General features: G+C 38.2%; 1 protein-coding gene and 3 pseudogenes across 4 annotated transcripts; 2 read left to right on the top strand and 2 right to left on the bottom strand.

Moving 5' to 3' along the window:
• Positions 1 to 18,222: 18,222 nt before the first annotated feature.
• MAGI3 (membrane associated guanylate kinase, WW and PDZ domain containing 3) lies at positions 18,223 to 243,117 on the bottom strand. Of its 4 annotated transcripts, XM_044002597.1 has the most exons (22): positions 242,417 to 243,117; positions 121,707 to 121,823; positions 118,903 to 119,022; positions 111,183 to 111,392; positions 102,247 to 102,412; positions 94,192 to 94,271; positions 83,386 to 83,443; positions 74,925 to 75,019; positions 71,290 to 71,478; positions 66,694 to 67,302; positions 65,055 to 65,086; positions 62,242 to 62,398; positions 58,820 to 58,911; positions 56,612 to 56,804; positions 52,725 to 52,910; positions 41,806 to 41,991; positions 29,360 to 29,462; positions 28,453 to 28,579; positions 27,207 to 27,350; positions 23,122 to 23,260; positions 21,950 to 22,040; positions 21,216 to 21,352 (listed from the first exon to the last, which is right to left on the bottom strand). In XM_044002597.1, exons 1-21 carry the CDS (start codon positions 242,730 to 242,732, stop codon positions 21,991 to 21,993), a joined length of 3,369 nt encoding a protein of 1,122 aa, XP_043858532.1. In that variant the 5' UTR covers positions 242,733 to 243,117; the 3' UTR covers positions 21,216 to 21,352; positions 21,950 to 21,990. The 4 variants fall into 4 exon arrangements, with proteins under 4 accessions (XP_043858530.1, XP_043858529.1, XP_043858531.1 ...); XM_044002594.1 differs by lacking the exon at positions 21,950 to 22,040 and having other exon boundaries at positions 18,226 to 21,352; positions 242,417 to 243,116; XM_044002596.1 differs by lacking the exons at positions 21,950 to 22,040; positions 242,417 to 243,117 and adding an exon at positions 148,490 to 148,595 and having other exon boundaries at positions 18,228 to 21,352.
• Positions 163,458 to 164,400, top strand: LOC122754303 (annotated as a pseudogene).
• LOC122753523 lies at positions 188,519 to 189,820 on the bottom strand (annotated as a pseudogene).
• LOC122727043 lies at positions 217,477 to 217,576 on the top strand (annotated as a pseudogene).
• Positions 243,118 to 253,062: the final 9,945 nt, after the last annotated feature.

Below are 253,062 nucleotides of genomic sequence, written 5' to 3'. Positions count from 1 at the left end.
CACACACAAAGAATTAAGGAAAAAAGAACCACTCTCAGGCTCTAATTATAGCTCATTAAGTTGTGTGTTTTGAGACACTAGTGGAGTAAACTGGAAGTCCAAACCATTTAAATCAGTGTTAAGATTTTGTGATGATGTGAGATGGAGCCAAATCTCATTTGTATTCTAAATAAAGCACGTGCCATCAGTCAAGGAAATTGTTTGTTTATGAAGAGCCCATTTGGGCTTGGTACCTCACAGAGATACCAAAGAGGTAGGATACGCTATTTGCTCTTTGTCCTTTGCAATTTGGTTGGGAAAATAAACCAAACGTACATACATATATACATACAGAAATGAAACAATAGAGTGATGCTGATGAGAATGTAGTGGAGATTAAGATGCAACAGAAATTCAGAGGGGGTTAGAGTCATAACAGAGGAGGTAAAGTACTTCATGCACAAAGTAAGCTTAATAAACAAGATGAATTCTGTGTTGTAATACAAAAGGCAAATTTGACCTCATAGACACCATTGCAACTTGGAAAGATGAAACCGATAACTAGAGCAGTTATAAATTTTATTCAGAAAGCAGGATAGTTAGGGGGCGTAGGGGGAGGGAAAAGAGGGAGTTGCTATCCCAGATAAGTAGAGAGACCCTCTAAGCTGTCTTTGAGGTATTTGAGCCACAAGATCCAGAGGAACATCATCGCTGGTGGATGTGATAGCTGAGCCAGTGGTTGGGAAACATGAGATCTGTGGACATAACATTTAATAGAGAGAAAGCAAATGCCCACATTGGCCATATCCAACAATCAGTGTGAGAATTGGCTTTGATTGACTAGACTTGTTTGTTAACCAGGGTTTTGTCTTATCTTTCTCCATTTTAAATTGAGGGTGGAAAGGAGAGAAAATAAATGGCTATTAATAGAAAAAGAAAGAAAAAGAATGGGAAAGTCCAGTCCCAGCCATCACCACAATAGGCACGTTCACCCTTCCCAGTACGGTACCAAAAAACCCCCCAACCCAAACCACAGAAGATTGATTATGGAGGACAAATGTTACACTGATTTTCAGAAAAGGGAAGAGAATGAAGTCTGAAGAAAATCAAGGCAGTTAGTTGACTATTTCCAGGTAAAAATCTACAGTGTCTTGTTAAAGAGATGGTTAGGAGATGGTAACCCTGAAGAGTCAGGACATCTTTATCAAAAACAGGTCGGGGGGGGGGGGCAGCTAGGTGGTGCAGTGGATAGAGCACTGGCCCCTGGATTCAGGAGGACCTGAGTTCAAATGCAGCCTCAGACACTTAACACTTACTAGCTGTGTGACCCTGGGCAAGTCACTTAATCCCAATTGCCTCACCAAAAAACCAAAACAAAACAAAAAAACGGGTCATGCCAGATCAGCCGAATTTCCCTTCATTGACAGACTTATTAGACTAGTATACTCATCAGACAGATGCTGTCGGGAAAGTGTACTTACATTTTATTAAAGCATTTGACAATTCAACAGCAGTGTTTAAAGTGTCTTCTGTATGCTCTGTACTGCACCGGGTCCTGGGGACACCAGGACCAGATAAAGGCTCAGACCTTAAAGTTACAGATGACAGAAACCTTGTGGGGATAGCTAATACACTGAGTGACAAAATTCAGATTCAAAGAGAGATCATGCAAACAATAGGACGAAATTTAATTAGGACTACATGCTTGAGTTAAAAAAATCAACAAAGTCCAAATTTGGAGAGGCCTGGTGAGCACTTTGAAAAGGGTCTTTGAGAGAAGCAGCCATAATATGATGTGAGGGTCCCGTGGGCATCTCAAAGTAAATGTGGCCCAGACAGGCCTCGTTATCTTTCCTCCCACCCTTCAATTTTGCTGTTACTGTTGAGGGCACCACCAATTGTCCCAATCACTTGCCATCTTTGACTCCTTGTACCCATGCCACCTATCCAGTCATAGCCGAGTCTTGTTATTTCTGCATTCGTGACCTCTCCCATGTTCATCCCTTCTCAACTCAGCTGCCAGCCGGGTGAAAGTCCTCATCACACTAGGTCTCTCACAGCAACCTTCCGTTGCTCTCCCTTCTGCAAGCCTTTCTCCACTCCAGTCATCCTCCACTCAGCTGCCAGTGGTTTTCCTAAAACTCAAGGTTACCACTAGTACCTCCCTCCCCCTACTCTATAAGGTCTTTAAAGAGAATTGGATAAGACAGTCTCTGACTTTATAGATGAGGGGACTGAGGCCCAGAGAGGGGCAGGGTATGAACACTTATTAATTGGAACTGTGCAAAGTACTGTACAGATATATTATCTCAGTTAATCCTTACGTGCTATTATGACCACCTTTTTACAGCTGGGGAAACTGAGGTTGTGATCACATAGCTAATAAGTGTCTTGGGCTGGATTGGAGCTTAGGTCTAAAGGGGGCAACTAGGTGGCATAGTGGATAAAGCACCAACCCTGGATTCAGGAAGACCTGACTTCAAATCCAGCCTCAGACACTTGACATTAGCTGTGTGACCCTGGGCAAGTCACTTAACCCTCATTGCCCTGTACAAAAAAAAAAAATATATGAACTTAGGTCTTCCTGCCTCCAGGCCCATGCTCTTTGCACTACGGCGTCCCCAGCTCCCTCTAACGAGTACTTATTAACAGAGCAAGGATGGAAGTTCAGATCCTCTAACTATTAAAAATCCAACTATCGGGGCAGCTAGGTGGCACAGTGGATAGAGCACTGGCCCTGGAGTCAGGAGTACCTGAGTTCAAATCTGGCCTCAGACACTTAACACTTACTAGCTGTGTGACCCTGGGCAAGTCACTTAACCCCGATTGCCCCACTAAAAAAAAAAAATCCAACTATCCCAGCATTATATATATCATGCTACCCATTGGGCAAGAAATGATAAGCCGCCTATTATCAACTGATGAACTATGCCAGCTTTTCACCTATGTATAAAAGACAATGTGTTTGTCTAAGAATCTCAGCAGCAGGTAGGTAATTTTTTTTTAAACCAGGATTCAAATATTTGAAATAACTTGTGGTTTTGATTATAGGCACCTGTTGAAAAGAACTGCCTGGAAGCACCTTCGGGTGGTGATCATCCCATTTTTATTTTTAACACTGAGTCTTGCTCCAGCATTTTAAATAACTCTAATCTTTCAGAATTTCATCATTTCACAATTTTCCCCTTTAACTTATGCAGATGGTGATAAATTCTCACTAAGAAATCCATGGAGCATTTTTTTTTAAATCTGGCAAGCCAATAAAGTCTCTAGAAATCTCTTCATGTCTATAGGGAATATTATATAAAAATTAAATTAGAATCTAGTTAGACTGTGACCTTAGAATACTTCTGTTATATTTGTGAATTTTTCAACACAGTGATAGTCCATTTGTATCCTAATCCTTAGATAAATACTCATTAAGACTGACATTTTCTGGGGCAGCTAGATGGCGCAGTGGATAGAGCACAGGCCCTGGAGTCAGAAGTACCTGAGTTCAAATCTGGCCTCAGACACTTAACACTTACTAGCTGTGTGACCCTGGGCAAGTCACTTAACCCCAATTGCTTCACTAAAAAAAAAAAAGACTGACATTTTCTGATAGACCATTAGCTGTATATGGCATAAAAGTTGGTTTTGTAGGTTCCCCTTCCTGCCATGGGTTGATTTATACTTTAGTGTAAAGTGAGGCATTGACCAACCCCAAGACCCTGAGCAAAATCCTGACCTTAGATTAATTTCCCACCCATCATGGTAGAGAAGTTACTAAGCACACAGGCAGAGGTATTAACTTCCCTCCTCAGCAGAGTAGCTCCCCATTATGGGATCCAGTCTAGACTTCTTGGCTTGCCTTTGATGGTCTTCCCGGGTTTGTTTCAATCTCCTTTTCCATTCTTAGTTCCCCTCCCTTCCCTATAAATAGATAAGCAGTAGAAGAGTGCTAGGCTCTATGCTCTGTGAGGGCAGGGGCCACACCTTTATGATCTTACCTAGCAGTCATAAGAAATCATTTATTAAGGGGTTGGGGATGCCCAACAAACATGAAAACATCCCTACTCTCTGAAAGCTTACATTCTGCAGGAGAAGATAGCACACAAACATACAAGAATATACAAAATATAGGGACAGGGGCTGGCCCTTTGATGTCATTGGGAAAGGGATCTCCAGTAAAGAAACTGCCTCTACCAAAAAAGGCTGGCATATTCTCCACATCTGAGTTACCAAGAGCACTGAAAGGTGTCCAGGGGCACTCAAAGAGGATGTGCCCCCGGTGTGCTTGGAACCCAGGTCTTTCTGACATCATCTCTCTATCCCTTATGCCACACCTCCTTTTTGTACAAAACAGATGCAGAATAAATATAATGGCGCTCTAGGGGATGATGCTCTGGGCTCAGGAAACATGCCTGTTACTACCCTTGTTCCTGTAGGAAGCCTGCCTGAGAGATCAGATTCTCATCCCTGCGACTCTTTAGAGACTTCCTTGCCAGGCTGTGACACCCGCCCACAAATGTGCTGTCCTCTGCCCGCAGCCCCTGCCCGTTAGATTGTAAACTTGAAAAAGTAGATTGGAGTCAAGTTACTGAGGGCTTTAAGTGACTGCATTTTATCTGAGAGGTCACTGAGTGCCACTGGAGTTTTATACAAAGTCAGCTGAACTTCCCATTTTCTTTCTCTTCTTTTCATGAGTATTCCACAAACATGGATATTCAACAGAACCATACACCACATTCCCTATGGTCACACTATTTCCTATTGGCTGGAACTTCCTTCTCCCATCCTCCCTTCTCCCCTAGTTCTCTAATTGAAAGACCCAGCTCAGATGTCACCTCCTTTATGACACTTTTCCCGATTCACTCTCAACATATATATATGTGAGGTCAGACCCTGGTATCCCTTGGTAAATGAATGCTTTCTAAAATTCTTAGTGAGGGGGCAGCTAGGTGGCACAGTGGATATAGCACTGGCCCTGGAGTCAGGAGTACCTGAGTTCAAATCCAGCCTCAGACACTTAACATTTGCTAGCTGTGTGACCCTGGGCAAGTCACTTAACCCCAATTGCCTCACTAAAAAAAAAATTAAAATTAAAATTCTTAGTGAATTGTAGACAACATGGTATAGACAGTGGCGTGGTGGCAAACAGAATAACTGGTTGTCTGCGGATGTATTATAAATATATGTACAAACACATTATAATATCAAGTTATAACTATTATAATAATAATAGAACATTTAAATAATGAATTTATAGATAAATGGTAGATGAATAAATATATAAATAGTTTATTATAAATCAATATCAAGCAATAAATAATCCTGCTTTCATTGATTTTTGTTGAGCTCTTGTATCTGTAGCCTACCCATAGTTGTAGCCAATCCATTTTACAGATGAGAAACTGAGCCAAACAGGGTTAAGTGACTTGCCCAGGGTCACATGGCTAGTAAGTGTCTGAGACCAGATTTGAAGTCACTCTATGCCCAGATCCATGTTACCACCTAGATGCCCCTTAGCCCTGTATAATTTATATTCATTAATCTCAAACCTCCTAATTTCAGCACTACTTAGCAAAATGGTGATGTCTTTTAGCTTTTTTTTTTTAGAGCTGCAGGGATTGGAACATTATTTGATTTTACATTATTATCTACAAAATCAAAAATAGCATTCAAATCAATTTCATGTTTCAAAATTTCACCAGCGCAGCTAGGTGGCGCAGTGGATAGAGCACTGGCCCTGGATTCAGGAGGACCTGAGTTCAAATCCCATCTCAGACACTTGACATGTACTAGCTGTGTGACCCTGGGCAAGTCACTTAACCCCAACTGCCTCACCAAAACAAAACAAAACAAAACAAAAAACCAACAAAATTTCACCAGCTCTCCATAGTGAAGTTAGTTTCTTCATAAAAGCAAGCAGATGATTCAACTTAATCAAAATAATTTCAAATATTTTACTGTTGTTTCTAATAAAAGACACAAGTTCATGGATTGAATTACATTTTCTAGTAACATTTCTAGGAAGAGTATCAAATATATTATTTTTATTCAGTGTAATGTTTTTAAACTTATCTGCCTTAATCAAATCTTCAGCTTGAGATTCATGCTTTCCAATACCTGTCTAAATTTTCCAAAGTTCTTGTGATGGTTTTAATTAATTTTTCTGTTTTCCGAATGTTAGATGATCTTGAAGAATGAGAAAATGCATATATAATACAGGCCATATGAGCTATAAAACAGTAGCAACTTGGAAACTAGGAGCTACCCATCTCGCTCCCAGAAACTGACCCTTTTTTTTTTTTTTTTTGCAGGGCAATGGGGGGCAAGTGACTTGCCCAGGGCTACACAGCCAGCAAGTGTCAAGTGTCTGAGGCTGGATCTGAACTCAGGCACTCCTGAATCCAGGGCCAGTGTACCATCCACTGCACCACCTGGCTACCCCTTAATTTTTTATCTTTTTTTTTTTTTTTTAAAGTGAGGCAATTGGGGTTATGTGACTTGCCCAGGGTCACACAGCTAGTAAGTGTTACATGTCTGAGGTCGGATTTGAACTCAGGTAACTCATGACTCCAGGGCTGGTGCTCTATCCACTGCGCCACCTAGCTGCCCCAAAACTGACCATTTTTAATAATTTCATTTTTGAGTTCTCTAGGCACATTTTCTAATTCAGTTGGAGTTTTATTAGATTGATTATAAATTCAATAAATTTAATCCAGAAATTTAAAAATTATTAACTTGTTTTATTGCTTATATTGAATCATCAAGTGATAATTGCAGTTGATGATTTAAACAGTGCCAAATGGTGCTTTTAGGAAAATTTTCTACCAGCATGATAGGTACTCCAAACTTTTTTTTCCCAGCACCATATTAGCAACATCAGAACATAATGCAATTAAGTTCTCCTTCAGATATTCATTATTAAAGACACAATCATTTTACATTTTTGTTTTGTTTTGTTTTTGACACAATCATTTTAAATAGACTAACATAGGGGCAGCTAGATGGCACAGTGGATAGAGCACTGGCCCTGGATTCAGGAGGACCTGAGTTCAAATCTGACCTCAGACACTTGACACTTACTAGCTATGTAACCCTGGGCAAGTCACAACCCCAATTGCCTTACCAAAATAATAATAAAAATAAAATAAAATAGACTAACATATTAACAATACACTCTGCTATGGTTGACACCAATATTTTTTTTAAGCAATGAATAACTTTACAAGTGCAGCAGCTTACTGAATTATAGATTGGCTGTGTTTTACAACCAGCATCTAAAATTCTTGAAAATATAACAATTGGCTCTCATGAGCTTGTACAAGCTGGCTCCAGTACCCCATTGGGTAGAATGGAAAAAGCACTTAACTTTAAACTATAGAATATATGGAATTTCAGAATTGAATGGGGTTTCAGTGGCCATCTGGTACAGCCCTTAACTAATTGCTAACACAGGTAGGTGACAGATCAGATAGGGTTTATGAGTCGGAGTCAGGAAGGCCTGAGTTCAAATCAAGATTGGATTTGAACACTAGCTGTGTGACGCTGATCAAGTCATTTAACCTCTGTCTGCCTTAATCCACTAGAGAAGGAAACGGCAAACCCCTTCAGCATCTTTGCCAAGAAAGCCCCATGGATAGTATGGTCCACAGGGTCATGAAGAGTTGGACGTGACTGAACAGCAACAACATCAGCTTCACTAGACTGGCAAAGGGCTTGTGCCACAAAGTTTAAGAACCCTTGACTTAGTCTTCTCGTTTTACAGATGAGCCAACTGAGGCACAGAGAGGTTAACATACCTAAGAAGGCACAGCCATTCAGTAGAAGAGCTGGGGAGGCGGCTAGGTGGCGCAGTGGATAAAGCACAGGCCCTGGATTCAGGAATACCTGAGTTCAAATCCGGCCTCAGATACTTGACACTTACTAGCTGTGTGACCCTGGGCAAGTCACTTAACCCCCATTCCCCCGCAAAAAAAAAAAAAAAGAAGAGCTGGAATTTGAACTCAGGTCGTTTGACTCTGAAAGGCCTATTTCTCCTATAACACGTTGCCTCTCAGGTACCTATTGGGGGAGAAACAATCTTATAAACAAAAGAAGTACAAAACAAATATGAAGGAGTTTGGGGAGGGAGAGCACTAGTGGGAGGGAGGGAGGTGATGAAAGGCTTCATAGAGAAGGACCTTGGGTCGTTGAAGCAGAAAGGGATTCTCTGAGAAAGAGGGGAGAGTGAGGGGCCAGTGCTAAGACATCAAGCCAGGATGGAGTGTCGTGTGAAGGGAAGGCAAGAAGCTAGTTGAGCTTGACTGAAGTGTGGGCAAGTAACAGCATATAATAAAGCTAGAAAAAAAGTACATTGCGGCCTGGTTGTGAGAGCTACAGAGGAACCTGTTTTATCCTGAAGGCAACAGGAAGTCACCAGAGTTCGAACAGGGGGATGACACGGTCAGGCTTGTGCCAACGAAAAGTCCCGTGGCTAGCTGTGTGAAGATGACTTGGAATGGGGGGAGAGAGAGGAGGCAGGGAGAGCAGTCGGGAAATTATTGCAGCAGTTCAGGCAAGAAGCAATGAGGTCATAGATGAAGGGGTCGGGGGACTATGAGTGGTGAGAAGGGGACAGATGTGAGAGATGTTTTGGTCTTAGAAAATGGCAAGATTTGGCAACTCACTGAATATGCAGGGGGAGGGAAAGTTGAGGATTTCAGGGTTGTGGAACTGGATGGAGGAGGTCAATAGAGACTGCAGGGCTTTATGAAAGTACACTTCTAAGTTCTCTCAAGGCACTTTGGGATAGGTCTAATTGTTAGGAAGTTTTTCTTTACTCTTGCAACTTCTAATTGGCCCTCAGGGGTCAAAGAACTGAAATTCCTTCAGATATCTCAAGACTGGTGTCATGTGACTCCCAAATCACCCCTTCTTCAGGCTAAACATCTCTAATCCTTAAAGTAGCATGAAGGTGAGGCCCCTTTTACCATCCTGGCTGACCTCTATGCCAACTGATAAATGTCATACCTTAAATGTTGTGAACACAATCATCCAAATGTGTGATGCCTGGCGCAGATTACGGCAGGACTATCCTTCGGAATTTTGTGAAGATATGCCACTCTTTGTTTTGTTTTTTTAGTGAGGCAATTGGGGTTAAGTGACTTGCCCAGGGTCTCACAGCTAGTAAGTGTTATGTGTCTGAGGCCGGATTTGAACTCAGATACTCCTGACTCCAGGGCCGGTGCTCTATCCACTGTGCCACCTAGCTGCCCCGATATGCCACTCTTAATGTAATCATCCTGGTAACTTTTTTGGACGCCACATCATACTGTTTATACACAGCCCACTGAAATCCCTAGATCTTTTTCAGGTAAATTGCTGTATAAATATACTACTTCTATCTCATACTCATGAAGTTGATTTTTTGAACCCAAGTGTAAGATTTTACATTTATTCGTGTTAAATTTCATTTTGATTCAATTAGGTCAAATATTATAATCTATCAAGATCTGCTGAAATCCTCTCATCCATTGTGTGCAGGCCCTCGTTATCTGATGCCTTGAATATTGCAATAGCCTGCTGGTGGGTCTGCCTGCCACAACTCTTTTTCCACCAGAATCCATCCCCTATTCAGCCACTAAAGTGATTTTCCTATAATGCAAGTCTGATCACATCACTCCTTTCCTCAATAAACTCCAGAGGCATATTGCTTCCAGTAGCAAAGACAAAATGCTGTTTGGCAAAGCCTTGCATAACCTAGGCACTTCCTACCTTTCCAGTCTTCTTATGTCTTATTCCTTGACACATGCTCTTCAATCCAGTGACACTGGCCTCCTGGCTGTCCCTCGAACAAGACAGTCCACCCTTTGGCTCTGGGCATTTTCTCTGGCTCCTCCCTATGTCTGGAAGGCTCTTCCTCCTCTGATCCAACTACTGTCCTCCCTGGATTCCTTTAAGTCCCACCTAAAATCCCACCTTTTAAAGGAAGTCTTCCCTCTGATAATTATTTCCTATCTATCCTGTATATAGTTTGCTTTGTATATATTTTGTTCACGTTTTCTATCCAATTAGATTGTGAGCTCCTTGAGGGTAGGACTGTCTTTTGCCTCTTTTTGTATCCCCAGCTCTAAGCCTGGTAAATAATTGTTTGTTTGTTTGTTTTGTGGGGCAATGGGGGTTAAGTGACTTGCCCAGGGTCACACAGCTAGTAAGTGTCAAGAGTCTGAGGCTGGATTGGAACTCAGGTACTCCTGATTCCAGGGCCGGTGCTCTATCCACTGCACCACCTAGCTGCCCCCCCACTATGTTTTTCAATCACACATTTCTTTCATGATGTCATTTGTTTCTCCACAATTTTTAGGAATATGTTACAGTCTATAGACACCTGCAATGTACTTCAACATTGCCTTTTGAATGACCTACTCATTCAATCCTTCAGACTGTGGTGTTCTGTAACTCAGCCATATGGAATCATGATTAAAAAATGCTGATGGTATATTAGAATTACTATTACTGTCATACTATGGGAGTGTTGTTGGCTGTGCTCTTCCCATTGGGTGTGCTGACACTGAGGGTCACCCTGTCTGAACACTGGTCACACAATGAGCCCAAGAAGAGGAAGGTGGAAGGTTCTGAGATCTCTGCCCACCACTATCAAACATGAGTAAGAAGCAGCAGAGTTCCTGGTCTCAATTGGTTCCTGTGTCATTTTCATTGCACACCAAGCTGGGGTCTCTAGTTTTTCCAGATCTTATTGGTGCAAAAGGACTGAGGGGTTTCTGGAGACACATTCATTGCTTGTCTTCTGCTCTGCAGAGAAGGTAAAATTGTACCCACCTTTCCATCCCTGGTAAGGTTGGGAGGAGATGGAAGTCTCTTGACTATCCTATAGGTGATGGAAGTACATCTGCTAATTTCCTTGATATCATGCTTGTTATTTTAAGAAAAGTGTTCTCCCCCCCCCCCATATGACAGATAAAAAATCTAAATGACTTTTTTTGTGGGGCAATGGGGGTTAAGTGACTTGCCCAAGGTCACACAGTGACCACAAGTGTCTGGGGTCAGATTTGAACTCAGGTCCTCCTGAATCCAAGACCACGGCGCCACCTAGCTGCCCCCTAAATGACTTTTTAACATAGTTGTATCTAAGAGGAAGTGTGGAATTTCTATTGAGATGGGGGCAATGACACAGTATCTAGAGCCTGGGAGTAATGGGAGATTCAGGTCATTTTTTCAGGCATTTTCCTAGTGATTGGGGAGAATGAACTGTTCCTTGAAGGAATGGAAGGAAACTGAAGAAAAAAAAATGATGTAAAAATGAGTGGAAGAATTCTCATCTGTGTCATCTGCAATGTAGAAAAATGTGACAGAGAAGGAAGAACTATTTGATGTTTGGAGCTATAAACAGGAAGCTCTTCTTGCACAAAGGGGAATTGGAGTATCTCTGGAAGAACCAACTTCTCATGCTTTGAAGGACAAGGTGAATCCACAGACACCTTCAGGAGAGAAGAATAGCAATGGGCAGAAGAGTAGAAGTAGGGGGTAGGGACCAGGGAATATCCTGCTGAGGAGTATCAACACAACTTGACTGTCAAATTCCATCATCTGCCATCTTCCTGGGTCATGTATTCATGACACGATGGAAAGCCTCCAAAGAATTGTCCAACCTGGTGACCTCTTTCCACTTAGAGTGATCCCTGCATGGAGAACTGATGTTAACAGAAGGAATTTGGAAAGCATCGTTAAAGATTAGGCTTTCTGGCCCAAAAGCTAAAGACTTTCTAGGATTAGGCAATGCTTTCATTAGTATTACTGAGTGAAGGTAAGGGAGAAAAGGCCTTGTGTGCAAGAGATGTTATATAGAAATGACAAAATTTGGCAACTGACTGAATACGTGGAATAGGAAAAGTCAAGGATAATACCAAGGCTGAGAAACTGAGTAATTCGATGGTAAGCAGTACTTTCTACAGAAGCAAGAGAAGTTTGAAAAGGAGTGGGTTTGATTAGAAAGATAATGACAACACACAACACACACACACACACACACACACAAGATAATGAGTTGTTTTGGATATGTTGAGTTTGACATGCCTATATAAATCACATTTAAAATGTCCAATAATCATCTGATAATGCAGCACTGGCGCTCAAGGGAGACTAGGGATGAATTTATAGATCTGGGAATCTCCTAGATGAGAAACCGAGTTGTGGAAAAAGGGGTCTAGGACAAAGCTTTAGGGTATCATGCCCTTAGTTACAGGGCAGGATATGGATGATGAGCCAGCAAAGGAAACTGAGAAAGAGCATTTACACAGGAGAACCAAGGAAGAGGACTGTCATGAAAAGCCAGAGAGGACTATCCAGGAAGAAGTGGTAGTTGACAAAATGCCAAACACTGCAGTCAAACCTGATGACCTCTTTCCACTTAGAGTGATCCACGCACGGACAACTGATATTAATAAAATGAATATGGAAAGAGTTGCTAAAGATGAGCCTTTCTGGGCCAAAAGCTAAAGACTTTCTAGCATCAGACAATGCTTTAATCAGTATTACTAAGTGAAAGCAAAGGAGAAAATGTTTTATGTCCAAGAGATATTATATAGAAATGACAAAATTTGGGAGGATGAGGAGAAAGGGTTATCTCACCTGGCAATTAAGATCATTAGCAGTAACTCTGCAAACAACAATTTCAATTGAGTGAGGAGATTGCAAAGGATTGAGGAGAGTGAAAGAAGAAGGTGTAGACGGCTTCTTCTAGTTTGGCTGAGAAAGGGAGGAAAAATACAGGATGTTGGTTTGTGGGACTTTCTAGAGTCTACAATCATTTTCCCCCTCCTAAGGATGAGGGAGACTTGGCTATGTTAGTAGGTTATAGGGAAGAAATTAGTAGATAGTGAGATTGAAAATATAGATGAGAAGAGGAATGATGATGGGAGGAATTTGTTGGAAGAGGTAGTAGATAGGATTAAAGTTATATGCAGAGGAGTTAGCCTTGGGAAGAAGGGCCACTTTTTCAAAAGAGGCTGGAGTAAAGGAGATAATGGGAGTTTATGTCAAGGATTTGTGAGACAGTGAAGAGAAAGAGGGCAATCAAGGTGAGGTACTCAACTTGTGATGTTTAGAGGGGTAGAGTGCCAGGCTTCAGAAGACTGTGGGAAGTGGGAAAGAGAATCAGGGAGAAATAGAAGGATGACCTCTTGCAGTGTGGGCCACATTAAAATCAAGACAAGTGTAGTGGACTTGTCAGCAGAGTTGCATGATTCTTTCCAGCTCTGTTCAGCAGCACATAAAAAACCCAAAAACCAAAACAGAGGAGGCAGATGGTGGGAGTCATAATCCACAATTTGGTTTGGATGACTGTCAATAGGTCAGAGTAGCAAGGGGTTGGCCAGTAAAATGTAGGGTTGCTTACCTAAACTGGGAAGGGAAGAAAGTGAAGTCAGAGTAGGGGACGGAGGTTGTTAAATTACTGAGGGGTGGATTACAGATGGGTTACCCATCTTCATTAGTGGAGGGAGTTTTTACACTGGAAATTCCCTTTACTAATGAAATTAGGTTTGGATTGTAAGGAAAGAGTGGGTCTATTTTATTCAAAAGGAATAGCATAAATAAAAGGGTGTTAGCACGGTATAGTATATATGAATTCATGGAAGATGATCCAGGAACTTGTAGAGAAGAATACAGTGGAGAGTATTTTGGTGAAGAACAGGGATAGAAACAGTGGTATTGTTATAGGGGTAAATTTGAGATCACCAAGACAAGAGAGAATCAGTAGATGAGGGTTTTGGGAAATTTTAAGAAACCTGGTATGAAGGGCATGACAGAGAATTAGGGAATTTCAATTACCTGGACGTAGATAATCTTAGAACTGAAAGAAATCTTACAGGATTATCTTGTCTAATCCTCTCATTTTACAGATGAGAAAACTGTGGCATAGTTTAGAAAGTAAGGGACTTAACAAAGATGACATGTCTTTTGACTCTAAGTCCAATGCTCTTTCTTTCTTTCTCTCTTTCTTTCTCTCTTTCTTTCTTTCTTTCTTTCTTTCTTTCTTTCTTTCTTTCTTTCTTTCTTTCTTTCTTTCTTTCTTTCTTTCTTTCTTTCTTTCTTTCTTTCTTTCTTTCTTTCTTTCTGGGGCAATGAGGGTTAAGTGACTTGCCCAGGGTCACACAGCTAGTGTCAAGTGTCTGAGGCCAGATTTGAACTCAGTTCCTCCTGAATTCAGGGCCGGTGTTTTATCCACTGCGCCACCTAGCTGCGCCCCCCTCAATGCTCTTTCCACTGTATCATGCTTCTGTTGAGGATTCTCTTGGATAAAAGTAGAATTGCTGATAAATTTGTGGGCTTCTTTACCGGTAAAATGGAAATCGTCCTTCAAAAAAGTGGAGGGAACAGCAAAGACAACTATTAATCTGGCCCTAATTATGACCAAGAAAGAAGCAATTTGTTACTCAGGTAGAAATGATGGGAATCTTGGGAGGGTGTGAGCATTATTTCATTTTAGAATTTGTAATCGATAAGAGGAAAGCCAGGTATAATTTGACACACGGCCTGGATTATAAATTTCAAAAGGCTCCGATAAAGGATAAATGGGATGCAATGGCCTAATATTCTGAAGAGGAAACTGTAGCCCAAGTGGATTGGAAGCACTCAAGAATGAAATTCTGAAGATACAGACAGACATGATTCCATTAGGAGGGAGGGTGCCTAAAGAGACAAGAAGCATATTACAAAGAGCTTTATTCACAAACCAGAGATTTTAAAAAGACACATCGGGAAGATAGAAGGATGGTTCACCAAGAGCTGAAGGCAAGAGTAGCATCATCCTGTAAGAATTGCCCTAAATGCCCTAAAATGAGGTAAGGTTGGCAATAAATAGTAAGGATAACAAAAGGGATTGTATTTTGTTAAAAAAAAAAGCAAAAAACAGGGAGCAGCTAGGTGGCACAGTGGATAAAGCCCCAGCCCTGGATTCAGAAGGATCTGAGTTCAAATCTAGCCTCAGACACTTGACACTTACTACCTGTGTGACTCTGGGCAAGTTACTTAACCCTCATTAGCCCTCAAAACAAAACAAAACAAAACATCCCCCCCCCCCAAAGACCTATAATAGGTACAAGAGGAGAATCAAAGATGTAATAAAGAACCTTGGTGTAGATAATGGATGGTAGGAAGAAGACTGAACTACTCAACTCTTTTCTTTCCCAAAGAGAATCATCTTTGGATTAGGAAGAATAACCATAAGTAGGGAGCAAAACTGCAAGATAAGTCAGATGGTCAGACAGTATATAGTGCCTCTCAATGAAGTCAAGTGACCAACCTTGAATAAATGATATCCTAGGATACTGGAAGAGCCAGCAGATGTGATCTGAGTGGCTGTCAGTGATCTTTGAAATATCCTGAAGAATGAAATTGGAGCACAAATATTCTAATTTTCGAAAAAGGGAAAAGGATGAGGTCAGTGAACTATAGACCAATGAGCCTGACAGATTCTTGGAAAAAAATTTAGGCCACGTTAAGTGTACATGGGTAGTTCATCCACTCACCTTTGGAACTCTTATCCTGGGGGCAAGAACCTTCCCCATCCTCTAGGAATGGAGTATAAAATCTCTTGTGATACCAAGTCCCCAACCACCAGATGTCAAGTGAAAGCTTCATGATATTGGAGAGGAGATTACTGAAAGTGTATTAATGGTAAGACAACTTGTCATGGATATTGTAGACTGAAGTGAACCAAGTATGGTGCTGCACAAAATGATTCTAAATGTTACATATATATACATATATATGTGTATGTATATATGTATTTCTATTAAGAAACATAAGGAGAATACTGCCACTCCAGATTGAAGTGTCTATTTGGATCTTACTGTTCTAGCATTTAGCTGTGGTCCCAAAGCTCTCAGAATTCAAATCCATTCCTATGTATTGAATTTCAATATCAAATGAACATAAATAACTCTTCTTCATATTTTTATGTCAGTTAAGCCTCAAAGGTTGCATAGCAACAGGAAAGCTGATCCAAGCTGGTGGGCAACTTAAACTAATTCTGCTATCTAAAATAGAAATTATAGTTTTCATAGAATTATGACTTATTTGAAGCACACTGTAATTCTATGAACTAAAATAAACACCTTAAATACATAACCAGAAAAGAGCTGCTTCAAAGTTAATGGTGTTTCACAGACTATGGTGCATGTTAAAGATAATGTCAAATTACTTCAGAATATTCCTTTGATCTTGCAGAAATGTATTTTTTTTGGTAAGGCTTGTTCTCATTCTTCTTAATTTTTGTACCATTTAGACACAATGGAGAATGCCTGCTGTTTAGATCAGAGGACCTGGGCTCTAATCCTAGCTTGGTCACTCATTATTAGAATGGCTTCATCTATAAAGAAGGGGGCTCCAGTTCTTAAATTTATGAGCCTATGAAGCATAGGCTCCTACACCATTCCATGCTTCGAACAGTCCCCATTCTTTGTACGCGTCATTGAGGGAAGATATCCCCATCTGGGACACTACCCAGCTCCCTCCTACCTTTCCAGTCTTTTTAAATCCTCCTCGACTGACTCTCTGATCCAGTGACACTGGCCTCCTTCTTTTTCTTTCCATGTGACATTCTATCTCCCAATTCCGATGAGGGGGAAGGTGAGGGGGTGGAGGGAAGGTGCTCTGTTCTGGAATTTCCTGCCACCAGGCTGGCAAATGATACATTTTTTTTTTTTTGGCAGGGCAATGAGGGTTAAGTGACTTGCCCAGAGTCACACAGCTAGTAAGTGTCAAGTATCTGAGGCCAGATTTGAACTCAGGTCCTCATGAATCCAGGGCAGGTGCTTTATCCACTGTGCCATCTTAGCTGCCCCAAATGATACTTTTTCAGTCCATTTTCATCTATCTAGTATGTAATGCCATTGATCTGCCTTCCAAAAAATCCCCCAGAGTGTGAAAGGTGAGAATATATGCTCATTTAAAGCTTTATCCATTTCTTTAAAACTCGTTCTAGGTGTGTACTGTTTCACTTGGCTAGGCCATTCATCCCTACAGGACTGTTGTGTCTTTAGGGTGAACCTGGCACTTTGGGGTTAGTTTCAGGACCAAGCACAGGTCAAAGTGGGGAGGGCGCTTTCCCCCCTTGCTCTCTCAGGTATGTACCTGGATATGATCTTTTGACAAGGAGCCAAATTGTGTTTAAATGGAATAATGTAGACCCTTTTCATTTTAAAATGAAATCTGCCCTGTGGAAATTGCATCTGTCTATAAACACAGCCAACTTAGGGGGACAGTTCTATGGAAATTTGAAGGAAAAAAAAACAAAAAACAACCACCAAAAATCCCTCACTCCCCTTATAAGCTCTAAAGAGTTCATAGAAAGAAGATTTGGGGGCTTCCCCCCAAAGGTAGGGAGCTGGAGAGAGTAAATAGAAAACTGTTTCTTTGAAGCTGAAAAGCATAAAAATGTGACAACGTGACACCCACACAAACTTTTGCGCATTTTCTTAGCTGATCCTATGAGGCCTGTACTATGGGTATTACAATTCCCATGTTATGTATGAAGAAACCGAAAGTTGTTGAGGGATCATGATTCCAGGGCGCAGCACACAGAGCACAGAGCACAGACTGGGAGTCAGGAAGACCTGAGTTCTAATCACAAGTCAGACACGAGCTATGGAAAGCTGGGCAAATCACCCTTTTTCTGCCTCAGTTTTCTCCCCTAGAGATGGACTCTAATGCCCCTTCCAGCTCTGAATCTATGACCTGCCCATGGTCACACGATCAGGAAGGTCACAGGTGAGGTTTAAGTGACTTTCTCAGGGTCACACAACTATTAAGTGTCAAGTGTCTGAGGCTGGATTTGAACTCAGGTCCTCCTAAATCGACGGCCAGTGCTTTATCCACTGTGCCACCTAGCTGCCCCCTCAATCATTTAATCTTTTTTTTTTTTTTTTTGCGGGGCAATGGGGGTTAAGTGACTTGCCCAGGGTCACACAGCTGGTAAGTGTCAAGTGTCTGAGGCCGGATTTGAACTCAGGTCCTCCTGAATCCAGGGCCGGTGCTTTATCCACTGTGCCACCTAGCCACCCCCTCAATCATTTAATCTTAAGCTTTATATAAAGATTCCTGCAGAAGCAAAGTTTTCATTACAAGTAACTTTTTTTTCCCCCGATAGGACTCATGAACATTTGTTATTTTGGACAGACAAAATCTGTATGTGTGAGTAATTTAGATTAAGTGAATAAAGGGCTCTAACAGAGAACATTACAGCCATACAAAAGGGACAACAAATGCATTTTATAGAATAAGAACCAAAGACCATGAACTTTTTTTTTTAATATTATCTATATAAAAAATAACGAGCGATTTACAGTTCTCTCTCTCTAATCAGAACCTCAAGTATATATAAAGGTACTGTACAATATATAAACATTTACAACCGGCACGTCCATGTTTGCTTAGCATCCCAAGGCCATGTTGCTAAGTTGTGATACATTAAGTACAGAGACAGGTTCTTAGAAAGGAAGAGCCACATCGGACTGACAACATATGACATCAGAGTTATGTCACATTTAAAAACAAAAGAGAAATTCATTGTAGAGTTGTGGACTATAGGGAAAATAAACCAGTTTGGTGGCACTAAATGCTTAACTTACAGCATATCTCCTAACTGTGTTCTATAATCAAGGGGTTATGAGAAGTGTGTGCAGATAACTCAATGAAAAAGAGATCCAAAAAATTTACTCAAGGAGACATTTCATATCTACAGTGGTTAAATTCAGGAATATGAAAGAGCTTCACAGTCAGACACTAAGAGAGAAGGCTTTGTGAATGGTGTATCTTGTAGCAACAAGATGGACTGAGTGTGATGTTGTTATAGGACAAGTAAAATGCCCTATAAAAACTACATATTCTGAAATGATTTTTTCATTTAAATTGACTACTGAATGTTTTAGGGAATGGAAAAAACCTATAGCTATTTTATATATTCAAAACTGCATCTAGCCCTACCTTCCAACCAAGCTAGTTTTGTTTGACTGGACTCTAAAATTTTTATAAAACGCACACAAACTGAGCACACGTCTCCTAATGAGAAGTTCGTATCTACAAAAACTTAACGTGAAAGTCCAAGTAGATAAGTGTTCTCTGCTTTTGATATAGACTACCCTGCTATCTGCAAATTGGATGGGGCCTCTTTGAGAGGAGACCTTGTGGAAGGAACTAAGCAGAGTTCACACTGGTGTTCTCTCACTCCTAGAGTTTCTATAAATGATGAAGCTCATACAAGTAAATTGTTACTCAATCTGTGTATGAATGCTGATATTGTTATAATGACTGGAGCCCCATCTAAACCTGCAAAATATCTTGATTTTTCAACTACAGTCCCTACTAAAGTATAATGACTTTTAATAACAACTATTCAGAAACAAAGAAGTGGTAGTATGTTGCCTTAATCAGCAACAGGAGATATTTCACATGCTTTCTAATATCATTATGAAATGAGGTACTTCAACTATATCAAGGCTGAAGAAAACAAGAAGTAAGCTTTTTACTGCTTAATGACTTTTAACCAAAAATTGTAGGTTACAATGTATTTTTAGTTAAGAGTTGTTGGAATCATTTTTAACAAATTAGATTGAAAAAAAAAGTATTTTGCAGGAGTTAAGACACTAGCTTGAATCAATATATTTTTCCTTTAAAAGTGATGGTGGTTTGGGGCTTTATTTTTTTAAAAAATCATTTGGAAATGCCAATTCGGGGGACTGTCAGTGGCTTTTTGAAGAGGCCATTATCACCTTTCAATGATGAATTAACAGAACCTCCTCCTTGATGATCAGCAAGAATGCAAATATTTCTTTCTGTAAACATGCAACATGCTATTGAAAACATCGACTTCCAAACCAAGTCTTGCTTTTCCATTGCTGGAGAAATGTCAGAGGAGGCTAAAACAGACAAGATACAGTAGATAACTTGGCACAAGTACAAGGAATGAGTCATGGTCACATTGGCAATATAGACATCATTTTGTTCAGACACTCACAATACAATCTGAAAGCCTTAGAAGTGCAATGGCAAATGAGCAGCAGTTTACCACCTTCCTGAAGGTCAGGGACATTAGGTAGGGGAGAGAGAAAGAAGAGGGACAGGGAGGCGGATTCTGAGCAATCCTAGAAGTCCTTCATGCAGCTTAGTTAACTTAGTGATCAAATTAAAATGTGTTGTTTATGCCCATTTTCAGACTTTTTTGGGAAAATGCTGCTTTTTTTTTTTCAAACAAAAAAAGGAGAAATTTTCTTCTTTTCAATATTAGACAGTTAGAGACGTTTTTCAGCCACACCAGGGACTCTGCTTGCACTTGGCACTTTCCAAGGTCCAGGTGTTATTGGGGCTTTCTTAACTGGAGAAGTACTTCCAGGTTTTAACCCATCACTATCTTTTTTTCTCTCCACTTTCTCTGGGTCTTTTTCTTTGTGTTCTCCTGCCTTGTTACAAATGACTGTCTCTTCAGGTTCTAACTTCAGTGGTTTTTTTGAGATTTTGCTTGGTCCTGTTTTGGATTTGCTACAACTCGTTTCTCCAGAGTTTGCTTTTTTTCCTTTTTCAGGTTCAGTTACCACTTTGCTGCCAGGCTCACTGGCTCTTTTGGATGGAAGTGATTTTTCATCCATTTTCTGGCTTTTTTTCTCCAGGGACCATGTTTCATTTTTCCCAGGCTGGTTTTGCTTTGGGTCTTTCCTAGAGACACCTGGTTTTTCCTTCTCGTTTTTGACCGTCTCAGTGTTCTCACCAGCTCGTCTACCCTGACCCTCTTGCAACCTGGCATCAGTATTTAGTTTGTCTCTAATTCCTTCCATCTTTGGCTGCTTTTTGGGGCTAGCAGATCTTCCTCTAGGTTTTTTTGAATTATCTCTTCCAGAACCTTCATTGGTGCCAACTTGTAAATTTTTATTTTCCCTTTTTCTGGGGCTCAGGGACCGATCTTTGGGTCTTCTTTTTGGGTCGCCCTTTACAGGACTGGCTATTTTTTCTCCACGTTCTCCTGAAGGTTTATGAACTGACTTTTTGGGACTAACAGATCTACCTCTTCTTGCAACATCATTTTCAACTTCCTGAAGATTTTTCTTCTCACTGTGCCCTTGACTACTGGGGACAGCCTTTTTATTCACATTTTTCTGGGCAGAAGAATGATGCTTTATTTCGGAATTGTTTTCCTTTATAGGGCTTTTCTTTACTGGCAGAGTATCCTTTAATTCTTCTACCTTTTCACATATCTGAACTCTCATTAAAGCTTCTTCAGATACTGGTACATGAGAAATTTCAAATACGGAAGCAGAATGTGAAGATGGGAAACATGGTGGCTGTTCATCATAAATTATGCTTGAAGATGAAGGATTAAAAATATCCCAATCACCTAAAATGAATAAATAAAACTAATTTATTATAGAGTACTTATTATTTTCCTTTCTGAAAAAGTTCTACAAATTTTGACAGCAATTTTTAAATGTATCTTAAAATTTTAAACTTTTGTTTATGAATATGTATCTGAAGATATACAGACAAATGTGCAACTGCATGGAACACCAAAGATTTGAATGTATATTTATATATGTATAAATGAATCATTAAAAAAGTAATTTCAAGGTAGCAGTTTTGGGAAATAAAGTATTTCAATATGGCAAATATGTTTACTTTAATGATTAGGTCTAGTGTGTAAAGAATTTAACTTTCAGTTGCTGTCAGTGAATATTCAGCTTTCAGACATTGTCAGATTGTTTTGCTGAAGAGTGTGGGAGGACTGTGGAATTCATCTGCAAGCTGGTAACCAGGTAGATAGAGCCTTTAGGATTAGGTGGGTAGGAACTTGTAAATAATAACCCTCGCAACAAGCTGTCAAATATAATGCCAAAAGGAAACTGAAACATGGAGGAGACGGGAGGAATAGATTTATTGTATGTAATTAAAAAGAAAAAATAAAGAGAGAAATGAATCAAAAGACATGCAAATTTACCAAGTCTTTTTAAGGAAAGACCAAGAAAAGCCCTGAAAGCCTTAATGTTGCTCAGGTTTCACGTAGGAGCACAGACCGGAAGGAGCCAAACCTGAAGGAGGAAGAGAAAAAGCCTAGGACTATGTACAAAATCACAGAGCAGTCAGCAAAGATGTCACCAGGATTGTGATTTTCGAGTACCACATGAAAGAGAATCACAGGAAGAGAAGGGGACTGCAAAAGCCACGTCTACACTTCCCTCCCTGCCCCCAAAGCATCGGGCAGTGTAGGCAATGTCCTCAGTTTGGCTTCAAGCACCATCAAACTGGAACTATTTTCAAATGATTTGGCAAATACCATGAAAACAATTGGGAGTCGAGGAGCAGGGTATGAGGGTAGACATGGCCCCCAAGTCCACCCTCTCTTTGTCTACAGCTACTTGATTATAGTAGGTTGTACCGGAGCCCTTGTTACTGTACTCAGGAGAGACTCCGATGACAAACATCTCATTGTAAGGAAATCAATCACGTTTGCTTGTGGCCTATAATTTATCCAAAGAAGAGGCAGTTACGGTGCTGAGGATGGAGACTGAAGCAATAAGGAAGCTACAGACACATTCACAGGCAGTAGCAGAAAAGGTCCTGGTATGGGTCAGGAAACCTGGGTCCCAGTGTCAGCTCTACTCCTGAGGGCCGTGTGACTGTAGGCAATTCACTGGACTGCTCGGAGGCCAAGTTTTTCCATCCACAAAACTGAGGTGCTACTGCTTGTGCTGCCCACTGAGTGCTGTGAGGAAAGCACTTTGTAGATGGCCAAGTGCCACCTAAGTGGGAACTTCTCGTGTGTTACAGCATGCAAGCAGTTTCCTTCGTTGTCAGGATGTACATGAAGTTGGTTTATTTTTCTCTGGTGACTGTTTCTCCACACAAGCAACTATTTTTTTTTTTTTTTGCTAAAGCCAAAATTCCTATTACAATACCATGCCCCAGTAAAAGTACTCTCTGAAGCCATTTATGCTGCAAAGATATCACCAACTTCCCTCTAGGAATTAGCTTTAGGATTCTGTTGTGTTAAGCCCTGACCTAACCTCATGGTGATCACTCACCTGCCTCCTTCAGGTGACAAGTGGCCCCCTCTCCATAGCTCTCTGCCTATTCCCTTCAACCACCACTTGAGATACTTTCCGTACTTACCATGGTCAGGTATCAAGCCAGTTCCCGGCCTCAGAAGAAGTAGTACTTTATTTCCTCCGGCTTGGATCAGCTCAATTGCCCGAGTATGGGTAATGCCTTGTGTAGGTTCCCCATTGATCTCAACAATCTGGTCACCAACCTAGAAAGGAAACAGTCATCTAAGTGGAGTTAAATTGTGGGCCTTTCTTTTAAAGCCCTCAGGGCCATTCAACCGTAGCGAACCTCCTTGGTACCATTCATCCTTGGCAGCTGATGAACACTGAAAAGAGTCTCAAAGTTAAAGAACATGCAGCTTTACTTACTGTTCCACAATTAACATCAGAGTAATTTAAAGTTCCAGTTTAATCAGATTGTTTGGTTTGTGTATTTTTTTTAAATTAGAGAAGTTATATAATCATGTAGGAGGCTGTCTAGATATTAAGACTCCTAAGTTTTATTTCTGTCTTTCCCAACAACTGCAGAAATGCCCTCTGCCCTAGAAAATGTCACACAAGGGAGTGTGATGTAGCGGAAAGTGTTCTGCATTTGGACTCAAGAGGATCTAGGTCTGAGTTCTGGTTACATCACAGCTTACTACTTGTCTCACTTGGGCCAATCCCTCCTCCACTTCTCTGAGTCTCAGTTTATATTCACCAGGAGAACAGTGCTCAGTGTATCATCAATTAAGTACCTATTGGACACCTCGAAATAGATATCCACAGGCATGTCAAAGCCAACACTCAGAATGGAACCCATTGCCTCTTCTCCTACACACACCACCCTTCCTAACTTCTTTTTTTAAATTTTTAAAATTTAAAAAAAATTTTTGCAGGCAATGGGGGTTAAGTGACTTGCCCAGGGTCACACAGCTAGTAAGTGTCAAGTGTCTGAGGCCGGATTTGAACTCAGGTACTCCTGACTCCAGGGCCGGTGCTCTATCCACTGCGCCACCTAGCTGCCCCCTCCCTCCATTCCCTTTTAAAGAAAAAGCAAACATTTTGGTCATGTTCATCGTGGGAATTTGTTTCATTTGATCATACATATTTGTAAGCCATAGGATAAATTGAAAACAACTTACAAAACAATTTTAATGCTAAATTATTTTGACACAGCACAAAAACCCCAACAAAATAAAAACCGGGCCCTTCTCAAAGCCCATTTTTAAAGTAATTACACCAAAGAGCTTAAAAAAGTTATTTTAATTGATAGTATGATAACTTCATACCTTCAGGAATTTATTGCTAGTTAAAAGAAAGGAAGAGTGTACTTCGACTTTACTAAGGTGTCCAGTGTATTTGGGCTGAGATTTGTGGCAACTCAAAGTTGTCTTAATTTATAAAGTTCTAGTGACTAAGCATGGATTATTCTTTTGCTCCATTTCCCTCACTCCTGTCACTTCATACAAGTCTTGCCATATTTCTATGAATTCTTCACTTCACAGGCTTCTCACCAGTCTCAGACCTGGACCAGACAGATACTAGCCCCTGGACAATTTAAACCCTTTCATACCAAGAGTTCCTCCCCGGGGGCCCACTGTCCTCACTGGTGGTTGCTTCTGTTGCTTCCTATGTCTAGGCACTGGCTCCAACCACTCTTGCCCTTATTCCCTGGACTACTTGCCAACTCCTGTGCATATTCCCTGTGTTCCCTATCTTCTTTCCCCTGTACCCCTTTTCCAATTATGAATTGGGGGGGGGTGTCATCTCCGCTTTTGTAAATGCTTTCTGCTTTTTTCACTCATTCTTCATTACAGTCTTCATCCAATGTTCCTAGGGCTCTTTGTCTGATATCTCTCATTCCTGTTGTGCCCTACCTGGTAGTTACCTATCTGTGTACTTGTTATAGCCTTCAGTAGAATGTAAACTCCTTGCAGGCAGGGTCTGGGAGTTTTTATCTTGGTATCCCCTAGAATTAGGCTTACCTATAGAAGATCGTTCATCAATTTTTGTTGACATAAAGTTACTTAATCCGAGACTCATTTTCTAGATCTATAACATAGGGTTGTGATGAGGAAAGTGCTTTATAAACCTTAAGATGCTAACAGAACTCTTACAAAGTCTTTCCAAGGCCTATTTTTGTATTATAAAAGTAAAAAGCACCAAGGCTTGTAATTAAACAGACTTACCACCAGGTGTCCTTATTTTTTAACATTAGAAGCTTAATGAACTGTTGTCCCAAAACACATTTTTTATTTAGGAAGGTGAGGGGGAAATGTTAAAAAAAAAAAGACGTGTGTGTGTGTGTGTGTGTGTGTGTGTGTGTGTGTGTGTGTGTGAGAGAGAGAGAGAGAGAGAGAGAGAGAGAGAGAGAGAGAGAGAGAGAGGGGTGGAAATAGAGGCAAATGTAAATTAGTGTTTCTGAGAAAGACATAAAACTTAAGAACATGGAAGGAAGGTGGTAGTTGTTTTTAACTAGTAAACACAACAAATAAAATTTAGTTCCTTTTTCTGACAAGGGAAGGGAGAGAAATGATGGGGAAGGAAGGGAGAAAAGAACAGATTTAGGAAGGAATGAGAGAAGTAAGTAAGGGAGATACTAAGGAATTAGGAAAAGAGAGTGATTCTTCTTCAACTGTCCCTCTGGTGCATGCACAGACAGAATGTCTCTCCCAGTGCTACCCTAGGCAGAGGTGCTGCTTCTATGGGTAACGGTCACAGGAGTGCCTGCCTTCACAAGATCGCTAACGTATGGTTAGGAGAAGGCTCTTTTCTATCATCAGTCTAGTCAAAGCTGGGGAGCCAAGTTCAGTTTGGCCGAGGCTTCTTAGGTCATCTTTTCTTTGGCTGTTTCTCTTGGTGGATATTTGGATTCCTTCACTCACGGTATGTAAGGGGAAAGGCCTTGGGGCCTTGTCCCCTCTGAGATGATGTGAAGGGTTAGGTGACTTGGCCAGGGTCAAACAGCTAGTAAGTGTTTGAGGTCAGATTTGAACTCAGAAGGATGAGTCTTCCTGATTCCAAGGCTGGTACTCTATTCACTGCCCTGAGAGATGGCACTGCCCCATCGTAGACTGTGGAATGCACTGAGAGTGAATACACTACTCAGACACAGTCTGGCATGTGCTCTACATGCTGAGGCAGTGCATCTCAAGGGCTTTAGAAAGGGGATTAGTAGGACCCCATGCATTAAAATTCTACAAGGCACTGAGTTCAAATCTGGTCTCAGAAACTTCACACTAACTAGCTGTATGACCCTGGGCAAGTCACCTAACCCTGTTTGACTCAGTTTCCTCCTCTGTAAAATGAGCTGGAGAAGGAAATGACAAACCACTCCAGTATTTTGGCCAAGAAAACCCCACAGGAGTTTTTAACCCTTATTGCCATGCAAAAACAAAAACAAAAACAAACAAAAAATTCAACAAGGCAAGCAAACCCGGGAGTTCTCGTGACTGAAATTCCAAAGACACCAAAGAAAAACTTCTGATAGGGAAGAAAAAGGAGACATTGTCTAGGAGGCCAGCTGTTGGCCTCTCAGTCTCAGTTTCCTCATCTTTATAATGGAGACTATGCTATCCCACATCTGGTCTCATTTCCTCACCTGTAAAAATGGCTGGTTAGAGTAGGTGATGATGTCCTCTTTAACTTTAAACCTAGGATCCTATCATTCTCTCACTAACACTTCTTCACGTTTTCGTCCTTGACAAAAAAATAAAATAAAATAAACCTCGGTTCCTTAAAACTAGGTCCTGCTGCTTCTTGGAGAAACGAAAAATTCTCCCTTTGGCTGTTCCTGAGAACCACTTGTCCTGGCTCTTCTGATTCATGGTAATATGATTAGTCCCTCAGGAAGTCCTTTTTGTTAATTCTTTTGCTCTTGAAACTCTAAATTGTAAGTGAAAAAATGTCCTTTCTCATTGGCCAAAGTCAATAATAACATAACTCTAAAACAGGACAATAGGCACATTTCACTAAGCAGAACAAAAGCAATTTGATCACCATAATCCGAGGGGGATTAGAAAAGTCAAATGACAGGTTATTTTGCTACTCCCCAGGATCAGTGGCTTTTCATGGAAAATTTATTCTCTAGTCTCAGATGTTAGAAGTGTATGAAGAAAAATTATCTAAAAGTAGCAACAAATAGAAGGTAGCAAACAGAAGCTAACTCACATGAATTCTCCCATCTTTGATGGCAGGACCATCCTCAGCAAGTCGAAGAATGAACAAGCCCATGTTATATTCCTTCCCTCCACGGAGACTGAACCCAAAGCCTCTTGGGCCTCTTTCTAGTTCCACTGGATAACAACCAAGGTTCTAAGGTGATGCAGAAGGAGAAAAAAAAAAAAAAGAAAAACTTGTTTTTATGTCCTTTTAATGTTAGATAAACAACTAAAAGTTGAAAAGGCAATATTTACAAATGGGGAACCACACTCAAAATGTATTTTAAAGGAATTCTCCCGCAGAAAAGAAAGATGAATTGCAGATGAACACATACTTAACAGTTAATCAACTCAAATTAATTTGAACATGATCAGATTGCATTGTCTATAGCAGTCATTTATAGTGTGCAGTGGGACACTCTTAAAAAAAATTTTTTTTGGGTGGGGCAATGAGGGTTAGGTGACTTGCCCAAGGTCACACAGCTAGCAAGTGTCGAGTGTCTGAGGCTGGATTTGAACTCAGGTCCTCCTGGATCCAAGCCTGGTGCTTTATCCATTGTGCCCCCTACATATAAATTTTTTTTAAATTTTAATTTTCAGTTCCAAATTTTTTTCTCCCCTCCCACTGAGAAGGCAAGAAACATGATACCCATTATGTATATGAAATCATGAAAAACACATTTCCACATTAACCATGATGTGGGGGGGAAAAACGGCAGGAAAAATAGAGACATTCTTTTAAAAGGCTTCATCTTGAAAAGTCTGAAGCAGTCTATGACTAACTCCAAGAGAAAAGGTTCCTTTGCTGAAGCAGTAGTTATGCTCCTGTCTCATAAGCACTTTTTTTTTTTTCAGGGCAATGAGGGTTAAGTGACTTGCCCAGGGTCACACAGCTAGTGAGTGTCAAGTGTCTGAGGCTGGATTTGAACTCAGGTATTCCTGAATCCAGGACCAGTGTTTTATCCACTGCGCCACCTAGCTGCCCCCTCTCATAAGCACTTTAAACCAATAGCTTACTTTTCCTCAATGACAGGATAAACTCTAGGAGAAGAAGGATTAGTTCCTTAACTTTTGTATCGTTTTAGAGTGCCAATTATAAAACTGTAGGGGTAAAAACTCGTGAAGGAATGTATTTATTCTAATGCTCTGCATTTATAACCACCTACTCTGAATTGCTTAGAGTACAATCACTTTAAAAATAATGTCACTGACTTAGCATCCCTAACAATCAGTTAAGTGTACAGGACACTAGTTACCTGATTGTGCCGATTACCCACAACCGAAATCAAAGCCGTGTCAGGTTGGGTGAGATGCTTGTGGTCAGACCATGACAGCCTGTAAGTCGTGGAAACATCTTTGCCAATTTCACTTTCTAAACCACTTCTGCAAGAAAGAGAAAGCAAGAATGTAGCCCACTTCACACCCTCAAGTAAGGGAAGAGATCTCTGTGTGTACAGTGCATGGAGAGCTAGAAAGAGAAACTCCGGGTGGTAGCAGAGCTACCTCTATTTTATTCACAGGGCAGCATGTCTTATCTTTATTCTCTTGCCATTCCCAAATGCTGAGGCATAATATCTAGCTATGATGTAAATGCAAAATAAAAATTTGGACATGAAGCCTAACATGTTCTTAAACTTTTGTTGGCAGAATAATATTTAATAAAGTATGTCAGCATCACTGATATCAATAAAAGCAGGACTCCCCTAATAAAGACTAATGGGCCCAAAGTTAATGTAGTCACAGCAAAAACTTGTTGTCAAGTATCCTTAACATGTATGGACCATTCCTCAGGATGTTGCTGAATTTCCATCAGCTGAGTTTGGGTTTCAGAGCTGGCTCCTCCAACAAATAAGGTCTGTGAACCCTATTTCTGTTAGGCATGATGGTCGCATTCGGTGCTGGCTCTGAGATTTCAGACAGAGCTACTTTGCCAAAGATGCCAGGTCCAACAGTGGCGAAGCCAGATGCTGCTTTATTAACTCCTGCCAGCATCTGTTTGTCAGGCACAGATCTCTGACATTTTAGATAGCACAGAATTTGCCAATTCAGTTATCCGTCCGAATGAGGGTCAGGGTACAAATGATTTTGGGTCCCAAACTACTTTCTGCACATTCCTAGAAAAATACAGCAAAGAAAAAACAATGTGAGAAAAACCAGCCTCACCGATCTCCCAATGTGTGACCAGCTTGTGTCTGTCCCATGGGTCTATGCTGTAGGGCTGGACTTTGCCTGGCCGAGTTTGTTCCTGATGGTGGACCATGATGTTCTGTTCAAAAAGGAAAACAACAGAAATGAGAATCTGTGTGTGAAGGTGTGAAACTGAAGAGTGTGCCACTGAGACAAACCAGGACTGGCGAATTTGGGATGTCTGACTTCCATATAAGCAGTGCCTATAATCCGAATGTGAGAATCTTTTTCCTGTGGTTTCTAATGCATATGTTTCATGAGAACAACAGGAACAGGTTTCCTGAGGTACAATCTTTCTCTTCTTTCTTCTTTGTTTTGATTACCATACAGATTATAAATCAGAAACAAAGAGAGTGAGTAAATTTTCATTTTTCTAAGACATTATTTATCTACAAGGTGCATGTTTCAACATGTATGTGTGTATACATATGTACGTATATGTAAATGCATACACATATATGCACACTTATATGAATAGGTAGTATTAATAAGCCCTTTGAAATGGTTAATGATTTACAGAACTTGTGCTATGAAAATAGAAATTATTTCTGTAATTTAGGGAACATTTTTGTTTGTGTTTCCATAATTAAGATTTTGAAGATATGCTTATATTAATCTGTTACTAGGTTATTTTTACAAACTTGATAGTACACAACAAGAAGAGATCAATTTTTTTTTTAATGAGGCAATTGGGGTTAAGTGACTTGCCCAGGCTCACACAGCTAGTAAGTGGCAAGTGTCTGAGGCCAGATTTGAACTCAGGTACTCCTGACTCCAGGGCTGGTGCTCTATCCACTGCGCCACCTAGCTGCCCCAGAGATCAATTTTTAAAACTATTCTGTAATACATGCATCAAAATGACTGTATTTCTACTACTGTCCAATAATTAGTCAATCATTACCAATGGCAAAGTCCAGTCTCAAGAACATCATCTGAACAAAGATCTTTGATTCTTCAATGTAAATGTAGGGGTAGCAACTGATACTGCTACAAAGTACCAAATACAAACCTGTTCTGGAGTTATAGTGAATAATCAATCAAATATTTATAAATGTCTTCTGTATGCAGAGTAAAGGGCCAAGAGCTGGGGAAGATACCAACTTTAGGTAAGACGGTCCCTTCCCTTATTAATTGCTCACTTATTCCTTAAATCTCCAGCACTGAACCCCCTCTGGGCATGCATCTTTATCTTTATCCCAGTCATTTTTCACCCAGCTGGCTGATGCTCTACTCTTTAAACCTGACCTCCAGACTTCATGCCCAGGAGCCTATTAAAGTTCTGAACTCCCTGAATCAAGCTCTTCTCATTTTTCAGCCTGGCCATTTTGTACCCTGCTGCTTGGTGTACCCACTGCCCCTTCCCTAACCCATTTGTACACCTCTTACTCTTAGAGCTATCATTTCAATCAATATTCTCAGTAAAGCTTGGAGTGTCAATGGACAGCCTTGTTGTTCTACTCACCATCTTTACATCTTCCTGGCCCAAAATATCCTTCTCTCACCTTTCTTTTTCTTTCTTTCTTTTTTTTTTTTTTTTGCGGGGCAATGGGGGTTAAGTGACTTGCTCAAGGTCACACAGCTAGTAAGTGTCAAGTATCTGAGGCCGGATTTGAACTCAGGTACTCCTGAGTCCAGGGCCGGTGCTCTATCCACTGTGCCACCTAGCCGCCCCTCTCACCTTTCTTACCCATGTGTTATTCCCAATTAGAATGCAAGCTCCTTGAAGGCAGCGACTGTTTTCAAGTTTTCACTACATCACCAGGATAGGGAGGCCCTGGCTCAGAATATGTGCTTAATAAATGCTTATTGACTGAACAAATATTTTTCCATTCGGTTATTACATACACTTATAGTCTGTGTTCTGTTCTCCTTGTCTCATCAAAACTCATTTAATTTCAGCAATAAACTTCCTCTTAAATCCCAAAATCCATTGGCCTTTTCTCAGTTCTTTTTGACTTGCACGCAACATGTGACATTTCCTTTAACTCAATTAAACAAATACTAACATTTACATTCATTTTAATGAGCATTTTTTTAAGAGCACAGCCATGTACAAGGCACTATCCTCTGTGCTGACTATTTAAAGATGAAATGGAAAAGTCTCTGGCCTCAAGGACCTTACATGCTACTGAAAGGAGATAAAATATTGACAAAGTATATATCTGATTGAGTTTTCCTAACTTCAAGTCCAGCACCAGATCCATGATACCACAATGTCTCTGGAACAGAAGAGCTCAGGAAGACTGAATGTAAAGAGTGAAAAGAGAAAGGGGGTCTGGCACAAAGTCTTTGGTGATATCTATAGTAAGTAGGTAGGGCCCAGATGATGAGGTAGCAAAGAAAACTGAGAATCGATCAGATAGGTAAGAGAATGGAAGGGAGGGTGGCTAACTGTATGAAATGCTATGTTTCAAGGATGAGGGTTGAGAAAAGGTCTTTGGGTATAAAATATAAGAGATCATGGGAAACTTAAGTAAAAACATTTGAATAGTTTTTCTGGAAACCAGGCTACAAGGGGTTGAGTGAATGGCAATTAGGAGTGAGACCAATGAACCAGATATCTTTTTCAAGGAGTTTGGCTATTAAAAAGAAGATGTAGGGGCAGCTAGGTGGCACAGTGGATAGAGCACTGGCCCCTGGATTCAGGAGGACCTGAGTTCAAATCCAGCCTCAGACACTTGACACTAGCTGTGTGACCCTGGGCAAGTCACTTAACCCCAATTGCCTCGCCACCAAAAAAAAAAAAAAAAAAAAAGGAAGATGTAGAGGGAGGGAATTTACAGGGACAGTAGAGTCAAGTGAAGGATTTTTAGGGATGAGGAGAAATAGGCAGCAGAGAAACCTGTAGATTAGGAGACTAAAGATTAGAGGAGAAATTAGAAGTTTTTTATTTATTTTTATTTGAATTTCAACACCAAAAACCCCCCAAAGTATATTTTTATATATACAGCAGAACTCAGAAAGAGTATTGCATACAAAATCATAAATCCCTATTTCATATTGTTTTTTGATCTTTTCTAATTTAACAAGTTGATGTTCTGACTATACTCAGAAGGCTGATTTAAGGAACAACCCCCCATATTAATAATGAAGCATTTTCTGTTTATTAAATTTCATTTTTTCTGATGTGATTAGGTATTCACCATGTTCCAGATTAGTTTTTTGGAGAAAACAGCCAAGATGCATAAGCAGGGGGCTCCTGGATAGTTTACAAGACTTTGGCTTCTCTTATTCCTTACTCTTGAAACATATTTTTGTTTTTTAGAAAATAAACTAGCCAATTTACTGGAGAAGTCTGTTGTTACATTCAGGATTTTGTACCAATAGTCCTCTACCTCTTTATTTTTGGACCAAGCTTGGTCATCATAATGTCCCTGCATTTAGTTCCAATTGTTTGTTTTGTTGCTGTTGTTTGTGTTTACATTGTTGTAGTCACTATCTATACTATTTTCCTATTTTGGCTTCATCACTTCACACAAATCTTTCTATGCAGCTCTGTATCCATCATGTTAATTATTTCTTACAGCACAAGTAATATTCCATTACATTGATGTACCATAATTTATTTAGTCATTACTGCATTGAAAGGCATCAACTTTTTTTGGCCAATTATTTGCTAGCACAAAAATGCTGCTATAAATTTATTGGCATATTTGGAGACCTTTTTGCCAATGATGTCTTTGGGGCATATAGCTAGCAGTATAATTTCTGGATCAAAAGGGACAGACATTTTCTTCACTTTCCCAAACCATATTTTCTAACATTCTTCATTTCCTCCATTTCCATCTGTCCAATGAAGTCACTGAATAACTTCATGAGTAAATGTTGATTTAATTTAGAGGATTTATTGAGTCTTTATCTCCTCCTCCTCTGCCACAAATATTGGTAAATAGCTGTAACTATTTTAATGGTGGTCCTTTTGCAAATAGTTATCAAGAGCACTGTTGTACAAGATGACCAAATATCTCAGGATACACACACACACACACACATTTTTTGTTTTTGTTTTTGGATGCATGAGAAAACCAATCCTGCCAGTTCTTTTATTTTTCTCTGCAAGGAGAGCCTGTGTGCCACCTTTCTATTTAACTGCAACTTCTTTTTGTCATCTGGATTTATTTATAGTGAGGATGTGATGTTGGTTTATGATTTAGTTCTTCCAGTAGTATATCCACTTCTGGACAAGTAGCTCTCATATTTAGAATCCCAACAATTGATGTTCATAATGTTTGTAGATATTCTAAAAAATGTGATTCTTAGCACATTCTGTTTCCTTTTCCAGGACTTTGCCAACATAAATGCATACGTGGAAGGGGCCATACAAAGGCCATTTTGAATTTTTCTTTGTTTTAAATGATGTTATGGTTAAAGAATTCACCATCAAGTTACCACCCCTATGAATATCTATACTCAAGTGGGCTAATTTTAGGAAAGCAGATGTGGTATGTTGCCAGGATCATTCTTGAAGCTTTTTTAAGTAAGAAAGGATCTATCACAACTTGTGCTCCATTGTTGTTCTGCAGTGAGGAAGGAAAGCTGGGCTTAGATACAGCCAGCCACTCACCCATCTTGCAGGAAATGTAGGTTAACCTTCCTAAGGCACCTCTCTGACATGTGACTTCAATGTGCAAAAACCTTCTAGGAACAAATAACATGTGCAAAGCACACTAACACTCAGGCATGTTTACAAAATGCATTATTTAAAACTTTGCCAAACAGTAGAAGATATAGGACTAGTTGATCTTTATACAGTGCATGTTCATGTTTTTAAAGCTCTAACTTCTGAATACTTGACTTAATCCAAAAAGAGAGATGCAGACAGCATCTAAAATTAGTGTTAAGTGTTAGGAACTAATATACCAATTTCATTTAAACCCTATATTTTGAAACATGGAGCTTAAATGCTAAAATGGTCACTTAGAGATCGGGCTTTAGCCTAAAACAACCTGTTACTATGGAAAAGTAACTTCTGACATATGGAATAAAATGGAACTGACAGAAACACTGTCAAGGACTGAAAGATTACAGTAGTTATATCTAAGTAGCAATTTCTATAGAGGAGGCGAAAGCTTTAAGTTTTAGTGCATGCATTATTATTTATTTTGCCTTGTTTTAAGCTAAGTCAAGCTACAGTCATCTTTTTGACCCAACAAAAGAACACTGAAAGTCTTCTGGCTTTCAGGGACCTCTTTTTCGATGTATGCAATGTGATGAATGTGGGGAAGAGGGGAGGTGAAGGGAAGAAGAGAGAAGATTGGGGATAGGAGCATGTCAAATAACAACTAACATTTATATAACATACTAAGTGAAGAAGGGAGAGGGAGGGAAGAAAGGAGGAGGAAGAGGAGAGAAAGAGAGAGCAGGGGGAAAAGGAAGAGACCAGGAGAGAGACCAGGACGGGGGAGAAATGAAGAAGGGGAGAGATACACAAAAAGAGGGACAGAGAAAGGGAAGGAGTGGGGAGGGAGGAAGAACATTAACATACAAGAATGATAAGATATGGAAGAAGGAAGCCAAAGTGTGGCTCCAAGCACTATATGTATTCCCGCTATACATGCTCACAGGCTTTAAGAATTTTGTGTGAGTTATGGGGTGAATAATAAACCTGTTGATAAAAACAGAAGTTTACATTTATATAAGTGCTTTATAGTTTACAAAGCATTTTCCTCACAAAATCTTATGAAGCAGGTAATGCAGGTATTATTATCCTCATTTAACAGATGAGGAAATTGAGGTTCAGATAGGTTAAATAATTTGCCCATGGCCACAAAGCTTAGAAGGAACTAGGCTGCAACTAGAAGCCAGGTATTTTAATTCCAAGTCCAGTATTCTTTCCACTAAAAAATCCTGCTTCTCTTTTCCTAAGTATTATGTTTCTCCTGTAGGCAAACTGTTCAACAGGTAATTTGAACTTTTTAATGTAACCTGGAAAACTCATACTCTACTTGTGCTAGAGTCATCACAGAAGCTGAATGGTATCTTTTGGTAAGGCAATTGGGGTTAACTGACTTGCCCAGGGTCATACGGCTAGTAAGTGTCAAGGGTCTGAAGCCTGATTTGAATTCAGGTACTCCTGAATCCAAGGCTGGTGCTCTATCCACTGTGCCACCTAGCTGCCCCTGAATGGTATCTTTTAAAGTAGCTCAGTCCATTAGTTAGGATGTCTAGTAGCCAACAAGAATATGTTTTGGGGACTCCTGGGGACACCTTGTGGTCAGTCTCTTCCTGATGGCCCATGACTAGCCCTACTGGCCTCATTCCACTGGAGAGGTAGGTTTGTCAGTTTTAAGCATTCTTTCTTTTCATTTGTGTGTCTCAACACAAATTTCAACTTATTTGTACAAGGATAGAGAAATGCCTGCCAAGGCAAAAAGAAGTGAACAGAGCCAAGTCAACAAGCCCATCAGTGTAAGTCAGAGTGGAGGCTATTTATAGGTATGGCCTAGTTATCGTTTTGAGACAATCAGGACTGCTTTTGCTTTCATCTGGCTTGGCTAGAGAGGTAGACACAAAATCAATAATTGCATGGAGGCTAGGAGAATAGGTGGGACAACTTCAAGCCTTCCTTTAACACCTTTCCCAACCCTGCCCCCATACAATCTTTAGTATTGTTGATAAGCAAAATGTACCCCAAGCTGGTGATTTAAAAAAAAAGACAACTCATTCTTTCTGAGTTACATGGAAGTTCCCCTCTATCTTTTATTTCAAGTTTAAGTTCTCTGACTTAAATATTCCTTCTACTTTTAGTTGTTCAACCATCTCAAATAATTTCTGAAATTTACTGTTTCATAGATTATAATATTTTTTTAAATGAAGTACTCATTGCATCATGTGAAAATCAGACCCATTTTCTTTCAGGTTTATCTGAAAATCCTTCAAACAGTAAAGAATTTGGAAGAATAGCTACTTCAAAAATAACTTAATTTTTCATACTTAAGCTTGTTTTTCTGTACTAAAGAAATTTACTGTTGTATAGTAAAATGAGATTGGAAAGTGATTAATGAAACCCCAAACTGTAGCTCTACTGAGAGAATATGGCTTATTTTGAGATGACAAAAAGTGAGAAGTCATCATGAAAAAGAATGGATTTTATAAATATAAAATATTGCTCTATATTCATCAGTCACATGTAAAACCATCCAATGCTGGACAGACACTTCAGAGATGAAAACCAGATCCCAGGTCTTTTGGCTCCTATGCAAGTGCTCTTACCATTATATCTTGTGCTAATACAAATGAAAAGAACCTGAGAATGGGATTTGGGTTTCTGGACCACGGTATAAAATGTGGGCCAGAGAAAGACCAACAAACAAGAACAACTAGATATTTTAATTGGAAGAGGAAAATTTGATCTAATAAGTATCATTGATACTTGGTGAGATGAGCCTCATCATCTAGAATATGGCTCTGGAACAGGATGGGTAAGAAGGAGTAGAGGTAGAATAACATCATATACTGAGAAAAGGGTACACATAAAAAGTGATCTCATAGACCAAATAGAGAAGAAATGAAGACATTACCTCTTGAATTTATGGATATGGGAAGAATTCATAACCAAAGAAGACCCAGAGAGTATCACAGAAGAGAAAAGAATTCTGATTACATAAAATTTAAAATGTTTTAGAACAAGCAAAACTAATGCTAAAATGAAAAGGATAGAAAGTAACTGGGAAAAATCTTCACAACAAGTTTCATTTTAAAAGGGTCTCATTTCTAAAATATATAGGAATCAATTCATAAGAATAAGAGCTCTTCAATTTGGAATTATGCCCAAAGGGCGATAAAGCTGTGCATACCCTTTGACCCAGCAATACCACTTTTGGGTCTTTTTCCCAAAGAGATCATGGAAGGGGGAAAGGGACCCACATGTACAAAAATATTTATAGGGGCTCTTTACGTGGTGGCAAAGAATTGGAAGTTGAGGGGGTGCCCATCAATTGGGGAATGGCTGGACAACGATGAGCAGGAGGAGTTCAGAGAAACCTGGAGGGTCTTGCGTGGGCTGATGATGAGTGAGATGAGCAGAACTAGAAGAACATTGTACACAGTAACATCAACATTGAGTGTTGATCTACTGTGATGGACTATATTCTTCTCACCAATGCAATGGTACAGAAGAGTTCCAAGGAACTCATGATGGAGGAGGATCTCCAAATCCAGAAAAAAAAAAAAAAAAGAACTGTGGAGTATAGATGCTGAATGAACCATACTATTTCTTTTGTTTTGGGTGCTGTTGTTTCTTTTCTATTTTGAGGTTTTCCATCATTGCTCTGTTTTTTTTCTCTTATAACATGACTAATGCGGAAATAGGATTAATGTTATTATGTGTGTATATATATAACCTATATCAGATTACCTGCTGTCTAGGGGAGGGGTGAGGGAGGGAGAAAAATCTGAAATTGGAAAGCTTGTATAAACAAAGGTTGAGAACTATCTTTACATGTAGTGGAAAAAAAATAAAATACTTTATTAATTAAAAAAAAAAAGAATAAGAGCTCTTCCTCAATTGATAAAAAGTCAAAGGATATGAACAGGAAGTTTTTTCAGGAAAAAAAATCGAAACTCAACAATCATATAAAAAGATAATCCAAATCACTAAAAATTAGAGTAACTCTGAGGTTCTACTTTATAGCCATCATAATGGAAAAGTTGAAAGGGGAAAAAAAGGAAAATAAATTTTGGAGGAGCTATGGGAAGATAGACACTTGCACACTGTTGGTGGAGCTGGAAATTGGTCTAGCCATCCTGGGAAGCAATTTGAAACTGTCTTCAAATTTCCTAAATTATGCGTACCCTTTGACTCAGTGATACAACTACTATATCTATACCCAAGAGAGATCAAATAAAGAGAACAAGGATCCATATATATGAAGATATTTATAGTAGCCCTTTTTGGGTAGAAAGAATGCGAAACTAAGGGGGTATTCATGAACTAGGGAATGGCAGAACAAATTATGATATATCAATGTAATGTAATACTATTATACTATAAGAAAAGATGAAAGTATTAGTTTCAGGAAAAGATTGACTAGATATGTATAAACCAATACAGAATGAAGTGTATACAACCAAGAGAATAATTGATACAACAAAAACATTGAAAGATTTAAAAATTCTTTGATCAATGCAATGACCAATCATAATTCCCAAAGAAATGATGACACAGCATGCTACCCACCTCCTGAGAGAGCGCGAGAGAGGAGATGGATTCAGGATATAGATTGGGACATGGCCAATGTGGGAACGTGTTTTACTTGACCATGCATACTTGTTACAAATGTTTTGTTTTTCCTTTTTATCAGAGGGAGAGAAGGTAGATTCTTGTTAATAGAAAATAAATTAAATTTAGTTTTTAAAAAAACTTAAAAAAAAAACTTTTAAAAAAGATATATTCATGAAAGGAAGTCTAGGAACCAGAGGTAGGCAAGTACGGTGGTAAATATTTGGCTGATGATAAAAAGATGCAGAAATAGAAGCAACATAGTTATGACAGAAGTATACTATGGACCAGTTCTGTCTAGAAATGGGGGCTGCATATGTTGACTTAGTTTTAAAGTGCAATTTTAGCTATGTTTTATTGTCTTTTTACTTATTTCGTTAAATATTTCCCAACTACAATTTTTTTTTTTTTTTTGCTGAGGCAAGTGGGGTTAAATGACTTGCCCAGGGTCACACAGTTAGTAAGTGTTAAGTGTCTGAGGCTGGATTTGTACTCAGGTCATCCTGAATTGAGGGCTGATTTTAATCTGTTTGGACCACGTTCAGGAATGTTTTGGACTCCATGCAGCCTGTGGGCTGTATGTTTGACACCTCTCCTATAGACTTTATTTTTTGTTTTGTTTTTTTTGGCCAGGCAATGAGGGTTAAGTGACTTGTCCAGGGTCACACAGCAAGTAAGTGTCAAGTGTCTGAGGCAGGTTTTGAACTCAGGTCATTCTGAATTCAGGACCAGTGCTTTATCCGCTGCGCCACCTAGCTGCCCCTCTCCTATAGACTTTAAAGAAGAAAGAAGAAAACCTGAGAAGATTAAGGTCAGAGAAGAGATAACTCAATTCCCTGATTTCTAATCAAAACTACACCCATTTCTCTTCCTTGCTGTCACTCAGGAACTACCTTTTCCATTCCAGAGCTAACTCCTTTCCCTCCTGTCCTTGACTTCACTATCTCCTGCGTGTTACAGGAGCCTGATGGTAACTAATCTCACCTTTGTCTTTCACCTTTAATTCTCTCCTCCCTATTGGTTCTTTCTTCTGTGTCTACAAATATGTTTATGATTCCTGAGCCCTATAAATAATTTCCCCTCAACTTTATAACCAGTTCTAGCTATCATTTCCTATCTCCTTTGTCCCTTCACTAAAAACAACTTTGAGGTATTCTACACAGTCTGACCCCACTGCTTTTCTACACACTCCTGACACTTATGAAATCTGGCTTCCTCTTTTCTCTGAAACTATTCTCTTAAAGGTCACCAACAATTTCCTACAGCAATAGCAAAATCCATTGGTCTTTTATTGTACTCTTCTTTCCTGATCTCACAGAAACATTTGATATTATCACTCCTTCCTCTTTATCTCATTTAATAAGAAACTTATATATAAGGAGTTATACTGGCATTTTATGTCTAGTATGATTTAAGTGATATCTACCTACCTTTTCAACTTTACTGTCCACTATTCCCTTTTATACACTTAATGCCTGAGTCAAATGAGTCTAAATGCTGTTCCCCAAATATCCTTTTGTTTCTTGGCTGAGTACCTCTGCTCAACATATTGCTTCTACCTTGAATGACCCTTTCGAGTCAGAGGATGGCAGGATAAAGGTGTTTGTGAATACAAAAGGATATATAATATGATTACTGCTCTCAAGTAGCTAACAATCCAGTCCACGAGAAAGAACATACACATAAAAATATAACAATAGAATCCTAAATGAGTGATACAGACAATAAGTGTGATGGGAGATTAAGGGAAGGAGAAGTCGTTTAAACTGCAGTGGTCAGGGAAGGCTTTATGGAAGAGGAAGTTGTTCAAGGTGGGGAGAAATTGCATGAGCAAAGGCGTGGAGGTGTTGATATTTATAGTACGCTTAAAGAAGGGGAAGCAGACCAGCCAGGTAGGAATGGATGATTACTAATGAAGTAAGGAGAGAGAAAACGGAAAAGGTAGTTGAAGTTATACTGGAGAAGACATTGGATGGACAATCAGGGGTTTGGAATTCAGCTTATAGAAGTCAATGAAAGTTTTTAAGCACAAAAGTGACATGATAAAAAATGTGTCTGAATAAGACTAAACTGGCAACAGTGTGTAAGATGTCTTGGAGTAAGGAACCAATTGGAATCAGAGAGACTAGTGAGAAGATTATTGAGACTGTGGGTGTACAGAAACAGAAGTCTGGAACCAGGGGGTTGTACCAAGAGGAAGGGATATTAAAAAAAATATATTTTAACAGGACTTGATAAGATTAACTGGATTTAAAAGATTAAAAAAAAAAAGACTGTAGCTTCCAGAAAAGTGTTGAGAAATTTCTTTTCCTTGTAGATCAGATCTTTTAAAGTTGAAGTCTGATCCCTACATCCTTCTCTGGTTTTCTTTTAGGTTCTCCTATTGACTTTAGAAACTAAGGAGAAATGAAATGTGAACCATGAAACCTTACTACTTGCAAATGAAGAATGTCATCTAATAAGGCTTTCAGAATTGCTCCTAATTAGAAATTATGTTAATGAAAGGTAGCATGGAAGCAAGGAAGGATATGTTTCATGTCTTAAACATATCCTTCCTTTTAAAAAAAAAAGCATCTTAGGTTGTGTTTTATGCCTAATTACTATCTCCAAGTATCTTAGATCTTTTCTCTTTATTAAGTCATTCTTCTGTCTTATGAAGAAGCTATTTAATCCACCTAACATGAACAGTTTAATATCAGGTGACTTCCTTTGATCTATTTAGAGGTTTTTCTCTCTCTAGTATAGATTTAGATTTTTAAAAAGTATTGTCAATCAACCTCCTTCCTCCCAACTTGTCTCTATGCTCAACATAAATAGACATATATATGGATGTTAATTACTACTGGGGTTATTTTACTGCTGACAATGTAATAATAAACTGCCTTTTAAGTTCATTAAATAGGAAAGGTGCAAAATGAGACCTTGGGGTTTTATAAACTGCTCTGTTACCACAGCAATTCTGGATTTCCTGGCAGCAGGATTTTCCTGTACCTTCTTTAAGCATACTTTCACATGATCAGTCTTGCCTTCCACTGACTCTGTATAAAGTTTATAGCTATTTACATGTTGTTTCCCAATTAGAATGTAAGCTCCTCATGGGTAAGGCTATTTTTGTCTTTCTTTGTATCCCCAGAGCTTATTTCAGTGCATAGCACATAGTAAGCATTGAATAAATGCTTGCTGACTAACCCATCCATCTTACCATCCTCAGCAATGACGGTCAGTGTGACAGTGATACCGGCATCTTTGATGAGCTGTACAATGTTATCATGGGATAGTTCAATGATGGACTTCCCATTCACTGCAGAGATCCGATCTCCCACTTTCAGTTTCCCACAGCGATCTGCTGGACTTCCTTCAATGACACGTCCAATTTTATGAGGAATCACTAAGAAATCAAGAAAATGCATTTCAGCTTCCAGAAGCATCTAGGTAATAGTTGAAAGGGCATCTAGTACCACAAAGAATTTTGACTGGTGGCTACTAATCAGAGGTCCTGGTATAGTAAACAGAATGGCCATATAACCCAAATACTCAGCACTAAAAGGCAGGTAACAAGGAAATATACTAGTTTTATTTACCTGACAATCACAATTCAGCAATTTAAAATTACAGAAGTCTAATGAAAAGTAGGCAAATAAAGAAAGAAAACTAAGACTTGCAGATCCATTGTGATGCCTAAATAAGAGGTAGTTCTTTGGACAGTCAAAGATAGAACAAGGATAGAAAGCAAAATGATTGGGAAACACATTAATTCTGGTGTTCAATCAGTTCCCACTAAGCCATGCTCAGAGGAAAAAGGCATAAAGCTGAATTAAAGACACCTTCAAAAGAAAATTCCCTGCAATGTTACTACATTACTGGAGATAGTCACATAAATGGCCATTTGTTGGAGATTTTATATATGGAATCTTGGTCAGGTAAGTGTTGGACTGAATAGCCTCTAAAGCTCCTTCTAAATCTGAGATTCTGAATGTAGTTGCTTGGAGATGTTAATCCAGTGAAGAGAGCTTAAACTGAAGGTGGGCTGGGGGTAGAATAATAGTTCACATATATCCACCAAGGCAGAGACCACAGACACCAGCAGAGAGGACACAGGGAGACAAGCAGTGGATAAGGTCCAATATTCAACATTCTGATTTCCCAATAGAGGAGGCTCTTCCTGAAGAAGGAGGCGGTTGAACCCCCTAAGGAAGGAATAGATTCTTTTTCTCCCAAGAATAATGAGGAGAACCTACAAATTCCTTGAGAATGAGAGATGATCAAGTAAGGATCAGAGGAAGGAGAGACTAATAATGGTAGTGTTCTCTGTTGATCTGATAACAACAACAGCAATGTCTTGTGGCTTCCTGAGGCATATATTCAGGATATTAAGGAAAACCTCTCAAGACTCATCAAACCAGACAACAAACAGCCACTTTTGATGGTTCATGTGGATACAAATAACATGACAAGAAATAAGGTAGAAAGCACTGTTAGTGATAATGGAGACTTGGGCAGGAGACTGAAGATTTACACAGGTTGTGTTTTTTTTGTTTTTTTAGTGAGGCAATTGGGGTTAAGTGACTTGTCCAGGGTCACACAGCTAGTAAGTGTTAAGTGTCTGAGGCTGGATTTGAACTCAGGTACTCCTGACTCCAGGACCAGTGCTCTACCTACTGTGCCACCTACCTGCCCCACAGGTGGTGTTTTTATCATTGTTACCATTCAATTTCAAGCTGTTCAAAAGATAAAGGCAGATTTGGGAAGTAAATAACAGATGAAAGGGATGACAGACTCTTGCAAAGAGTCTACTTAACAAGAGTTGGTAAGAATGGATTTGCAGAGTTATACAAATCTAATCAATAACTGAAAAAGATGGAGGAAAATGCCTATACATACAAACATATACACATATATACATGTATATGTATATATCTGTGTGTGTACACACACACGTTATCAAGATAACATGGGGAATAAGTATGATTAAGGAAGAAGAATAGAGGTAGTCACCTTGAAATCTGTGGTGGGCAGGATCCAGGAGAATTATAAAAGTCTGGGTAGTGAGCAGGGTGAACTAGAGCAACCTTTGCAAGGAGACAAAATTGAATGCGTAGGTCCCAAAAAAGAAATGGTAGGTTGAGACCCATGGCAGTCATATAGCTCTGGAAGAATATAATTTATTCACAAGAAAAAGGATAAATAAAAACAGGATAGATAGATGGGGGTGGAATCAGAATGGCACTGTATATTAAGATATACTAGGGTAACGTGAATATAAAGGCCACTTTATTTTAAAAAAATTAGAAGAGAACCAGATCAGGTACCTTTCATAATTATGTCTAGGACAAGAATTCCTAACCAAACAAAAGATAGAAATGATCACAGAGATAAAATAGATAATTCCTATTACACACAATTGAAAATCTTAAACACTAACAAAACCAATGAAACTATGTTCCATCAAATATATCAAGTAAGGGTCAAATATGCAGTATATAAAGGAAACTAACATAGATCACCTTAAAATCCATTTCCTAATAGATAAGAAGTCAAAGAATATGAACAAATATGTTTCAAAAAAGAATTTCAAACTATTAACAATGGTTCCAAATCATTAATAATTAACAGCAACATAGCAGCTAACGTTGATATAGCACTTACGATACTTTTATACCTTCCTGTGAGTGCATTTGATGTTAAAATTTATGATACGGAGGAAGCAGAAAGCTAAATATAATCTGATACACATCTGAGGGTTCAGAAAGGCAGATTTCATAGGTTTCTGAGAAAGGATAGGCAGGTCCCACAGCCTAAAATTCTATAAGGGGAAGTCAGTTTATGAGGAACGACGATGACTAAAGCAAGATGGGAGGGAGAGTCTCTTGCAGAAGGTGGGATATGATCCAAGTCTTGAAGGAAGCCAGGGAAGAGGTAGTGGTGAGAAGGGAGTACATCCCAGTTAGAGAAAAGGAAGGGATTTGGGAGAAGGAGTGTTATACGTGAGTAACAGCAAGGCCAGTGTTACTGGATCCAAGAGTATGAAGAGGGGAATAAAGGGTAAGAAAACTGGAAAGGTAGAAAGGGGCCTGTTTGTGGAGAAGATCTTGTCTTCTGCTCTTGAGGTAAATAAACATGGAGCCGTGGGAGTTTACTGAAGAGGGGAGTGATAGGATCAGATCTGGAAACTTGACTAGAAGATGGACCAGAGTGGGGAGAAACCAACCTGAGGCAGGTACATTAATTAGGAGGCTACTTTAATAGTCCAGGTATAAAATGATGAGGGTCTGCACCAGGGCAGTAGTTGAATAAGGGCCAGGTGGGGGAGAAAGGTAATGGATACAAAAGATGTGAAGGGAGAAGGGACAAGATTTAACAACAGAAAAGATCTCTGGTATGTGAGTGAAGAGCTGAGGTTGACATTAAGGATTCAAACCCAGATAAGTGGAAGGATGGTGGTACCCTCAACAGTAGTCTGGAAGTTTGAATGAGATTTATAAGGGATTGGGGGGAAATATAATGAGGTCGGTTTTAGACATGTTGAATTTGAACATCCAGTTCAGTAGGCAGTTGATGAAGCAAGACTGGAGGTCAGTAGAGAGGTTAGGGATGGACAAATAAAGCTGAGATGCACCTGCATAAAGATGATAACTGAACCAAGTGGGAACTGCCAAGTAAAATGGTATAGCGGGAAAAGAGAGGGCCAAGGGAAGACCCCTGTGGGCACCCATAGTTAGTGAGTTTGAAGTGAAGGCAGAATCAACAAAGGAGATTCTGATAGAGCTGTCACAAAGGTGGGAAGAGCACAAGGAGAGAGCAGTGTCACAAAAATCAAGAAAGAAGAGAAGATGCAGGAGAAGAGGCTGCAGAGAGGTCAAGAAGGATGAGGACTGAGAAAAGGCCATTTTGTGCAATTAAGAGATCATTAGTAACTTAGAAGCCAGACAGCAGAGTTTAAAATTTGAAGACAGTACTGGAAGGGGACACACTTAGTGCAGATGACTTTCTCAAGGACTTTAGCCATGAAAAGGAGGAGGGAATGGGGATGGTTAGATCCAAATGAGGGTTTTTTTGAAGACAGAGGAAGCAGGGGCATGTTTGTAGGCAGAACGAAGCAGCCTACAGACAGAGGCAGACTGGAGATTAGTAAGAGTGTGGAGATGGTGGAGTGGATAACTGGCTAGAGAAGACAGAAGGGTATGGGACCAAGGGTGCATGTAGAAGGATTAGTCTTAGCAAGGAGCAGGGGTACCTCTTTATGTGAGATGGGGTGGAGGAAATAGTGGGGGAACACATCTGAGTGATTTGAGATGAGAAGTAAGGAAGAGGAAGCTCTTGTTAAACAGCCTCAATTATTTCATTAAAGTCTGAAGCCAGGTTCTTGGCTGGGGCACTGGAGGGAGGAGGTGCCAGAGGAGGTTTGAGGAGGGATGAAAAATGTTTGGAAAAGTTGCTGTGGTGAGTAGGAGAGTGAGTTGATTAGGAAGGTGTAAAGGGATGGCCTTCCTGCAGTGAGGGCCCACTGGAGACTATGCAACATAACATATGTAACTGACTCTGCATGGTGCTAAGATTTTTCCTGGTCCCATTTGGCAGCATGCAAATAAGGAGGAAAGGGAGCAGGTTGTGGAAGTAATCCAAGGCTGGGGTTTGACAAGGCATGAGTGGTGACAGAAGGGGGCAAAGGATTTGAATATAAGTTGTAACTGGTTCACCAAGGAGTTGAGAGAAGGAAAGGAGGAGAGTGTAGCCAGGGCAGGGGTGATGGCTTGGAAAATCACTGAGAAATACAGGGACTAGAGGGAATGATATAAAATATATCTGATAAAGGAACTCTGGCTTTCAGGAGTATGCAAGTGATACTCTGGGAGGTGATGGCAAAATCAATGGTATGACCAGTTTTAACCCTCACAACTCGGCAAAGGGTAACAAGATCAAAAAAGGTTTTATTTATCAAGTGGAACTGGCACTGTTTTGAAATGAACTTGAGATTCCAAAAGGGAGCACATCCCACACATGGCAGAGACTCACTCAGACATGGAGAAGCTCACTCTTAGTGGATGGAAAAATGATGACAAAGCACAGGGAACTGAGAACGAACAGTCAGAAAGGCAAGAGACAGCGGCGTCATAGAAGTCAAGAGGATGAGAGAATAATCAGGAGAAGGGAATACCTTTCAGTGGCAAAACCTGCAGAGAGGTTAAGTAGAACATAGATAGAGAAAAAGCCACTGTACCTAGCAGTTAAGAGATGATTGATAACACTCGAGAAAGCAATTCCAGAAATGTGGTGGGGTTGGAAGCCAGATAGTAAGAAATTGAGAAGAGAGTAGGGGGCAAAGAAATGGAGGCAATCAATGAGTGTTTGTTGTTGTTTCTCAAATGATCACACTTAATATCTTAGGGAGTAGACAATTTAAACCAGAATTCAGTAGAAAATAAGTCAGTTTGTTAAATAAAAATATTTCATTATCAATTAGTCATAAATTCAAAAAAATACACGCCAAAGTCACAAGAAATATTACTCTATTACTATTAAGTATAACCTATCTTTAGCAAAAACATGGTCCTACTTCCTAGGAAAATAAAGTGTTTCATCAAATTCAGAAACATCCACGCAAAATTGGCCTTTCCCAACAAGGTAAAATGTAGTTAAGATAATGCATTACAATTCTGCTGCTTTCTATTTGTAGGTATAACAAAAAGTGTCAATATTAAAAAAATAATTAAAAAATTAATATCCAAAGACCTGAGTTTGTCCCAGAGGATACATGGAAAATTTACAGGACAGTCTTACTGTGCTTGGCTGTTCCACTAAGTTCAAAGACAGATTTACCATCCAGTTGACATAAACAAAGCAGTACACATAGTACAATGGAGAGAACACTAGATTTGATGAAGATCAAGTTCAAATTCCACTTATGTTATTATCTTTATGGCCTTGGTCTAGTTACTTAACTAACTTAGTGTCCTCATCTATGAAATGAGGCATTTACAGTCTCTTTTTTTATTTTAAGTGAGGCAGAGTTAAGTGACTTGCTGAGGATAACATGACTAGTAAATGTCTGAGGCTGGATTTGAATTCAGGTTCTCCTTACTCCAGGGCCAGTAATCTATCCGCTTGGCCACCTAGACACCCTTAAAATGAGGCATGTAGAAAAGATGGCATCTAAAGTTCCAGTGAGCTCTTAAGAGTCTCACTCATTTCTGGCCTGAATCTGTTTTGGAGTTAACTTCTCAGCTTCCTTCTGGGCTCTTTATATTTTTCTTTAGACAAAGGATCTCTCTTTTGCAATAGTTTTAAATGTCTCTTTAAAAAAATTAGTTTTACAACTAACACATTATTGGTGGAGCTGTGAACTGATCCAACCATTCTGGAGAGCAATTTGGAACTATGCCCAAAGGGCTATAAAGCTGTGCATACCCTTTGACCTAGTAATACCACTATTAGGTCTTTTTCCCAAAGAGATCATAAAAAAGGGAAAAGGACCCACATGCACAAAAATATTTACAGCTGCTCTTTTTGTGGTGGCAAGGAATTGGAAATCGAGGGGATGTCTATCAATTGGGGGAATGGCTGAACAAGTGGTATGTGAATGTAATGGAATACTATTGTGCTGTAAGAAACGATTTCAGAGAAACCTGGAAGGACTTACATGAACTGATGCTGAGTGAGATCAACAGAACCAGCAGAACATTGTACACAGTATCAACAACATTGTGTGTTGATCAACTGTGATAGACTTGACTCTTCTCAGCAATACAATGGTCCAAGATAGTTCCAAGGGACTCATGATGGAAAATACTTTCCAAATCCAGAAAAAAAGAACTGTAGAATCTAGATGCAGATTGAACCATACTATTTCTACTTTTTTTTTTTTGAGGTTTTCCCCTTTTGCTCTGATTCTTCTTTCACAGCATGACTAATGCAGAAATATGTTTAATGTGATTATACATATATAACCTATATCAGATTGCTTGCTGTTTTGGGGAGGGAAGGAGAAAAATTTGAAACTAGAAAACTTAGGAAAACAAATGTTGAAAACTATCTCTACATGTAACTAGAAAATAATAAAATACTTTTATGATATAAAAATAATTTATTAAAGAAAAAAATTAGTTTTATAAAACTAGACTGAAAGCACACAGTGAAAGAGTAGCACCATACCTCTGAGGTGCTAGAAAAATGTGCATGGTAAACAAAAAGGACTGAGACATTTAATCTTTTTTTTTTTGGTGGGGCAATGAGGGTTAAGTGACTTGCCTAGAGTCACACAGCTAGTAAGTGTCAAGTGTCTGAGGCCAGATTTGAACTCAGGTACTCTTGAATCCAGGGCCGGTGCTTTATCCACTGCGTCACCTAGCTGCCCCCTGAGACATTTAATCTTTTTTTTTTTTTAATTTTTAGTGAGGCAATTGGGGTTAAGTGACTTTCCCAGGGTCACACAGCTAGTAAGTGTTAAGTGTCTGAGGCTGGATTTGAACTCAGGTACTCCTGACTCCAGGGCCGGTGCTCTATCCACTGCACCACCCAGCTGCCCCGACATTTAATCTTAAATGAAAGCCTAACCACTCTGTTCACCTAGCACTGTTTATACGATATGAATTCGGGAGCCAGGACACTGGCTCAACATTCTTGACCTCGAAAAACAAAAGAACTAGTCATATTCACCCTCCTGCCATCTGCAACAGCACTAAGGCTGCTGGATTCACATTTATTTCTTGAGTCAAGGAAGAAGGCTGTTGGCCAAGCTGCCTGAATGTGTAAAATACCACCAGAAACAAATTTTTTAATGTTAAAATGTTAGATCACAAGGTTTTGGAGGCTTTGGGAGAAGCCATGACTTTTTCCCACGAACATTTATAAAGGGTATAGGCTGAATGTTTTTTATGCTTTATAGTAATGATAATTATTTTCTGGACTAAATCTTTTCTGGCTTATTTAAATATACCTATACTCATATTTCCTTCTCCCAGGATAATCTCATCATTTCTTTTTTTTTTTGGTGAGGCAATTGGAGTTAAGTGACTTGTCCAGGGTCACACAGCCAGTAAGTGTTAAGTGTCTGAGACTGGATTTGAACTCAGGTCCTCCTGACTCCAGGGCTGGTGCTCTATCCACTGTGCCATCTAGCTGCCCCTAAGCTCATCACTTCTAATCTCCCATCATGCTGCTAACTCAAGCCTTGATTGATATCACCTCCCTCAGCCTCTTCTCCCCATGATTGGAGGGTGGGAGGACAGAGTACTAAGCTCTTTCCAATGTCTTTCTTTACAGAATGCACAAACTGGACACTGAGCTCAGTCCACTTTACATCTACTACTCTGCCTGGTTTCAAGTCCATGGAACAAGATGCCCTGAGCAGGGTTCCCCTCGGTCTCCCTGCACTCGCCCCTCCATTGCTGTGCCTCTTCCTGTATATTGTCTCCCCCTTTCAGAGAGGCAATAAGCTCCTAGAGGGCAGGGACGATCTTTCTTTTTAATCATTGCCTGATATATAGTAGAAAATTAATACATGTTTAGCGGATTGGACTGGAAACCTCTCTGTGAGGAGGTAATATCTAACATCAAAATGACCACCATCTACCCACAGTAGATATCATTTGGGGAAGGGTGCTTGCAGAGTTTGACTGTGGATGAGATTTATCAACTAGCATTTCATTGAAGTTATCAACTCATATTTTATACCATAACTAGAAATCTCGAGTACTTTATAAAATTCATCAACAACCTGAGACTAATTTACTATTCAGGCTGATAATTAATGAGCTGCAAACACTCATTTCCTACTGAACATTAACTGCTGCTTCAATTTTACATTTTAATTGAGTTTTCTTTCCCACCTCGTTACTCAAGAATTTGCATTTATGTACTTTCAGAGTTTCTTAAAAGCATAAGTACATCTCAAAGGGAAGGGGCAAAGAATTCATCTTTTTGCTAGCTAAAATGTAACATTTAAAGTATGTCTACAAACTAGCTTCTTAAAAAATTTTAATGTTTAAATCATTTATAATGCAATTTACTAGATCCTAATTGTCTTCCTCTTCCCCTTCAGTACTGGTTAAGTTCTATCTTCAATAACTGACTCTATCTTAATAGAAAGAGATTTAGGAAATTAAGAATCCTTATAATCTCTCACGAGCTCATAGACCAGGACATCATAGATTACTCTATAGTGTTAGAGTTAAAATATGACTATTCATTATTATTATTATTTTTTTTTAAATCTTAATCTACAATGATACATGAAATCCACTTAAAAGCTTCTCTTCCATTTTTCTGGTGCATGCCACATAATGATCTTCACTACATCATTGATGGTTACAGTTCCAAGTGTTGCCATAGCAACTGCTTTTGGAAAATGGAAGTCAGTAAGCACTGACTGTGTAGTATGCTAATAATTCATCTATGCTGTGGTATCTTCTTCCATCATACACTTACATTAATTTTAGAAATGTTTTCTTAAAATAGTTTGGCTTACAATTCTTTTCTGAAAGTGTTCTTTCCCTAGTAAGGTATTAATTTAAATATATCTTGGTATCCAGCAGAAAAATCAGACTCACTGGCATGGAGAACATTATGTTAACAAAGTTTTTTGTTTGTTTTTTAATCATAGTGTTAATTTGAATTTATACCTACATTCCTCTTAGTTTTATCATATTTAAGATAATCACTTTTTCTTTTTTTTGCAGGGCAATGGAGGTTAAGTGACTTGCCCAGGGTCGCACAGCTAGTAAGTGTCAAGTGTCTGGGGCCGGATTTGAACTCAGGTACTCCTGAATCCAGGGCTAGTGCTTTATCCACTGCGCCACCTAGCCGCCCCAGATAATCACTTTTGACATCAAAATAAATCATGGATTTCTTATATACTAATAGCTCTGAATTATGAAGATGTTAGGAATGTCAATGGGAGAGTATGGGGAAGTAATCTTTTCCTTTTCTGAGAGACTCTATAACTATTTTTAAAATTTCTCAGAAGAGATTATTCTGCCAAAATGGGCTAGTGATGTTTATTCATATATTCAGAATAGACAAATTTATAAAGATTTTCACTAAAATTTACTTTTGAACAGAACATGTATTTAAAGGAGAAATGTCTTTCATTCTTCAGCAAAGGCATTAAATATCATAAATATATCATTTTTTTAAAAGTGAGGCAATTGGGGCTAAGTGACTTGCCTAGGGTCACACAGCTAGTAAGTGTTAAATGTCTGAGGTTGGATTTGAACTCAGGTCCTCCTGACTCCAAGGCCTGTGCTCTATCCACTGCGCCACCTAGCTGCCCTATCATTTACTTTTATTTTTTTTAGTGAGGCAATTGGGGTTAAGTGACTTGCCCAGGGTCACACAGCTAGTAAGTGTTAAGTGTCTGAGGCTGGATTTGAACTCAGGTACTCCTGACTCCAGGGCCAGTGCTCTATCCACTGTGCCACCTAGCTGCCCCTACTATCATTTACTTTTGTTTTTGTTTTTGTTTTTGTGGGGCAATGGGGCTTAAGTGACTTGACCAAGGTCACACAGCTAGTAAGTGTCAAGTGTCTGAGGCCGGAGTTGAACTCAGGAACTTCTGAATCCAGGGCCAGTGCTTTATCCACTGCGCCACCTAGCTGCCCCTATCATTTACTTTTAAATGACATGGAAGAGACATTTCTTTCATGATATTCTGGGATTGGGATTTCTTTTATCTAGGTTTGTTCTCCAACTGCTATCAGCATTGGTACTTCATTCATGTCCTCAGAGAGAGTTCTTATTGTAAATTTGGAGTCTCTGTCCTTTCATTTTTTTTCCCACATATTATGCTTTTCATTGAATCCAGTAAGCCAGGATTCTGAGATATTCTGTGCTATGGTGGCATAATCTTGATGTAGATTGAGCCATTAATTGGTATTTCCTTGAGGTTGTGAAGAGGAAATAAAGGAACCAATCTGGGCTTTCCAGTACTCTGAAACCTCAAAGAAACTTCAGATTGATACAGGTTTTACAGTTTTCAAAATAAGGAAAATATTCAACATTTTCTGGAAGAGTAAGGAAAAAAATTATAAATAGAATAAATCATAATTAATCTCACAAGGTCCAGTGGTAAACTCATAAACCAAGACAAGGGTAAAAATAGAGAAAAAGTTGTATAGGAGAACTTACCTCCAGGAGGTGGTTTGTTTTTGGAGGTAAGGATGACAAAGCCAAATCCTTCATTTTCTTTACGCTGCAAGACAACATCATATGCCTCCTGAGGAGGCCTAGTTGTGCCTTCTGCCCGGTTCATTCGGGGAGATCCATTCTGCGTTGAAATGAAGGTCTGTGAATCATCTTCTTCAGGTTGCTTCTCTATAACAAACATTGTTAATTCTGACATGATGAGAAGGCAATACAGCTGAGTGTAAAACGTGGTTTCCTATAACAAATACTATATAATGGGAATTCCCTCTGAGAGCTTTGTTAAACTAAGTACATAAGTTTGGAGTTTAATATCAAAGGGCTCTTTCAGTATAGGATTAGAAATAAACTAATAATAAGTTTATGTTAATAGATCCTCTGAAGTATACAACTGTACTTCAATTACCAAGAGGGAAGGAATATGAGAAGGATGGCCAGGGCAACAAGTTGGGATCATTTATTTGGCTGAACAGAAGTCCATGCAAACATTGTAGACTACCAACCTATAATTCATGTTTTTGGGAGAGAAAGCTATCTTGCACGCTATTTCAAAGTCTAGGATTTAGTGTACATAGTCAAGTGTGTCTAAATTAATCTGTTTGCAGTATCCAGTGGAAGCTAGACCTGTGATTCCACTGGTGAAGGTAACTTCCAAGTGAAGAAGACAGTGAAGGTTGGGGACAAAGAAATAAATGTGGACAAAAAGTACAATAGAGGGGGCAGCTAGATGGCGCAGTGGTTAAAGCGCTGGCCCTGGATTCAGGAGTACCTGAGTTCAAATCCAGCCTCAGACACTTAACACTTACTAGCTGTGTGACCCTGGGCAAGTCACTTAACCCCCATTGCCCCACAAAAACAAAAAAAAAAAACCAAAAAAACAAACAAACAAACAAAAGTACAATAGAGAGGCAGAAGAAACCGCGCTTTACTTAGGAGGCTGGATAAGAAGAGAAGACCACCCAGAGGAAGAAGTACTCCAAGGAAACTTCTCTCGAAGGTATGATAAAGTCCACAGGAGAGAGCAAGTGAGAGACTGCCCAAAAGGGGTCAGAGCAAGAAAAGAAGGGTAGTAGTGAATGATGACTTCCTTGTTCAAGTAGATCTAGGAATCGTCATAAGTATGTCTGTTGTCTCCCCAAGGCATGTCTCTAAGATATAGAAGAGAACCCCCACCCCCCAAAAAAGCATAGGACACTTCTACTGATTCGCACAGACATAAATGTTACTACCAGAAGGAACCCAGAAAACAATGCCAAAGACTTGAGAGTCTTAGACAAGGAACTGAAGGCCAAAAGGGGCACAGGTGATGTTCTATTACAAATAAGAGATAAAAAAGAGAAAAACAGACTTAGGAAGGGGGCAGCTGTTTAAGAAGATGTTGAGGTGCTGAGAATGCCATCTGGATTTCTAGACCACTGCTTAAAACATAGAAAGGGTACTCAGGAAAAGCTCCTGTATTTGCCTAGTGTCTTGCAAATCCAAATCCAATCAAAATGGCTTTCAACTGCAAAGAAATGGATAGAAGGAAGAGTGTTTATCAATCAAGTTAAATGTAGAAGTTTACAGAAGACAAAATCCAAGACATGATGGAGGAGTAAAAGCAGCAAGATGAAACAAATGAAGGTCCTCATGGAAAGAGAGAAATTTGATCTTATAGGTATTACTGGAACCTGGGGGTGGGGATGGTTAAAGCTCATGAAGGGAACGTTCTTCTGGATGGACATAATTTGTTCAAAAGAAATAGGACAGAAAAAGGAGCAAGGCAGGGTAGCTTTACATGCTTTTGGTGCCTTTCTCTCCTTAAAAAAATGATCTTGTATTGATGTATATAATTAGTATTTATTTTGTATATCTTCTATGTGCATAGTGTATCTTCCTATAGAATGCATGCTTTTTTTTTTTGTGAAGCAATTGGGGTTAAGTGACTTGCCCAGGGTCACACAGCTAGTAAGTGTCAAGTGTCTGAGGCAAGATTTGAACTCAGGCCCTCCTGAATCCAGGGCTGGTGCTCTATTCACTGCACCACCTAGCTACCCCTGAATGTATGCTTTTTGAGAGAAAGCACTATTTTGTTTTATCTGTGTATCTGTAGCACCTAGCATAGTGTCCAACACAGAGTAGACATTTAGTACTGGATGACCACATCCAGTTGCCAAGAGCTGAGTTCAAATCTGTCTCAGACACTTCCTGACTGATCACTTAACTGATCTCACCTTTGTTTCCTCATCTATAAAATAGGGATAATGATCATACCTATCTTACCAGGTTGTTGAAAAGATACAATGAGATAATATATGTAAAATGCTTTGGAAACCACAAAATGCTATGTAAATAGTAGACTATGCTTACTTCTCATATTCTGATAATGAGGTTTTGAATTCACCTATTTTTATCTATTTCTTTCTCTTACAACAAGAGAGATATCACTGTTCTTTCATGTATGATTTTAAAATATTGAATGGTCTGGTTCATTTAAATTGAGAGTTGTTATATATTAATATGCATGCATAATAATTAAAAGTGGCCCAAAATGCACAATTTATATGTATGAATATTTGGTAGTCAAAATCATAATTAAAAAGACAGTGAGATCTCTTGCTAAGAGAGAAGAAGATATAGAAAATTAAAAAGTAGGGGAATTAAAAACTCCATTATCAAAATATGATAAGCCAAATTAAGGGATTAATAGGGACCTAAACTTCTTCTTAAATAAATTAGAAAAGATAAATAAATTAGAATGAAAAGACTATTCATATATACGTAGATGTATGTCCACATGTGTGTGTATGCAGGTGTATATGTGTGTACATAAAATTATTATACTTGTGCATGTGTACACATACACAAAGGCAGCATAGTGCAGTAAAGGACCGCACTTAGAACTAGGAAGATCTCAGTTAATGTCCCATCTCTGACATATACAATTATGTTATCTTAACCTCTTACTGATCCCCAGGACACTCCCCACAATTGTAAATTTTAGATGAATTGCCTATCTTTTGTGGTAGATTGTGTTTCCCACAGTGACAAACTCACACAGTTCTCAACACACACATAAACCAACCTCATCAACTGAACATTTTTGCTGTGCCAGGCACAGAGGATGCAAAACCAAAATGAAACCATTCCAGCCCTAAAGGTGGTTATATTCCACACACCAACATATATGTGTAATACAATACCACAAATACACATGTACATATACCCCCCCTCTCTCAAAGTGTGTGTGTGTGTGTGTGTGTGCATACGATAAATGCCAATTCATTACAAGATGATTTGGAAGGAGTTAGCCCATGAAAGGCCTTGTGTAGGTGTGGCAATGTAGCTGGCCTTTGAAGGAAAGCAGGTTTCTCAGAGGCAGAGCTGAGCAGGGGGTGCACTCCAGGTCTCTCCTGCACAAAAGCATGGAGAGAGAAGATGGAACATCATGTGTAAGAACCGCCAAAAGACCAGAGTGGCTGCAGTGAAGACCATATACAGGGGAACCAGGCACAATAAAGCTGGAAAGGTTGGCTGGAACTGTGTCAATGAGATCACAAATTCTCGAGGCAGTACAATACAGGCACACAAGTCAGAAGTATTTCTGCTGTCAGAATCAAGAATAAAATTCAAGCAGAAAGAGTATACGGGTATATTTTAAGGTTAGCACATGGAAGAACTCCCAACTAGAAGGCAGCAAATGAAATTAGGCGAGTGGAAAACACAGGTAAGCAATACTGTGCAGTTGTCTGCAACACAGAAGCCTGAAAGAGTTACACATGGAAAGCACTGTTATGTGACGTGATACAAATATGAGAGAACCTCAGGCACAACATGTAAAGCGCCTGGTTTAGCACACTTGGTTGATTACTACCACCATGAGAGTGACGTACCCCCATAGAAGATCTTTCTCCTAACAGTAAGCAACACGTGGCCATTTCGAGCAGCAGTTGTCATTAGGTCCAAAACTTGTTTGTGTGATTTTCCTTTAACTGGAATCCCATCAATGCACATGAGTTCATCAGCAGCACGCAGCCGACCATCTTTCTCAGCTGCTCCCAGGGGGATGATAGCTCCAATGTATATCTGATGAAACAAAAATCTGTGGTAGGTCTAAAAAAATCTTCTTAGAGCAGTGTCAAATTTTCAATAAAAGTGAATATTAGGCAAACTGTAAAATGCTTTTTTAAATCCAGGGAAGAAAAGCTGTCCCATTTCAGGAGTCATCAATCTTGAAAATAATGCCTCTTAGCATCTTGGTCATTGACAGACTGTTATCTAAATGAGAGGAGCTCCCCAACACCTTTCTCCTTGACTTTCAGCCAATACTTAGGGCTGAGGACAAAGAGGGTAGTCTGCTTAACCAGAGGAGCTGCTCCATACACCCAGCAAACATACTCCTAGGTAACAGCTGTTTGGAACAAAATCTCTGCTTGCTACCGACAGAACATTGTCTCTCTATGGTGAGGAGGGCACTGGGATGAATCTTTCTCTACCCATGTGCAGATGGTTGCCATAGCAAGCTCACTGTTTACTATTATAAAACGTTTGTTGAGGAAAAAGAACAAATGGTTATCTTTCATCTAATAAGAATCATTAAATTTTTTTTTCATTAAAATGTAGCAAAATAGCTTGTGGTTGGCTTCTTTAATTTTTTTTTTTTTACTATTAACTAGAAAATAACCAAAAAACCCAAATATTCCCAAATGGGTGCTTGGCTTATACAGCTGGCCAGGTCTATTAAGTCAGTTATAAACTAGGTTCTAATAAACAGATTTCTTTGGATGTTTGGCTAATGTTTGTGTTGTTGAGTCTTCACGTTAGAAAAAAGAACAAGGATGTCTCTACAGGTTGTCTGAATTGAATTTTTAAAAAATGCTCTGGCAGGGGCAGCTAGGTGGCGCAGTGGATAGAGCACCGGCCCTGGAATCAGGAGTACCTGAGTTCAAATCTGGCCTCAGACACTTAACACTTACTAGCTGTGTGACCCTGGGCAAGTCACTTAACCCCCATTGCCTGCAAAAATTTTAAAAAAATTTAAAAAAATGCTCTGGCAAACAATAGGAACCTTAGTACACTGAAATTATCTAAACAGCAAGAGTGAGGTATATCTTGATAAAAAATTCTCATGTCTGACCACTGTCCTTTAGGCATTCAAACTTTACTTGCCTGATAGGATGGCGAAAATTTTTGTCAATATGATGAATAAGCACACATGTATGCCATCAAAAGCCCTTTTCATAGCTATGGAAGATATTTTCTCATTTTATTTTTTTAAAGTGGCATTATGGCCTACCCATGGCAGATTCACCCAAACGTTAATGTATAACAGGCTTTCATTTGTGATACTGTACAAAAAGATTGTATGCATTTAGATTTTACAAAACACAACTCATTGTGTGATGCTTATACTATTAAAAGGTAATGTTTGGGTTTTGTTTTAAATTTATCAATTTTTTTCCCCTCTAAAAATAAGTGTCAACAGAATCACACATAAGCAAAATCTCTAAGTTGACTGATTTGTCTACTTGAAATACAACCTTTGTATCTACTGCAAAAAAAAAAAAAGTCTCAATGATCTTGTATTTCTCTAGCTGTGTAGGTTTCCATATAAAATCACACGCAGAATAGTACTGAGCATTTACCAGTGTTTTTAATGCCAACCCATTGTTAAATGGTACAATATTCAAAAGTATATGACAGCTCTTTATGGATCAGTCAGAGAATAAATATAGCAAATAGGATCTGGAATTGTAGGTTTCCCAGGAAAAGAGACTAATAATTTGTTTAGAAAAAAAAGGTAAAAAGAACCCAAACAAAGTAATGGAGGAGGGTAACTAATCACACAGGATTGGAATTTTATGAAGTTGAGGGATGATTACTCAATTTTTAGTTCGTGTTTACTAAGAGATCAAGAAAGGAGGCAATAACTCCTATCCAAATAATTCTTGAAGGAGCATGGGGGCATGAATAGAAACCAAGCCCATATATTTATTAATCAAAATATTAAAGAGAAAAAAAAGGGGATTTAAAATAATCATGGGAGGGCACAAACAATCCAGATATACCATACATTTCCAAATTCCAAGTAAATAACTTACAGACTGATCAGGTCCATCCCCTCCTAGAACCCTAAAGCCAAATCCCGATTCCTGTTTTCGAAGGAAAACATCTAAATCCTTGGTGTTTGGAGCTAAGTGAAAAAAGAAAAATTGGAATTTTACCTTTATTTCTTGATGAAAATACAACAAAATGACTAACAGTCAGCATTTAGTTAGCTAATATTTTATAATCCTGCAGTAAAATTATAAACTTGAAGCTTCTAAGTATGTATCAGAGTTCAAGCTTGAACACAAACACATTAAGAAAAATGTAAACTACTAAGCTCTGTTGCAGAAATTCTGAACATAGTGTTCTATTCCTAATAAGTGCTTATTCTACCCATATGTCTACCTGGTAGCAAGTTAACATTAAATTCTAATAATTCCAGTTAGTACAACAATACTTGATTCATCATATTTGCTATGTGGCAGAAAAATAAAATATGAATTTGATAGTCAGGCAAGGTATTTCAGAGTCTAGGAAATGACAGAAAATTCAGTAGACCCATTTAAACTGATGCCTGTCTCAAAGTACACAGGAATACATCTCTCAATAAACATTTGAAGGATTTCACAAGTTTATTTTTTAAATAATAAAAAATATATACTATTGCTATTAGTACAAACATCATTTATATTACACTTTAAGGCTTACATTAACCAGGTCAACATAAAAATACCAGACAGTTTACTTTACTCTATGTGTAAAATTTATCTTTGGTCTGGAATTTGGCTGGAAAAATACTGATGCCCTTTTTATTCTTTCATCTTTTCCGCAAACATTTACTATTAAGGCATCTAATTTGTGCCAGATTCTAAGGATTATGGATGAGAAACCAAAAACACTACCATCCCTGACCTCAAGGAGCTTACATACTATTAAGGGAAACAACATGGACACTGATGAACAAATGCACAATTTATATAATACAATGGAAGGGATCTGAGGGCAGGAGAGAGGGCATTAGGAACCATGGGTATCAAAAAGGCCTCCTGTAGGAAGTAATCCATGAAGGAAGCTGAGGACTCCAAGAGGCAAGCCTGAGGAGGTTGTGAATTCTAGGGATGGGGAGACAGCCTTTGCAGAGACAAGGAGAAGCAAACAGCATATAGACCCATGTGGTAGCAGTATAAAGTATCTACGTAAATGGAAGTAATATGCAATGAGCATATTACTGTGAAGTGTTTTAAATGTCAATCCAAGAAGTTTGTTTTATCCAGAGGCAATAGGGAGTGGTTGAAGCTTCTTAAGCAATGGAATGACATGGTCAGACCTGTATTTTAGGAATATCTGCTTTGTGGAAAATAGAATAAGAAGAATGAGAGTGAGGCAGAGAAAAAGGGGAGAGAAACTCTCAAACTCTCTCCCTATATATTTAAATATGAGATAACATTTCAGTAAAGTGTTTATGATAAGTTCCAGGAAATGTTCTTTAGAAGACTCTTCATTCTTTAGAACTTCTTTCAATCTTTAGAAGCAAAGTTTTAGTTGGATTTATGAAAATAACAATTACATTCCAAATCACATATATGCTTAAAGAAAACGTGAGTAATCTCACACACTCAGTAATGCCTTGAATGCTGTGGAATTAAGTCACATTTTTCTACCACAAAGAGAGGGGTTGCCTGGACAAGTTTAGTTCACGAGGCATAAGAAGCAATTACAAAGACTGTCTTGGGAAACAAGGTCTTTATTATGAACATATAATGAGCCTTTTGTTCACCTGCAGACACTGTGCTTTTTGGCATTCTGGTCTTAGGGGTAACTGTTAATCCTTCATTTGCTTCATGGTCAGCTCACATTAGGAGAAAAAAATTGCTTATTACTTCTGGTAAGACTTCATCAAAAAGTGACTAAATAGAATTCTAGAATGTTAGAGCTATAAGAACTGGTTTGATTCCACAAACATTTAGTGTGCAATGCCCTGAGGAGTTCACAATCTAGTAGGTGAGATAAATATCTACACAAATATGATACAATTTAGACTTTGAAAAATATGTAAGAGGGATGTCACATGCTCTGTCATCAGAAGATGGAGAAATGCCTTCTTGATGGAGAAGTAAACAAAAACTTCTTGGAAGAAGTAGTATTTGAACAGGGTTTTGAAAGGCAAGATGTCACCCACAGGAGATGGGAGGAAAGTGGAGAGATTGGCAGGTGCTGGGGAAGGAAAAGGAAACCAAGCTTTTGACCGGAATGGTAAGCTGGGGTCAGATCGGGCAAAGTTCTGAATGACAGGGGAATGTCAGAGAGAAGACAAATAAGACAGTAGGAACAAGGGAAGATTTTTCTTTAATGGAAAAAGAAGTTTTAAGTGCTTTGGTAGGCAGGGATATGATTGATGGAAAATAATCAGAGATAATTGGTGGAAAAGAGGGGATGGGATGAAGTACATGGTTAGAAGAATTAGCAATAGTCAGAACAGGAGTGAAGGAGAAGATTGGTATGAAAATGGAGACAAGTTCTAAAGGAAGAGGGGGAAGTAATAAGAAGAACTGAGGGAAACACTGGAGAGTTCTTGATACTCCCTTGAAGTGGAAGGTAAGGTCATTTGCTGAGAGTCTTGGAGGTGCAGATTGAGTTGGGATCTTCAGGAGAAGGTTCAAAATGAATGGGGCGGGGGGGGGGGGGGCCCGGCTAGGTGGCACAGTGGATAAAGCACCGGCCCTGGATTCAGGAGGACCTGAGTTCAAATCCGGCCTCAGACACTTGACACTTACTAGCTGTGTGACCCTGGGCAAGTCACTTAACCCCCATTGCCCCGCCAAAAAAAAAAAAAAAGAATATTTATTCAAAATGAATGGGAAGTGACAAAGGGAATAGATAGAAACAATGAGAGCATGGCTGAAGTTATTCATAGTAAGTAGGAGAAATCCACATCGAAGAGACGACTACAGAATATCCAGTCTAACCTAATTTTATGAACAAGGAAAGCAAACCCTAGGACACATGTAGCTTTAATCATTTTATTTAGACCATGCATCCACTTCTCATTGTCTTACAGGTGCCAAGCTAAAGGACTGTGGCTGTTTAAAGGAGAACAAAATTCCTCACATGCAGTACTTCCAAATATGGCAATAGATGCAGTATAGTAAAGAGGACAGTAGATCTGAAATCAGAAGACTTGGGCTGAAAGCCTGGCTCTGTAGTCTGATTTCTGCCTTGTGATCTTGGACAAAGGAGAGGGCTGGATGAGGTGACTTAGAGGGCGCCTTCCAGCTCTAACTCTCCATATTTCTGTGTTTAATGCTTCTAAGGGGCAAATAAGGAGGCCTCAAAATTATCTTCCTTCTTAAAAGTAACAAAAACATCCTTGAATTTGCAGTTGGAAAAGAAAACGATTCCTAAGAATGAACAAAACACCTTATGACATCCACGCTCACTTGGTTCTACGCTATCCTGAGAAATTTTGGGAACTTACGTTTATCTTCATATATCGTCTTGGACTTCAGGTAGACCTCGGAAGGATCTAATTTGGGGGATCCTGACCTGATAATGCTGGGTGGAAAAGGCATCGGTTGAGGAACTGACTCATTGATGGCCTCCAAGCTTCCTGAATTCTCCTGTTTATCCGTCTTCTAAAATGGAAAAGCAAGTGCTTCTTAGTAATTGGTTCAAAATAATAAGAAAATAGATGATTTCATCACTTCATAAAAAAATTTGGCAAATAAAATACACAAGGTAGCTGGGTACGGATACATATTTATGTATATCCCTCAACACTAAGAAACTAAGGTGTTAAGAATTAATATATTTGATAGATTCAATATAGCAATATGTCTCTTGATAGTATTGGGCTAAGATGTATTTAACTGAAAGTAGAGAAAAATTAGACTTCATAAATGACAAAAAATGAAGAGTCTTAATGAGTCCTAGGTTCAAACAATAGCTTCTCTTTTTCCCCACCTTTAAACTGCTAGCTGATTTGGGGAAGAAAATAAATTGGGTAGATAGTAATGCTTCTTACATATAGAAAGGAGTTCTATGAAAGGGAGAAAAGAATGTGCCACATAATTTTTACTTTTTTTACCTGATTTAATTTCCAATGAAGATGTTCCCAACATATTCTTTCTAAGAACACTGAGTAGTAGCAAAGTCCTAACCCAAAATTAGGTTAAATAGATACTACTATGAAAACATACTCTAAAATCCAAACACTCTAGAGGGAAAGGCACTAAGCCAAGGAAAAAGAGTAGTTTATTTTGATTTTTTATTTGCAAAAAGTTAAATTCCAAATATTTTACAATATTAAGAAAAAAACAACAATTAGCTATAAAGAAAATGAAATGTTGTATCAGCCTCAAACAAATCCCAATCTACCCCCAAACCAACCAAACAACCAACTCAAAAATGTCAATAGTACATTTGTCCAAATTTATCAGCCAGGAATTAGACTCTTTTTCTAGATAATAAAAAATAATCACTACCAACTAGCATGAAGGAATAGTTCTTAGTGTAGGGATCACCAGTGTCTATCCCTACCAGCACTAGAGAACAATTCCATTTCCCCCCTCCTCCCTCCTCTCTTGCTGACCGGGGTCCTAGCCAGCCAATGGCAAAGGGAATAGAAACCTCAATGTGTTGTTAGCAGTAGCCATTAGCAAAAATTCCAGTACATCTTGATGAATTACATAAAATTGAGTCCATGAGAGACACCTAGGTGGGCTAGAGAATAAAGCTATTCTTCTTCTAATAACTTTGCTAAATACACTGACTCCTGAAAAGATTTATTTTAAACTGTGCTGGAGAGTTCCCTTGAATAACCCAGAGTTTCCGGCTATTGATGAACATCTTTGATGGACTGCTGATAATAACAAGATTACAAAGCATCGAGCTAAAACTAAAATAGGATTTCACACGTCGTAATTGCTTTTGTATTCAATGCTCATAATTCCTGGTGGTATTGGTATAAGAGACTGATAAATGATTAACAGTTTCTTGCAAAAGATATTATGGGTAGCCTTCTTTTGGTTCTCATCCTATATATGGGTCCTTTTGACAGGCTATTTAACTATTCAGATGTCTGATAAATAACACCGTCTCTAGACTCAATAGTTAGCTGAACATAAAGATAAACAACTAAGCTGTATGTTCTGAAAAAAAAAAAAACCCAACAAAACCCAGCCAAACAAGTTACTGGCTAGTACATAAGGCCGTACATGTTTTGGGTAGTTCAACAAATATATATTGTGCCTATTGTGTACATGTTATTATGGATTTAATGACAAAAATGAGCTCTTAAGGAGCCTCCATTCTATTAAGCAATCCAGTATGTTAAACAAGTAAGCAAACCTAAGAGGATCTGAGGCAGAAAGAGAGCACCAACAACTAGGGAGATCAGGAAAGGCTTTAAGGAGGAGGCAGCACCTGAGCTGAACCTTGAGGGGAGTGAGGGAGGCTAAGAGGTGGGAGATATATACTCCAGGTATTAGGGGACAGCCTGGGCAAAGGCTGGAGATAGGAGCTGGAATACAAAGTTTGGGTAATAGCAAGTGGGCCGCCAATGTGACTTACCAAAGAGTACACGAATGGGAGTGATGTAAACTAAACCTGGAAAGGCAGGTAGGAATCAGATTATGAAAGGGCTTTGTACCCTATAGGGGAATCTGGATTTTATGCTGGAGACCACAAGAAGTCACTGAAGATTTCTGAGCAGCAACAACATGGTCAGAACTGGAGTTTAGGAAAATCTGTAGCTGTGAGTAGGATACATTGGAGAGGGAGGAAACTGGAAAGAGGGAGACCAATTATGAGGTTATAGCAATACTCAAGAAGCCCTTCAGGTGCTGAGGGCCTGAGTAGAGAAAAGGGAGCAGATGTGAGAAGTTTTGTGGAGATAAACTGAAAAAGCTTGTCAAGTGAATGCAGAAGAGACGTGAGGAAAGATTCAAGAGTAACTTCAAAGTTATAAACCCGGGTAACTCCAAAGATGATGGTGCTTTCAACAGTATAAATAAGGAAGTCTAGAAGGAGGGCTGGATTCAGAGGGATATGGGACATGAAGCTCTTGAGATGCTGATGGGACAAAAAGTACCGGGTGGCAGTTCATATAGTTTTCTTTTACCATCTGCTGTAACATTTATTTAAAATCACTGGGAGCAGATTTTTTTGCTCCTTGTGCTGTTTCTAAAGAAGAGAAATTAATAAGATTCTGGGGCTAGTCCTGCTTTTCCAGTCTAAGATATATATGATTGCTAACTCTTTCCTACTGTTGCAAACATTTTACATACTCACCACTTTGGTAGATTTAGCTGGTGAAGGAGGACCTGGAGAAAACAATGAGCCACATTTTAAAACCAGATGAAATCTTAGGTCTGATATTCTTTAATCATGAAAACTGTCTAATGGAACAAAAGTAAATTTAGTAAGCTAGCTTTAATTTAGTGGAATACAAAGCTGAAAAACTAAGCATGCAGAGAAAAATGTTTAACTCAACCATGGCATAATGTACAGTGTGCCTGACTAGGCGTGAGGAAACCTCTTTTTGAATATTGTCTTTCACACGTCCTACCTGCATGATCACGGGGCAGTCACTTAACTCCTCAGAACCTTAGCTTCCCCATCTGTAAAATGGGGATAATAATGCTCATACTAGCTATATTACAGGGTTCAAAGGATGGCAGCTGTGAAGCTAGAAAGGAACTCAGAGGCCATCTCTTCATCATCCAAATGCACTATTTTGCCAGAGGCAACTGAGGCCAAGGGAGATTAAGAGACTTGCCAAAGATCACACAGGTGGAATTTGAAGCTGTCTCTGACTCCTGGGTCAGTGCTCTCTCTATTGTGCCATACAGTGCTTTGATAACCTGAAAGCAGTATTATGTATTTCAAAAAATCACCCAGAGAAGAAACCAAGCTCTTAAAAATATATAAAAATCCATATGAAAGGAAATATTCCCATGCACAAGATGGAGAAACAAGGTGCTAACAGAGCTGGAGCATGTGAGAATGTACAAGAGTTAAATTCTAATTTTTAACTGTTAGCCATCCATAGGCATGGACTCAATAAATCCCATTAAAGAGCAAGTTAGTAATTAGGGCTTAACATTTTTGGGGGCGAGGGGGCAGTTATAATGTCTGGTGCACTTCATGTTCCTTCCTGACCTTGGAAAAACAAGACTAGTGCTTTTCTCGCATGGGCACCGAAAGACTAAACCTCTACTTATGGAAGGCCACTAGAGCTTCAGAAAAAGTCTGTATTAGTAAAAGTTACTGTCACTGTAGATTCCACAAGAGACTCCTCAATATCACCTAATGCCTATAGAAATGCAAAGACTTTTGTTCTTTAAAAGCACCTTGGGTACATTAGTCACAGATGAGTCTCAAGGCTTTTAAAGGTCTTTCTACTATTACTTGTGTCTGTCAGCAGAAGAAATAGGATTACATGGGAAATCTTTTAAATGAAGAAGCATCTGTGATAAAGCATCTGATCATAAAAATCATATGTAATAGTTTAAAAATGGGTACTGACAGAGTTATTAATAAGTAGGAAGGGACAAGGACATGGACTGGACTTGGAATTTCTTTAGAAGAGAGAACTCTTCAGTTAGGAAATTCCCTCCACCAATGGCAAATCGGCACCTTCTGTCACTTATAGTCTTAGAGCAGCCTAAAGAACTGAAAGACTCACGAGGGTCACATGGCCAGACTGGGTCAGGGGCTGGCTCTCTCTCATCCTGCCACACTGTCTCAAATAATGGACAGGAAACTCACAAGAATTGCTCTCTCAGTGACTGAACAGAAACTTATAGAAAATGTTCACTAGTGAACAGACGGTCTGCTGGGAGAAGAAACATTCTGACATATAAGGAAAGACACTTAACAGACATAAACACAAAAACGAAACATTTTTCCACACTGCATCTTGACTCACCTCCTCTCAAGATGAGCAACGGCACATCTGCACCTACTGGAAACTGCTTTAGCACTTCTACTACCTGGAGGTGTGTTAAATTCTGCACGTTTTGGTGGTAAATCTCCTTAATAATATCTCCTTTTTGAAGGCCATGACACCACTGGCTGTCCAATATCATTTTTACCTTCTGCCCTGTTGGGCTATCAGCTATTGCAAACCCAAAACCTTTAGGACCTTTAATCAAAGGAATAGTCACTAGCTCTGCTTGAGAGCTGCCTGATGATGCCATTGATGCCCTTTGCTCATTTGAGTCCAAAGAAGGGCCATTGAGACGATCACCAGCCAGAATGTGACCTGGCTTCCCATTCTGGTCCAAGACCACTGTCCCTGATTTAAAATCCTGACTGCTTATGCACGTCTCTCCCTTGGTTACAGGTTGTCCATTGATGATGGGTGTGGCTGTAACAATATCGACAACAGGATCTTCGTTATCATCGGGAAGAGGATAGCCACGACACAAAGTCAGGTTCACATACTGGTTGACAGGGACCAACTGAAACATCTGGACAACATCTGCATGGGTGTGACCAAGGACACAGTTGCCATTTATGTCTACGATTACATCACCTAGTAAAACAAATGTATTAGAGTACATTAAAAACTAAGTTATCCCCATTTTAATACTATTTTAATTTAGGCACTACTATTTCTAATTACCAATTTATTAAGGTTAAATTCTGGGTCCTCAAGGGAAAGAAAGAATTCAGACAGATCCCTTTTTCCCTTTATTAATTTCGAAATGGGGGGGCAGCTAGATGGCACAGTGAATAAAGCACCGGCCCTGGAGTTCAAATCTGGCCTCAGACACTTGACACTTAATAGCTATGTGACCCTGGGCAAGTCACTTAACCTTATTGCCCCCACCAAAAAAAAAAAAAAAGAGTTGTTGAATTTCGAAATAAGTAGATTTCCAATAAAGAGGGGTTTCTTTACTTTTGTAAGCTTCTCTGAAGGGGCTGCTTTAAAGTCATGATAATGATACCTGAGATCCACATTATTAATGAATAATGGTGACCTAGGGTATGAGAATAATTGTTTTATTTCTTTATATAAATATTGTTATCTGAGTCATAGCCAAGCACCTGAAAAAGAATTATATACCCAGTAGGTCCTCTCTCTATATATACATACATACGTACATACATATATATACATGTGTGTATATATATATATGTTTAATAAATAAATGAATATATTATCTGCACAAAAGACTCTATGTATATTTAAAATTTTACTTACATATGAAAATGTATCTAGAAATTCACTGACCAGTATGGCTAGAACTGAGTATATCTGATTTTCAGAATGATTTATTATGTAAAGACTATGTTTTCCTTTAGTATGTTTTACCTTGAGGGTATGATTAAGAATTTTATTGCAAATCAATAATTAAATATTTAATAGAGCTTCACTCACTACACATAACGTGGGCTTCAAATGAAAAACAACATATAAATATTGGCAAAAGCAAGCACCATATTTTTTTTTAAAATAGGAGGAAAAGCCATCTAAATAAAATCTGACAAATTCAGAATTATTCTTGCAGTCCCTATCTGATACAGGTAAAAGCAGTTTGATTGCTAGATTCACTGGCCCTTCACATGCATCAGCTGGGATTCTTCTATGTAGACCTGATCTCTCTTATTTATTTTATGTGATCTCATTCATTTGCTTTTCCTCCTTAAATTTGAAGGTGATTATTTAAAAGGTTAGTCTCCTAATCAAGGGGCTCAAATTTGTTCTAGTTACATTTATGCTTTTTAAGGTCAACATGAACAGTCTTAAAACAAATGTCACTTCATGGAAATTTGGTTGTAATGACCTAATGAGAGGCAGAGAAACGGGACTACTTAGAAACAATGGTTGAGACTTATTGTTTTCCCCAGAATTTTCATGGGAGTACTTTAATGCTATGCCAGAATAGCTTGTACAGTTCAGAAAAATCTGAATCAATACTGTAACATTGTAGAAAGATGGTCAGTAGCTAATGGATTTGTTTTACAATCAAAAAATGAAAAGGGAAGACAAAGCTGAGACTTGAAAAAGTAATTTTGATTAGTCTCAACTTATATTTATGATGCAAATAGTTAAGACTATATGTTTATTTATGTTTACAAATTTTTCTATGAATTGCAGCTAAAATATACATAAAACAATCTCAACTGATGCATGATGAGGGCCAGTGAATCTAGTAATCAAACTGCTAACCTATATCAGACAAGGGGCTACAAGGAATAATTTTCAATTTGTCAGGTTTTATTTAGATGGCTTTTCTCCTGTTTAAAAAAATGTAGTGTTTTCTTTTGCCAATATTTAGAAATTATTTTTTTCTTGTCAATCCCATCAGTTCTTTGTTTTTGTTTTTTTTTGGCAGGGCAATGAGGGTTAAGTGACTTGCCCAGGGTTACATAGTGTCTGAGGCTGGATTTGAACTTAGGTCCTCCTGAATCCAGGGCTGGGGCTTTATCCACTGCGCCACCTAGCTGCCCCCAATCCTATCAGCTTTTTGAAATGGCACACTATGATCTGTAGATAATATTCTAATGCAACATTAACATACCTAAGTATAGCAAAAGAAGCCTATTAATAAAAAATCTAGTGCAATTACATTCACACTATATGTGAAACAGGGGCACCCATAAGAAAATTAGACCATCACAAGAAACAACTTCAACATTACATTAAAACTTTCAAAGAAAAATAAATCACTTTAAAAGGTCAAAATGCACTAATCCACTGTTGGTGGAGTTGTGAAAAAATCCAACCATTCAGGAGAGCAATTTGGAACTATACCCAAAGGTCTATAGAACTTGGCATACCCCTTGATCCAGCAATACCACTGCTAGATTTATATCCCAAAGAGAGCCCCCAAAAGATAAAATGACCTAATTATACAATAACATTTATAGCAGCTCTTTTTATGGTGGCTAAGAATTGGAAATCAAAGGAATGCCCATCAATTGGGGAATGGCTAAACAAACTGTGGTATATGATGGTGATGGAATTTTATTGTGCTATAAGAAATGACAAGCAGGATGATTTCAGAAAGGCCTGTATGAAATGAACAGTTACATTTATTGTGAAGTGAGCAGAACCAAGAGAACATTATACACAGAGACAGAAAAATTGTTTGATGAAGAACTGTGAATGACTTGACTATTATCATTCCCAAAGGACTATTGATAAAATATACTATCCACCTCCAAAGAAAGAACTGATATTGATGGAAGAGACTCAAGCATGCTATTTTTCATTTTTTTTCTTTTAATCAAGTTTTCTTGTACAAAATGGAAAAAAAGAAAGGTCAAAATGATGCTCCCACCCCCAACCCCAAGTCAAATAGCCCAAGTGACAAAGTCTAGACAAGGAATATGCAGTTTATCTCAGGCCTAAACATTAAGAACTGCAGAATTTTTGTGTTTCTAAAATAAAAGTTTCCATTTTAAAAATCTGTAATAAACTAATCAATCTGAGGAGACAGAAAAGTATGAAAATTGGTACTATAACACCTCAAGAATTACCATAAAGCAATTTGTGGCACATCAGTAATATCATAGAATCATAGATATTAGAGAAGAAAGGGGTCATAGAGATTCTCTAGTGTAATCGCCTCAGCACTGAGGTGGTGCGACAGTGGGCAAGACCTGGAGTTACAATGATCATGGCTCAAACAGTTCCACTCATATACACTAGGTGAATGCCTATGGACAAACTCTTGGAATTCCAGGCAATTCTTTGAGACTTTTTTTTTTGGGGGGGGGGGCAGGGCAATGAGGGTTAAGTGAGTTGCCCAGGGTCACACAGCTAGTAATTGTCAAGTGTCTGAAGTGGATTTGAACTCAGGTTCTCCTGAATCCAGGGCTGGTGCTTTATCCACTGCGCTACCTAGCTGCCCCTTTAAGCCTTTTAAGTTATAAACCAGTTGCAGTTCCCAAGGCTGATGAAATTACTGGTTCAGACGATAAAACATGGTTCATCATACAGTTAAATTCATCATCCCATTAAGAATGAAGAGTGGCGAATTTTTGACAACTCTCAAGATACATGAAAAATTGTATGAACAAAATTAGTTTATGACTGATCTATACAGTGATCTTTTTAACCACTCTCTGCTGGACAAATTAGGACAGCTCGGTGGCACAGGGGATAGAGGGCCAGGTCTGGAGTCAGAATGATCTGAGTTCAAATCTGATCTCAGACACTTACTAGCTCATGACCCTGGGCAAATCACTTAACCCTGTTTGTCTCAGCTCCTCCTTTGTAAAATGATCTGGAGAAGTAAATGGCAAATCACCTCAGTATCTTTGTGAAGAAGATTCCCCAAAAGGTGACTAAAATGACTCAACCTAAACAAAAATTAAATACATCATTCACAAAGTTTCCAAATGACCTTCTTCTTTCTCTAAGTTGTTTCTGTTTAAAGCAATTTTTTAAAACTATTTTTAAACTATTTTTAAAACTATTTTTTAAAATTTAAAAACATACCAGACTCATCTCCAGTTGTAATGTTATTGAACAACTCTTCCGTTAAAACAGTATACAGAAATTTGTTACCTGGTGCAATTTTCCCATCTTGAGCAGCTGGGCCATCTTTGAGTACATTCTTCACTTGAAGAAACTCATCAGGTCGATCTCCACCAATGATGGTAAAACCAAATCCCATGGTACTTTTTTTCAAAGATGCTCGTATGAGTACACCTTTAAGCTGGGAAGGGTCTCGAGTGAAGTGTGACTTCTCTACATCTATACCAAGAAGAAGGACAGGTTCGCAAACCCGAGATATGACAATAAACATAGCAGGGAAAAAGGTAAACCATTCAGGCTGTCTATAGAAAAGAAATGAACTGTATTGCAATAGAAGGAAGTGAAAGAAAACATAAAATTTAATATTTAACAACATAGAAAATTTAATATTTATAAACAAAAAATTAGAGCTATTTAGAAATATTTTTAGAAACCCCAATTCAGCTAATGTACAATTTCCCTACAGTGTAAGAATAACTCAGTGGAGGATCACTGATTTCACTGACATGGTTATTCTTTTCAGTGATGTAGCTAGCTAGTGCTTTCTCATCCTCTGTAACCACTGTATTTTCCCATAAATTCACCAACCTGGTAGTGTGTAGAGGAAAGGAGGTACTTCTAGGATTCTCTTCAAATTGCACAGATATCAATGCTAATAAAGTTTACGGGCTCCCCACTAGCTGTCTCTGCACTAGCATAACACCTACCTATCTGGTCACATAATTTTCTGAAGACATGCTTTATAACCGTTATCCTGAGTAACTTTTCATCTGTAGTGTATTACATAGTGCTCATGCCCATCAAACCTCTCTCCTTTGCTACCTTGGTGATACTCAATTTTAATTCTCCAGAGACCATATCAGTCTACGATTTGTAACCATACAACATCACTGGAAGAATACTGGGATTAAAAAAATCATTCAATCAACAAGGATTTATTAATTGCTTAATGAGGCACTTAAAAGTGATGCTGAGGGTACAAAGACAAAAACAAGACAGTATCTATCTTTCAGTGGTTTATATTCTTTTAGGGAAAATGATATGTTTGCAAATACAAATTTTATACAAAGTAAATAAAAGGTAATTTTGGAGGTGAGGCAGTCATAGCTAGGAAGTAGTCTACTTATAGGATATGGCATTTGAGATTAGCTTTGAAAAAAGGCAGGAATTCTAAGAAGTGGAGAGGAGAAGTGAGTGGATTACAGGCATGGAGGATACATATGCAAAAGCACAGAAAGCAGGGATGGAATGATGTGCCTTGGATTCAAGAAGACGGCTTGGGTGCCTCAAATAGAACTACATTGGGGGGAGGGCCAAGATGGCAGAGTGGCAAGAACTACAAGGGCAACTCTGCCTTCCCCCACCCTCAAACTCCTCCAAACAGAACAGAGAAATATACAAGACCAAATTCTGACTGAGAAATCTAAGGGGAAAAAAAAATCAGAGTGAGTCATTTTTCTGACCCATGGACCAGCAGACAGAGAGGTCTGTGGACACTAAGGACAAGGTTCAGTTAGGAACTTGGCATTCAGATCATTCTAGAGGAATGAGAGGCTGTGCACTAGGGTGAGGAGAGGTCTCAGATCCAGCAGAGAGGGGCTCTCACTTGTGTAGGGTGCAGAAACAGGTGCCAACAGGCAGGTCTGCTTATGACTCACTTCTGGGTCATAGATCCAGGGTGGCAGACTGAGGGGTGCTCACCAACCCATGACTGCGTACCAAGAAGGGAGCAAGTTCAGAGGTAAGCAGCTGCTGTGTGGCTTATACTTCAGAAGCAGAAGAGGATTTCAGTTCTAGTTTCTAGCCTGGTCTGAAACCTGCAGAGGAATAAATAGGGCAGGAATCCCAGATGAAAGGGAAATCTGGAGTTCTGTCACTTTGAATCAGCAGAGCTTTCCAGCTGGCTAAGTGGTGAATCCAACAACCGTCTACAAACAGGGCAATCCCATAGGCCTGTGGCTCAGACCCAAATCAGGTCAGGAACTTGCAGAGCTCAGAAGAGGGTGGACAGTAATCAGACTTTGCCCTTGATCAAACCATTTTGGGAGGACAAAAGTTTACTGGTCTGAAGACTGGACTGTTGCTGAAATACTTAAATATCCAATGTTCCAAGAAGGAAGATGAAATGTGGCATTCACCTCATGACAGAGATGTGATGAACTTAAAATAAACAAAGAAACACACATTTCCTGACCTGGCTAATGTGGGAGTCTGTTTTACTAGACTATATATATATATAATAAGGGATTTTTACAAAATGCTTAATGGGAGGAGGGACACGAGAGGGACAGAATTTTTAAAAAATGCTTGTTACTTAAAAATTTCAAAAGCCTTTTAAAGAAAAAAAAACCCAAAATATTTTTGACAAAAGCCTGACATTCAAGATATATAGTAAGTCAACCTAAATATAAGTGTCCAGGAGGTAGTCAATCAATTGATAGGCACTTATTAAATGTGTACCCTATGCCAGGCACTATTAAACACTGGGCATTTACAAACCAAGGAAAAATGTTTTATACACTGAATATTTCACAAAAAATAGAGACAAAGAGAATTTCCACCCATCAATAATCATATAAAAGACTGGTCCAAATCACTAATAATAACAGAAGTGCAAATTAAAATAACTCTAAGTTTAGGTTTTACTCTAAATCCAGGAAATTGGAAGAGATGACAAAAGATGGCAATAGTCAATGCTGGAAAACACTACAGGAAGAAAAGAACACCTATACACTGACAGGAGAACTGAGAACTGGTCTGACCATTCCGTAAAACTATGTTGTAAAGCTACATGAAGGAACTATGGGAGAAAAAAAATCACTAAACTTCATGTCTTTTGACCCACGTGATCTCCCTTTTGGATCTCCAGGATGTCAGAAACATAAAGAAATTCCTTATATTTATACTCTAAATATCCACTCTAAAACACTTCTGGTGGCAAAGAACTAGATGTCAAATAAACATTCAGTGACTGGGGAATAATTGATGTATATGAATAACAAATATGAGAAATTCAGAGAGACAGTATAAATACCTACATAAACTGATCAAAAGTAAAGTGAGCAAACCCAGAGAAAGACACACAGAAAATCATTACAAAAATGTAAATAAAAGTACGCTAAAATTGAGCCCTCCTGTAGTGGGAGCAGGGAGCTTCCTGGGCAGCTAGAGCATCACTATCTAGATAAACGCAATGTGTTTGTGTGATTGTGCCATGATTCATACTTTTCACATCATGAGCACAGCTGGTTTTCAAGCAGCAGAAGCGAGCAATTAACTTCAGGGCCCATAAGTCAATTGTAGAGCCAGCATTGACCTGATCACATTATAAATAATAGATAAGTGAGATATAAATAAAGCTCCAACATCTCCCCTGCCCCCCTACAAAAAGGAATACTAATTGTGTACTTATTACCAACAGCATCAGAAAATCTTGGTAATTTCAGAATGTTCTTCCGTGTTTCCTCATGATTCAGCATCTCTCATCAGTAGATCAGGAAACAGATACATTGAACATTTGAATTTACTAAGTTGCAGCAAAAAACAAACAAACTAACTTTACAGAATCTCCCAGAAAAGGAAAACAATTAAACCAAGATCACCTAGGTGGTAATCCAACATTATCTATGAGCTCTTTTTATGAGGGAAAAGAAGGTGGGTCGTACCTTGTTTTGAAGAAACAACATCAGCCTGTCCTAACTGCTTTTTCCTCTTGGCTTCCACCACTGGATTTTCAAACTGGGTTTTCTGGTTAATGTGACTGTAACGTTCAGAGAAATATGCATTTCATTTCCAGATAAAATATTAACATGCTTTTGTTTAAAATAAAGTGAATAAAACCTAGTTAGGGTGGTTATTTTCTTCTTTTAAACAATGACTATAGCACAAAGCAAAGGAAACTGGCCCTTTAAAGTATGAAACGGACTGCTATTATGAGAAATAGACATACATACATGCACACACAAACTTCTATTTCAAAGCTATTAACACCTTTTGTCAGCATAAGACTACTGTAGAAATGATGGGACTGATAGTCGAGTACTTTAAAACTTTATTACCATACATTGTAACCCAAGTGGCAGGCTTTCTAGTGAACTACTTTTAAAAAATTTTTTTTGTTTTGTTTTTTAGTGAACTATACTTTAACAAGTAAAGAGATTAGCAAGGAGCAACAACTAGCATCAAATGAGGTAAAACATGAAATAGCTTGAGAATCTGAATCTGACAAACCTGCATAGAAAGGTACAAACAACTTCTCTTTTGTTCTTCAGTAAACCTAGGGAAATGCTGGGGGTGGAGTCACCCACCACCTGGTACTTCAAATCCCAAATCTGCCATTTGATACCTTTGGGACTTGGGGCCCTTCTTGGAACCTCTCTGTGTCTTAATTTCCTCATAGGTAAAATGAGGGGTTTGGACTAGATGAGCTCAATTCTTTATGACACTATGTGCCTAAGAACACAAAAAGGCCTAAATTAAAAAGAAATAAGTCACAGATGGGATGGGACATTAGCCGTTACTGTTACAAATACATCTCAGCTCCTGAGTGTGGAAGGATATTAAGCTTCAGACCCATGAGAATGTCAGGTATTCTTTGGGCTCTGATTTCACTTCAACTCAAAGATGCCCTGGGCATATTCTATCCACCAAGTTACATGAAATGCCCCTTCCTCATCCCCCTTCAGATTAAAAATACCAGAGCTAAAGGAGGGATTGCTATTTTATTTATAAGAGATGGGGATTTAATGGAGAGACCTTCTTTTGAATATTCTTTTATACTAGACACAGACATTCATCAAAGAAAAGAACCTGTTTGGGAAAAGCCTGAAGTCCCTTTGGAGTGAGAATGATTCACTTCAGAACACAGAAAGTAGTAATTTGTATTTACACCTTTGATGAGGAGTGAGAGAACAGAGCAGGAATATGCAAATGAGTAATCCCGCAAATATTTAGACAAAAGAATTAGAAACTCTAGTTAAGAAAACAATAAAAGTGATTGTATTTTCCTTACATTAAAATAATTCTAGGGGGCAGCTAGGTGGTGCAATGGATAAAGTACTGGCTCTGGATTCAGGAGGACCTGAGTTCAAAACCAGCCTCAGACACTTGACACATACTAGCTGTGTGACCCTGGGCAAGTCACTTAACCCTCATTGCCCCGCAAAAACAGACAAACAAAAACCAAAAAACGAATTCTACCTGGAATAAACACTTTTCCTCTTAGCAATGAAGGATTCATGGAATTTTCATGTAACGCTAGGAAACAAGTGTTACTGAAGAATATTATCGATTAGCGTTATAGATAAAATTAAACAGAAATAAAAACAGGATTTTAAATGTTTACTAGTTTCAAAAACACTCAATATACAACATATAATTTCCAAGTGACATTTTCATTACATGTGCTTTCTTGTTTAATGCATAAAATCTGATTTGTCAAAAAGGAAGTTTAAAATTTATCCAAAGGGGCAGCTAGGTGGCGCAGTGGATAAAGCATAAGCCCTGGATTCAGGAGGACCTGAGTTCAAAACCGTCCTCAGACACTTGACACTTACTAGCTGTGTGACCCTGGGCAAGTCACTTAACTCCCATTGCCCCGCCCCCCAAAAAACCCTCAATAAAACACTTGAATAAAATACATTAAAAAAATTTATCCAAGAGACAAAATTATGATCTTACATAGAATTAGAGCTACCAAAATATCATTAAGACAGAAACAGTCTAAATGTGGCATCTTATCATTTGTTCAAATTCACATGTAAAAATTTAGGCACATCAAATTATGTGCTACATTTCTACTACAGGAAAAAAATCTTATGTCAAAGTTACATTTCCAAAAATGGCAGCATTTTTATGAAGAACCTGTTAAGCCTTTACAGCAATCTGAAAAAAAAATTCCTCATTTTCAGGGTCCCATGCTCTATTTCACTAGTAAAAAGTGACAATGCAATTGGATTCCTACTCCAATAACCCTGCCAATAACAATCATGGTGCCATCTGGCTTGACAAGTAATAGCTCCATGGAGTAGCCATTTAAATACCATCTTCTTAATCTCCATCCATAAGCTAACTATAGATGATCATGTTTGTGGTTGAAAACCTAACTAATCTGGGAATCAAGCCAACAAGCTCAGTTGACTCCATACACTCTGAGTACAAGATACACTTTCTTAAATTTAAAAAATTATCTTCTTTAATATAAGCTTGTCCTAGAAATCTTGAACAAATCATGTTGCTATGTTCATTTTCAGTCACTTCAAACTCTGTCAAAATAAGTGGGGAAGACAGCTGGTCATCTCAGGAATAACCCTAAACTCACTTCAACTTTTTTTTTCTTAATGGAAATCACATCATTCAGTCTAGAATTTTAAATAGGCAATGGCTTGGATCTCTTGAATAAATCACACTGAAACTTATAGAATTATTACCTTACATTCAGATTTTAATGTATGGGGGGGGCAGGGCAATGAGGGTTAAGTGACTTGCCCAAGGTCACACAGCTAGTGTCAAGTGTCTGAGGTAGGCTTTGAACTCAGGTCCTCCTGAATCCAGGGCCAGTACTTTATCCACTGTACCACCTAGCTGCCCCAATATATTAAAAAAAAAATATCACCAGACTGCCAAAGGAGTCCATGATACACAAAAAGAACTTCTGAATTCTAAATGAACTAAAATTGCTTTAAACAAATAATTTCAAGCAGAAAATGTCACTGCATTATTTAACATTACTGTACCAGAAAATCATAAAAATGAGTACTCCCCTTAGAGAGAATAATGACTGTTAAGTTACATAATTCATTCTTTAACTTGTGGTATAATGAAGAGAGTAATAGATAAGGGGACAGGAGATATGGGGTTTAGTCTTCCAGCTCTTCACTGGTGAGTGTATCACCAAAATGAAGCACCCTGGCCAGCCATGCTTACTCCAAAACCTGCTTCAACTCATGACTCCCTAGGTCCCTAGATTCCTTGTGGGCTTTGTCCTGAGCCAGCTTTCCAGCTCCGTCTTATGTGTTTTTGCTTATATATGTATTCCCTGCATTAGCACAAGACCTGGCACAACAGTAAGTACTTAATTGAGCTTTCCTTCCTTCCTTCCCTCCTCCCCCTGGCCCACCCTTCCTCTCTTATTGTCTTAATCTGATTCTGAGTTTTAGCAAATTACCTGACTTTTTAAGGCTTAAGAATCCAACATCATTAAAATGATGGATGACATTTATATCATAGTTCAACATATTTTTATAGATTTATAAATTTTGAGCTGGAAGGGATCTTAGAGGCCATTTTGCATTTCCTAATTTTACAGATGAAGAAACTGAGACAGAAAGTGATTAAGTAACTTGCCCAGGGTAAGAGAGGTATTAGATAACAGAAGCATTATTTGAACCCAGGTCCTCCTGATTCCAAGTTGAGGGCTTATTCACTTTAACATGATTCCTTTTCTTTAGATATGCCTCATATTAATTATCTTGAATTTATTTGATATTTGTTCTGTCTATACTTACTTATGTACATGTCATCTTTCCAGAAGGAAGTAAGCTGCTTGAAAATAGGGGTTATGGGGCAGCTAGGTGGTGTGGTGGATATAGCACCGGCCCTGGAGTCAGGAGTACCTGAGTTCAAATCTGGCCTCAGACACTTAACACTTACTAGCTGTGTGACCCTGGGCAAGTCACTTAACTACAATTGCCTCACCAAAAAAAAAAAAGAGGGGTTACTTCATTTTTTTGGTATCTACATCCCCAGAATCTAGTAGACTGCCTTGCCCATGGTAGGTATTTAATAGCTGCTTATTAATGGACTCATAGGAAACATCCCCCAATTTCATGAAAAGTCAGATATATGATCAGCTTTCATAGAAAAAGAAGGCAGCATTTAGGCAGCAGTTTCCCATTTCTAATGAACAATGGTCAATAGAAAGGTCTCCAAGGTTCATCTGGAAAAGCTCAAAGGAGGGAGCTGAAAATTGCAGCCAAGGTTATTTCTTGGGCTATATGCAGAGCAGTGAGAAATCTACTTATCCAGCCCTAACTTCTCTCCTATTCTCCAGGATCATGTCTCCAACTGTCAAGTCTACCTTGGCAACATCACTTGTATAGAGACCCTTCTCCAAACACTGTTACCATCCAGGTGCAGGTCCTTATCATCTCATGCTTGTACCACTGTAATGGCCTTTGGTTTGGTTTCCATTGCCTTGAGTCTCTCCCCACTTCTGTCCGTTCTCTACTCTGCTGTCATGGTGCATTATCACCCCTCTAGTCAATACACTCCAGTGGCTCCCTATTCGATCCAAGAGCAAACATACGATCCTTTCTTTAGCTTTTAAAGCTCTTGACAACCCGGCCCTTTCCTATCTTTTCTGTCTTCTTATACTTTGGTCTCTTCCACAATTGTTCTGATCTATGGACACAAGCATCCTTGCTTTTCCTTGCATAGGACACGCTATCCCCTGACTCCCTACCTTTTTACTGCCTGTCTAACACTCCTGGAACATATTCCCTCTTTATCTCTGCCTGGTGGCTTCCTCTGAGTCTCAACTAAAGATCTGATTTTTTTGCAAGTCCCTCTTAATGCTAGTGCCTTCCCTCTGAGATCTGCTCCAATTTACCCTGTTTATATCATTTGTCCATAGTTGTTTGGATGTTGCTTCCCTCAAGGAAAAAGACTGTTTTTGCCTTTCTATCTCCAGCACTTAGCCCAGTTCCTGAAACACAGTAAGCACTACATAAATAGGTATTAACTGCTGACCCTTCGGCTATACTGTCCATTTCTCATTACCATAATTCCCACTCTGTAGATCCAGGAAGCAAAAACCTAAGGTGAAATGGTGGCTTAAGAGTCAGACAAATTCCCAGGCAAGTATCTATTGTTGCTTAGACTGAACAGTGATGTTTGATGCCTTGGGCTTCTAAGTTATAAAAAAAAATGAGTGTACATTAATGGGAAGAAGGAAATACATTAATATAATTTTGGCCACAATCCAAAGAATTCAACGAATGTTAAAGAATGAAGGACTAAGACTGCACACCATGAAAAAACAGTTAAGTTCTATGGCAACCTTGTGCCCACAGTTTGTTAAGTACTACTCAAAGTTGTTTGTTTTTTTTTTCAGCTCAGATTCTGTGATTAAAATTTTGATGATTTCTTTTCTTTCTTTTTGGTGTGGCAATGGGGGTTAAGTGACTTGCCCAGGGTCACACAGCTAGTAAGTGTCAAGTGTCTGAGGATGGATTTGAACTCAGGTCCTCCTGAATCTAGGGCCAGCACTTTAACCACTGCGCCATCTGGCTGCCTGCTTGATGATTTCTTAAGGATTCATCCAGAAACCTCTCAAATAAATTCGGGCAACATATTCTTACAGCACAAACAGTCTAAATGTATAAAATACGAAAGCATGAAATATGGGTCCTTTTAGTTGTATATATGCATAAACTTGCATTCAACAAAGCTAAGTATCAGCAAATTAATGAGAGGGGCAGTAATAAAAGAAGAAAAAGGAAAGATCCAATACTGTTTGATTCCCTCTTTTTCCAGCTCTTAATGACACTACTGAATTTGCTTTTGCAATCTAAATTCCAGGCTCTGTGTATGTGCCTGAGATGGAGATAAAGCTAACTACAGAAGAAACACTGTCATGTGCAAATATGCCACCTATAAGAGGCATGGCAATGCTGCGATGCTAAATGGAAAGTAAGTCAACGGTACTATCGTGGCACCTGGCTCATGTTAGTAGAGGTTTAGTTATAACTTACAAATGTACTTAAAAGTAAACAGGACAGCAGCATAAGAACTTTTTTTTTTTTAAAACGGGGCAATGGGGGTTAAGTGACTTGCCCAAGGTCACACAGATAGTAAGTGTCAAGTGTCTGAGGCCGTATTTGAACTCAGGCACTCCTGAATCCAGGGCCAGTGCTCTATCCACTACGCCACCTAGCCGCCCCCATAAGAACTTTTAAAAAAGAATTTCAAAGTATTAATACCAAGCTTTCCTTGTCTAACTCCTTAAAGGAAATAATAATGATAATAATAATTCAAAGTCTACAAAGGATGAGTTTATATCCTCATATTTTTATTTAATTAAAAAAAACCAAGTTGATTTATCTATCTTTGTAATATAAACGTAAAAGAATAATAGCATGATAGGGGGCCTATCACAAGACCATTTTTATCTGAAATTTGCTTAAAATAAGGATGGCAGTTGTTATGAATATTATTATTATTATTATTATATCACCATCAGACATTAGAGAAGGGTTATCCTTAAGGAAAAGATAGAAACTGAGCAGCATCCCTACAGGTTACAAATATTTACTGAATATCTAACAAAATATGTTGTGATAGCTAGAATTATACATCAGAAGCTTATTATCTTTTTGATGGATTGCCAGACAACAAACCCTTTATATTACATAGACCTCAAAACATCTTGAAGGAGTCAAGTAATACATTATAACATGACTGAATCATTACCACATACAAGACTATGCTCGCAAACACCCAGACAAAACACTTATCTACAAATACTTTGAAATAATGTTTTAAATCTACTGTCACCTACTTACATACAATAGGGGCAGCTAGATGGCGAAATGGACAGAGCCCTGGCCCTGAAGTTGGAAGGACCTGAGTTCAAATCAGACACTAGCTGTATGACCCTGGGCAAGCCACTTAATCCCAATTGTCTTAAATATCCAAGGCTATCTCTAGTCGTCCTGATATATATCTTGCCACTGGACCAAGATGGTTCTGGAGGACAGAGTGAGGTTGGTGACTCTGCACAGTCCTCCCTCACTTAAATCCAATGCACTCCAAGTCATGACATGACTGATAATCATGGCCCTCTTTGAGAACAAAGGACAAACAACAACAATTAGCCCCGTGGGACAAAAAGCTTTCAAAATACAGAAACCTAGCCGAACAAACGAGATTTCTGTGGAACAGGATCAAAACCGTTTCATCCCTGTTGTCCCATCTGCTACTGCCACTGGAACCATAGCAATGACGCTTTCAGGAAGCCCAGGGAAGATGAACTTACATTCTAAAATTTTTATTCAACTCTAAAAACGCACTAGTTATCCGCCTGTGCGATAGCCTTCAGAATGGTAAAAATGAAAGAACCACAGGATAGTCACTCGTCTCAGGCCTACCTCTTTCTGAATGCAATCAAACAAAAGGGGAAGAAGTATTTTATTTTATTTTATTTTATTTTTTTTTTGAGATATTTTATTTTTTCTGTTACATGTAAAGATAGTTCTCAACTTTTGTTTATACATGCTTTACAATTTCAGATTTTTCTCCCCTCCCTCCCCCCTCCCCTAGACAGCAGGTAATCTGATATAGGTTATATCTATATATATCTATACATATACATATAGATATATATATATACACACATAATAACATTAATCCTATTTCTGCATTAATCCTGTTACAAGAGAAAGAATCAGAGCAGTGATGCAAAACCTCAAAATAGAAAAAAAAAAACAACAGCACCCAAAACAAAAGAAATAATATGGTTCAATCAGCATCTATACTCCACAGTTCTTTCTTGGGAAGAAGTATTTTAGATGATGAGGATGAGATTTCATAATAGAGGACATGAAAGCTTGCAAAGTACTTTCTCTACAACTTTACTCCCCTGTGAGGTTGCAACTTGCCCAAGGTCACACAAAGGTAATGCTGGCACTGAGACTCGAACCCAGAATCCTCTGACTTCTGATTCTGACACACTTTTTATTTTAATTTTAATTTGTTTTAGTGAGGCAATTGGGGTTAAGTGACTTGCCCAGGGTCACACAGCTAGTAAGTGTTACGTGCCTTCTTACATACTTTTGTGCCATTTAAAGTTTATGGTAATAGTGACAACTCTTTCACCAATTATCAGGGGCGTTTCTCACCAACCCATCACAAATATTTCAAATATCACTTTAACAAACCTTGTGTGAGAAAAAACCATATATATATATACACACATACATATATTCTTAACAACTTCCTTACGTTATGACCTTATTTAAAAAACTTGACCACTGTGATGTACAAGCAGAAATTAAATAATCCAATGTTTTCTAAGGTTATATGCCCAACTGATTAATATCTGGAAAAATAACTACTGTAGCAACTTACTCAACATAGTATGTCCCATATTGGGGATCTTCTATTTTCTCCCAGCCATAGGGAAGTTCTGCAAACAGAAGAAATAGATAAATGAAATGTTAAATTCAACATAAACAGAAAAGATTTCAACAATGCCACATATGAAGAAAGATGCTCTGAAATTATTGAATAACAATTTTGTAAATGTTAAAATAATCTATGTGTGATTTCACTAAGTAGATTTGTGGAAGGAAAAAAGGTAGAGAGATTTCTCAGAGGGAAAAAATTATTAGTGCATATTAAAAGAAAATCCATTACCAACTATCAGAAAAGTATAAATTTTTTCTCTATAATGGCACAAGAAATTAGAAATCTGTTCCCTACTTCACATTTTAAAATAATTTTTTAGCTTTGGTGACTAGCATTATTCCTCATTTTGTAGATGGTAAAGAAAAATGAAAAAGTTACCTAGAAGCTAAAATGTTCATTTCTAAACTCTTCCTCTTTCATATACTCTAATCATGCAATATCCCTTTTGATGGGCACTGAAGTTGTACAAGAAAATGCCCTGTTAGCCCTGTGACATTTACTTCCATGCTTATCAGCTAATTAACTTTTATCAATTAATAGGTCCATCAAGTGCAGGGTATTTGCCAACTCTGATGTGGAGTCCTAGCTGGCTGGAAAGCCTACAGTTTCCATAAAATTTAGTCCCTGCCTACAAGGAGATAACAGTATACATAAAAAGAGATGACATAATGTCATAAGTAAATAAGAGACTTTCACAGCAAGGTGTCACAATGCTAAAAGTTATGGGGGACTGCAGGGGTCAAATCATAGGGGAAGGGGCAGTTAGTTGGAGCAGTAGATAGAACACTGGCCCTGGATTCAGGAGGACCTGAGTTCAAATCCGGCCTCAGACACTTGACACTTACTAGCTGTGTGACCCTTGGCATGTCACTTAACCCCAGGTGCCCCCCCACACACAAAAAAAAAATCATAGGGGAAATTCATTACCAGTCAAAGGACAGGAAAGGACAATATTTAACTTGAATTTAAAAGGACGAGTAGGAATTTACCAAACAAAGAGGAGGAACAAAATAACAAAGACCAGTAATTGTACGGCCAACTTGTTAGAAGTTATTTTGAATATTTGAAGATGATGGGATGGAAAGAAAGACCAGGATTTTGGTGCTAGGGTATGGAGAAAGGTGGCTGATTGATGAAAGGTTATCAAGGGATAATGGTAGAGAAAAAAAAGAATTCTTGGCAATCACTCTGCCTGGCTCTGCATGCCTTGTTTTTTGGACATCATATAGGAAGAGCCAGGTTTCAGTTAAAGGGAGAAAGATGTTCATTTGAATCAGAAGCAGAAGGAATGTTGACTTTTTAAGCTATCCTATACTGCATATGCTGTTCTTTGGATTTACTTAACTGCTTTCTTCCCCTTCCTTTTTAAGTCTTTACTGCAAAAGATACCTAGCTAAGGAAGGGAAAGGGCGGGATAAACAAGACCTTCCATCTCTCAGCTCCACGCATTTCCTTTAGCTGTCTCCCACTCCTAGAATACCTTACTTCCTCTGCTCTGACTACTGACCTTTCTGGCTTCCTTTAAGTCCCAACTAAAATCCCACCTTCTACAGGAAGTCTTTTTCAATCCCTCTTAATTCCAGTGCCTTCTTTCTGTTCATTATTGGATAATTATCATAAATATATATACGAACAAATAATTTTTTATCTACATAGATAGGAAAGTCTGTGTGGGTATGTTGTCTCCCTCACTGTCTATTATGAGCTTCTTGAGGGCAGGGGCTGAATTCGCCTCATTTTGCATCCCTAGCACAGTGCCTGGCCCATAGCATTTTAATCGACTGGTTGGAAATTTTTTTTGGGGGGGTGGGGCTAATGGGGTTAAGTGACTTGCCCAGGGTCATAGAGCTAGTATGTGTCAAGTGTCTGAGTCTAGATTTGAACTCAGGTCCTCCTGACTCCAGGGCTGGTGCTTTATCCACTGCGCCACCTAGCTGCCCCCTGGAAATATGAAGAAATAGAAGTGGTACAAAAACCTCAAGTCCCTTCCCACTCCAGACATCTGCTAAAGCACTCCCTCATGTAGCCCTGACCATGTTACTCTAAGACTCCATAAGCTCTATGAGGCTCTCTGCTGCCTTGAGCATCAAATACAAACTGCTCTGATTTTTAAAGGTTTCCACAACTTGGCCCTAACCTCCCTTTATCCATTATTACTCTCTGCCTTCCTACACTCTCCAGTCCAAATGGAAAGACCTTCTTTCTGTTGCTCACTCATCACACTCTACCCCCTCTCTCCATGTCTGGCTGTCTCCCACACCTGCAAGGATCTCCCACTCATCTCTTAGAACTCCTTGTTTTCTTCAAAACTCAGCTCAATCTCCACCTTCCACATAAAGCCTTTCATGATACCACCTGGTGTTATAGCTTTCCTTCAAAAATTGCCTTTATTTATTTTGTTTATACTTAAATACGTACATCTGGCTTCCCTTCAACACAATTAAACTCCTGGAAGGAAGGGAGGGTTTCACTTTTATCTCTGTATCTCCAGCACAGAATACAAAATAAAAGCCTTGTTGATTGGCTAATTAAAAACAAAATATATCAATAAAAAACAGATGCAAATGCTATACTATTTCCTATACGTCAGGCAGTTGTCTTTTTCAGTTTAACAGTTAGAATTTTTGTTTCCTAAAAAAGAAATGACAGGTTGCTTTTCCAGTCTTTGTCTGGTAACTTAACTTAAATATTTAGCTAACTTCAAATAAAAATCATAAGTGTTCCTGTTAAGTAATTAGTATAAAGCATTGTTTAGAAGGGTATTAGAAGCCTGGATAACAAGGGAACAGATTTAGAAACAGCATAATCTTTCTTAAATGTTTCACAATGATTAGTAGAATATTTTAAAGATATTTCAAAAAAGCTATGAGAACTTCTAGAAAAGACCAAACAATGGAATGGCTTCCATTTTAAAGACAGACTAAAGGTTGAAAGATATAATCCAAGTCTCTAAGCTCATGCAGAATCAATCTGCTGTTGTTCAGTCATTTTAGTTGTGTCTGACTCTTCATTATTCCGTTGGGGGATTTCTTGGCAAAGATACTGGAGGGGTTTGCCATTTCCTTCTGCAGCTCATTTTGCAGATGAGTAAACTGAAGCAAACAGGGCGGTGACTTGCCCAGGGTCACATAGCTAGTAAGTGTCTGAGGTCAGATTTGAACTCAGAAAGATGACTGTTCCTGACTTCGGGCCCAGAACTCTATTTACTCACCATATACCTAGCTCCCTGCTTAATAATTAGAGATAGCCAAAAGTAAACCTGCCAGCACATTACTTTCCTGTGTCAGAAAAAGATCTAAGTGTTAGTAGACTATGAATTCAATGAGTCAACAGTGACAGGGCAGCTAAAAATAACCAATATTGAATCGAGCTATGAAAAGAAAGACATAGCTCCATAACACTAATAATTAGCAAAAAGCAGATTAAAGAAATTCTGAATTTCAACCTCACCCCTATAGGACTGTCAAAGTTGATAAAAAATAGGAAAATTACAAACATTGGAAGGGTAGCCGGAAAGCAAGTATATTATATTGCTGATGGAGCTGTGAATGAGTTTGGCTACTCTGGAAAGCTATTTGGCACTATGCCCCAAAAGTTATTAAATTGTGAGTATCTTTTGATCCAATGATGCCAGCACTAGATCTATATTCCAAAGAGATGAGAGAAAGAGTAAAAAGTCCTATATGTAAAAAAAAAAAAAATACTTATTTATTTATTTATTTTTTGGTGAGGCAATTGGGGTTGACTTGCCCAGGGTCACACAGCTAGTAAGTGTTAAGTGTCTGAAACTGGATTTGAACTCAGGTCTTCCTAAATCCAGGGCCGGTGCTTTATCCACTGCGCCAACTAGCTGCCCCTACAAAAATATTTATAGGAATTCTTTCTGTGGTGTCAAAGAACTGGAAACCAAGGTGGTGCCCATCAACTGGGGAAAGGCTGAATAATTATTGTATATGAATGTAATGTAATACTATTGAGCTCTAAGAAATGACAAAAGAAAGAAAAGAAGAAAACAAGCACTTATTAAGCACCTACTAAGTGCCAAGTACTGCTCAAAACTCTTTAGAAATAGTATCTCCTGGGCAGCTAGGTGGCACAGTGGATAGAGCATTGGACCTGGAGTCAGGAGGACCTGAGTTCAAATCTGGCCTCAGACACTTAACACTTACTAGCTGTGTGACCCTGGGCAAGTCACTTAACCCCAATTGCCTCATCAAAAAAAAAAAAAAAGGGAAAAAAAAAGAAATAGTATTTCCTTTTGAGATTCACAATAACCCTGAGAGGTAGGTACTGTTATAATTCCTATACAATTGAAGAAACTGAGGCAGATAGATATTAAGTGACTTGCTCAGGGTCACAGCTAATAAGGGTCTGAGATCACATTTGAACTCAGGTCTTCCTGACTCCAGGCCCAATGTTCTATCCACTGAGCCACTTAGTTGCCTCTAGGCAGTTTCAGAGAAACCTGGGAAGACTTATATGAACTGATGCAGAATGAAATGAGACCTGGGAGAACAATAACAAAAACATTTTAAAAACTAACAATTCTGGAAGATTTAAGAACTCTGATTAATGCAATGGTGGGTGATGATGAAAAATGCTTTATACTTCCTGATAGGGGTATGGACACATATGCAGAATGAGACACAGATTTCTAGAAAGGGACGATACGGGAATTTATTTTGCTTGCCTGCCTATGAATATGTGTTATAATGGTTTTGAGGGAAGAAGTGAGAGGAACTAAAAATAAATGCTTCATAACTGAAAATATAATTTAATTTAAAAAACTACCACCAAAAAAAAAAGAAAGGAAAAAAAGGAAGAAAAGAAAGGTCAGGGTCAAGAACATTCAGAGGCTGCATCAACTAGTGGACAGGAAGCTGGCCTCACAAGCTTCTGACACACAATGGCTATATGATTTCAGGCCCATAACTGGCATCTGGGTGGCACAGTGGAGAAAGCATTGGACCTAGAGTCAAGAAGAACTGAGTTCAAATCTGGTATCAGACACTTACTAGCTGTGTAATGCTGGACAAGTCATTTAACCTTGTTTGCCTCAATTCCTTATCTGCAAAATGAACTGGAGAAGGAAATGGCAAACCAACCTAGTATTTTTGCCAAGAAAACCCCAAATGGGTCACAAAGAGTCAGACTAGAAGGAACGACCAAACACTCATAATCCCATTAGATTGTGAGCTCTCAGCAGATTATTTTTGCCTTTCTTTGTATCCCTAGGGCCTACCACAGTATGGTACCTAATAGGCACTTTAAAAATGCTTGCTGACTTGCCTTGACCTTAGGTAAATCACTTAAACTTTAAGTGTCCTGGGCAATTCCTAAGACAATAATTTAGTCAGCAGTAGCCCATGTGAATGACTAAAAAGACTTTCTTGACTGGGGAACTCTTTCCATAAATGAAATTATAGGTCTAGACCAAAAAAATAGAAGTGCCAGAACAGATGTCCTGTGGCAGGAATGTGGTGCTCAAATGTAGTTGTCACACTTTAGGGCAGGTACTGACAAACTGGACCATATCGAAAGAGGATAAGAGTGACGGTGAGAGGGTTAGAAAACAAATAGCATGAAGATAGGATAAAGGAATAGGGGACGGCTGGCCTGAAGAAGACATGTCTTCAAATATCTAAAGGGGCTGGACATGTGGAAAAGAGGTTAGAGGTGTTCTGCTTGGTCTTAAAGAGAGTAATGCGTACAACTGGCACGGAAGCAGATTTAGGCTTAATGTGAAGAAAAATGAATAGGCTGCCCTCACTGGAATTCTTCAATCCCCAAATAGGGGTTGGATGTAGATAACCTTAAAATACTGGTAAGCAGTTAAAGAACAACAGAAATCTTTTCTGTAGGGTAAACATACTCTTTTCCTTTAACTCAATGGTCTGATCTCAAGCCCTTTCACTATAAAGGTCATGCCTCCCCTACCTGCTTTTGAGCTTATCAATGTCACATTACTGAATAATTTAGAGTTGGAAGGGTACAACTGAAAGCTGAGAGGAAATTACTACCATAACAGAGTCAAGAAATGGTCTTTCAGTCCCTGTCTGAAGTCTTCCAATGAGGGGGTAAGAAGGCACTATTCCCAAGGCAGGGTATTCTACTTTTGGACATCTCTAATTATTAAGTGGGCAGCTATGTGGTGCCATAGTACATAGAGTGCTGGACCTAGAGCTGGGAAGAACTGAGTTCAAATTTTGCCTCAGACACTTACTAGCTGTGTGACCCTAGTCACTTAACTCTGTTTGGCTCGGTTTCTTCATCTATAAAATGAGCTTCAGAAAGGAATGGCAAACTACTCCAGCATCTTTGCCAAGAAAACCCCAAACATGATTATGAAGAGTCAGGCATGGCTCAATAACAACAATACCATCAATAAAATTATTAAACAAGTTTTTCTTGACATTAAACCTAAATTTGCTTTTGTAACTTCTGATCACTGGGGCAAAGTGGAATAATGCTAATTCCTTTTCAACACACACATAGAGTACTTCTAAAACTTGAAAGTAGCTATCATGTTGACTATGCTCCTTTCTCCAGGCTAAATATCCCTACTTCTTTAAAATGCTTCTTCAATGACACGAACTTAAGGCCTTTCTTTATTCTGACTGCCCTCCTTTGTACACAGTCCATGTTTTTAATGTCTTTCTCAAAAAGTCGTATCCAGAATTAAACACAATTCTCTACCTGTAGTCTGACCAAGGCAAAGTTCAAAGAGACTATCACCTCCATATTCTTGGAAGCTTTCCAAGATCATATTAACTTCTTTGTATGCCACATCACACTACTGACACATACTGAACTTGCAGGTCATTGAAACCTCCAGATATTTTTTGAAAAACTTTTGACCAATAATGTCTCCTCCAATTTCTATTTTTGACATTTCTGAACCCAAGTTTAAGACTTTACATTTATATTTGATGAATTTTATCTTATAAGTTTCAATATAATAATATTCTAGTCTGTCAATATCTTTTTAGATTCTGACAGTCACCCAAAATTTTAGCTATCAATCCCAGCTGAGAGTCATCTGAAAATCTGATAAGACTGCTATGTCTACTTCTGGAGATTATTGATGCAAATATTAAACAGCATATATGGCCTACTATGTACAAAGTGGTAGGAACGAAAAGAGGAAAACTGGAATGATGCCTGCCCTCAGGGAACTTACAATCTAATAGGGAAATAATGTAAATACAGAAATTATTGAACACAAATAAGAATGATATAAGGTGAAATAAAGAAGAAGAGACAAGAAAAATATGAGAAATTTGAGTACATAAGCGAGAAAACAGTATAGGTGGGCCAGAACAAGAAATATGTAAAGGAAAATTGTGTGAGATAAACTAGAAAATTGTATGAGATAAAACCATAATATGGAAGGTCTAGAATCTCAAGCTTAGTAGTTTAAACTTCACTGGGCACTTTATTATCAAGGGGAACCACTGAAGGATTTTAAGTAGAGTAAATTATATGATCTTAGTGGTAGGATAATTATGGGGGAAATGGTATAGAAAATGGATTGGAGAATGAATGAATAAAAAAAATCATTCAATCAGTATTTACTAGGCACCAAGCACTATGCTAGACTGGAGGCTGGAAGACCAGTTAGGAGGCAATTACAATAGCTTAGGCAAGATAAAAAAGAGGTCCTGAAATAGGATGCTTGTAGTTGAAGTAGAGAAAAAGGGTCAAATATGTTAGTAGAGATGACAAGACTTGGTAGATAACTAGTAGTTTGCGTAGGGCTAAGAATGAGGGAGGGCAGCTAGGTGGCACAGTGGATAAAGCACTGGCCCTGTATTCAGGAGGACCTGAGTTCAAATCTGGCTTCAGACATTTGACACTTACTAGTTGTATGATCCTGGGCAAGTCACTTAACCCTCGTTGCCCCGCCCATCCCCCTAAAAATGAGGGAAAAGTCAAATATGACACCAAGGTTTTGAGATTTGATAAGAAATGAGTTATGATCAGAAAGAGTAATATGGGGAAGTGGCAAGTTTAGATGGATAAAGCATTTATTAAGTGCTTACTCTGCACCATGGAGATAAGGATCAGCAACGGAGAAAGAAAAGAAACAGGAGGATAATTAAAGTAGTGTCAGTCATGGGAGGCAAGGGAGGTGAGAGTATCAAAAAGAAGGGGTGACCAATAGGGTCACATTCTTCTGGGAGATCAAAGGGAATAAGAACAGAACAAAGACAATTGAATTTGACATTAAGTTATTAGTCCTCAGGCTTCTAAGAGTCATCTTGGACTTCTCACTATATGCCAGCCCCCACTGGTCAATGCCACATTTATGACACCTCTTGAACACAGCCCTTCTCTCCTCTACACTGGCCCCACTTCAGTGCAGGCTCTCAACACCTCATGCCTAGACAACTGCAATCACTGCTGGTGAGTCTGTCTGCCTGCTTCAAGTCTCTCCCCACTCTGATCCATCTTCCATTCAGCCACTAAAGTGATGTCTCTGAAGTGTAGGTCTGACCATGTCACCCCCCCCCCACTCAATAAATTCCAGTGGCTCCCTATGGCCTCCAGAAGCAAATACAAAACAGTCTGTTTGTCATTCAAAGCCCTTCACAACCTACTTCCCTCCTCCTATCTTTCCTGTCTTCTTACACCTTATATACAACACATACTCTGATGTAGCAACACTGGCCTCCTGGCTGTTCTGAAATCCAGACACTCCATCTCTTGGCTCCTGGCATTTCCTCTGGCTGCCTCCCCTTAAAAGCAATGTTCTCTCTTTTCATTCATGCCTACTGGTTTTCCTGGCTTCCTTTAAGTACCCATTAAATGCCCATTTTCCCCAGGAAGTATTTCCCAACCTCTCCTATTTCTACTGCCTGCTCTCTGTTAATCACTTCTTTGTGTGTGTGTGTGTGTGTGTGTGTGTGTGTGTGTGTGTGTGTGTGGTCAATCCTCCCTCCAGCCCCCATCTGAGGGCAGGGACTGTCTTTTCCTTCTTTTTTATCCCTAGAGCTTAGCACAGTGCCTAGAACACAGTATGTATTTAATAAATGTTTATTGATTGATTAATTTATGACCTTTTAGAGAGCTGTAGAATGATGGGTCTAAAAGTCAGACTGGAAGATGGAGGAATAAATAGATGGATAGAAGAGGGAGGCTGTGTATTTTCGTAGGTCTGGCTGTCATGACTATTTTGAGATATAGGTAAACCTTAAAAATCTTAAATTGCTGGTTATTAGCACTACTGGCAGATGCCCAGTTTGTGAAGATATTAATTTATATATAATTAACAATAAGGTTTGTAAGGTTTCTATGTAAATAACTTTGAGGTGTGTGAAGCACTTTATTAGTATTAAATAAATTTTATCCTCATACCAACTCTAAGAAATAGGTGCTTTTATCATTCCCATTCTACAGACAGGAAACAGACAGACGCGCACACAGAGGTTAAGTGATTTGCTGTGGGTCTCTTAGTAAGTGTGTGTGTAATTATTTGAATTCAGGTCTTTCTAACTCCTGGTCCATTCACTGCATCATCTAGCTACCTAGAATGTCATATGAAAGATCTCCTGCTAATACTAATTAAATGGAAAAGCAACTTAACTGTGCCAATATGTCCAAAAATATTTGTAGTACGTGCTTCAGAGGGTTGTTATGAGGCTCAAATCTGATCATGTTTGTAAAATACTTTGTAGCCTGAAAGCTAAATAAACTTCACTTAGTATTACCTATCAAGAGAAGGCTGGTTGATTAATTTTCTTTCTTTCTTTTTTTGGCTACAATAGCCCACGAAAAGGATAAAAATATAAAATGGCCCTCAGCCTTGTCTAGTTGTTCTCCTTCTGTTGTGACAGAAGCAGAAAAAAAGAACATGAACATGTTCAGGGTCACAAAATTCTCAACTACACAAACATTAATTGTTGGTATTTCTTCATGCGTAGTCCTGTTTCTAATAATTAATAAGCCTCTTCTCTCTCAGAGCGACTTGAATCCACTAGAAGAAGACCCCCTCCCCCCAATACAACGATCAGATTCTTTCTGGAGGATTTAAAGACATAGAAAGAAGAAAAGTACCCAGAAAAAGGTAAGGCGGAGGACAGGTAATGAGACCTGCACCTCTAGAGGAGTATCTATACTGATGAGGTCACATTTGTATATCTTTACAGACAAATAAGTGTGTATGTGATCTATCTCCAATATCTTAGTGCTGTTTTTAAAACAAAACTAAGACTTTTGGGGATATCTAGTATATGTATGTGTGAATGTATATAAAAATATACACATATACACATTCATATATGTGCTAATATATATCTATCTCTCTACATATATCTGTATATAAACACATATTATATATATGTTAATATATATCTATAGATATAGATATACATCCCTACATCTGTGTGTGTTTAAAAAACTGACCTCAGTGGAAGTAGAGAAAAGTGATCTGATCTGCTAGTAGAGATATACACACAAATATATCTTTATGTGAGTGGGGGTGAGGGAGAGCAAGTACGAGCCATATAGGTACAGCCATTAAGTTTGTATCTAGAGATTCCTAAGAGTAGCCTGACACCCTTTTACTCATGTAGTGAAGTAAAACGTTTGTAGGAATTCTAAGAGGAAAGAATCCAAGTTCTTTAATGAAATCTTCCAAAGACATGCATCCCTCCCCTGTGGTTCCAAGGGTGTAGCTACGTTTGGATCAGGCATCTAACCCAACAGGGCAGGAGCACTAGCACGACAAGCTTGGCGCCCTCTCACCTCCGTCTTCGCAGTCTTCCGGAGCCTTTGCTTTCTTACAGAGACGGGGATCTAGCCAGGTCGTGGTCTTACTGTTGTGGCTGTGGAACAAAGATCCCAATCAGAAGCAGCAAGGAGAGAAAAACTGTTTCAAAACCAAAACTATAACGTGACTACTGGCTCCTAAGGCATGAATACCTGTCTTCTTCCTGAAGTCTACCTCTATCTGAAGCCTCTGATCCAATAATCCCATTGTCTCTATTTCCTCAGCTTCAAATATGAAGAAGTTAATCATTTTTGTTCTACTGAGAGCATGAAGCCTCTTCTGAAGAAATGTGGTGTCCTGTTGCCAGTCTACATTGTTTTGTAGGTTGATGGTCATCAGCACACATTGAACAAACCGCATTAGGGAACCTCCACCATGGCGGAGGCGGGGGGGGGGGAGATAGAAAGAGAGAGAGGGGGGGAGGGAGGGAGGATAGAGGGAGGGAGGGGAAGGAGTTGATTAAAAAAAGAATGGCTGAGAGAACTGCTGAACTCTGAGTGCAGACTGAAGGATACTTATTTTATTTTATTTTTCTTGTTTTTGTGTGTGTTTTCATTTGCAACATGGATAATATGAAAATGTTTCCATTACTTGACATGTATAATCAATACCATATTGCCTCTCTTCTCAGGGGGCATGAGGGAAGGAGAGAATTTGGAATTCAAAAATTTAAAAAATGAATGTTAAAACATTTTAAAATGTAATTGGGCAAAGTTTAACAAAATAAAATAAAAAAGACTTTTTTAAAGAATGGCTGTAAAATGCAGTAAAATTAGAAAATTCAAAGGATTCCACAAAACTGATCATGGGCTTAGCTATATGTTGTAACTTTAAGAAAAAACTGAGGAATAGAACAAAGCAAACAAGTAATGCTGTCTATGCACATCCTTTCCTGTTTTCATCAGAAGTAACCTGGGCAGCTAGGTGGCGCAGTGGATAAAACACTGGCCCTGGATTCAGGAGGACCTGAGTTCAAATCCAGGCTCAGACACCTGACACTTACTAGCTGTGTGACCCTGGGCAAGTCACTTAACCTTCAGTGACCCACAAAAAAAAAAAGTAACCCAAAGTTGCTTGTAGAGATCAGGCAGCTAACCTAACAGAGTTAGTTAATGTAATTATAGGGCAGAGTTAGTAAGCTTCAGACTAGGTCATTTAGATACTACCTCTAAAACAAAAATGTTCCTACTGCCAACCAGCGACACCCCAAATAATGTGAGTACCCCAAATAATGAGAGCTAAAAAACAAAATGGAAGAATATGTCTAACAAGGAAACAAAATATTAATTCAAGCTTACATCAAGCCATTGGGGACAAAACTATTTTATGAATACATCCTACTTCCATTTTTTACATGCATTAAGCTCACTAATGTTCACCTGATATTAACTAAACTCACAGGGGTTCAGAGAAGAGAACTGGTACCACCTCCAGCTACTGTGCAAACAGAGCTGTATAATTATTCCCAACTTCAATGTTACTTTCTACATGAGGCCTCACATGATTCTCAGAGTTGCTTGTGCTTCCTCCCCAAATGACCTTGCCTTTATTGTATGTCTATGTCTATGAGTATGATATGTATGTATAGAATTTACTTTACATTTTCTATATATTTGATATATATTTTATTCAATGTGTAGAGTTGTTTCTTCTTATTGAATGTAAACTCCTTGAAGGAACAGATTTTTTCAGTTTTTGTCTCTGTAACCACAGCATTTTAGATAGAGCCTAGAACAGCAGTGAGTCAGTCAACAATACTTAAGTGATATTCAGTGCTGGTTATTGTGCTAAGCTCAGGGACTACAAAGAGAAAGGATAATTCTACTGGGCACTTAATAAATAAATGCTTGTTGATGGACAGAACTGGATTTTTTTTTTTGTGTGTGTGTGTGTGTTAAAATATGGTAAAGGGAAATATAGGGGAAGCATGTTTTAAAATGTTTTCTGTACCACTCTGCAGGCTTACTATTGGAAAGAAAAATCTCAGAAACTGAAGAACAGTAATTAGTCAACTTTATCTAGAACGAACCCTCTGAGAAGCTTAGAAACTAGCAGACCAACAGAAGTAAAAATGACACAAAGTCATTTGTTAAACCAAATTGTAAACTTCAACAACCCCCAATAGTGTAGGCTTCATTTTGTATTTGAAATAACATGTCAACAATTGCCAGGGATAATCAAATATGCCACCAGAGAGGGAAAAGCTTTTAGAATATTGACCTAGTACACAGCAGCTTATAACTTGAGTCTCGCATAAGTAGATTATACTTTTCCATAAATTTTTTCCCCACATCTGAATAGAAGGCATATATACCAATGTATTACTCTGGAGATAATACTTTTTTTTTCTGGGACTTATTAACTTATCCCTGTAAATAAAAGAGATGCTTACTAACAGACCCACTGTGTGTATACAGCACAGTATTTCTAAAAATATAAACATTTTAGCCACCCATGAAGATTTGAATTGTAATAATTGCTTCAAGAAAAACAATTTGTTTGGTTGTATCTTATTGAAAAGCTGATTTTTAAATAACACAGAGCTCTGTGAATGGGCGATCATTTTCAAAAGCTTTAGATTGTTTAACATAGAATAAAAAGAGAAATAATATTTCCTATAAACACATGAAAGGTCCACATTCTTAAACATTCTTCAAACTGAGGTTCTATTATTTTTATATTTGGGGGTAGCAGAAAGAAAGCTGGCTTCCAAGTCCATAAGACTGCTTTCAAGTCCTGCTTTGGACACAGTCTGCCTGTGGAACTCTGGACAGGTCACCTAAAGACAAAAGTTTTAGGACAGTTGTCCATTTTCACTAGTAGAAGGAATCCCGTGATTTAACTAATTACCTACTTATCTATAACTAAAATTGGGCAAGGAAACAAAAATTCACTGTTAAGCCCAAAGTCATAAAAATCTAGCATTCACAAAAATCCTATGATAAGCACTCATTTCAAATTTGTTATTCAATAAAATCATATATATATATATATTATACATATACATATGCACATACATATGTATGTATATAGATACACACATCTATCTACATTGTGAATTACTGAAAATTCAAAACTTATAAAAGACTGTTTTACAATAATCTTAAAATGCTAAATTTATTAACTAAAAGAACCATCATGACATTAACGTGTATATTTGATTTTTAATCATTTAATATCATAAAATGATAGAGCAGAGCTGAGGTAAGTTACAAAATTTCTGTTCCAAAATGAAACTTCCAAAAGAACATTTATATAACATTCATTCTTGATGTGAATAACATAGCTGTTTTAGTTTGCTATAATACATGTGGTACCCAATTAACATCTCCATAAACAAACAGGTTCACTGACAGCACCATTTGTCATCAAACTACTGGGGTGTTTTTGTGAATTTATATCATTAATCTGAGACCACTCTTTTATTTTTAAATTATTTTCTAACTTTATGGTTACAATCTTATGGCACAAAAAGATATGACCACAAGACCTTAATTTAAGCCCTAGCTCTGCACCTAGTAACCTGAATAATAACTAGTTATTCAAGGTCATAGGTCAGAAGGGACATCAAAGGCTGGTCTAATTTCTCCTATTTTATAGATGAAGAAACAGAGAACTGGGGGAGTTAAGTGACTTGCTGAAAGACACACAGGGATTAAGTGTCAGGGATGGAGCTCCCCCTATTTGATTTTGGCCAGCTGACAATCTCTCTGAGTGTTATTTTCTCATCAGGAAAATGGGGGGGAGTCAAATTTGTTTTACTTACTTAAAGAGAACAATGTGAGAAAAGTTCTTCATGTATCTTAAATTGCTATGTAAATGTGAGACTGTGAAAGGCCATCAACAGAAGGTTAATACAAAAGCATGGAAGGGTCCTGTAAGAATACTGTTTAAAGCTAAACCTCAGAATGAACTGAAACTGGAAGGAAAAAACAAAAAGAACAAAAACTTATTTCTATCTTTATTGGTGGGAAAGAAGACTCCTGCTGGGATGAACTAGATGATGATAGAGGGCAACAGAGAGATAGTGAAATTATTCAATTCAGCTTAGATATCTGCTCCATGAAGCCCAAATCTCTCCCCTGCCCCTCATCCCTGTTGTGAGTGTTCCTTTCCCTCATCAAATTGCCTTTTATTATATTTCTATGTGTACTCCTAGTATATTTCCAACAGAATGTGAGGTCCCTAAGCAGAGGGACTGTTTTGATTTTTATTTATATTCTCTGTGTTTAGCACAATGCCACATAATAGGCACTCATTTTTATGGAATTTAATTGTTGAATCAAACTGAAAACAGTATTTTATGGTTGCTACGTATTACAGAGATATATGCATATTGCTAAAAGTTGGGGAAAGATCAGTTCAGAAATGAGAATACTGTTCTTTATCTTTGGCAGCAAAGGACTTACAGAGAACCTTAGTAAGCATTATTTTAGAAAAGGAATAATAATAGCTAACATTGGTACAATGCACTGAGATTTGCAAATATATATAAAAACCTCATTGAACCCTCAAAACAATGCTGTAAATATTACGTTCATTTTCTAGAAGGAGGAATTGATGTAGGTAATAAATTGGAAGGAGGTTGGAAATATCCTAGGTTTTTATATATAATTAGCATTAGAAAGAGTCTCAGAGATTATCTAATTTTTTTTTTTTTTTTGGTGGGGCAATGGAGGTTAAGTGACTTGCCCAGGGTTACACAGCTAGTAAGTGTCAAGTATCTGAGGCCGGATTTGAACTCAGGTCCTCCTGAATCCAGGGCTGGTGCTTTACACACTGTGCCACCTAGCTGCCCCTAGAGATTATCTATTAAAGTAAGGGGGAAAGCTTCTAGCAATTAGAGCTAGCCCAGAGTGGACCAGGCTGTCTTGGAAGAGAAGGCATCTACTTCTCTTGAGGTTTTCTAGCAAAGGTTGGATTTCCTTGTGGGTGTGTGTGCATGCGTGCATGCGTGTGTAGCAGAAAAGATTCTTGTTCAGTTGCTGATTGAATTAGATGGATTCTGGACCAGATCCCTTCCAGCAGTCAGAATTTGAGACTTTTGTTTCTTGTTTCTTGCAAGAAGAGTGATCTTTGGATTGGAAAGGCTAGAACAAAAATGGCTGACAGTTGAAACTCAAATAAGTAACTCAACTCAAGCAAGATAATAAAAGAGTGCTTAAGCTGCTCCTGGTGAGCTGAAGTCACCAAGCCCCAGTGAACTGCATTCTAATGTAGTTTAAAAAAAAAGGTAGCAGTACCCATTGAATGACTCTCAGAGATGTGATTCCAACCCAACCCAAGCATTTACAAAACAGGCGGTACTATAGATACATGAATACAAGGGCAAAGAGAAAAAGTCCTGTCCACGGAGGAGGGAGCATTCTATAGAGTAAAAGAAACCGTTAAATAGATCATTACCTACATGATTTCAAGAGGAGGAAGAGAGCATCAGAAAAGGCTGACCAGGGGCTGAATCTCAAAAGAAGCCTGGGATCCTCCTAACATGTGGAAGTGAGGATGGAGTGTATTCCTGGCACAGGGGTCTGGCCCTACAAAAGCACAAGGACAGGAGACGGGATCCTGGGCTTAGGATTCACAAATGGATTCGGCTGAGTGGAATGTAAATTGCATCAAGAGAATAACATGTAATAAATCTGTGAAAGGTAGGCCAGAGATAGATGAATAGGGGCTTTTAATGCCGAGCAAAGTCCCTATTTTATCATAGAAGCAAGAGGGACTCACTGAAGATATTTGATTTAGATTATAACGTGGTCTGATTTGTGCTTTAAGAAAGTTATTTTATAAATACTGTGGAAGATGGACTAGAAAGGAAAGATGGTAGGAGCCAGGAGTTCATTTACAAGGCTATTGCAATAGCCCAGGAGAGACATAAGACAAGGATATGAACCAAGACACTGGCAAAGAGGCTAAAGAGCAGAAAAATAAGAGAAAGACAGTGAATAGAAGAGGTGCTACAGAATAAAAGAGGGGGGGAAAGCCTCCCGATTTTCAAAAGGAGAAAGAGAAAGCACACTGCAAAATGATAGATCAGTGAGTTTGACTTTGATTAAAATTCTAGAATACATTATTAAAGGGATGGTTGGTGACCATCTAGAAAATGAAGCAATGTTCATAGAGACAGTAAAGTTTCATTAAAAACTGGTCATATCAGACTAATCTAATTTGCTTCTTTAACAGGGTTACTAGCCTGGTAAGCCGTAGGACAGGTAAGCAGATGGCCTTAAGATTCACTTCTGATCCTCACTAACTGTGTGACCTTTGGTAAGTCACTTAACCTTTGTGAGCCTCAGGCTTGGGTTGGTTGGAAGAAGGAGGGCCCATGCTAGAGGTATACCAGTAATTCACGTAGGCAAAGTTACTCATGACAAAAAAAAAAAAAAAAGAAAGAAAGAAAGAAAGGAAGAAAGTTACTTGTGGACAAGATGGAAGAAAAGGTAGAAGGACCTGGAAGTAGTGGAATGACGGGACCCAAAGAATGGTCAATAATGAGTTGAAGAAAAAAAATATTGACAAAGTGCCAATTTTATGTTAACTTTCTGTGATGAAAGCATAGATGGTATGTTTTCACTTGACATCAAGCTGGGGGATATCTAATACAGTAGATGGCACTAAGGATGCAAAGAAATTTTGCTAGTCCTCTGAAAAAAGAGGTACTTAATAAATTTCAACTGAACTGAACTGATAAGCTATACAAGGGTTTCTTAAGCTGGGGTCCATGAACTAGGATGGAAGGAAAAATACATCTTTACTTCAATATAATTAGTTTCTTTTGTAATTCCATGTGTTTAAGCATTTTTTTTTATTATGAGTAGGGGTTCACAGGCTTCAGCAGATTGCCAGAGAGGTCCATGGCACAAAAAAATGTCAAGGATCCCTTGACTAAAATAATATAACATATGATAGTAGGAATAAACTAAACCCTTATAATTATAACCTTAAAAAAGGGTGTGAAAATTTTGGCTGGACAATGGTTCATATAAGAAAAATGTGTTGTTTTTGGTACACTGAAAGCTCAAAAGGACTACATAGGGTATAATGTGGCAACCAAAGTAGCTAAATGGATATTCAGCTGCAGAGGGAGAAGCCCAGTGTCCACCACAAAGGAGATGGGAGTTTTCTTGCATTCTCTCCTGTGTCAGACCACGCCTGCACAAGTAGGTTTACTTTGGCACATCACACGTTAGGAAAAAGCATTGATGAAATAAATAGAGGGTGTCCTGAAAAGTGCAATTGGGATGATGATGGGCCTCAAGTTAATGATTATGAGGACTGGCTGAAGGAAACAGGTCTGTTAAGCCTGTAGAGAGAAAGCATCGAGGAGATGTAATGGCTATTGTCAAGGACTGTCTGCCATGCAGAAAGCGAGAGTTGATTGCTTCTCTCTGGCTCCAGCAGGTAAAGGAGGAGAACCCTAGAATGTAGGGAGAAGCCTCCCCAAAAGGAGAGCAATCCAAGAGTGGAATGGGCTGTTGTGCAAGGTGAGGGAAAGCCTTCTAAGGAGAGATCTCCAAAGGAAGGATGGATGGTCAAGAGATGACAACATTGTCAGGGGGATTTTAGGTCAGATTCAGGCAAGACTCTGGTTTTGTGACATTACTGATTCATCACATTTAACCTCTATGGGAAAGAAAAAGCCAACTTCTAAGATAATATAAGCAAGGGTCAGGATTATCATGGGAATTTCTGAAACATCCAGTCAAATTCACAGACCTCTTGGTGGATGAAAACTGTATCTATGACATTACCTGACATTTATTTCATCAGTTGTATTTGGATTTACTTCTTGTCATGGGGGAAAACAAATAATTATATCAGGACTCAAACTCTAACTTTTATTTTAAAAATTTATGAAAGAAAAAATAAACAGGGACTTTTTTGGGTAATACATACATACATACATACATATATATATACACACACATATACATACATACATACATATATATATATTTAAGGTATGTTTTTAAAGGTTTTTGGATAATTAACATTGTGAGAAGTTAAAAATGGCACAAATATTTGCTTACTCAATGAAGTAGATCATCCCTGTGTCAGTGTAGGCCATTTCCCAGTTCTTAGGCAAAGGTTCCAGGTTCTCATCTCTTGCCATGTAATTTCTAAAGTCCATGGAGCTGTTTGTTTGGCTGTAACTGGGAACTGTCTTCATCCAGTCTGAATGTCTCTCTTTGTTTTCTACAAGTGTTCAAAGGAGAACAATATGAAATTTGGATAAATGTATGTTTTGCCTTAAACAAACAGTCTATTTTTCCTTTATTACAATGAAATACCACAGACAAACTACAAATTTCCTTATATATTTCTAACATGCTCACACAGTTCAATACTCTTCAAAGCTGAAGTGAATTCACTGATTTTTCACATTTATTTTCCCAGTCTAATTACTTTGTCCCATCTGAGTATACATTTTTTAAAAAAATTAATATCTGAATCGATCTACTATGGATAATATGGGTTTAAACAATCTTAAAAGTGTAATTTTCATTTGCCAAACACAAAATGGAATGAAGGTATTCCAATACCTGAAGACCCCAATACATGCAGTCGATTCTCATTTATGAATAATCAATCAACGAGCATTTATTAAGCAATGTAATAGGTGCCAGGGACAATTCCAGGTGCTCAGGATAAAAAGGTAAAACTGCAATAACCCTTGTTGTCAAAGACATTCCATTCTATTGGGGGAGATAACAGGAACACATATGTACAAAAGAAATACAACATTAAAAGGTAATGAGATACAAGATAGCTAGGGGAGGAGGACGCCAATAGTTAGGGGTTCCAAAAAGCCTTTCTGTAGAAGGTGCCACATGAGTTGCACCTTGAAGCTAAATGAGAGATGAAGTGAGGAGTGAATGAATTCTAAGGAGTGGACGGTGCAAAGGCATGGAGAAGAAAGAAGGAATATTGAGTATGAAGGACAGAGGAGGTCCATTCACTAGATCAGAGTGCATGAAGGTAAATAATGTGCAATGAGGGTGGGAAGATGTGGCAACTGAGGAAGAATGTGAAGTCAATGACAGCTCTAAGATTGTGAAACTGAGTAAGAAAAAAAAATGGAAATGACCAACAGAAGCAGGGAAGTTCATAAGAGGAGTGTCTTCAGCAGGAAACAAAATTAGTTTTGATTTGGATTTGTGAGGCTGAGATGCTGATCTGTTGATGTGGGACCAGGGCTCAAAAGAGAGGAATGAGCAGAACAGGCATCCCAGACTCAAACCGAGCAGCAGAGCTAAGTCCAGCAGCAGCTGATGCTGCTCAAAACCCAAATCCAAGTGAAGAACTCATAGAGTTCAGATCAAGGGGACAGTGATCAGACTCTGCCCTAGATTAGACCATTTTGGTAGCACTGAAGGTTTGCAAATCTCCAGCACAACAATAATCTAGACAACAGATTGAAGGGGAAAAAATTTAAGAATCATTGGACTACCTGAAAAATATAACATCCCCCCCCTCCAAAAAAAAGAGAGAGCATCATCTTTCAAGAAATCTTACAGTAAAATTGCCTAGATCTCTGAGAACCAGTGGGTAAAGTGGAAATAGAAAGAACCTGCTCATTACATTCTGAAAGAAACCCCAACATGAATACTCCCAGAAACAGTATACCACAATCCAGAGCTTTCGGGTTTAGCGGCCACCCCCCTAAAGGAGCAGAAAGCTTGGAATACAATATTCCTAAAAGGATATAGACTTACGAAAAGAAAAACAAAAAAACCCACATACCTAGTAAAACTGAATATTATCATAGAGTGGAAAAAATGGATTTTTAATTAGAGGACTTTCCATGCATTCTTGATGGAAAGATCAGAGCTGTCTAGGAACTTTGAAGTGCAAAGGAGTCAAAAGAAACAAATAAAAAACAAACATAAGGGAGCAATCATAATGTGTGAAACAAGGATAAACTGCTTATGTTCTCATATGGGGAGATATATGTCCCCTCTGACCCCTATTATCTGCCTATTCACCTGGCTAGGTGAACTCTGTTATCTATAACTGCCTAGAGAAATGCTTTGCAAGGATGCATACCTGGTGCAGTCCAAAAAATGGGACCACTTGAATTTACTCAGTGATGAGCAAGTTGTTGAGATCCCAGGCTGGGGCCTTGTTATCGTTTGGAATAAAAAGAGGAGATGTAGATCAGGGATTCCCTTTAAACTCATCAGTGCCCCTGGGCATTACGAGATGGTGAAAAGATGCTGGCTACTAAGAGACGACTTGAAGAATGATAACTGGAGATTGCCCTGCAAAAATCACTAAAAGTGCTTAAAGCCCAACTTGGTACAAAAATCTTCTAACTTGTCAAAAAGTGACTCTAGGGGGCAGCTAGGTGGCGCAGTGGATAGAGCACCGGCCCTGGAATCAGGAGTATCTGAGTTCAAATCCGGCCTCAGACACTTAACACTTACTAGCTGTGTGACCTTGGGCAAGTCACTTAACCCCAATTGCCTCACACACACACACAAAAAAGTGACTCTATATTTTGGAACTACTTGGCAAATGTAAAGTCTATTGCAGGTCCCATCCCGTGGAACTGAGACTCTATAAGAGCTCTTTCTGTTTAGGGCATGGGCTGTAGGAGGATCTTTCTCAGGTCCAGCAATGGTAGTGACAGTTGTCTGAAACCAGCCAGTGAAATTAAATGCAAAACTTGTACTGCCAAGTAGTGGGAGAAAACTGGCCAGGAGATCTCTCTTATCTGTAACTGCTCAGAGGTTCATGGTTCTCTAAGCTGCATACTGAGGAGGGGTCTAAATGAAATCAGCTCAAAGCATCCACACAGATCGAGTTGGTAATGTCAGAAGCTTCCTATATGAGCAGCCATGGCAGAGATTTGCCAGGCCTTCTCTGTTCTGTTAGAAATGTTAGCTGTCCATCTCCCTCTGCAATCCCTTTGCCTACAATAAAATTCTTTTTGCTACTATCACATTGCAGGATTCATTGTATCATGTCCTCACAATTTAACCCAACCCCCAGTGGGTTACAGTCTCCAGGACAGGAATTTGGAACGCTGCCAGTCAGTGCTCCTGATGCAGCAAAGGAGACTGAGAAGGGAGTGGAAAGGAAGGAGGAAAACCAAGAGAGTAGTGTGCTAAAAAACTAGAGGAGACCACACCCAAGAGGAGAGGGTGGTTAGAAGTGCCAAATGCTGCAGAAAGTCAAGAAGGTAAGGACTGAGAAAAGGCCATCAGATCTGGCACTAAAATGTGTTTGGTAACTTGAGAGAGAGAAATTTCAGTTGAGTTTGGAAGCAAACCAGAAGATTTGGAAGAGTAAGTAGAGAAAGTGAAGGCAGCAAGTGGAAATTTTACCAAGGAATTTAGCTGAGAAGAAGAGAGAGAGAGGGTGATAACTGGCATAAATGACAGAATTTAGTGAGAGGTTTTTAAGGATGGGAGAGACATGGGCATATTTGTAGGCTATGGGGAAGGAACCAGTAGATAGAGAGAAATGGAAGATAGGGGTGAGAGAATGAGAGTAGAAAGAATCTTTTGGAAAATACAGGAGAGAATGGGGTCAAGGACACAAGTGGAGGGGTTGGCCTTCGTGGGAAGAAGCGCCATTTCTTGAACAAAGACTGGAGTAAAAGGAAACATAGTGAGGGGTGAGAAAAGGGGAAAGTGAAATGAAGAAATAGGGAGAAAAGGAAGCTTGAGGCAAAGAGGCTCAATTTTCTTGGTAAAGTATAAATTGAAAGGGGCAGCTAGGTGGCGCAGTGGATAAAGCACCGGCCCTGGATTCAGGAGTACCTGAGTTCAAATCCGGACTCAGACACATGACAATTACTAGCTGTGTGACTCTCGGCAAGTCACTTAACCCTCATTGCCTCGCAAAAATTAAAAAAAAAAAAGTATAAATTGAAGGTCCTCAGCTGAGAGGGGTGGAGGGGAAGGGTTTCCTATGGTAGTTAAGAAAAAAAAGAGGTTTGGAACCATGTCTGTGATGAAAAATATAGGGAATGAAATAGTGAAGAGATTTCCTTCTTCAAGAAGGACCCAGTCGGGATTAGATAAAATTTTGGGGACCCCTTTTTGCATGGCTGCCTGATTTCCAGCTCTGTTTAGTACCACAGGTGTAGCGGGAGGCAGATGACACAGTAATCCAGGTTTGGGCTGTGGCAATAGGACAAAGGAACAAAGGATCTGAGCAGGAGACAGGCTAGATCTGAGCTGATTCACTAAAGGATTGAGACTGGGAAAAGAGAAGAGTACAGCCAGAGCAGGGATAATGGCCCAGGAAGGTACTAAGGGCTAGGGGAATTAATAGATTGAGGAGTGATAAATCATAGAGAGAACTGGAACGATACAAAATTAGGATTATATTTATTATAAATTTTGGAGTTCTTTATTCAAATGTGAGAATATGTTAAGTACTTATAAAACTTAAGGTGTTACAAAAATGTTAGTTGTTATAATGATTATTATTATTATTCCTGTGGTGGTGGTGGGAGAAATGGAACACTTGTGATAAGATAAAAGGCATGCCCATCTTTGTGTGTTGTCTAGTTAGAGGAGAGGAGTAGTTCATTGGGGCACGGGGCGAGGGGCGAGGGGTGGGGGGTGTCAGTGGACTGAAGAGCTGAGATGGGTATCTGGGGCAAAGTCAACATGTAAGTTTCCGTCCCCTAATGTGAGGGCAGAAGTGGAGTTAGTGAAGGAGACAATGAGACAGGCACTGAGCTTCTCTGAGAAGGGAGATACTTAAAGAGAGAATTAAATCTATGGAAGTTGGTAAGGTAACAAAACAAGAAAGGCAAAGCCTGAATCCAGGTCTTCCTGGCTCCAAGGTGGTCTTCCACCCACTTGGACTTGCCATGAAGAAGGGACTCTGCCAGATGAAAAGACAATGTCATCACCTCTGAATGATGCCAAAGGAGGAGGGGTGCAATAGAAGTAATAAGACATTGTTTGTAGTTGGTTTGGGAGCACTTTTTATATTGATATTTGAATATGTACATATCTAATGTTTTGGGAATTCACAGTATCTCCCCCTGAAGAGGAGCAATGACATGAAACATGATAAGACTAGAAAACGATGCAGCTTCCCTTTCTGCCTGCCTCATTATGAGGAATCCATACAGCATGACTTCTCAGGAGTGATCTTGAACATAGCAGAACTCCCTCTAAAATGCTGTTACTTCATTGGGTAATTAAGAAAACTGGTGTTCCAGTATAAAATGCTCCTTCTTCCAAATGGTGCTATTATATTTATGCCCAAGTAGAATAGATGACAAAATCAGTAACTCAAATGTGACACAGTAGATAAGTTGTATCCAGTAATTTATTTTCAGATAAGCAAAAATTGCCTATATATTCATATTTGAAACAAAAAAGCATCCTTTTAAATGTGTGATGTTGGTAAAATTCATATGTATCAACTGAGCAAACCTGGAAATTCCTTTAAAAAACAGTCATGGCTATATAAATCAAACTGATTATTGGACTACTGTCTTTCAAGTCTAAAACTAGAGTCTAGGCCCACACCTATCTCGTGCAGAGAATAAGCAAAGTAACCTAATTATTCCTCCCTAAATGATTCTCTCACATTCCCCAAAAAGGCTGTTCCAAAGGTCTTCTTCTCTCTGCAAACCTCCAGCAGTACCTCCTCAATCAATTATCAAGGGAACTTCCTCTGGTTGATACTTGAAAGTTCTTTACTGGAACCAATCTACTTTTCCAACCTCATTATGCAATATCTACCCCTCCCCCCCACCTTTGAATTGGTCCTTCATATCTGGAATGCCCTCCCTGCTAACCTCCAGCCCTTAGAATCCCTAGTCTCTTTCAAGAATCAGCCAAAGCACCACCTTATACATGAAGTTCTTTTTGATCTTCCAGTTTTTGGTGTCCTCCCAAAATTATCTTCTATCTATTTTGTATATATGTAACTCTCTATCCAGGGCTACTTCCTCAACTCCTGCAGAGGGCACCTGACTACTCACTCAGATTGTAAGGCCAGGGGTTTCTAGTACTATTATTCACAAGCCCCCACCAGCAAGGTCCCCACTGATCATCAGCCAGAATTAATTAGCTTTTAGAAAGGATTTTTATTAAATAGGTATAGCAAGGCAGTTGTTACAGAAAAAGCCCCTTGAACTGAGGGCACACTGTCCCTTTTTTTATACACAAAAGGTTCCTGGGGAGACTGGGTTCAAATTTAAATAGAGGGGCAGCTAGGTGGCACAGTGGATAAAGCACTGGCCTTGGATTCAGGAGGACCTGAGTTCAAATCCAGCCTCAGACACTTGACACTTACTAGCTGTGTGACCCTGGGCAAGTCACTTAACCCTCATTGCCCTGCAAAAAACAAAACAAAACAAAACAAAATTTAAATACAGCAAGTGGACAAAAGAGCAAATTCACAGCTCTTGGTTACTAACAATAATTTATTTCCTTAATGGGCTCCTCATGAAGTTCTCCTTGGGTATGGCTCTCTCTGGCTGCCCAGAAACTGTTTTTCCACTCTGTCTAGTTTGTCTCTCTGCTTTCAAGGAGAGAGCTATCATTCTCTGTCACTGTCATTCTCTTCTCTTCTCTCTTTATCTTCTTTCTGGGTAACTTTCCGTTCAATAATAATTTCTTTTCATGCTCCTAGATCTATATATTGAGGCCTGGTCTCTCTTTCGTCTGAGCTCTAATCCCATATCAGCAATTGTCTACTAGACATGATGAATAAGATATCCTATGTCTATCTCAAAAGCATCATGTATAAAATAAAATTCATTATTTCTTCCCCCAAACTTACCCATCCTTCTTTTGAATGTCCCTATTTCTCTCAAGGGCACGGGATTCTTCCATTCATGCACCCTCAGAGTTATCTCCTCACTTCTGTAACGATTGGAATGACACCACCTGTTGGAGACTTACTGTAGGAAAGCTCCAACATGAGGAGAGGGCCTCTGAGGGCAGGACCATGTGGCTTTCTTTGGTGTCAGGAAGTGACGTTGGCTTGTGGGAGGAAGAAGGCGGAGGCTGGCACGTTGGCTTGCTCTCTTTCCTGAGGACTCTGGTGGAGAAGGGAGCTAGAAATGCGCTCTCCCTTTAATAGATAGATGAATCTAGGCCCTTCTCTCTCTCTTTACCAAATTCTTATTCTTCTCAATAAATGCTTAAAAGTCTAACTCTTGCTAAAGCTTATAATTTTTTGGTGACCACTCATTAGATATTTTAGACAGTATAGCTAGAATTTTAGCCCTCACACTTCCCATATTCTTTCATTTCCAACATCTTGTGAATTTTACCTGCAGAAAATCTCTCATAAACACCCTCTTTGATCAGATACACACCACTTTATTTCAGGCCCCAATCCTCATAGAAAGTGAGCTCTTCAAGAACTTGTCTTTGTATTCCTAGCACCAAATCACTGCTTGGAAAAGAGCAGTTGTTTAATCAATGTTTGTTCTCCAACTGATTAAGTACTTATGATCTAGATTACTATAATAGCCACCTAATATGTCTTCTTGCCTCCAGTCTCTTACCTCTCCAATACACCCCTCATATAGCTAACAAAAAGATATTCTTAAATTGTAGATCTGACCATGTCACTCCCCTGCTTGATCAACTCTAGTGGCTCCTTGTTCCCTTTAAGATAAAATATAAAACTGCTCACTTGGGCTCCAACCTACCTTTCTAGTCCTATTATACATTATTCAACTTCAAGCACTCCTCATTCCTGCCAAACCTGTCTTTTTACATAGTTTGTTTATTGCTAATTGGAGGGACTTTTCCTCTGACAGCTGAGGAATCAGTCTTGACCATAGTTGAGGCCCTGGTAAATATAGTTCAAGGTTTCAACGCAATGGTTACAATACCATGTCTAAACTGTGAGAGATTACACGAGCCTGCAAAAAGCGTATGTAAGGGAAATGTTCAAGGCACAAGCAATGGTGGCCCATGGAAGATATAGGGATTCTCTCATCGACAATAGGTGGGGAAGTCATGGGGATAGAGTGTGAAAGATAGAGTGTGAGCAGTAACTGTTGCCTGTTCATTGTTTTCAGTGAGAACTGAGAGATAATGGAAAATAATTTCTTTCTCTAATCTCCCTTCCTCATCTACTTGCTTGTTTAATAAGGCATCTCTTGCAGTTTGTTGTACTTTTATGTTGTTTTATTATTCTGATTCTGTGTTCCCTTTACAAAAAATACCTGTGATCAACCCAGACATCTTTATCTTCTTATATACATTCTGATTGTAGTCAGAGGATGCAATTGAGAGAAAAAACTGGTCATTTTAAGTACAAAGAAGAAAACCAACTAGGAGAAACCTTCCAAGTTAAGAGAGATATTCAAATATCTAGCCATTGTATGGAGGAGAAATATTTCTTAAAGAGCATTTTTATGAGACTCTCCCATGCCTCCATTGTTGTTCCTACCTATACTTCAAATCTGAGGTATCACTACCTCCCAGGGGACTCTTACAATATAACAAGGGTCCACCAGAGTAGAGCATGATCTCCACTAATATTTGAGGATTTTTCACTGAATGAAGAATAAAGGGGCCAACTTGAAATTTTTGCTGAGGAAGAGGTCAATTTTCAAGTTAAATTTCCTATTGTGGTTTTAGATCCCTGCTAATAAAAGTATTTTTGTAACTGTTTTCTAAAACACCTAAGCATTCCTCACAAGTTAAAGGAAAGAAATAAATATCAATATTCTTATTAGAATATCAGACATTAACCTTAGAAATCTCTTTTTTTTAAAAGAAATCTCTTAAAGATGCAAATAGTTGATTTCTATAACTTCACAGTTTAAATTTGTATATCTTGAAATCATCATCATAATTTTGTATGTTGTCTACAGAGATTTCCTATGCTTTATCGTGTCATTATTAGTAGATAGCCATAAATCCACAAAGTTCTAACACTTACCTTTTGCCCTATAAAAAAACCAAACTGCTTCTATTTTAGTGTCATGTTAAAGTCAATCCATAAGTATACAGTTACAAACCTGTACTTCCACTTCCATTAACTGCCTCCTTGTCTTCCTCCTCTTCCTCCTCAGGAAGAGAGCTGTCCATTCTTTGCATTTTGCTGACTGATGTAGTTCTTTTTCGTTGAGATTCTGTGTCAAAGTCATTATCGAATAACACTTGATCAACTGGATCTGGCTGGAAAGGACTAGGTTCTGCTGGAGGCTTGGGAGTTCCATAGAAGTTTCCTGATGTGTAAAATAAACAGCAATAGCACTGTCAGAATGAGAATATTAACAACCATGAGTAGTGACATTATTACAGAGGGACTGGCTTCTGGTTACTGACTAACTAAAAGTAGATGCTCTATTTAAAATAGAATTAGGCTACTTTTCTGCATACTAAAGTGTATGCAACAGGTAATTACTGAATTATAAATGCTGTCATTTATAATTGCACTTTTAAAAAATTAAAGTATAGAGGTTGATTTCATTTTTTATGTAAAATGCATTTATTCCCAAAGTGATTACATTACAAATAGTTCTAGATAAGGAATTTAATTTGTTTCTACTTTGTTAATTTTAAGGACATTAATACCTTCATGTAAGACATACAGCAGGATTACGTTGGAATAAAAGGTAAAGGTAACTAACCAATTTTGTTCCAGTGTGCAATATAATTAATAATTTTGTTAAAACTTAAGATCTGTAGGGAAACTAAAGCTAAAAGCCTACAGTTAGCATATCTTTTTACTGAAAAGTAATTAAAAATAAAAATTTTGTACATCCTAATTACACAATTTCATTTAATACTTTATCAAACAAGTAATGACATTAATTGTCATTATTATTGTTATTATTATTGAGCCAATATTGGCTCACACCTGAAGGCAGAAAACAATTTTACTATGTTACCATAAGGATTAGCAGTTTTTGTAGAAATAAATAATCTAGAAAAAAATTAAAAGAACCTAATTTCTCAATTTTATACATGTTTTTAATCAAAGAGCCAAGTATAGAAGGAAGGAGCTCATCAGAACTATCAGTATTAACAGTTGGTGGCTACCATGAGTTTTGACCTTGTATTAATCATAATCATGCTAATATTAAAGTGGGATAAAGCAAGCAAATTACACTTTGAGAAATAAAATACTCTTTCCCTATTTAAGATGAATCACTTCCTCCAAGCAAAGGCTTTTGCTCCCTAGAAGAATTAATTAAGGTACTCACCCATGTGAGGTAAATCAGCTCTCCCAGAGGGATGGCTAATGGTTTCTCTGGAAGAAAATTCTATCTCAAGTTTTACTTCCAAAAATGACCCATAAACTGATCATCACATTCCATAGACAAGTCTGGAACAATGTAATTAACTTTCAAGGACCCATTCTATAGCAGGGGTGGTGGAAATACAAACTACTTTTCAAAATCTGACTTTGGAAGGTATTTTTATATGTATTATACTTATTTATTGAGTAATTCTTAAAATTTCAAATATTTGTGTATTACATTATGTTATGTCATATTATATTATTTTATTTATATATTAAACAATGAAAGAGAGGGGAAAGAGAAGAAAAGAGGGAAAGGGGGCTGGAGAGAGGGAAGAGGAGAAGAGAGAAAGAATGTTATTTCTGCTAATGGCACCATTATTTTCTCTCCCTCAGGCTTGAAACCTCAAGTCCCATTGGAAACCCCAATCCACACAGCTCCCATCTCCACGACTTGCCACACCATACTGATTTTTCCTCCACACTCTCCTTTGGAAATGTTCTGATTCTTTCTTTTCACAATGCTGCTACCCTGACTCAGACCTTTGCTCTGTACTATGGCAAGAGCCTTCAAACTGGCTTTCAAGTCACCACTGTTTCCACTTGGCAATGCATCCTAATTTGGCTATACCACACTCCAGCTCAAAAAAGGTCTATGTATGGATCCCCACTGGCTATAAAACAAAATATAAATTCCTTACTTAGTCTTACACTTGAAGTCCTTCAAAATGTTCCTCTAAACTACCTTTCCAGTTTTCTCTTTCACTACTATCCTATATAAAAAACTTTGCTTCAGCAAAACTGTTTTATAATTCCTGACAAATATGCTTTACTTCATCACCTTTGAGCTTTTTCTTCTGCCCAGCCCATTTCTGCCCATTTCAAGCTATCAAAATCCATACATCCCTCAAGGTCTGGCTCCAATGCTATTATGTCCTTCATGAACACAAACCCAAAGTGATCTTCCCTCATCTAAAATCCTGTAGCATGGTTCTTAACATATGCATAATGTAGAGGAAAGAGCACTGGAATCAAAGTCAGAATTGCGGGCTCAAATCCTCATTCTGACACTTAATAAAGCTTGGGCACATCCCATGACCCCTCTGATCCTCATTTTCCCCTCCTCAGTAAAAGAGAGGATAATAATACGTGTAACTTCAGAGGGTTGTTATGAGAAAAGTGCTTTGTAATATTTATACCATTTAACATGGGTTTTTATCCTTTTTGTGACTTAGTCATTTGTAGAAAAATAATAATTCAGAGTGATTCCCATACTGACGGAAAATACTGGATGGACAGAGGGCTGGCCATGGAATCAGGAAGACCTAGTTTAAGTCCTGCCTCTTAGATTGGTGACTGTGTGACTCAAGGGTCACAAGGGAGGTAAATTCTCAGTGCCCTGGTCAAGTTTCTAAAACAGTCCATGTCAAAGCAGCTGCCAATCTATACTAGTAGAGGCAGTTTCTTCACTGTGACCTTCCTGTAACCATAAAATCACAGGTCTGATACAAAACCAAAACAAACAAAACCCAAAACTGTGAGGATTAAATGAGATTACATAATCAAAATCAGAGTTTTAGGATGGAAGGGACCTTAGCAGCCTTCTATGCCAACCTATATCTGGCAAAAGAATCTCCAGGAACATTCTTTCATCCTCTGCCTTCTAAGGCAGGCTATTCAACACTGGAATAATTGTAGTCATTAAGGAAGTTTTCCTGATATTAAGCCTAAATTTCTGTCTTTGCAACTTCACCCCTTTCTCTTGCTTCTTCTCGCTGGGAATTTAAAAGCCTTTACCCTGTTAAATCCATACAAATTTATGGGATTATCATTACAGAAGGAGCCTGGCATGGTGCACAGACAGCCTGCATCCAGGGCAGAAAGAACTAGGTTCAAGTTCCATTTGTGATACATATTGACTGTGTGACCCTGGGCAAGTCACTAAAGCTATTACAGCTTTAGACCAGAGTGGTCAAACACGTGGCCCATAACACTCCTGAGTACGGTCAGGAACAGATTAAAATGTAATTGGGAAAATATTTAACAAAATAAATAAAAATACAATAAAACACAGATAATTTTACTATTTAAAACTAAGTTAATTTGCAGCCCACAGGGATAAATGGCACCCTTTTATATTCTAGTTTGACACCCCTACCCTAGACAAGTCTCTATAATATCAGTTGCAGAGAAGGTGCTGCCTTGTATTGATAGAGAGAATTTACTGACTTGGGAGGTCCCAATGCCAATGAAATCACAGGTCCAGTCCCTATCCTTGGCCTGTGGCCAAGCTGGTAATGAGCCTTCTGCTTTCCAAAAGGATGATCCTTAGATACATGACATATAGTCATTGTTTTGTTTTGTTTTTTTAGTGAGGCAATTGGGGTTAAGTGACTTGCCCAGGGTCACACAGATAGTACGTGTTAAGTGTCTGAGGCCGGATCTGAATTCAGGTCCTCCTGACTCCAGGGCCGGTGCTCTATCCACTGCGCCCCCTAGCTGCTCCTACCTGCACTCACAGCCTCTCCAGACTGGCAGGAACTGTAAAAGCTCTAGTCTTGAAGATCCCAGAGTCACCTAAATGGCATGAGGCAGCATCCTACCAGGGCCTCATGATAACTATGGGGGATACGCACTATTTCCCTGCTTAGATAAAAAGCCGTGCTTCCTATTTTTGTATTGCACTCCATGCCTCAGACATACTGGGTGCTCACCACAGAACCCTTTTTGTACTTGTGTAGATACGAAAGCCTTGCTATGAGAACCTTTAGTGCCTCTGAAAGAATCAGGCTGAATAAACAAACATATCAGAAGAGAGTCAACTGGCATTTCTTAAGGGCCACCCATGTGCCAGGCACGAGGCTAAGAACTGGAAGACAAAAAAAGAAAGACAAAAAACAAGCCCTACTTTCAAGGAGCTCACAGACTACAGGAGGAGACGACATGTAAATCATCAAGGGCAAACTATATAGAGACAGGATAACCTGGAGATAATTGACTGAGGGAAAAGTATTAGCATTAAGGGGGATAGGGAAAGTTTCTTGGAGAAGGTGGGATTTTTGGTTGAAACTTGAAAAAAGGCACAGAGATGAGGAAGAGAGAATTATAGTCAGTCAGTGAACTAACGTTTATTAAGCACCTACCCTGCACCAGGCAGTGTGCTAAGGGATGGGGAGATAAAGAAAAGCAAAAAAAAAAAAAGTCCTCCTCTCGAAGAGTCTAATGTGGGGGGGGGGCGGAGGGGGGAAGCAAGAAAAACAAGTATAGCCTACAAAATAGAAATAGGATAAATTGGAGGCAGTGTCAGAAGGGAAGAGAGGAGGAGAAAGGGAATCCCAGACCTAAGGAACACCAATGAAAGGCTCCAAGTTAGACATGCAGTGTGAAGAGTAGCCAAAAGGTCAGTGGCACTGTATCCCAGGTTATGGGGGCTAAGTAAGATGTAAAAAACCTGGACAGGTTTTGGCATTGAATGCCAAGCAGAGGATCCTGGAGATGACAGAGAGCCATGAGGGTTTATTGAAAAGAGGAGGAGTGACACGGTCAGACCTTTGTTTTAAGATCCATATGACAGCTGAATAGAGAGTGGATTGGAGTGGGGAAAGACTGGATTCAGAGAAACCCATCAGAAGCTATTGTGTGAGGTGATGGAGCCTGTAAAAGGGAGGTGACAGTGTCAGAAGAGAGAAGTGGGATACATATGAAAGACATTAAGAAAACACTGGGGGCAGCTAGGTGGTGCAGTGGATAGAGCACCGGCCCTGGATTTAGGAGTACCTGAGTTCAAATCCAGCCTCAGACACTTGACACTTACTAGCTGTGTGACCCTGGGCAAGTCACTTAACCCCAATCGCCTCACCAAAAAAAAAAAAAAAAAAAAAGACATTGGGAGGAAAGAAAGTGGAAAAATTGACTGTAGATGGTCTCCTCAAAGAGTTCATCCACAAAAGGAAGGATAAATAGTTTGGATGTACAGATCAAGTGAGAATTTTTTGAGAATGAAGGAGAAACATGGTTATGTTTGTAGGTGGTAGGGAAGTAGCCAACAGATGAAGATTATTGAAAGTGAGGATGATGGAGGGGTGGGCAATCTGCTGGAGAAGATGGGAATGAATGGGATTACTTGTACAAGCAGAGGCATTTGCTTAGACGAGGAGAGGGACCACCTCTTCATAAAGGCAGAAGTCTTCCAGATGATGTGAAATGAGGAAGAAGGAAGAAGGAGGAACTTTCTGAGAATGGCCTCAGTTTTTCAGTGCCTCCAGGTTCTCAGCTTAGAAAGTGGGAGGAAGAACCATGGAAGTTTTGAGGAGGTGTGGAAGAGGTGCTATGGTGAGGAGGACAGTGAATCAATTAGGGAGGTGTAAAAAGATTGCCTTGCTGCAGTGAGGGCCTAGTTGAGAATATTTAACATAAATCTTGATTGGAATCAGTCGGTATTATTTCTTGATTTTTCTCTAGCTTCATTTGGTAGGAACAAAGGGAACAGATGGTGGGAATAATCCAAAGTTGGTATTTGGCAGGGTTGGATCTGTCACATTGATGGATATTAACTCCATCCTCATCCAGTTCCCAAATTACTTTTATCTCCTTTTCTATACTATCTCTGTTCTGGAAAACTTTTCATTTCATGGAATCTGGAGGTCATAAATACTTGGAATGGCAACATTCAACAAAACAATGTTTCATGGATCAGTGTTATATCCAGACAATGGTGGACAACAGTTATTTCCAATGTATACTTTTATTCTATAGGTGCAACATTGTTTCATCCTGCAATGATATGTTACACAGATTCAACCATTTTCTTTCAGTCTACTTTGATCACAAAGTCCAGGCCCCTTAAGGACAGATAACTCTTCAGTAATTTCTGGTGGCATTGATGTAGTCTTGAATTGTCAACATAAACCTTTCTATGACTTACAATAAATAAATCCAATGGCACATACCTGTTCTTAACCTTTCTGATTGCTCCAGGAAGTTTTGCTTGCTAATTCCTAAAGTATTTATGTAGGTTTGCGACCTAGTGATAATATGCTCTGAAAATATTTGCAATCCTCTTCCTCCTTTATGAGGATGTGCTCATCTTAGTTTAACTGCATTCGGGGAATGGAACCTATGAATGCAATTTCTCATGTCTCTTCCCTATTTCCTATTATCAAAAATATTCCTGTCTCAGTTCTAAAATGGCCACATCCTTACAACACAATGAAAAATGGTCAACTCCACCAACTTTTCATTTGGTAGAACATTCATAACATCTTTTAGGAAGTAGCATTTATGATCAAGGTGAGGTTAGGATTTAGAGAAGCAAACCATATTTATGATAGTTACCATATACAAAAAACCCCCAAACTGGCCTCTCCCTGATTCACAAAACAAAACCCCCAAATTGAGAGAGCTATCTGACTAAAGTGAGAAATCCATTGCTAACACTTCTTATGAATGGGAAAATGCCAAACATCATTCTGGGTATGCAGACATCTATGCCGTGTATCTTCTGTTCCTGACACTGTATGACTTTAAGTAAGTCACTTCACTTCTGACCTTAAGTCCTTCACCTGTGAAATAGGCATAATACATACACTACCTAGAGATTACTTTGGAGAAAGCCCTTCGGAAACCTGAAAGTTATATGAAAATGTGAATTATATAGGTACTCAAAATACCTCTCAATTCCCTAGGGATCAGTGAAGTATATACTGGAGTATAAAAGAACAGCTCACTTTCAAGATTCTTTATATGATATAGTACTTTCATTATTTTTTGTTTGTTTCTTAAAAGTTTATTTTCTTACTGATCTATTTTTACATCACACTCATTTTCCAAATATGTCTCTGTATTCTCCTACTTAGTGAGCCATGCCTGGTAACAAAGATTAAAAAAGAAAGAGAAGGGGCAGGTGGTGCAGTGGATAAAGCACAGACCCTGGATTCAGGAGGACCTGAATTCAAATCCAGCCTCAGACACTTGACACTTACTAGCTAGCTGAACCTGGGCATGTCACTTAACTCTCATTGCCCCACACACAAAAAAACAAAACAAAAACAATACAAAACAAACAAAAACAAAATGAGAAAAAAAACAGTTAAGCAAAACCAATATTGATTTCATACAGCAGTATGAGCAATATTCCCCTGCCTCTGTGATGGAGAAGGGCATTTTCTCAACTTTTCTTCAGGTCCAAGTTTGGGCACTACAATTAAATAGAATTTAGTTTCATTTTATCCCCCCCCCCCCCATTTAAATCATTACTAATTATGTTTTCCTGCTTAAGCTTACTCTACTCTGTATCAGAGACTCCAAGGCTAAGTTCCCTTGACTTTTCAATGTTTTTGGTAATTTATCAAATTCATCTCAACGAAGAAAAAAGACCTTCTATAAGAAGAAAAAAATTAGAAATAGTTGGTATTTCATTGACCAAATTTTGTCTAAATTGTTTTCTGTTATTTGGAAATACTCCTGGATATCAAATGTTTGGGGTCACATACCATCATATGTTCCACTTTCTAACAATGCTCCACTCTCTTCTAGTGCTTTGAACTGCTCAACAGAAATGAAATTATAGTCTACCCCTGGAACTTCCCCATCCCTGGGGGCTCTTGTAGTGCCTAAAAGAGGGGAAAAGAGAAGTCAGGTTATAAAACACGTATTCTCTTACAAAATATTCAGAGATGATGTTCACAAAAATACTGTTTATAACACTCACAAAAAGTCCTCAATAGAAATTTCCAAGTGAAATTAGGGTAATAAATAAAGTATAAATGAGAAAAGAGAATTTTAAAAATAAAGATAAACACATGAAATTCAAAACTACAAAGACTCTGAAAAACTGAGTCTGAGTATCCTGGAAAATTTAATTGCCTAACAACTAACACTTATACTTTTATTAAACTTCAACAAATAACCCAATTCTCAATTATCGTTGCTAACTGGGAAAGGGAGGTAATAGACTAGATAAAATTTACCAAACCCCTCCCCCACAAAAACCCCACCTCATCAGCCATGTCCCCATGCCATATTACTGATACTAGGCAGCTGGTAGTGCAGTGGATAGATCACTGGGCCTGAAGATCTGAAACTGAGTTCAAAGTTGGCCTCAGACTTTGACCAGTTTGGGAATCCTGAGCAAATCACTTGACCTCTACCCCAGTTGCCTCATCTATAGAATAGGGATAAAAATAGCCTCTACCTCCCAGGGTTGTTTTGAGACCTCCCAAGCAACCATCTAAACCTACAATCTGTGTGAGGTAAAGGCATGAAAAAAAAAAAAGAAAAGGTTTTTCTGGAAGTTGTAATGTTCCAATGAGAAAAGAAAGAAGGAATTCTAAATTGTGAATTTTTTAGACTGATTCATAAAATTGATTCAAATTGATTGATTTGGAGAGCTTTCATAAAAAAAAGTGTTAGGCTTACAGTCAGGAAGTGTTGGCTTCAAATTCCATCTCTGGCATTACTTTTGAGACTCTTGAGTATGCCACTATGTGTTTCAGAACTAAGCTATACAAAGAGTATGTATACATATACTGAAGAAATCACAGTTTCTTTTCATAGTTTCTTGCTTACCTTTTCATTCATCCATTCATCAAGTTGCTGCCACCTAGACATTAATCTCTGAAATTATTTCTAAAATCTATGGAATACTAAGATTTTAAAGTAAAACTAACTTCATGAAATGAACAGATCATAAATATTGTACTTGATCTATCAAACAGGTAATAGGAAACTCCTTGAGTTCACTGAGTATAAGAATAACATATTCAGACCTGCCTGTTAGGAAAAATCACTGGTAAATTTTGGAAGATGGAATGGACAGAGAGAAAGTAGTCAGGAAGACCAACTAATAGATTGTTCTAACAGTCCAGGTGAGAAGAGATGAGGGACTGAAGTGATGGCTACATAGGTAGAATAAGGCTAATTCATACTCTAAGTGAAAACCTAATTTTAGTACAAACGTTTTAAAATTCTTTACTGCTTTCAGCAAAGGAGAACAAGGAGTTAACTCAAGATATAAATGACAATGTTACCTTGACGTTATTCCTTGTATTAAGTAATCAGTGGTCTCATCTTACTTTTATATCATTATGTCCCAGTTGCCAACTTCCTGACTCTCTCTTTACTACCATTGCTCAGTAAATTCTCAGTCTGAGGTTCAGTCAATAAAAATTTATCACCCAATAAAGATTCTGTTAGCTGTGAAGACTCCCCCAGACATTCCCCCTCCTTTCTTAATGAGTTCAGAGGCTAGTTCAGTCTTTCCACCCCAACTCTTGCCCTCATTGCAGAAAACTTCAACATATACATTGATGCTCCCTCAAATATCCTAACTTCTCAATTCCTTGATCTACTCAATTCCCAAGACCTGTCATCTACTACTCTACCTTATTTATATAGATATATAGTTAGTCAACTAGCATTTACTAAGTACCTACCATATGCCACATACTGTGCTAAGCACTGGGAATAAAAATAAAGGAAAAAAATGTTTCACTATATGTTCATGCAGTCTAAAATTCCTTTATCTGATCATAATTACTTCAGAACATAAAGATTTTCAAATATGTGTAAGTATACTCATAAAATGAATATGGTTCCAGGCAGCCCAGTTAAAACTGTAGATAGTTTTCAATAAATTTTTAAACATAGACAGCTGTGGATCATGATTTTATCTTAACCCCGCCACCCCAGGCCTTTTTTACCCTGCTGCATGTTTCCCCTCATCTCTAATCCCTGATGTTCATTTCTTTCTTGCTCTAGGAACAAACATTAAATCAATACTACTTTTGCTTCTGGAAAGGGTGTGTCAATCAACTCCCCTACAGTTCCATTCACTAGATATGATTTCCTAAGCAAACACCCTTTTCTGTTTGCTATTGCAGTGTATGTGTTATTTCTTTCTACTAGAATGTGAGGTCCTTGAGGGTGGGGACTGTCTTGTTTTTGTACTTGTATCTGCAGAGTTGAGCACAGTGTTCATAGTAAATACATAACAAATGTATTCATTTATGTAAATCACTGAGGAGAAGTAAAGACTGGGGAGCAATATGACTGCTTTATCTCAAATATTTATTAATAATTCGAATTTGTCTTCATAAGTTTTCGATTTTCTTTTAAAAAAAAAAGGACAAGTTTTTCAAAAGCCTCCTGTAGCCCAATGCTCAATCCCAGGGGTGAGAGGGTAGGCGTGTCTCAATCTCTATATAACAGAACTGCAGCCTTTAGTGAATTTTATCTATAATATCCTTAGTTTAACTAGAATGCTTGAGAATCTTACATGCGACATTCACATACTTACATGGGATGGTTCTCAAGTAGAGATTGTCTCTAATCACTTGCTGGAGTTTGTGATCAATTGAGCCTTTTTGAAATTGAAGACTCAGATAATGACGCAAATCTTTATTGATGACTTTTCCTACAAAAAAACAAAGCAAAGAAAAACAAAACATATATTATTTTGTAAGCACCAGCAACCACTTTCGTTCAAGCTCTATTCCCATGGCTTATACCCTAGGATCTAAAAGCCTGTGCCGGAAGAATATAACCTCTGGTCAGTCCTGAAAAATGAGAGGGTGTGAGCACAGCTGTGGTGACAGATTGCCATCCGAGGATCAGTCTAAGGTACACAGAAGTTTATCACCCCATGCTTAATGTTACAGGGTGCAGCAACTCAAGAAACTGATAAGAATAGAGTAGCAATAACTATAAAATACAGATAAACCCTTGTGGACCATATTGGACTTGAATATTTTTATTTCTTTAATTAAATGATATGTCTGCTGGTAAGAGAGTACATTATTTGCAAAGCAACACACAGGTGCATATTACATAAATATATGGAACATAATATAAAAATGTAATGGCCAGAAACCTTCCTAACTAGCCAGTTTTGTGAAATGTAAACATCGCTTTCAGCCATAGTGAAAGGGTGCCTCAGTCTGATCTCCACTAAAGGGAATATGTAGGGAATTTCTGCCTACTTAGACGTCAGAAAGGCATTATATTCACAAGGAACTGAGAAGTTTCATCCCCTTTATTACAGTAGTAATGGTGACATAAAGCAGAAAAGTGGGACATTCAAGATATAGAAGGAATGGGGGATAATCCAGAGGGCAGTAGAATGGTTAGGGAGGGTTTGCACATGACAAAATAGAGCCAGCAGAGGTTAAAAAAATAAATAAAACAATTCCACCCCCATCCCCCATTTGTCTCTGTCAAGTGTTAATTATCAATCAAGACTCCAGTTAGCTGGAACTTATTTTAGAAATGTAATGAGATAGGAAACGAGAGTCTGAATCAATAACTATTCATTATTTGATTTTATCTTACTATCAAAACTGTGCTGTCAAAGCTAAAATATAGCATATTTTAACTCAGTAGTTGTTCCTTATTCATTTAGACAGCTACTGTGGTCAAACTTATCATGAGCTGTAACTCTTTCTATACCATTTTTCCCCCATACATATAACCCATATGAAAGAGTACCTAAGGGTTTACAGATAGGAAACAATGTTCTAGAAGACTGGAAGATGCCAGTGAGGTCCTAACTTCATAGAAATGCATTAGTGCCTGCTCTATCTTCATCAAAGATGTAGAAACAAAGTTGGAAGTTAGAACAACCATGATATGTATTTATGAGCTTTAAAATGTAAATAGGCTGAAGTCTCAGCCTAGTAGTCACTAGAAGCAACACTTATTTAAATCCAAGATTTCCCCAATTTTAATTACATTGTTTTAACCAGAGATGATGTGAGAAGTGTTGGACCCAGAATAAATTTTAATGTGAACATAACAAAAAACATAAGAGTAAGATAAAATTAAATGAGAAAAGACGCAATAAAAATGGCACAAAGAACACTTCTTTCTGTAAAGACTTCTGAAGGAAAGAATTCAACAACTCTGTTGCATTTGGAACCTGAGAGCTCCCCAAGGTGAGAAGACAAAGACACAGGAGCTGAATATCTTAATACCCCAGGAGCAAGAGCTGCTTCTAATTTCTACTATCTACTCTTATTGAGGCTCTAGGTGAAGCTCTGATAATTGTATAGTTGCAAGGAAAACCCCAGAGTTCTTTCAGAAAATAACTATTTCTGATAAAGCTGGCAACAATAAAACCCTTCTATTTACATTAGTGTGAAGAACCTACATTTAGAGCTGGAAGGAAGCTTATAGGTAATCTAGTCCTTCACTCTCATTTTATACAGGAGAAAACTGGGACACAGGCAAGTTCACTGACTCACTCCAAGCTACAGACTAAGCGTCAGAGCTGGGAATTGAACCCAGGTCCTCTTAAACAAAATCCAATCTTCCTTCCTTCTTGTCTCCACAATGAGAAATGTTACAAATTGTAGAGAAGAACAAATTAAGTAAGATAGATGAAAAATGAATTCTAATTGGTCAAGATAATTTAATAGCAATAATTATGGCAGAGCAGAAACAGGGGCAGGACCTATGATCTCAATGACAGCTAGAATTCACAGATCTGGACAATTCTCCCTTACCCATGAAGGCCAGGGAGCACTTTCTCTCCAACTTAGTCTTAGAGAGTTGACTAGCATAGTAAAAAGATAAGTAAGGGGCAGCTTGGTGGTGCAGTAGATAAAGCACTGGCCCTGGATTCAGGAGGACATGAGTTCAAATCCAACCCCTGGGTGAGTCACTTAATCCTCACTGCCTGGCCCAGGTTACACAACCAGTTAAGTGCCTGGCCCAGGTTATACAACCAGTATGTTTCTGGGAGGCACTTTCAAGTTAGTTATAAGCTTTTAGCAAAGTAAAAAAATATATATATATATATTTTTTTCCTTTTCTAAGACAATTCAGAAGCAAAATGGTATGGCAGAAAGTGAATCTTAAATAACTTAAAGTGACCTATTTATTAAGTGTATGGCCTTGGGCAAGTACTGACCTCTCTACTGACCTTCAGTCTCACATCTATCTCCAACGGTCTTTCAGACACCTATATGTTCAGTAGACATTTTAAGCTTAACATGTCCCAAACTGAAATCTTCATCCCTTCCAAACTTCCCTACTACTGTCCAGGGCATCACCATTCTCCCAGTCACCCAGGCTTACAACCTTGGAGTCTTCTTAGACTCCTTACTCTGTCTCACCCTCCATATGCAAGCTGCTGTCAAGGCTGGTCAATTTCACCTTTGAAACATCTCTCAAATATCCCCCCTTCTCTTCTCTGACAACACTATCAGGATAGGCCCTCATCATCTCACATCAATTACTGAAATAGGTGGCTGATGGGTCAGCTTGTCTCTATCATCCATTTGGCTATTAGGTTCAGCCCTGTTACCTCTCTCCTCACTAATTCCAGTGGTCCCCTATCACCTCTAGGATAAAAAACAAATCCTGTTTGGCATCCAAGACCTTTAATAAACCATCCTCTCCCTCCCCATTACACCTTTCCAGTCTTCTTACAACTCATGTCCTTCCCCATGAATTCTTCAATCCAATGACACTGGCTTCCTTTGCTGTTTCACAAACAAGACACTCCATCCATTAGGGCATTTTCTCTGTCCCCCAAACCTGGAATGCTCTTTCTTCATCTTACCTGTCTTCCTTCAAATTCCTACAGAAATCCCACCTTCTACAGAAAGCCCATCCGAATCTCTCTCTCTCTCTCTCTCTCTCTCTCTCTTTTGTTTTTTTGGCAGGGCATTGGGGGTTAAGTGACTTGCCCAGGGTCACAAAGCTAGTAAGTGTTAAGTGTCTTAGGCCAGATTTGAACTCAGGTACTTCTGAATCCAGGGCCAATGCTTTATCCACTGTGCCACCTAGCTGCCCCCTGAATCTCTCTTAATTCTAGTGCATTCCCTCTACTGATTGTTTCCTATTCATGCTATATAGATATTTGTTGGTTTGAATATTTGTTTGTATGTTGTCTCCCTCATTAGACTGGGTGCAGAGTCTGGTTTTTTTCCTTTAACTTTTTTTTTATCCTCAGTGCTTAGCATAGTGCTGGCACAAGGGAGGCACTTAAAAATGCTTTTTGACTGACTGACTTAAGTTCCCTGATCCTCAGTTTCCTCACCACTTCAAGGTGTTACACTTGACAGTAATGGTAAGTTTAAAAGGAAGGTTTTGCCTTTTTTTTGGGGGGGGGAGGGGAGGTAATGAATAAAAGAGTACTTATAGTACCTAAATAATGAATAAAAGGTACTTATAGTACCTATCACAGAGGACTGGTATGAGTATCAAATGAAATAATGTTTGTGCAGAACTTGGCAAACTATGTAAAAGTCATTTATTTAATGTTTCAGTTACTTTTCCTTGTTTGCATGGGATGGAAGCCTTGAATTATTTTTGTGACCTTGGGCAAGGCCACAATCTCTTTAGGCCTCAGTTATAGCAATTTTTTATTTCCTTTTATTCCTCCTACAGTTTTTCATTAATATTAACCTCACCTAACCAAAACTTGTCCCATGGGATGTTAAAATTTATTTAAGAGCCTTAAGCATTCCTTAGGTTAGAAACCAGAGTAATAATCTCAACTGTCCCTGACTCCTTGTTGACACATAAATCTCCCTCCTCAATCAGCCTGAGAATGCTCTTTTTGTTGTTCTTCTGTTGTTTTTCAGTTGTATCTGACTCTTCAGGCCCCATTTGGAGTTTTCTTGGCAAAGATACCGAAGTGCTTTGCCATTTCCTTCTCCAGCTCATTTTACAGATGAAGAAACTGGGGCAAAAAGGGTTAAGTAACTTGCCCAGGATCACACTGCTACAATAAGTGTCTGAGGTCATATTTGAACTCAGGAAGATGAGTTCAGGCCCAGTGTTCTATCCATTGCACCATTTACCTATACATTCTTTAAGTATAGTTTAGTCTGTAACCATAGTTTAATCTGTTTGCCTATAGTTTGTTTGATCAGGTTTGCTTTCTTAGGAGATATATGAGACTATGACTCTGTTTAACTAAGTTTGTTCAAATTTTATGACATTGAAGGAAGTATGGGATTTTAGATCTATCTTCTCTTTAACTTTTATGGCGTAAGAGGAATATACAAGATTGCAATACATAAATAAATCATTTCTTTGTCATTCTGATGTAACTTTCCTATAAGAAGACATACTAGATTCCTCATAATAGTTCAGGTTTTCTCTGAGGCCTGAACCAATGCTTGAGTATGATAATAAAACCTAGGTTTTTACCTCCATAAGTTCTGCATTGTGGTAAATATATATTTGGAAGCAGTTACCCACCACATGAATGCAGAGAAGAGATATTTCTCTTATACAGTTTCTCTAGCTGTAAAAAAGTTTTGGCTTGGTTTGATTGTAAAAGTTCCTTCTATCTTAAAATCTATGAGCCTATGACAATGAATTTCACTTTTATTTTATGCTTATGATTTGTGTTGTTATAAAATTACAAAAAAGTCTTTCTTTTAAAAATATAAGCTAAGTGAACTGATTCAACCATTCTGGAGAGCAATTTGGAATTATGCCCAAAGGGTTGTGAAGTTGTGCATACCCTTTGACCCAGCAATACCACTTTTGGGTCTTTTTCCCAAAGAGATCATGGAAAGGGGAGCAGGACCCACATGTACAAAGATATTTATAGCTGCTCTTTATGTTGTGGCAAGGAATTGGAAGTTGAGGGGATGCCCATCAATTGGGGAATGGCTGGGCAAGTTGTGGTATATGAATGTAATGGAATACTATTGTGCTGTAAGAAACGATGAACAGGAGGAGTTCAGAGAAACCTGGAGGGTCTTGAGTGGACTGATGATGAGTGAGATGAGCAGAACCAGAAGAACATTGTACACAGTATCATCAACATTGAGTGGTGATCTACTGTGATGGACTATATTTTTCTCACCAATGCAATGGTACAGAAGAGTTCCAGGGAACTCATGATGGAGGAGGATCTCCAAATCCAGGGGAAAAAAAAAAAGAACTGTGGAGTATAGATGCTGAATGAACCATACTATTTCTTTTGTTTTTGGTGCTGTTGTTTTTCTATTTTGAGGCTTTTCCTCATTGCTCTGATTTTTCTCTTATAACATGACTAATGCAGAAATATGTTTAATCTTATTATATATATATATAAGCATACATATACATATATAAAAATATACATATATACATACATATAAATATACATATATATAAAACCTATATCAGATTACCTGCTGTCTAGGAGAGGGGGGAAGGAGAAAAATCTGAAATTGGAAAGTTTGTATAAACAAAAGTTGAGAACTATCTTTACATGTAATGGAAAAAAATTAATAAATATTTTAAAATATATATAAGCTAAGAAAATTATTTGTGTTCATTATGTTATGAAAAGCAGGGACAAGGATTACATTTTATTTATTTGTTCTTTTAAAAAAGAAGTTGGCATCATTACTTCAGTCTTGGAAATCACTGCTCCAGGCTTTTGTTCTATATCCTACTTCTCCATGGGAAACAAGTGACAAATGTTAATTTACAAGCACAGTACTTAAGTATGGATTTATAATCAAATGCTCTTTAGAATGAATCATAAATTGAAACTTTAGAGAATGGATTTATTGGTATGATTTACAATTCTCTTGTTAGATCTATAAAGCAGGAATATTTACAAACTTTTAGCAGAATTTATGACTTGCAGCTCTATTTTAAGTTTCAGAAAGTAACTTGATTTTTAAAAAATCATGAAACTAGTCAAGAAAAATTCTTAATCAATCAACAAGCCATTTATCATGTTTACTGTACTAAGCACTAGGAATACAAAGAATCAATTTTTTAAAATGATCCCTGCTGGGGCAGCTAGGTGGTGCAGTGGATAAAGCACCAGCCCTGGAGTCAGGAGTACCTGAGTTCAAATCTGACCTCAGACACTTAACACTTACTAGCTGTGTGACCCTTGGCAAGTCACTTAACCCCAATTGCCTCACTTAAAAAAAAAATGATCCCTGCCCTCAAGAAACTCACATTCTTATGGAGTATACTGTGAAGAAATAATGAGATTTAGCAGATACTCAAAGACCCACCTGGAGATTAATCTAGAATGATTGAATCAAGTGAGAGTGATTAACTGCTGATTAGCCTACTTCAAGTTAACTGGATTGTAATCACACCTTGAGAACACCTTCAGAACCAATGGATTTGGATGACACCAACCAATCAGCTTGAAGCAGTGTGTAAGGACTACCTCTGTTCCAGGCCTATAAAAAGTTTCCACAATCAGTTTGCTGGAGAGAGTTCATGATTGAAGCAGGCTTGTGGCAGAGGACTTGAGGAAGAACCAGACCAGGCTGGAACTCTAGGCTAAATAGGCTTTTTTCTTAACTTTCTGAACTCCATGGGAATATCTGTATGCTTTAATAAATGTTTAATGCCCAAGGACTGGTGCTAAAGCTTCTAATTTAAGGCAACCACAATTTAGATTTTAAACATCACAATACTTAAAAGTATGTACTCAGTCACATCCAAGATACACACAGAGTAAATGGTAGTAAACACTTGTCTTAGAGAAGTCAGGAAAATAGACATCTGTGAGATTTAGAGCGCTACCAACCTGTTGAGAAAGATATTACAGGGAAGCTCCACCATGAGGAGAAAGCATGTCACTTGGAAACCATGTGACTTTAGCGTCCAGAAGTTATTGCCTGTTAGTTGTGTCAATCAAAGTTACCAGCCAATTAGCTTGGAGGGGTGTGTGTGTGTGTGTGTGTGTACAGCCCTGTTTCCTGTTTTACAAGAGGTTCTGCGAAAAGCCGCTGAGGTGAGGTCTTTTGGGTTCCTGACCTCGGCTTGGCAGGTCAGATGCTGGGGTCTATTAGATAAAATTTGCCTTTTACCCCTCTCTCTCTCCTCACCAACTTCCGATGCACTTTAATAAATACTTAAAAGTCTAAACTCTTGCTAAAGCTTCTAATTTAAGGCGACCACTCATTAGATTTTAGACATCATAGCTAGAATTTTAGGCCCCTTACACATCTATTAAGGACTTACAATGTGACAGAAACAGTGCTAAGCAACAAGGATGCAAAGAAAGGTAAAATACATTCCCTGCTTCAGAGTAGGGAAAAACAGCCTATGAACATGTATGTACAAAACAGCTATATACAGGATAAACTAGAAATAATTGATAGAGGGAAGGCATTACAATTAAGGGGACTGGGATCAGGAAAGGCTTCCTATAGAAAGTGGAAATTAGCTGGGATGTGAAGGAGGCCAGTAGGCAGAGGAGGAGAGAGACCATGCTATGCATGTAGGACAGGCAGTGAAAATGAGGAAGTATGGAGACAAGAGTGTCATGGTTGAAGATTAGCAAGGTCAGACTCAGGTAAGAAATGAGAATCTATATTAGGACAAAGAATATGAGTAAAGCTAAGAGGATGGATGTGAGAAACGTTGTGCAGGATGACTCCACTAGACTGAGAAACTGGATATGGGAATGTGGAAAGGAGAACAATCAAGGATGGCTCCAAGATTGCAGAACTGGGGGGTCTGGAAGAACCGTGGTATTGAGAAAAACAGTCTGGATGAGGGAGAGGGGTGTGTGTATGGGGGGAGGGGGAGGTTGGGAAGAATGTGATGAATTCTGCTGAGGTTGAGTTTGGGATGCCTTACAGGACATTCAGGTGATGTCCAGAAATCAGTTTATGGGTTGTCCAAAGACCAGCTAAGATAAGGATTTCCAGCACTGTCAAGTCAAACTTCCTTCTTCACCCTAAACAAGAATGACCACAAAGCAGGGCTCAGCAAGCTATAACAGAAAGCTAAGAACAGGATTTACATTTTTTTTTTTAAGTGAGGCAAATGGGGTTAAGTGACTTGCCCAGGGTCACATAGCTAGTAAGTGTTAAGTGTCTGAGGCCGGATTTGAACTCAGGTACTCCTGAATCCAGGGCCGGTGCTTTAACCACTGCGCCATCTAGCTGCCCCAAGGATTTACATTTTTAAATACAATAAAACCTTATTTTAAAATGAAGAAAACATTCAGCTGGCCTACAAAAGCAGGCAGATTTGACCTAGGCCCTAGCTTCTTAAACTGTGGGGCACAACCCAGCTAGGGCCATGTAACTGAATGTGGGGGTCGTGAAAAATTTGGCAACACTAAAAAGTTATGTATACCTGTTTTATATACCTATAAACCTGGGGTCACGTAAAATTTCTTGGGCAAAAAAGGGTCCTGAGTAGATTTAAGAAAGTTTAAGTTTAAGAAACCCTGACCTAGGCCACACTCAACCCCCTGCCATTAAAACAACAACAACCACCACCACCACCCCACAAAAAACCCCCCAAAAACCGAAAGGGGGGAAAGGAAGGGCATCTTTATAAGAACCTCCATGGATTTCTTCTTGTTTTGCTTTCTGATTTGGCCCCAGGGGTATGGGTAGGAGCAATGAGAAGAAATAACAAAGGGACTATCTTGGAGGTGATGTCAGGAAAAAAACCCTTCTGAACAAACAGTTCAATCTCTTCTAAGTGGTGTGGGCTGCTTCTAGAGGTGGGTGAATTTCCTCCTTAGAAAGGAAACTATGTACAAACTGTATGTTGAATCACTTTTCTGGTTATGTTAGACCGGGGATTATCAGAAATCCAATGAATAAGGCAACAAGACAACAGTTCCTAGAAAGTAGCAGAGTACAAAAAATCCAAACAACTTTCAAACTATCAAGATTCCTGTCTATCATTAACAGAAACCAGTAGGGAAAAAAATAGGAAGAGAAATCCCATTTAAGAGACCAAAATGTATGTATCTGAGGACTAACCTAGCAAGACATACATAAATAAAAACCATATAACAATTTCCACTAAAAATAAAGAACTAAATTAACTGGAGAAATATTCAGGTTCCACAACTGGATCACACATATACGGCAAAAATTATGATTTTACCCAAAGAACTTTGCAAATGTAATGTTACACTAATCAAATTACCAAATGGTTACTTTATAGATTTAAACAAAAAAAAATAATAATTCAAATCAAAGAATAAAAAAGGCAATAGTGTAAAGAGAAATAATAAACAAAATTAGAAAGGAAGAAGGCATTATCAGAGCTCAAACTATATCACAAGTAATAATTACCAAAACTACCTAATTACTGGATTAAAAGTACAGAAACATAAATGGGTAGAATGAATTAGATAAGGAAGACTTAGAAACAAATATGCACGAGTCTGGTATATGATTAAACTCAAGAACACTATTTCTGTTCAACCAAAAATAGTGGGAAAACTGGAAAGAAGTTTGGCAGAAAATAGATTTATAACATCATTTTGTCATGGGGTGCAGAGCACCCCAGAATTTCTCTGGGGCACACTGAGGAATCTTCTCCTTGAGAAACTAAACCAGAGGACAGATAACGCCTAGAGAGATAAACTGAACCAAATCGGACTGAGCTAGTTTGGGATTCCTACCCTTCATTCTGGTCTTCCTTATCCTGGGGAGATAAGTTTGTGTGTGGCTTCGGCCTTTGTGTTCTGAAGAGGGATCTGTAGCCACCCCTCACCCAATTCCTCTAGTCACTACCAGCGGGGGATGGTCCTCCACTCCTCACCCAATTCCCCCAGCTACCACTAGTGGGGGATGGTCCACCTTCACTAAAGGAACTTTCCACAGGCAGATGGTCCACCCCCATCAGGCCTCTATAAAAGTACCTTCCAGTCTCCTGTTCGAGGAGATTTGGTACCTCTGAGCCATGTGCTTTATGCCAAATCTCCCCATGAAAAGTCCAAGGATTTCTTTCATGGTTTCCCTCCCCCCACCCTTCCCTTCCCTTGGCCCTAAATAAACTATCACCTTATTCTAACTACGTTTTGTGTGCAAGAGGGTGTAATTCTTTACAGAGGAATTCCCAAGAACCCCAACCCCAACCTGTACCCCATTTCCCACCATATCAATTTTATACCCTGTATTGTAATAAATTATAAATGGATAAACAAAGACTAGTATGATTAAATTTGGAGATGTTCATCCACAAATGGCTGGCCACCAATTTTCTTTTTGGTGGCAGTGGAAGGAAGGGGAGGAATAAAGCAATCCATGAAGACCATTAATAAGGTGTGGAAAAAAGGAAGTTGCAAACCTGCATTAATTTACCCATAATGATTATATTACACATTCCTGAAGTACTGAAATTCCATCATAAAAAGGACACATTAAAAATCATTATTTTTTTTTCTGATATTATACACTGAAAGCAAAGGAATAAGAGAAAACTCTGATGACCTTAATGGTGACTGCTAGTCTCTTTCCACTACTGGGGTTCTCAACCAACCAATAACCTTTTCATTTCATTTTGTAACGATTGGAATAACGCCACCTGCTGGATACTTACTGTAGAGGAGTTCTGCCCATGAAGGGAAGGTCTTTGAGGGCAAGACCAGGAGTCAGGAAGTGACGCGGGCTAGTGGGAGGAGGAAGGAAGAGACTGGCGCTGAGTCTCGCTGGCTCTTTCCTCTGGACTCTGGCGGAGAAGGGAGCTAGAAATGCGCTCTCCCTTTAATAGATAGGAATCTAGGCCTTTCTCTCTCTCTTTATCAAATTCTTATTCTCCTTAATAAATGCTTAAAAGTCTAACTCTTGCTAAAGCTTATAATTTATTGGCGACCACTCATTAGATATTTTAGACAGTTTAGCTAGAATTTTAACCCTTAACAATTTGATTCATGTTTTTGTTTTTTTCATATGCTCCAGAGAGGGAATACCCAACATAATAGAGGTTTCCCTCTAAGTGTATTAACAGAATCAAGTTAAAAGAAAAAACAATAACCCAAATCAGTAATCAATAATTTTCTTTCTCAATGGATAAAAAGTAATTTTTTTCTCAGGAGTTCTTGTTGTTGTTGTTGTTGTTGTTGTTTATCCTCCTTTCTCAAAGAGTACCATTATACGTCATAATTTGCAATGAACTGGATTTAAGTGAAGAAGGGCTATGCAAGGTCACTAACCTCACTCTCTCCTCCAGAGTCATCTGGGTCCAGTGGCAAGATATACATCAGGAGTGCTGGAGATGGCCCCAGATGTTTAACACAATTGGGGTTAAGTGACTTGCCCAGGGTCACAGTTAGTAAGAGTCTGCAGTCAAATCTGAACTCAGATCCTCCCAACTTCAGGGTCAGTGCTCCACCAACTGTGCCACCTACTTGCCCTCTCAGGAATCCTACCTTTTGACAAAAAGGCTCATACTATCCTACTTCTCCTAAAAGAACAGTATTCACCTGTTCATTCACTCGTTTATTTTTGTGGGGGCTTGTGTTATAGCAAGATCATTTACAATGATTATTTATTTGTGCTCCCCATGCCAGGGATTATTAACAAAACTGACTTTCTGCCAGGTAATCACTGCCCCTTAGCACAATACCAACTGAGGGACTTTATTCTTATTTCTCTCTCAAGAAAGAAGACAGAATTTCCCAGAACAGACATTAACTAAGATTCAGTAATCTTTGCAAATTGCAGTTGTGTATTTAGAATTCCCAAGTCTTGAGATAGAAGTATTGTTACTGATGATTTGTCCAAGAAACTGGGAGTGGGGATAGTTACAAAGGAAGATAAGTATGTGTCTAGTAAGAAATTTAAGATGTGAATTATTATAATTTTCAAGTTCATATTTTATTCTAAAAGGTTAACTTTACATATTAACATCTCCAAACTTTAACAATGGTCACAAACAGATAACTTGAAGAATTCATTCTTTTAAAAGACAGATTTAATAGTTCCTCAGCTCCACACTCCAATCCATTCTCCACTCTACCAAACTGATCTTCCTAAAATGCAAGTCTGACCATATCACTCCAATCTATCCCAACTCCTATCCCTCCCCCTCCCCCTCACTGCTCCCATTCAAGAAGCTTAAATTTCTATTATTCTATTATTGTTTCTTACTTTCAGGATCAAATATAAGACTTCTTGTTTGCACTAGAACCTTTCATAACCTGGGTAGTTCCTTTCTACCTTCTTACACTTGGTCCTTGTATAGTACATTCCCATTTCCTGACTTGAGCCTCTTCACTGGCTACTGCCTGAGCTCGGACTTCTTTCTCTCCTCATCCCCATGCCCCATACCCATCTGCATTGGCTTCCTTCAGGTCTCAGCTAAAAATCCCATCTTGTTCTGGAAGCCTTGTCCATAGCTTATTAAGATTACTTAAATATTGTCCCTCTGAGATCATACCCAATTTATCTTGTTTATGGCTTATTTGTACACAGTTCCTTTCATGTCATCTCCATTAAGACTCAGCTCCTTGAGATCAAGCACTGTTTGTTATGTTTTTTAAACCATTCTTTGTATCCTTAGCACTTAGAAAAGCAACTGACATGTAGCAGACAATAAATGCTAGTTGAATGACTGATCATTTTTTAAATTAAAAATTCCAACCCATCCTTGGAAAATTTCTAACTTACAAGGTGAGAAGTCTTAAAAGTCTATACTACAAGAGGGAAATTCCTTCAAACAAGAGAGCAGACAAGAATAACTTTAGGATTGTTGGTCTCAAATATTTTTTTTCATCCTTAAGTGGTAATAGTTAAAAGGCTATTTCTATCTCTCAACTCATGGAATGACAAAAATCTACTAAAAATAGATCCAAAAAATTAAAATTTAAAAGAATGAATTTCCAGGAAACAAATAGTTATTTATGTTCCTCAATTCAAATTCATTACATACCTTTTTATGTACTACAGAATTGAGAATTTAATTTAATCTAGGACTTTAGGAAGATCTTTTAAATTCTTATGAGACCCAGAAGTTCTATGCAAAAATATGATAGATCTGTGGGGCAGCTAGGTGGCGCAGTGGATAGAGCACCGGCCCTGGATTCAGGAGTACCTGAGTTCAAATCCGGCCTCAGACACTTAACACTTACTAGCTGTGTGACCCTGGGCAAGTCACTTAACCCCAATTGCCTCACTAAAAAAAAAAAAAAAAAGATAGATCTTTAAATCCATTAATTAATCACTGAGTAGTAATTAAATGCTATACTTTGTGCCAGGAAACAAAAAAGTCTCTTCCCTCAAGGAGCTTACATTCTACTGGGGAAAATAATATGTACAAAAACAATCAAGTCCATAATAATGATGATAGCCAGAATTTTAAAAGCATTTTAAGGCTTGCAAAGAGCTTTACAAATTTCTCCTTTTGTCCTCACAACCATCCTGAGAGCTAGGTGCTATTACTACCCCCATTTTACAAGTGAGAAAACTGATATTCTTACTATGGTAAAAGCAAAAGCAAAAGAACTTGCAGCTCCACATAAGAACATCTTGTATAATGATTTCTCTACAGAGAGGTAAATTAAGGTAATTCATGGTCACAAAGAAGCATCATTTCACAGGACACCTGGTCATCTCACTATGAAGTGCTTAAAAGGAATACAAGCTTTTAAAAATATCATGAAAATAATTGTAGCTTATGTTATAGAAGATGAAATAGAAAAATCTATCTAAGCCTTGATACTCAATGATGATAATGATGATGATGGTGGTAGTGAGCAGTGGGAAGGAGAAGAAATTTTATGTTAGAAAATATGGCTGAGCCTGTAGCCTAGTTATTGATAAACTCAAAGTTCCCAGGTCCACCATGGCCAAGACTGTCAGGAAAACTAGAAAGCAGCCTGGTAGAAAGTAGGTCTAAACCAACATCTCACACTGTATAGCAAGACAAACTCCAAATGGGTTCATAATTTATAGATAAAAGGAGATATCAGGGCAGCTATGTGGTGCAGTGGATAAAGCACCGGCCCTGGATTCAGGAGGACCTGAGTTCAAATCCAGCCTCAGACAGTTGACACTTACTAGCTGTGTGACCCTGGGCAAGTCGCTTAACCCTCAATGCCCAGAAAAAAAAAAAAAAGGAGATATCATAAAGAAATCAAAGAAGCCTGGGAAAAAATTGCCTCTCAGATCTATGGATAAAGGAAGAATTCATGACCATACAAGATATGAGATGGTTCATAGGATGTAAAATGTACAGTTTTAATTGGATAGAATTAAAAAAGATTTTGCCCAAAGAAAACCAATGGAGAAAATTGAGGAAGAACTGGCTATATAAATGCCATTATCGTGTATAATATATATACATGCACATTAATATACATATGCACATACACATTTTATTTATTAAATTTTATATTTATGCTACAAATATTAATATGTCTTTATTGTCTTTCCCCCTATAATATAAGTCCTTTGCAAGGAGGAATTGTTTAATTTTTTTTCTATTTGTATCCTCTGCATCTAGCACAGGAACTGGCTCATAGTAAGCACTTTGTGATTGATTAAACTAAGTTGGTGACTAAATTACTAGAGAGAAAGGGACTTATGTAAAAGATGTTGTAAAGAAAAAAATAGCAGGGTTTTGTAACAGAATGGATATGTGGGGTGAATGAGGAATCAAAAAATGACATGGAGGTTATGAAGCTGGGGTTCAAAGGAAGTGGTACCCTTAACAGTAATACGGAAATCTGGAAGATTGATGGGTATGAAGAAGGAAAGAATCAATTCTATTTTGGACATGTTGAATTTGAGATAGTTATGGTACATCCAGACTGAAATGTCCAATAAGCAGTTGGTGATGGGGGATTAGAACTCAGGAGAGAGAAAAGGTTGGGGGGGGGGGGAATGGATCTGGGATATTTAGATCTCATTTGCATAGAGATGACAATTCCTGAGAGCTGAAATCAAGTGAGAGAAAAGGGGTGAAAGCCTTGAAGACTTATAGTGGGCAAGAGATAGGAGGAGATCCAGCAAAGGAGCCTGAGGAGTAGTCCTGATATAAATAGAAGAGCTAAGATAGAGAAGTTTCACAAAAACTAAAAAGGGGAGAAGTTGGTCTACATTGTTAAATGCTTCAGAGAGGTCAAGAAGGATGAGCATTAAAGGGAGGTCATTAAAACTGGTGATTAAGCAATTACTAGTAACTTTAAGAGAGCTGCTTCAGTTGAACAGTGAGCTCAAATGCTAGATTTTAAAGGTTTAAAAGAGAGTGAAAGGAAGAAATGAAAGGCACTGAATTTTTTGTTTGTTTGTTTTTGGTGAAGCAGTTGGGGTTAAGTGACTTGCTCAGCGTCACAGAGCTAGTAAGTGTTAAGTGTCTGAGGCTGGCTTTGAACTCAGGTCCTCCTGAATCTAGGGCCAGTGCTCTATCCACTGCGCCACTTAGCTGCCCCAAAATTTGAGATGATTTTTTTTTTGAAAGGCAATGAATGTACATACTTTTTTCAAATATTTCAGTTAAAAGGGACAGAAGACATAGGTAGCAGAGATGATAAAATCCAGTGAGAGTTCTTTAAGGCTGGGGGAGACTGGACATATCTGTAGGCAGAAAGGAAGGCATCAGTAGACTGGGAGAGATTAGAGAGAGAAAAGTAGAAGGACTGACTGTAAGGGCAATCTCCTGGAGAAGATAGGAGGAGATGTGGTATGTGAAGAGGAAAAAAGAGGAGGTCTGGTGGGAGTAATCCAGGGTTGGACTTTTGCAAGGCACAAGTGTGACAGAACTGGTGTAACAAGGAATTGATGTTGGAAAGGAAGAAGAAAGTAGTCAGATCATGAGTTGTGGAATAGAAAAGTACTGAGTCGTAAAGGTCACACTAAGAATGAAGAATAGGTAAAGCAGTGGTAAGGCATGGGAGGAGAATTATGAGAGAAGAAGAATGGAATAACAGACGATTATAATGGAATAAAGGTATTAAGAAGTTCTTAAACTATGAAGTAGAATACTTGTGGTGAGGACAAGATCTAAGGTATAGCTGAGGTGGAATGGAGGGGTAAGTCACAGGAGTTTAATAGATTAAGGAACTGGAGAGTTAGTTTAATTGAAGAGATATTAACATATATGCTAAATCCTCCAGTATGATGGCAGGATTTGGGGTAGAAAGGGCTCATAGACCCAGGAAGGCACTTCAATGAAACAGAAGAAAGTCTTGGGAATTGGTATACAATGGTCACCAGGATCTTAATTGGTTAGTAAATGTGTATAGATAGGACCTTTAAAAAATTGCTGAATGATGATAGTAGGAAAGTCTGGAAGTGGCAGAGAGTAGCAACATGTGTTTTGACTCCCACACTTTGATCAGTGAATTATTAAGAGTGGTGGCCAGGAATGCAGTCATGATGCAGGGTGAGCCAGGTCTCAGTGAATGTGAGAGAATGGAATAAGAGGAAGAGGTCTAAAATCAAGCAAGTTTTAATTACTGAGCAAGAAACTTCCAGAGGACATAGTGGAAGGGATGGGCAGTTCTAGAATGGGACATTAGGGGAATAAGGGTTAAGGTAGATGGGAATAAAGGACTGAAGAGCAGGATTTGGGGAAGGGGGTTTGTGGGCAATTGAGGGTTCATCATCACTTGGACAGAGAACGTATGAATATGCTGACCACTGGGGAATGACTCCAGGCAGAATATCAAAGAATGAGCGGAGCTCTGATTATGAAGGAAGGTAATTACACAGTTCAAAATCTCTGTACAATCCTTCCCCTTAAAGTCAGTCAGTGCTTGGTGTGACTGTGTCGCTCTTCCTCGTCTATAGGTCTGACTTCTCCATAGATGAGGTTACTGTGTCCCCCAATATCCAGAAGCCAAGTCTCCTGGCAAGTACAAGCACAGCCTGCCAATATTACATACCCCGGGTGTTTCTGGAAACTTGGCAAGGCGCAGGCAGGAGGTGTTGCACTCATATGTTATATGACTCTGAAATCACCTCTATAATTATTATTTACTAAAAGATTCAACCTGAACAGTACATACCCTGGAAAGTGTAATATTGTCTAAGATTGAAATTAGAATTCTTAAAAATTGTAGGTTACATGCAAAAGAGTCACTTATTTGAATATCAATGATCTATGATTAGCACTCAGGAAATATGAGACAGTACATATTTTGACAAGGTATGGCATATGTGTATGTGTGTGTGTGTGTGTGTGTGTGTGTAGAGTACTATTTTATTACATTTGATAGCATAACCTCATTTCTCCCATTCATTGTTCAGTTTACACTGTGTTTTTGTAATTGCCTCTGTTTTCTAAGAATTCAACAACATACAGCCTTATGTAAGAGTGTACTGCACTGTGCAAGAACACAATGTAAGTTACTAGAAATAAAACCTAAATAATTCTCCTCTATTCTAGTTTTAACCATTCTTAGTTGCCATGGCAAGTAACTTGGTATGAAAGAACAGACCCTGAACACAATTTTCTTTGAAGTGTTTCACTATTCCACATACAATTTTGGATTTGCTCCTTAGAGAATAATAAGAAAAAATACAAGGAAAGAAAAATAAATGACAATCTCGGATTTTTTTTAAAAAGTATTTTCTATTTGTTATAAATTTTTCTATTACAACATGCTTTTGAAAAAGGTTTGTTATATTTGCCATTTTTATTTTGTGGGAGAGAATTGTAATCATATTTATTGAATTAACCATCTCTCTTGTCATAGTCTGATAACTTTGTGTTTCATTTTATGAATATAAACAGTTTCTGTAACACAAATTAATCTCATTAGTTAATTCAGATTATTTCACAGTCAGCAAAATCAGAGAAAAACATGTTGTACATTTAAAAATTGCTATTTTTAATGAAAGCTGTCAAATCTAAATAAACTAAATTAATTTTACACACACATGTATGTACATACATATGCACAAATAATACCACTAAAGGTATAGCTGCCATTAAGGAGAAACAATATTTTACAAATAAAACTAATAAAATCATCTTAATAGAGAACCATAGAGAAAAATGAACATAATGACTCAATTAAGATAAAAGTAAAAACAAAACAAAACAAAACAACCCCTTTACACTGTCTAATGATAATAGTTAAGTTTGGCTCAAAAGGAAAAAAAAAGAGAGAAAAAGCATATCCTTTTTTATGCAAAGGTGGGGGACAATGGGTGTGGAACATTATATACATTTTAATGTATTGATGCTTTGATGGTTCAGTTACTACTTTTTATCCCTCTTTTTTATTCTTTGTAACAAGTGATAACTCTTTGGGTAGAAAGTAAAGAAGGAACATAAAGAAGAGATCAAAATAATGTAAAATCAAAATAAATCAATAAAATAAAATTACTTTATATAAAAAAGATTAAAAATTGAAATGCAAAGATTTGATCAAGCTCTCAAAATTTGGTCCAAGCCAAATGTACTTCCATGGAAGAAAAATGTTAAAAACAAAACAAAACAAAAACAAAAAAAACCCATTGATTACAAAGAACATGTTAATTTTAAAGTGGGAAAATTAAATAGAAAGTAAAGAAGAAAATAGAACTGTTTAAAGATGATGCTTTAGGACATACACATTTTCCCCCTCTTACATAAGAGTTGATTAAAAGCTTTGCCTTGGATTGCTTGAGCAATACAACACTATGTATTTAAATTTTTCTTTCAATGTACAGTTGAAATCTCTCACACAAAACTGACTAAAATGCAGCAAGTAGCAAGATAAAGCAAATATTTATAATTTAGGGTTACAAAAAGGTATTGTTTACTCTTACTTTCAATTGTAATTAAATTGAAAAAAAAATAAACTTAATAAATAAATGTATTTCATTTCACTAATAACCAAAATTCAAAATAGTATATTCCAATTACACATTAAGGTAAGCACTAAATGTCACATTATAAGCAAATTTTTACATGGAACAGAGCTTCTCAAATAAACAGCTTAATAAAATTAAAATTTTATAACTTAATTTTTTTCAGATGACTAGGAATACTAATAGAAGCAATAATAATAATGTCCAATATAAGCCAAACAAAAATCACTATTAGTTAACAAAATGACTAGGATACTGCTTTTCATACCTTAAAAACAACCATTATAATCATAACAATAGAGACTTCTCATTTGAAAATTTTTTGGGGGGAGGTACAGAAGGGAGAGAATAGAGGAAAGAAGGAGGGGGAGGGAGAGAGAGACAGAGGGAGGAAGGGAGGGAGGGGGGGAGAGAGGGGGAGAGAGAGAGAGAGAGACAGAGACAGAGACAGAGACAGAGAGAGACACACAGAGATTGAGAATATTATGGTCCTTTGATAACCCAATTTCTTTTTTAAAAGTATGTTACTTTGCAGTAGCTAGGTGGCGCAGTGGATAAAGCACCAGTCCTGGATTCAGGAGGACCTAAATTCAAATCTAGCCTCAGACACTTGACCCTTACTAGCTGTATGACCCTGGGCAAGTCACTTAACCCTCATTGCCCCACAACCTCCCCCCCCCCAAAAAAGTATGTTATTTTGCTCTGAGTGTCTAGTCCTTCTGTACCATGCATCCTTCTTCATCTTGAAAGATCCTCTATCTTTGAAGACCTCTCATCTGACTGATCAGTTCCTTCTTGGCCTTCCATTTTAAAGAAGAGTCCAAGCCTACCTTCATTCCTTTCCAGCTATGCTCCCAACTCCCCCAGGATAGTCCCCAGCCCCTTGCTTTCAAGAACTTTTCAGCTTCCTTTTATGTATAATCTTCCTTCATTAGAATGTAAGCCCCTTAAAGGCAAAGATCCCCTTTGTTTGTGATTATATTTGACTCTCCAGAGCTTACTTTACACAGTGCCTGCCAGGCCCAGAGTAAGCATTTGATATATGCCTACTGACTCCAGGCCCAGTGCTCTATCCACTGTTTCACCAGCTGCTTATATGGAAAATTTAAAAATATAAAATCTTTGGAAGATTTACAGAAAGATAAGCACATCAAATGAACAAAAAAATCTGAGTAATGGATGAGCTGAGAGTCTGCACCAGTGGAATCGCCACCTATAACAAAGAGATCACAGGATCATTGAAGCATGTGTACAAGACTATTGTTTATTTTATTGTTTCTTTCTCATGGTCAACATTAAGAAGTCAGTCACTTTTTAGAGCAACTTTTTTTTTATCTTAATTTTTTAGGGTTCTAGACCTGTGATTTCACCAGTGCATGAAACTCTTAGCAAGGAAACTCCCCACACAGATGTAGCTCAGAAATTGAAATTTATTCCCTTAGTTAGTTGCCTGGTGGTCTGAGAGGTTAAGTAATTTATCCATCATCATTTACCTAATTCATGGCAGGGGCAAAACTTGAACCTGGGTCCTCTTGTCTCTGCTAGACCATGCTGCCTCTCAGTGAACCATATCTCTAGTTAAAAAATAATTTCATCTACTTACTAAAAGCAATACATTAATGTAAAAATGTTTCCCTAATTTAAGAAGCCTTGGTCAGGCCATTCCATTTAGCTGTTTCAGGTCAGCGCGCACGCGCGTGTGCACACACACACACACACACACACAAAATGAACATTATCAGAGCACATATTACTTTGTAGGAGATTGGTTTGGAATCTAACTTAGTTTGGAGCTACCAAAATGTCCTTGATTTCAAGTTATAGTGTGGAAAAAGGCTGGATTTTGATTTCCTGCCTGGATCTCTCTCTTTCTACATACACAGGTTCACAGAATCAAATATTTAGAGCTGGAAGGGACCCAAGAGGCCATCCAGGCCAACTCATCCATTTTTCCATGAGGAAGGTGAAGCTGAGAGAAATTGAATGACTTGCTGAAGAGGCTAGTAAGAGGCAGAGGGCTGGGATTTGAACCCAGATATTCCAACTTAAAATCTGGCACACTTTCTACTGTACTTTGCTTTGTAACATTAGATTCGTATGATCTAAAAACAAAAAAGTACAAACAAGATTTGTATGATCTAACGCAGATGATGCGGTGACATACTTATTGAAACAATAATTCCTGCTAAGTTGCAAGATATAAGAAAAAATCCATATAAATCAAAAGTATTCCTGTATATAAACAACAAACTCCAACAAGAAGAGCGAGGAGAAATTCGATTCAAAATAACCACAGAAGCTATAAAAAACTGGGGTGTATCTTCTAAGATTCACCCAGAGACTATAAGTATCCAATCATAAAATTATCTTTGCCCCTTTAATTTGCTTATGATATCACTCTGTCTAAATAATGTACCCGTTTTGACTTTACCTTGGTTAATATTGTGAGATTTTGGTCTATGCCTAGTTTCTACCAAATTGTTCTCCAGTTTTTCCAGCAATTTTTGTCAATTGGTGAATTCTTGCCCCCAGATCTTAGATCTCTGGCTTTATCAAACATTAGATTACTGCGGTCATTTACTACTTTGTATTGTGTGCCTAATCTAGTCTACTGATCCACTGCTCTATTTTTTTAGCCTGTACCAGATTGTTTACATGATTACTGCTTTGTAATAGTTTGAAATCTGGTACTGCTAAGGCCACCTTCTGTCATATTTTTTTTCCCATTGATTCTCTTAATATTCTTGGCCTTTTGTTCTTTCAGATGAATTGTTACTATTTTTTCTAGCTCTATAAAATAATTCTTTGGTAGTTTGGCATGGATGGCACTGAATAAGTAAATTAATGTAGGTAGACTTGTCATTAAAATGACTACACTATCTAAATTAACTGTACCAATCAAACTCCCAAAAGAACATTTTATAGGACTAAAAAAATTTTTTTTATATGGAGAAATACAAGGTCAAGAATCTCAAAGGTAATAATGGGGGGAAAAAGCATTAAGAGAAGTTGAGAGGAGTGAGGTGGTCTATCAATACCAGATTTCAACTAGATTGCAAAGTTGTACTCATTAAAATGATACAGTGATGGTTTAAAAAAAAAGGTCAATCAGTGAAACAGATCAAGTATGTAACATAAACATAAAAAACCACAGCAGTCATTAAAACACCAACAACCTGGGCTACAGGGTGAAAAACTCACTATTTGACAAAAACCACTGAAAAAGCTTGACAGCATGATGGCAGAAATTAGGCTTTAGGCCAACACTTCACATCATATACGGAGATAAGCTAAAAATGGATAAATGACACATACAAAAAGCTTCAGCATAAGCCAGAAGAGCAAGAAAGATGAACAGGGAAAAAATTCATGACTAAACAAGTGATAGAAAGGATGATCCCACAAGCTAAAATAGACACATTTTAATTATATAAACGATAAGCTCTTGCACAAACAAATTGATTGTGGTAAAAACTAGAATGGAAACAGGTAACTTGGAAAAAAATCTTTGTAACAAATGTCTGAGAAAAGTCTCACAGATATTACCCCCCCAAAAAAACCCGATTAAAATATATAAGAGCAATAGATAAATGATCAAAAGATATGAACACTAACTTTCAAAGGAAAAGTCAAACTATGAACAATCCTATGAAAAATATTCTAAATGACTAATAATTAGAGAAATGCAAATTAAAACACCTTTGAGGTTCCACCGCACACCTATCATACTGGTAAAGATACAAAAGAGAAGAGGGGTAAATATTGGAGGATCTATGGGAAAACAAGTATCTTGATGTACCGTCAGTGAAGCTGTGAATTGATACAGCCATTCTGGAAAGCAATTTGAAAATATGCCCAGAAAGTTACATATTATGTAACTGAGTTACACAACCTATACCCCAAAGAAATCAAAGAAAGATGGAAAGGATCAAACTACATGTACAAAAGAGATTTATATCAGCTCTCTTCAGGTTACCTCAAAACTGGAAACTAAGAGGTTGTGCTTCTATTAGGGAATGGCTAGACAAGTTGTGGTATATCAATGGAATGGATTATTATTATGCCATAAGGAACTGGAAATCTACAATCTCAGAGGAAACTGTGAAGATCTTTATGAACAGATGCAGAATGAAGTGAGCAGAAGTGAACTGATGCAATGATAACATCACTAAGAAAAACAACTTTGAAAAACTTCAGAACAGAACGAAAATGAAACATGTCACTCACATCATGACAGAGAGGTAAGAAACTTGCAGAGACACATTTTTGGACATGGCTAATGGGGAAATTTGTTTTGCCAGGCAATGTAGCTATGTATCGAATGATCTGTTTTTTCAGAATTGGTTTTTAAAATTTGCTCGATGGAAAGGGGTGGTGTTAGTAGGGACAAATTAATAAAGTAATTGAGAGCCCTTCAGTGTCAGTTACAAATATGATCTGTTTGCAAATTTCTGCAGTTACTGTTAAACCAAGATTCCCCAAGTCAACCTTCTCCATTTGTCACTCTGTAAATGAACAAAATATTCAGAAAACCAAGTACAGAAGCCATCTCAAGAGCTACACTATACCTATTGCAAAATTGCTTTAGTGCAAAATATATTCTGAAAATGTCAAGAAAAGGTTGGCATTTGGGATGCTGACAGAATATTATTAAGAATATTGGGATTTATTAAGATATAAAAAATTCTCTATATAACACTAAACCATTTCCACAAGATATTTTAGTGAAATTTTTTGACAGCTGCTGAAACTATTATTTGTGCCTCCAAGATAATTTGCCACCATGGAAGATTACCAACATGGTAATAGCCATTTTTTTGGTAAAGAGAATGGCCCAATCATGACTGCAATTCTCATACATAGATACTAAATTAAGACATTTTTTCTCTTTCCTGTGTGGTTCAGATTAGTGCTTGAGCACTAAAAGCCTACTCCCCAAAGGTGGACAACCTAAAGACTTTACCAATGTCACTATTAAAGTTTTATATGGTTTAAGTACCCTAATGTTTAAAAATTAAGAATCTATCTATTAATAAAAGAATACGCATTTAAATGCTTTACTTTTAGCAACATAACTCATAACTTTCCTCATAACTCTCATCACCATTTTACAAATTAAGAAATTTATAATCTAAGAGGATGAGTGACTTATTCATGGCCATAGATCCAATAAATTTGAGGCATAATTTGAACCAACGTCACTTGACTCTAAGTATAATACTCTAGGTCTCTGAAGTTGTGGTGGTGACTGGAACCAGAAGATGATACAAATAGCAGAAAGAATAATTATCAGAAAGAACAGCAGATTCTGGAGGAAATCTAATAAGTTCTATCTGAGACTTGAGGAATATAAAGTACCAGTGAAAACTATATCCATAAAACCCATGTTTAGAATTCAGTTTGTTTCCTTCTGAGTTTCTAACAAGGATTTTCTATATAATAAATTACAGAAACAAATATGACAAAGCTCACATGAAATCCCCAATGTATAGGTCGCCTTGTCCATAAAAACTAAGAAAACAAGTTAATGAAATTCACCGCAACTATATTTGGGCCTTATTGAAGTGTTACAAAACCTATGACCTTCAAGCAACTGTTACTTATGTAAGAAACATAATTTTCAACTGTTTGGATTTGCTAACGCAAGAATAAGAATAACTTAATACTTGATGTTTTTTACACAGTGAAAAATCAGGAATTCATTATGGAAATATTAAGAGAAAATTCCTTAAATTCTGGTCATAAGTAGAACATTAACAAATAGAAGAGAAGACCCATTAAAGATCCATTATTATCACCTCAAACAACAAAAACTGCATGCACATCAATAAATATAATACCTTGTAACTACTGTGTCTGACAGTTTGGAAAGAAATTCTGTAGGTCTTATTTAATTTGATCCTCATAAAAATAACCCGTTGATCTAGTCAGGATAAGTACAACTCTCCAAATTTAATAAGTAAACTGTATGTAATCCATACTGGTTATGTGTTACAACTTACCCAAAGTCACATAGTTGAAAACAGATGACTAGTACTAAGATCCAAGCCTCCTGGCTTACTCTAATATTTTTTCCCCACTTTACCTCCCCTCAGACTGAAAAAAAGACCGCTCATGACCCTGAATCCAAGAGATTTAGGAATACTACCAGCCCAATCCCCTGAGCAACCATGTGGGGAAACAACTCCCATAGAGACATGACCTAGTCAACTACTTCTGGGAGTGTTGCTGTCACTGCCACTTCAGAAGATGTAGCCCCTGAAGACCCAGAAAATAAAGTCTTTGGTACTGTCTCAACATCAGAAACAGACAGGATTTTATCAAAGGCAATGACATTAAAGTAGATGCATTACCTTTGCTTTGCTACCGCACCCTAAGGACAAGTCCAGCAGACTTCCTTCAAAACCGAAGAACTCCTTGAAACAGGGACTGATTTCTCCCTCCTAATTCTCTCTTTTCTTTCTCCCTGTTCCCGCCTGTTTTCCCACTCAACTGAATAGATTTCTATGTTAAACTTATTTAACCTTTTTCTCCACTCCCTTAACTAAAACATAAAACAATGATTCACCTATCTGCTCTGCTTTGGTAATTTCTCCCCTTTAAAACAGACACACACACACACACACACACACACACACGATCTCAGACACTTACTAGCTGTGTGATCCTGGACAAATCACTTAACCCCAATCACCTCAAAGATGAGGAGAAGGACAGGGGGAAGGGGAACAATTGTTATTTATATAAATTCTCTACATCCTTTGAAAATATCAATCCAAATTACCAAACAGGCCTTCTGAGTCCTGTTTGCACACCTGGCAGCACAATAATCCATATAAGTGTACACCAATAACCTATGGCAAAATATGTTCCTTTTTTTCCATAACTTCAATCTTCCATTACGAAGCAGTTATCAGATAATTATTTACCAGTGAATTATGATAAGAAAGAGTGAAGGTTTCCTCAGTTATTATCCACAATTATCAAGCTGGCAATTTAAGAGTCACCCTAGGTGGTGCAGTGGATAAAGCACTGGCCCTGGATTCAGGTGGACCTGAGTTCAAATCTAACCTCAAACACTTGACACTAGCTGGGTGACCCAGGGCAAGTCACTTAACCCTCATTGCCCCGCAAAAAAACCCACCAAAACAAAACAAACAAAAAAAAGAGAGTCAATCTAATGACTTCTGGGTCACTTGACCAACAAGATGGAGGCCTAGGCCTTTTATTTTCTCTGATCCTCAAAAAATAGGAAGTATGTACAACAGATAGAACAATCTCAGCTGTCTCCACCATCTAGAACACCAAGAACCTTAACAGGTAAAAATTCGATGAACTAAGAGCAGAGAATGCTACTCTCTGACCTATAACGTGGTCAATCAGCATTCCTTCCTCCACTCTCCTACCATGATCCCACCAGCAATGCTACATGACTTGCAAAATCATTCAATTATACCCCCCTTTCCTTCTTGTGGCACCCCCTGTCCTCTACAAAAGCAGAAGCTCGCTCAGGTTAGGACAGCAGGATGACAGTGCCCTATGATAAAACAGAGCTCTGCCAGAAAATGAGAAACACAGGGAAATGTACAAGACATACGTGCAACTATGTGGCATATTCCATTAAGCCTGAGAGAAAGAGCCCAGCATCCAGTCGGGGTCAGTTCCATTCCCAAAGAAGTAACCTGAAGCTGGTGAACCATGGATTGCTGAAAATGGAAGGAGGGAGTCACAAAGTGAACCAATAGGGGAAAATAAGGAAAAAAGACTGAAATTATCCAAGATCTCAGGGGGGAATAAAAGGGTAAATTAAAAACTTTGTGTATAACTATATAAACCAGCAGGGAAAAATATTAATAACACAAGGTAATATGACCTCCAGATAAGCAAAAGAGTCCAGACACTTATGAATAAAAACTGAAAGACAAAGAAAATAAATCAATAACTGATGCAACAAGAAACCATATGGATTTATTTATTTAATTTGTAGTGGGGCAATGAGGGTTAAGTGACTTGCCCAAGGTCACACAGCTAGTGTCAAGTGTCTGAGGCTAGATTTGAACTCAGGTCCTCCTGAATGCAAGGCCAGTGCTTTATCCACTGGGCCACCTAGCTGCCCCTGACCCTATGGATTTTTAAGAGAGCATGGAACCACAGCAAGATGTTTCTGAATGGTCAAAACTTGGAGAAAAGAACTGTGAAAGCAGAATTTATGACCTACACAATAGTAAAAATTGGTAGAATAGAAAAACTTGAATCCATGGTAACAAAACTATAAAGAATAAGCATGGCTTGGGGGAAAAAAGCTATTAGAAGACATTTTCAACTCCCTTTACAGGGATGGAATTTATACAAAATACTGGAGATTGCACATATTTTCAGACTTTTTCAATGTATTGATCAGTTATGCTGATTTCCATGCCCCCTTCTGCTTTATAGTAGGAAGTGGGAAGGAATGAGATAAATTACAGTGATGTAAAAAGACAAAAAAACATCAATAAACTTATTTTTAATGGTTTTAAAAATCACTCACTTGTTAATTTCTTGCTGTTATTTAGTCATTTTTTCAGTTGCATCCAACCCCTTTTTGGGGTTTTCTTCTCAAAGATACTGGAGTATTTTGCTATTTCCTTTTCCAGCTCATTTTAGATGAGGGAACTGAGGTAAACAGGATTAAGTGCCTTGCCTAGGGTCATACAAATACAAAGTATCTGAGGCCACATTTGAACTCAAGAAGCTTTCCTGACTCCAGGCCCAGGGCTCTATCCACAGTGCCACTTAATTGCCCCATTGAAATTTATGTAGTAGTTTAAATTTGCAAAGTGCTTTATATTTAAGTCTCATAGGAACCCAAAACAAACCTCCATTTTACAAATAAGGAAACTAAGGTTCAGAGAGGTTTAAAATGGCTTGGATAGGGGGGCAGCTAGATGGGGCAGTGGTTATAGCACTGGCCCTGGATTCAGGAGTACCTGAGTTCAAATCCAGCCTCAAACACTTGACACTTACTAGCTGTGTGACCCTGGGCAAGTCACTTAACCCCCACTGCCTGCCCCCCCCCCAAAAAAAGGCTTGGATATGGTCATACAAATACTAAGGGTCAAAACCCATCAAGAGTTTATTCACCTGTTTCTTGTCTTTTTCTCACCTTTTCTTCCCTCACCTCCTCACAGTTGTATGAATTAAGTGCTGCTTTCAAGGACCTTGATATTTATCCCTAAACTGATTTATCTAAAGTACTATAAAAGGTGAATTAGGATTCTAATATATATATATATATATATATATATATATATATATATATATATTTAAGTTTCAATGCATCTATAGCCCTGGGGGTTTGATAATGGAATATCTGGTCAGAGCTATGCCATCAGTTTTCTCTCCTGGACCAACTATGAAAGTAAAGGGTCTCTGTTTAAGATTTCCATCTTTCAATCACTTGGGAATCCTGTTCAATCCTATCTCTCAAATACACTGGCACATACTCATAACATGGTCATCTATCCTTTTTTCCCCTTCTTATTTCAGTAGTATTTTAGGAATTGTAGAGTAGATCTCAGTTAGCTTTATTAATAATGACTACCATGGTACTCAGGGTAGGATTTGAAGCATGGTGAAGGTTGCCAAGTATGACAGTGAACAAAGATGCAGATCTGACTAGTGTCTCAAACTCCTGTATCTCCATCCCAATATAATTTAAAGTGGAAAAAATCAGGAGGAAGGGTAAGGATTATGATTGATTTTTTAAAAAATATTTAAAATTATTTATAAGATACCCAAGTTTTACAAATTATAAAGAATTTGGCCTCAGAGACTATTATCCAGTCTATTTAGAGTGAAAATACACAGCACATAAATGCTTGCCTTCATGTTTAGTAATATATTCACTTGATTATGGTTATGTTTTTGGATTTGAATTAATTCATTCATTCATTAAGAAGAATGGTGAAATTTAGGATTAGACAGAAGAGTTTCAATAAACACCAAAATTAAGGGAAGGGAAAAAAATTCTTTACTGTAAATGAATACAGACAATGAAATTAGGACATTTAAAATCCAATTTCAAAACATTAAATGCTTAAGTACAAAGTTCTGTGCTCTGGGTATTGAGGATTCAAAGACAAAAAATAACTCCTGCACTTTAGGAGTTTTCTTTCTTTCTTTCTTTTTTGTGAGGCAATTGGGGTTAAGTGACTTGCCCAGGGTCACACAGCTATTAAGTGTCTGACTAAGTGTCTAGTAATTGTCTCAAGTGTCTGAGGCCACATTTGAACTCAGGTCCTCCTGAATCCAGGGCCAGTGCTCTATCCACTGCACCAGCTAGCTGCCCTACAAGAATTCTTTTTTTTTTTGGGGGGGGGGCAAGGCAATGGGGGTTAAGTGACTTGCCCAGGGTCACACAGCTAATATGTGTCAAGTGTTTGAGGCCGAATTTGAACTCAGGTCCTCCTGAATCTGGAGCTGGCACTTTATCCACTGTGCCACCTAGCTGCCCCTAGGAGTTTACTTTCTTTTGAGGACAAACAAATGTATATGCCAACAAATAGTTATCTGATCTCTTGAGGAAGGAGAGAGTGCTAATAACTACAAAGATCAGGAAAACTTCCTATAAGAGGTGCCACAAGAGTTGAACTTTGAAGGGTAAGATAAGGAGGTAGGGTATTCCAGGTAAAAGCACAGCAGTAGTAGAAGATGGATTGCTTGGTATAAAAAAAAAAATAGGTAGGGCAACTTAGCTTGAACAGAGAGTTGGAAAGGAAATTTTGTGAACTAGACCTAGAAAGGAAGACTGTATTTAGATGAGATAATATTTGTAAAGCGCTTTGCACAATGCCTGGCACATAGTAGGTGCTTAATTTATTACTCATTCCCTTTCCCTCAGGGACAGAGATCTGGAATTTGCAAAGCAGGGAAAAGAGTACAGAACATGAATGACAGCTAAGGAGACTGAAAGAGAAGTCAGGCAGTTAGGGAAAGAACCCTATAACAGCAATGTTATAAAAACCCAGGAAATAATGGAGAATCACAGTTTTAAAGCTATGGAACTTAGAACTAAAGAAACCTAGGGTGTCCTCGAATGCAATTTGCTCATTTCAGATGAGGAAACTGATGTCCAAAAGAGAAGCAATTTGTCCACAGTGGCTTGGGTAAGTAAGTGTCAGAGTAGGTATTTGAACTTAGATTCTTGGATAGTATGCAGTTGGACAATAATGACAAGTGCTAGAGAAGTCAGGAAAGATAAAGCCTGGAAAAAGGTCAGTGGATCTCTTTTCTCACTTTCAGTTTTCCTGATTCATTGTTTTTATGTTACAAATTAATCCATGAGTGGTCTGATATGACAAAGTAAAACAAGTAAGCAAAACTAATAATAAAATTACCTTAAATGAGAGTTCATACAATATTTCACATCTGTAGCACCCCTGCCCATTAAAAAAATAACAGATCTCTATTTTCTCTTCCCCTCCTACTCCCAATAGCATTGGGAACCCCCCCCATTTTTGGGTAACAAATATGCAAAATCAAACCAAACAAATTCTTTCAATGGCTATATGCAAATGTGTGTGTATATAGAATACAATGACCCTTCGTAATTCCGTGGGTACATTGAAGTTGCACCGATGGGTACAGAATAAGATGTGTGTGAGTGTGAGTGTGTATGCACACACCTATGATCTGATAGTCACTTCCTCAAATCAGAGCAAAAAAGTAGAAAACAAAAGCGATATTGAGGGTTTTAGAGTTATGGGATAAGAGAAAAGAAAGTTCGTTACAGATTCTTTCATTTTCTGGATAAAGTAGAAGGCCAGGTCCTCTGCTAAAAGTGAGGAGGTAAGGTGGTCATTTTAGAGATTTGGAAGCACCATGGGAAATGAAGAAGAGAGCTCTGTTGGGCTTAAATAATATAAATTTTTAGTGTATCCAGATGGTGTGATGTGACTTCCACAAGCAACATTCCAAAACACATGTGGAGGAACATATGGGAGTAACCCCATAATTGGGGTTTGGCAAGCTATGAATGGGAAAGGGCAAGGGAGCAGAGGATTCAAGAATAGATGGATAGTACATCAAACTGGTTCACTATAAGTTCAAGATTTCCAGGGGAGAAAAGTAAAGACCACATCAGAAGTAATAGGCTGGGAGAGGTAAAATGACGAGTTCTCGGTTGGGATTAAAAATAGGTTTTGGTAGAGAGGGGAACAAGGAAAAATGGGAAGAGAGCAAGTTGTGGTCAGATAGAGGAATTTTTAAGTCATGAATCATGAAATTTGAACACTTTTGATGGTAAGATCAAGATTATAGCCATGCTGGTGTTTGCACAAGGACAAACCACAACTCCATCAAATATGTTAAAAATAACGGTATAATTTAAAGGAGATAAATTGATGAAATTGGGAGACCAGCCCTAGCATAAGGGAAATATTATGATGAAGAGGAAGCTGGTGAACTAGGTGCAGACCTCCTTAAGAAAAAGAAAGACAATGAGATGTCAAAAATGGGTTATAATCGTGACTGGTGGAGGGAATAGACACCTCAGTGAGACCACCGATTAATTAAAGTATATTTACAAGATCGGAACGCCTAAAAAGCCTAGACCAACAAAAGTTGTGTTAGGGTTCCTATAAAGCAGCAGCTGTGGTATATAGGGAAGCTCTCTAGATTCAAAATCAGAGGACCTAGGTTTGAATCCTAGGTTGGTCACTGACTTTGGTTGAGTCATTTACTTTGAATGCGTACTTAGCGTCAACTTCTCAACCTTAGAGATCCCTTCTAACTTTACATTATAAATCCTGTAATCCAATAAAATATGATGGCACTGCAGGGCTGGAAGAGAACTCAAAAGTCATGTATCCCAAACTGCACATAAACAAGTATCTCCTTTAAAATATACCTAACAATTGGCCATGCCACTTTTGGATAGCACTTATTATTGGGCAACTATATGGCAGAGTGAATAGAGCATGGAGCCTGGAGTCAGGAAGTTTCAAATCTGACTTCTGGCACTTACTAGCTTGGTAAGTCACTTAACCCTGTTTGCGTCATCTGTGAGGAGATGGAGAAGGAAATGGTAAACCACTCAATTATCTTTGGCAAGAAAATCTCAAACAGGGTCAAAGAGCTGGACACAAGTGAAATGACTGTCTAACAATTACTGGAAAGTTTTTCCTTATCAAGCCTAAATTTACTTGTGACAGAACCAAGCAGTGCCCATACAATGCCTCTTTCTCATGACAACCTTTGATGAGCTTGAAGGAAAGTATCATGGCCCTCCCCAAGTCCTACCTTCTCCACACTAAATATCCCTGGTTCCTTCACCTGCTCCTCACAAAGCAGGGACTCAAGCCCTTTTATCACTACAGATGCCCCAGCTTAGTCATGTCTCTTCTAGAATGCAGAGAGCAGAACTGAATGCAGTCCTCCAGATGTGACCTGACCATGGCAGAGCAGTACAGTGGAACGAGCTGCTCCTTATTCCTGGAAGCTCCGTGTTCCTTCAGCCCTTTTGGCCGCTGTATCACCCTGCTGACTCATATCAGCTGGCAGTTTACCCAAATCTTTTTAAAGCTGCTGTTTGACTATCCCGCCTCCATTTTTGTTTTACAAAGGCAATTTCTTTAACCCAAATAGAAGGCATTACTTACATTCTTTTTTTCTTCCCTTAATGGTATTTTAGATTTTCCAATTACATGTAAAGATAGTTTTCAACATTCGTTCTTGTAAGATTTTGCGTTCCAAATTTTTCTCCCTCCTTCCCTCCCCTCCCCCTCCCCAAGATAGCAGGCAATCTGATATAGGTTATATATGTACATATTTCCACATTAGATATATTATGAAAGAATTAGAACAAAAGGGGAAAAATCACAAGAAAGTAAAACAAAACAAAAATCAACAAATAAAGTGAAAATAATATGCTTCGATCTGCATTCAGTCTCCATAGTTCTTTTTTTGGATGTAGAGAGCATTTTTCATCAAGAGCCTTTTGGAATAGTCTTGGATCACTGTACTGCTGAGAAGAGCTAAGTCTACCACAGCTGATCATGGCACAAATATTGCTATTACTGTGTACAATGTCTTTCTGGTTCTGCTCACTTCACTCAGCAGCAGTTCATGCAAGTCCAGGTTTTTCTAAAAACTGCCTGCTCGACATTTCTTATACCATAGTAATATTCCATTACATTCATATAACTTCTTTGGCCATTCCCCAATTGATGGGTACCCTTTTGATTTCCAATTCTTAGCCATCACAAAAAGAGCTACTATAAATATTTTTGTACATGTGGGGCCTCTTTCTTTTTTTTTATGATCTCTGGGATACAGACCTAGCAGTGGTATTGGTATGCACAGTTTTATGGTCCTTTGGGCAATGTTCCAAATTGATCTCCAGAATGGTTGTATCAGTTCACAACTCTACCAACAATCCGTTAGTGTACCAATTTCCCCACTATCTCCAACATTTATCAAATGTCTTACTTTCTAGTTTTTCCTGCCCATTTGCCTTCAGTCCCTTTCTATCTTTTCTTCAATCCTACCTAATTCAGCAAGGCCATGACATGAAGACCATAGGCATTACCTACATTCCTAATAAATTTCATCTTAGGGGGCATTTTCATCTTAGGGAGCATCTAGGTGGTGCAGTGGATAAAGCACTGGCCTTGGATTCAGGAGGACCTGAGTTCAAATCCAGCCTCAGGCACTTGACACTTACTAACTGTGTGATCCTGGGCAAGTCACTTAACCCTCACTGCCCTGCAAAAACAAATAAATAGATAGATAGATAAATGAATGAATAAATAAATTTCATCTTATCAGAACCGTTCCTACTTATAGTCTAAGACCTTCCTGAATAGCATTGCCAGTTATCCCTCCAGTTTTTTGGTCATGTACAAATTTGATGTTTGCTGTCTAATCCTTTATCCAAGTCATTCATAAAACTACTGAACAACACAAAAATGAGCACATTCCCTAGTCCATCCCTCTAGAAACCTTTTCCCAAGATGTGAACAAATCACTAATAACTCATTTTTAGGCCTAACCATGCAACTTGGTATAAAACCATCTAATAATATTATGATCTAGCCCACAACTCCCTGCCTCATCATAATAACAGCATGCAAATCTCTGTCCTGGGCCTTCTTTCCTTTTCATACACTGTGATTTCATTAGTTCCCAAGAGTTTAATTAATATCATACAGTAAACAACAGTCAACAATGTAAAGAATTAATTGTTATTTGAGGTTTTTATGCCTCAGCGAGCACTGGCCTGGGGCTATGCAAACTGCATGGTGCTCCACCCACTGGTTATAGCTGTTGCCAGGACTCTGGCACCTCACGTCATCACCACTCTCCGATGCCTCCATGGGCCTGGCAAAATTATAATGATTGGAAGCCTATTGAGGGCAGTCATGTGACTGTCAGAGTGGCCATCCCATTGGCTGGGACTGTGTGAGGTGTTTCTAGGTTTGGGGGAGGAGAATTGGGCATTCTAGGTGGTAGCTGGAAAATGACAGGCGTTCTGCTATGTATTTTCAGCTGATTCCTGGGCAGTGGTATTTTTTCAGGTATTATAATTTCCCTTTCCCCATTTTATTTCCTTTCCCTTGATTCTACTGATCCTGTTTGTGTGTGTGTGTGTGTGTGTTTTTTTAAGTTCGTTCTTGTTAAAATAAATCTTATTCTGTTTTGAGGGAGGCTGCCGGTCATCTTCCTTGCCCCAATATTGAACCGAGCCGCTTAGCTAGCACTCCCCAATTAAAAACTGGTCCCCCACAACAAGCATTTATTAAGCACTTACTATGTGCTTATGCCAAGTGCGGAGGATACAAAGAAAGGCAATCTGGACGTCTACATGGATGACTTTCATATCTATACATCTAGTCTTTATTTTCTCCTGAGCTCCATTCCTCCATCACTAACTACCTGCTGAACATCTCCAACTAGATGTCTATGGAGCACTTCAAATTCAACACATCCAAAATGAAACCCCTTCTTTCACCCTGAGCCCAAACCCTCTTTCTGGTTCCCATTTTTCTATTGAGGACACCAGTTAACTTCACGTCCAGTCATGTTTACAATCCCAGTCAGCCTTAACTCTTCTCTCTGTCCATCAGCAGTAAGTCATCCATCCAGTTTTGCCATTTCTACTACCAGAACATCTCTGACATCCATCCCTTTGTCTCCATTCACATAACAACCATGCGAGTTCAAGCATCCATCGTATCATACGTGAACCATTTTACTGGCCTCTTAGTCTCCTTTCCTCAATTTCCCCCGAGTGTACATACTGTACTTCAAATATAGCTACCAAAGTGATATTTCTAAAACAAGTTTGATCATGGGACTCCCCTGTTAAAAAAGTTTCAGGGACTCCCTATTGCCTCTAGGATAAAACAAAAACTCCTATAGATGTCATTTAAAACCCCAGCTTTAAAACTGATGTCCATCCACACACACACACACACATTGATGTCCTACTTGATTATGTATTATTCCTTTTCACATATGCTCTGTTACAGCAAAGGTGGCCTTACTTCCATGTCTTTGTACATGCTTTCTTTTGCTGCTGGACAGAATGCTTTTCCTCTTCACTGATGGCTGCTGGGATCCTTTCAGGTTTACTTCTACCATCAATAAGAAGCTGTTCCTGATACTCACTGTGGATGCTTCTCTCCTATCCCACCCCATTACTTTGTGTTTACTTATCTAGAAAAAGATAGTCCTACCCCAACAGGACATGAGTTCCTTAAGAGCAGAGACTGTCATTTTTTGTCTTTGTAAACATAGGAGCTCACACAAAGCTTAGAAACTTGTATGCACTTAACCAGTGTTTGCTGAATTTACTCTTACTGAGTATGCAGTTTCTTAAAACTCCCAGGTTAATTTCTTTCTAGTCATGCCTACCTTAATATAATCAAATACATTAGTATATTATTATATACCAATAATTATATAGATTAATAGGATCTCATTAGTTTGGAGAGATCTCAACCCACTCCTGCCTAGCCATCTTATGTGAGTCTGGTCCATAATCCTTCCCTAATCTTGTCACAAGGGGTCCCCCAACATGCTAGAGACCTTCCTTTGTTTCAACTTGACAATTCCTGTGATGCACTAAGGTAGTAGTCTTCCCACATGACCAACTAATCTGTCTTCTTTTTTCAATCATAAATTTCCTGAATGATCCTTTTATTTCTATTCTTCTCTGAAGGTCCTTTAAAAAACAAACAAACCAAGCCTTATAATTTGCTCTCTGTATGACATTCAATTTTAATTCTTCACAGATTCTGTGTTGCAGTCATATAATAATGCTGGTAGAATGCAGGCATCAAATGATGGATCTCTGTTCCTGGGAGCAGTTATCATTAAAGGACCCAACATTTCAGCCAATAACAGGACCTATCAAGCGGTGTTCTGCCAGATCCTGATGTTTCATGTTATTTGAACAAGGCTTCTATTAGAAATTTTTGGTGTTAGTGATTTTTGCACTCTATAATATCAAACATTAAAATATAAAGTCCTGTGCATCAGAAATACTTGTGACAATTTTCTGACATGAAAATTCGTTTAACCTTCATTTCCTTAATAAATAAGAAATGAATGAATAGATGATGGATGGATACCAAATAATAAACAAAGGGTCTGCCCAGCTTCTTTTTTATCTCTATTATAGGCTATGTGGCATAGTGGATAGAGAGCCATCTTTGGAGTCAAGAAGACTTGGGGGTCAAAGTCCCACCTTGGACCCATACTGGCTGTGTGACCCTAGGCAAGACACCTGATCACTCAGTGCCCTGGGCAGTTAACTTTCAGAGACTCTAAGTTGCAGAGATGGTACAGAACTGTACTGGTAAGAGTTAACTATAACAGTAAAATCCCAGATCCACCTCTATCCCTAACTGAACCTTTTATCCAAAGGGTATTCTATATTCCATATTCTCTCAGAAAAATGTTTATTGTATTTCAAGTCCAAAAGTGTCTCATAAGACAATGTTTGGAGGAAATATTGACTTAGTAGATGCCATTAAGCTGTTTAGTTATTGGGGATTCTTTGTTTTCTGGGGTTTTTTGTGGGGCAATGGGGGTTAAGTGACTTGCCCAGGGTCACACAACTTGTAGGTGCAAAGTGTCTAAGGCCGAATTTGAACTCAGGTCCTCCTGAATCTAGGGCTGGTGCTTTATCCACTGCGCCACCTAGCTGCCCCTGTTTATATTAATGACTACATTTATCTAGTATTTTAAGGTTTGCAATACTTTGCATATATATATACACACACAGAGAGAGAGAGAGAGAGAGAGAGAGAGAGAGAGAGAGAGAGAGAGAGAGATCTTATTTTCTCAAATATATTTGGTTTACTTTTTGAACAACAAATCTGAAAGGTAATGTGTTTTTATAACAAAAACATCTTTGGAGATGAGATACAAGATATTTGAACAGTCATAATGTTTCTGCCTTACCTCTAACACACCAAATTTTCAAGAAGGCAAGTAAATAAGAGAAATGGATAACAGTAGACAGAGCTGAAGATAAAACAGAACTGAATCTAGGCAAGTAGGGAAGTAAATAGAAGGAGAAAAAGACAAGAGAAACAATGCAAATATATTTGAGAATATATATTAAGCTACATGACTTTGTCTTTTTTTAAAAATTAAGGCAATTTGACCTTGAATTGCTTTGCTACGCTGTAGGGGAAGAAAAAGTCATTAAATAAAATCTGCCTTGTGAGAAATCATGATTTGAGCAAGATGATTTCAATTAAAACTAGTCTAATCTAAAAATCAATACTGTTTTCAAATTCAATCTAAGAAATGATGGACTCCTTCAATAAGCAGAAAGCGTCTGAATATAGCAATTAATTATTGTGCATTAAAGGATTTTTATCACTTATACCTGTCATTTTATAAAATACAGACCTAATAAATGGAAATGTTTCATTAACTTACTTCTTTTATTTAAAAATAGTCATTTAATCTTACTTTTTAATCCCTATAGCAGTTGAAGGTAATAAAAAATAAATCTACAGTTTTAAAGGAGGTCTATAATTCAGACTCTTTTCTCTAAATCAGACTAGCATTCCACTTAATTATTCTACACTATAACCTAAAAATGTTTTCAAGGACATAATGTTGCTACTCTTTGAATGCATTCAGTTCTTTGGGTATTAAAACTTACAATTGGGGGTGAGGTCAAAGGAAGACAGAGTGATTGGAGAGTGGACATAGGACATTTAGGCCTCTTGAGAATCTTAAAACACATTATGAACATACATTAATAAATAAATCAACACTTACTAAGCAATAACTATGTTCCAAATACCACTCTAGATAGTAGGGACACAAATCAAAAGAATTAAACAATCCTTAGTCTAAAGGAAATTACATTAGAATGGTGGAAACCAAAAGTACATAGAGCATATTTAAGTATAAAAAAGCATAAATATAAATAAGAATAAAGTAGTTAAACACAAGATAGTTTAGAAGGGCATTAGTATTTGGGGGCTGGGGAGATGAGGAAAGACTTCAAGTACAAATCTTCTATTATGTGAATAAAGCAATAATGCTATAGACTATGGTGAACAAAATATTTTACATTAAGTACAATTAAGAAAGATTTTTTAATGGCCTACATTAATTTTGGAGAGCTTCCTGCAGAATTAAGAAGGAAAAAAATGAACAAGAATAACAATGAACCTAGTAAACTGAAGCAACTATGTTGGGTGGTGAACTATTAAAACAACCAACAAAAACCAGACAAGTAGTGAAACAGAAGAAACAAAATATGGTACATAGAAACCCTTGGATCAAAAAGAAAATATTATCTAAAATATCAATGTATGTGTGTAGAGGACAGGAAATGAAGGATTTTATCTATAACAAAATTTCCCCATTATAATTACTTTTTGAAATCCAACTTGAGAGTCCTCAAAATCAAAAGTAGTACCAATAACCTGTTAAGGGCTAAAATTCTAGCTAGTCTGTCTAAAATATCTAACGAGTGGTCACCAATAAATTATAAGCTTTAGTAAGAGTTAAACTTTTAAGCATTTATTAAGGAGAATAAGAATTTGGTAAAGAGAGAAAGGCCTACATTCATCTATCTATTAAAGGGAGAGCACATTTCTAGCTCCCTTCTCCACCAGAGTCCTCAGGAAAAAGCGCAAGTCAGAGCGCCGGGCTCCCCCCTTCTTCCTCCCACGAGCAAACTTCACTTCCTGACACCAAAGAAAAGATGTATGGTCTTGCCCTCTAAGACCTTCACTTCATGGCAGAACTTTTCTACAGTAAGTTTCCAGCAGGTGGCGTTATTCCAATCATTACAAACCACAATCACTTTGCAAAAGTAAGAAGATAAGACTTTTGAATATTGTAAAAGCCCAATTTTTTGCCACAAAGTGGCAAAAAGTATGAAGGCCAAAAATGAATAACTCAATGAGCCTCAGAGGATCTTAGATTTTAAGCTGTGCTAACTTTGTATCCCCCCACCCCAAAGTAAATTTTCTTTTTTAAGTTAGGCAGTCTAGGAAATTTAAAAACCAAAATAACTCTCCCCGCTTTTTACATCAACAACCTAATTGTTTGTTTTTTTTTTAAAGAAAAAAAGAAATGTGTTAGAAAGCTAGAGCAAGAAAGACTAGGCTATTTTTGCTTAACAGAGAGGAGAAATATTATAGAAAAAAAACCCAAAACAACCCAGTAGATTTAGAGTCAAGAAGTTCTGGATTCAAATCCTAATCTCCTTTTTACTACTTATGAAACCCTGGGTATCTCCTCCTCCTCTCTTGGAACCTCAATTTATACATCTGGAAAATGAGAGCATTAAACTAAACTAAACCTAAGGTTCATTTAACCCCTAAATCCTATGATCCTATATAGCAGGAAAGATAAATTGAGGCAACAGTATCTGGAAAGCAGATTCAAATATAAAATAAATTGAAATATTTTAAAAATGTTATGCAGTTAAGTACTGAACTTTGTATTAATAGGACTTGAATGATCCTATTCTTATTGAAATAGGTATTCCCTCCAAAATTTTCCATCTTTTCCTACAAATCCTGCATAAGAGAACCACACAACATACCTACAGTCTTCATAGACAATGCCAATGGAGCATAAGAAGGTTACTCAACAGAGTATCTTTGATGTGTCTCTCTTCCTGAATGGATGACCCACTCATCTTCTTTTTCAGCCATAAAGCTCCCTACTGATATTCTTTATGATGTACTGTGTACGCAATTCTTCACTAGTAATGGGTTACAGCCTATTTGTGCTCATCATATGCCTTCCACTGTACTTTTGAAGACACATAGCTTTAATTCTTAGAAGTCTATGGTATTGTGATTACTCCAAGGCACACAGCATCACTGCAAGAATTTTAGGAGATCTTAGTCCTCCCTTTTCTTCACTCTTCATACCCCAAGTCTACTGCAATAGTCAATAAACATTTATAAAGAACCTACTGTGTGCCAGGCATTGTGCTGTGCACTAAAATTACAAGTCCAGAAAAAGAAAGACTTGAATGACCTTGTCATTTGTGCCCTCCCCTAAGGGAGCTTGCAATCTGAAGGCAGAAGATGACAAACAAAAGGAAGCTAAAGAGGGTCGGGGTTGGGGTGGGGGAGAGAATAGAGAAGTCCCAGAGTTGTGCTGCCAGTTGTGAAAGCAGATGTGAGCCGAGTTTGCTCCTTAAATGGAGGTTCATGGCTCCACCCTCCAATCAGGGTAGTGATGCAGTGGAGTCCAAAGGCTGATGGAATCTTTCCCAATAATGAGCTTCTTAGGACATGGTGGAGAAGTCAGAGATATTCCAGAGTAGGACAGAAATGGAAAATAAGAATGTTCTCTATGAGGAACAGTAACAAGCCCAGGGAATGCAGAGAGAGTAATGTGTGCTAAAGCTGTCAAGGCAGGTTGGGGGCAGGCCAGGAAGGCCTTTAAGTTCCAAATGGGAGTTGATATTTTAAGATGCAGCCTTTCCTTCCCCACCCCCCAACTGCTGGTACTCTCCATCCCTCAGACACGGCACTGAACCACCTTGTACTTAGATGTACTTATTCTTTTCATATTTATTCTGCATACACTTGCATGTATACCTGTTGTGTCCCCTCCTCCCCCTAGAGTAGTGATTACTCCATATCCATATACAGTCACTTAATAAATGCTTGCTGATTGAGATCCTCCTAGGAATATTTATGGAAGGACCAGAATTACACAAGATCAGAAAGAAGTGTGAGCTGGAACACTCCTTCCCTCCCAATGTTCCCCCTTTACTATGCTAGACACACACTCACACGGACTCATTCTCAGATTATGACATGCTCTCATGAGGCAGCAGATTAAGTCTAGAATTTAGGTGAGGAAAGAGTTCCCAAACAAACTATACCAGAGAATCTTTGACCAGACTTCAGTTTTTTATCAGACAGCTGTACTATAAACTCATCTATTCCATGTTTCTGCTTTGGGTTTTTTCTCCTTAGCTTTAAAAAAAAAAAATCCATTTAAACTCTCTCCAGGCATTCTCGTGTGAATGACATTGTCTTTAAACCCCACGTGGCAATCCCTGAAGCACCTTCAAGATGCCCAGGGAAGATAGGGCTACCTGGAAGTCAAATTACTTCCTCAAGATCATCCAACTTTGGAATGATTATCCAAAATGCTTCATTGTGGGAGCAGACAATGTGGGCTCCAAGCAGATCCAGCAGATCCAAATGTCCCTCCATGGGAAGGCCGTAGTGCTGATGGGAAAAACACCATGATGTGCAAAGCCATTTGTGGGCATCTGGAGAACAACCCTGCTCTGGAGAAACTGCTGCCTCATATCCCGGGAAATGTGGGCTTTGTGTTCACCAAGGAAGACCTGACAGAGATCAGGGATGTGCTTCTGGCCAATAAGGTGCCAGCCACTGCCCGTGCTGGTGCCATTGCCCCATGTGATGTCACCATGCCAGCCCAGAACACTGGTCTGGAGCCCGAGAAGACTTCCTTCTTCCAGGCACTGGGTATCACCACCAAGATTTCCAGGGGCACCATTGAAATCTTGAGTGACATGCAGCTGATTAAGACTGGAGACAAAGTGGGTGCCAGCAAGGCCACCTTATTGAGCATGCTGAACATCACCCCATTCTCCTTTGGGCTGATCATTCAGCAGGTGTTTGACAATGGCAGCATCTACAACCCTGAAGTGCTAGGCATCACGGAGGATACTCTGCACCTTCAGTTCTTAGAGGGTGTCCGCAATGTTGCCAGCGTCTATCTGCAGATTGGCTACCCAACTGTTGCATCAGTCCCCCACTCCATCATCAATGGGTACAAGCGGGTCTTGGTTATAGCTGTGGAGACTGACTACACATTCCTACTTGCTGAAAAAGCGAAGACCTTCCTGGCTGACCCCTTCAGCTTTTGCCTGCAGCCGCTGCCCCAGTTGCTGCCACACCTGCTGCTGCCGCTCCAGCCAAGGTGGAAGCTAAGGAAGAGTAGGAGGAGTCTGATGAAGATATGGGATTTGGACTGTTTGATTAGCCTGTCTAAAACAACTATTTCAGCCTGTTTATTTGTGAAACAAAGAAATAAAAGTGCTCATTTCTCTGCCAAAACAAAACAAAACGAAACATTTAAAAAATTCCAACTTTGATCTCAAAACTAAAACCAAAAGGTTCCCTATCCCTTCCCCACACCATGACTTAAGAGGCATAGCTGCTTCCTCCTCTGCTTTCTACCCTTACTCCCACCCCAAAGTCATTTAAAAGGCTCAAAGAAGGAGACATTTGGGGTGCCTATAGGAGGAGCTCAGGAGGGAGAGATCATTGCATCTTCCACATCCATGCCTTGGCCCCATCCTCCTTTGTCATTTGAGCCTCTTAGCTTCTCATTCAGGTGAAGTGCTGTCTCCTGTGGGAAGTCTTTCATAATGTGATTGGCAATTATTAGCGCACATCTCAAATTATCTTGGTTTTTTTTTTTAATAGCTATCTTTTTATTTTTACATCACTAAAACTTCTCCCAGAAAACCTCCTTTTTCTTCTTCCCAAAGAGCCAATCCTGTATTAAAAATGTTTTTTAAGATAAAAGAAAAAGAGGAAGAGAAAAAAATTAACAGAATAAATCAATATACTGAGAAAGTCTGAAAATATATGTGATATTCTGCACCTGTGGACATCCTGCCTTTGCAAAAGCATAGAGTGAACATACCAGTATTCTAATACCCCTTCTCTGGGGCAAACTTGTTCTCTGTAATTCCACAACATTCACTTCTATGAGTGAGATTTTCCCCACCCCTTATATACAAGTGGTATAACATTAGTACTAAGCAGTTTATAGACTACAAACTGTGTTATTCTTTACTAGCTTAAGAGTAAGTAAGATAGATATTGAAAGGAACTAAGGCAAATGCTAACTTGTCTACTCTACAAGCTTAACCAAAGATTCAACTATTTGATTTCCAATTGTGGTTAGGTATAGCCACCAATCAGCTTAAAGGTCAGATACCTAAAATAGTAACTTCTGAGCTATAAGGGACTAATCAGAGTGGGAGAGAAGTTGGAAACTCAAGCTTAACCAATATGGTGGAAAGTCTTGATTGCTGAAAAACAACTCAGAAAATGATAGGCCAGAGAGGCTATATCCGAGATGGCAAAGACAAAATCCAGTAGATGGCTTCTTATGTTATGAGTCTGTTACTTAGTAACAGGGGTATTTTAAGAAGGATATATAGAATGACAAGTGATTGCGCTAGTGTATGACTAATGGTTTCTTTCTTCCTATTCTATACTTATTGTATTTGTACCCCTGAGATTAATGTTAATTTGTGGAAGGAGTCATGGTATATAAATATCCATGGATCCTGAGGCTCAGGGTCTTTGGGTCCTAGACCTGAGACAAGCTTTATTGTGAGACAGGATCCCTCTCTTAATAAACCTAGTTTTTTTTGTTTTTGTTGTGCTTAGAGACTTTGGTTTTCCTTTGTCTAACACTGCAACGTAGAAATTTTTGCAACACTTCTTACTGTTTTTTGATTGTTGTTCTTTCCATCCATACTATTTTTTTTTTAATGAGGCAACTGGGGTTAAGTGACTTGCCCAGGGTCACACAGCTAGTAAGTGTTAAGTGTCTGAGGCCGGATTTGAACTCAGGTACTCCTGACTCCAGGGCCGGTGCTCTATCCACTGTGCCACCTAGCTGCCCCTCCATCCATACTATTATAGTTGTTGGTGTTTCCTTTGATTTACCAATCTCTGAGCTTTAGTACTAAACAGAGATTTTGTGCCAGGGCCAGACTCTATCCCATGATGAATTTTGAAATGGGGAGTTGGCCCTGCTTGGTGAGGACTCTCTGGATGTTTAAAGTTCAGAGCCCCAAATCTTCAAAACCTTCTGTTTGATTATTTCTTTAGTAATGTACCAAATCACAAGTTGCTAAACAGAATCTCAAAGAATCACTGTAGGATTCCTTAAGTAGATGCCATGAAGGCAGGAATTGTTTTTCTTTCCACGTCTAGTGCCTAGTACTGGACAGATCTAAGATCTCATCAACATGCATATTCTCTCCAACTATACAGATAACTCGCTTAGCCACATGCTCTTCTAAATCTTCCAAGATCCTGGGGAAAATTCTCATATTCTCTTGATATTGTGTAGATACTTGGAACATGATGGCTACCCATGAGTTCACCATTCCTCTCATGTGACTCAGCCATTATTAGCTATTATCCCAGTCATGTATCTTTGAAAACATCTTTTTTTTTAACCCCACTCTTCTGAATAATTCTTTATATGCAAACATACTGCAGAGAATGTTTTAAATAAATGTTTGCTGAATTGGAAGGGTGAAATGGAAGATAAAGCTATTCAAAAAGAAAATGAAGTGTATGTGTCAAGAGGTGGTGGTTTCCTCTCACTAGAAATTATTTCAATTCAAATTGTTTTTGGTTTGTTTGTCTGTTCATTTTTTTATTAATAGAAACCAGTTTTCTCTCCTTCCTAGTCTCATGCTCACTGGGAAAAAGTAAAAAGAAAAAATTCCTTGTAACAAATATACAGTCAAGCAAAACAAACTGCTTTACTGGTCCATGTTAAAAATATGTCTCATTCTATCACTTCGCAGTCAGGAAATGGATAACATACTTTAACCTTGGTCCTCTGGAATCCTAGTTAATCAATATTTTGCTCATAAGAAAATAACTTTCTTTCTTTCTTTCTTTCTTTTTTTTTGCAAGGCAATGGGGTTTAAGTGACTTGCCCAGGGTCACACAGCTAGTAAGTGTCAAGTGTCTGAGGCCAGATTTGAACTCAGGTCCTCCTGAATCTAGGGCCGGTGCTTTATCCACTGTGCCACCTCGCTGCTCCTTCATTCTGAAGTTATTTTAAATGGAATTTCTATTTCTTTCTCTTCCTGATGGGTTTTATTACTATTATATAAGAGTAGTGCTGATTTATATGGATTTAGTTTATATCCTGCAATTTTGCTAAACTTATTGTTTCGGTTAATTTTAATTGACTCTCTAAGGTGTTTTAACTATACCATATACCACACCATTTGCAAAAAATAGTCTTCAAACATACGTTGAATAACTCTATATGACAAGTGTGAAGTATAAGAAAGTAGCTCTGATTTTTGACATTTGTTGCCTTTGGTGTAAAGCTTTTTTTCAAAGAAGGAAAAAAATCCTCAGGCTTATCTTCATATGTTTAGTGAATAATTGTGTCCACTATCAGCAAAACAAAGGAATACTCTTCCTTTCATTTCTTCGTGTGTTTTTATAAGAAGTGACGAGCAGGATAGTTTTAGAAGAATTGATGCAGTGAAGTGAGCAGAACCAGGAGAACATTATACACAATAATAGTAATGTTGTATGATAATCACCAGGGAATGACTTAGTTATTCTGATCAATACAATGATTCAAGACATTTCCAAAGGCCTTATGATTAAAAATGCCTCCAGAAAAAGCTGATGGAGTCTGAGTACAGATTAGAGCATAATTTTTTCACTTTTTCTTTTCTTTTTTTTTTTTTTTTGGCAATATGGCTAATATAAAAATATGTTTTGCATGACTTCACATATATAACTGATATCCTGTTTCTCGCCTTCTCAGTGTGTGGGGAAGGGGTGGGAGAGAGGGAGAGAATTCAGAACTCAAAAAAAATTTTAATATTAAAAATAAATAATAAATTACATTTTTAAAAATACATGGAACAGTGAAAAAAAAGTGATGCTAGCACAAACTATAATTTCTCACCCAAAAAAGGCTTCCTAAACTTCATAAAACAGCAAGAATAATTGTTGCTAATTATATGCTAAATTAACATTTATTATAGCCAGCTTATTAGCTCTGGGTAAGTATTATTCCAATGGAGCAAAAATGTCATCTATATGTTATAACGAATACTTTATAATACACTGGGACACTTTGTATAATCAGTACGTGCATTTATGTCAACCAAAATCTAATATAATTTTATGTTTTAAATTAACATTTTATAATAATGTTATCTTCAGTTTTACATAATATTATTCCTATAATGTAAGTATTGGTCAGAAATATAACCTCTAGTTATTATATTTCCTGAGAATTATTACATCAAAAAGTAAGAACTATGTTAATAAAAAATATACACAGTCATTGTCATTATTACTCTAAGCTAGCATACCTTATCTGTCACTGAGGCATGACATTTTCTAACAGAACATCATGCCTAGTGGTCAACAGAAGAAACACTAAATACATACATTCTGACATAATCGTTTTATGTACCTAGGTATATAACATATTCCCAGTAACTATATAAAACTATATCTAGCCAATTCTCATTTCCTCATAGTAGAAAGTTGATGATGAACCTGACTGAAGCATTACATTAAGCTTAAGCCCTCTCAATTACATTGGTCCTAAGCATAGGATTTTCCATGGCAACTTTAATAGAACAGGAATACTTAGTGTGATAGTCATGCCATCTTTTCAACTTATGTCAAGGGATCTATTCTAAAATTAAAACTTTATCCCTTTATCCTAATATGGCCCTTTGGAAAATATTCAAATTCATTAATCAAATTCTTTGTGTATAATTACAGAAAAAGTAAATTTTTCTAAAAAGTTAAGACGAAACCCTGTCCTCTAAGTTATATCTAGAAAACTCTGGGGCAGCTAGGTGGCACAGTGGATAAAGCACTAGCCCTGGAGTCAGGAGGATGTGAGTTCAAATTGAAACTCAGACACTGACACTTACTAGCTTGTGTGACCCCAGGAAAGTCACAACACCAACTGCATCAAAAATCCTGGGCCATTTCCAGTCATCCTGCCATCTTGCCACTGGACCCAGATGGAGAGAGTGAGGCTGATGACTTTGCACAAGCCCTCCTTCACTTAAATCCAATTCACTGCAAGTCATGACATCACCTCCAGATGTCATGATCCTCTTCAAGAATTAAGGACAGGGGCAGCTAAGTGGCGCAGTGGACGGAGCGCCGGCCCTGGATTCAGGAGTAGTACCTGAGTTCAAGTCCAGCCTCAGACACTTGACACTTACTAGCTGTGTGACTTTGGGCAAGTCATTTAACCCCCATTGCCCCACAAAAAAAAAAAAATGAAGGACAAACAACAATCTAGAAAACCCTAAATGCCTCCTCTGTCTGCTAGAGATTTACAGCAGACTTCTTGGCTATAGTTAATTTCATTTAAAATAATCATTTTCACATTCTTGAAATGTCTGCCCACATAAAGACAGTAAATGGTATTAACATAGAACAAGTCTATATTGCTATTCTGGATTGCTAACCATTAAACTTGCACTACTAACATATGCAGTCCTATTAAAAATGCAGTACTAGTGCATTTAAGAGGTTGGATTAAAACTATGCTTCAGCTCCAGTGCTAACAAAAATCAATGTGATATGCTGAATCAAGGACAATTTATCATAATTAATGGAAATAATAAAGTAAGTGAAAGCAATATGTTGTAAATGTAAGTACTTATTACATCTCAATTATGTTCATCCTTTCCCTAACATCTATAAGACAAATGTATTAATATTATAAGTATTAGGAATATATTCTTCCATGGACTAAAATGTCACAAAAGAATAAACACTTAAATGTTTTCACAAATTTTATAGGTTTTGTAAAATTGAAAGGGTGTGTGTGTGTGTGTGTGTGTGTGTGTGTGTTAAAAGTGGATCCAGGGGGCAGCTAGATAGCGCAGTGGTAAAGCACCGGCCCTGGATTCAGGAGTACCTGAGTTCAAATCCGGCCTCAGACACTTGACACTTACTAGCTGTGTGACCCTGGGCAAGTCACTTAACCCTCATTGCCCTGCAAAAAACAAAAAACAAAAACAAAAACAACAACAAAAAAAAAGTGGATCCAACTTAAGCTGCCTTTTCAGTGCTGCAGGTCATTACTGCTCACACCTTTCTGTAGCTGTACAAGCAAAGTATCCTACATTTCCAAAGTACTGTAAAATTGCCTTAGCAAGTTGTTGGACTATTGTAGATTATGTCACAGAGAGGAGTAATTCAAAATTTCTTATGATGTGACAAGGTAATCTGATGTTTTTTAAATTGTTTTCTCAATTGTTCTTCCCATTCTAAGAAAAGTAGAATTAAGTGTACTTTCAATTCAAATTCCAAAACCTAAGTCAAAGCTAGAGAGGAAGCACTGGTGTAATGAAAGAAGATAGCCCAAGAGTAGGAAGACCTGGATTCAAGTTCTGCCTTTGACACATACTGGCTGTGTGACACTGGAGAAATCCCTTGATCTCTCAAAGCTCAATGGCTCTTTTTTTTTGGGGGGGGGGGGCTGGGGGGTTAAGCGATTCAGAGTCTTAAAAATTACTGAGGGGGCAGCTAGGTGGCACAGTGGATAGAGCACCAGCCCTGGAGTCAGGAGGACCTGAGTTCAAGTCCGGCCTCAGACACTTAACACTTACTAGCTGTGTGACCCTTACTTAACCCAATTGCCTCACCAAAAATTAATTAATTAATTGATTAAATAAAAATTTATTGAGGACCATAAAAGGCTTTTCTTATAGTTATTGATATTTACCATGCTAGACATTAAAATATTTTTATTTTTATAAAATTAGTTTTAACTTCATGAACCCTCTGAAAAGGTCTCAGTGAACCTTTCACAGGTCATAGTGAATTAGATAAATTATAGATTAGACAACGTCTAAACATACAAGGCCTTCTCCTCACTCACTCAGACAGATACATCTTAGTTCAGACTCTCATCAACTCTTGTCTCATTTATTACAACACTGGCTTCCTGTCTCATTCACCACCCCAATCCATTCTAATTTTCCTGAAAGGGAAGATGTGACCACATGATTCCCCTACTCAACCTATGCTAATAGCTTCTACACAACCTAGCTCCAACCTATCTTTCTTGTCTCAGTGAACATTAAAAACTTCCTTTCCTGCAATCTGCAATCTAAGGGATCCTTCCTGATCCCAGCTATTGTCTCCTGCTCCCTGTATATACTTATTTATCTATATGTTGTTTCCATGGAGGAACTGAACCCCCTGTGAGGAAGACTGTTTCATTTTTGTCTTTATATCCCCAGGCTTAATACAATCAGCACAATGCCACCTGCCAAAAGAAACAACTGGAGGCCTGAGGTCTTCATGGTTTACAGAGAATCCCTCTTCAATTCAGACTATGTGCTAGACTTCTTCATGACAATAACATGGATTGGAATGCCCTTCCAAGGGTAACTTTTTCCAGATGTTATTTTCAGATGACATTGTCTTGATTGCATCAAGCCCTAGAATACTACAATGTTCTGCAGAACCTCCTACAGTATAAAATCCTATAAAGGTTTCACTCAGCTACAAATCTAGAATATTTATAATTAATGTTAAAATTAATCTTTCTTAGGAAGTTAAGAACAATATGCACTTCAATAAACTACATAAAAATTAAAACTTGAAAAGCTTTAATGAAAAACTTTATATGATAAGGCTACCTCTTCCATTTGCTGGTACAACTGTAACTTAGAGCAATAAACTGCCTAAAATGACACCAAAAGGGTATTGTTTTTCATATAGTGAAATTCATTTTTCAAAATGTTCTTTTCAGATATTTGGTTCAAGTTCCTTTATTTATTTGGGAAGCCCAAATTAGAAACTACAGGTAAAATAACAATTGTGGGAAACTTCCTAGCTTCATCTGTAAAGCCCTACTTCATGAACCATATTATGCTAATTAATAAATTAATTGGACGGTCTGTGCTATTTCTCTACCTAACGAGGAAGATGCTTTTCTGCCATCTCCTCTCTGTACTCCTTCCTCAGGAGCTGAAGAGACCTTTTCTACTTCCGTTTTCCATTTCCTTCCTGAGCTTCACTTTGAGCCAGGAAGGAGTAGAGCCAATATGGAGCCTTTCTCAAGGGCCTCACTAAAGCTGAAATTCTCCTACTGTGTGTAGGTACACAACTTGTCTGAGAAGGATTCAGGTCCAGAGATAAAGCTTTATAGGTAAAAGTCAAGTCAGTAAATAAAGAATAAAAAAGCAAACATACATGTAGCGTCTAAAGAAAACTGAAACATCAAGTGAAAAGGTATTTTTTTTACCTCCATGATGTACCTTCAACTGTTTTGGATTGTTTTTGTTTTTTAAATTTGGCTATTAGAAAGAAATCTTTTAGGAACCCTTGCAGAGAAACAAATATTAACAAAACGTGGTCATTAATAGTAAAGATAATACTAATTTTCATGCAGCTCACCTGGACAGCTTTCTCAATTTACTCAATATATTCTGATTTTCAAACCTTCAACCAAATGTTAATAGCTTTTGATTTCTATAGGACTTAAAGGCATTTTATCTATAATGTAACAAGTACAATGAATAAATCCTATGTTATAGTTGACATGCTGGCATCAGTTAAGTTTCTTTAAAATGCTGATGACATCTATAAAACTAAAAGGAAGTAAATTTTTAAAAATTAACTTCCCAACTTCTTAACATTTAAATTCACAGAATGGATCCAGATGTCACAAAACTTATAACAATGAAAAGTAAGCAAATTCTTGGAAAAGGTGAGGTTTTATAAACTGACATAAATATTTTACAACTGAGTATCTACAACAATGAACAATTCAGCACTAAAAACAGACAGGTGTGGGGGTGCTATTCATTCTCAATAAAATAGACTGAGAGACAACAAAATACACGCAATACATATATGCAGTATTAATAGCTTTTCATTTTTCCCCCACAGGGAAATAACTATGGTATAAATTCAATCTTGATTATTGAAATGGTGCTTAGTTAAAAATTCATGAATACTTTAGGTTTGTTCAAGCAAGTCTCACAAATGCTCATCAATACCTTTTCTAACTCTATGAAATGGAAGGAGTAATTTTAGGGACTAAATAAATTATCAGTCTAACAGATGTTTATAAAAAACACCACTACTCTCACTCACCACCCACCCCAAACCCCTATATTCATTTAATCCAATGTAAAGGTCTTGTTGGGGGCAGGGTAAGAAGATTGTTCTAAAAGAGTCAGTTTTATATGTATGCAGATCTATTCACACACGTACATATACATATATGTACATCTCTATGTGTGTGTGTATATATATATATGTATACATGATTTCACTGAGAATATTCAAATTAGCGATTAATAAACTCTTATACATCCCATTATAAGTAAGGTAATAATGGAACAACTGTCTGACTTATAATTCTAAAACAGAAGATTAATTTTTGAATTATATTAATTTGTATGTACAGCAGGTCAGTTTTCTAGATATTTCATTAGACTATTATTTTCAAATAAATCAAATTGTATGCCTCACCTCCATGCCAGCAAGTGCTAATGATAGGAAATAGAGCCTATGAAGGGGTTAAAAAAATTTTTGAACTCTGTTAGTGACCTTGCTATGACTTACACACAACATAATCAACTTTTCAGTAACACAGATGTTAGAGACTTTATGTTGCCAATGTTTTAAGCTAAAAAAATGCTTTTAATTTTTTTCTATTTCCCCATGCTGTGTTTACTGCTTTACATATGCCTTTGACTGCCAAGGAATTGTTAACTAATCGGCATGAGATTCATTTTGTTAGTACACAGCTGGGTACTTTAGTCATGCAACATCTGCTTCTCAACATATTTTTTTTGCCTTTTCTTTACAGGAGTTGCCCCAATAGAAGATATTCTCTCTCTCTCTTTTTTTTTTTTTTTAGTGAGGCAACTGGGGTCAAGTGACCTGCCCAGGGTCACACAGCTAGTAAGTGTCAAGTGTCTGAGGCTAGATCCGAACTCAGGTACTCCTGACTCCAGGGCCAGTGCTCTATCCACTGCTCCACCTAGCTGCCCCAGAAGATATTCTCTCAATTCTTGTAAGAACTTGATACATAACCATCATCATCTTTAAACCATTTGAATAAAATCCTCTGTAGCCTCTGCATTTGTCCAATGGTCATCCTGAGCTCATTTGGAGGATCTAAAAAGCACAGAATGAACTTTAATTTGTGTAATACTACAACTCATTCAAAGGATAGAGTCAAGAAGTCATCCTATAATTAGATGTTCCTTCTAATATTGGTATCTCTCAGACTAGTCCTTTGAAGGCCAAGTACAAGAAATTAAGATTCAGTAATATTTTTCACAAAAGTACCCAAAGGAAATAAAGCAAAGAAAGGATACCCTGCTTTTTAACAATCTAGCATCCTAGATAATAGGTATATTTTACTCTTAAATAATCAGAGCCCTGCTACTTAACCTGTGAATTATCTTTCTTTTTCTTCTCTTGTTCCCTGACTTCTGAGCTACCACTATTCATCAGCACTATACTAAGCCAGAATGGGGAGGAGGTAAAATCTAAATATAGGCAATATTCTAAAAGTATGCTTAGACTTTGTAGAATTACAGAATTTGAAAGCTGGATTTTCTTATGCAAACCATACCCACCCTGCTATACATATCCAACAAGTGGTCACCCAGCTTCTGTCTGAAGGAGGGGGAACCTCTCAAACTGCTCATTCTGCTTTTAGATAGCTTTAATGGTCAGAAAGTTCTAGTTGACATCAAACTTCAATTTTCTTCTTTACCACTTCTTGCCCTGCTCTCTGATCCCCTTCACATGATAGCCCTTTAAATAGTTGAACATACTATCATGAATACTTAATGGACTGGAACTTATAAAATTTTCCCCATTGTTACTGAGTGAGCCTATTTGACCTATATTTGGGTAGAAATAAGCACTATGGAGGCTGAGACTCAATACCAAGAACATGGAGAGAAAAGGTACCCACTGATTTCTCACTACAAAGGCAGCCCTAAAAGGACAGTATACAAACTAAATGTCATTTCAAGTTACAACTGGGGATTCTGGGAACAGTCTGCCAAATTCCTGCCAAAATTCCCACATCCCCAATCCCGAACCTAGGGAACTGATTTAGGGCCAAAGTAAGAACTTGCAACTCTCAAAGGCTCTTCAGATACTCACATACTGTTCAAGTTGTGGTGAGTAAAGTTATATGTGGTCGCCTTATTTCTGTCTCAAGTTCAGGGAAAATTAGCTGGGGTTTCTAATATAATTGTTACTTATAAATTAGAAGCTTTAGCACCAGTTTGGGGCATTAAGCATTTATTAAAGCATAACAAGTATTAGTAAAGAGAGAACACTTGGCTCAGAAAGTTAAGAAGCCTATGTATCCTAGAGGAGAGATAAGAGCTCAGCCTGGCTTGCTTCTTCCTGCAAGTCCTCCTCCATGAGTGCGGCAGAGAGCCCAACTGAGAGTGTAAGCTTTCTCTGGGTCCAGAGGAGAGGCAGTCCTTACACACTGCTTCAAGCTAATTGGCCAGCATCACCCAAATCCATTGGTTCACTGTACTTGAAGGCACTCCATGAGCAGACCCTGCTGTGATCAGAGTTCAGAGAACAAACCCCCTGAGGGCCAGGCCTTCAGGTAGGTGTGGTTCCAATCAAGTTAACTCCAAGTGAGTCAATCAGTAAAATCAATCCAATCAGTTTTAATATAATCCCCTTAAGCAGGGGGTATCTGGGCATCCCAAAACCCATTATTTTATCACAAAGTAAAGTTATGGGAGGATTAGTTCCCTTGGGAATAGTAGCTGGGTGGCACAGTGGAAAGAGCATTGGGTCTGGAGTCAAGAAGATCTGAGTTCAAATCCTGTCCCAGCTCCTTACTAGCTATATGACCCAAGGCAAGTCACTTATCTTCTGCTTCAGTTTTCTCAAAAATAAAATAGGGATCATATAAGCACCTACCTCCTAGGGTTGCAAATGAAGATCAAATGAGACAAAAGGTCCTTCCTCTTTCCCTCCTTCTTCTCTTTCTCCCCCCCCCCCTCCCCTTCCTTCCTAAGGGCTGGCTCCTAACTGTGCAGCTGTTTCCTTATGGGCCAAGTGAATCTGACAAGGAGATAAGAATCATAATGAGACAAGAGATAGAAGCTATACATACAAGTCAAGTCAACAAACATTTCTTAAGTGCCTACTATGTTCTAGCCACTACTTAGGTTATTTTTGGATATTTTCCTAGAATAAAGCAGAGGAGGAGACAAAATAGGAACCAAAGTTGAGTTATGTTCATGAAAATTTACATGCAGATAGTCCTTTAACATAAAAAAAGCCTTAAACTAAGCCTTGTTGGCCCCTGGGTGAGATAGAGGGGTCAGTAAAAAGGGAGGGACAGGAGCAAGGTTCTTGCTATGATTAAGACAATTTCCTAAATAAACTTCCTGCAGTTAGAACAACAATCTTATACCCATGGAAGGTACATCATAGCAACACTCCTCTTACTAGCAGTGGGGGTGGGGGTGGGGGTGGGGGGGTGTTAATAATCTCCACTCTTCCAACCACCTTACATAGGAAGATGCTTCAGTTAAAGTACTTTCGAGAATGTTTACTGTAAATATACTAGATATTCAAAACATTATTTACAAAGAGGACTAGAGTATTAAAAAAACAAAAACGGGGCAGCTAAGTGGCACAGTGGATAGAGCATCAGTCCTGGATTCAGAAGGACCCGAGTTCAAATCTGGTCTCAGACACTTAACACTTACTAGCTGTGTGACCCTGGGCAAGTCACTTAATCCCAATTGCCTCAAAAAATTTATTTTGACTTTTCTTTTAACCAATGAATCAGGCACATACATCAGTTATCAGGTGCCATTCCAGGTACTGTGCTAAGTACTAAGGCTATAAAGACCAAAATGAAACTGTCCCTATTAAATTACATTAGGAGGAGACCATTTGTAAATATATTAAGTAAATTCAAATAAGTGAAAGGTAACATGGGGGGGGGGGAAGGCGGGGAGACACCCCGGCAGCAGGGTCTGTGTGCAAGAAGTGGAACTAGACTTGAGCTCTGAAGGAAATAAGGGATTCTAAGGGATTCTTCACTAAGAGGTGAGGAAGAAGGGCATTCCAAGAAGAAGGGTTGTTGTTCATCCTTCATTCTCAAAGAGAACCATGACATTGGGGTGAGGGAGGGCAGTACAAAGTCACCAACTTCACTCTCTCCTCCAGAGCCATCTGGGTCCAGTGGCAAGATATATATTAGGATGATTGGAGATGGCCCTGGATGTTTTAAAGCAATTGGCGTTGAGTGACTTGCCCAAGGTCACACAACTAGTGTCTGATGTCAGGTCTTAATTCAGGTCCTGCAAACTTCAGGGCCAGTGCTCTATCCACTGCACTACCTAGCTGTCCTGAAGAAGGGGAAGCCTCAATAGAAGAACAGACACCAGAAGGAATGTTATGTGTCCTACTCAGCTGTGTTCATCTGGACTTCAGGGTAAATATAATAATTCTGCAAGATCCCTTCAACCCTGGATTTCACACCTTATCAGTACCCCCTTCTCCTGTGGCCCCTCTCCCAGACCAGAGAGGGCAGAGTTGGAGAGCTCCTCCCAGAACCTTGATTTAAGGAGGGCACCCAGGACAGCCATCTCATTTCCTACCAGGCTGTACTCCTCTGGCCTTCATCACCATTCCCAGCTCTTCTCCCCCTTTCAGCTTCCTTTTCTGTGTTGTTTTCCCTTATAAGCTCTTTGAGGTTAGACTTTTTATTTTGTTTTGGGGGGGCAAAGAAAGGGGAAGATATTCCCAGCACTTAGCACAATGCCTGGTGCCACATAAAAGGCACTTAAAGGTTTATTGATTGTGACCAGAACAACAAGGATAGGGTCACTAAATCAGAGTGTCCGTGAAGGGAAATAATGTATAATAAACCTGGAAAGGTAGGTTGGGGCCAGGTTATAAATGATCAGTATCATTTAATTTTTTAAAAGTGAAAATAAAGCAATGGATTTATTTTAGAAGATATGACTAATAGGAGGCAGAGCAAGACAACTATATGGTTCCCTCTAATTGAGATTTTGTGATTCTATTTTTTAAGCAAGACTTCATAATGTGCTCACTTGACTTGGACTAAAAAAGAAGTCTGACCAAAGTAAAAAAAAAAAAAGGAATATGGAACTTGTTTTTGTTCTCTTAATATGTCTGGAGTAAGTAATTTAAGTAAAAATTTTAATTTATCTCATTTCCTTGGGTTACTTCTAGGTAGGCAAGTTGTACATGTTGACAAATTTGGGGGTTTCCCTCCTTTTTGCTATAAGATTCATTAATAGGAGGACAAACCATTTACTTTTAAAAGTTCTTTTAAAGTCTATGTCAGTAGGGTCTGGCAGTTTGTACCAGGAGAAAGTAGAACTGGTAGATATGACAAAAATTTCTGTTTTGCCACTTTTAATGGCATCAACTTCAGCTGCCCTAGTTCAAATGAGAACAGTGACACCACTGAAAATCCCTAGTATGCTTTGGAGTCTTACCTCAGGAACTACATATCTTATATTCAGGCAGCAAAAATAGAACTCTGAACTAATGTTACTTCATTAGTAAAGGACCAAATTAATACTCAACTTATCATTATGCTGTAAACACGTTCTTGTTTATAAAAACACTGAAGATTTTTTTTTTATATTAGAGAGGTCTAATTATATATTTTTGTCACTTCCCTACTTCAACACTTCAAGGATCCTTGATTTCATCAGTACAGCTGCTCCTTCTCCGGTAGCAAAATGTAACCCCTCTTGGACCTGACAGACTGTCAAGAGCTCCTGTGGATAAAAAGTTCATCTTACTGCTGACAACCTAATAATAAGCCTTTCTGAACTTAACCAAAGTGGATGTAAAATAACCAAGTCTCTCCTGGGCCAGTACTCAAAGTCTTTCCACCTCGGTAGAACCTATCAGAGGAAGTGTTCTATTAGCACAGTCTGCCAGGATTGAGGGCCACTGTTAGGCATCAGATGATGTATAAAAGGACTTAAATAGGTTATATGAAGAGGTTGGCTTAAATGATCTCTAAGGACCCAGATTTGACAAGAACTGCTGGGGAAAAAAAAGCAGAAAGCACTTTAACAGAAATTAGATTTAGACCAACAACACATATCACAGTAAGTTCAAAATGGATACTTGACTTGAATACAAAGGGACAAATTATAACAAAAATTAGAAGAGAACACAAGATTACCTACACTTCACAGTTATGACTAAAGGAAAACTGTCAAATGAGGTAATTGTCAATGATAAAATAGACAAATTCTATTATGTCAAACTGAAAGAATTTTCCTGGAGCTCCATGAAGTTCAATCCCTTTGTGACATCTGACTGGAGCAAGAACTGCAAGAGGCATTTCAATGCCCCTTCCCACATATGGAGGAAGATTATGTTTTCTCCTTTTTCGAAGGAGCTGAGGCAGAAGTACAATGTCCGCTCCATGCCCATTAGAAAAGATGATGAAGTCCAGGTAGTTCGAAGACACTACAAAGGACAGCAGATTGGCAAGGTAGTGCAGGTTTACAGAAAGAAGTATGTGATCTACATTGAGTGTGTGCAGCGGGGGAAGGCTAATGGCACAATTGTCCATGTGGGCATTCATCCCAGCAAGGTGGTTATCACGATGCTAAAACTGGACAAAGATTGCAAAAAGATCCTTGAATGGAAAGCCAAACTTGCCAAGTAGGAAAGGAAAAGGGCAAATATAAGGAAGAAACAATTGAGAAAATGCAAGAGTAAAAATTACATGACTGTAATTAAATTGCTAGAATAGATAAAACAAAAAAAAACACACAAAAAATAATTTTTCTGGTACAAAACCAACAGAACTAGGTAAGATAATGAAGATTATCAATTGGGAAACAAAAATCTTTGTATCAGATGCTTCTTCTAATACTCTAATATCCAAGGTATATGGGGAACTAACACAAATATGTAATGCCAATTGCCATATCTCCATTGACAAAGTAGTCAAAGTACATTAACAAATAGTTCTCAAAAACTATCAGCAATCTTATGAATTGTCCAAATCCCTAATAGTACAAATCAAGAGAAACACAAACCACCAAAAAACCCCCCAAAAACCCCAAAACAAACAAACCCCAAATTGTCAACTTTCATCTCACATACAGACAATTGGAAAGGTGAAAAAATACAGGGAATAGTCAGTGTTAGGGAGGCTATGGAAAAAATAGACATACTAATTAATACTCTGTCAGTGGAGCTGTGAATCGATATAACCATTCTAGAAAGCAAATTAGAATTAGGCTTAAAAAAAGTGACAAAAATGTCCATACTCTATAAAAGATCCAAGTACCAAATATATACTTCAAAGAGTTCAAAGACAAAAAAGAAAGGTCCTAAATACAACAAATATTCATGGCAGTATTTTTGGTAGAAGAAAAAAAAACCTGGAAACAAAACTCCATAGATGACTGAAGAAATTCTAATACATAAATAGAGCATTACTATGCTGTAAGATATAATGAATTCAGAGCTACCTAGGAAGACTTACTTGAATTTATGCAGAATGAAGAAAGCAAAACATGAAAAAAAATTAAAAAGTAACTTCATTAATGTAAAAAGTAAGACTGATAAAACAATATTGAATGCTATGGAATTATAATAGCCAAGCTTGGCTAGAGGAGAGTTGAGAAAATACAACTCCCTCCCTTTTTGGCAGAGGCAGAAGATTATGGGTATGAAATTGTATACAAGATCTGACATAGGGGATATGTGGGCAGATTTACTAAGCTGCATTCCTCCCTCCACTCCCTTCTTTCTTTTTAAAATACTTATTTAAAAGGGATGGTTTGCTGGGCAGAAGGGGAGGAATCACTTCATAAATGAAGGTAATGTAAAAACAAACAAAAAATCAATAAAAATAAGGTGGGTTTTTAAAAAAAAGATTAGCAACTCTGTAGGCAAATACATTCTTACCAACTTTTGTTAAAGCATGTAGCTAATGTATATTGAACTAAGTAGAGAAAAGAAAAGAAAAAGGCTATATAATATCCTTTCATGGTGGATATGTAACCAGTCTGAAGAAAAAATTCACTTGAGAAGCTGAAACTAATACAAGGAAACACAAGACACAAGTAGCAGAAATAAAATACAAATTAAAAAGCTGAAATCCAGAAAACACAAGCCACTACATTGATCAATGGGATTTCCAAGTACTACAATTACAAGTACTATCACTTCACAGTTATATAGTGCTTTAAGGTCTACAGAGTGCTTTACATATAGGACCTCATTTGATCCTCACAACAGCCCTGTGAGGTAGGTGCTATCGTTATCCTCATTTTATAGGTAAGGAAACTGAGGCAGACAGAGATTAAGAGACTTGTCATGGGACACACAGCTAAGAAGTTTCTGACACAATATCTGAACTCTATTTGCTTCTACTTATAGAAGACAGAATATTGTATGTGCTTTGTACAAATGTTTTGGCCACAATTAACATAAAATCTAATATATAGAAACATTTAAAATATGTAAATAGAATACATTAAAAGACAAGAAGTTTTCCAGAAAAAGTTAAATTATTTTAATAAGCAAAAGCAAATTTTTCAGAAGCTACATTTATGGCATCAAAAAGATTACTTGCAACATATAAGGTTGCTTACATAACTATTTTTTTTAAAAGCCTTATTTGGTGAGAGAAATGTTAATACAATCTAACCCTACTGATATTAACGAAACAATTTTTAATCAATTGACAAGAATTTATTAAGCATTTACTGTGTCAGGCGGAATGCTAGGCATTGAGAATACAAAAGCAAAATATTCCCTGTCCTACAGGAATTTAGCAAATCATATGTAAAACAACTTGTGTTATAGACCATATAACACATATGACTGAAGACCTTCCCCATCAATTAAGTGACAATCCAAAATCTTCATATTTTGCACTGAAATTGTATGAAGCAACAAATGAAGGTATAATGTCCCAATCAGAATTTATCTTAGAGGAAAATCTGGTACTTTGCAAAATCTATTGATTTTTTGTGTGATGTCTCATCACACAAAAAAATTGATATAACTAGGGGGCAGCTAGGTGGCGCAGTGGATAGAGCACCGGTCCTGGATTCAGGAGTACCTGAGTTCAAATCCGGCCTCAGACACTTGACACTTACTAGCTGTGTGACCCTGGGCAAGTCACTTAACCCCCATTGCCCTGCAAAAAAAAATTGATATAACTGATGAATTTTTAATGAAAATTATATGAAGGAGAATTTTATCAGATGCTGCACTCACAAATCTCAGCTGACATCAGGGTGATTCAGTTCTATAACTACCAATTTAAAATATGGTCCCATATAAAATCCGGGCACACTGCATACTTCACAAGAAATACAAATGAGGATCAATGTAAAGTTTTTCAAGTTGTTACAGAAAAAAATGAGTATCCATTAAAGGAAATTCAACTGTGAAATTGTGACAACATGGGGTCAGAGTACAGGGCACTTTGTGACTGTGAAAGATGCTGGCTTTCTCATGCCAAACAGTCTCAAAGGGTATTAAAGCTAAAGATGAAAATGTCATTTTTCTTGAGTGATGATAACTATGAAGCTCCCAGGATGCAGTGCTGACTTATCTCCATGGGACTTTCTCTACCACACCTCTTCACTCTGGAAACTCACTACACCCTCAAATGACTTCTCACACCAGAAGTGCCCTCAGTCCCTGGGGCCTCCCTTTCCGAGTAGCTAGTTCCTTCTAGAACCTCCAATTTAAGAAGTTCCTGGCCAAAGATGTCTTTAAAATCTGCCCAGGCTGCACTGCTGGTCTCCATAAGACTTTCTCCACTGTGCCCCTATGTTAGGTACCTTCTCCTCATGTGTTGTCTTTGACCATCAAAAGGAAGCTTCTCAAGGGCAGGGGGCTGTCTACTTCTAGCTTGTATACCTAGCTCTTAGCACAGTGCCTGGCACACAGTAAGCACTTAATAAATGCTTACTGGGGGGCAGCTAGATGGCACAGTGGTTAAAGCATTGGCCCTGGATTCAGGAGTACCTGAGTTCAAATCCGACCTCAGACACTTGACATTTACTAGCTGTGTGACCCTGGGCAAGTCACTTAACCCCAATTGCCTCACTAAAAAGAAAAAAAGAAAAAAAAAAAGCAAACAAAATAAATGCTTACTGACTGAACATAACAAAAATTTCCTTCTGAAATGGAGGAAATATTTGGCTGGTATTGTGGAAAAACTAGTACGTAAAACACATCGATGCAAGATCCCTGAATTCACGTCCTGATCCCAAAAGACAAAGTGATTGCATTTTTAGAGTTAAGGCAGAGTATAATAAATCAACAAAATGCTATTTTTTGTTTTCCAATTTTAAAAATGCTTGTCTCTTGTATGAAATAGACATAAAGACCTGCTTAGTAATCACCTGATTGGTCCTCTAAAAGAAAGACGCAAGTCTCATTTTTTAATAAATAAGGAACCCATTTGAATAGACAAATATGATTGAAGTCAGTAAATCAACAAGCATTTATTTTGCATGTGCAGTGTACCAAGCACTGTGTTAAGCACTGAGTAAACAAAGAAAGGCAAAAACCTGGACTCAATGCTCAGGGAAGTCACATTTAATGGGGAGAGATAATATGCAAAAAACTATACATAGAAGATATATACAATGCAAATGGAAGGTAATCTCAGAAGGAAAAGGCTAGCAGTGAGGGAGGAAAGGTAAAGACCTCCTGCAGATAAAGGCACGTGAGTAGAGTCTTGAAGGAAATCGGAGAAGCCAGGATGTGGAGTCCAGGTAGAAAGGCAAGTGAAAAGGCCATCCTTTTCCAGGAACAATATTCAGAAAGGAAGAGTTTTGTGTGCGAAACAGCAAAATAGGGCAAGTGGAGCTAAATCACAGAGTGCATGGAGGGGAGCAAAGTCTAAGCCTGGAAAGACAGGAAGGGACCAGATGGTGAAGAGTTTCATATGCCAAAGGAACAAAGGGAGTTTATCGAGCAGGGTGGTGACATGGTCAAATCACGTTTTTAGGAAAATCACATTGGCAATTGAATCAAGAATGAACTGGAGTGGGGAGAGACTTGAGGCGGGAAGACCAATGAGAAAGCTATTCCAATAGCATGAGGTAATGAGAGACTGCAACAGGATTGTGGCTGTGGGAGCGATGAGAAGGGAATAAACAGTTACTCCTTCCACATTGTGGAGGTTAGGCCCAGCACCCCCTCATTGTGTAAAATCCATGTAAAATGTTTTGTCTCTCTTTTCATACCAGAGAGGAAGTCTGAATTATTACTGTACTGAAAGAGAAAATATATTGACATTAGACAATACTATACATATTTTATGCATTTCTGAGTTTATAACTGCGTGTCATCTGTGGCTTCCACAAAACTTCCCCAAAATTCACATTTAATTTTTTATGTGGACACATGACTATACTTGAACCTGTGGTGGGGAAAGTCACAACGTGGAAGAGATAACTGTATAGGAGAGATGCTGACATTTGGTCTTAGACTATGTAACTTTTACTTAACTATAGTTAACTATACGTGTGTGTGTGTGTGTGTGTATACACACACATATATATACATACACACACACATACATATATATATATATATATATACAGAGGGGGGGAGAGAGAGGGAGAGAGAGAGAGAGAGAGAGAGAGTGTGTGTTAACTATACTATAGACTTATACTTAACCTCTTTTAATGTCAGTGCCTTCTCTATGGGATTATCTCCAATTCATACTCCATACTATATTTTTGTTTGTACATACATTTTGGGACTGTCTTCCCCATTAGACTCTGAGCTGCTTGGGGCAGGAAATATCTTTTGCCCTTCTTTGGATGCCCATTGCTTAGCCCAATGCCTGACAAGAGTAAACCCAAAATAAATGTTTGTTTACTTATACTCTGTATGGAACTGAAAATCTCATATTTTGGCTATAGGTAAATAAAGGATTCTCTAATTTATGAAACGAAGCAATATATTTTACTACTATTCATTAAATCTTTCTGTAAAGCCTGTTTTTCTGCTATAGCTTTTATATAAACAAAGTATCTAAATTAGAAGAATGACTAACACATTTCAAAAACGACATACATCTAAAAATAAGGCCAAGCATCACATTGGTATTCTAAGTTATTAATATGAAAATTATGAAGTATTTTATAAATGAATAAATATGCTGCTATTTTATTATACATTATGAAATGGTAATAAGTCCTTAATTGTACATGAATAAAATATGATCTAACAAAATTATTTGTGTGGAATGCTTTTTTGAAAAAGTAGAGGAGAGAAGGATAATTCTTATAAGGTTTGTTTCTAAAAACAATTTGCAAACCACTGTCCTAAGTACTTTGTCCTCTCTCCAACCTCTGAGGTCTGCTATGTCTGTCTTTGGCTTGCTTCTCTCACTATTCTCTGTCCCAACGCAATCTATAACACGAAGGGCTTGGACTAAATAGCCTCTGAGGTCTCTTCTGGCTCTAGTACAGTGATCCTAGGGGGCAGCTAGGTGGCACAGTGGTTAAAGTGCCGGCCCTGGATTCAGGAGGACCTGAGTTCAAATTCGGATTTAGACACTTGACACTTAATAGCTGTTGTGAAACCTGCGGCAATCGCTTAACCCCCACTGCCCCGCCAACAACCCCCCCCAACAAACAAACAAAAAATAGGATAAAAGCTACCTTATAAACAATTTAAAAAAAAGAACAGTGATCCTATAATTTCATTTACTCCTAGTTTTCAACTCCACCTCTATGCAGATGACTACCATGTCCGTATCTTCAGCTTATCACTCTTTTGAGGTCAAGACTCACAGCTCCAACTACCTACAAGTTATCTCCATCTAAATGTTAATCACTAAGACATATCCCAGTACCAAGCTTACCTTTTCCCCTAAACCCTGCTTCTTCTTCTGACCTTGACTACTTCTGTCAGGACGCACCAACATCAATCTTTCTTATGTGAAAGCCTTAGTTTAACCTTTGGTTATAATAGGTGAAGGTGAGGAAAGTCCTCTCCATTTCAGCCTCTCACATCTGGCTTCTTTTTGCTACTGAGAGGTTATTGAAAGGAGAATACAAGATTTAGGGGTCAGGAGAACCAGATTCAAATTCCTACACTTAAATTGACTAGCTTTGAAAACTTGGTAAACAACAATAATAGCAAGAGATTTCCTAAATTTACATATTACATATTACTACACAAATATTTTAATTAGTCTGCATGGCACAATTTGATCTGGGGATAGAACACCAGGCCTGGAGTCAGGAAGACCTGAGTTCAAATCTCCCCTCCCCCCACACACCCCAATCCTAATAGCATTTCCCACCCCCAGTTTTCAACATTTGTTTTTATAAGATTTTGAGTTCCAAATTTTTCTCCCCCCTCCCCAAGACAGCAAGCAATCTGATACAGGTTATATATGTACAATCACATTAAACATATTTCTGCATTAGTTGTGTTGTAAAAGAATCAGCACAAAAGGGAAAAACCTCAAAAAAGAAAGCAAAAAAAAAAGTAGAAATTGTATGATCCAGGGCAGCTAGGTGGCGCAGTGGATAGAGCACCGGCCCTGGAGTCAGGAGTACCTGAGTTCAAATCCGGCCTCAGACACTTTAACACTTACTAGCTGTGTGACCCTGGACAAGTCACTTAATCCCAATTGCATCACTAAAAAAAAAAAAAGAAATTGTATGATCCAATCTGCATTCAGATTCCACAGTTCTTTTCTCTGGATGTGGAGAACATTTTCCATCATGAATGAGTGCTTTGGAGCTGTCTTGGATCACTGTATTGCTAAGAGCTAAGTCTATCACAGTTGATCATCACACAATGTTGTGTACAATGTTCACCTGTTCTGCTCACTTTCTGAGTTCAAATCTGACCTCTGAGATTTACTAGCTGTTTGACCCTGGGCAGGTCACTTCACCTGTTTGCCTTAGTTTCCTCATCTGAAAAATGAGCTAGAGAAGGAAATGGCAAAATGTTCCAGTATCTTTGTCAAAAAACAAACCCTCAAATAGAGTCACAGTCAGACATGACTGAAACAGCTGAACAACAACATTTAATCTAAAACATGATGCATTTTATTATTTAACTTTAAAAAAGTTATTTTTATCTCATGACAGATAAAAATAAATATTTATTACAAAACATTAGAATATACTGTTTTTACCTGATACTTCCTTGTTATGAATTTTATTCTTCTAAGCATATAATATGTCATAATAGCAAGAGTGCTGGATTTGGAGTTAAGGGACCTATGTTCAAAATTCTGCTTCTGCACTTACCAACTGTGTCCCTTTGGGCAAACTATTTAACTGCTTGCTTTACATCCATCCTTTACCCTTATCCTTTTAATCCTTCTTTTAATTTATCCATCAAAAGCTGACAAAAGGATGTTCACTTTATAAGTATAACATTCTCTAGAACCTTGGGGGTAGGGGAAGTAGAAATGTAGTCCCAGACTCAATTAGTAGTGAAACATGTGAAGTTGCTTAATCAGGTCTAATACATCTCCTGACATCCTTCTTAGCTAAAATAGCTCACATAGTAAGAGGTGTTTAAAAACAGTAGTTTCATAACCACTCATAGGGAATATTACAAAGGAGAATTCCTATATTAGCAGGGAGTTGGACTGAGTGACTTCTTACAATTTAGACTCTAGGGCTAAACATTCCCTAAGGTATTTTTAGACCTCCGCATTTTCTCTAAAATTCTCTAAAATTTGTGACTGAGATTACCAGCAAAATTCCAGTTTAAAATAACATTCTCTTGGGGGCAGCTAAGTGGTGCAGTGGATAAAGCACTGGCCCTGGATTCAGGAGGACCCGAGTTCAAATCTGGCCTGAGACACTTGACACTAGCTGTGTGACCCTGGGCAAGGCACTTAACCCCCATTCCCCCCCCAAAAAAAACACAATAAAAAAACCCCATTTTCTTTAACGTTCTTCTAAAATGCACTTGTTTCCTTTTCTTTTCTTTTTTTTGGATGGTGAATTAAGTACAAAATTTTAATTTCAGAGCTTAACAATTATAAATGCTTGTGTACATTTAGTCAATCAAGAATCTTCAGTCCAAGCCACTGCATATACATATTGAAATGAAATATACAAGTCATGAAAAAATGCTTGGGGGTGCTTCTTTACCATAAGGAAATAATTATGTCAATCATTCTGCGCACTGAACATCATAAATTGCAAATGTCAGCATTTTATATTACTGATTTTATTAACTTTTTAAAATAAAACTATAGTTGCATATTACAACAAAAACAATAGCTAGTGGTGAATGTGTTAAGATGATTATAGTCCTTCACTCATTCATTATTGCATACAAAAGCCAGAATTACAATGGAGAGTATAACCCCACCTCTGTATGGGATGGTGCTCATCATCCTCACAAGTTTCTCCATTGTATCTTCTCTCTTGGGATGGGTCAAAGTCCACCAGTTCTATCTGATCCATATCTTCAGTCTCCTCTACTTCCTTTCTTTCGGGCAGTAACTTTTCCAACAAAAATAGGTAAACTAGGAAGTTTACCTTAAATTCAATAATTAGAATTCCTATCTCATAAGGTCAGCAATAAATTGACTGCTTTTTGTTCAGCACCTTTGATATCTCCATGTTTAACAATCTGACCAGGATAAGAAGTAATGACTATTATCAAGAGGTGTTATTGGGGCAGCTAGGTGGCACAGTGGATAAAGTACTGGTCCTGGATTCAGGAGGACCTGGGTTCAAATCCAGCCTCAGACACTTGACACTTACTAGTTGTGTGACCCTGGGCAAGTCACTTAACCCTCATTCCCCCCCCCCCAAAGGTGTTACTGGTTTCTGAAATCTACACAATACTTCAACCAAATGAATATCCATAGACGTGAAAAGGTCCTCATCTCATCAAGTCCTTCTGATCTAAAACAATGATAATATCTCCTGGCTCCTGGTTACCTTCACCAAGGAATGTTATCTTCTGACCATCTTTCATGCCCTTGTCAATATGAACCTCCAGAATCTTCTTCTCTCGAACAATTTTCCATTCATTACAGCTTTTACATCTATCTTTAGGGCTGATTAGTTAGTTCCCCATGCCCTTGGCAGTCCATGCTAACTGACTGAATTTGCTGAACCACCTCAGGTCCTATCTGATGAATTCTTGCTTGCATTCCAGTGCCTCTGAGATTAGGACAGCATTTGCTTTCTTACCATCCTTCACATTTGTCACAAGTTACATTCTTTTTCAAAGCCAGTTTTCTCTTTCCACCATTATTTAAATCTTCTAAGGTCACTGACAAGAGTTCAAACAACATTTTTACTTCTCTGTTCCCTTTGCATTTTTTCCACCTCCTCCAAAAAAACATATCAAAGATATTCATTGGATAACCAAAGCAACCACCAGAACCACCCTCTTTGATGGTTTGTTCTCCACCTTTGTCATATAAGTCTATTTTCTCTGCATCAGAAAGCACTTCATAAGCTTGAGAAATCAGTTTGAATTTTTTCTCCTTCATTTGGATTTTTATCTGAGTAATATTTCAAGGCCAGTTTTCTATATGCCTTTTTAAGTTATTCTAGGGAGACATTGGGTTTTACCCCCACAATATCATAATAAGTCGTTTCCTTCACCATTTTTTTATAGCCCGGGAGTGACACTCGTGGTATGCCAGGTGTTGAAATGCCTATGTCTGCGGTTTGAGAGGGGACTGCTCAGGAGCCCGGTTGGGATATTGAGGATCAAGTATTAGAAAGAGAGGGATGTGAGTTGTTGTGAGTGGAGCTAGGAAGTGGTAGCTGCTGCCCTCCACTTCTGAGTCTTCTAGAAAGTTCCACCTAAGTTTTCTAATTTTGTGTAATATAATTAACACATTAGCGTTCATACTTCTAAGTGGATGTACAAAAGACATTTATTCAAAATGTGAGGAAATCAAGGAGCTCTTACAGATTTATTTATTTTTTATTGCTGTTGTTCCATGGCTTGTGATGTCACTGTGGTAAGATACTACTCCAGGTACTCAATAAAATCTTGTAAACAAACATACATGGTAAAAGCAAAAACAATTCCCACAGTGACCATGTCTAAATATGTCTTAGTCAGCATATTGAGTTAAGCCATTGTTGGAGGTTTCTTCATCATTCTTCATTGGTCCTCTGGAATCATGGTTTGATCATTGCATTGATCAGAGTTCTTATGTGTTTCAAAGTTGTTTGTCTTTACAATGCAGTTGCAAATATTATAAATTGTTCTAGTTCTGCTTACTTTACATCAGTTCATACAAGTCTTCTAAGACTTCTCTAAAACCATCCCTTTCATCATTTCTTATGTTATTATAGTATTCCACTACATTTATATGCCATAATTTTTACATGTATTCTTCAACTGATACTCCCCAATCTACTTCCAGCCTTTAGTTCTTTACCACCACTAAAAGAGCTATTATATTTTTGTACATATGCAAACTTTTCTTTCTTTCACGTATATAAGGTATATGGTATCCTGGATCAAAGTTATACTTAGTACATTGGGGGCATAGTTCCATATTACTTTCCAAAATAGCTGAACCAATTCACAATTCCACCATATAGTGAATGGATGTATCTGTTTTCTTACAGCCCTTCCAACATTTGGCATTTTGGGGGTCAACTTTGCAAATATCATTATGTGTGAAGTGAAAGCTCAGAGTTGTTTTGAATTTTCATCTTCCCTAATTGTTAGTGATGTGGACCATTTTTTCACCGTGCTATAGAGCTTAGATTATTCCTTTGACTAACTACCTGCTCATATCCTTTGATCAATTATCTACTTGGAAAAAGGGGTATGTTTTGTTTGTTTGTTTTTGTTGTTTTTTGTGGGTGCAATGCTGGTAAGTGACTTGCCCAGGGTCACACAGCTGGTAAGTGTCAAGTGTCTAAGGCCCGGTTTTGAACCTCAGGTCTTCCTGAAGCCAGGTCCGTGCCTTATCCACCATGCCACCTAGCTGCCCCCAAAGTTCCTATTTTTATAAATGAGTTATATCCTTATATATTCTTAGAAATATCTGGTATCCCTGGATCAAAGTTATAAATTTAGTAACATTTGGGGGCATAGTTACAATTGCTTTCCAAAAATAGCTGGACAAATTCACAATTCCACCAATAGTGAACAGATGTATCAGTCTGTCAAAAAACCTTTTTTGCAATCATCTTTTCCCAGACAAATGTTTCCTTTGTAGTCTAATCTAATAATTCCCTTCTAATGCACTGTTTTGTTGTGCAGAAACTTAAATTTTATGTAATCAACACTGTCCATTTCTCTCTTTTGTTTGGTCATGAATTCTTCCCTTACCCTTAGATCTGAAAGATAATTTCTTCTTTGCTCTTCTAAATTTGGTTTTGATGTGACTTTTTATATCTTACAGTCATGTATTCATTTGAGCCTTACTTGGTATATGGTGTGAAGTGCCGGATCTATACCTAATTAAGTGTTAGTTCTTTGAGAGCAAGGATGTCTTTTACTTTTTTGCTATCCTCAGCACTTAGCACAGGAATTGCATATAAATGTTTGCTTAATGTTTATTAATTTCAGCTCAAAATGCTTTATTATATCCTGAGTACTTAGTCACAGCAAGTTACTTAATAAATGCTTGTTGATTTGCCTTGTTTGCCTTAAATGGTGAGTCCTTATCACAGTAAAATGGGTCTTTAGGTTTATAGAACACTAGGCTACTAGAATAATTTCCTCCTGCATGTTTGTATTACCAATCTGTTCCACTGACCAACTTCTCTATTTTTCAGGCAGCACCAAATAGTTTTTTACCATTATTATTTAGTATAGTTTGAGATCTGGAACTGTTAGCCCCGCTTCTTCCCCATTCCCCCCCCCAAAATTTCCCTTGAGATTCTTACCCACCTACTGTTCCTCCAAATAAATTTCATTACAATTTTAATAGCTCTATAATCCTTTGGCAGTATGACTGGTAAGCCCTGGATAAGTAAATTAATTTAGGTGGTATTATTATTTTTATTATATTAACTCAGCATATATGCCTTGAACAATTAATGTGTCCAATTACTTCAGTGAGGGAACTCATCCTACCAATGCAGACCTGTTCTGCAATTTTCAATCTTAAGAATTGGGAACAGAAAATGCAAGTAACTTGTGTCAGGATCATATAGTCAGTATTTTATGAAAAATGAAACTTGAACCCAGGTTTCCTGGTTCACTCCTCAAGTTACTATTTAATGCTAAGAGGGAAAAGACAGGATTTATATTCCTTTTTTTTTTTTTTGGCAGAGCAATGAGGGTTAAGTGATTTGCCCAGGGTCACACAGTTTAGTAAGTGTCAAGTGTCTGAGGCTGGATTTGAACTCAGGACCTCCTGAATACAGGGCAGGTGCTTTATCCACTGTGCCACCTAGGTGCCCCCTCCATATTCTTTTTTTAAGAGTTCACCCTTTTCTTTACATCTAATCCCAATGGGTAGTATAAATGTACACAAGGAAAACAGTGAAAAGAATAGAATTAATTTAGTCTGGTCTAATTTCCTAATTAAAAATGGCTAGTAACAGTGCCGAGATTACATAGTGGGTACTTAATAAGTGTTTGTTCATGAAATAGTGCCTTTTGATTTTCTATTTCAATGACTGTCACACAAGATGATTATACTGACTGATTTCTAAGTGGCTGAATGAATTAATGACTCTTATTTCTCTCTGCATAATCATTATAATTGTATTGCTTACATCATTATGCATCATAGTACCCTCACACATAAACATCACTTTATACCATTTTAGAAATTTAATATGCTTAAAATGTTGACATATTCTTATTTTCAACCATTTACCACATACTGCTCAACAAAAATATAGGGGTGGGGATTGGGAATAAATTAAGGCAAGAAAATTGTAGTATTCTGTATAAAGGAAGAATACAAAAATAAGACTTAAGTAGGATTTCATTCAATTCACAGATCACACAAGTGGAAAGATCTTGGTTTACCTCATTTAAATAAATAGTGATCAGGAGACCTGAGTTTCAAATCTGCCCCCCCCTCAGACATTTGACACTACTAGCTGTGTGACCCTGGGCAAGTCACTTAACCCCAATTGACTCACCCAAAATAAATAAATAAATAAAAATAAACAAATAAATAAAATAAATAGTGCTGGAGGCAGAGTGACCAGCTACTTGCTCCCCCATGCACAGCCACCAGTCTAGCCCCTGAAGCACTAGAGGCCAAATAGCAAACTGATGATCAATTAGCTTCCTGCTCCTTCATCTCACAATTCCAATGAAATGGAAACATAAGGGTTGTAGATATGTGAGAAGTCTCCTACACAGGACCACATCAGCAAAAGAAAAATGAAGAACAATAAAATTAAATTCCCTCCATTCCAGTCAGGGACCACAAAAAATGCAGATGGAATCAGGACTTATCACATAAAGCAGGGCAACCCTGGGAAACTGGCCAGAAGCCTGTATGTACTGAAAAGGAGCCAGGTAAGGAAATAGGACGTAAACAGAAGAAAACACCAAAAACAGTGAAAAATATGGATTTAAAAGAAGTCTAAGAGATAAAACCAATCTGAAAAGAGTAATAAATCCCGTGAGAAATGCACAGCAGAGCCTCCAGGGAGACTTTTGTATCAACAGTGCCTAGTACATAACAGATAACTAATGAATGCTTGTGATTTGATTGATTTAATATTTATATTTATAAAAGTCATACTAGTTAGGTAATCAAATTTATTATTTTTCATTGATGAAAGAGCTATTTATTGACACAGAAAAGGAGCATATAAACTATATATCTGAGCAATCTCTATTCATCTGTAAATTTATGCAAAATATATATTATACATGTCATCTGTAAGAATTTGTGCTAAATGCTTTTTTTACAATATTATCTCATTTGATCCTCACAACAATCCTGTGAAGTAGGTCCCCATTTTATAACTGAGGAAACTGAAGCAGAGGTTAAGTGACTTGCTCTCGGGTCAGATAGCTAGAATCAGAGGCCTATTTTTGAAACCTCAGGTCTTCCTGACTCCAGGCCCTGTGGTGCCAGCTGGCTACTTCTAAAGGTCTATCAGAAAGTAAGAGGTTATTGCTTTTTATTCAAACTTAAACAGAGCTTTGCTTCTCTGTCATCAAACTCTCTGTAATGCCAAATGATATAGGAGGTACAGGATGGGAGGTATTTTGGCTTCATTAATAAAATGTACAGAGCCAGACCTGGTTCAAGTTCTCTACTGACATAAACTAGCTGTGAGACCCTACACAAATCACTAGTAACTTCTTGGTGTTATAGACAACTCTCTAAGATTCAACTGAAGAGCAGATACCAATTTTTTATTTTTTGGGATGTTTCCACACAGAATTTGCCTTAACACAATGAGATAATATGTCCAGGCCAAAAAAAGGTAAAAAGCCCATATATAGTTGACTATAGTTGCTTGAAATGTCATGCATGGGACCTAAATCCTCTAGTTTCTAACACATTATATTAACAGTTACTGAATAACTAGAATGGGATACATGAACTAGACTAGAGAAATCTGCTAGAGTAATCATATTCTCTTTTTAAAAATTGTTTCCCATTACATGCAAAAACAATTTTTACATTTGTTTTTTTAAAATTTGAGTTCCAAATTCTTTCCCCTCCCTCCATCCCCTCAATGAGAAAGCAAGCAATGAGATATAGGTTATATACATGCAGCAATGTAAAAATATTTTCCCATATTTGTCATGTTGTGAAAGAAAACAGACAAAAAAAATCCAAGGAAAATAAAGTATAAAAAAGTATGCTTTGATCTGCATTTCAGACTCCATCAGTTCTTTCTTTGGATAGCACTTTTCTTTCTTTTTTTCTTTTTCTTTCTTTTCTTCTTTCTTTCTTTTTTTGGTGAGGCATTAAGTGACTTGCCCAGTGTCACACAGCTAGTAAGTGTCAAATGTTTGAGGCTGGATTTTGAACTCAGGTTCTCCTGAATCCAGGGCCGGTGCTCTATCTACTGCACCACCCCTAGCTGCCCCTAGATAGCATTTTTCATTCCTAAATCCTTTGGAAATGCCTTGGATCATTGCGTTGATCAAAATAGCTAAGCCATTAACTGTTGAACATAAAATTTGCTCTTAACTCTGTTCAATACTTCTCCTGGTTCTGTTCACTCACTTTGTATCAGTATATACAAGTTTTTCAGGTTTTTCTGAAATCATCCTGTCTCATCATATATCACATCACAATCACTTGTTCAGCTAATCCCCAATTGATGGGCATCCCCTTAATTTCCAATTCCTTGCCACCACAAAGAGCTGCCTATAATTATTTTTGTACACATAGTTCTTCCCTTTTTTTTTCCTTTAATTTCTTTGGGATGCCAGACATAGTAGTGGTATTGCTAGATCAAAGGGTAAGCACAGTTTTAAACCTTTTGTCCATAGTTCCAAATTTTTCTCCAACAAGTTGGATCAGTTCACAACTCACCAACAATGCATTATTGTTCTATTTTCCCATATCCCTAACATTTGCCTTTTCTGTCATGTTAGTCATCTGACCAAGTGTGAAGTCGTATCTCAGAGTTGTTTTAATTTGCATTTCTCTAACAGTAATTCAGAGCAGTTTTTATATGAGTATAGATAGCTTTGATTTTTTTCTTCTAAAAAAATGTAGTCTTATAAATTTGACTCAGTTCTCTATATTTGAAAAATGAGACCTTTATTTAGAGACTTGCTGTAAAAATTTCCCCTAGTTTTCTGCTTTCCTTCTAAGCTTGGCTACAATTGCTTTTTTAAATTGAAAAACCTTTATAATTTTATGTAATAAAAATTACCTATTTTATATCCCACAATGCTCTCTATCTTTTGTTTGGTTGTAAATTCCTATCTCTATCCATATGTCTAACAGGTAAACTATTCCATACTTCCCTAATTTGTTATGTATGACCCTTTATATCTAATATCATGTACCCCATTTTTACCTTATCTTGAAATATGGTGTGAGATATTGGTCTATACCTAGTCCTGCCAAACTGCTTTTCAGTTTTCCAATAGTTTTTATCAAATAGTGAGTTACTGTCCTGTCCCCAAAGCTTTAAATCTTCGTGTTTGTTCAAACAATAGATTACTATGGTAATTACTACTGTGTAGGGGCAGCTAGGTGGTGCAGTGGATAGAGCACCGGCCCTGGATTCAGGAGGTCCTGAGTTCAAATCTGGACTTGACCCTTTTGTTCTTCCCGATATGTTTATTATTTTTTCTAGCTCTGTAAAATATCCTTTTTGGTGTTTTAACTGCTATGGCACTGGATAAGTAGAGGTAGGTAGAATTATCATTTTAATTATATTGGCTTGGCCTATCCATGAGCTATTAATATTTCCCAGTTGTTTAGAGCCGATTTCATTTGTGTGAAAAGTGTTTTGTAATTGTGTTCAAATAGGTGTCTTGGCAGGTAGACTCCCAAGTTTTTTATATTGACTAGTTTTAAAATTGGAATTTATCTCTTCCATCGCTGTACTTTTGTTGGTAACACAGAACATGATGATGAATTGTGTATTTTTATATCTTGCATCTTGCAAAAGTTGTTAGTTATTTCAACTAGTTTTTCAGTTGATTCTCTAGGCTTTCTCCAAGTATACAATCATATTGTCTGCAAAGAGTGATAATTTTGTTTCCTCATTGCCTATTTTAATTTCTTCAATTTCTTCTCCTCTTATTGCTTAAACCTAGTTTCAGTACAATATTGAATAAAAGTGATGATAATGGGCATCCTTGCTTCATTCCTTATATTACTGGGAAGACTTCTAGCTTATCCCCATTAACAGAGAATACTTGGGGGCAGCTAGGTGGTGCGGTGGATAAAGCACAGGCCCTGGATTCAGGAGGACCTGAGTTCAAATCTGACCTCAGACACTTGACACTTACTAGCTGTGTGACCCAGGGCAAGCAACTTAACCCCCATTGCCCTAAAAAAACAAACAAAAATAACAATAAAGAACACCGTTAAAAAAAAAAAGAAAATCTTAACAGAGAATGCTTGCTGATGGTTTTAGATAGATACTACTTAACATTTTTTAGGAAAGATCCATTTATTCCTATGTTTTCTATTGTTTTTAATAAAAATGGGCATTGTATTTTATAAAATGCCTTTTCTGCATCTATTGAGATAATCAGATGATTTCTATTTTGTTTTGCTATTGATATGGTTAATTATGCTTATAGTTTTCCTAATATTGGACCAGTGCTTGCATTCCTGATACAAATCCCACTTGGTGGGGTGGAGCCAAGATGGTGGAGAGAAGTCAGGAAGTTGCCTGAGCTCTCCCAAGTTTCCCTCAAAAACAACATTAAATCAAGCCTCTAAATGGATTCTGAAACTACAGAACTACAAAAAGACAGAGAGACACAATCTTCCAACTTGAGATAATTTAGAAGACTCTCGGGAAAGGTCGGTCTCACTCGGGCAAAAGGGGAGCACAGCACAGCTCAGTGCAGCACAGAGCGGGTCGTCTTGGGCAAGTCAGGCAGGTTCGGCCAACACAGAGCAACGGAGGCCCCTTGATATGGCTCAGCAAGCTCGTAGTGCAACAAGCCACTTATGACATCCACCAGCACCAGTAGAGAAGACAGGCTGCCAGCTGGAGGGCCACCCATAGGACATGCGCAACCAGGCTGGCCATCCCAGCACCTGGAGCAATCTCAGGGAGCAAGCCCAGGGCACTGAGAAATCCACAAAACCCCAGAGGGCCTCAAATAGAAAGCCAGTCACACAGTCCCCCCTATCCCCCAGCACAAGAAGCATGAAACACTGAACTCTGTGCCCCCAGGAACAGACTCAACTTTAAAAAAATAAGCTGCAATATGAGTAAGAAACAGAAGAGGGCTCTTACCATTGACAGCTTCTGTGTGGACAGGGAAGAGCAAACAGGAAACTCTGATGAGGACAATACTCTCAAATTGCCTACATGTGAAGCCTCAAGAGGGAAAAAGAATCGGTCTCAAATCCCACTTGGTGACAGCATGTGATCTTTGTGATATGTTGCTGTAATCTCCTTGCAAGTATTTTATTTAAATTTTTTTCTATGATATTCATTAAGAAAATTGGTCTATAGTTTTCTTTCTCTGTTTTTGGCAGTTCCTGGTTTAGGTATCAGCACCACATTTATGTCATAAAAGGAATGAATAGACTCCTCCTTTGCCCTATTTTCCAAATAGTTTACATAATATTGGAATTATCCCCCAAGTGTTTGGTAGAATTCACTTATGAATCCATTTGGCCTTGAAAAGTTTTTCTTTAAGGAGCTCATTTATGGCTTAGTCAATTTCTTTTTCTAGATAGAGTTATTTAAGTATTCTATATACCTCTTTTGTTAATCTGGACAATTTATATTTGTATAAATGTTAATTATTTCATTTAGGCTGTTAGGCTTATTGGCAGATAATTGGGCCAAAACAGCTTCTAATAATTGCTTTCATTTCATCTTCATTGGTGGTGAATTTATTCTTCATTTTTGATACTAGTAATTTGTTTATTTTTTAAAAATCAAATGAACCAATGGTTTATCTATTTTATTATTGCTGTTGCTGCTGTTTTTAATAAAACCAGCTCTTGGTTTTATTAATTCAATGGTTTTTTTAACTTTCAATTTATTTGAACTCCCCTTTGGTTTTTTGGTTTTTTTTGGGATTTCTAACTTGACATTTAATTGGAGATTTTAATTAGTTCTTTTTCTATTTTTTTTTTAGTTGCATGACTAATTCATTGATCTGCCATTTCTCCTATTTATTGATGTGTTAGAGATATAAATACTCCTCTAAGTTACTGCTTTGTCTGCATCCCCAAAATTTGGTATGCTGTCTCACTCTTGTCCTGATTTCCTTTCTGATGTTTCTCTTGAGTCTTGAACTGAAAGTCAAATTTTCTATTCAATTCTGGTCTTTTCATCAGAAATGCTGGAAAGTCCTCTATTTCATTTAAATGTCCATTCCCCCCCCAAAGGATTATATTTCAGTGTTGCTGGGTAGGTGATTCTTGGCTATAATCCTAGCTCATTTTCCTTCCAGAAAATCATATTCCAAGTCCTCTTATCTTTTAGTATTAGCAGCTGCTAAATCTTGTGCTATCCCTGACTGTGGCTCCACAATACTTTTTTTTTTTGCGGGGCAATGGGGATTAAGTGACTTGCCCCCCAGGGTCACACAGCTAGTAAGTGTCACTTGTCTGAGGCTGGATTTGAAACTCAGGTACTCCTGAATCCAGGGCCGGTGCTTTATCCACTGCACCACCTAGCTGCCCCCATGCTCCACGATATTAATTTTTTTTTTTTTCTCGGTACTTGCAATATTTTTTTCCTTGACTTTGGAGCTTCCCATTCTCGGATCTCTTTCAGGACGGTAATTGGTAGATTCTTTCCATTTCTATTTTACCCTCTGGTTCTAGGATACTGGGGCAGTTTTCCTTGAAAATTTTCTTGAAATATGATGTCTAGTTTCCATGTTGATCATGGCTTTCAAGTAGTCCAATTAAATATCTCTGATTTATTTTCCAAATGAGGTATTTCATATTTCCTTCTTTATTCCCCATTATTTTGATTCTGTTTTACTGTTTATGTCTCAGGGAAGTTCATTATCTTCCACTCGCCCAATTCTAATTTTTATGGTATATTTTCTCTCAGTGAGCCTTTGTATCCCCTCTCTCTTCTCATTTGACCAATTCTGTCTAAGGGTTTACTTTCTTCAGTATTTTTTGTTTGTCTCTTTTACCAAGTTTTTTACTCTTTTCAAGATTTTCTTGCATCACTTTAATTTCCTTTTCCCAGTTTTTTTCTTTACCTCTCATTTCATTTTTAAAATCCTTTTTCCAGCTCTTCCAGAAAACTTTTTGGGTCTAAGGGACTAATTCACATTTTTCTTTGAGGCTAAACATATAGCTGTTTTTTAACATTGTTGTCTTTTCAGTTTGTATGCAGATCTTTCCTGTCACCGTGGTATGTGTTCTTTGCTCCGGCTCTTTTTGTTGTTGGTGGGGGTGTTGTTTGGTCACTTCCCCATGCATATTTCTTGACTTTTAACCTCTATGTTAAACTTGGGCTCTGCTTTAAGATGGAGGGGGTACTGTTCCATGTTCAGGTTTTTCATGTTGCTGTTTTCAAAGTTATTTCTGATGTCTATAAGTTTTCAGTTCTTCCAAAGTAGTATGATTCTAAGAAGAGGTGTAGTCACTGTTTCCTGGCCCTTGCTCTGGTCTCTGAATGACCAAAAGCACTCTTTTTCATCCTGAAACTATGACCAGGGTCCCCACTCCTTCTAGTGGACCTGCTTGTCCTGGGTCAGTGACTCAGAATGGCATATGGTCAATGCAACAGAGTCCTACACACGATGCCAGCAAAGACTCTCTAAATCTCCTTCTGACCAGTTGTTTGACCCCCTTAATAGTGCCAATTCAGTCCTATTCAGGCCTACTACTTGCTTGCTGGAGCATGGCCTGTGCTGGACTCTGCTCCATTCTCACTCCAGTGAGATGGACCTTTCCTACTGACCTTCTAAGTTACCTTCAGCTGGAACACTGTTTCACCATGTCATTTTGTTGGTTCTGCAACTCCAGAATTAGTTTTAAGGCATTATTTTAAAGTTGTTTGGAGAGGAACTAGGTAAAGTTCAGGCAAGTTCCTATCTTTACCTGCCATGCTGGCCACTAAGTCATTCTATTTTTTCAACCAAGAATACTGCACAAGGCTGCTTTTATATTTTAAAATACTACACCACAGGGGGAAGCTAGGATGGCACAGTGGATAAAGCACTGGCCTTGGATTCAGGAGAACCTGAGTTCAATCCAGGCCTCAGACACTTGACACTTAACTAGCTGTGTGACCCTGGCAAAGTGACTTAACCCTCAATTGCCCTGGCAACAACAAAACAAAAACAAACAAAAAAATACTACACACAAACGTTTTAAAAATTTCGAAGTAAATACCTAGTTAAGCTCTAAGTGGTATAGGAAACATATAACAAACATTAAACCTAATATCCACGTATTAAAAAAAATACTACTAAACCTACTCTGTAAGGTAACCTCCAACTTGGATATCTCGTAAGCATCCTATATTCAAAAGAGATCTTATTACCTTTATGCATAAACTCAGCTCTCCTTCTAACATCTTAATTTCACTGAGGAAACATCATGCTTTTAATGCCCAGGTTATAACCAAAGAGTTATCCTCAGCTTTTCACTTTCCTTCATTCCCTACATATGAATTAGTTGGTTTATCATTCATCTCTTCAACATCTCCTTGCACACATCTCCTTCTCTCACAAAATTACCTGAACTCAAGTCCTCATCACTTTTTTTTTTTTAAAATTTTTTTTTTTTAGTGAGGCCATTGGGGTTTTAAGTGACTTGCCCCAGGGTCACACAGCTAGTAAGTGTTAAGTGTCTGAGCTGGATTGAACTCAGGTTCTCCTGACTCCTGGGCCGGTATTCTATCCACTGCACCACCTAGCTGCCCCCTGTCCTCATCACTTTTACCGGGACAATCTGAAAGTCTCAAAGTGGTATTTCTGCATCCAGCTCCTCCATAGTCCAATTTATCTCTCCAATTACAAGCTGACCATCCTGAACAAGCAGAGTTGGTCATATATCCAAGGATATTAGGATGATGCATAAACTCCCCTGTTGTGCAGCTGAAGCCCTTCAGAACTGCAACCCAACCCATCTTTCTAGGTTGATTACATTCCTTCCTTACACACTACGATCAGCCAGGCTGGCTTCCATCTCCCTGAGTGAAGTGCCTTTTTGCTGTCCCCTATGCCTCAAATGTTATCCCCTCCTCACCCTTGCCTTTTGACCCTCTGAGCTCCACTTAAGGTTCAGTTCAAGTACCAACTCTTCAAGAAGCCGGTCCTGATTCCCCCAGATATTCCACCTCACCCCAATCACTGTTTATTTGGTTTATATACAGTATTTACTAATGCATGAACACATCCTCTTTCCACAGCAGAATGAAAACTCCTTGAGGGCAGAAACTGTCTCACTTTGTCAATGAACATAGAAGAGTAAGGCCATTAACAGGAACAGTAACGTGAGGAGGAAGAAACAGTTTGGCGGGAAAGTTGAGTTGAGGTGCTGGGGTGGGGGGCCCATTCTAGAGCTGTCCTGTAATTATTGATGAAACATACTATCCACCTCCAAATAAAGAAATGATATTGATAGAACATAGACTGAAACATGCTATTTTTCACTTTCTTTCATTTTTTCTTTTATTCAAGTTATCTTTATACAAGATGGACTAATATGGTCGTGTTTTACATAATTGTACATGTATAACCTATATCTGATTGCTTACAGCCTCAAGGAGGAGGGAGGGAAGGGAGGGGAAGGAGAGATAAAAATTGAACACCAAAACTCTAAATAAAAATGTTTATACTTTAATAATAATAATAAAATAAAATATTTTTTTTAAAAACCAGTATTGTCCTGTAAGCAGCTAGAAATGTGGACCTGGGCTGAGGAGAGAGGTTGGCACAAAATAAAGTTGGGGGAAAAATTTGTGGTGAGCAAAGTGTCAAAAATGGAACTCCAATATAACATAGGTGTTTTAACCTGATAGCTAAGAGACCTGGTCCTTTCTTTGGAGCATATCAGAGAAGCTCTATTAGGTCTTTATTCCAATTCAAAAGTGCTTACTAGGTATCTGCTGTGCATAGAGTATGAGGATCCTGGGGAGAAGGAAACAAGTTATGTAAGGCAAGTTCTTCCCCTCTTGAGGAGTTTAAAGTCTAGTTGGAGGGTGGGGTGGAGATAAGTACCTGAGAGTTGAGGAATCAAGTGCTAGGATTTCCTTATCCTGTTCATGGCACTGGTCATGACTGTTCTAACTTTTGGAATCATCCTTTTCCTTCTCCCTTGCCTTATCACCCCCAATCCAATTTCCCAAGTCCTGTCAGTTCAATCCTCCACAGCATCTTATCCTTTCTTGTCATTTCTCATTGCCACAACTCTAGTTCAAGCCCCAGTTATTTCTTGCCTCTTCTATTCAAACAGCTCCCTAACTTGGCCACTTCTAGTCCTCTCCCCTCTCCAATGCATCAGTACACATTACTGTCAGATCTTAAAGAGTAGATCCAATCACTCTCTGCCCAAAATACTTCCAATGGCTACACTAAGCCCAAATGCTTAGTCTGGAATTTAAGACCTTTCCACAATCTGGCTCCCAACTATCTGCTTAGGCCCAACTCTTAGTACTCTTACAGAGGACGCTAGTAGTGCAGTGGATAAAGTACCCAGCGCTGGATTCAGGAGAACCTGAGTTCAAATCTAGCCTCAGACACTGACACTTACCAGCTGTGTGACCCTGGGCAAGTCACTTAACCCTCACTGCCCAGCAAAAATAAAAATAAAATCTCATATTACAGATGAGGAAACTGACAGTGAGATAATTTAAGATGCTTACCAGAATCACAAAGTACTACATGAATGAGCAGAACTTGACTCAGGTCTTCCTCACTCCAATCAGTATTCTATATATTATAAACATTTAGTAGTCCAGTAGATCTAGATTATTCATTTTTTTACCAGATGCAAGCAAAATTTCCATTTCTGTGCCTTTGCCCACTGCTCTGTTATCTATGGAATACTCTTCACAGGAGCCTGACTCCCATTTTTTGCCTTTTGATATCATACTCATGTTTCAGGAATTAGCTCAAATATGATCTAACCCATGTCATTCAAACAATACTTGTCTACCTCTTCCACACTCCACATGGAGAGCAGAACTAGAACTACTATAAAGAAGCGATATAGTCAGCCCCACATCAATAGACAATCTTATTTGATGGCAGTGAGGTTCAATGAAAAGAGAATAGGATTTGGAATGAAAGGACAAGGGTTCAAATCCCAGCCCTGCCACTTCCTGCTTTGGGCACTTCACTCATCTTCCAGGGGTCTCAGTTTCCTCAATTATGGAATGAGGAGGTTGAACTACATGACCCTCTAAGGTCTGTACTTATTAAGAAACAGCTCAATAATATTCAGCTTTCTTTGAATATTAAATCAACTGTCAGATAAAGCTTTTTCAAATCGTTTAGAATGTTTAAACCATTAGCATTTGGCTCTAGTCTTAAGAGAAGGATTTTGTTGGGTTTACCAACTTTCTAAACCAGTTTAAAAATAACTTTCTACGGATAACTGTTTAGAGCTATTTACTAATATTACCTAATGATTCCTGAGTCAGAAGTAATGATGGGAATTAACTAAGAAGAACAGGGGCTGGAGTGGAAGAAACAGAGGATGAGGCCCTTTGGTGGCAAAGAAACAATCCCAGCTGTAAAACACATGCCTGAAAAGCCTGAAACTAGAATGTTATCCCAAAAAGCATTGGGATGGTTTGGTTCGCTACATTAGAAGACAGGTGTTTTCTGACTGATTAATTTTAAAATTCACTGAAATTTTAATCCAAAAAGGGAAATGGCATGTAGAATTGAATTTTTTTTTTAAAATCTAAGGAGTATTAATGAATTATGATTTTCACAAAGAGATTTACTTGAATTGGAAAATAAAATGTGATACCATCCATTAAGAAAGCCCACATGAAGAAAGAAGAACGGATTCATATGAAAATCTTCAGTGTAGGGGCAGTTAGATGTATGCAGTGGATAAAGCACTGGCCCGGATTTCAGGAGGACCTGAATTCAAATCTGGCTTCAGACACTGACATTCACTAGCTGTGTGACCCTGGGCATGTCACTAACCCCTCATTGCCCTGCCCCCCCCCAAAAAAAGAAAATCTTCAGTTGCATTTTAAATCAAAGACAATCATTTTTGCTAATCTTTTTGCACTAGGTGTAATGCATATACCCAAAGTACATAAAGTATAGAGAAACATGACTCTACTGAAAACGTTCACTGACAATTAGTAGTTCCATATTTATGCTTTATTTCATAGTTATTTCATTGGGTGTGTATCTCTCTTTAAAAATCTGAAAAAGGAATTACCTGCTTAGATGGCTAAATTTGCTAAAATTAACTAATTACTAATAATATTATTTTACTAATCTGCAGTATCCCTCAGGGAACTGTGGTAAAATTATTTGTGGTAAAGATATATATCGGAAGTTTTAGCTGAATCATTTGAGAGATTGCACATGCTACTGAAGCGGCTTTTGAAGGACCACCTTTTTTGGGGAGGAGAACGCGAGGAACTCCAGGACTTTGGACTTAAAGTGAGGGCAAGAATGGAAGTTCTCTCTCTCTCTGGTGGTGAATTTAGCAGTCCCTGAGCAACTGCCTCTACTATCCTCCCCAATAAGCGTCCAAATAACCTTTGAAGACTCTAGTTATTTGATATTAACATATGTTAGTTAGCATAGGATGTTATTTTTGGCTGTTTCATTGAGTAAACTCATTGTTTTTCAAATGAAACACAGGGGGAAATGTGGTAAAATTATTTGTGGTAAAGTTATATATTGGAAGTTTTAGCTGAATCATTTGAGAGATTGCTCATGCTACTGAAGCGTCTTTTGACGGACCTCCTTTTTTGGGGAGGAGAATGTGAGGAACTTCCGGGATGTGGACTTGGTGAATTTTAGCAGTGATGGAGTGGGATTGAACGGAGTGCATGTGGTTTGGTGTTCGGTCTTTTCAGAGATTTCATGGTCTGGTGGGCAAGTTTGGGCATTTGGTGAGTTTATAAAGGAATCAGACTAAGCTTAGATATAGATTGTTCATTTGTATTTCTCCTTCCTTATTTCCCTAATTGGTTTCAACTCTTGTTGTCTAATTAATTCCAAGCAATAAAATAAAAAACTGATCCATCATAGATTAAAGCTCAGTGGTTCCTTTTTCTTAAGGAAAGTTAAAGGGGAGATAATGCTCCCGCATATCTAATTTGCCTTTCCACAGCACAAACTGGGATTTAAAAAAATATAATGGACGATTATTTCAATTTATTGCTCTCACTTTAGAAAGTTATTATATATTAATAATATTTTAGTGAGAGCAAAAAAAATATTTTCTACACCAAAAAAACTTAAAATAATAATCTATTGTATGTTTATCTCATCTTTTAAACTGAATATATCTTATAATATATATTTTGTACAATAGTATATGCATATTATTTATAAATATGTATATATTTATTAGGGATATATACTAAAAATTTTGTCTTTACTAACATGGGATGTGAGATTTTTAAAGTTGAAGAACGTGTTAGAGGACATCAAAGGCAAATTTCACTTCTCAATTTTGCCTAGGTCTACTACTCTCACAACCCAAGCTAAATGAATAAGTTCAGGTGAAGGAAGGGCAAGTTAGTCTATAATAAATTGTCTCTCTGTAACAAGTACAGCAACATGGGAATGTGATTCATAGAGACTAGCAGGGCTAGCTATCTAACAACAAACAGGTGTACACAAGGGTATTTCATGCTTCTTCCTCTACACAGCTATGGCTCCTTAGGAGCTATGCTTACTCCATAATTTCTGTTCTTTTCCCAAAACATAGAATACTATCCTATTCTGCCATTGTACTTACTATACATGTATGTATATCTGTGTACATTGCCTCCGCTAACGTACAAGCTTCAGAAGGGCTCAATCATGCCTTAATTTCCCTATTTCTCCAACACAATGCTTTACATAGAGTACGCACAATATGATAGTTGAACGTAACTGTTTCAATCAGCCTAAATAAAAATAAAGAAAAAGCAAAATTGGTAGCTTTACCTGAGTCAACTTGATTCTGGTGTAACGATTGGAATAATGCCACTGCTGGATACTACTGTTAGAAGAGTTCTGCCCATGAAGCGAAGGTCTTTGAGGCAAGACCAGGAGTCTTTTCTTTGGCGTCACTTCCCTGACGTGGGCTAGTGGGAGGAGGAAGGAAGAGACTGGCGCTCAGTCTCACGCTCTTTTCCTTTGGCCTCTGGTGGAGAGCGAAGCTAGAAATGTGCTCTCCCTTTAATAGATAGGAATCTAGGCCTGCTCTCTCTCTTTACCAACTTCTCTTATTCTCCTTAATACATGCTTAAAAGTCTAACTCTCGCTAAAGCTTATAATTTATTGGCGACCACTCATTAGATATTTTAGACAGATTAGCTAGAATTTTTAACCCTTAACACTGGCAAGCACCTTTTTGAAAGCTAACAAGAATTTTTAAATGGCCAACTCTTGATTGAATGGGATAATTGGCATGGAGATATCAGGAATAAGAAACATTACACAAAAATTTCAACCCAGTCATTAATTTCAGGTTTGCCCTGTACCAAAACTGTTTGGCAGTCAATCAACAAAAATGTATTTATGGCCTGTTATGTGCCAAATAAAAAGAAGAAAATAAATTTAACTAATGTAAATCTTGTAAAGGAATAAGTAGGAAATCAGTGCAAAAGCTAATAATTCTTGTGTTTCTTCTTGGTAGAAGAAAAAAGCACCACCCCTTATGATCCCAAAGAAGTTAACCATGTGGCTCAATCAACAGACAAATAAAACACTTATTCCATGTTTAGCACTACACTAGACTATTATACAAAATAATTAGAAACTAACACATTCCCTGATCTCAGGAGCTAGTTTGGAAAGATAGAATCCACATATAAGAGGTATGTTTACATAATAACTTATCAGCAAATGCAAATTAATATAGTTAACATGAAACTTTTCTTACTTATTGCCTTCCTGGTACTAGATGGTTTAAAATACATGTTTATTACATCCACTTTGTACTCCTAATGCCTAAACGAGACCAAAAGGTATTAAGGATTGTGATGAGTACTCTCTCTTCCACCCCAACCCCAATTCGGGAAGGCAATCCCTACTTTGCAGGCTGAAATGTCATTCTCCTTCACTCTCTAGAAATCTAAAAACAGTAATTGCACATGCAAATATGAATGATATTGTCTCCACTTTAGTACTGAGATAATTTCTACTTTCAAAACCTTCTGTTCAGGTGCCTAAGCAAGTCTATGACTAGCACTTAGCTAAATTAAAGGTTCTTGTGCTGGGTATATCAGGCCATAGGTTGGTTGCTAAGGTCTTTGTTGTGGTCCAGTACTAAACAGCAATGAGGATCTGTGCGAATACAAAGCCAAAGGAGTCTATCAAGCTTATCACACATGTATAGGGATGTACAGAGCTTTCAGTATAGCTAGAGAAAAGGGATTCTTTCTCCCACACAGCGAGGGCAGAAAGAAATGATATGAGAATGACTGGCTCTTATTCAATCTGGTTTCAATATGGAAGGAATAATGTCTGTTAGGATGGGGTTTAAACAAATGCTGACATTTTTCAAGTAAATTCCCCAGGAAGAAATAAAGGCCTATTCTGAAGCTTAAAGAATTCTCTAGAGTTCTAAGAAGTTAAGTGATTTGTTCAAGGTCACACAGCTAGCAGCATAACTAGAACCCAGACCTTGCAGGTTTAGAGGTCAGTTAGATTTTAGCACAAAAAACTTAATATTAGGTGCTAATTTCATTTTTAAAAGCTATAAAAATGATAAACATACACGATCATAGATTTTAATGCCAATTTAAATTAATAATAACAGGTTTTATATTGATTATATTTTAGCTGCTAACCTATCAGACTTACTGAGAAACTAAAATAAGGAAACCTGATATCTTCATACCTCAAAAAACAAGTTGCTCTGAGGGATAATTTTTTTAAAGCAAAAAATAGGTATTTTAACCTTATAGATCTGAAATGTTAAGTTGCATTCTGGCTTAGTGGTAAGATTTCAGTTCTATTGTACATCTTTGATCAATAGGAAATAACTTAACTATAAGGGTAGAAAAGTAATCTGCAACAGGACAAATACAAATTAAAAGCTCAGTGTTAAGGAGCTTAGTCAATATCTCACAGAACCTTTGTGATCCAAGCTCTCTCCACATATATCTTCAAAATGACACAGTTAAATATAGGTTTAAGTTATTTACATGAAAGTAATTCACATTTTCTTTTTCAAACAGTAATTTGCTTACTAAAGGTTTTAAAATGAAATAGGTAGTTGGCCAAATAACAAATGTTTAAATAAGATTAGAAAAAACTAAATTCACAACATAAGAAATTTGCATTTAAGCAAAAAGTTTGGACCTTAATTTTTTTTCTAATAAAGGACTTAAATGGGAGAAAGAATATAGAAAATACTCACGCACTGTTACTCATATGGAAAGCAAATCTATAGTAACAATAACATTCATCTCTAGGTTTCCCATAAAGCTGAACTAGAAAGACTTTGGTGGATAGATAAAAATCAGGGAGAATTCATAAAATGTCACCCTTGCACCTTCACTGAATTGAATATTAATTAACGAAAGAGAAACCATTACCTTCATTGCAACTCATTCTAATTTGGATAGCTCACTTTCTAGAGATGTAATTTTCTAGGAATCTTACAAATAAATAGGCAGAAATCTCTTCCAGTTTTCTTATCAAAACAAACTGGAAAAAAATGAGGAGAAATTAGACTAGTGTTTTAATGTCTTTACATTTCTAAATCCACTTTGTAGTTAAAGAACATAAAAAATATCTACATAACTCTGCTCTTAAAAATCATGCTTGGTATAATTAAATGTATGTTTATTGTAAAACAAAATTTACTCATTGAGATGACTTCGAAATGTTTTAATATTTTGTTAAAGTGAGACTAAAAGCTACTAAGCTTCTCACCATCTTGTAATGTATACCAGTACATAGTTTTTCAATAATTAATCAATCCAACAAGTATTTATTAAATGCCACCAGACACTGTCCTAAGATGGGGATATTGGTATATATATGAAACAACCCCTAGTTATAATGAGCTTTACATTCTAATAGGGGAAGCAACAACATAACTAATAGAATAGAATAAATACAAATAGTAATAATAGCTATTATTATATAATAGCACTTTATACATGTTATCTCATTTGATCCCCACAACAAACCCAGGAGGTGCCACTATTATCCTCACTTAACAGATGGAAAACTGAGGCTAAAAGAAGCTCCAGTGACTGCCAAGGGTCACACAGCCTTTGTATGCGAGGCAGAATTTTAATTCAGATTTCCTTGTCTCTGAGTCCGCCACTCAAGCCACTATGCCCCATAACTGCCTCAAATACATACAAGTAGATTTGCAGGAAGCCTCTCAGAAGCTGTCACCTACATCATCCTTTAGCCAAGCTGTTATTGAACCACCAAGCTGTTACTGAATGTACCTATCTTAGCTAGGCTGATTATCCTGAGACCATTACCAGTAAGGCCAAATTTAAAACCCTGTTAGCTTAGAGGATGCCAGAGTTTGTTCTACTGGTATAGACTTTTAGAAACTAGTGTCACTCTGGTAGCATGATTAGGCTTTGAAGAGGACTTCAGTGGAACAGAAATTCAGATGATTATAGAAATGGGGAGGAATCACTCCAAAAGAAATCTATTTCCTTATAGTTATTTCATGCATAACCTGCAGGCCTTTAACTTATAAATGTTAAGTGTGAGAAAAGATAATTTGGTAGTATGTTGTTTCCTATTTCATATCTCTGGCAAACTTACTTATCACCTACTGTTACTTGCAATGACACCAACTTTGTTTTATAATTTGAAAATCCTCATCTCATTCCAAAGATGTATCCTACTGTATATCATTTTGACATTTGAAGGACACCTAAAATGCCAATATATTTTTTGAAACACACGCACGAGAAACCTTTGAAAACATTAGAAACCATCACTACATTGAGGGAACTTATAATTATTTCAGTTTTTTAAAATGTTGTTTGTTGGATTTGATATGCTTTCTTGTGTCAAGCGGGTACAGGAAAACATTCAGAAAAGGAGCTCAGGAAGAAAAAAGGAGCGCCAAACTCACTGAATAAAAAAAAAAAAAAGAATAAATGATCTGCACTAATAATCTCAGTTTCTAAGCTTTCGGTATTAACAGATTTTCATAATTAATCATGTTCAGACTTACAAGAACTAAAGGGTTAGCTAAGTTGCCAAGTTGTTACAATATCAAAAGGACCATTTCTTTCCCCCACAGCAGATGAGAAGAATAAGGGGAGAGAAGTAAAATTCATGCTTCCCATGATGCTGCAAGAGACTTACTTACATTGGGAAGGACCCCCAATTTTTTATGACTGTGTTTGTATACCACGTCAGAAAATACCTTTCCAATATCAAATTGGAAGCATGCTGCCTTTTTAAAAACTAATTCCAATTTTATGCAAACATAATAACAATACTAAAAATAGTTATCATCCTACCTTTGAATAATTGCTGGCATTTGGGTAGTTTTGTAAAGTTTGCAAAGCAGTTTATATGTTATTTTATCCTCCCAACAACCCCATAAGGTAAATTATATTATTTTTATTAGTCCATATTTTAGAGATGAGGAAACTGAGGCTTGACAGAAGTTAAGTGATTGCTCAGGGGGTTCCCAACTCCAAATCCAATGCTCTTGTACATACTTCTCTACCCTGCTGTCTACAGGAGATTTATGTCTGCCTGGGCTGCTAACAAAAGTAATTCATTATTTTCCTTACTTTACCTTTTATTACCTTGCCTCTGTTCTGCACTTGTGAATGGAAACACGTTTTCGTTTTTTTTGCATTTGAGCTCGATTCTACTGTTCCTCTACACTATAAAAAACCGTAATGATCCAATACCGTAGCGTTCTTATCCAATACCATAGCTCTAGCAGAGCTTTTGGAAGTCATTTGTATTCAGTATTCTAAAATAGAAATGAGAATTCACAGATTTTCTTTGCAAATACTTTTCTGGTTTATCTTGCTAATGCTATCTATTAAAAACTGGTCAATTCCCTATAGTACATTTTTTACTAAAAATCCAAACTTGACACATCTTGTGATAATACTAGAAATTCAATCTAGCAAACATTTATTAAGCACCTCCCGTGTGGCAAGGTATTCTGCTGAAGGAGGGTAGGAAAGATCAGATCTCTCTAGAGTGACCCTAGAAGGCATTCTCCCCCCACCACCACCACGGGGCAATGAGGGTTATGTGACTTGCCCAGGGTCACACAGCTATTAAGTGTCAAATGTCTGAGGCTGGATTTGAACTCAGGCCCCCCCCCCCTGAATCCAGAGCTGGTGCTCTAATCCATTGTACCACCTAGCTGCACCCTAGATTGACTCTTATTGCCAACAGGGCTAAATAATGGTCAAACACAGCTAGTAAGTGTCTGAGGTCAGGTCTTGAACTCAGGTCTTTCTGATTCCAGGCTCAGCAGTCTATCCATTGTACCACCTAGCTGCCCATCTCTTAACTGAAATTATTAAAATCTTGATTTTCCATTAACTTATATTATTAGAATCAGAGATGGATTTTAGTTTAAAACAAAAAAACCCTCCAATAATTTCAGTTGAACAACTTTGAGCAAGAATTAATTAAAATGGGACTTGTCCCAGTGGTATATTAATACTAGTCTTCTAGGAATTCTAGCTCCCTGCGATTCATTTTCAGGTTTTTTAATTAAAACGTATTTGCTATCAAGAAAGGAGACAGCCTTCATAGTAAAATAAAAGGAAACTAGCTTTCTTTAATTGATCTTACTAGTGAAATGTTTGTTGATTGTTCCGTGTAATGGGCAATGTAGTCAATGAACCCAGACAAAAGCTAGGTACCAACTCTTATGATGATATTGCTAATGTCCTCCTCAGAACCTAAGAGTTGTGCTTAGTCATTTTAGGAGGGCCAGTGCTGATGAAAGACACCTCAAAGAACTTGAAAATCATAATGTATAAGGGAGAAAATGATATATGATTCAGTTCTTCCCCATTTCATATATTTTAAAGACATAAGTTTCATGTAAAATATTATTTGATAACAAAAGATAACTATATTAAAACATTTTATTTCAGAATTATGCCATTAATGGCACACCCCATAATACCACAATACCTGAACATTTTTATTCCCAGGCTACAATCAACAAACTTTTGACCAATACCAAAAAGAGAGCTTTCTTCTAATGGAGATTTGGATAACCAAATGTAACCCAAACCGAAACTTTTAACTTCTACAATCAGAACACTAAAAATGAAATAACAAACCTCAGCTATCTGGAGGCAAACATTCTCCAAGTTGCTCTCTCCCACTCTCAAACCTCCTCAGCAAAAAAGCAGGCAAAGAAGCATGTTAGCATCAAAAAAGCTGAGCACTTGAACACAGTGCAAGAATAAACTGTTGAGAAGGCAAAGATTCTGATACCACTATGTTTCAAAATGCTAGAAATAGCTGGCAATGATGTGCACAAACTATTCATGGCACCTGGTGATGCAATGAATAGTCAAGAAGACCTGAGTTCAAATCAGGCCTCAGGCGCACCCTATGGGTGTGATCTTGAGCAAGTCCCTAATCTCTGCTGCCTCATCTGTTTCCTCATCTGTAAAATGGGGATATAATAGCACCTCCTCCCAGGTTGTTGTAACAATAAAATGAAATATTTGTAAATGTACTTTGCAAGCCATAAAGTGCTTTATGATGAAGTTATGATGTTATTATGATGACATTATAAATGTCCCATGTCCTATGGAAATTGAGACTTGACAAGAATAATCAAGAAAGAAAATAGGGAATAGTAGAGATCTGAGGTCATGGTGGCAGAGAGGTGAGGAAGAACTAGTTCAGATAGGCAGAAAACATCAAAATTTGTCATGGAAAAAAAAATATGTAGAAGGGGTCTCTCCATCATGGCGGCAGTAGATTCCTTACTGTTTCTATTTGAAGGAAAGAAAGAGAACAGAACATGGAACTGGTCAATGTGCTGCTACACATTCCAACCTTCTATTATCTACCAAATGCCCTATAGTCAGCTGTACTTCAAAACACAAGACAGTTAAGAGCCCTTGAAGGAAGAGGATTTATTTACTTACTTATGGGTAAGTATCAGCAGGCACTTACACGTTAATCCAACCATAAAGATTCAGAGGATATCAACAGTGATAAGACCTAAGCTATGAGAGTTGAAGACTATAGCTTGTAAAACAAATATACATAAAGAAAGACAGGGGCACTACATTATAAAAGCACACTACTTCCCTTTTATGAACTCTATACTCCCCATTCTTCATTCCATTCCCCCACATCTTGGCATCCACAGATGCCACCTCTCACACTTCCTGTTTTCCTTCCAGACTCAGTTGAGGTGTCACTCCTTCCCACACAGCTTTCTCTGTTTTCCTAATTTGTTAGTGATCTCTCCCTCCTTGATTTTCATTGACTAGTTCATTTCTGTCTGACTCCCCAGCACACAGTAGATGATGAGTAAATATTTATTGAATTCTACATCAGGAACTTCAGTCTTCCACACCTTAAAATGAAAAGAGGGGGGCAGCTAGGTGGCGCAGTGGATAAAGCACCGGCCCTGGATTCAGGAGTACCTGAGTTCAAATCCGGCCTCAGACACTTGACATTTACTAGCTGTGTGACCCTGGGCAAGTCACTTAACCCCCATTGCCCTGCAAAAAAAAAAAAAAAGAAAGAGGGAAGTTTTTAAAAAGTTGTACTAATCTTAAAGAAGTAAATGGCCATTTGTAACAATTTTTAAAAGGACAAACAGGGGGCAGCTAGGGGGTGCAGTAGATAAAGCACTGGCCCTGGATTCAGGAGGACCTGAGTTCAATCTTGCCTCAGACACTTGACACTTACTAGCTGTGTGACCCTGGGCTAGTCACTTAACCCAATTGCCTCACCAAAACAAAACAAAACAAAAAATAAAAGGACTCAGGTTCACTTATTGATTCATATACTCTATAAGGTATCAGGTCTCAATATAGCTTCATAAATTGCTTTATCACTCACCAACACAACAAGATCCCTAGACTATGTTGTATGTGAATAGATCTGTGTAATAAACAACAGCAACAACAACAATAGGAATCATAGATTCAGAAATAAAAAGGACCTCAAATGCCATCTGAGGCCAGAGCTCTGGACCACTGCTCACTGAAGAGGCAAAAGATGTTTAGCACAAATAGAGCTGATTGTAGTTACAAATATATTCAGAAGAGTAGCTTTGGTGTTTCCATTACATTAGAAGGCTAGATGGACAAAAATCAACAATCTTGATACTGCAGAAGAATGTTTGGAGTTTTTGTTTTTGTTATTTTCCAGAAAGAAAAACACACAACAACATTTCTAAACAGAGTTTATCCCTGACCAGTTTTATAGTGCTGATAAGCTAGTCTATTTTGACAAGGCTAGCCAGTTTTTTCCCCAACCAGTGTCTGCAAATCAAGCTATTAACAGGACAAGTCACTCATAAAATCTTTAGTGCTTAATAAAATTTCATTATCCCCAAATTTTCAAATATGTGACTAACAAGTTAGTATGTATGAATTTTAATTCTCCAAATGATTTGGTCATCTTTTTTTTATTTTCTACACTGGATCATTTTTAGAATACACAGGCTTGCCTGAAGTGGAGTACAGGAAGCATAGTTTGAGAGCTTTCTTTTTCTTGTCAGAAGAAAACTGGGGAGTTTGAGCAAAGTCCAAAAGTCAGCATTGTGCTGTGGGAGCCCCAAATGTCATCTTGGGCTATGTAAGAAAGGTGCCTGACTTCCAGGCATAAAGAGATGCTGATTCCATTCTGTCCTGCCCTCATCAACTGCATCAGAAACCCTGAGTTTGGTTCTGGGCCGACCATGTTTTTAACAGGGAGATGAGAACCTGAGGAAGTGTTAACCAGGATGGAGAATGTGCCCTTGAATCCATGTTAGCCTGAGGCATCAAATGCAAGGGATGTTTAGCTTGGAGAGGAGACTCGGGAGACATTACCTTTGATAGCCTCTTCAAGTGTCGGAAAGGATGTGATGTGGAGGGGATTGCATTGTTTGTTGGTCTAAGAATCAGGAGCAATGGGTGGAAAGGCAGGAGAGACACCTATAGGCCTGTTATCAGGAAAAACTCCTAAAACTTAGAGTGGGATACCTGCAAAGATGTCAAAGTTCCCCCCTACTGGGAGATCTTCAAGCAGTGATAAACTAAGAGGCTGTCAGGCATTATAGTGCAGATTCCTTTTCAGTTATGGATTCACAAAAAAACTCTCAAATTCTGTGTATTCTGTAAGAACAACAAAATTACTGTATTATTGGAGGACAATCAGTCAGTCAATAAACATTTGTTAAGTGTTCTACATTACTGTGCTAAGCCATCAGGGACAAAACGAAAGGTAAAAGACAATTCTCAAAGAACTCACAATCTGATGTGGGAGACAACACAAAAACAACTACAAACAAGCTACATACATGATAAATTGGAGGTATCAACACAGGGAAGGTATAAGAATTAAAAGAGGAAAGCTTCCTGTAGAAAGTGTATTTCAGGTAGGACTAGAGAAGACAGGGAAGCCGGGAGGTCCAGATGAGAAGAACAGCTGGTGAAATGCCCAGAATCAGGAAATGGAGTGTCTTGTTTGAGAAACAGTAAAGAGGCCAGTGTCACTGGACCACAGAATACTGTGAAGTAGGGGGAGGAAGGGGCTAGGTTATGGAGAGGGTTTGAAAACCAAACAAGGGAGTCACTGGAGTGTCTTGAATCTAATAGATTTTTTTAGAGAGGCACTTGAGATGTGAGACTAGAGGTCAGCAGAGAGGTTAGGGCTGGGTAAGTAGAACAGAGAAGCATCAGCATAAAAATAAGTGAATCCATGGAAGAAGATGAGATCACTTAGTGAAATAATATAGAAGAGAAGGCAGCCCAGGACAGAGCCCTGTGGGACAGCCAAGGTTGGCAAGAATAACCTGGATGAAGAGCTAGCAAAGGAAACTGTAGGAGTAGTCAGATAGGTAGTCAAACCAAGAAAGAAGGGTCATTAAAAACCTTAGAAAGAAATGAGTATCAAAGAAAAAGAGACGGTGACCAGCAGTACCAAGGGCTGCAGAGAGTTCAAGAAAGACAAGGACTGAGAAGAGCCACTGAGACCATTATATGTATACCTATATCAGTTTGCTTGCTATATCTTGCAGAGGGAGGAGGAAAGGGAAGGAGGGAGGAAGAAAAATTTGGAACTCAAAATCTTACAAAAAATAAATGTTGAGGGGCAGCTAGGTGGTTGTAGTGGATACAACACTGGCCCTCGGATTCAGGAGAACCTGAGTTCAAATCCAGCCTCAGACACTTGACATAGTACTAGCTGTGTGACCCTGGGGCAAGTCACTTAACCCCAACTGCCTCACCAAAAAATAAATAAATAAATAGATAGATGGATGAATAAATAAATAAATGTTGGAAACTATCTCTACATGTAATTGGAAAAAAATAAAATACTATCACTTTTCTTTTTTGAAAAGGCCACTGAATTTTGCAATTAAGAAGTCATGCTGGGTGCAACATATATTCTAAAATTGGAACAATAGACAATTGGCATGGCCCCTATGTAAAGATGACACGTAAATTCATAAAGCATTTCATATTTGTGTATTTATGGGCAAAAAAAATTAGAAAACGAGAGGATGTTCATCAATTGGGGAATTGCTATACAAGTTATGGCATATGAATGAGAGGAAATTAACTATTGTGCTGTAAGAAACAATGAAGGGGATAATTTCAGAAAAACCTAGGAACATAACTTTATGAACTCATGTAAAGTGAAGTGAGCAGAACCAGGAGAATAATTTATAAATAATGACAATGTTGTAAAGATAGTGAACTTTGAAAAGACCTAAGAACTCTGATAAACTTAATGTACAACCAGTTTCAAAGAACTCATTAAAAAATACACTCCCTACCTCCATATAGACAGCTGATGGATTTAAGAGTACAAAAAAGAAGTATGTTTTCTTTTCTTCTTTCTTTTCCTTATTTGGGGAGGGGGGGGCCAGAGATGGGGCCTAATGTGTGAATTTGTTTTGCCTGACCATAGTATACTTCATTTGTGATGGATTCAGGTTTCAGGAGTTTTTGCTTTCTCAGTGGGATGAGGAGGGGAAGAAGAGAGAATTTGGAACTGAAAACAATTAAAATTGATTTTTAAAAAAGAGAGAGATCATTAGTAACTTAGAGAGAACCAGTTTTAGTTGAATAATAAGTTGGAAGTCAAACTGAAGAGAGTAAAGAAGAAAGTGGAGGAGAGGAAATAAAGACAATTATTTTAAACAGCCTCTCAAAGAGTTTATCCAACCAAAGGAAGGAGTAATACTGAATGACAGTTTGCTGGAATGGAGGACAATTTTGGGAAGTAAAATTAGTGTCAGGAAATACATTAAGGAAGGCTTGGAGAAAGCTATGGTCCTGGTAGCATGGCTATAGACATATTATCCAAAGATAATGATGAAAACCCACAAATTAATACATCATTAGTAACAACTTTTTAAAGTGTATACCAGAAAACTGTTGATGGATCAGCACATTATTAGTTCATATACTATGGAGGATGTCAGGGATGAGAAAGAATAGATGGGTAAGAAACCCTTCCCCCAAATACTTCATAGATGAAATTTTTAGACAAACCCTTCCTTTTATACACCATGAACAAATTTAGCGAAACTGAAAGAAAGTGGATAAAAACTAACAAGATGTGTGCAGTTAGTTCTTTCCAATTGTATTTTTTATTTCTGATTCAGAAATAATCATTTTGAATGGCAATATCAAGTGAAAAGACCGTAATAGAAAAATACCTATTTGGGGGGCAGCTAGGTGGTGCAGTGGATAGAACACTGGCCCTGGATTCAGGAGGACCTGGGTTCAGATCCAGCCTCAGATACTTGACACTTACTAGCTGTGTGACCCTGGGCAAGTCACTTAACCCCAACAGCCTCACCCCCCTCCCAAAAAAAGACCTATTTGATACAAAAATATTTATAGGCAGCAAATTTCTTGCAGTGAATAAGAACTGGAAATCAAAGGAATATGCCCATCAGTTGGGGAATGACCAAACAACGCTGATGGTGATGAAATATTATTGTGCTACAACAAATGACAAGCAAGATGATTTCAGAAAGTCCTGGAAAGACTTGGCAGAACCAGGGAACACTGTGCAACTCAAACTCCACCTGAAAACTTCCTGACTTCCTTTAAGTTCCAACTAAAATCCCATCTTTTAGTTTTTCCTAACTCTTTTTAATCTACTGCCTTCTCCCTCTGTTAGTTATTTCCTAATTATCCCAAATATAGCTTTCTCTGTGTGTATGTATACTATACATATACACTATACATATATGTAGGCTTGCATGTTATTTTCCCTCATTGGGATTCTAAGTCTGTAAGGCAGGTATTGACTCTTCTGTATCTTTTGCCTCTTTTTGTTATCTCAGTGCTTACAAAATATGTAGGGCAGTTCTTTTCATTTAGGCAGCAAGGTGGCCCAGTGGATAGAGCACCAAACCTGAATTCTAGACAACCTGAGTTCAAATCCTGCCTCAGAAACCTATTAGCTGTTTGATCCTAGGGAAATCACAACTTCTATTTGCCTCAGTTTCCTCATTTGTAAAATGGGGATAATAATAGCACCTACCTCACAGGGTTTTTGTGAAGATAACAACTATAAGATACCTAGTATATTGCCTGGTACATAGTAACCATTATTTGCTATTATCATGTAGCAAAAAGTAGAAACTAAGCAGAAATGTCCATGAAATAGGGAATGGCTGAACAAATCACAGTATTCAAATATAATGGGACATTATTACACAGAAAGAAATGACAAACTTAACAGTTTCAGAGGAAACTGGGAAGACCTCTATGAAAGAATAAAGCATGAAATGAGCATAAACAGAATAATTTATACAACGTTATTAAGAAAAACAATCGAAAGACTTTAGAACTCTGATCAATGTAATAACAAGCCAAAATTCCAGAGAACCAAAGACCAAGCATGCTATTCATTTCCTGACAGGTGATGAATTCAAAATGCAGAATGAGACACACATTTGGACATGGCCAATGAGAGAATTTCCTTTGTTTAACTTTGCATGTTTATTATCACAGTTTAGTTTTCTTTTTTGTTTTTCTGGGGGGGGGGGTTGGCAAGGTAGACAGGGAATTAGAAATAACTGTTAACTAAAAATAATAATACAATTATATTTTTAAAAAGATTTATACATCTGCTCAAAGAACAAAATGCAGGAATATAGTGTTACTGAATATAATTCCTAACAGCCCTCCAAAATATCTAAATATTTTTGTTTTTTGTTTTTTTAGTGAGGCAATTGGGGTTAAGTGACTTGCTCAGGGTCACACAGCTAGTAAGTGTTAAGTGTCTGAGGCCAGATTGGAACTCAGGTACTCCTGACTCCAGGGCTGGTGCTCCATCCACTGCGCCATCTAGCTGCCCCCTAATATCTAACTATTTTTTAATCACAGCCTCTCAAAGCTTCCCCATTCCTCATCTGTAAATGAGGATAATAATACCATGTACTACCTATTTCATAGCCATCTTGTGAGGAAAACTTGAAACTTTAAGGAAACATATATCTGAGTTCTTATGCCTAGAATTGATCTAAGGTCTCTACTCTATGATTTATGATATCATTTGATTCATTTAACATTTATTAAGCGCAGATGTACCCTCTGTGCAAGGCAATGTTTTGGTTAGGTGCTGATCTTTACAATCCTGTCAAGGAAATCAGAGAGACTCCATTCCATCCTGTGCAGGTCCCCTGGGCAGGCCTCTTCCTGCTTGCAGGAGACTCTTCTGCTTACAGGGGAACAAGAGATGCCATTCCTTCTCCTTCCTTCCAGTATGCCCCTGGGACTGCCTGCAGGGATTGGAGAGTAATACTTTTTATCAGCTCCCCACTCGAGTCGACTCACCTGAGCTGCCTAATACCCTAAGAAGTCACTAACCTGAGGCCAAACCCCTGGTGATGTTAATAATCTTCTGATCTCCTTCCCCATTGATTAATAAAATTCCCATCTGTTTATACCCTCCCCATCCCAATGATCCTAAAACTCTGGTGTCATTCCACAGACATCAGTTTCCATTCTCTTACTGCCTTTATTCACATCCCCCTCAAGCAAACCCCAGTTCACTCTAAAGCTACCCCACCCTTTCCACTCTTCTTGAATATGTAGATACACAACTTATTTTTGTCTTAAGCCTTTTCCTTTCCAACTTCTTTCATCTTCTGGTTCTCACTGAGAATTGGCTCCTCCAGTTAACACAGCCTCCTCTCTGGCCCACCGTTTCTAGACCTGGTAGAAAATTTCATTCATTTCCCTGTCCCAACTGCCACCTCCAAGTTCTCCCTCTACTTTCATCACTCAAAAACCTCACATTTGAGATTCACTCAATCTCTATCTGACAACCAATCAAAATTCGGTAGTGTTATCTACCAACCTCCTGGACACTCCTCTTCTTTTTCAATTAATTCAATGCCCTGGCCCTGAGTCCTCTCCACCCCAACTCCTGACCTCAACTAGGGGACTCCAATATACATAATGATACCCTTAAGCACTCATCTCCTAATTCCTCAATTTGCTCATTTCCCATCACCTCCTTCCTCCACCCTCACTTAATACAGAGATGGTCACACCTGTCATCACCCACAAATGCTTTCACTTCCATGTTTATGAATAATGAAATGACCTTATCTGATCATAATTTGTTGTCATTTCACCTCTTCCTTAGGCTCTAAAGTCTTTCAAACCCTGTGTTCTTTATCCTCACCATAACCTTCAATGTCTCAGTCCCTTCATTTTAGGCTATCACCCCCCTACATGGCTTACAGTCTCCTCCTTTCTGCCTTCTGACCGCTCAGTGAACCAGTTCAACTCTACACTGTCTCTTTTCTGAAACCCCTGTTCCCTTATCTATCTAGATCTTGCCCCACACCATAGCTCAGCCTGAATTACTCCCATCATGTGCTGCCTTCACTTCTACTCATATGCTGTGAACAAAGCTAGAGAAAACATAAAACCATGTTGATTAGAGCCACTACAAATTCGTTACATGACTTCAAATGGGGCCTCACTGCAGCAAGGCAATCCTTCCACACATCCCTAATCAACTTTATCCCACTCACCACAGCAACTTTTCCAAACCCTTTCACCCACTTCAACCCCTTGTATCTTCCTTACCCTCTTAATTGAGAATCTTACCTCATATTTTACAGAAAAAAAATGAGAGTAACTGCCAAAAGCCTCTGCTTCTCCCCTCCTCCTTAATTCACATATCCATGTCTTATGCAACTCTCTCTACTTCCATCCATCTCACATGAAGAGGTGGCCCTTGTCCTAGCCAAGGAAAAAACCCTCTACATATACAAGGGACCCTATTCCGATCTATCATTTTCAGAAGACTGTTCCCTCCATCCACTGTTCTCTCAATGCGATTTCATTCTCTCCTTGTCTACTGGTTGCTTCCCTACTGCCTACAAAGCATCCAGTCTTCCTCATTGCCCCATAAATCCATTCATCCAGCCCCACTGGCTATCATCCCATCTCTCTTCCCTTTTGTGGCTAAACTCCTTAGAACAGCAACTCTCACAATTGGTGTTTCCACTTCCTTCCTTCACCTTCTTCTTAACTTTCTACAAGCTCAGAGTTCAACCAAAACTGCTCTCTCCAAAGTTACCAATGATTTCTTAATTGCTAAATCCAATGGCCTTTTCTCAATCCTCAAGCCTTCCTGACCTCTCTACAGCCTTTGATACTGTTGATCACCCTTTTTTTCTTTCATTCTCTTTTCTCTAGGTTTTCATGATACTACTCTCTCCTGGTTCACCTCCTACCTACAGAGCATTCTTCAGTATACTTTGCTGAATCTTCATCTAGGTCATACTCCCTAACAGGGCTCTATCTTGGTTCTTCTTTTTCTTCTCATTCTATATGATTTCATTTGTGACCTCATCAGCTTACATGAATTCAATATCATTTATATACCGATGATTCTCAAATCTACTTACTCTCTGCTGACCTCCATTCTCACATTCCAAATACCTATTGAACCACCTCAAAACTGTATGATATGATTATGGATTTGAGTCAGATTAAACTCTGAGGATGGGGTCTGGAAGGTACCCAGCCCTGACCCAATATAGTTAGTTTAGAAGTTTATTGCTTGTCAAATTCTCACTGTCTCCTTTAAGTTTAATTGCCCATTATTTCTTTGACTTTCCCAACATAGCCGACGATAAATTTTAACCCTGTCACCTTATCTTTAGAGACAGGGGCCTGGAGAGGGGAATCAGTGGGAACTGTGAGATTTGAAACATCTGACTCTCACTCCCCTGTTTCCTTTTCCTTTGGTTTGACCTTGTTCCCCCTCCCCTTTTCCCCCTTGCTCCTGGAACACGTATGCATGTCTCCATACATTGATCACGAGCTGAACACGCACCTTGGATGAGACAGGATTGGATGTTAGATTGTGAGCTCATCCACCCTAGGTGTACGTGGGGACAGTCCTTTTCAAGATTACTATAAAAACCTAGAGGATTGGGCATATCTTTGCAAGACTTCAATGTGTAATTGGGTTTTGCCCGTCCTCATGAGGATGTAATAAATCTGTCTCTGCTTGACTTGGTGGTCTCCTCGAGTTATTTGGTAAACTGAGGCAGTTTGCTCCATACAAAACTGAATGCCATATATATATGTATGTATATATGTACACATATAAGTAAAATTCAACATGTCCAAAATTGTACTCATCTTTATTCCAAACCCTCCCCAATTCTTAACTTTCCTAATACTATCAAGGATAGTACCATCTTTCCAGTCACCCAGGCTTGCAACCTAGGTGTCATCCTCGACTTCTCATTCTCTTTCTGTCTACATCCAATCGATTGCCAACTCTGGTCCAGTTTACCTACATAAACTATCTCACATGCCTCCTTTTCTCCTTTGCCTCTGTCTTTGCCACTCTGGTGCAAGCATTCCTTACCCTCATACTCAGAGTATTACAATACCCTGCTAGTTGTCTCTTTGCCACAAGTTGTCCCCACTGCATGGCCTCTACTTAGCCGTCAAAGTGATCTTCCTAAAGTACAGATCTGACTTTGTCACATTCCCTGCCATACACACTCAATAATCTCCAATGGCTATCACCTCCACAATCAAATAAAATATCCTCTGGCCATTCAAACCTTTCATGACTTTCACCCCCCTCCTCACCATTCCAGTCTTCTTAAACCTTACACATCCCTATATACTATTTAATAAGGTCACAATGACCTCCTGGTTGTTCCTCAAACAACAGATTGACTCTGGGCATTTTTACTGGCTGTACCCCCTGCTTGAAATTCTCTCCTTCCTTATCTTCACCTCCTCACTTCCTTGAAGTATCAGCTAAAATTCTACTTTTTCAAGGAACCTTCCTGATCCTGCCTTCATTCTAGTGCCTTCCACTGTTATTTCCAATTTATCTTGTATACCAGGTTGTATGTAAATAGTTAAGAATACACTTAACTCTAAAAAGCCTTTCCTCAATGCCTGGGAAAAGCCCCTTGGAAAGTTAAGTTGGGACAAAAGAACAGAAAAGCTTTTCTATAGAAAATGGATTGAGTGGTGCCAAATGTTTTTAAAAAAGAATAACTAGGGGCAGCTAGGTGGCGCAGTGGATAGAGCACTGGGCCCTGGAGTCAGGAGGACCTGAGTTCAAATCCAACCTCAGACACTTAACACTTAACTAGCTGTGTGACCCTGGGCAAGTCACTGTACCCCAATTGCCTCACTTAAAAAAAAAAAAAGAATAACTATAGCCTTATTTACAACATTACCCTTCTCCACCCCTCAAACTGATTTGGTTATTGATCGATCCATGTAGGAGTCTCCTTTTAATTTGCCTACATGAAATGATTAGCAGATAAGCACCTATATTGAAAAAGAAATAGGTGGAAGAAAGGCATCATCCCAGGAGGAACTGAAAGTGACTTGGTTGCTCAATTCTGTAATGTTAGCCCAGACTGTATTTGATGGTATCATTTCCTTGTTCAAGCTTTCTATAACATTACCTGAAATTGTCCTGGGTCAGAGTTATGTTGGGAGACACTGTGACAGTTAGGACATCTTTCCAAACTAGAGATGGCTTGGGTATAGATTAATATTAAATTAAGTGAAACATGTTTTCTGGCAGAAGAGTCTAAGTATTGGTATTATATTTTTGTCTTCAACAAGGACATTACACTATTTAGGAAGGGACATAAATAAGCTGGAAAGCACCCACTTGACATTAACCAGTATAGCAGAAGGACCGAAGTTCATATCATATGAAGATAAACTGAAGGACCTGAGGATTAGTCCTGTAGAATAAAAGATTTAGTGGAACAAAATATCTCCTATAATTTCAAAGACTGTCTATTTGTTCTGCTTGGTCCCAGAAAGTAGAATTAGGAATCAGTAGTAAAAGACAAAAAAATTTAAGTTTGATGTAAATATAATTTCCCATTTAGAGCATGGAATAGGCTGCTTCAGAAAGTATTGCTTCCTGCTCACTAAAGTTCTTTACACAAGGCTGAATGACCCTTGACTAAGAGTGTAAAAAATATTATTTTTTCAAGTTGGATTACATTAGATGGCCACAGGGGATCTTCCAAATCTAAAATTCTAGATTTTGTGAAATTATGGTAACAAATCAAGTTTTTCCAGTTCTGAGATGATATACTTTAAACCTCTATTCCTACATAATTCCTTTTCGAAATGTGCTGCAGCCTCATACACACAATGTATTTCTCCACTCCCCTTTGGGTCACCCACAACTACAATTCTTTGGACATGATGTCTGTCAGCCAATATCACCAGGATGACAGATAGACCTCTGTTTCAAAAAAGAAGCTTGGGATCATTAAAAGAACTGTGATTCCCAAAGGCAATCTAGTCTACTTTCTCCTACATTCAATTTCTGGGTGGAGTTCATTGTTCTTCTGCAGCGTATATCAATCAATCAATGAGGAATTAAGGCTAGAGTATGTTAAGTACTTATGTTGTCCTAGTACTAAGATAAAGAAAACAAATATTACAGCAAAACTATCCATGAACTCAAGGAGCTTCCAGTCTATGAGAGGGAACTATTAAAGTAAATTATACCAACCACAAGAAGTAAATATAAAGATGGGAAGGATGTAGGTACAGCAGCTTCTCCCTCCTGAGAAAGTGGTACTTTAAGCTGAACATTAGGGGGAGCTAGGGATTCACAATGGCAGAGGTGAGAAGGGCATTCATTCCAGCCCTAGGGCATAGTCTGTGCCAAGGGCAGGAAGGTGGAAAATAAATGTTGTGCAAATAGCCAGTTATTGGGAAAAGGAGCAACTAACTACAGGAGGAATATAGAAAGGCTTCTGAAGGAGAGGGCACTTGAGCTAAGCCTTAATAGGAACAAGAAGTTAAGATCATTCCTGGAACATGAGACAGACTGAGTAAAGACAGAGAAAAAGGAAAATGCAGTATGTGTGTGTGTGTATATATACATATATACATATACATACATATATATATATGTATATATATGTGTGTGTATATATATATATATATATGTTTCCCTTGGTAAGAATACAGAAGTTACACTGCAGAATGAGTTTATGATGAAAGGTAATGAGTTCTACTTTGAACAAGGTCAGTTTGAGATGCTTATGGAAAACCCAGGTGATCTTCCATATAAGATTTCCATAAGATTTAACAAATGAGCTCATATTCTAAATTAAATGTTTTCCACAACTATTACCTCTCTTCGTTTGTCAAAAAAAGGTCAAAAGCTCCCTAACTAGGCACTTTCTAAATTCCCTTGGATTATTCATTATTATAGTTGATTTATATTGGCAAAATGTCAGATAATTGTTATAATTGTGGCTATATCTATTTTATATCCATTTTTGGTCATGAAGAGTTTGTTAAAATAAGTCATATTTGATTTTTTAAAAGTATATGTCAGGGGCAGCTAGGTGGCACAGTGGATAGAGCACCGGCCCTGGAGTCAGGAGGATCTGAGTTCAAATACAGCCTCAGACACTTGACACTAGCTGTGTGACCCTGGGCAAGTCACTTAACCCGGATTGCCTCACTTAAAAAAAAAAAAGTATATGTCAGGGGGCAGCTAGATGGCACAATGGATAAAGCACTGGCCCTGGATTCAGGAGGACCTGAGTTCAAATACAGCCTCAGACACTTGACACTAGCTGTGTGACCTTGGGCAAGTCACTTAACCCTCACTGCCCCGCAAAAAAAAAAAAAAAAGAAAAAAAAAGTGTGTCATGCCTTGCACATTCCTTTTTACTGTTTTCCCAATTTACATTACTTTTAAGTTTTTTGTTGATGGACCAAATGCATTATAAATACACAGTATTTGGTTGCAGGAGTTTTTGTTCTATTCACATTGTTATAGTCCTTGTACATTTTGTTTTCCTGATTCTGCTTATTTCACTTTGCCTTCCCATAAGTCTTCCCATGCCTTTCTGTATAATTCATATTCATCATTCCTTATAGCATAGTCATATTCCATTACATTGGTGTGCGAAAATTATTTAGCTATTCCTCAATCTATGAGCATCTATTTTATTTCTGGTTCTTTGCTGCTATAAATCTTTTGGTGTACATGTAGCCTTTCTATCTCTGACCTCCTTGGAGTATATGCCTAGCAATAGGACCACAGAATCAAGATGGATGTATATTTTAGTCATTTTCCTAGCATAATTCCAAATTGCTTTCCAGAATGCTTAGACTAATTTACAGCTGAACCAACAACAGTGTGTCTATCTTCCTACAACCCCTCCAACATTAAAAATTCTCATCTTTTGTCATTTGGTAAATTTTCAACGTATACGGTGAAACCTCAAAGTTGTTTTTATTTGCTTTTCTTTTTATTATTGGTGATTCAGAGAAATCTTTTACATAACTGTTCATATGCTTAGACCATTTATCTATTGGTGAATAGCTTTTAGTCATATATTTGTATTTAATCCCTATATATCTTGGATATTAGAACCTTATAAAAGACATATGATGCGGGGCAGCTAGGTGGCGCAGTGGAAAGAGCACCAGCCCTGGATTCAGGAAGACCTGAGTTCAAATCCAGCCTCAGACACTTAACACTTACTAGCTGTGTGACCCTGGGCAAGTCACTTAACCCCAAGTGCCTCACCAAAACAAAAAAAACAACAAAAAAAGACATATGATGCTAAGGTTAATTCCCCCCTTATCAACAACCTCCCTTCTTATCGTAGTTTCATTGATTTTGTTCATGGCAAAGCTTTTTAAATCTATGTTACTAAAATTCCTTATTTTATCTTTTGGGATCACCTCCATTCTTTAATCTAAGAATTCTCCTCTTAGGGGCAGCCAGTTGATGCAGTGGATAAAGCACTAGCCCTGGATTCAGGAGGACCTGCATTCAAATCTGGCCTCAGACAGTTGACACTTCCTAGCTGTGTGACCCTGGGCAAATCACTTAACCCTCTTTGCCCCGCAAAAAGAGAGAGAGAAAATAAAAGAGGGATGGAAGGAAGAAAAGGAAGGAAGGAAGGAAGGAAGGAAGGAAGGAAGGAAGGAAGGAAGGAAGGAAGGAAGGAAGGAAGGAAGGAAGGAAGGAAGGAAGGAAGGAAGAATTCTCTTAAACCACGGGTCTAAAGAATATTGATTTAGTTCTCTAATTTTTTTGAAATTATATGACCTTTAATATCTAGATGAAATATCTATTTTGAACATACTATGACGTATGGCTTAAGGTATTCAATTTTCTGTTAGACTGATTTTTCATTTTCTTAGTTCTAGTTCCCAAGCAATTTTTATGTTCTCAGGTTTCTATTTCTTAACTAGACTAGTCTACTGATTTACTTAATTTTTAAAACATTAACAGATAGCTTTGATGATTATTGCTTCATAATATAATTTTAGGTATGGAAATGCTATTCCCCTTTTATTTCTATTTTTTTCTTATGATTTGAGATTCTAGACCTTGTGTTCTTCTCAACTAATTTTGATATTTATTTTGCCTAGCTCTATAAACTTAATTAGTATAACATTAAGTTTCTAAGTTCATTTAGGGAGTATCATATTACAAAATCACAGAATTTGTTCACAAAATAATTTTTATTACATTGGTATATCCCAGTCATGAAACTCAAATGTATCTATATCTATAACAAGTCCCAAGTGTGCCTTAGTGGACTGACTCCCCAATGGTTTATGCATTTATTTGAATGGTACTTCTTTCTATAATTTCCTCCTAGATTTTATTATTACTAGAGATTTACCATTAATATAAATGCATTTATTGCATGTCCTACTACTTTACTGTAGCCCTTGTCTCCATTAGTTTCTTTGCTGATTCTTAAGGTTCTTTTTTAAAGGGAAGTCATCACATCATCAGCAAATTGGAAAGCTCTGTTCTTTGTCTATTTTTATGCCTTTGTTTCTTTTCCTGGTCTTATTGTTATCACTAATATTTTTAGAATTATGCCTAATAACAAGGAAAAAAGACCCTCTTTGCTTTATTCTTGTATTTACTGGGAGAAATTCTAGTGTTTCCCTACTGGACATGCTAACTTTTGATTTTAAATATATACTTTTAAAAGTTGTGGTAAGAAACCAAAGTTTTAGCTTAATCATTTGAGAGTTGAGCGCATGCTACTGAAGCGCCTTTTGAAGGACCACCCTTTTGGGGAGGAGACCACAACAAACAGCAGTGCACCTGCTGCCCAGAGAGCTGTGGCCAAGCACACTGTACTTCAGAGAGGCCAACTTAAAACAGAGTAGAAGTTCGCTCTGTGGTTGTCTCACTCAGGCTTCTCAGTTTAGCCGGGGCAACACACGTCTGGTGGTCGACTCTGGTTCTCGGCCTGGCAGGCAGTTTGGGGATTCAGTGAGTTTTATAATGGAATATAGACTAAGCTTAGATATAAGATTATTCATTTGTATTTCTACTTTCCTATTTCCCTAATCGGTATCACCTTTTTGTTGTCTAATTAATTCCCAAACAATAAAAGCTAATCCCTCACTGATTAAAGCTCAGAGGCTTCTTTTCCTTAGTGGTCTGGGAGATATATAAGAGAAAAGTTAAAGGGAGAGTTTAATGCTCTTATATTCAATTTTAAATCTCACAAAATATATACTTTTGGGGCAGCTAGATGGCGCTGTGGATAAAGTACCAGCCCTGGATTCAGGAGTACCTGAGTTCAAATCAGACCTCAGACACTTAACACTTACTAGCTGTGTGACCCTGGGTAAGTCATTTAACCCCAATTGCCTCACTCACACACACACACACACATACTTTTTATTAAAAAGTTTCTTCTTATACCATGATATTTAACAAAAATAAGAATATAATGAAGTTGGTCTTCTAAGGTTCTTTCCAACTCAATCCAACATTCTATGATATAACTCTATAGTATTAATTGAATAAACCTGTTTTTAAGCACAATCACCAACAAATCTACCAAGGATAATTTAGAACATCTTTACTGACAGACCCTAGTGAGGGTGATCTATATACCAACTAGAAATAGGATTAAATCTATGAAATTAGAATAATTTCCTTACAGTTTTAAAAATCCAAGTAATTGGTAGTAAGAGTCTCTAACCTATAGAGAATCTGTCAACATTTCTTGTATATCTCTAAGCTTGATTCCTTCACCCTACCATACTTTCTTCTCCACAGTCTGATAGGATTCACATAAGAAAAAAAATAACCCAGCAATGCTGACCTTTCCACTTCTGCTCAGGGAATTTGCTGGTCAAGTACCACTAGAACTCTTTCTCCTCAAAAGGTGGCATTTGCAATATACATACAGGCATACCTCAGAGATATTGCAGATTTGATTCTAAGCCACTACAATAAAGTGCATCACAAAAATTTTCTAGTTTCCCAGTGCATATAAAAGTTATGCTTATACTATACAATAGTCTATTAAGTGTGCAATAGTATTATATCTTACAAAAAAAAGGTACCTTAATTTTTTTTTTTAGTGAGGCAATTGGGGTTAAGTGACTTGCCCAGGGTCACACAGCTAGTAAGTGTTAAGTGTCTGAGGCTGGATTTGAACTCAGGTACTCCTGACTCCAGGACTGGTGCTCTATCCACTGTGCCACCTAGCTGCCCCAGGTACCTTAATTTTAAAAATACTTCATTTCTTTTCTTTTCTTTTCTTTTTTGTGGGGGTTAAGTGACTTTCCCAGAGTCACACAGCTATTAAGTGTCAAGTGTCTAAATCCGGATTTGAACTCAGGTCCTCCTGAATCCAGGGTCATTGCTTTATCCACTGCACCACCTAGCTGCACCCCCCAAAAATATTTCATTTATTAAAAAAAAAAAAATGCTAACCAGCATCTAAGCTTCAATAAGTTGTAATCATTTTGCTAGTGGAGGTCTTACCTTGATGTTGATAGCTGCTGACTGATCAGAGTGGTAGTTGCTGAAGGGTGGGATGACTGTGGCAATTTCTCAAAATAAGACAACAATGAAGTCTGCCACACAGACTGACTCTTCCTTTTACTTGAACCTTTGGAGGCCATTGTAGGGTTATTAATGGGCCTAATGTCAATACTGTAGTATCTCAGGGAATAGGGAGACCCAAGGAAAGGGAGAAAGGAGGGGAAAAGCCAGTCATAGGAATCGTTAGAACACACACAACAATTATCAATTAAGTTTTCCATCTGATATGGGCTTGGTTTGTGGCACCCCAAAACAATTATAATAATAACATCGATCACAGATCACCAGATATAATAATAATGAAGAAGTCTGAAATTGAAAGAGTTACTAAAATGTGACACAGAGACATGCTCTTAGAAAATGGCACCAATGTTGTTTTTTCTATTTTGAGGTTTTTCATCATTGCTCTGATTTTTCTCTTATAATATGACTAATGCAGAAATAGGATTAATGTTATTATGTGTGTGTGTGTGTGTGTGTGTGTATATATATATATATATATACACACACATATACATATATATATATATATAACCTATATCAGATTGCTTGCTGTCTAGGGGAGGGGGGAGGGAGGGAGAAAAATCTGAAATTGGAAAGCCTGTATAAACAAAAGTTGAGAACTATCTTTATATGTAACGGGAAAAAGATAAAATAATTTATTAATTTTAAAAAAAGAAAAAGAAAATGGCACCAATACTCTTGCTTGATGCAGGGTTGCTAAAAACCTTCAATTTGTAAAAAACACAATATTTGCAAAGCACATTAAAGAGAAACACAATAAAACAAGGTATGTCTATACATATAACTCCCTGCTCCCCACTGTGATCAAGAATTTAGGGAAATAAAAAGTAATTCCTCCTCACCAAAGAGTTAGAGTACCCTACCATAAAGGAACACAGCTGCTGATCAACCATTTTAGTGTTACAGGAAAACAAGCTCAATTTGATTACTGAATTAAGAATTTCTATCAGATATAAAAGACAAATAGAAAAAAAAAATCTAAGCCCTATACCCACACATTTAGAATAAAATCATCTTTCATTTTCCACTAATCTACTGTTTATCCAGCAAATACAGATTCAACAATGAAGTGAAAATAAGTAATACTCAATAAAAATGGTAAGTCAGCAAGAAAAGGAATTTCAGAATCATTCACTCAAATATTTATTTTGTGCCTACTATACGGAAGGAATTGATCCAAGTATGGGGGAGAAGGGGCAGAAACAAAAATGTATGAGACCACTGGCAGCTAAGGAAAACTTCAAAGAAAATATAGCATTTAAGCTGTTCCTTGAAGGATAGAAGAGCATTCCAGGAAGAATGAATGACAAGAGGGCCTGAAAAATGATGGAAGCATATCCGAGAAATAATGGGTTGATCTGGGTATAGGAGTCACAAAGGAGACATAAATAGTGGCCAGATTGTAGAAGTCACTGTAATAGTTTAAGCATAAAACCTCTGCTCCCCTTAAACCTAATCCTGATCTGTGCTGGCTCGGTCATGTGTACCGCATGCAAGACAGGCGCATTCCTAAAGACCTCTATGGCGAGTTAGCCTCAGGCCAAAGACCTGCTGGACGCCCCAGCTTCGCTACAGAGATGTATGCAAGTGAGACTTGAGGGCTCTGGGAATAGACACTGGCAGCTGGGAGGAGATGGCCAAGGACCGCACCCGATGGAGTTCAGTACTCAGGAGCAGCTTGCGCATAGCTGGGATGGGCCTCCAAGCTCTGGAGGAAGAAAAACGAATGATTGGCAGGAACCGACGGGCAACAGAGAGGGCAGTTTTCCAATGTCCTCGGTGCGGCAGGAGCTGCAGCTCCCGTATCAGACTGCACAGCCACACTGTGGCCTGTGGCTCTTCAAGGCGCTGATCCATGGTCGCCTGCGACTGGCGAAAGTCTACTAATCTGCCTCAAGAACAAGTGCTTTATACACACTCTTTCCCATCTAATTAGATGGCTTTCCACTCTATCACCCATTCAAATCCTTCAAGACCTAGATCAAATTCTATCTCCTCTCTGGAAACTTCCTCAACTAAAACATGAAGGGAGTGGAAAGAGGGTAAGAAAGTAACCAAGAAAAAAAAATTGCTTTAAATTGAGAAACTAAACATGTGAAATCTTCCTTCATTATTTTTTCCACAACTGGGGAGTGGTACTGTTGGCTCTCTCAAAGAGGTTCAATATAAGCAGCCACACATATGCACATGGAAAGCATACCTAACTACTCCAAGGAGCAAAAGTATGACCAGCGACATACTTTTGAACCCCAAGCCCTACAAATCAAGTTGCTCAAGAGAAACAAAGTGAAATGTAAGGTCAAGAGGAAAAGAAGGATGACAAGGTATGATCTTTCTAACACACACACCTGTTTGTCTCTGTGTGTATCTTTCCCTGTCTCTCTCCTACATTCTTATCTACCATGCCACTAAAAATCATCTCGGGTGCCTACGTTGGTACACATCAATACATACATATAAAAGGTCATCCCATGCTTTGGCAAGGGAAATCTATGTCATAGTATGTTTTAAGTGATCAGTGTAATTTATAGTGCCTATCCACATTCTCATTGAGAGAATAGGTCAGTGGTCAAAGGATATCAATGCAAGGTTCTCAAAAGAAGATCTGCAAAATACTGATAACCATATGAAAGACTGCTTCAAAACAAAGGTTTTACCTCACAATCAGGAAGGTGACAAAGATGACAAAAGATGGAAACTTCAGACACAAGTAAAGATGGGCACACTAATACACTGTTGTTGGAGCTAGGAAATGGTTCAATCATTCTGGAAAGCAATTTTAAATTATACTAAAAAATGCTATTAGGATGTCCTTAGCTTTAGCCCACAAATTCTACTACTACATATATAGCAAAAGGAGGTCAAAGATAGAAAGAAAGCATGCATATATACAAAATAATTATAATAGCATTTAGTTCTAGAGAAGAACTAGGACTAGCTGTGTGACCCTGGACAAGTCACTTAACCCTCACTGCCCCCACCCCCCCCTCCAAAAAAGAACTAGGAAAAAAAGTTATTGTTGATCAACTGTGGAATAGCTAAACAAATCACGAAGAATTCTGAGAAACATGGGAAGACTGGTATGAAGTAACAGGATAAAGTAAGCAAAACTAAAAAAACCCAACAACATATACTATGATTCCAACAACATAACTGGAAGAAATAATATGAAATGAAACACTAATTATATGACCAAACTTGAACTAAGAGGACCTGAAAAAACATACTTCCCTCCTTTTTTCCACTGTAAATGTGGAGAACTATGGCAGTGGAATACTATATAGATTGTTAAGCACAGCAGATGTTTTCTTTGGTCTTGCTGAACTGCTTTCCCCCTCCTTCTGCTAAGCTTTGTTACAGAAGACCTCTTGCTGAATAGGTAAGGGAGATGATATATTCAGAAATAGGTATAATACCAAAAAAGGGAATCAACATTTTAAAAAGTAACTAAACATGATAGTTTTTGTTCCTTGCTACAAACATCAGTCTTCAAATAACATACAATGTAATTTGAAAGTGGCAAATCATTTTGAAGTGGTTTATAAAGATGTAAGCTATAACTATAACGCAACTATAACACAATCTCAAGCACTGACTTTACACAAAGCATTTAAGAAATACATAGTAAAGATGGTACATGAAACTATTCACTTATAAAGATTATGCATTGATTTTACATATCAAACCCATAAACAACTGTAGAGAATTTATGCTATCATTTTAGTATAATTAAATAAAACCCCCAAATGGCAGAAATCTAGACTGAATAAGTTTTTGTTTAATAAATTAAATCTAAACCCCAGAATGGAGACAATCTGTGTCCCAAAAAACCACAAGAATACTTGTAGAAATTAAGTAGAGCAAGAAGCTAAACAACTTAGCGTGGTGACTTGCACAAAGCAGATGTTAATAAATGTTTGTTGTATAAATCTTACCAAAAAGAAAATCTTCTGGAAAGTTCAACGAACCTAACATTGCTTGTTTTAGACCACTAAGAAAAAAACTGATTATAGAAAAAAGCAGAAAATGAAGATAGGGATATTTGTTGATTCAAATTCACATCTTACCCAGCATCTACCAAAATACTCTGTACACAAAATGATCATTCTTAATTATAAAATTTTGAGAAATCATTATCTTGTCAACAATGGTTTGCTGAATGGCCATTTAAGATGCAAAGGCTTGGGACAGAAGGGAGGATATCAGTTAAAAGCTCAATGAAAACAATTATAATGAAAGAAATGCATATATAACTGGGGCAGCAAGATACCCAAGGAGAGACAGGAAGCAGCATTTCCAGGCAAATCAAACCATTAGCACCACTTTGACCACCATCTCCCCTCAGATTCTGATAAAGACAAATTCAGGACCTGACTCCAAGCGCCTTGGGACAAATAGCTTTGCTTTCCAGACGAGTACCCTCATGCTGGGAAGAATCCCTATGCTGATCCAGTCTGGCCACTGCTCCTACAGGTACAACAAGCTACAGTTACTGAACTCCCCCAAAAGAAAGTCCTTGCTCCAAATTTCTTGGCACTGTCAGAAGGTTCAACATCAGAAACTGACAAGTTTTATCAGTGGAAATTGTGTTAAAGAGGCATTATATCTGCCTTGCCTTTGTAGTCCAAGGATCACTGCCTTTTTATTTGACTTGTGTCTAAAACCTTCCATATATATTATCTCCCCCATTAGAATGGGGGTTCCTTGAGAGCAGTCTGGTTTACTTTTCTATTTGTATTCTCAGAGCTTAGCACAGTACTTTGCTCAATAGCACTTTAAAAAGTGCTTTATAAATTCATTTATTGGGGACAGCTAGGTGGCGCAGTGGATAAAGCACTGGCCCTGGAACCAGGAGGAACTGAGTTCAAATCTGGCCTTAGACACTTGACACTAGCTGTGTGACCCTGGGGCAAGTCACTTAACCCTCATTGCCCGGCAAAAATAATAAAATAAAATAAAAATTCATTTATTCATTTACCCTTCTTTAGAAAAATCAAATACTGAAAGATGACCAGAAGTGTTAGCACTATAAGGAAAATTCTTTTTAAAACACAGTCATGAATAATATTTGATTATTTAAACAATTCCCCAATCCCAAGTAAATGGGATTTCTACCACTGGAACAGTAAGACCATAATTCAAATATAAACTGAAGGGACTAACTACAGAGATCATAAAAAGAAGCCACAAATCAGAACTTTCAAATTCTGTCTTTGTTAAACCCAATCTTTTTTTTTTTTTTTTAGAATTTTGAAAGCAGGAATGGCTCAAATTTAAGTGCTATCAGATAAGGATGGCATTTTCCTTACTAGATAGGCTACCTCATCCATCAACCATATGGCAATTCTAGTACCTAATAATCCACAACTTAAAATTACTAAACCATTAAAATAGAAAGTAGGATTATTAAAAGAAATATGCAAATTTGAAATTAACCAAGTACCTTTCCTTGAAGATTCTTAAACGACAAAACATGTTTTTTTTCCAGCTGACAGTCAATCCATAAGTCCTAACAAAAACTGTATGCCTTTTCTTTTAAAAACCTAAGAAATAATTAACCTTCATTACTCTCTCCCTCATTCCAACTAACCTAAACAAAACTCATCTAAATTCCATAAACTGCCCACCAAAATATAAAAGTTACGGGGAAAAAAGCTCTCAGTGCCACTGGGGGGAAAAACCCCAAATTTTTGTCTTGTCAATGTGTAAAAATTTAATTTCAACCAGCTCTTGTACTATATTAATTAAATAAAAATACAATCCCCTACTTGGGACATCTAAATTACAGTGGAACTTTGTAAAAATGAATGTTGGATACTTATGTTCCACTGAATTGTCATGCACACACTGCACTTAGCTATTAGATCTCAATTAGCTGAGTTCAGTGTATGCATGGTAATTCAGTGGAGGACACAAAACATTCCCTAAAATTAAATCTACATAATTTACCATCACTGGCTAAATGAAGATCTCACATTTGCACTGCCTGTCAGAGGCTTTGCTGTTTAGAGCAAAATCATCAGGGGAAGAAAAATTGTTCACCAGTTTACTTTGGAAAGGAAACAAATCTTGGTTTCACCATGAAAGTCAGAAGTTCAGCTAATTTCACTAGGGATAAAATAGCAAATTCAAGGAATAAAAGGGCACCAGATAGTTTGTGGTCAACTGAAGAACTGAGTGACAGAAAGGACCAAAGATACTTCTGAAATAGTCGAAATTACCCATTTCTAAGTATTGGGCAAACGCTAAGCAATAATAAATAAGATATGCTATGTCACCTGGGAAAAGTCTAACAGAAATAATTATATTTAGAAACAAAAACTGTCCACTTCAGCCTTTTTTTTTTTTTTAAAACGAGTAAGGGGCAGCTAGGAGGCACAGTGGATAGAGCACCAGCCCTAGATTCAGGAGGCCCTGAGTTCAAATCCGGCCTCAGACACTTAACACTTACTAGCTATGTGACCCTGGGCAAGTCACTTAACCCCAATTGCCTCACACAAAAAAAATGAGTAGAAGATAAAGAGGAAATAATTTTATATTTGACTCTGGAATGAAATAGTAGGGGCAAAATGAGCTTTGGGCAAGAAATCTTCACAGGGCATTTTGGCTTAGCCCCAAGCTCCTGTAAACATTCACCTGAAATGAGACAACCCCAAGTACTTTCAGTGCTCTTCTTGCTAGATCAAATTATCATTTTTTCCCCCACTAATCTTGACTAAGGTATCTCTGAGAATAATCATTATTATAATTTCATTTGAAGCAAAAAAAAAATTCTGCCACTGTAATTTTAAAAATATATATAATAAAAGAATTGCTGGTCTACATAGCACTGACTTGTCTAAATATCCTTTACAAAACCTTTAAAATGATTTTTCTTCTGTGTGACCTTGGGCAAGTCACTTAACCCCAATTGCCTCAACAACAAAAGATGATTTTTCTTTCACATAAATTTTAGATAAAAGAAAAACCAAAATAAAAATGTTAAGTCCCTTTTTAAAAAAAATCCTTTTGTTTAAGCTTTTCATAATGAATCATAGGTATAGAGACTGAATTCATTGGCATAGGAGAACCTCAGATGAGGGAACTGACTTTTAACAGTGAAGATCCCTGCTGAGCCTCCCCCTCTTCGCCCCCCTCCACCGCAACTTTTGTACAGCTTAGAAAGCTGCCTAGAGTTGACCAGATATTTCAATGACTGTGACCAGTCACATAGCCAGTATTAGAAACAGCTCTTGAGCCCAGGTCTTCCTGACTGAGGCCATCTCTTTATCTACTACACCATGTCTCTGATAATTGAACAGTACATTTTCTTCTACCATAAATGTGTATGTTAACATACTTTCAAAGTTTTGCAAATAACCACTACAAATTCTTCATTTATCTTTCTTTTGAAGTTGTGTTTAGAACTAAAAGTCTGAAAGATTTAATATACATTAAGTATAACATTTTAAGCATAGCCATTGAAAAAATATGGGTAGCTAGGTGGCACAGTGGATGGAGCATTGGTACTGGAGTCAGGAAGCTCTGAATTCAAATAGGACCTCAGACACTAGCTGTGTAACCCCGGGTAAGTCACTTAAACTTGTTTGGCTCAGTTTTCACATCTGTAAAAAATAAGCTGGAGAAGGAAATGGTGAACCACTCCACTATCTGCCAAGAAAACTCTGAAAATAGGGTCACAACAAGCCCAGACACAACTGAACAAAAATTTAAAAATAAATGCCAAATAATAACACATCAAAATGCTAAAAATATTAATTTTTAAAGGGTTAATATTTTAAAGTTACAGATTGCCCAGGAAACAGTAACAGAATATTTCTTCAAGATTCCATAGACATACTTTTAAATCAATGGAAGTATACAATTTATCTTTAAAACACACACATATACTCTCATACTGCCCACTGGTCTCTAAATGATTATGGGATAAGCAGCAATGACAAAGGTTGTTTTAGCCAACCTCACTTAAGGCTTTAGAAGGAAACAGAGCTCAGAAAAAAGAAAACCAAAGCAAACCAAACCAGGGGCAACGAGGTGGTCCAGTGGATAAAATACCTGCCCTGGAGTCAGGAGGACCTTAGCTCAAATCTGAATTCAGATACTTATTAGCTATGTGACCCTGGGCAAGTCACTTATCCTTGACTGCAGAAGAGGAGGTGGGGGAGGAGACAAAGGTAAAATGGAAATTTTATATACCAAAAATGAACCTTTTAACCATTCTGAAATAGAATGATAGACTGGTAGCAGAGACCTCTGAAGCCCCAAGTACCTCAGGACTATTATTTATATTTAGTATCAATTGGATCATTTACTAGTACTTCAGAAGGGGAAATACACAATTCAATAAATTCTAAAGTAAAATATGTTCAACACTACCTATTAATGTTGTTCAGTTATCTGTCACCTGGGAAAAGTCTTTGTGACCCCATTTGGGGTTTTCTTGGCAAAGATACTAGAGTGGTTTGCCATTTCCTTCTCCAGCCCAGGGTCACACAGCAGTTAAGTGTCTGAGGCCAAATTTGAACTCAGGTCTTCCTGACTCCAGGTCTGGCACTCTATCCACTGGGCCACCTACCTGGATCATAAGTTCGATAACCTATAGATGGAAATCCTGGACCTTGGAGTTTATAGCACCAAGCCCTAACCAATTGAGAACACCATCAAAGCTTATATTCATTCTTTTTTTTTTTTTTTTTTTGGTGAGGCAGTTGGGGTTAAGTGACTTGCCCAGGGTCACACAGCTAGTGTTAAGTGTCTGAGGCCGGATTTGAACTCAGGTCGTCCTGAGTCCAGGACTGGTGCTCTATCCACTGTGCCACCTAGCTGCCCCTATATTCATTCTTAAATTCACTAAAAAGTCTGGGAATGAATTCAGAACACAACAGGCTGTAGTATTAATCAGGGAGGCCTTTTCTATTTGCTACAAAATAATGAGAAAAATCTTGCTTCTTTACCAATCTCCCACTCAACATATTTTCAATTTTAAGATTTTTAAAGTAAAGTAAAATTGATATCCACCATTCTTATCAATAACTAACAGCAACAACAAAGAGTTTTAGATTTGTGAAGTACTTTTCATACATCATCACTTGATTTTTCACAACAGACCTGTGACAAAGGTACTACTGGTATCATAATCCTGGTTTTATAGATGAGAAAACAGAGGTTTAAAGAGATTAAGAGACTTGCCCATAATCACACAGCTTGAACCCAGATATCTCCAGACAACCAGTACAGCCCTCCTTCCACTACAAGCTCTGCAGAGTAACATTAATCCTGTCAAATCAGTCCCTTAATGATGAGAGATCTGACCAAGGGAACAGCATTCTAGGATGATGTTTTGTACACTACATAATCTCAGATGTGCTTGACTGACTGAATTACTACCTTAACCATACCATCAAGAACCTTACCTTTTAAAAAGTTTGAGTCCAGAAAGGATTCTGGATGAGGAGAGACCCACATTTTTAATGCCCCAAAAGTACTGAAGCAAAAATATGTTTCAAACTCTATTTAGTTGCCAAAAGTTTTAAATCAAAGCAAAAAGCCCTAACCTGAAACAAAGCCAAAAACCTAGAATAAAACAAATCTGATCTACTGCTTGATGAGAAAAGCACTTTAGGGTCAATATACTACAAGACAATGAAAGAACATTTTTTTTTTTCCAATACAAATTTAAGTTACACTAGCAGCTATTTACTCCAGGACTTGATAAAGAGATCAAGGGAACTTGGGAGGGGGTGGTTGGTGGGGAGGAAATATTAAAATCGCTTGTTCTCCTAACTCATTTTGAGTTAAAGAGATAAACTGCTGGCTAGGATAGGCCACAATCAAACAGCCTATTACACTCTGATGCTTGACATATTCAACACAATATATGTAACAAAAAACAGTCTACTTTGTAGCAAGTTGTAACCATAATTCAAACCCACAAACATCTCAGAATAATAAACATAAAATAGATACACATTCTATTAATGATAAAATTATCAAATGTGTTATCAAGAATGAACTATATCATGAATATACATCAAAGATTTCATTATATGCAGTGTGATCAATGCTTTGATACAGCCAAATATGCTAGGAAAGCAATCTGCTTTGCAGCAGATTTTATAGTGTAAAAGAATAGGAGGACGACTAAACAGGGGCCTCTTTTTCCCTGCTCTTTCAAATGGCAAAAATCGAGGAACTGACTCATTTATAAAAGGTTTCATTCCTCAAGATGTGAAAAAAGGTCTCAGTCCAAAAAAATCTAAGCACATTATTTCGAGAGCTCTCTCTCCAAGAGCATAATAGACGTGCTATATTATAAACTCTGTAAGACATATACAGATGGAACACTACTTCAGAGATTAGTATGGTTAGATTGTCAGCTTCAAGATGCTGAGATGTTGCTAGTGGGCAGGAGACAAGGATCCTGATGGGGTACAAACCCTGAAGCAGCTAAGCAAGATCATACGAACTAGGTGGTGCTTTCAGCTTTTTCTTGGCATCATGTGTCTAAATGGGGAGGACCTTGTTTTGTTTTCCCCCCATTGGAATATACCATGACTATTTCAAAGAAAATGTCAAGATTTGGGAAGAAACCAGAAGCACTAATTCCCTCAAATGAAAAGCAATACCCAGCCCGAACTCCTTCTACACCCTGAAAATTCTGAACGGAGCAATGATTTAGAAAACCTCGCTTCTCACCCCTGGCTGGTGGCCGCCTACTGAGCAGCCTTGGGCTGGTCACCTCTCGGCCACAGTTTTTCTGTTTGCAAAATGGGCATGAACCCTTCTCCGAAGGACTAAACCAGTCCAGGCAGTCCAGGGATAAGGAATAGGGGGAAAAGGGCTCTCCAGAAGGAAGGTGCGGGTTGGAGGTGCCTACCTACCACCTCCCCTCCACCCCCCGGTAGGACTGGAGAAGGGAGGAAGGGCAGGTAATGTACCTGGTTTCACGGTCTTGAGGCGGATGGGCTCTCGGAAGTGGCGGATGACAGCCAAGGTGTCCCGGTTGGTGAGCCCGCTGACAGGCGTCCCGTTCACCTCCAACAGCACATCCCCCGGACTGGGCGCCTTGCCCGAGACGACGCAGCAGGTGCCCCCGCCAGGCTCCTCGCGGAGCCGGCCCAGGTAGGGGAACTCGCCGCGCTCGGCGCCGCCGCGGATCTCGGCGCTGAAGTCCCCCGGGGGCCCGGCCCAGGACAGGGCGCACTCCTGCACCTTGCTCAGCCAATGCTTCTTCTTCTTCAGCGTCTTCGACATCCCGAACCCCGCTGGACCATGGGGGGCACGGCGACGAGCGAGGCCCCCTCAGCCCGGGAGCCCCTCAAAGCCCGGGCCGCCCGGGCCCCGACGGGGCGGACAGCGCGGCGCGACGCGGCGGCTGCGCGGCGCGGAGCGGGGGGAGGGGGACCCCGGCTCCCGCAAGCCCCCTCGGGGAGCCCCCTCGAACGCGCGCGCGCACAGTCGCGCACACACTCACACACACCCCTCGGGGGCGCAGCGGGGCGGACCCGGCTCGGGAGCGGCCAGCCTGGACCGAGGGGAAAGAACGAAGGAGGGAGGGAGCCGTCCCTGGGCGGATCCTGAGGAGATCGCGGCCGGAGGGCGTCTCCGCTGTCCGCTAGTGCCTGGGCTCCGCGCCGGAGCGGCGGGAAAGGGGGCGGGGGGAGGGGGAGGCGCTGGGCGGGGGCGGTGGAGGGAGCAAGAGGTGGGAGGGAAGGAGACACCGAGCGCGCGCCCCGTGCGCGCGCGCGCCGCTCGCTCGCTCGCTCGCTCCCGCGGCGGAGCTCGAGCCTCTCGCCCCACGCCCGCCAGTCAGTCGGGGCTGCCCAGAGCCGGTCGCCTTCCACCTCGCCGCAGCCTCCGCCTGCAGCAGCACCAGCAGCCAGCACCAGCACCGCCTCCTCTGCCTCCTCCTCCTCCTCCTCCTCCTCCCGGCCTCCCCCCACCCCGCTAACCCTTTCTCGCCCCTCCACGAGAACCCCGCCCCCTCCCGGCGCGCGGCGCCCGGCGCGCTGCCGTCACAGGCCGGGCGCTTGGGAACTAGCCCGGCCAGTCGACATTTGCGCCGGGGATTGGCCCCGGGCGTTTCGGGGGGTGGAACCCTGACGAGGCATCGGACAACCGATTGGCCAGTGGGGACTGAGGAGGCGGGTCCGAGGATGAGTGAAGTTTAGGGTGGGAAAAGAGAAGTTTGGAAGTGGCAGAACTGGGGGAGAGAGGGAAATGGAATCCTAGTCCGAGCCCGGGTTCTGGAGGAGAAAGGGAAGGAGATCCTCGGGGAGGGACCAGCGGGGACATAGATGAGCTTCCTGGGAGGGAACGGTGTAGCCAGTGCCATCGCCGCGTGAATTTGGCAGGGGGTCCTGAGGGTGCGGAGCTGGGTATGCAATGCTGGGTGCGAGCCGAAGTGCGAAGAGAGACCTAGCCTGGGTATGCAGGGCCGAGCGCGGTGGAGGGCTCCTGGGAGCCATGAGAGAGCCAGTGTCTGAGTTAAGACTAGGGTTCAACTTCTGCCTCCGGCATACTAGCTGGGTGATTCTGGACAGGTCACTTAACCTTGCACTGCCCCCAAACAACTCAACCCTGCAAAGTATATAATAGTTTCTGATCTGCATTGCTACCTCATACCAACGGAATAAGAAATCGACCCACTCCGCCAAATAAATACAATCTATTTAGCCCTACTGATTACTTGTTTATTCACATCTGAAGGAGGAATATGCACATCGTAAAACCTTAATAAATTGGCAGATTGGTTCTGTTATTTAATAGTGACACTACCCTGACCTCACCAGACTTAGATAAAATTTGCTTCCACTCTGCTTACAAACTACCATAGTTTTGCCTTATTACCATATTTGTTCAGACTTGAAGATCAAATTCACTTATTCACCTGACCTAACTTTATGAGCCTAAGTCATTACTGGAAATATGCTGCAGTCTACTTGCATTCAACATATGTCTGTCTCTCCAAAGTCTTTGGATTGCCCTTAATTTTGATTCTTAAAAGAAGGTAGTGTTCCAAGATTTGCAACCATATTGAGTTATCCAGAGAACTCTAATGTCAAAGTAACAGGGTTTTTGTGTTCTTTTCCACTGGAGAGTAGCTTAGAATCACTAGAAGCACTATGTCACTTCCCAAATATAATCCAGGATCTTCCTCCAATTAAATTCTGAACCCAACTTGTTCATCTTCAGTGCCTGTCTCAGATGTATGTACTGATGTATTTAACTCAATGAACTGGCAAGGCAGCCATGGCTACATGGAATTTTTGATCCATTTAGTTCAGGAAGATATCAAAAGAATGGGAAAAAAATCACAGAGGATATTAATGCCTCAAAGAGGCTATCAAAAGAACATCACTTACCTGCATGTCTTTTTTCAACTTTATAAAATCTTTGTGAGAATGATCTACATAGTACCAAGAGGGATCTTCTTGAAAATATGAGATGGAAACATTTTGGCTTTTTACAAAGAATTCTCTAAAGTAAAACATATCTTAATAGTCACACAGAAAGATAAGCTCCTATGAAGTTTATTTGCCATTTATTAACAAGAAGGAAGAGGAGGAGGAGGAGGAGGAGGAGGAAGAGGAGGAGGATGAGAAAGAGGAGGAGGAGGAGGAAGAGGAGGAGGAGGAGAAGGAGGAGGAGGAGGAGGAGGAGGAGGAGGAGGAGGAGAAGGAGAAGAAGAAGAAGAAGAAGAAGAAGAAGAAGAAGAAGAAGAAGAAGAAGAAGAAGAAGAAGAAGAAGAAGAAAATTTCACTTAGGACAAGAACAGCTTTAAAGACCACGAATATTGTAAGATCATATAAAATTCCTTCCTAAATACTACCAAGATAAGTTCCCATTCAACAGCCCTCTCTATTAACTTAAGGCTTAAAACAAGATGTATGCTTTGCAAAAGCATTCTTTATGGTGACTGAGGATGTCTTATGTAAGATCCAAATGGATGAGAGGGATTCATGATATACTCTGAAGTTCTCCAGGAGTTCCTATTTGTGGATTGCATCCAGCTGTAGAAACTTACAGGACCTTCTCAATGAGATTTGTGAATATCAAAAAAAAAAAAAAAATTGTAATAATCCAAACAGTGATATGTGCATACCGAAATATAAAAGAGGATTTTGAACTAAGTAATAGCTAAGGCCCATTTTAGGTATAAAAATCCAATAGAATGTGAGATCTTTTATTTCAGGGACTGTTTTTTCTTAATATTCCTAATACCTCTCATAGTGCCTAGTACTTAGTAAGCTTTTGGTAAATTCTTATTGAATTGTGTTGTTGAAGAAACACAATTAAACATTCTATTATTCTATTTGGTTCTTTGTTGTTCCAATTTAAGTGTGCATTTTTTTTTTACATTATTTCAGTGTGCAGGCACAAGCCACCAGTTTGCTGAACACTGAAATGCCAACATGATATATTTAGTAGCTTTTTTATGCTTTGCATATAAAAATCCACCAGCAATTCAATTTTGAATAGTTTTTACATTTCACCTAGCTTAATTTTTCACTACTCTATTTAGTATAAACTTTTATCATTGTAATTAGCACAAGACAAACTATCTTTATCATTTTGGTATATAATTCTCCTGAATCCATGTTTACCACCACCAGATATTTTGCCTTTTATACTATGCACGTGGAAAGGTTTTGTTCTGTTATTACTATTATACCTAAATTAACTTTATTAATAATGAAAATCTTGGATCCACAGAAATGTTCTCAGGTCTGCAGAATTTTCTGTAGGTTTTCTCAAACTTACAGGCATTATCATGCCTCTAATGCATTGCAACATCAGTTACCTAAAAAAAAAAAATCAGTATTAATGATCTGAGTTCTATTTTCAAATTTTATTAGCATTTTTATTTGCCTGGGCCTGTGGGATAATTTGTATGCTAATGCTAAAATATGTTGAATTACAAAAGTAATAACATGGAAAGTATTTCAATTAAAGAAATATATACTGCTAAAAACTTGTGATGATATATGTGCTATGTCTGCTATGCAGAAACTTGCACATTTATCTGCAAATGATCAAATAAATCTTGCCCAATTTCATAAAACCCCTTAGAATAGACTACACTGTTAATATATTATGAAAAAGGGATATGTATATATGTATGTATATATGTATGTATGTATGTGTATATATATGTGTGTGTGTGTGTGTGTGGCACTTCCTCTAGTGACACAAATTTCAACATATCTATGCCCTTTCATACTGGGTGGCTTATCAGTAACTTTCTGTTACTGATCTTCCACAGGAGGTTCCCCCAACATGCAGGGCAGCCTTCCTCTGGATCTCTTGACAATATCAATGAAGCTATCTTTTTGCTATCCCTTGCTCTCCATACATGCCTTTTCACATACATTTCTTTGGGAATTTCCTTTACACAGTTTCTCTGGAATAATTCTTCATTGGTAAAGTGCTGCATCCTCTTCTCACCATGTACTTCTCCACTGCCTTTTGGTTGATCCTCAAGTCTAATTCTTCAAACCCTCTAGTCTTCTAGGACTCAGCTGTACAGCATCCCCAAAAGAATAGTGATGTTCAAAAGATGGGCTTTTGGTTATGGGAAAAGCTTGAGGTTATTAAAAGCACTGTGAAATTTCCCAAATGAAATCCATCCTGCTTTCTACCTCCTCTTTAAATTCTGAGTCCAATTCATTAACCAAATGCAGTGTCTCTCTAGTTTATGCTACCAATGGACCAGATCTATGGATAGTCCTACCAAATATATATGATAATCTGGACCATAGACCTTTTTTATTCACTTGGTTTTAGAATGATTTTAGAATGATGCTTTTTATGAGGCACCACAGTATTCCAAGGCATGATGCAGTCAGCACAATCACCATCTGCAAACAGAAGTATCTGGAAGACCTCACCATTTATAGGGTCTCTCTATAAAGGTCTCTTTTTTCATTTGGATTCTGCATTGGACATCCTCTGAGACAGAAGTAAACACATTTGGCCATCATACATTTCCCTGTTTTATGCCTTGCTTGATATTAATAATCAAAGATTATTAATCCAAGACCTCCAAGACAACTTTACAACATACCCAAGGGTCATAAAACAATGGGGAAATGTAGTCGCTAGTTCCAGCCCTGTCAAAAATCACTGACTGTGATTTTGGTCAGGTCCCAACTTCTCTACAACTCCGTTTTCTCATCATAGAGGTGCAAAAATACCTGCCTTCCCTAATTCAGAAGATGGTTGTGAGGATGGCCTGACATTATAGATGTGCTTTGAAAAGTCCAAAATGATGTGCCAATAAAATAGTATTTTGCTTTGAATGAAAATGAACAATATATGATGCCACATGAAGGTAGATACTGGGAATTATTAGCCTAAAGTTGAGAAGATTTGAGGAGGACGTGACAGCTGCCTTCCAGTGTGTAAGATGCTGTCAGGTGGAAGAGGCTAGTCAGTTTTCTGTTTTGGTCTAGATCTACAGTCTCTGAACATTTTTCCTTTTGCAATCAAAGATTATTTATAAAAATCAATGAAATTATTATAACTTATTATAATAGATCATATTCAAAATTACATAATATATACATATATAAAATTATATAGGTATAATTTAAAATTAATGAATTAAATTATTTATGTCTTTCAAGGAATCTTATGGTATTTTCACATGTGCATGGAAGACACCTTGATAAAGGAGAGGCTATATCTCATATGGTGACAAAGATACAAAATTACCCGAACTCCAACTAGGTAGAATAAAACAAAAATTCATTAAACATACTTGAAACAGGGCAGCTAGGTGGCACAGTGGATAGAGCACTGGCCCTGGATTCAGGAGGACCTGAGTTCAAATCCAGTCTCAGACACTTGACACTTACTAGCTGTGTGACACTGGGCAAGTCACTTAACCCCCATTGCCCCACCAAAAAAAAAATACTTGAAACATATGATCATTTAACCTATAACTAGAAGGGATCTTAAAAACCAGGTAGTCTAGCCTCCTTATTTTTACAGAAAGGGAGACAGGTCAAAAGGAGTAAAGTGACTTGACCACACAAACAGAGCTAAAATTCCAAATTCATTGTGATTTCCTTTATGCTATTCTGCCTCTCTGACTTTGAAAGTTGAGCTTTGGTGACTGAAAGTTTAAAAAGTCAACCGAATTGGGTCTCATTTGGGCCAATATTAGTTTATTTGACTAAGCCTCTATTATTGCCATAGCCTATCAGAATATCTCCCAAACATTTGTACTATGAGTCTGGGAGGAAAAGCATAAGGGAAAGTGACATATTTGAATTATAATTCCTGTCTGGTCATATTTCCATAAGAGTCCTCTAGGAACTAGAGAAAAAAAAATTTTTTAATCAGCAAACCTGCAGAACCTTTGCAAAAAGAAAAGCAATAACACAAACAACAACAACAACACACACACACACACACACACAAATAGTAAATGGTATATTATTATTATTTTTTGTTTGGGAGGCAATTAGGGTTAAGTGACTTGCCCAGGGTCACACAGCCAGTAAGTGATAAGTGTCTGAGGCCGGATTTGAACTCAGGTCCTTCTGACTCCAGGCCGGAGCTCTATCCACTGCGCCACTAGCTGCCCGTAAATGGTAGATCCTTAATACTCAGAGTTTCCTTTTAGAACTTTTTGTGTCTCGGATTGTTTCAGGTTGTAGAAATTTATGTTGGAAAATGAAGAGGCTTTTGATTTGTTCAAATAGTTTCTTTCTAATTTTGATTGTCCCATTCATAAAAGTTTCTGCCTCTGGTCTTACACTAAGAATAGAATGTCACAGTGTTTTAGTAGTGTTTTTTGTTGTTTTTTAAATCAATGTGACATGTTTGTAGTTGCTTGGGTAAATTAACCCAGCATATGAGGACACATCCAAGACAACTTCACAACATACCAAAGGGCCATAAAACAATGGGGAAATGTAGTCTCTAGTTCCAGCCCTGCCAAAAATCACTGACTGTGATTCTGGCCAGGTCCCAACTTCTCTACAACTCCGTTTTCTCATCATAGAGGTACAATAATACCTGCCCCCCCTAATTCAGAAGATAGTTGTGAAGATGGCATGACATTATAGATGTGCTTTGAAAAGTCCAAAATAATGTGCCAATAAAATAGTATTTATGCTTTGAATGAAAATGAATTGATAGATGATGCCACATGAAGGTAGATAGAAGGTACTGGGAATTATTAGCCTAAAGATGTGAAGACTTGAAGAGGACATGATAGCTGCCTTCCAGTGTGTGAAATGCTGTCATGTAGAAGAGGGTGGGGGCAGCTAGGTGGCGCAGTGGATAGAGCACTGGCCCTGGATTCAGGAGGACCTGAGTTCAAATCCAGCCTCAGACACTTGACACTTACTAGCTGTGTGACCCTGGGCAAGTCACTTAACCCCAATTTCCTCACTTAAAAAAAAAAAGGAAGAAGAGGGTGGTGACTTTTTCTGTTTTGGTCTAGATCAGAAGTCTCTGAACATTTTTCATTGCATCCTTTATAAGTAAAAAAAATGTTGAATGTATTTATTTGTAAATTATATAAGTGTACTACTATACTAATATGATATATAATTATAAAGCATATACAAAAATAGGAATTAAGGATGAAATAAAATGAAATAAATTCTATTTCAAAATATGTTTACTTATTAAAAGTCCAAAAAGTTTTGCTCTAACTATAATATCATCAATATTATTATTTATTATTACGGTAATATTTGGGGGAGAACATTGTGATAGAATATGCCCCCTTATTTTTGTTTTAAACCCTGAATGTGTCCTAGGTGATAAAGTTGAATTGTAAATAATCATTATTTATTAATACTTAATTGTTCAGGTAATTGAGCAATGCACCTAGCCAAGTAGGTGGATTTCTTTTTTTTAATACCTTTTTTATTGACAAGCTAGTTTTTTTAAATGAAAAAAAAATTTTAATACCTTTTATTGAAAGATACATAATGCAACAACTAAGTAACGGCTCGTAATAGTGAACATAACAGTTGTTCAGCAAAACCCATGTTTCTCTGTGTGTATTCACCATGCAAAACAAAAAAAAAATGTAAAAACAACAAAGTGAATTATGCCTGCCTTCAAACCAGCAGAAAGTTTTCAGTGTAAATCCATTCATCTTTCTTTACCTTGTTCTGTTAATGAGTGTTATCATATCTTAATTTACTATTCATGTAAGACATTTTAGTTGGGTTTGTTTTGATTTTTCTTTTTCCTTTTTGTTATCAGTGAAAGGAAAAAGAAGAACAGTTTAGGCTGGATAGTAGAGTACAGGACTTCAAATCAAGGCAAATCAGCAACTATGTATTAAGCACTGTGGCAAGCCCTGGGGGATGCAAAAAGAGAAAAAACAAATGGTCCTTGCTCTCAAGGAGCTCAATTTGGAAATTAAGAAAGCAGTTTTGGTTGAATGATGAGGTCAGTAGCCCTGTTATAAAGAAGAGAGGGAGAGGAAAGAAGGTAGATGCATTGATTATAAATGACCTTCTCAAGGAGTTTAGCCGTGAAAGGGAAGCAAGATATGAGTTGATAGCTATTGGAGATGGACAGATAAGTGAGGGTTTAAACTTAAAAAAAAATTACTTAGTAATTTTTCCCCAATTAAATATAAAAACATTTTTAACATTTTTTTTTAATTTTGAGTTGCAAATTCCCTCTCCTTCCCCACTCTCCTCATTGAGAAGGCAAGCAATTTGATATAGGTTATGCATGTATAGTCATGCAAAACACGTTTCTATATTAGCTGTGTTGTTAAAAAAAAAAGACCAAAAAAAAAATTAAACCCAAGAAGAAGAAAGTTTAAAAAAAGTATGCTTTGATCTGTATTCAAACTCCATCAGTTCTTTCTCTGGAGATGGATAGCAGTTTTCATCATAAGTCCTTCAGAGCTGTGTTAGATCATAGTATTGCTGAGAATAGCTAAAACATTCACAGTTGATCATTTTATAATATTGCTTTCATTATGTACAATGCTTTCTTGGTTCTACTCATTTCACTTTGCATCAATTCATGTACATCTTTCCAGGTTTGAAGGTTTTTTGAGGTTGGAGGAAACATGGGTGTGTTTATAAACAGTGGGGAAGCAGTGAATTGACAGGGAGATGTTGAAGACAAATGAGAGAGTGTGGATGGTAGAGGAAGAAATTTGTTGGAGAAGATGAGATGGAATGAAATTATTTGTGAATGCAAAGGGTTTTGTCTTGGTGAGAAGAGCTACCTCTTCATGTGAAACAGGTAAAGGAGGAGATAGTGGTGGAAGGCATCTAAGTAATTTGAGATGAGAAGGGGAGAGAGTTCTCATCAAATAGCCTTGTTTTTTTTCATTGAATCATGAAGGAAGGTTCTCAACAGAGAGGATGACAGTGGGAGAGCAATGGAAGATCTAAGGAGCCATGAAAATGTTTAGAAAAACACTGCAGCAGAGGGGCAGCTAGGTGGCGCAGTGGATAGAGCAACCGGCCCTGGAGTCAGGAGTAACCTGCGTTCAAATCCGGCCTCGGACACTTAACACTTACTGGCTGTGTGACCCTGGGCAAGTCACTTAACCCCCATTGCCTCACTTAAAAAAAAAAAGAAAAAAAAGAAAAACACTGCAGTGAGTAGGATAGTGAATCACTTAAGGAGATATAAAAGGATTGCCTTACCATAGTTAGAGCCCAATTGAAACATTTGTAGTAGACCCAAGAAGCACAGTTTCATGATTTTCTCCAGTTTCATTGAAGATTACATGAATATGACTGAGTGCAGAGGATGGTGGGAATTATTTAGAACTGAGATTTGGCAGAGCAAGAACAGTGATAGAATAAGGGGGTAGGGTGCTCCAGAAAAGAGGACAGTGTAGAGTTGAACTGGTTCACTAAGGGAGGAGAATGTAGCCAGTTCAAGGGTGATGGCCTGGGAAAGAACTGAGAGATGGAAGGATTGAAGGTCACAATGAGGATGAAGAACAGGGTTTGGGCACAGGTAGAAGTGGAATAACAGATTATGATCAAATAAGAGAATTTCAGTTGTCATGAATATGGAAATACAACATTTGTGGATGATGACAAAATTAAGGGTAGTCCATCTCTGCATCACAGAGATGAAATGGAGGAATATGTCATAAGAAATTAATTAAGTTGAAGAACTGGGAGGTGCTTGAGGAGTTTCCCTCTGGCTCTGTGTGTGTTTGTTTGTAATTGTATATGTGTGTTACAGTACCCTAGTATGAGAAAAGGGGTTGGGGAGTCAGGAAGAACTATGAGCTAGGCACTGTTATCAGTAGATAACAGCTACAGGAATCTTGACTGGATAATAAATATAGATTGAATTAACCTCAAATGAGAAGTTACTGAGTGATAGTGGCAAAAAGAGAGCCTGAAAGTGGAAATGGGGAGCAAGGAGTGTACAAGTCCCCCAACCAAGACCAGTGATTTGGGGGGTGGGATATGAGCACAAGTGTAACCAGTGCTAGAAAGGGTGGCAAGGAAAGCTATTTCATTAAAAGAATGTCATATCTAAGTGAATGCAAAAAAGATGGAAAGAGTGAGAAAGGGAAAAGTTTAAGATAAAATCAATCAAATAATAAAACAAGATAAAA

The sequence above is a fragment of the Dromiciops gliroides genome, chromosome 4 (genome assembly GCF_019393635.1).
Source record: "Dromiciops gliroides isolate mDroGli1 chromosome 4, mDroGli1.pri, whole genome shotgun sequence".
Classification (NCBI taxonomy): domain Eukaryota; kingdom Metazoa; phylum Chordata; class Mammalia; order Microbiotheria; family Microbiotheriidae; genus Dromiciops; species Dromiciops gliroides.
This window is presented reverse-complemented; position numbering and strand designations above follow the sequence as displayed.

Coding starts and splice junctions, on each gene's coding strand:
- MAGI3 (XM_044002594.1), bottom strand. CDS start 242,732: ATGTCGAAGACGCTGAAGAAGAAGAAGCATTGGCTGAGCAAGGTGCAG. Junction 121,824..242,416: donor CCTCAAGACCGTGAAACCAG/GTACATTACCTG, acceptor GTTTTTTTGTAG/GAAAAGTCATCAATAAAGAT. Junction 111,393..118,902: donor AGAAAGTGGAACATATGATG/GTATGTGACCCC, acceptor TTTACACATCAG/GAAACTTCTATGGAACTCCC.